Here is a 202,277-nt window from a genome sequence, read left to right on the forward strand (position 1 = left end):
AAACAACTATACTAGCCTGAGGGCTGTGTTTCATTGTTAATATGCATTTGCAGATGATGCGACAAGCAGCAACAAAACATAGCTGGGCTCTACAGCTGTGATCAAACACAAAGCCATCAACTGGGGAATTTCAGAGTTTCAGTTTCTCAGCGTCTGCAAAGGAAAACACCCTCTTGTCTTACCAGAGTTGAACAATAATATTTTATGGAGTATAGATTTTTCTCGGTAAGTAGTCCTGCAAAAGTCTTCCTAGCGAGAGTCTGCTCACCTCATTAGAAGGGTGTATTTTGAAGACGCTAACTAAGATGGTGTTATTTTAACCTTCCCCTCAATGCCCTTATCTAACAGGTGAGGTTATGAACTGAGAATAAACACCTTTAGGTGGTGAGGCTGCGTGCTTTCATATATTACTTTCACATCTACTGTTGCAAAAGATCATTAGTGGAAGAGCAGAATAATGCAAAGAAAAAAACACAGTGAAGAAAAAATAAAAGGATGCATCCTTTGATCACAGCTTTAGGCTTTTGATCCTTTGGAGAGAGAAAAAAAAGAACTTGGAGAATTAGGTTTTAACTTTCCTCACAAACTCTGGGTGCTTCTGCGTGACTGCGTGCTCTGTAATTATACACAAAACATTAGTGGGGTAAAAGAAGGTAAGGCGGAGAGGAGGAGAAGTGAGAAAAGACTGAAATAGGTAATAGAGGGGGGGAAACAGGACAGAAAATGAATAGTGCAAGGCAGAATTGAACACAACAGAAGAGAATAAACTGCAATAGAAAAACATGAAATATGAATAGGCCCTTGATGATATTCCCACTCTATCTGCCTGTCAGTGGGACTTCATTGATATTCAGGGGAGAGCTCCCCTTCTAGCAGCACATATCAAAAGGCAGTGTTATGATCAATAAACATGCCATGGGAATCAAAGCTTTTTTCTTTGATAGCATTGGTCATTTGCCCAGAAACTGTTTGGAAGTGGGAGCCGGCTTTGAAGGCAGTGGGGTATGAGTCATTGGTTACATTTACAAGAGAGCAGAAAATCAGATTTTTAACCTTTTGTGGGTCAGCTGAGCCGGTGATCCTCTCGTCGCTGTCTCAACAGCAGAGAATCAGATGCCAGGAAGTCTCATCTCTGCTTACACAGCCTTGAAAAGAACAGCCGTAAAAAAAGAAAGTTGGGATTGACTGTAAAAAATGTCCATAAACAGCTTCTACCCTTCGGCGTTTTGATTGATAATACTGCAGTAATAACAAATTGTGTGACATTTCTAAGTTAACCTGTGGGTTTAGGATTGATAGAATGTTTGGAACTGCATGAAAATTATGTATATAAAATCTGTGAGGAAATACTGCACAGTGGAACCATTTCCCGAACTTGTGCTGTGTCATTCCCAGGAAAAAAAATAATCATTTTTTGAAACCGGGGTCCAAAGACTCATGAAATTAATCTCACTGACACGTAACATCACATTTTTGATTAAAGAAAGATATTGGGTTAAATGCTCAGTACGGCAAGAAAATCAACTTCCACAGACTTCCAAATGTCCTTGAGACATCACTCTGAACATGTAGCCTGTCTCGTTTTCTGTAACCCAGCGGCATCGCTCTAGGGGGTGACAATATCTGTCCGTCAGTCCACCAATGTGGTTCTGACTGAAATAGCTAATGAATGCTGGATGGATGTCCTGAATGATCTAGATCTGCAATAAGATAACGGTTAGTTGTAACAACAAAGAGTGATGGGAATTTATGTGCAGCTCAGTAAAGCCACTACAGTCAGTGCAAAACTGTTATTTCCTTGCATATACGAAAAGCTAAAGACAGCGAGCAGAAGAAAGACCCTCCCTGGAGAACACACAGGGCATCAGTGACAACAGATATGACACAATTACATCAAATAAATAAGAGGAGTGGGGGTGAAAGTGGGTTGCAAAGGGCCTTGCAGCTGGGGTGTAACTGTAATAAGGCTTCAGCAGTTTCTAGATTAAATTTCTTTTTCAAATCCGTGAGCATCTGCATGGACTTTGAATGTAAGTAGTTCATGTGGATTTCTGTTAAATGTGAATTTCAGTTTACTGAAAACTGCTGACACATCCAAAGATTCAAGATTCAGAACAAATTTTTGGTTTCCACTGATTAATCGCCATATAATGACAGACAGATTGGACACAATTACCACCTTGACCTTGTTCAGACTGGTAACAGACTTTGCTCTATCCAGTTTATAAGTTGATCCAGTTTTAAAGTTGGTCTGAAGGTGACATCTGACTGTGGGTAGTTGCAGACCTATCAAATGGAACAAGATCACAAGTTCACTACACACGGTCGCAATAACTTTGGTTATGTAGTGGCCTCCGAGCACTCTTTTCTGTAGTCTTACTGTGGTATAAAAGCATAAAGGAACCTTTTGTAGCACATTTGATGACATTCCACCTTAGCAAACCAAGAGCTGACCATGAAACGGAGATCAAGGCACTAAATTACTCTCAGTGCAACTTCACAATGCTTTGTTATGCTGTTCAAGCTGCTATTATCAAGACTTTCACGCACAAAGCCGACCTGAACCTGGAGTTAGAAGAGCCAAAATCTCTCCACAGAAGAATGTGCATTAACACATTTGCTAGACATAAAAGTTTGAGATTCATTGAAATGCTTTACATCAAAATTTGGGTTCTTAGCAGCCTACTGTTTTCTTTGATTGATGCCCAAGTCTGAGCACATTTCAGTTTGAGTGCCTTTGAGTGTCCAGCTTCACTTCAAGCTGAGTAATTTTAAATTTAACTCTGACAAGCCTGTAGAAGTTGGAGGCAGTCCTGAAAATATCGAAGATTTATAATCGGGAAAAACTCTGCAGCCACAGAGCGTGCAAAGAGAGGTCAAAACATTTACTGAGGAGGTATTCTGAGCACTTTTAGTTTATACAAAACTTCAATCATCCCCGAGGACGTCAAGTTAGAAAAGCAATGGGGCTTCCTGCAGGTTGTTTAGTATCAGTGCAGGTCTACGTGTCTGTGTGTTGGCATCAGATTGTGATTCTGAGAGTGTAATGAAATTAATTAAAACAAATGACTACCTCCAAAGTAGATCAGCACCTGTGCTTTGAGAAATTGTTGTCAGCGATGTGGTTAATACCTGACTTCTAGTTAATGAGCTAAAAGATGCAAAACCACAGGAATCACCCTGCATTACACCTACTCCATTTCCTGTCATTAACATAGACTAGGCCACAATATCAGGAAACAGAGCAAACTACTGCAGACATCCATCTCTCCAAAGAGTTTCGCCATCTTTTCCTCAAAGGATTCTCAGAGGTTCGCACATCAGATCTGATCAATAATTAAACAGTAAATGTTTCTTTTCAGTTACGCTTGTAGTTCATCATCTCATCCTTATGATCAGTTAAAGCTCAAAGTAAGTAAATAAGTAAGTCTATGGATGAGTCTGTACTGTATACACTTCACAACTCAGCTTTGTAGTCTCCTTGTACTTCTCTGCTTCTTTCATGCACAACTTTCACTCAAACAAGAAAAATCAAAGATCAAAACTACTTTTTTTTAAAAAACACTCTGCTCAGCCTTATTAAAGATGTCTTATTAAAGTCGGCTTCTGAAGAGGCGATCAGTCCCACAGTCTGCCCGCTGCTCATCACACTTCTATTACCACCGCAGCCAAATGTTGCTGCAATTACTATCGCTGTCATGGCTAACACAAGTGGCACAATCCTGGTGATTAGAGTCAGGTTTTCACACACTCTCATGGAAATGCAGATACCCACACACAGTTGGTAGCAGTACTTGGCTTAGCGGACGCTCCATCGATGTGCTCCACTCAGCCACCTGCTGCCGTCTCCGTACCTTCGTTTCAGGCTGGAAGATAACAGTGCCGGAGACATTAGACATTAGTCATTAATTGAGCTTAATCGTCTCATTGTTAAATTGTCTGAAACCAACCTAATGATTATGCCAAGCTCAAGAGCACTAAACACCTGGCTGCTATAAACCTGAAGCCAAGAGTTTCTTAATCTAAGGGAGGGGACTAGAAATGGGTCACAGGCTCTCCTCTGCCTGGTCCATGTGTGGTGAGAGCAGGTAACTTTTAATGAGCCAGCGACAAGGCTGAAGTTGAATTCGCAGTTTAAAACTTTACAAACACATATTCATAGTTAATGGAAGGTTAGTGAGAGTGTGCTACGGTCCTCAAATTTGATACAGATGACACTCGTGCAAAGTTCTGGTCATTTAAACCCAGTTGAGATTTAAAACTTGAGCTCAACTTGGCTAAAATCAGAATTAGGAGTAGGATTAATGAAACTATAAAACTGCTGTAATTTTCCTCACAGCCACAGTAACACAAAGACATATGACCATGTGTGCCTGGAGCAAAACTCCAATTACTACAGCTGTGACATTGTTGCTTGGCAGGACAGTGACAGATGTCACAGATGAGAGTGTGCACATACATTAATGCATGTTTTCCCCGTGTCAGCCGGACGGCCACTGATTCTGCAAGCTGAAATGCGACCAGTGATAGTAGATTGGATGAACGGCCATGTGGATGGAGTGAGGGGGGCAATGCAAGGAGGGATGCATGTGACTGAGTGATGGTGGGGAGGGTTATGGAGGGTTATTGGGTGGACGACTGCCCACCCTTTGTGCTCCAAATCCGGGGAAATCTGCTAGCCATTGTGGCTCTCTGCTTGTTCACCAGCCAGAAAGCTGAGAGCGGGGATTTCAGCTCCACAGAGCCGATGACTAGCAGGCTTTTTTTTTTTTTTTTTTTTTTAATCATCCTCTGTGGGTTTCTCACTTGCTCTTTTATCCTCTCTGCCCTTCTTTTTCTTTCTTTCTTTTTTTAACTGTCTGCCTGCTTTGTTCTGGATACAGTGCATAGTCAGCCCCAGCCAGCTAAAGTATAATCTGTGAGTGACTGAGGTTAGTGATCTGGGTTTTTCAGCGTAATTTAGGTTTTTGGTGCATTATTTGGTGATAGTTTATGCCAGGCAGTATAGTGCCATGTTTTTACATTTGCCCCTGTTTAACCAGCAACACAGAAACAGCCTGTGTGCATTTAGACCAGGCTATTTTTATTGTGTAAAAAAATCCAGGCTCATCCTCTTAGTACCTGCACAGCATTCTTCTCCCCAAAATTCAGCATGGAGAAGCCTCTAAAACACTGTGAGTGTCAGATGTAAGGCGTGTCGCAGCTCAAAACAATATAAATAAAGTTCTTCAGGGTGATCATATAGAAGAATAGAGGCCTTCGCTAAGAATATATATTATACATATGTAAATTAATTTCTAAATTCCAATTTTTATACCTCCTTAACAATATTTGAAAGCTCTGATCTTTATTTTAAAATGTCGGGGAGGGTCACAAGCTATTGCACTCCTAATGAGCCAGTTGATGGTCTGCATGATAGTCTGATATGGGAGTTGCCAGCAGCAGAAAATCACTACAGAGTGTGGTAGAGGCGGCAGAGAGCATCATTACCAAGAGCTTTCCTGCCATTAAGAATCTCCACCTCCAGCAGAGCCTGTGTAAGCCCTCCACCTGACACCTGACTGCTGCCACAACTGTTAGATTTGTCATGTACAATAATGTCACACACATCCCCCTTACCCCATCTATACTGTAAATTCAAGAATATCTATTTATTAATCCCTTATCTTTATATTTCTTAGAGGATGTTTATGAATGCCCCACGTCTGTATAAATAGGAGGGTTACATCAGGGAGGGCATCTGGTGTAAATCTGTGCCAAACCAAACATGCAGATCAATCTGCTGGAGTGACCACTTGGGAAATAAAGGAGCAGCCAGAATTACCTTCTAGTTTTTAAATAACTTACCCATCTGGATTTGCTTCAGTCTACACAGCCTGTGTTTGTGGTGTTGCTGGAACTTTGGAGCAATATGTTTTGCTCCCGAGGCAAAGAAGTGCTTTAGTTTTGGTGTGTTTTAGGACTCCACATTCTCAAATCATCCACATCTTGGTTCCAAAAACATACCTGGCAGTGCCCACAATGGGTAGGAGTATCGAAAATGAGGAGTTAAAAACCAGAAGATGATGGCAAGGTGGCTACATCCATCTTTTGTATACAGTCTGTGGCTACATCCATCTATAAATTGTTTTCTTTGTAAAAAAAAAAAAAAAAAGCTGACCATAAATAACAGGTCAGATCCGACATGAAACAGTCTTTAATTCGCCTGGAGTAGGCATCATGCGGGCTCCCCCCTTCCTGCCTGCTCGGTGCAGGCAGCACCCTCACATCACCATTCAGAGTACTTTAAGAAGTCAGGAGCAGGTGACGGAGACTACCACTGCGTGCTACACGTCATACAACCTGATTTTCCACACACTTTCTATAACTCGTGTTTAAATAACTCAAGAAAAGCAAAAGTAATTTCATTATTTATCAGTCTAGATTGTACCCACTGATTTATCAAATCACTCTCACGGATTGACAACAGCCAATTGTGCAACTGCCTAATGCATCAGAAGCACATCTATATAAGCATACATACACTTTAGTCAATTGAGTAAATAATTATGCTAAAATTAGAAAAAGACTTGCGCTCAAGTCGAAAACAAGCAGATGACAAGTCTATCGTTTAGGTTCACTTCAAGTGGAGTTTAAGTTTAACACTTAAAAGCTTGTAGCTTGTGCAAAGATAATAGAGTTTGTGCAGTCAGAGGTCAAAATATTTACTCATGTGGGACTCAAAGCTTTTCTGGCTCTGCATGACAGACATGTGGGGAATAATCAGTTGTTAGTAATCGAGGAAAGCATCTCCGGGGGCAACGAATTAGAAAACAAATGGGGCTTCTCGGTGGTTTTGTCACATCGGTGCAGATGTGTGTGCTTGCGCGTGCGGGTTTGGTTCCAGTCTCATGCTGGGCTGTCGCGTCGCTCTGCTCCATTTCCTGCCTTGCTGCTCTGCGGCCTTTCACCGGCCCAGAGGAGGGGGGATGCGGACGTGAAGGGAGGTGCGATGGATGCCCATTCTGCCTAAAAAAGTAAAAGAGACGTAAAAGTGAAGCGGTGGTTCACCATGATGAGGAGAGGGAGGGGCAATTAGTAATTGTGGAGATTAAGGTCCATGAGTGCAGTCTTTAGGTGATGTTGCAATCAATTGACAAAATAGAGGCAGTTTAAGTTTAAGTGAGCCCAGCAAGACTGAAGGAGGGAGGTAAGGACAAAAGGAGAGAAGGTGCAGAGTGAGATTAGAAATCACTTTAGCAAATTTATGTGACTGTGGGATTAGAGCAGTTCTCCAGTTTTAATGACCAAATATGTACAATAAGACCATCTATAGTATAGGGAGAGTGGGTGTTAGCAGGTGATAACATAGCTTGTTTAAAGCAGACATGCAAAACAAAGTAGGAAATAAAAGTGTGAGTATAACGCAGCAGAGAAAAGCAGCAAAGTAACAACATGAATTATCTATAAGATGTCAAAAGCATGAAAATAGTGAAGTTAATACAAATAAGGAGTGAAAAGCCCACAAGTTAGAGAGACAGAATCGATGAAATTCAATGAACAGGAAAGCAAACAGGCTGAACAAAAAAGTCTCAAACAGTGAATCTCAAAGTGAGTGTGGTAGGAATGAATTTAAAGAAAGACACTGTGAAGCAGCACGAGACGCAGAAGAAAAAAAAAATCAAGTGTAGCAGAGAGATGTGCATGCCGCTGAGGAGAGGGAGACAACAAGTGGTGATACATTACACATGGAGCTTTTAACTGGAAACCGAAGGAGCCTACGCAGCGCAGTGTAAAGAAAAAAACGGTTAAAAATTGGAGGCATGAAAGACGCGAAGCTGAATGCGTGCATGTATGTGTGCATGTATGAGTGCATGTGTGTGTGTGAGATCCTGCATGAGCCGTGTGGAGTGTCGGCTGCATGGCTGAGCAATTTTTGTCCAGTTGACTGGTTGTGTGAGTGTGTACGGCAGGGGGTCCCAGGGAGAGCTTTGATCATTACCGAGTGTGACAGAAGTGTTCTGACAGAGAGGTAACCCCCCAACCCATCACACACACACACACACGCACGCACTACCAGTAACAGCATCACCATGACCACCACTAATGTTACTCCTATACATGAGCAGAGATGCTGCGGTGAACCTAAACTGAGTTTATCACCCTTTTCGCTGATTGTTAATCCTGCTCTTTGAAAATGCGCTCAGTTAATAAAGTACAAGCTTTTTCATTAGAACTAAAATCATTAAAGAAATGTACTAATTTTCTTTGATCTGTCTGCACAGTCAAGTGTAACAATGGCTTTGCTTTTATAGACGAAAACATTTGAACACATACTGCTTACAAACTGTGAGCGACGAGATGTGACCATAAAGTTAACCTCAAAAATGTCAAACAACTTACCTGATTGGGAAAATAAGCCTTTAAAGGCAGTCTCCTTGGCCAATCCTGCAAACTTCCAGCACAGCTGCTGTTTCTAGATTGGACAGTGAGTCCCATTTTCTTCCTGTTAGACTTTCAACTTTGGTTTATCCAAACTGCAGCCCCTCATAATTAATTTTATTATAAAGTTTGCCCAGTGAACTTTTAGCAAATTTTGGCTTAAAGGAGAGGGCAGTCATCCTAAAAGGTAATGATGGAGTCATTTTCACTTCTTCTCTAATTACCAACAGCCCACTAAATTGGTTTTCGGCTTTATCTAGTACACTAATTTTGTATCCATTATCCCTGTTAAACAGAAAAGCTCCTGTGTGTGGGGCCAAGCAACATCAGCAACACTGGGGTGTAGTGCTATGGCCACACTATGTAATGCCGTAGGGCCTAAAGGGACTTTTGCTAATAGTGGGTCACTAATAAACACAGGATTGCCTTCTTCCACTTGTCCAGATCAGGGTCATAGGGTGAAACTGCAGCCTATCCCAGCTGCTACAGAGCGAGGCTTCTGTCCAATAAAAAAAAAAACTATTAATCAAATTCATGTGTGCTCTCTCTCTCTTTTTGGAATATAAAACACACTCAGCATAAAAACAGGCAGGTGGAGAGAGCGTCTGTGAGCATAACTCTATTTTTTCTGTTATATAATTTCAGCATGATATCCATATTTCATGCTTATACATCATTACAGTTATTATCTCTGTTAATATACTTTGTCAGATGTAATTCACAAACACACACACATGCATGAGGCTGGACAGTAACGTACCCATGTTGCACACACTTGTACAACAATACGCTATGTAAAAAACAAAATGCCCAGACTTCTCTCTTTCTAGCAACCTCCTCCAGCTCTTCTGGTTCTACCTGAGGGACTCCACCCAGTTGGACATGCCTGAAACACCTCATAGGTGTCTAGGAGGCAACCTAGTCAGATGCACCAAATTCGCTCTACTAGCCTCTTTTTAAGTGTGGAAGAGTAATAACTCTACTCTGAGTCCTTCCCAGATGACTGAGCTCTCTAACCAGTCTCTAAAGAAGAGTCCAGACACTTAAAAGGAAGCTCATTTCAGATCTTATTTGGGTAGGAACATAAATTGATCAGTAAATCGAAAGGCTTGCTTTCATACTCAGCTACAGCATCTGCAGTTCTGCAGACATCGCACGTATTGACACGTCCTTTGCTGAGAGCCTTGGCCTCGTACTTGGAGGTGCTAATTGTCATCCCAGTTGTTTCACACTCAGCTGCAAACCGCCCCATTGCATGCTGGAGGTCATCGCTCGATGAACCCAGTAAAACACAACTGATGTGTAACATGTACATTCGGATGGCACCACCAAAATCTTCATCTCTAATCACACCTATCACCACTCTGGCTTAACCGACCTTTCTTTCAACAGCTCAGAAACCCTACTCACCGCATATACAGTTTCTCATACACATATACAAGCAGATATACACATGCACATAGCTCTGCACTCTTTAATTGTACTGTAAAGAAAGGCAGAGATAGGAACTCGAGACCTAAACGAGCTCCGCATCTTGGCTGCACCTAGGTAACTGATTATGACTTAATCAGTAATAACCTGAGTTATTGTTAGCAGTACTTGCCAAGTTCTCGCTTCAGTTGGATAAGGATCGAATAGTCCTCAACAACAGACCCTATCCCCCATATTCTAAAAAAAAACTTCCAACAAGGGATGTCTGGTCTGGAAAACTCTCATGCATCCTCAAATACCCTCAAGAAGATAAAGAGCTGGTCTTGTGTTCCACAACCAAAACAAGATGAGGACGTTATTCTATTGGATCTGATGTCTGACTAATGGAGAGGATTTCCTCTCCAGTACTCCGGTGTTGACTTTCCCTGTGAAGGTGGAACACACCCTCCTGTCCTAAAAAGGTGGTCACCCCAACGTTAACACAATATTGCAGAGGTACAGTGGGGCAAAAAAGTATTTAGTCAGCCACCGATTGTGCAAGTTCCCCCACTTAAAATGATGACAGAGGTCAGTAATTTGCACCAGAGGTACACTTCAACTGTGAGAGACAGAATGTGAAAAAAAAAATCCATGAATCCACATGGTAGGATTTGTAAAGAATTTATTCGTAAATTAGGGTGGAAAATAAGTATTTGGTCAATAACAAAAATACAACTCAATACTTTGTAACATAACCTTTGTTGGCAATAACAGAGGTCAAACGTTTACTATAGGTCTTTACCAGGTTTGCACACACAGTAGCTGGTATTTTGGCCCATTCCTCCATGCAGATCTTCTCGAGAGCAGTGATGTTTTGGGGCTGTCGCCGAGCAACACGGACTTTCAACTCCCGCCACAGATTTTCTATGGGGTTGAGGTCTGGAGACTGGCTAGGCCACTCCAGGACTTTCAAATGCTTCTTACGGAGCCACTCCTTTGTTGCCCGGGCGGTGTGTTTTGGATCATTGTCATGTTGGAAGACCCAGCCTCGTTTCATCTTCAAAGTTCTCACTGATGGAAGGAGGTTTTGGCTCAAAATCTCACGATACACGGCCCCATTCATTCTGTCCTTAACACGGATCAGTCACCCTGTCCCCTTGGCAGAAAAACAGCCCCATAGCATGATGTTTCCACCCCCATGCTTCACAGTAGGTATGGTGTTCTTGGGATGCAACTCAGTATTCTTCTTCCTCCAAACACGACGAGTTGAGTTTATACCAAAAAGTTCTACTTTGGTTTCATCTGACCACATGACATTCTCCCAATCCTCTGCTGTATCATCCATGTGCTCTCTGGCAAACTTCAGACGGGCCTGGACATGCACTGGCTTCAGCAGCGGAACACGTCTGGCACTGCGGGATTTGATTCCCTGCCGTTGTAGTGTGTTACTGATGGTGACCTTTGTTACTTTGGTCCCAGCTCTCTGCAGGTCATTCACCAGGTCCCCCCGTGTGGTTCTGGGATCTTTGCTCACCGTTCTCATGATCATTTTGACCCCACGGGATGAGATCTTGCGTGGAGCCCCAGATCGAGGGAGATTATCAGTGGTCTTGTATGTCTTCCATTTTCTGATGATTGCTCCCACAGTTGGTTTTTTCACACCAAGCTGCTTGCCTATTGTAGATTCACTCTTCCCAGTCTGGTGCAGGTCTACAATACTTTTCCTGGTGTCCTTCGAAAGCTCTTTGGTCTTGGCCATGGCGGAGTTTGGAGTCTGACTGTTTGAGGCTGTGGACAGGTGTCTTTTATACAGATGATGAGTTCAAACAGGTGCCATTCATACAGGTAACGAGTGGGGGACAGAAAAGCTTCTTACAGAAGACGTTACAGGTCTGTGAGAGCCAGAGATTTTCCTTGTTTGAGGTGACCAAATACTTATTTTCCACCCTGATTTACGAATAAATTCTTTACAAATCCTACCATGTGGATTCATGGATATTTTTTTTCACATTCTGTCTCTCACAGTTGAAGTGTACCTCTGGTGCAAATTACTGACCTCTGTCATCATTTTAAGTGGGGGAACTTGCACAATCGGTGGCTGACTAAATACTTTTTTGCCCCACTGTACATCATCCGGGACAGCCTCACAACAATTAAAGTCTTAAGTGACTCAGGGGCACCCCGTCCACCCCACACCAGAGCCCTGGCTATTGAAGTTTTTTTAACTACCTGCAGTGAGCTCAGCCATAGTTATGGATAAGTCCTCCCACTAGTCTTCAGACTCTGCTTCCTCCACAGAGGATGTGTCAGTGGGGTTCAGGAGACCCTCGAAGAATTCCTTCCACTGCATGACGTTATCCTCAGCTGAGGTCAGTAGCACTCCATCCCTACTGTATACAGCATGAGCAAGGGTGGTTCTCCCGATTCACTTCACTGCTGTCCGAAATCCTTGCTTCACGGCCTCATGGAACTCCTCCCACGCCTAAGTTTTGCTTCGACTACTGCAAAAGTAGCACAAGCTGTAGCTTGTATAACTCAGAAATATTGTTAAAGTAAAAATGAAAATCAAAGTAATGGCACAATTGAGTTTAAAGTTAAGAAACTCTTAAATGAGTTAAAAAATGTTCCCGCACTGCCTGAAGTGCCAGAATAATCATTTGCACAGTGTTGTTTACAGCTTGCTGTACAGTAACAGTGTTAACTGTATTAATTTTCATAGTTCAATAAAACTGCCCTCTGAAAAGGATCAAAAGTGACGATAAAGAGGATCAAATCATCAGACTCTGTGAAAATCCCAGCCCACACATGCTTTCACTCCAATAATAGAACATTAATTTCCCAATTTATTTTGTCTCTAGTTGCCAGCCTGCCAGTCCTTCAGGTGTTTTCATTGAGGTTCAGGTTTCTTAGACACTCTGTGAACTGGTAATTAGTTTCTCCTGGCGTTCAGTCCCATAGCTTCTGTGTGTGTGTGCACGCGCATGTGTGTGTGTGTGTGTGTGTGTGAGTCACATCCAGACAGAAATCAATTTCAGGCGGAGATCTATCAGCTTTTGTAGCCAGCGATCCAATCATCAAATAATGCATCTGATATCACGCTGTCGAGGTGGTCTGTTCAGGGAATGATTCACTCTCTCTCCCTCTCTTTTTCTTTTCTCCTTCTCTCTTGTTCACTTTCTCATTCCCTATCTCGCTGTCCAATTCTTGTCTCCGTCACCCACACACCTGCACTATCTCACACAATCTGTCTCTTTCTCTCTCTTACACACAGCAAGATGGATAGTGTTTGGAAAAATGACTTCACCTGTGTATTATCAGGGGAAAAGCCCTCCCTCAGATTCTTTTACGCTGTTAGATATCATCAGCCTGAAATATTTACAGCATGCCAAAAGATATTTTCACATCAGGTGTTGCGATTCATTTTCCCCCCCTCCCTCCTAAACTTGATTTGTCTAACTGTAATTCACTTAGCAATTTTCTACATTTCACAAAAAGCAGTGACAATGCTCCCGACTGTGTTGCCAACAGGTTGAAATTGCGGAGATATTACAGAGGAAAAGCAAAAGCAAGTATGGCTTGCAGAAGTGTTTGTAATGAATGTTGGTGCTGGACTAAAAAAGCTAACGATAGCACTAATAGCTCTGTCCAGTATTCCTATCTATAAGAATAAGGTTGTGCTCAATTAGTCACTGAGATCAAACGATCAGAAATGCTTTTATTTCTCGGTTGATGTGATATCCTCGTGTTGGTGTTGTTCCCAGATCATCATACTAAATGTTGTTCCAGGATCAACATTGCAAGTGACCAATCAGAATGTTGTGACGTCATATTTTTGCGACTTCGGGAAAAACCGGCGTAAAACAAAAAACTGTACTAAAGCTGCGTGAAACCGCCTCTGTCTGCCGATCAACGGACCCTGACCCTGACCCTAACCCTAACCCTTTAATAAACGCTAAGCAGAATTGATATTGTCCTTGCAACATTGGAATTTCATAAATGCACGAATGGCTTGGCGCGCAAAAGAATAACGTCACAACAATGTGATTGGTCACTTGCAATGTTGAACCTGGAACAACATTTTCATGATGGTCTGGGAACAACACCAACACGAGGATATCAGATCATCCTTTATTTCTCAATGTATACGTTTTAAACAGTCATCGTAATTTCTCTTCTTTATCAGCCATAGTAGACATGTCCAACTGGGACTTAACCCACATATGGTTGCTGGAGTCTATCCCAGCTATCACAGGGTGAGAAGCACCATACAATCTTAGCAGTTGCAGGTTTAACCATTCATGCTCACATTCACACCACATCAGTTTAGAACCACAATATAACCTATTATGTCAGCATTGAGGGCAGGCTGGGGGGTTTGTACCATTTTCTCTCCAGGAAGCTTTGGGAGGTTCCTTCTGGTGGAGCTACCTTCCTGGGCTTTCTGTTCCCTGCATCTGGAAGTAATAATTCATTAGAGACCTCCATATTTAAGGACCGGTTGTGGCCGTGATTTTCTGCCAAACTGTTATACCTACCTTCATGAATTTATGATCTACCTGCTCAACCACCAGAAGAACTCTCCTGTTTCTCTTTTTTCACTTTCCCACTCTCAACTGGCCCTGCTTCCTGCACCTTCCACATTGCTCCCCACCTCTGTGAGACTCAATATGCTCTGGACCCAAACCACCATGCTCTTTACCCTGCTCCAGAACCCAGCCTGCCCACAGACCTACCTCCTCTCTTCCTCCACTCTGGGAGCCACAAATCCTCCCAGACCCCCAGCATCCGACTCCACTCCCTTCACTACTGCACCTCTTGAAGAAATAAAATAGCTCCAACAGAAAGACTCAAACAGGGTGATGTGGCATGGAAAGCTTCCAAAGGTTGCATGAAAACTGAGTAAATTAAAATAATTTACTAGACAGATTAGCATAACATTTCCTACAGGTAGCTATTGCCTGAAGAAGATGAATCTTAGTGACTTTGTTGATCCCAAGACTTTATAACACAGGCAGCCTTAATTTTCAGTATTTTAGCATCTGAGAAAAGATTAGATGCCCTGAAAATTCCACTGGTATCTATTTTGTGATTAAGACAAATACACCATTCCTTTATCTCAGCATTAGTGTATGAAATTAACCCCTTAAAGCTCTTGAGCCTCTTCTTTCTTTCTTTTTTTTTAAATTAATTTTTTTGTATTTGTATTGTATTTGCTATATCTGGCTTCTTTTTCTTCTTTTTTGCAATTTATAGCTTAATAATGTATCGTACAATCCATTAAAAATTATTTATTTATGGGTGATGAGCTCATGTATCAAATGTGATACACTTATGCGGGGGGAGGGGGGTTAACAAAGCAAATATGAAAAAAAGACGTTTGCATTTCATGCCTGTTAAATGATAAGCAGAAATCTGAATATATTCAGATGCAGATCAATTGAACATTTTTTGTAATCAAACCAAACCTGAGAGCTGACATTAAACATTCCCCACACCACATCTACTTAAATAAATACAACACACAAAAACACACACACACTCATATACAGCATTACCACTCTATGATACACTTTCAGTGTACTTCAGACACTAGCATTCCTCTGAGTGTTAACAGGTTTTCTTCCACTTGAATGTGCATGCTTCATGGCTGTGTGTGTGTGTGTCTCTAACTCAGGCTGAAGGGGACTACACGTGCAGACTGGCATCATGTGTGCATTTTTATATAAATGCATGGTGTGTGTGTTTACCATCTGTATTCAATGCCGTGTTTGTAGCAAATGTGTATGTGCGTGTACATGTGTGGCTGTTTTGAGGGTTAAACATTGATGTCATAATGCATTGAGACAGATAGCCTTTCCCACTGTGATGTCGTCATGGTTACCACATGAAGACAAATGCTGTAAATATCTCTATTTACCATCAGTTCAGCACACACACACACACACACACACACACACACACACACACACACACACACACACGTGGACAAATGTTGATGTATGCAGCCACACGCACAACCCCCCTCCTTTCTTCCTCACTCTCACATTTTGCTAGTGTCACACGCGAAACATGTAACAGCACATATAAACATGTAAAGGACTTTGGCACATACACAAATTCACCGTTCGCTTCAGCAGCCATCCCAACACACTCTGTCCTACGATACACAATAATCTTTGGATCCCAGTGAATGATTATTCACTCATTTCTACACATCACTCCTTCTCTCGCTTCATTTCCCTCCTCACTGGGAGACCAGCCTGTCAGACAGAGAGAGACAGAAATGATGGAACACAATTCATGCTCAGACGACTGAATGTATAAGCGAATGAAGCGAATGACGTGCAACAGCTAAACAATGGGGAAAATGGCCCGATCTCCTCTTTCATATATTCGATTGCAAAGCATCAAAAAGTGTGCATCAGAGCCAAACCACTCTACCACACCTCCGCTAGAAAAACCTCGGGTCTGCATGCTGGTTTGTTTGTTGTTGTCGTTTTTTCACATATGCCTGAATTCGCAATTAAGTAGTTCTCACTTTTGCGTTTGTTTTGATCATGGTGAGTCATGGATATTACTTATTAAACAGGCAAACGCAAGGTGCTGCTGCACATCAACCTAATGGCTCCTGTATGAAGATGATTGGTTAAATAAAATGAACATAAAAGCAGGTTAATCAAGCAAGCATCCTGCTTGATCACAGAGGATGCGAGAGGAGATGCAATGTTTTCATCTTGCTGTAACGTTTTTTTCATTGCATGCATTAAATGCTTTTTTTTTTCCTTGAGCCTCCTCTGCTGTGGCTGTAATGGTTGTTTTTATCTTAGGCTGGTCTCTCGCTGGATCGAGTTGTTGTTTTTGAAAAACGGAAGGACAACAGAGTTGGAAATAGACTGCTGACGTTTCAGTGCCCGCAGGTCACTTTTGGTTATTTCAGTTCATTTTCAAATTTTTCTAAGTTTATTTACATTCTTCGATCCATGTAGGGATTTTTACAAGGTTTATACATAGTTATGTGGCAGTCTGGCATTTCATATAGGACGTGAACTGGTTTAGACGGGAATGGTTTAGACATTTGAGACAAACTGGGAATCTGCTTCTTCTGTGTAATTTTTTTGTCACATCATTCAGCTTGGATGAAAGGTGTGAAGCAGTTGTTTCAAATATATTTTCCAGAAAACATCAGCTTTGGGGTGTAAAAATGACTCGCTATAGTGGTAAATTTAACTGGTGTGGTGTGTTAGTCACAGAACGAGAGCTCAGAGCATCAAGCCTTTCTATCTAGCAGTGAATGCAAAAATAAATCCCAAACAAATGCCCGGGTATAGAGTTGCCATCCTACATACAATTGTTATTAACTGCCCTTCTCATACCTGTATAGTTGCTCAGAAAAATGTGTCACTCTCTGCATCCAATATATATCTGAGCAACGATAAAGAAATACAACACAGAGGAGCTCAATTTTGATGTGATTTATATCCTTTAAAGCCAAATTTAAAGTCAAATTTTATGAAAATGGAGAGTTTACTTACGCATCTGACAAATTTGTTTAAAAAATGAATTCATTTTAATTTCCATATATGACTTTTAATTTCTATCCTATTTGCAACATCTCGCTTTTTTATTGCTTAAAAACATGTTGTGCAATTTATTAACATATTTCAGGCAGAACATCAACATCACACTGATGATGTAGAAGTCTTAAAAGCTCACAAAAACAGTATCCATCAAATATGATACACTACGCATAAAGGGGATATTTGGCACTATGAGTTCATCCCTTTCATGTGCATACGTGGAAAGGCAGAAGCAGGGAGAGAACCAGCCAGACTCCCAATAACATCATAGAACAGGCATCAGTGACAACTGGCATGACATTAATTAAGTCTGACAAATGATGTAAAGGAGGAACTGGGCTGGAGGTGGTTTGCAAAGCAGCTTGATGTAAAGCAACTCTAACTCAAATATTGTGCCCTGCAGTATGTGAGGATGGGCAAGTGGATTCAAAGCAGGGTATCAGCTGAGCTATCAGCGCTGGTAGAGACAGACTGATCTGCTGGGATTGTGGCTAAGCTTGACTTTGTGGTTCCATATCCGGGCTAATGTTCTGACATTGGATGACTGTTAGCTGGCATTTTTTTCTTGACGTGTAGCCACAGTCAAAAATACCACGACGTACCTAGACGTCAATTCAATGTGCATCTCGAGCATCGCCTGAACATCTCTGTTAGACTTTCTAGCAAGAGAAAGTTTGTGTTCAAGGATTGCTTTTTACTATTCACTGAAGGATTGCAATAAAAGGAATCTAAAACCTTCTTGATAGAGAAAATAAAAAGCAAAACAAGCTTGCACTTCAAAAGTAACTGAAACTCACATTCTTGTGATTTGATGCTTTTGAGGGCATTCCTCAACCCTATTGAGTTGGGTTTAAGAGAGAAGAGAGGCACCGTGTTCACCTAGCAGCAAATGACACAGAATTTAAATGCATATAAAATTAAATAGCATAAAAGTGCATGTATACATATTAAACTTACGCACCCAATCCTTGTTTTGTAAAGTCACTAAAGGTGTGTGCACCCTGAAAAAAGAAGAGTTAAAGATCCGACCACAAATGTATACATAACGACCACCTGCTAACCCAATTAGTTATTTTTTAAAAGAACAACGACAGACTCATTAGGTTCCTTCGTTGCAATAATGTAGTTGATATTCTGCAAGGGACCAAAGCCAATGCTTGTCCATCTACGAGTCACTTTTTGCTGTTTTGCCATTACCAGGAAGTGATGTCAGGGTCAACCATGTTTGCTGCGATGTTGCGCCTTTGCTATTCAGGCTAATCCACTCAAACCAAAGGTTCATTATGTCCCATGCTTAACACTGTTAAAGCATTTTTAACAATTTTCATACTTACCGCATGCAAAAACTTTGATGCGTGTTAGTCCTCACTGACTTAAGGGGTGACTCATATGTGGCACTTTCCCAGCTCCATTTTAAAATCTGAGACAATCTGCTGGGTGTCACGCTGTAACTGGTAAGCACCAAAGAAAACAAAGCAGGAGAAAGCAGTGATACACCCACTAATTTTATGCAAAACAAGTTAAATGAAAGCGAGACATGTGGCACCATAGTTTTGCTTGAAAACACTTTAAAAAAGTGTCAAATAGCAAACTTTCTCTACAGAAAACCGTAGTTATCGGCTACAGTAACTACATTTTCCTCCTCCGTGTAGAGTACAATCAAAGGCTCATACAGAGAATTGACATCTGCATATTTAAGAAACCCGCAGCTTTATCAAGCATCATAATTCTCAGCTCATTCTTTTTAGCTGTTTTGGTTTATTGTGACAAATCAATCAACCAATAACCAAAAAGTTGTTGATATGAAACAAAATGAGACATTTTCATTACACTTCTCTTAACTACTGCTTTGAACGTGGAAATGCGTTTTTGTAACTGCAGGGGGTAAAAGGAAAAAGAGGCCTATAAAAGAATAATGGCACCAAAAAGCATCACCCATGGACCGAGACAGTTGTTATGCTTCACTATCACCGTGAGGTTAAAAAACATTTTCCAAGTCATATATTATCTCCACTTTAAGTTTTGTTTTCTTGCTTCTAGAAGTAATATGTGACAGCGCCTTTTAATAGGACACAAACAATCAAAAAACACTGCTGTTATCTTTTAAAGCTCAAAGCATCCTTGACTGTCCTCGACAGCGACAAGACAGATTTTTTTCCATCCTGCTTTTGTCTTTGATTTTTCACTGTCCTTGCCTTTAGTTTGGTGAGATGGTCACATAAGCAGCTCAGTGTGATTGTGAATGCAAATGACGGTGCTCTATAAACACTATTTATGTTGCGCTTTTGTGTGTGTGTGCGCGTGTGTGCAATCAACAAAAATCTCAAGTGTATATATATGCACAGATCATTACATTTACTCACACGGCAGGCGCGGCATAGGAGAAGAATAGAGGAAAGAATAAGACCTTGAGTCAGAGAGAGAATAAGAAAGAATAAAAAGATGAATTTTGAAGGTGGATTTGATTCCCTCAGACAACTCCAAGGAGACTGACACAGGTGGAATATGAATGAGCGACTGTGTGTAAAGGTGTGCGCACGTAAGTGTGTGCGAGGAGCGGGGAGGCAAGCAGAGCCAGTGGTGGTAGAGAGACTCAGAGAGTGAAAGGAGGAGACGCTGAGAGAGAAATGTCAGTGAGTAAGAGAGCGAGGAGAAAAAAAACATGGTGAGGGGGGAAAAAAGAGGACGAAGAGGTAAAGAGCCTGAAAGGAAAAAAACATCCTGATGGAAGTCGGGAGAGACTGCTAAGCTAATCACAGAAGACAATAAGGAAATTATAGATAAGAAGTAAAGAAAGAGTGACATTAAAGAGAAGGGAGAATTAGGAGAAAGAATTAGACGCTAAAAAAATAGACGGAATGATTAATACACCTCAAAACAACTTATTAAATTAGCAATGATGTTCTCCAACAGTGCTGGTTGTTTGTACAGAAATCCTAAAAATAGATTGACCATAAACGGCCTTTGTAGCCTTTCTTTCACACTGGTTATGTTAAGAAGTCAAGTTTCTGTCATCTCTGAATAGAAATGTAAAATGTAAAACGGCATAATGGAGATCAAATCTGATATAATTGCATCAGATGAAGAGGATGAGCCACAGCTAAATGGAGCGGACGAAAGCAAAACCGGTCGCTTAATGGAGAAACGATGAGGGAGAAAAGGGAGAGGATGGTGAAAGGCGAGGAAAACACGAGGAGGGTCAAAAAAGAAGAGAAACGTGTGGGAAGGTGACAAGAGGACAAAACAGAAAGACGGTGTGAGAAAAGGCAGCCAGATGAGCACAAGAACAGGAGGTAGATAGAGAGAGAGAGGGAGTGAAATACTAGGCAGACAATCAGGAATAAGGCGAGACTGACAGATCGACGGGAGGGAAGATGGTCTGGGGATAAAACCGGTCTCAGAGATCATTTGACGGGAGATCAAAAAAGTAGGTGATGAGGAGCGAAACGGCGCAGATGAACAGACGGGGAAGATGACTGCAGGCGAGAAGTAAAGATGATGAGATAAAAGAAAGACGGGATGGGGGGGGGCAGCGATGGAAGACTTAAGTACCTGTGGTGTCACCTTTGTTCGTGCATGACGCCACCTCTCTGCAATAATATGATTGGAGACAGAGCAGGCTGATTCAAATCCCCAGATTTCACCTGTACTATATATAGCTGCACGATGTTTTGTTTTTAACAGCATTTCAGCTTCATTAAAAGCTCAGCTATGCCGTGCAGGACACAAAGTGAGATGCGCAAGAAAGCTTACACTACTCAGGACTGAGCGGAGGCAAAATTTTTCACCTTATATAACAAATTTATGGGCCATAAATCTGTGATAAAACTTTAAACAACTCAGTCGAAATCTTCTCAGAGACAGACAACCATCCTTGCTCACATCCTCACTCTTGCGGCCAGTTCAGGGTCGCCAATTAAATTAAACTAACGTTTTGTGTCTTTGGGCCGTGGGAGCAAGCCAGAGTGCCTGGAGGGAGCCCATGCAGGCACAGGGAGAACATCCGTTTCAACCGACAGGACATTTTTTGTGTGAAGTTTGGATTACCATATCAAATGTTTGGAGGCAGAGCATCTGCATTCTGGGTACTACAGAGTAAGACTTGGCAAAACTGAAGAGAAAGAATCAAGCAGCTACCACAGAGAGTATGGCTGAGGCACCTCACTCAATCTACAACACGGCTATTCAATTAAAATTTAAGGAGGTCTAGTTAGAGAAAATATCCTAAAAGAAAGGTCTGGAATGTCCTTGTGCAGGCTGGAGCCCATCATAGCTGTCATAGGGTGAGGGAGACATAGTGCACCCTGGACAGGTCTGTCGAAGCAGTAACACAGAGACAGAAAACCATTTGCATTCACAATTACGCTTCATTTAGAATCACCAATTAAAGTAAACCTCATTCATGTGTATGGACTGTGGCAGGAAACCGGAGAACCCACACAGACATGGGCAAACTCCACAGAAAGGCCCACGCGGAGAGGGCGGTGCAGCCTCAGGATTCAAACCCAGAACCTTACTGTGAGGTGACAGTGCTAAACACTGCATCACAGCAGCAACCTTCTTAACTACCTATCACGTGTACGCCTCTTTTCTCTCTGCCTTTTCCCTGACTTCTTTGAAGCCCTACATCTCGACTGCTTGCTGAGTCTTCTGTTTTCACACGTGCTCTGAAAAAATGATTTGATTGGCAAAGTACAGTCACATGGGATGAATTACAACGCAATGTGTGTTTCCTGTGGTCTGAGTCCGGATCCAGACCATGATCTGATGACTGAGGATCTACAGCAGGGATGTTTGCTTAAATGGAATAGATACAAATAAATAAAATTGGAAGTAACATTTTGGCACAATGATTACAAAATGTGACAAATATCTGCTATTACTGCCTATTTTGTCAGAAATCTAATGTTTATTTGGTCCTGTAGATACTGGATAACAATTAGTTTTACACTATTTAGCGTCCCATACTCTTTAACATATAGTAACTTGACTTAGGAATGCATGTACTCTTTGCATAATTTTGATTTTTAGGAGAAGAAAAAAATGTAACAAAGTAAGTCAGCTGGAATGACATATGCTGCGTTGACATGGCAGTGGCCGTGTCTTTGACACATTCCTTTCACACCATCGTGAAGGTGTGAAGAATATGCCAATACCAGCAGATATCAACACATGTTTGCAAAAGCTGAAAAGCCCAGGCAAAATGGATATTCATATTTATTAGGGAGCATAAATCCTCTGTGGTTCATATCTGGCTTCTGTTAATGGCAGCATTTTATACATAAATAACCAACAGGAAGTTTAGTGCTGATTAGTTTGTCTGCCTTTAGAGGAAAAAAGGGTTTCCTGTTATAAAATGTACAATTTGAGATTTTTCCGGATTTTCTTCGATCCAGAGGTTTTTCTTTTTTATGTGGTGTTTTATAGGAGGCAAGTTTTCTGACCCGGAAGCCTGCAAAATCCATTCAGTATCCTTAATAAGATTTCAAAGATCTATGGTCATCAATCTTAAAATGAGCCTGCCTTTATAAATTTTAGAAAAATTGACTTTTTGAAAGTGCAGCGAACAGCAGGTGAAGAGAGAAGGTGTTCACCTCTGCAGACACACAAAGGAGTGGTTCATCACTTTTCTTGCAGATTAAATTTAGAGGACAGCTGAGGAAAGACTTCTCTTACTTCCCATTTATTTAACATTTGCTGAGGACGATTTCTGCTGATAACTATATGATTATGAGCCACTCCTGACAGTCTGGCCTGTCTGCGCAGTAACAGACCTCCAGGACATCCTGTCTGAAGGTACTGAGTGAAGGTCACATATTACAACCCACAAAACTCGGCTCAGTCACGTTAATGTGTTGAAGCCAGGAAGTAGTGACTCAAGAAGTGCTGACAGCTGTGTGGGCGGAAGAGCTGTGTACGAGCTCAGGCAAAATAGTAACATAAATCCCCCAAATGCCCTTTAGCAGCGTGCCTGATATTTGCCGCTGACATCGAGTTAATGTTTACAGTGTTGTTTGCCTGTCAGTTATAAGGACATCTCAAAAACTTGTTTATAGATTACTGCTGGGAACTCTGGGAATGTGCCGCACAACAGTTTGCTAAGATGAAGGAATAGTTGAAGGGATTTCGTTGAGTTTTCTCATTATCTCACGAACAGCTGGATTACACAAAAATGAGCCTGTTCCTGAATAATAAAAATAATTAAAGCTGCAAGCAGCGTTATGAGGGCCCTCGCACCCCCGGCGCGTCGAGCCACGCCCAACACCTAAAACCAGCACGTCCGATCTGATGTCACATTGATGGAATTCATGCATTTAACCACCAGCTAACATTTCATCTCATTCAATCATGATTATAGTCGTCCCACTAGGTGGCGCTCTAACCATTACTGACAAATGGCATAAATAACATTTCCGAGCTCGAGTCTCATCGCGCCTGCGACCTTTGGGAGAGATTGAACGTTGTGTTTTTGAGTGACAGCAGATTACTGCTTTTTGGCGAGTGATTGAAACTCCACGTGCCGCCATGATCACCCTGTTTCCCTGAACGTAAAAAGCTTCGCAATTTAACATCACAAAGGTCTTTAGATTCCCTGCACTGGAGATCGTGTCAATCTGATGAAATCCTTTGGAGGAGTTCGTCAAAGTACGGTGCCTGAAAAGAGGGGAAAATGTCGTCAAAATTACACATTAATTTTAAAATGGCTGACTTCCTGTTGGATTTGGGATATTGCTCCAAGAGACTTTTTTGTACATCTTGATATCTTCTATAAGCTTACCAGGTTTCAGACTCATAGATAAAACACAGAGCAGGGGCTGATGTTTTGTAGGGGGCGCTGTGGAGTCATTTTGCGCTGTTCAATGAAAATAATCACATAACAAGAAAGCCTTCATCACATTGGAGGTGTGGGCCAAATTTCAAGACATTTTAAACTTTCCAGGCCCCTCAAAAGCTACTTCATCTTTCATGGTGAACCGCGTTGCCACCAGGGTGCGCCGTTCAGTTTAAAGTCACAAATTTTTGCACGGAAGCATCATGAGGGACTGATGGTGATATTCATCGCTTTTGAGGTGGCCATGATGAACCTGTGAAAATCAGTATATCAAAGTGAAAGACATGGCATTTCCTGTTCCCACTAGGTGGCGCTGTGCTTATTCCTGACAATGGGCATATCAATCTGTTCAGGGCGGGTCTGTCATCATGCCTGTAAAGTTTCGTACTGATCAGTCTGGATTTCTTTGAGTTATACTAATTTGTTTCTTCATGGCGAGACATCAATGTTCGCCATGTTGCTGGGGTCACACCCTTTCGCGAAAAGTCACAGTTTTCACTGTAAAACAAGACCAACTCCTTAAGGCTTTCCTGGAGAAATTTGAGGTTGAAGATGTCACCCATCACAATACTGTACCCCAAAGTGTAAAACATGACATTTCCTGTTCCCACTAGGTGGCACTCTCCCTGATGTCAATTGTGGCAGTTGAAATTTGTTCAGGGCTGGAGCCTGATCATACGTGTGGTCTTTGGTTCAGGTCGGACAATGTATGACAGAATGAGAGGCAATAAAATTTTTTTTTCGAAATTCGTCGTGGCCCCACAGCCTCACCGTATCCCAAAAACTCAAAAGTTCCGCAATTTAACATGGCCCAAGTGTGTAGTTGACACTAGCTGACACTGACCAAATATGAAGGTTATGAAATCAAAACCCAAGGAGGAGTTCGCAAAAGTTCGAGGCAATGAAATGGCAAAATTGGAGCCAAAATGTAACCTTCTCTTCTAAATTGAATGACTTTTTTGTTCGTCTTGGCATGGTACACATTTGTGCCAGATTTCATACATGTAGCTCACACGATGTGTTCGTAGGGCTGCATTTAACAACGCATAGGTGGCGCTCTAAAGCCATTTCCCAGTGCTCATATGTAAAACTATTAAAATACAAAATTTTTCACCAGACCTGGCATGTGTGCATAATTTCATAAGTTTTTGAGCATGTTTAGGCCTTCAAAAAGGCCCTTGTTTTGCCTGAATGATGATGATGATGAAGAGGAAGAAGAAGAAGAAGAGGAAGAAGAAGGAAAAGAAGAAGAAACGGAGCCGATACAATAGGGCCTTCGCACTCTCAGTGCTCGGGCCCTAAATATTGTAAAATTAGTCATGTGTTACTTTAAGTAGCAGATTAAGCTCATTAAGCACTCTTGGAAGTGGTTCGGGTTAGCTTTCAAATCTATTATAACATCCAGTAACTATTTTTTAACTACTGCTAATCGCTTCATCCGCTGCAACAGTTTATCTACTATTTCTCAAACATCCTCACTGCCTCGTCTAGCTTCAAGTCCCACGTACAAGGTGAAGTACAAAACAGGTCTGTTATTGTGCCTTTAAAATGAAAAACTGATTTAAATGTGCCCCCTATTGAGATTATATCCATAGATCTCGGTCACAGGGGCCTATAGACCAATTGGTGAGTGCCTGGCAACCAGCAGTCACGGCAGAAAAATGAGCTTTCCCAAATCAATGTCAAGCAGTTTTTAGTGGTTGTTGGCAGCTGTTAAATCAGTTATTAAAGCCCCAATCACACAGGCCTCGAGATGGGTCTGTGAGCTGCTAGTAACCACCAGTCACTAGGGAAAAATGTCTTTCCCACCTGGTTGGCCAGCAGTTGCGGTAGGTTGTTTGCTGTCTCTTGCTGAAGGTGGTTGCAAAGATGAGGATAAAGCAGCACCAAAATCCTCCATGAGATGATGCTCATGCTTTGGTTGCTCATAGTTGTAAGACCCAGCTAGTCTACAAACACTTGCTAAGTGGTGGAGAAACTGTTTAAACTGCAAATAGAGACTGGTTGCCTCTGAAGTGAAAGCCCCATAGTTTGAATCGCACTGCTTTCAGTGGTAAAGGCTTTTACTTCAAAGGTAAATGGTTTTCATTTTTGGTTTGTGTTGCATGTTTTCAACATTCAGATGACTCTGTGGTTAGCTAGTGAGTGTTTGCACGCAACTTGGCATCTTCCATGCAAACTACCGCCGCACCCGGCAACACCCTCCTTACCTAGCGACAGTCAGCAACTGTCTGCAACCCGCAGGGTAGTATACATTTTTCCCTGGTGACCAAGGGTTTCCAGGTGGTCACCAGCTGATCTCTACACCTGTGTGCTATAACGCTTTGTGGCTCCTGCTATGTTTGGATCACTCCCAGTGGATCTCCGATCCTTTCCTTCAACTTGAGCTACATTTTTATGGACGACAACAAAGTCACGAGACAATGAGCAACGTTTATGTTAGTGTGGACAAAAAAACAGAAACCCTTTCTATGTTGTCAGTGTGCTTTGATAGTGTGCACAGTAGCATGTGCCATAGTTGTTATTTGTGCAAGATACCTTTCCTCAGATATCTGAAGATTGCGTTACTTGGGGGAGGTGGTATTAAAATATGTAACCCAGCCTTTAATGCTGTCGTCTTATTATTCAGTCAGTTTAGCCCACTCTGTAGAGAAAATTGTTTCTGCAGTCTACTGCAGCCGGTGCCGCTACTTGCAAGCCATGACTTTTTTTAAAAATCTTTCTTTGGTATTTTTTTTTTTACACTTCTTCTACTTTGCGATGAACTCCAAAGTGGTTCAGTTTCCCATTCAAGCCAACTTTTAAGCCAATCAGCTTATTGTACGTGAAGGATTCTCTGTAACTTCCACACTGTTTGAATGCCTATAATCCTTCAGCATAGCCAAAGAGCAACAGGACCAGAAAAAAATACATAAGCATGAATTCGACTTATTCTGGAGAAAAACCTTGTCATGTAAAGCCCAGTAAATGTCTCACAAAAAAATAAAAACCTGATGAGCATGCTCCTGATCAGTTTGTGCCTCCTCCACATTGCAACAGTACACGCATTTCACTGCTTGTATCAAGAACTGCAGCTGCAAAACAGAACAGCCTGCTCACATTAATTGTCATTAAGAAGCTGTAATCTAAATGCCGTCTATGATCGGTAGCGGCGAAATGTGTTGACTCACATAAAGTGACAAAGCAGTGTTCTTAATGAAAAAGGAAGCTGCACTCATGTCAGTCTCTTTCCTTAAAGGGAGTCCCTTTGTTTTCTTTATTGCAAAGAACCGCAGACCAGCCACACAGATTAACATCAAGGTGTTGTTGTGGCTTAAAAATGTCACCTCCAGCTGTTATCTAATGCTGCCCTTTGGCGCTGCCAATGCACAGAACCCACTTTAAATTTGAACAAACTATGCAGACCACTTCCACTCATTAAAGTTTGCCAGTTTTTTCGATAACAGTGAGAAACCTGGTGGTGTGGGTGGGACTAAGATAGATCATCGTTCCCTGTAATGACAAAACACAGCACCTATTTCCGCTGTGCATTTTTAGCAATTTACCTTTTGCTAGGTGGATGAATTAATTTTAGCTGGAAGTCGGATCCCTGAAAACAAACTATTATAGTCTCAGAGTGAACTGAGCACACAAGACTCAAAGAAAAAAAGTGAAGGGACACAGATAGGAAGCAGAATGGAAGAGAGACAGGGGAAGGGGAGAAGAAAGGAGGAGAAGTGAGGGAAAGTGAGTGCTGCACAGTGTTAAAGAGCACACCTGGCTTGTGTTTTGGTGATCGACTCGTATCATTGGTGTGTGGGAACAGAAAAAAAATGAGGATGGACAGCACGGTGGGGTGGGGGTGTAGGGACCGAGGGTGGAGGGGGGGAAGCAAGAGAGGAGGGCGAGTAAAGGGAGTAACAGTCGTCTCCATGGTGAAGTACTGGTCACCATGGTTACCCACAGAGCCCGGGTCAGCGGCTCCAGGAATGTGCATGCTGTTTGCACACACACACACACACACACACACACACACACACACACACACACACACACACACCATTATTTTCTCCCCTTATGTCTTCTGTGTGACTTATATGTTTGCGTGTGTTCATGTGTGTGTGCATTAGTGCGTGTGTGTGTGTGTGTGTGTATGTGTGTGTGTGTGTGTGTGTGTGTGTGTGTGATGACAGATGAGTCCTGTTGTCAGAGTCACAGAGGGGTGTGAATGTCTACACTTCAGGGGGTAGGAGAGGAGGTGTGTGTTTTCAGTGTGTGCTAAAATGAGACAGGGGCGCCGAGTGTGTGTGATATTTTATCTGTTTAGCTTCCTGTTGGGGATACTGATACATGTTTGCATCCTATGTGTTGCCGTGCGTGTGGTTTGTTTGTGTAGGTGTGTGTGGCTGGGTCAGATAAGTTCATAGCAAGGAGGGGTGATGAGACTTCTTTGACTCAACTGATGCTGCCACATGCAGATGCCTGGCTATGTGTGTGTGTGTGTGTGAGTGTGTGTGTGAGTGTGTAACACAGCAAGGAGCGTGAGTTAACCAACGTGCACTGGTGGGCTGCCATTTCTGTATCAAAAAACATCCCCATCTTCTTGCAAGCAGAGGTTTAGCACACACAGAAACGCACACACACACACACACACACAAATGTTTCCGCCTCCAGACACGCTCACCCGAGCACAAAATCAGAAGTTCAAGCAAGAAATTCACTCACTATTTTCCCAGCGTCCTTCCACTACATTTAGGCAATGCACGCGGTTACCACGACACGCAGGCATGCCACAAACATGCTCTTACATGCTTTAATGTATTTAGATGCATGGGGCTGTTTCTGTGTCTCCTACTGGAACCAGTGTGCCACCAGTTTTAGGAAAACTAAAATATCTTCCAGCAGACTGAGTATTTGTACCTTGCTTACAGTATTAATGTGAGCTTGCTTGGGTTTCAGATCAAATCTTTTGATTTTCCACATTTCCACACTTCCAATTTTTTGTTTTAGAAAATGCTGCTTTTACTTCTTTTACATATAGCATGAATGATACTTTTAGGATTCATTACACAGAGACTTTCAAAAATCATGAGTTTTAGTTTGAAAACTGCAGGATTGTGTTTAAATTCGGAGAGACAGAAACTGAGACTTTCATGCACAGAGATGTATCAGCCTTTTGTGATTTTTCTATTTCGTTATGAAGTTATTCCCTTCCCATTGGCTTTCTTTTCTCAGTTCTCCTTTAGATTAATATATATTGCTGCTTTTTCTTTGTGACAACCTTGAACTCCTTTGTGTTACTGTCTTGGTGTTTGCCATTGTACTTTTTGTAGTACTGTTGCAAGCAACATCTTCCTCTTTGTTATGGCACATTCATGTATCTCTTTACCAGCGTGTCAGCGGCCTATAGATGGAGATGATTTCTGAAAATGTGCTAAAACACTTGTCTCTTGCAATGACAACAATCTTGCGAAATTGTTTTCAACTTGGATGTGACATTAGGTAAGAACATGGCCTTTCCTCTAACACTCAGGCTAAACCATTTTTATGATCTATAAGACTAAATTTACCATCCATGCAGCTGTTTTGTTTTGTAAGTAAGGTTTATTTATAAGGTGCTATTCAGCTGTACAAGCAAAATAACAAAAGCTAGGAATAATTTCAATGAAATATCTGTATTTGTACTGATTGTGTCCTAAATGCCTGAGCAAGTTATCTGGGGCTAGAAGTTCTATACACATTGCATTAATTTAATTTTGTTTAAAAGCAGCAACATTAATATGTATCAATCTGTTGTACAAATAAATAACACACAATATAACAGACAAAACTCAGTTAAAACACTAAATAAAAATAGAATAAAAAATTATAATTGTTTATCCTCCTGAAAACTGAAGAGAAAAAAAAAGGATTTTTTCCGTTTAACTTTTTTTTCCACTATAGAGGACACAATGCATAGGCTGAGCTAACAATTTTAGACCATTAGTCTTAGTTTCATATGACTGTCATGGTGGCAAATTAGCAGCAGTTGATTATTTTTGTAATTTCCAGTCATTACATTGAATGTTTAGCATGCATTGAGAATTAATTGCTCAGCTTAAGCATGTATGATAAAGGTTTATCAGTTGAGTGGTCAATGGACAATAGGACCGCTGGTGGAGACCCGGGGGAATCAATCAAATGAGTGCAGTGTGATGTCTTTCATGGGAACATCACTGGAACCACATTTTCTGGATAACAGTGTCCATTAAGAAATTTTTTTGAATTGAGCATTGAAAGGAAATATTTCTTTATAAAAAGTTTTGTATTTCCATAATCTGTTTCTGTGGCCTGAATATAACCTGCTAGCTGTGGAGTTTTCTCCGTCACTGCTGTTGCTGATTGAATTCTGTCTGAATTCAGTTTGAATGAATCAGCACACTGTGTGGATTTCTCCAGCTGACACAGAGGTCACACAGAGTTGACTTTGGATAACAAACGGATGACACTTCTGCTTCACTTGCTGGATGGCCAGTGGAATATTTTAACTAACTACTGCTTCAGCTCTGCTGCCATGACGACAAATACAGGAAATCTTTCTTTCCTTGTGTGAGAATGCTTGCATTTATATGAGATTTTCACTTATTAACCTCCTTTAAACATTCCGTCTTTCCACTCTACTTCAGTGAAGCTATTTTGTTTTAGGTCCTAACTTTCAGAATGAGTACATTGCATCTTTAGCAGTTTTTAAACAATGTAAGGGCAGTCATGTACTGTTAAAATTCACCATATGAAGGTAAAAAGCTGCATGTTGTAGGTCTGAAAAGAAACAATGATAAGCAGTAGGATGTCGTAAGCATGCAAAAATGTTACAAAGACATCCACCCAGCTGAAGAGTGCTTGATGAGCACTTTACTGCCTCACAGAGGAGACTGTCCCTTTAATAAGTGATCTTGCTATGTTCTGTCCATGCACTGAAAACTAACAAGTTTCATGACCTGGGGGGAAAGCAGACCTATTGAAAACGCTCTTTAAAAGGTCATACATTTACAGACATCAGCAGAGGGAGTGGGGCAGGTTCCCTAGTCCTGCGATAGTCTTATGTGGGTCTGAGGTATTTTGAAGGTCATTGACAATGCACAGCATGCCTCGTTGAGCCAGCCAGAGTAGTACGAGTTCTCAACCCGCTACCCTTTACCACTCTGACAGAAGATTCAGGAGGGATTTCGACTCCAGTAAGTGTTGCATTGTTCAGGCACTTTCACCCCCATTTTCACACATCAAAACCTCAGATTTATTTGAGCACTAAAATGTTTCAAAAGAAACCAAAGATAGAAAAGAAATGTGTTCCCAGTGAACAATTTAACTCCCGTTGCTTGTTTGAGGAAGAGCTAAGATTTTTTTTTCTGTTCCTGTATCTTTTCCACTTTATGTGTAGTAATAACTCTGGCTTCAATTTTGCCATTTTATTATTCAATTCATATGTTAGCTTTTCACTGTGTAAAGTCCTATATGCAGGTACCACATTGCAGAAAGGCACAGAAAACAAGAAATTGTGGAGAAAAAATTGGTGGACTTAGATTCTTTAAATTACATTTAAGCCCATAATTATTCATACCCCTGGCAAATTTTGACTTAAAGTTACTTTTATTTAAATCAGCAAGTTGTTTTGTTTTTTTTTATTGGAAATGACATAAGTGCCATAGGTGTCTCCCAAAAGATAATAAGACGATGTACGAGAGGCATTATTGTCATAATGGGCATTATTCACATTTGAGCAAAAAGTGTCACATCCAGAATTATTAATACCCTTCACAAACTGTCACAATCTCTGGGAAAATCCAAAGTGCTACATCATTCCAAATAGTCCAAGCTTTTCTAAAGCATCCTAATTACCCTGATTAATTGGGAACAGTTGTTTTAATCAACTCAACAGGTGAAAAACAGCAGCTCTCTGCAGTTGGTTTATGGACAGTCATGGCTAAGACAAAGGAGCTGAGTGAGGTCCTGCGGCTGCACATTGTGGCTGCTCACAAGACAGGAAAGGCCCTACAGTGCAAAGTATTATTCAAAAAAACAAGATGTTCTGCACTGTGGAAAATCTCAGAGGATGTGGTCGAAAGCCAAAAGTGACACCTGTGCTGGCCAGGAGGATAGTGAGAGAGGTGAAAAAGAATCCAAGGATCACCACCAAGGCCATCCTGGTGAATCCAGACAGTCCAATGGACACTGCACACTGCTGGGTTCCACGGATGCAGACCAAGGAGGACGCCATTCTCCAGATAAGGCACACAAAAGCTCACTTGGCCTTTGCAAATGCTCATCTGGATAAAGAAGAAGACTTCTGGTCTTCTGTGTTATGGTCAGATGAAACAGAAATTGAATTGTGTGGTCACAATGACGTTTCCTTCATTTGGCGTTTAAAAAAAGGAGAAGCCTTCAACCCAAAGAACACCATCCCACTGTCAAACACGGTGGCAGGAACTTAATGCTTTGGGGGTGTTTTTCAGCCAATGGACCAGGGAACCTAATCACAGTAAATGGCACCATGAAAAAAGAGCAATACATGAAGATTCTCAACACCAACATCAGGCAGTCTGCAGAGAAACTTGGCCTTGTGCACCAGTGGACATTTCAGCACGACAATGAGCCAAAACACCCCACAAAAGTGGTGAAGAAATGGTTAGCAGACAAAAACATTAACATTTTGCAGTGGCCCAGCCAGAGTCCTGACTTGAATCCAATTCAGAATCTGTAGAGGGAGCTAAAGATCAGGGTGATGGCAAGAAGATCCTCCAACCTGAAAGATTTGGAGCTCATTGCTAAAGATGAATGGGCAAAAATGCCCATGGAGACATGCAAAAAGCTCTTCTCCAATTATAGGAAGCATTTGATTGCTGTAATAGCCAATAGAGGCTTTTCTACTGATTCTGGAGAAGGGTATGAATATCTCTGGACATGACACTTTTTGCTCAAATGTACATAAAAGCTGAGAAATGTTTTTTTTCCACAATGATGCCTCTTGTACATGTTTTGGGAGATGCCTGTGTCATGTCCGGTCAGAAAAAACTTGCTGGATGAATAAAAATAACTTTATGTCAAAATTTTTCACTTGAATTCTTAGATCCGTTATTGTTTTATACTTAAAAATATATTTGACGAAATAGTTTGATCAGTTGAAAGTCAGTAAGTCCCATGAGCTACCTCAATTAATGTTGACCACAGCTCCATTAAAACATCTGAATCCTTGATTGGAAAGTTAGTGTAACTTCAGATGAGAACAGAATTTGTTCAGGTTTTTATGGAAATATACAGGGTGTACAAAAAAGAAACGTTTGATTTCAAAAGGCTATATTTTTCTAAAGTAGAAGGTTGTGGTAAATTTTAAAATACTTGACTGAATATAGGTTTTACATACAAAACTTACAATTTTCACAAGGTCTCGTTGTGTCCTCCTCTGGATGCATGGCGTATGTACGTACCATAGTCAAAGTCATCCCATACTTCTGTGAGTATTTCTGGAGTCACTGCAGCCACGGCTCTTGTTATGCTATCTAGTGGCAACCAAGTGAAACTCAGAAATGAGCTCTTTCTAAACGGCTGCAGAATTAAAGCACTTTGAAATCATATTATTCTTTTTGACTCACCCTTTATTTCACATTTACCTGAAATTGCTCAATCCTATTTCTGTTTATGTATTAAATGCATTATTAGGTAAGCTGACAGCAGTGCACATGGCACGCTTTACCTCGCTGATTATCATTTCAAACAGTAAAACTGCATCTAATTAGTTACTGTGCAGATTTACAGCACAGGGCTGCTGCTACAGAAGTTTTTTTTTTTTTTTTTTTTTAAACAGCTTGTCTTGATCTTGACCTTGGCCCAGCTGTGACACGCGACTCTGTGGCCCTGCGAATGACCTTTAACCTTTTTGACATCATTCATTATAAGACTCTACCCGTTGTGCGTTTTGTGAAAGGCTTTTGAAAAGGATCTGAATGGACCTCCTACTTCACCTTTATTGTCGCTCCATTCAGTCTTGATGTGGGCTCCCAATGGTGCATCGGGCGCCATCTGTGAATACAGTAGCTCACGCTGCATGATAGACACTGGAAAGCGTTAAATACATCAACGTGGACAACAACAGTATTCCCGAAGAAGCTTCGGTGAGGGTACAATGCCACTTGAGGCCCCTTCAATTAAATCTCAGACAAGAAACTGAAATATAGTGTCTCTTGTGGCGCCAAGATGGCCCCTCTGTCAGTATTTTTTTGTTCGTGTGTGCGTGGGGGGGGGGGTGTCACATTGCCTGCCTTTAATGACAGATCATATAAAGCGTTCAACAAAATTCTTTAATACCACAGAAAAGTCAGGAATTTAAGTAGCATTTCATCGATGGCCATTACCTGCTCTGAAAGAAAGAAAGAAAAAATGTCATGATTAGTTTCAGTCGATCAAAAGTTTTAATGCTTACGCCGCTTGAGGTGTCACCTTCATCTGGATTGTTTGCCTTCATGGGGGAGACGCTTTTAGCTGTATGCACAGTGGTACAAAAGAGCAAAATGGCCGTGTTAATTTAGTCTATTTATTCTCACGGTGTTTGGCTGAGCTGATGATGACAACGCTGAGTGCCCAGAGTTAGCTCTTTTCTGTTTCTGTCACACTTGGTTTGCCTTTGTTTTGACTGTAAAAAGCTGGTACAGAGTGATATATTTGATCAATGAGATTGCTTTACTTCAGCGTGTCTCACCTTTCTAAAAAAATTATACTTCAGACGAAAGAGTGTGTATTTTGATCTTTTTTTCCCCCTGTGCAGCAGCCTGCTGTGTTTGAGGTAAACAACATTCCAGTCCATTTTCAGCCCTGGGAGGAGGGCATGAACCATTAGCTTCCAGAAGCCAGCCTGTTCCCTACTGTCTGTTGTCCTGAGAGGAGAGAGCTGGCAGGCAGGCAGGCAGGCAGGATAGCTGGCTTCCTGGTTCATTGGCTGGATGGCTGGCTGTTACACTCTGATGGGCAAAGATGCCAAAAAAGTGGGCATGAAAAAGCCTGCAGGGGCTTGAGAATAACAGATGATACAAAACAGATACAAAAAAAGAAAGAGAGAGAGAGAGAGAGACTACTAATTTAGATGCAATTGTGAGTTTTAGGTTTTGTGTGAAATGTAAAGCTGCATACATAAACAAGACAGAGTGAAGAGTGTCTTCAGGAAGCAATGACTCATGAATCTGAGCTCCACAAATCAACCCAAGATGCAAAGACGGTCTGAAAGCTGTGATATATGCTTTGAAAATAGCAGTGTCATTTGTATCTGCGCCTTAATGAAAACAAGATTGCGCTGTATTACAAGGCCATTTTGTTTTCTTTTTTGTCACACATCACTTATCCTTGGCTGCATTAATGTAGAGTCTCATAAATTGCACATTTTAAACAACTGGCAGAGGAAGCTTAAGATTTCAAGGTAATGCGTTGGAGAGAGGTGGGGATGAGCTGAATTTAAGCAGGCAAAGCAAGCGTGATTTTCGAGCCCGTTTATCACAGATCCAAACATTTCGTCTTGGTTTTAATTCCAATCAGAATCTTTTTCTATATGTTTTGACATTTAGCTCTACTGTTTGTTTCCCTGCTAACACAGTCACACTTTGTGAGTCGGTGATCTAATGTTTTTGGTCTCTTATTTGGAGGAATTGTGCCAGAGCACCTCTGATATTTCCAATACAACTGCAAGAGCCATTTCAGCTAAAGTACCGGGAGAATTACACCGTAGCGGAAGCACAGAGACCAATTAGCCCCTTGACCACACACAACAAACACACACTTCTGGAGTCATCCAGGTCTGATGCAGCATCCTCTCCGGACCCAGCTAGGTTTGGCTGCAGACACGCAGTATTTTGCTCCTTACTGTCTCCATTGTGTTGTCCCAGCCAGCTGGCACAGAGACGCAAGTTACCGAGCAACATGCGGGCCATAACTTGGGAGCTAAAATGGCTGCAGTGTAATGCTATAAAGGCCAAAGTGTGGGTAAATGAGTGCCACTCTGCATTCTGGCATGAAACTACTCTGTTTGTAATTACAGAATTGTGGGACTTTGTGCACTCTGGTCTAACCAGTAAAGAGCAACAAAGCATTTGAACACTGCCAAAGTCCCAGGCAGACGTTTGCTGCTTGCGCACCCCAGTGGAACTGACTCTTCTTCATGTCTGCAGTTTTTATGTTTACGTGCCAATTAAACCCATTCCAGCTGAATACGACTCCATATCTTTCCAAGTTGTTCATAAAGGGTTCTGTTTCTTAAACTTAACATTAAAATTGCCTCTCTGATATTACAAGCATCCCCTCGCTCCTGTTAAACAGCTCTGACCTGTCAGCATGGGAACACGGGACCTGTGTGGTTGAGGAGATCTAATGTGAGTTGTTCCTGTGGATGCTTGATTAGACTGGAATACGGTTAGTTTGATGTGACATATCACATCACGGATATGTAAGGATTTAATGTTTTGTAAGATGTTTCTAAGTAGTTTTTGCTGTGTGGCATGGCACATACTGTCTTTTCCCACGGGAGGCTGCAGCTGCCGGGGAGTGAAGTTCTACATCGATGTTAAATTCTCTGCTACACATGCCATGCGTGTGAATGCCTGGACTTAAGGTTTCCCAGCAAAATGTTGCATTACAGCATGTTGATCAGTTATGCGCTTAATTTTTAATATTGTGGCTGGCTGTCCACGACGGGTGAGAGTGCATCCAGGATGTATCAGTGATTCTTGGAATAACTGCAGCAGGTGATAGTACAAAACGCTTCCCTTGTGTGACCTTTTGGGTACTAAACAGAATAAAACACTGCTGTATTGTTCACAGATAAGTGCTTCCTGTCTGACAACAGAGATGGGCACTGTGGCCAAAATAGCAGATAGCAGCAGGGTAAGGTAAAGTGGCCAAACAGGCACTTTGGAGTTGAGTGCTGCTCGGGCTTCCTACTCACTGTAAGTGGAGTTTAAGATTGTTTATTCCACTGCAGAGGGAAAGACTTTCTGCTGAATATGATTACCTGCTCAAAATCACAAATTTACTGAGGCTGCCTTTAATGAAAACTCTTATCTTTAAGTTATAAGACCTACAGGAATCCACCATGCTACTTGGTATTCCTTATTATAAATTAGCTAGCAAGACAGAGAGACACAGACAATCCTCACTACCTTTCTTTTTAAATTTGTCATCCACTCAGCATACATCAGTGTAAGAACACTTCAGCAAATTACTTAAAACCGCTGCCAGCAAATAGCATCTGTCAGAAAGTTGCGTCGTGTCTGGTTTCAGTGTGCTACTGCTGAGCCTTCTCCATCAAACACACAGATGGGGCATCACTCGCCTCCTTCTTCAAGTGCTGCTTTCTCAAAAGCTGAACTGCCGCTCTAAAGTCCCAAGGATGAGATTCTATCGAAACTGATGTTGCTCTCTTCAGAGCGTCTCATCTTCTCTCATCAAACAGCTTTTTGTGTTTGCTGTGAATAAATGACTAAGCATGGTTCATCTCACCCCAAAGTATAGATTGGACCTGCGACGTTAACGCGGGATGTTCGATCTAAAAAGTAAAAAAAAAATAATTGAAGAGTGGATTTCTTTGTTTTTTGCTCTTCTTGCAGTGCAATCACAACACAGCCAGAGAGTTTGTCATGTTTGGTCACTACAGCAACGGGTCGGGTTACTTTATTGCATTTGCCTTTGTTTATGCCCAGTTACACAATTACCAGCCAGCCAGTGTGTATTCACTGTGAAAATATTTTTCCAGTGGAGTGCTTTTCCCTCAGTGGTACACACCATTTTGCAGCAGTTTATTTGCTCCCATTCAATGGGAATGTCAAAGTAACACAGCCCATGTGAAACCCAAATGAGCAGTGGAGTATGGAAACACTACAAAGTTCCCAACAGCAACTTAAACACCAGAGACTGACCTCTGCCACCAAATGACGCCATAGGTCACTAGTGCAACCTACTACTACAACGTTTTAAGCAACCTCTAGTTGCCTTGTGGATCATATGATCAATGCTGAACATGTGTCTGTGTGTTTCCTTTAAATAGGCTGACTTGGAAAATGTAGCTTTCTAATGCATTTCTGTGCAAAAATGCTAGAACCATACCCCCATTTCTTTATGTTTTGAAATAGCTGCTGTTATTTACTGAAATGTGCATGTTGCATGCAAACTTACATGCAAGTATATAAGGGAAAAAAACGAGTTTGTACAATTCTAACCATCTTGAAAGTCAATATGTGGTAGGACCACCTTTATTTTTCATCACGGTCTGAACTCTTATGCAGCTTTCCTGTCGTTTCTTTAAGTAGTCTTCAGGAATAGTTCTTCAGGCTTCTTGAAAGATGTTCAAAGCTCTTCTTTGGATGTTTTCTCCTTTTGTTCTGTTCTCTCTTGAGATGATCACATACTGGTTCAATAATGTTGAGGTCCGGGCTCTGGGGAGGCCAATCCATGAATGATAGTGCTCCACAAGTATGCTTTTACTGCATTGGCAGTGTTTGGGATCATTGTCATGCTGAAAAATGAAGCTGTATACTCTATAGAGTTTTGGATGGTGAACCAAAATCTGATCCTATTTTTCTGAGTTTGGTAATAGTAACGGAAACCATGACCAGTGTTGGGTAATGCGTTACTGTAATTAAATTACTTTCCACTGAAAAAGTAGAGTAACTGATTACTGTTCATTTTTAGGTATTTTAATTACAGTTACTTACAATGTACTTGCGTTAAATTGTAAAATAATTAAACTTGCTGAATATCATTATTTAATTTCAATAATTTATCTTCTAAAGGTAAAAGTAAACTCTGCTGCTTTAACATCGCTGTAGTGCAGGTGCACGTGATTTCGCGCCAGTTTGCTGCATAGTCGTATTCTACAGCGGAAGCTGTCGGACTCGGCTGAAGCGAGTGGCTGTTTAATGAAATGGACATATTCCCATCTTTTCACTTTTCTGAAACAAGCAGACAAGAACATTACAGTAATATGTAAGCTATGTCCTGGGGAGAAAAAACTATCGGCCGCTGTTAATAGCACGAGTAATCTACTGAAGCGCTTGACACGAGAGCATAGACGAACACTTCCGAGTGATCATTGTTCATCATCCATGGATAACACCGCGGCAACTCCTGCTAAGCAGGCAAAACGTGATTTTACTTCAGCAGCAAAGAAAGCGACTGAAGGTGAGCTTAAACAAATGATTGCGGGCTACATTGTGGAAGAGATGCTACCGCTGCGTACTGTAGAGTCTCTGTCTTTAAAAGAAAATTATTTATTATTTAAAGAGTTTAATTTCTATTGTATGTCCACTCAAGGTTTATAGGGATTTTAAGAAGTATTTAGTTAAATTACTTATTGAGTAATTAAGTTACTTTTGAGACACAGTAATTAGATAAGTATTTTAAATACAATATTGATTAAGTAATTAGTAATTAATTACTTTTTTAAAGTAACTTACCCAACACTGACCATGACAAAGCCTCCACTGTGTTTTACAGATGGCTGCAGACACTCACTGTCGTACCACCTTCCTGACCTTCTCTGTACACGTTGGCAACAGTTTGAACCAAAACTTTCCAATTTGGATTCATCACTTCATAAGACTCGTTGTCATTGATTATCAGTCCATTTGTTGTGTAATTTGACCAACCTCAGCCTTTTCTCTTTTCCATACAAAATAACTTATACACAAGATACATTTAAAAACTGGGTCATTGCTAAGTTGTCTGTTATGTGTACACACAAGACTGGTTCACTCGTTGAACGATTCCTAGGTCAGTGAAAACAGAAGTAAGCTGCTTAGAAACAAAATATAAAGAAATCAAACTGCACCATTTGAACACTGAGAGCAAAAAGAAAAAAAAGCCAAAACTTGTTTTGTTTTTTCCTATCAATCCTTACAGCTACACTTTTAACACGATCAGTTTAGGTTGCCATAACGACTGAGCCCCGCTGAACTGCTTGGCCCCCTTTATCGCCGTGTGCAGCTATATTTAAATTAATTAGTACTGACTCATAACATGGTGGTGGTTCAGGCCATATCAAAAAAAAATCGGTGGGGAAGCATGTCACAGTATTTTATTATCCCTGAAATCAGCACTAGAGTGCATCTGTGGCGGTGACACTTTTCTTATGCTGCCACACAAACCAAAGCGAAATTCAAACAGCGTGCGCCGCGCCTGCTTTAATGAAACAAATGATGTAAGCAGCCCAAACAAACCACTGCACATTCGCTCGTAACATGCTTGCTGTAACCAGCGTTAATCCTTTTGTACTTGTCCTTCTGTGTGTGTTTGCGTCTCTGTCTGCCACTTTCTCGATTCAATTTCTCAGCTTGAGTCTCCGCGTTGGCACGACTGTTAGCCAGACGAACCACCGCCAGAGTGGTTTACTAAAAGCAACATTTCTTCCAGCATTTTTCCCCCTGTTGCCGGTCCTCCCTCCTGTTTACCCCCTGCCAGCCCCCCACCACCACCCCTCCAAGCCCCCTGCCGTCCCATCTTGAAGACAGAGTTGCGTTGCAGGCTCTGTGCTCCTAAAGAGCTGAAACTGTCGACTGGGGAAGCGGTGAAATGGAAAAATTTAATCGCATTAAGAGAAAAACCTTCTCTTTTCATTTGTAAATTCCTCGGACACGCTTCCCCCCCCCCCCTCCACGCTCCCCCCTTCCCCCTTACAACTACCTCTCTCCCTCTCTCGCTCCCTCTCTCTTTCTGTCCTTAGCCCGACACGGCTGCTGGGCTCAGAAAACATCCGCCTAGACTTCAACACACACACTTAAACATACACACGTATTCAGTGCATGTAGGAACACACATTCAAACACTCAAGTCCTCACTTTACTTCAGCCGAGGATTTGACAAACTAGGATGAAGGCCTATTGGATGGTTGCACAAACACACACACACGCACACACACACACACATTGTAATTCCTTTCCTTTTTCCCCTTAAACGAGACAGAGATCAAAGACCATTTCAATGGCTCCTCCTTTACCCCTCCCTCCATCTCGCTTTCCCTCATTCAAATCATTTAATGTACTTCAGCAGTCTTTCTTTCCTGCTTTCCCTCATTCTTACTTCCTTCTGTGTACTTTTCTTTTCCTCTCCCTCCCTCCTTCTTTCTCTCTTCCAATAATCTTCCCTGAATTTTCCCTCTTTTCTTTCCATTCTTCTGCTTCCTTATTTCTTTATGTGGAGCCATGTTCCGGTTGCATGTCGTGTTCACATCCGCCTTCATTGTCATTCAGCTCCACAGCAGCCCTACCTCTGTGACACACACACACACACACACACACACACACACACACACACACACACACACACACACACACACACACACACACACACTCTCTTCATTCTAACGCTACCCACATTCCCCTCCTCTCCCCTCTCCGATTATTGACCTCTTTCCCCTTAACGCACACAGAAATCCACACACTGCTTCCATGGGGACGAGCCACCTGAAGAGTGCTGAGGATTAACAGACCAGTTCAAACAGTGTCAAGAGCTTTTTCTCTCTCTTAACTCCGCGGAAGAAACCCCATCACCACACAGACGCACATGCACGCACACAAACCACAGACAGCACCTTGGGAGTTTGCTTCCAAAACGAAACACGAACAAAGTGAGGTTTTTCTGTCACCGAATTATCTCCAACGGAAAATTAAACTCATCGGGGATTAAGAGTTGAAAGTGTTTGCCTCTGTGAACTATCACCTTTGAGGCTGCAATCAGGCGTGTTTTTTTTCTTCTCCCTCTTGCAATTACAGTTTAATTTAAGTTAAACTGAAAGAAAAGCTTTCTTTCCCCACTCCAAGCCATCCTTGAATTAATGAAGATTTTATTTAAAAGCATGGCAGAAGCGCCCTCGAAGCAAAATATATTCAGCAGCATGTGTCTCGTTCTGAAACGAAGCATGTTTTACGACTATCAATGCACTGGTCATTTTGTCACTTCTTGATTCTTTAGTTCGAGATAATAATACACAATGTGCCCCCCCCATCCCTCTTTTCTCTCGCTCCCTCTATTTCTCTTTGTACATTAGCTTTAAACTCTGCTGCTGGTGTCCCCGCTGAACTCGATGGTAGCTATTGTGTGTTAAAAAGACCAGTTAGCTTCACATTCCTGCTGGATAGTGTCACACTAAAAAGCACAATGGAGGTGCTTTCGCACTGCAAATCTTTTAGTTAGGAGCTGCAACGTCAGCCAATCTGTAATACCACTCACTCTGATGTGTGTGTATACATGTGTGCACCTGCTCATCTATTTGCTCCCTCTGCCTTGTTCTCTCTCTCGCTCTCTCTCTCTCTGGCCATCAGAGGGCCTCCCAGGCAATAAGATCCACAACAGTCCACCTTCAAGTCATTTAGATAACAGAAATAATCTGTTTACACTTCAAGATGTTTGCCTTTACTGTCAGATGCCTATTATATATATATAACATATGTGGATTTTGATGCTGAAGCAATAGCATTCAAAATGCCACAAATAGTGGCAGTTCAGTAATGGCTTCTATTTAATCACGAAAGGACCGTTATGGACAGAGCTGCAGCGTTGACACTGCGTGGCACCTGATGCACAAAAGCACAAAAATGCTGACAGTGTTCTGTCCTTGCTCACAGCTTACCTCAACAGTGATGTCATTGCTATATATATATATATATATATATATATATATATATATATATATATATATATAAAGTGGAAGAAGAACGGAAGTATACATAGTTTATTGTTTTCCTTGATCGTGACATTGATTGGGAATGTCGCTCTCACTGCTGATAATGAGGTTCTCAAATCATAAAGCCAATAGAACAATACAACAACAAAAGCAGTGTGTACAAACACAATGTGGATGGAGAAATGTGTTCCTGATTTGAACTGAACTGCATCAAGAGTGGTGACAAAAACATTCATTTTGTGACAATTGCATGAAAGTGGCTGAGAAAAACCTAAAACCCCACACCCAACCTGAGTAATGTTAGTGACCATGTCCATCCCTTTATGACCACAGTGCACCCACCTTTTGATGACTACTTCCAGCAGGATAACAAACCATGTCATGTGGCTGAGATCATCTCAAACTGGTGTTGTTGTCTGTAGTCGAATGGCCAATAATCACCAGATCTTGTGCCAATATCATGTCAGTATGGACCAAAATCTCTGAGAAATGTTTCCAGCCCCTTGTTGAATCTATGCCATGAAAAATGACTAATGCAATGATGTCATAGCCTCTATGACTTTTTGAAGGTGGTATTCAGGTACAAAACAATACCCAGAGAGGAGCATCTCCAAATAGGTCTACACAGTGAGAAGAACACTGAGTTTTTTATACATGGAAATGATATATTAAACTAATATGAAATAACACCACTTGGTTTTAAATTTCTTGCTGTTCTTGATGAAATAAACACCACCTAACAGTCTGTATCATATTTTGCACAATACGAGCAGTAAAAAGCTGCACCAACATCCAATAATGGGCTAGGCGGGGAGGTCTAACAGCTCAATTCATGCCCTGCACGCACCTCTCAACTACAGTCACCACACTTGAAATGTCTGCATGTCATTGAATGCACTCACACAGCTACCACACTGAGTGCCAGTATGGAAGTGAGTGTCTGCAGTGAATAGATGTTTCAAAGAGAATCCCCACTGAGTGAAAATCCCAGTCAAACCATTCAAATTTACAACATAATTCTCAGAGCCTGCCACACAGTACATGTTTCCTGCTTTCACTAAAAGATCCAGCCTCTGATTTCTGATGTTTTTTCATATATTGTACTTTCTATGCACTATACTGTTGCCATTTTAAACAGTCTCTGCCAGTTTGAATAACCACTGAGATTTTACCAGCTGATCAGGCCCCAGGAGAACTTTGACAAGAGCAAAAAGGAAGGTTCACACATTTCAGAAGACCCTCATTAAGACAGTTTCATGCATCTGATCTTGATATCCCAGGAGCATCACTCTGTGAAATGCACTGAGACACCATTGTCCATTGTTGTTCATTTAAAAAGCAAATTAAATCCTGCACTGACTTCACGCCAGCACTGAGAAGAGAATAGTTTCTGTCTGAGCTGGTACATTCTGGAAATGACCATATTTTGCAAATGTCTAAGTAAAATGTTCCCCCTCAAAGCCATCCATGACCGTAATGGGTGCAGTACTGAACGGCACTGTGGTGCTGTGACAATACAGTTTTTCTCAGTTGCTTTGGTGCATTTCTCACAACAGAATTGATCTCTGCACCACTACTAAGGCTCTTCTCAAAACAATTAGTGCAAACTGCAAAACATGGTGGATAACTTGCAAAAGTGAGTCACTTCATCAAAAAGAAAAGTCAGTTGTTCAAAATAAGTAGTCAATGCTTCAAAAGCAAGTCCCTTAATCAAAACAGATAATACATTCATCAAAAGCAAGTACTTATATCAATCAAAGTGTCAGGGCTGTCACAATTACAAGTCATTACACCAGCACCTTTGGTCACAAAATCAAATGGTTTGAACATGTTCTCATTGTGACGGATTTCTTTGTAGGTGCTTCCCAATGACATGTCAAGTCTGGACAGCATGCATGGCATGTTGAAAACCATAAATTGTAAAGGAAAATCAAGACACTCCATATGCACTCTTGATAATATTTAATTGAAACTGTTCACAGCATTGTGCAAACTGGGGAAATACAGTAAATCAAACATTTTACAGCAAACATAAACTCACTTAGACAGTAAACCTCACTCCAGTGGTTATGAAACAAAAAAACAAAACTGAAAAACAGACACTGCTGCATATCAATCATTGATATCTAGACGCTCCCGTCTGTCTGCCCACATATTTGCATCAACATCACAGCGAATGTCAGCTCTATCGATGCATCGGGGAAAGTATCTTCTGGAGTGTCAACTCCACTCTCTGCAGGACTCTGCTGTGATGTCATCACAAGCTGCATCCATAGCTGCTAGCAGGGTCATTTGGGTATGTGGATGCCTGTCATATACCTTCCACCTCCAGAAAGAGAAAAACTCCTCAATTGGATTTAGGAATGGAGTGTAAGGAGGAAGAAACTCCATAAGTATCCTGTCGTGTGCTGCAAACCACTGCCCGACTACAGCAGAGTGATGGAAGCTAACATTATCCCAAACCACTACATACATTGTCCGATTGTCACCAGGATCATCCCTTTCATTTTGTGGGATTAGGTCCCTATAAAGAGCGTCCAGAAAAGCCAACCGGTGTTGTGTATTGTATGCACCAATACGAGGAATATGGGTGTGAACGCCATTTTCTGAGATTGCTGCACACATTGTAATATTTCCTCCTCGTTGGCCTGGGACATCAATGGTGGCTATTTCTCCAATGTGATTTCGTTCACGCCTTTTGCAAGATTGAATCCCGCTTCGTCAAGATATACAAACGTGTGCAGGGGTTTCATGGAAACTCCTTAAAAATAGGGTTTTCAAAATGGGTGTACAAAGTGTTTGACAAGATGTTCAACAATTTTGAGTGCACTGACACAAGCAATGAAATGAAGACTATTAGTTGTGAGGACAATGACTATTCAGCCGGTACAAGTATAAATAATTGTGACATTCATGATAAAAGAAAGGAGATAGTGATGAATAGCAAGTCAAAAGTGACCATTCTTTAGATATTTGTACTTACTCAACTGCTTCATGTCCAAAGGCATTTGCCTTTGGACGCAATGAACATGAAACCGCCACAAGGTTGTGCCAAAACGACTACATGTTGTGGAGGTTGAACTAACTGTTGTGCAAAGTTTAATTCTGTTGTGAGAAATGCACCAAAGCAACTGAGAAAAACTGTAAGTATGACAGCCTTGAATGTACTGGAACATAGAAAAATGTTAAATATGTTGGACTAAAAGGTGACATGTACTGCAAGGAAGCTACCAAACTAGCAGCTGTCACCTTGTCTTTGTCTTGGTAATGATGTACACAAATACTGGACTGCACGACAACATTTTTTAACATGTGTTTTCATGATCAGGACACTGTGTGGTAACCATCTCATGATGTCATCAACTGATTTATGGACATCATCATTTTGGCCATCTTCTTTTCTTTTTATAAATAGGTATAATAAATGTTATAAAGCTATGTGGTATGTGACTTTTGTTGCCATGATGCCAGGTCTCTCTTGGAAATGAGATTTTTTACCTGGATAAATAAAGGATTAATAATAATATAAACAAACGTTCATTCTGCATCCCTGAATAAGTCACAAGTTGGAAATTCTGAGTTCCCAGTCAGTTTGTGGAACGCCCACTCAATTCGGATTTCCCAATTGAAAAGCAGACCAACATGCCCCAAGTTAGCAATCCAAGATGGCGGCACTGAATGTAAACAGTTGACTGTAAACTTAAACCTGTCCTGTCAGTGTTGTGTATCACTAAATAAGCCACCCACAGAGCATTGATCAGGCTCCAAAACAAATCCTGTTTTTCCTCAGTTTTTCTGGAGCATGCTAACTCGAGTTCCCGAGTTCCAACATTTGAGATCAGAGTTATCTGGAAAACAGCATAATTACTGTGGATGCACCATATCTGAATCAGAGGGTGGAAGTCTGAGTAATCACCTAACAGTAGGATTGCACCAATCCAAATCTTTCTATTTCCTTGACTCTGGGTATCAGCGAGTAGCCTACTACTATAAGACCAAATCACATTCAAACCCATACGAGAAATAAACACTATACATCCAAGAACAAAACTTTACTGACTTGGACTTGAATACATTAACTGTATGGATGTTTTACAGAGAAACAGAAACATGAATAAAATGCAAAGTCCCTCCTATGTGCAAACCATATTATTTGCATGATAAATGCATTCAAATGCTCCAAATGGCCCCCTAACCACAAATACTGAAGAGAGTTTCATTTATTTCATTTGGACAAAGAGATGAGGAGCAGACATCTAACAGCGCAGAAAGCACCCAGCTGTTAAAAAAACCCCACTCCACAGAGCCTTAACAACAGGTGGATTCACCTTTTTTTCTTCTAAATTGACTCCTGTCAGGTACAGCTGTTATGAAAGAGGAAATTAGCACCAGAAACAAAAATTATTTTTTTTGCACTCGGCTGTAAATGTGTTTATTTCTGCTCCATTCCTGTTCTGGGCTTCATTTTTCAGATGTTATTGCGTGCATAAAACCCTTCTAACACAATTTCCATCCCATGATTCAACATGTCTTTACAGGACCCAACCCAGCATCCCTCTCTGTTATATTTCATTTTTCATTTTTTCATTTATTTATTCATTTTCAGGCACAACAAATACCTATATTGAACATAAAATACACAAAACAAAAAACAAAAATTGCCTGAAAAAGGAGTGGGACGAAGAAAACTCATTAAATCCCACCCCTATACTCACTCATCAACAAAAAAAACAATAAACTTCCCGCAGCTACGCCCATCATTGCATACAGACCCATCAACAGCTCCGGGCACATACAAGCATCTAAGCGGCAGCTCGCAACCAACAATTAGAGCCTTCATAACTGAATACAGAATATATAAATTAGAAATTGCATTACCACAGGTAACAGGCAGTAATAACTACAAGTAACAAACACACATACATATACATACATATATATCTACACACACAAGTACATATATGTACATACATATGCACACTTTATTTTTTTATTTTTTTATTTTGGAATCCATACCAGCAATGGTAAGAGAACAGACATTACAGAGCACAGACGCTTAATGACACAAGTGTTTTATCAAGGACTCCCACTGTGCAAATTAGAATTCGGGGTAGCGTCTGCATCCTGGAGATGTTCAAATACCACAGAAAGACACAAAGTGTTTTATATTATTAAATATCATTTTTAAAAATCTTTGCATTGACAAGAATCGTATCCGCTGCTTCTGACAGCCGTTGAGCTTGGGATCTTAGGGTTCTTCCAGCTGTCAAATCCCAATTTAACCCCAGCATGCTCAGCAGTTTGAGAAACACTGGTTTAACCTTAAGGTATTGCTGGTGAACTGCACATAATCTGTCTCCTCCGAATGCTCCATCTGCTTCACTTTAGAGAGGGCTGAAGAACTCGTCACGGCAGCATAATACACAGTACAACACGCTGTACGTATAAACACGTCTACGTGCGATATACATGAAACCAGACGAGCAATGAAAGGAATCAAAAGAAGCACTGGCATAATATAATAGAGTCTAAAAACTTTATTTAAAAAACCTACACATGTGTTATGGCTGCAGGCATGCATACTGTACATATAAATTCACACCTACAGTTTAACGTCCGCACACGCAGTATCAAATAAGTAGAGCTGCAGCTATGTAGGTTGCTGCTAAAGTTTCCTTATTTCCCCCCACATGTTCATCACAGTTGGATCACTGTTTTACATCAAATACATGCGAGCTTTATCAAAACACTTCATATGTAACTAATTCAGCTATGGATATATGTGGTTTTTAGAATACTTAATGTGTACCTGAGGGACATTAGTAACTTTGACAGCCACCGAACGAGGATGGGCTCACTGATCAATAACGGAACTCATCAACTATGACAGCATGCAAAATATAATGAATAGATAAGTAGATATAAACTATAATTAATGATTTTTAAACATTATTAATGAGGAATAAAGTTTCATTAAATATAAAGTTGTTATTTATTAAATGTAGCTTACAAAGTTTTGGAATTTATTTATGATCAGTCACAAATTTAATTACCAACATTTTTTGACAAAAAACCCCACATACTGAATCAAGAAGCTAAACTCAGGATCACATGATTCCCCCACCTTCCCATTCAACCTCAGAATCAATTTCCTAAAAAACACAAAGAGTGATTTTTGAAGAGTTAAAATTAAGTGCTAATTTTGCTCAAGTTGGCCACCCCTGATTCTCAAATATGAATATTTACAAATCAGTGCAGGGTGGTACAACGAAAACAGTAATTAATTTACTCTTAGGCTCTCGTATAAAGAATCATATTTTTGGTTAGCCTCTTGATTGGAGGTAAGGCCACTTTTCATTTTAATGTCCCCCTGCAGAGCACTGAAGACTGGCTTTGATTATTTGTTCATGCAGCTGCAGACTAAAACAATATTCCAGGCTCCCACATCACTCTGTCACACAAACCATACTCAGAATTCACTACACAGAAAATGAGTCAGTGACACTGGCTTCCTGTTAAATTTAGAGTCAATTTTAAGATCCTGGTCTTGACCTACAGAGCTGTGCATGGATTGGCACCAGCCTCCATCTTTGATCTGCTACAGCCCTATGTCCCTAGCAGGTCTTTGAGGTCATCTGATCAGGGCTTACTTGCTTTAAAAAATACTAAGAGGAGGACTAAGGGTGACAGAGCTTTTGCCACTGTGGCCCTGAGACTGTGGAACTCTCTCCCCCAAACATTAAGAACTGTGGACTCAGTAGCTGTTTTTAAAAAACAACTCAAAACTCACCTTTATAAAACTGCTTTTGGTTCATTTTTTGCCCGTTTTATTTTCTCTTTTTAAATCTTTTTATGACTTGTAATCTTATGTGCAGCACTTTGTGATTCTGTCTTGAAAGGTGCTATATAAATAAAAAATTTATTTATTATTATTTAAATACTTCCCACTTCCTGTATCAGTACTGGTATGTTGATTCAACAAGTACCCAACTACTGTACTTATTTGTTCATAGACTTTTTAAAATTAAAATTAACAAAAAAGTGCGACTGACCAACAAGTCGGTCTGAATAGTAATTTTTCAACTTGGGCTATGGGTACTTAAGTAAAAGCTTAATATTATCAGCACATGAAAAGAACAACATACACAAAACAATTAGCCTAAGTTTTCTCATCCAGGTGATCCAAATAATTATCTTTATATTGAAGGATTATGAAAAGCTGCAACAATGTAAACAGGCTAAGTATGTAGTATTGCTATTTTATTTTTCTGATATGTTCACTGGTGTGGTCCCTGACTGTCACGTTTTTCAGCTTTAAGCAGTGTTTCTCTTTTCATTTTCGTCTGACAGTGAATTTCACCATAAAATTAAAATACTATTGGCGGAGAAGTAAGGAGATGCTGCATGTCTTGCCGAGATAGAGATTGTGTGAATGCAGTTTGCGCCTTTGGCACACACCCTGCAGCGAAAGAAGATGATCCATTTGAATCAGCAGGTAAAAATGACCCTCAGGCCACTGGTTCTCTGTTACACAGTGAAAGTCTGAGGAGCACAAGTTTATGTTTTAAAATATATTTAAAAAAAACTTCAGTTTTTCAGGTGTATTTTTAACATTAATTTATTATTTCTTCTCAAATGAGGAAGTGACTTATTTCGAGCTAAGTAGTGTGTCCAAAAAGAGGCAAGCTACTGAAATTCACGAAAGGTATGATGAATATAGCACAAATATTAGGTAGCTGACATGCTGCTGTGATAGCTACCATTTCCCAGCATGCATTTAGCTTTGGGGTCATTACCTCATGTGTTATAATATTTTTTTTTAAATGAAAAAAAGTATAGATGTGAGTATGTATGTGTATTTTCAAGTGTTTTATTCAGGTTATTAATAAATAAATAAAAATAGCATTGACAACAGCATCCCTATGAACACAGAGATTTATGTGATCTATCAGGACTGGAATGGAACAAAACCTCAGAAGCATGCAGAAAAGATACAACAACCGGAGAACTGAGAAAGTCAGAAGCACGTGACACAGATACAGCGCAGATACTGAGATAAAGATACACAGCATGGCATGTGGTGGATGCTTTTATCCTTAGCTCCCCACAGCGCGATGCGGGAATTTTTAGTGCAGAAGGCCTCAGTGGGAATTACCAAAAGAGGTTATAAGATGTAGGAGCAGCTATGTATCAGATGCTGTAAGCAATGCACTGAACTCCACAAAAGTACGCCTTCACAATCAACATGCAGAATGAACGCTCATACATAAAAGATTATTCGATATATGGTATTTTCAGAGTTGTAACTCAGTGGTAAATTATTGATACGTTTAGAATGTGTTCATCATAAATGGAGTTGCATTTAAATTGTATGAATTATATAATAATAACAACTAAAAGACATTTAAACGGTTGAAGAATTCCCTACTAATCCAATAATTTTATAGTTGAATTATCCATATTGGCTAAACTAAGACCTAATATTTAAGGGCTACCAATTCCTATCCTATACAAATAAACAAAGAGAGGTAAATTAGGAGCAGGGGAGGATGAAATGAAGCAACTAAAAGAATTGCAAAAGGAAGTTTCAAATATTCTAAGAACGCTTTGTGCAGCATGAAAAGAAACAGAGCCTGGGACTACACAAATCTATAGACCAACAGCAAGAAGAAAGCGCAATTTACAGAAGGAGTACGAGAGAACAGGTGGTATTCTTTGACCAGGTTATTAGCTATTATGTGCAGTGACAACCCTAATGGAAAAAAATGACAGGGAGCTAAAAAGAGAGAAATGGAATGTGAAAGGTATGGCGCCTAAATAAAGGGTTGGGATAGAAACATATAAGCGATAAAATGGAAAAAGAAAAAAGACAATGAAGAAAAAGATGATGGAGAGAGGACTAAACAAAGGAACGAATGTGGAAAATTGGAGGATATAAATGCACAGTTTTTTCATTTAAATGTAATCAGCCTCAAATACAAGACGGTCCACTGATGCATGATTTATCCCAAGTTAGATTAAAAGTGGCTTTTCATATGCGTTCATATAATCACGCTGCTACTATCAGTCGAGGATTAATGTTGTTGACAGGGTCTGTACATACCTGCCCACCTTGGGTACTTGAATGATGTTTATCTACTTTCTGCTCATCGTTTCACACGTGAGCACAGGAAGAAACATAGAGAAAGAGGATACAGTAGTTTATTTCTGCATCACACCAAGCCAGACAAAGCTGGTGTCTCCCTGTGAACCCTAGATAAACAGGGATCAACAGAGGTAAGCATAGAACAACAGAGTCAAACGTGGAAGAATCAAGATTAGGGAGAGAGGGATTTTGGTGGGAGGTAGCGAGCTGGAGCAGAGGGATGGCTAAAGGAGGAGAGGGGAAGTTAAAAGGAAGTTAAACAAAACAAATTGTGTTTAGGGTAGGTTAGAGCACGAAAGGTGACTGAGGGGAAGAGGAAGAGGAGAAGATAGGAAGGATGAAGAGGGAGGATGAAAAGACGGAAGACAGGTGTGATCCTCCACAGCATGGGTGTTTATTCAGCCAAGAGCAGCAGCGGTAGAGCAGGGGATTATGGGATTACAGTCGGTGTCACTGGTCATGTGAGTCGACATGGACGCCACTGACCCCGCTTACTTTTAGTAAGGAAGCTTAAGTTGGCTGTGAAGGCGAGGTCAAACATGCACGCACACACACACACATTCACACACACACTCCTGCCCACGCATCTTTCTATCTGGCGAACGCACTGTCAATGTCTAGCCTCTCTTTCTGAATTTTTTTTAACACTTTTATTTTCTTTTTTCCTTTCTGTTAGATTTTCCAACCCTCTATTTCCTCATCCTGATACATAGTCTCTCTCCTTTCAGATTTGCTGTGAAATTTTGTAATTTTGCTCCCTTCCTCGCTCTCTCCCTTCTGGATGTCAGACTTTTTTGCTGCATGTTATACATGCACAGCTCATCCATGCCATCGCAAATCCAGCGGGATTCCATGTTTTTTCTCTATGGGAGGTTAAGGAGTAAAACTGAAGACGGAGGAATCAGACATTTTAGTGCAGGAAGAAGAAACTCTCACATTGTCCAGTGTGTGAGGACTAAACACGGGAACAATGTTGGTCTTGGTAAGTTTGTTTGGTAAGTTTATTTATTTAACATAAAAAAAAGAATGATTTAAACCAAAATGCAAATACATTTAGCAAAAGCATGTATTTGAGGTGCGGGCAACAATGTTTTAGCCTCAAGTTACCATATCAACAAGTTGATGGTATCAGGTAAAAAGTTACATGTAGTTTAGCAGTAGTTGGTTTCACCGCAGTAGTGTCTTTGTAGACATTTTTTTTTAAACAAAATCTGCAGACCTGAGTTACATGCCATTCGCTTAGAGAATCCACGATAATGTGCATAATATTTTGTCATTTTACACACTAGAACTTTGAATAAATGTAGAGTAGTCATCATTGTTACATTAAAAAAAACTTCTGTGATGTCGTTTAAAAGTCTTTCAACAAATATGACAAATATGTAAGCACAAAAAATGTATTAAAGGTTTATAATACTGTAAACAGACAGGAGCAGATTTGGGCATTTATTAACGTATTTGAATATCAAAAGTTTTATTTAGAGACCCATAATTGAATGCTGCATATCAGTAGTCACGCTGGTAAATACTGATACAATTTAACGATGTACAAGGTCGTCACTGGGGAACTTTCAATTGTTACAGAGTATTTTAACAATAAATATCCTGATAGCTGATTAGTAACTATGTTAAAGTTTTCATTAATCTTATATTTATTTTTTTATATCCAACGTGTGTGATTCACGTGTGTGCTTTGTTATTGTATATAACAAACATATACATATATATATATATACATACATATATACATATATATATATATACACATACATATATACATATATATACATACATATATACATATACATACATATATATATATATATATATATATATATATATATATACATATATATATATATATATATACATATATATATATATATATATACATATATATATATATATATATATATATATATATATATATATATATATATATATATATATATATATATATATATATATATATGACTCTATACATTACTATTTGATATTGTGCCCCTGTAGTGCATGTCTAAAAATTCAGAACTGCATTGGACAGTTTGCATTTCCATAACTATAATAATAAGGGCAACGGATGTGTAATATGAAATCTCGTTTTTTTTTTCCTATGAAAATATATAGATATTGCTATAAAATAAAAAAAGATGTTTTGAGGAACATTAAGTGCATAACAATCTTTTCTAAAATCTTTTTCTTATTTTGAGTGTTGTATTGCAATAATAAGTAGCATGACTCCTGAACAAAAGCCTTCTCAGTCGGTAGTCATTAGTTCAGGCAATTCTTGACTAGCTGTTAAACTTATAAAAAATGTATTAATTTAAAGGTTTTTGTTTGTTTGTTTTTAGTGCATAATAAAGCACCTTGAGCTCCAAGCGAATACATGTTATAAGTAACAGAGGTAAACCTGAGTAAACACAAAAGAACACCATTTGTCTTTTGGGGGTTTGGACACCAGGAATGCCAATGCATCTTTGGGTCACCTTCTGCTGTTTTAAATAAATGTAAATAAAAGTGACTTGACCTTTAGAATACAAATTGTATTTTTTGTACGCACAAACAAGCTGCCTCTCAACGACACCAACAAAAGCGGCAATCATTCTGAATGTTTCGCATCTACCAGGAAGGACTCACATTAGAGTGAGTCCCCACACTAAGTGGCTACCGTTAGGCAACATCCGTGGTTAATAATAAGTGGGGAAAATGCTCACCTCACCTTCTTGAGGTCGTTTCCTACTCTCCAACCTCTAATGTGGAAGTCCGGATCCATAAGCTTAGAAAGAGACCAAATTAGTATTGAGCAGAATTGAGTTCAGCTTATTAGTGCGGCTTTCCACAACATGACAACCTGTGCCCACCCACCAGGGGCCACAGGTTGTCATGTGGCCCTATGGGGAAATATATCGCCCACCCCTGCTCTTTAGATTTCCTGCCCAACGTGTGTCATTACTATCATCATATAAATAATTGAGTGCTTCATATGAATGGGTTTTTTAATTGTTACTGTGGTTTTGGCTGATTTCCTGTCCGTATTGACTAATATCAGTATTTGTCTTCATTGAGCAAAAGCACACCAGGACAGACTGGACAGTGCAGCCCCAAATTAAAGGTAAAAAGGACAGCAAGTTTCTAATATGCAGACAGTCTGTTGTACTGAACTGTAGCCAACTTGAAGTAGTCAGTACCAAAGATAGATAACAAGTTACAGTTGCCAGGCTTTCTAATGAAATCTAAATTTAATATTTTATACTGTTATGTCTTGCTCTAATGGATTGTTTATTCATTAAGTGCATTTTTTTAATTGTATTTTTTTTACCTATTTGATGATGACAAGATCAAATCTGAGTCTCAGCAGGTAAAAATAACAGATTTCCTTGTGTGATTGGCACAGCATGATAGCTTTCACGGGACACGAGCAGACAAATGAAGTGTGAGATCAAAAAATCTCAAGAAACACATCAGAAAATCACTGAAAATGATGGATTTATAATAAATTCATTAACTCCATTGTGGCTGAAAGACCCAGTAAAGAAAGGAAACTTTTTATGAATAAACAGCAGTGTAAGTAAACTATAACTATCAACTAAAAGGAAATCAACCTCCCATACACACAAAGCATTAATTTTCTTTTTTTTTTCCTGTGCAAATCTTTTGTGTAATATAAAGCTGACACATTGGGGGCAAACAGTACATGTAACCCTTACAGCTGCAGTGCCCTTTACTTGCTTGTAGAGGTGGAGGGTTCAGGATCCCAGACAGCAGAAGAGTTAACATAAACAAAGGCTTATTGACGACAGATTAGCTGGATAACACATTTACCACTCACTACTAGCAGACAGACAGGATTATATAGAGTATTATTGGATTATGGTTATGGTAAAAATAAATAAATAAATTAGAGACCAGCGTTGTAATACTAAAATACCTTGAAACAATAACATGTGATTGGGAGTTCATTCTGTAAAATATACATTACATCACTTAATGCAAATGCTTTCACTTTTTACCACTGACACATCTTTTAAAAGACCTTTGGTTGTATTTTAGAGTGCACCCCACAAATTGTTATGAAAATATTTGGAATATATGAGGTTCTAGCAAATTTTACTATAGGTGTCTGCAGTTAGAAGCTAAGATTCATCAAAAGCACAGAGTAAAGTCTTCTCTAGTACATCCCAAAGACTTTTAATGGGATTAAGATCTGGATTCTGGGTGGCCAGACCATGATGATTCATGCTCCTAAAGCACTCTTTTGCAATTTGAGACTAATGAATTCAGCTATTGTCATCTTGGATCATGCAGAAGCCATCAGGAGAGCAAAAATCCACTGATGGACACACCTGTAGAATCGGTATTCAGAGTCAGCCAACTTACTTTTTGAGCATATATTGTTGCTGAAGCTAGACTGGAACAGGAAAAATCTGGACTCCTCAGACCACATCACCTTTTCCCGTTGCACCCTATCAAATCCGGCTGACTGTGACAAAGTGGGTGAGAACACCATTTGTCCATATTCTTAGTTAACATTCTTGTTTTGATTTAACCATATTTCACATGTAATCTGCAATAGGCAAACATGTTTATGTTTTGCACTTTTACAGATTATATAATATAACATCTTTGGTTTAAATCAATTTCTACGAGTTTGTTAAGTTGTTATTTACTTCAACTGTTAATTTGTATTGTTTAAACTTACCTACCTGTCTTCCAGAAACAAAAGGAGGAAATGTAGTTTTACTTCCTGCTTTACAGCTTCTGGGTTAATCTGAGGTCACAGGAAGAGACCAAGTGCAGAAGGGGAAGAATTCTTGTAATTTCATAAAGTTGATTTTAGAGTGTTTATGGAGAAATAGACTTATTGTTGTAATATGTATTGATTACACCATAAAGTTTATGTTGCTAGTAAAGAGTAGTAGTGGAGGTTTGAATATCGTTATGTTCATCTTACCTACTGAATGGAATAGTCCAGAGGAGAAATCGTTTGGTTAAGTGGACTATTTAAGCAGAACTCAGGTGTTTGAGGAGAGAGGACCAGGTCAGTGTAGCTGTGTGCAGTTTGACCTTAATTTCCCTTGATTTAAGTTCAGTTATGTTTATTTGAACTGAGTTAATTATAGAGTTGAGTTTCTTATTTGTTTCTTTGTAAATATTGTTTGGGTCACAAAATGGTGAATAAATCACTTGCTACACTGGACAGCATCAGTCTCCTGCACTTCTTTGACCGCTTAAGTCAAGTCCTACCACACTGACTGATAAGTGGTTTTCTTAAGGCAACACAGCTGTTAAGGTCCAATCCCTTGGTATGTTTTCCAACATGATTCTTGTTTACCGCATCACTTAGGGTTAAATGATCTGTAGCCAGCCAACTTATTCATCTCAAATCCAAGTGGTGATTTCTATTTTTTTTATTTTTTGGCCACGCAGTTTAGTTTACATTAAATCAATGAAATGACTTGAATACCTTGTACTAAAGCAGGAATATGATGAATTCATATAAATGATTCATTCTGTCTGAAGTTAACCAAGCCTTCTGCTCGGCCGTAACGATTTCTGTGAAACTGTCCAAACCTTGGATCATAAAAAGGGAAATCAAAGATGGTTTAACAAAAAACATTTAAAAAATTCGATGGTTCACGATGGAATGACCATCTTGAAAGTTGAATGAAAATGGCATTTTCTTCTTTTTTGTCACAACGAAAGTATTCTATAAGCTTTATTTTACAGTATTGTGTAATTTCTTTATATATCATTACAAGTTTGTCACAAATGCCACTTTAATTATGTATGCTCAAGTATTGTATGTGACTTTGAGTGCTGGATTTTTTTTATTTTTTATTTTTAATCAGGAAGGCATTGATTCATTTTGATGATAAGAAAGATAGCTGAAATGTTCAGGCTTTAACACTTTTTTGAGATATTCACATTCACTCTCCGATTTCAATGCGCAGAGGGAGGCTTGAATCTTTAAAATAATTTGATGTGAATCTAAAATTCCACAGCAATCTTTATAAATGTTAACATTTATCAACATTACATTTTTATGCAAATCTGAGATAGTTAAGCAGGAAATGTTCTCGAAACTGGCTCATCTGAGATGGGATAAGATGTTAAGTTGCTGTTTAAAAATACATTAGTGTTTTCTATGTTTTTCACAAATGCATATAGTGTAGCTTTCTATCATAGCTGTACAAACACTGTACTTTGTGTTATTTGTTCAAACGGGGGTGTGTGCAGACATTACCTGACGGACAGCCATACCTCACGCTCCAGTTTTGTTATGTTAATTTCACGTTTCTTATTGGCTAAGTCGATCAAATGTATCGACAATTAAAACCACCAGATGTATAGAAGTATTGAGGGCAGTGGATGCTGTGACATCCTTATGCATTTATTTGCAAGCAGCATATTAAATGTTGCGGGAAGCTGGTGGCATTTAAAATTCTACTTAGTCCCCAGCAGGCACTCAAATAGTGGGACATTTCCCTTTTTAATGGCTTGTTAGAGAGTATGCAGCTATCTGTGCTCCCGAGAAGAGTTGCCACTGCTAACAAGCAATTGTTAGAACATTTTTCACCAAAATGTGACAAGCACCTGGTGAACAAAAAAAAAAAAAAAGATAACGTCTGGAAAGCACAAGAATGCAACAAGCCCTTGTTAACACAGAGGAATTGGACACAATTTGATAAAGTGAAGTAAAACTGACAAACTTCCTTTAAGTTATTGCAGATTTCTCTTGTTAATTTAGATTTAAACTGTAAAAGGATGGCACTCGTTTCGAGAGGATTACCTCTTACAAAAGGCCTAACATCCAGCTAGATGACACGCTTACCTTTGTTATACATACTAATGGGCTCCTGAAGGCTTTTATGTTTGTTTAAGAGCCGTCGTACTTTTAAGATTAGAAAGATTAGCCCTATTCGTTATTATTTATGTGCACACAGTCTGTCAGGTTGCTTTGCAGTTTTTAAACTGTACAGCTGCCAGAACATGTTACTGTGTACCAGTACAATTCACTGCTCCTAAAGACCAAACAATATTTTTCTTTTATTCCAAGAGCTCCACTGGATAAATGGTTTTCTCCCTACCTTGACCACAACCTCTGGCAGAAGAGGTGCCGTATCTCAGTAGGATCAGCATAAATGCATAAAAAGAAAACAATTCTGCAGAGACATGCACTAAATGGACAAAAGGTATTGGGCCACATGTCCTAATTCTTGAATTCATGTGCTTTCAGTCTCATGGCAACAGGTTTATAAAAATCATCTAGCCATGCAGTCTGTCTTTACGAACATTTGTGTAGTAATGGTTTGTTCCTAAGTGCTACTAGATATTCCATAATCAACTGTAAGTGGTATTATTGCAAATTAGAGGCATTTAGGAATTACAGTAAGTCACCCACAAAGTGAGGGTCCATGTAAAGTGTGGGGGTCACTGAGTGCTGAGGTGCATAATGCATAAAAGTCACGAGTGCTCTGCTGACTCAATAACTGCATCGCTCATGTCCTTTGGCATTAACATCATACAAAAACTTTATAGCATGGGTTTCCACAGACAAACAGTTCCAGTATTGGAAATCTCAAGTTCCCAGTATCCATGCCCAATGCTCTGTATATATGCACTGTATATAAAAGATGAACACTGCTTCTTGGTGTGATGAGTGTGCTAATGTGCTAATGTGTAAGAAACCCCTGGCTCCAAGAAATCTATGAGGAAAAAATGGCTCCACTTCTTAATTTATTTAATACTGTAACAGCCTCAAATCTTGTTGAACACAGCATCATTTTAATTTAGTAAATTATACTCCAATTTATAGTAAAATTGACCATAAAGCAGGGTACGCTTTAGGGTATGGCTACCTTGTGTGAAGTCTCTACCTACTGAGTGGACATAGATTCACAGACAAATCCACCGCTGGCATGTCGGTCCTGGTCCAAGACGAGGGTTTGGAGGCAAAAATTTGATGATTTAAAATGTCAAAAAAAAAACAAACCCAAAAACAACGTGTAATATATCCACTCCTTATGCTAGGGCACAGATGCAGTGATATTGTCTAAAGTCACATATCTCTGCATGCTACCAATTTAATAGACAGTTTGCCTGGCATCTTTACCCCCATTAAAAATTTATATTTTGTATTTATATCGTGAGCAGATCTTGGTGCATATCTGTGTCAGTTCACACAGATAATGATGCTATGGTGTCACAGCAGAAGTATTCCTCTGCCACTTTTAGCAATGTAGAGTCTCCCTCCATTATCAGTTTTTCTGCCTACACAAAAAAGCAACACAAGTGCTGTTTTCAGTTCTTATTAGCTCATATCTTGCGCTGCCTGCTGAACAACACTCCTTCAGAGTACAACAACAGTGTCTCTCCCTCCCAATTGGACAATTGTTTCCATGGACAGTTCTCTATTTTCTAGTTTGTGTGTGTGTGTTTTGTTTTTGTTTTAACAAGAAGCTGCAAGAGATCTTGCTCTCCCCTCCTTTTCTACAGAAATGTAAAAGGATACCCGGGCATTCATAGTTCATTATTCCTGAGCAAGCCACTCACTCACCCCAGTTTAGACTTTTAATCACTATATTCTTATGGTAATTACTCAAACAATCCAAAACTTCATGCACATTCACTGGCAGGAAGCAAAAGCAGTACCTCTTGTGCCGCTTTGAATTGTGTTAATCTAAAACAAAGCGTCCCACAACAAAAAAAAAAAAATCTTTAAAGGCTGAGAGGCAAACATATGCTTAAATGTGGTCCTACACTAACTAGACTTGAATTTTCTCCTATTTTCCCCCTCAGTTTTCTCTAGCTATCTGAACTGACGGGATAATTTGGTGCATATATTAGCACTTCATTATGATCCAAATTAGCCGAGTGAGTCACACAGTGGTCACACTGAATAGAAATTAAAATGTGACTCATAAAGTTACTTTAAGGAAAAGAGTGTTAAAAATGAAAAAAAAAAAGTATTTTACTCCATGTTAAAGATAGCAAAACTATTTAAAAGTGTTTATAGCATCAATGAATTTAAGGGTGAAATAAATATTTGAAACTTCTTATCTACTCTCTCAGAACCAAACACTCTTGTAACCTAACAAGATTCTCAACTACTCAGCGTAAACCACTGGTGCCATGTGTGTTTGTGTGTTGTGCACCTTCAGGATTTCAGGGGGTTAATCAGATCAATCAAAAAGAGCTGTATTAAGCTTGCAGTAGAAATATCAAAAGAGGCTATGGGTTTGATTGAGGTCTCTTTCTGAGAGCAACAGTGGGTTACAGATGTGACCTGTTGGTCTCAGGATCTTGTGCCTGCTTGTTGCAATGGTTTTTGAGGGCTCCAGCAAGCCGTGACCTCCAGCTTGCACTGGGGTGGTTTGCAGCTGAGATGAGAATTAGCACTTCCAAGTCAGAGGCCATGGATCTCAGCCAGAAAAAGGTGGAGTCCCCCCTCTGGGTTGATTGAGTTGCTGGCCCGAGTGGAAGAGTAGTACCTTGGGGTGTTGTTCACATGGGAGTAAAGAAGGTTGTGGGAGACTGATAACAGATTGGTGCAACGTCTGCAGCAGTGCTGTACTGGAAGGAACTGAATGTGAAGCGAAGTTATCCATTTACTGGTTGACCTATACGTTCCTTTCCACACCAATGAACGACAGCTCTGGGTAGTGACCAATATAATACAGACACAACCGGTGAAAACGAGGTTCTTCCTGGGTCTCCCTTGGAGGTAGGGTGAGAAGCTCAGTCATTCACGGGGACTCAAACCAATAGTAGGCAGCTGAGGTGGTCCAGACATCTGATTAAGATGCTTCCTGAGCACCTCCTTAGTGTGTGTGTTTTTGGGAATCCTACTGGCAGGAATCCCCAAGGCAGAGCCGGGAGACATGATTATGCAAACTCCTCGTTGTCGTTCCAGTCAAAATGGAGTAGGTGGCAAAGGAGAGGGACATCTAGACATCTCTGCTTGGACTGCTTGAAACCCTGCAACCCAGAAAATGTATCTATGAAACAATGTATTTTACTGTGCTGTTAGTCATTGGGCATTTTGTCAGTGTAAAAGAAGAAGAGCGGGTTTTGTACAATGTGACTGATACATGAAATCTAAATTTTACCATTTAGACCTTAAAAAGCCTTTTCAGCATTTCTGACTGATAATAATCAGTACTGGTTATTAAATGCAATCAGCAAAGCTTATGTATTAACAAATAAGATCAAAGTTTCCCATCCTAACTGTTGCAACAAAATGAACACAACTGCAAAAAAAGATGGCCATCAAGCCAGTTACAGTCCTGAGAAGATGCAGTGTCAATGAGCACATCTGGTCATGGGTGGTGGGTTTCTTTCCTTCTGGACTTTCCTTGTAAAATAGAAGTTATGTTTAGTGTCTCTCACCAACATGTGGTGAGTATTCTTGAGCTCAAGCAGATGTGTAAAGTGCACCATGAGGGCATCATCAAACAAGTGGAAAGCCAATTCGAATGTTTACATACATGTTTAAGATCCACAGATATCTGGGACAGGTTATTCCCCAGTGACCATTCTTAATGTTTCAAGTTGCTCTAATGAGCTCAAATGACCTTCAACAACTAACTGACAACAAATAACTTGTTCATCACTTGCTGCATACAACTTGATGGTGACATTGTTTAGCAACTGCATCTCTTTATAGAATAAAGTTTAACTCCTGCTTTGTGTTTTCCAGGAACATGATTTGCTGTGAGGGGCTCAAGGAGACGAGAACCTGAGAGGGAACTGCTTCAATGGCGTGGACTGAGCCTCGGTCTCATCAAGACCCACAGCCAAAACCAAAACTGAAACTTTACCATCTCAGAACTCACTCTGCTTCTTTATCAGCTCTCTTTTTCCTCATGATTGCTGCCTTTGCTGGCATCTGTACAGCTGCTCCACCGCGGCCAGCCTTCCCCCCTCTCCTGTCTGGACAGCCTTTTATTATCTTCTGGGGTATCCCTGATTCTTCCTGCTCTGGTCGGCCAGATCCCGGCTCTTTCGGGATGGAACGGGACAGCCGTGTAGCTGTCTTTTATGAAGATACATTGGGGAACTACCCTTACTTTGTAGATATAGACACGCCAATAAATGGGGGACTACCACAGCACACACGGCTGGAAACTCACCTCCAGAAGATGAAGCAGGACTTAGAGGAAGCTTTACCTGCCCCAAGGTACCTTGGTCTGGGGGTACTGCGTTGGGGTGAGTGGGTCCCTCAGTGGTCGCGGAGTCGAGAGAAGCAAGCGTTATATGTGGAGGCATCAAAGAAACTGCTCAAGGGTTTTTTTCCTAACTGGACCCCTGCAGAAGTGGAGAAGTGGTCAAAGGTAAGGAAAGTCCAAGGTGGTAGAAATAAAGAGCCACTATGGCACGAAGAAAAGATGGTGAAAAGGTAAAAATGCTAAGATGAGTTCATTTTAAAGTTCAGGGCAAACTGGGAAGAAGCCAACTTTGTTTTAAGAAAAAATGTTTGATGAAAAATTCAAAAGAAATACTGCTACTAAAAGCCCCACTATGGTCTATTTTGCTTTTGGTTATCACACCAAAGTTGCATCATTAAGCAGGCAAGATTTTAAAGTAACAGTGTAATAAACTATAAAGAGAAAGACGATGAGGAAATGTGAGGAAGGAAAATGTAGAAGAAAGTCAGACTGAAAATTTGGTACTTATCTCGTGAGTGTATTTTATGTGATGACTCACTTGGACAAAGTGATCCTTGGCATCATTTTGTAGCAGAGAGATTATCATTTAAACCTCAGCCTGGCCTTAGAAAATACACAACTTGCATTAATTTAGACAATTTGTGTGAACATAAATAGGTGTAAATAAGATATTTTAACCACATATTCACACTTAGCAACTCTAAGCAGTTGTATTTATGTAATAAAACTGCTAAAGAGATTTCAGATGTATTTGGTGTACTATCAAGGCCAGCATGGTAAGAGGCATTTTAGTAAAGGCAGAGAATATTGCTAATAAAATGTCAATCAAATTATAGTATCAACTATTTGTAGTAAACTCTTAATAAATTATTTTAAGGTAATGTATTTAAATATATATATATTGATTTTGATCTGTTGTAGGTCTCTTCCTGTAACATTATAGTTCTACTGGGTAAACAGTGGCTGGTAACTGCAGCACAACCAAAACTACAATGTACATACAAAGAAATTCATATTAAACAGAAATTTACATTAACTACTTGCATTCAGTCCAGACAGAACCTCATAGATTTGAAACAGAAATTCAGAAATTCATAGTTGCTGCAGGAAAGTAATTTAAATTGCAAAATGACAGAGGCGCTCAGTGACCAAGCTTTTACACAGGAATATAAGCAACCAGCTGTGTCGAATCCCCTATTGCAAAGAAATGTGTCGCAGATGAGTTGTGTTTATCAGTGCATTCCCATATGGAAAAGATATATATAAATCTTATAAAGTTTTTATCTGTCTTGTATGAAACTTGTATGAAAAGCATACAAGAGTGAAAACACATATAAGATCCCTTGAAAAATTATATAATGAAACTTGTATGTTTTGTATACTTACTAAAAAATATATGAAAGTAACGAGAAAGTGGCCACTTTCATGAGTAAATCATATATGCTTTTGCTATTTCTTTTCCATATGGGTTGGCTTCTTCTGGGGAGGCTAGTCTATCAACTGTAGTGTTCCATTGTGTACTTTTCTATCCATCCAAGCTTTTACTGTATTGGCAGTGTGTTTGGAATCATTATCACACTCAAAAATAAACCTGGTGCCAATTAGATGCTGTCTAGATGATACTGTGTGGCTAAAAAAAACCAAACCCCAAATCCTCAAATGTGTTAAGGACACACTGCACACAAGGCTAACATATACCAAGTTTTATTCCAATAACAGTTTAGGAATCACCTTGCTGGTGCAAAAGTACAACTTCATGTCTCTCAAACTGTGTTATATTTGGCATTTTTCATAGATACAACTAAGAAAATGGAAATAAATTATGTGCTTTTGTAAAAGACTACTAGTAACAAAGTGTCAAAAAAATACTGCTGATACTGCCAAGAAGTCCTGTTCATTGAGCTGATAAGACCTGCTTGTACATTTCTGTCATCTTGTGTTGTATTTTGTTGTTTATCATCAAATAAAATGTGTCGGGATGATGACGTGCCCAAAGTCTTTTTAGACCACAAAACAGAAATTTCCCCTTAAAAGACATAAAGATCTGCTCATGTTTTCACAGGTGGACTTCGAGGCAGCAGCCCAGTCAGTAATGATGGAGACTCTACGGGAGGTCAAAAGGTTAAGACCCAAAGCATTATGGGGCTTTTCCCCTTACCCTAGCTGCTACAATAGCGACCCAACTCAAACCATGTTAGCCAATTACACCGGCCAGTGCCCCCCTGCAGAGATGGCTCTTAATGATGAGCTTTCATGGCTATGGAAACGAAGCTCTGCCCTCTACCCTCTCCTCACCCTGGAGAAGCTGCAGGTCAGTAACTTTTCCACGTGTATGTTTTAAGTGAACAGTTTTATTTGCTTGTAATTGCTATTATGTATTGCTATTATGACCCACCTTTATTTGTATGATAAAACTATGATAATAGAAAACATTGTGTTTAGGGAGCACTGAAAACCTAATCACTGTCATGTGTACTTCAGCTTGTCTGTCAGACAAGCAGAGGGAAAACTAGGGAGAAGAGAACAAGTCCCAAAAACTGTTCTCCAGCTCAGTTTCACTTCTTGGGCTGTCAAAATCTACCCGACTGTAGAAAGGCAGCTCCTAGTGTAAAACCAAAAAAAGAAGAAGGTCACGTCTGGTTTGAAACCTTTTACCTGTCAGAGTTAATGCATGCCAACATCTCTGTGAGCTCAGAGATACAGTACCGAGAAGAGCCAAAAAAACCTGAGTGTTTTTGCATTTGACAAAGACCAACCAATTTCAATTCTAAAACGCTGCACAGTAAACACATGTCCATGTCAAGAAGAAACCTGGAAAAGGAGCTTTGATCACCACAAGATGACACCGTTTATTTCTGTTAAAAGTGTGTGCATTATGTTTGCTTTTTTATAGAGTGGGACACCTGGAGCCAGACTTTTTTTATCCAGTCAAATAAAGGAAGCACTACGAATATCTTCTGCAAGCGGGGCAGAGTTTGACCTTCCAGTATTTCCTCTTGTTAAGAGTGTTTATGCCTCAACTAACACTTTTTTATCACAGGTAAGACATAAGATACAATGATATACACTTGTAGTGCACAGCAAACATATTTTACTTAAATAGTCAAGCAAAACATAAACAGATGAAGTGCAGAAGTTAATTCCAGTGACATATTCCAGTTTAAAATGTAATCTCAGAAAATGTGTTTTTCTGTTGCTTCACAGCTTCCTTATGGGATTATGATTCATGGCTTAATAAACAGATAGTTCCACTGTAATATACACTGAATATTACAAAGCCATTGTATTGACCTTTCATGGCTTAATTTATTGCACATTTTCTTCGTCTTTTTGTTACAGGCTGATCTGGTCAGCAGCGTAGGAGAAAGTGCTGCCATGGGAACAGCAGGAGTTGTCGTGTGGGAGAGAAGTGAGACTAAAACAGAGGTACACACTGTGCATAAAGACCACAGCATGCTCTGCACCCTCATTACTTCTGAAAAATGTGGGACACTGTGTGAAATATAAATAAACAGAAAACAGTGATTTGCAAATTTCATAAACCCATATTTTACTTCAGTAGAACATAAAAATATGTCAAACTGTGGAAATTAAAAAAAAAACATTGGCTCAGTTTAAATGTGATGGCAGGGGTGAGGGCAGCAAACGTCTAGAAAAGGGAAACATTAGGTTAATTAGGTAAACTGGCCACAGGTCAGTAACGTGATTGGGTATAAAAAGAGCATCTTAGGTCTTAGAGAGGTGGAAAACATTCCACAGCATAAAACTGTGAAGACTTTTAGTATCGAATCATCTACAGTACATAATATCATCAAAAAGAGTCCAAAAACTTTGAGAAATGTGTGGGTGGAAGGGACAAGACCAAACATCAGTACTGGATGGTCATAATATTTGGGCCCTCACACAACCCTGAATTACAAACAGGCTCGATTCTGTCATGGAAATCAGCGCATGGGCTCAAGAACACTTCCAGAAATCATCGTCCGTGAACACAGCTCACCCGGCCATCTACAAATCCAGGTTAAAGAGATATGTGAGCACAATCCACATATCCTCTCCGGGCCAAAGCTCATTTAAAATGGACTGAGGGAAAGTGAAAAACTCTTCTGTGGTCAGAGGAATCGAAAATCTGTGTAGAAAAAATGGCTTCTGTCCTCGGGAATGAAAATAAGCAGAACAATTCAACTTGTGATCAGCACTCAGTTCAAAAGCCTGCATCCCTGATGGTATCAAAATTCTGCTCTTGCTCTTGACGAAGGCGGTCGCACTTTTCTCCTCTCCTCCCCTCCCTTAGCTTCCCTGCTTAGCCTCTTGTGTCCTTGTCTAGTCTCGTGTTTTTTGTATTACTTTTCCCTGGAACACTCTCTCACAGTCTGTTCTCTAAAACCTACAAGAGAATTATGGATTTGATCAACTGGTCCCTGAATGCAATTGACACCCCTTTCTCAATGAGAAGTTTGGGCTTGGGTGAGCCTGAGTGCTGAAGATATCTACCTATTCGGAACCATGATAACAAGGTTCTTGCTGATCGGAGCTGGCTTGGCCCTGACTTATCGAAGAATTAAGAGAGCGGAACCGGCTGTTCAAACCCCCACAAGGCTGCCCGCTGGGACTGAAACGATGGGACGAGGCGTGAGTTTCTCAAAATGGGCTTATTGAGTCAGCACAGATAAGATCTTGGAGAAGCTTACGGCTGCCGTGAATACTCAGAATAAGACCTCTGAGTGCAAACTGGATTACATCTTGGAGGGGCTCGCTCGAAATAACACCTCTGAGTGCAAATTGGATGACATCTTGGAGAAGCTCACTGCAGTCGTGAGTTCTCAGAATTGGCTCTTTGAGCACAAGAATGACAACATCACGGAGTGTAAGTTTGATAACATCATGGAGAAGCTCGCGGCTCTCCAACGGGAGATTGAGAGACCAGTGTCGGACTGTTAGAACAGCTTTGAAATTCATGAGCTGTTCGCACTAACGTAAAAACCACCATCACTTCATACGGATACCCCTTTGGCGCCAGCTGCGGTCTCAAGGCTGGAGCTGAACAACAACACCCTGATAATGGACTGTGTTTAGACTGTTCTTCCCATTCTATGCAAGGCCACCTGAGTTGGCTGGAAGACTAATGTGGGACTAATAAAGGTATATCAAAGTATGGGGGTGCATTAGTGATTGGAGCTACAACCCTAAATCAGACACGAATAAGACAACATTCCTCTCCGGCAACTGGTCTCCTCGCCTCCCATATATTTTTATGTTTGCATTACAACTTTTGTGGTCTGCTACAACGCTTAACTTCATAAAGGAAACTTTAAGAGAGTTTCGTCCATTTTCCTGTTTACATCAAACTGCCTCTCTTTTTCCAGAGAGAGTGCCAGGAACTGGCTGAGTTTGTCCGTAAGGTCCTGGGACCCTACTCCATCAACGTTACCACAGCAGCTCGACTCTGCTCAGCCTCCCTTTGTCAAGGAAGAGGTAGATGTGTCCGTCAAAATCCAGAAAGCTCTGCCTATCTCCATCTCCCACCTCCATCCACAGTGGCTGAAAAGGTGAGAAAATACTATTTAAAGCCATTTAAACTTCAGCTTCCTGCATGTCAGGAATGAACTATGTAGTAGTCGCAGTGAAATCATGTTTGTGGAGAAGGCTGACAAACACATTGTGGTACCAGAGGCTATATAATAAAACCTAGATTTCTACAACTGATTCACAAAGTCTGCTTACTGTAGTTTACAGGGACGCAGTGATGCACGCTCCTAACCTGCTGCATGTTTGAAAAGTTGGAAACATAAAAGCTAATTTTGAAGAAGAAAAATTTAAAGTAAACCAGGTATGCTTTATCAGGGGGAATATAAACTAATCTCAGAGGGAACAAAAACAGCAGGGAGTTTGACCGCTTGAGGATATTCTGTGTTCAACAGACAAGAAGACGGCAGCTAAGATGCAAAGGAGGTGGATGCAGTGGAGTCTGATCCTCCACAGCAGGAACACCGTGTTATATTTCTGTAAATGACTAGATCAGGATTTCACAACACTCAGTACACACGGTTAGGTGCATACACCTAATGGCAATGATGCTTTTTTTGTAGTTTTTCCTCTGCTCACCATAACATTGGATTTTAAATCAAACAATCAACATGTGATTGAAGTGTAGACTTTCAGCTTTAGTTCAAGGGTTTTCGAAAAATTTTGCATTAACTTCATTAATATGAAGCACAGCTGTTTTTATGTATAGCCCCCATTTTCAGAGGATCTAAATCAAAAGGTTAGACTAATGTAATTTTAAATATTATATTAATGATTGTTTTTAACACTTGGATGAAAATCAGTTGGAGTCTGAATACTAAAATCCATGTACATTACCCAGCGCTGGGATTCCTCCCTTGAGATGCTGTTATCTTTTTACTGCAGTCATCTTCCACTGCTGCTTGTTTTAGACTGTCTGTATTCAGTTTATTCCTCCGTCGCTGAAAATCACGCTCTGTTGGCTTGAGATCAGTTGACTGACCTGTTGCTTAAAGAATGTCCCATTTCTTTGCCTTTAGAAACTCTTGGGTTGATTTTGCAGGACGCTATGGGTCATTGTCTATTTGCACTATGATGCGCTGTCCGATCAGTTTCTCTCCTTCTCCACACTTTTCTCTTTCCATCATTGGGAAGAGAAAAGTGTGGAGAAGGTGTCAAGGTTTGTTGAGTAGTTCTTAAAGTGCAGAAAACTTTAGACTAATACTCCAAAAAACTGCAATATTTCCTGTGAGAGTAAATATAGTAGTGTTTGTTACTGATAACATAATTTTCTGCCATCAGTCTCAGGTGGAGGCAGCGAAAGCCACGGATCTGCCGGACACAGACACTAAGACAGCTGAACCGGATCCAGCTGAAACCTGGAAGAAAGACTTCCAGTGCCAGTGGTATAAGACAGAAGACCAGGATGTCTTAGACCTGCAGTCTCCCAAAGATGGAGTGTCTCTTGGAGGAACACTGGAAGCAAATGCTGGAGGTGTAACAGAGACTACAACAACTGCTGCAACAAAACGTGCCTCTGTGACAGAATTTAGTGGGAGTAGCACAGCTGGTACTGGAATTCCAGCACCTTCACTGGAAGCATCGACAGATAAGGGTACCAATCCCCCGAGTCCCCCAAGCATCACCGTTTTGCTGTTGCTGGTGGTTGGAAGCCTAAGCCTGGAACCTTAAATTTTGAACTGAACAGCCTTCCTCTTGGAGGACTGCATCAAAACCACACGTGTGAGCCCTTCTGAAGTGCCCTTGAGCAAAACATCCAAACCCTGCCAGGTGCAGACGATTAACCAAGTGTGTGATCTGAATGGTGCATCATTAAGAAAAGGACAAACTATGACCAGAGCTGAGGGTGAAGACCTACCACTGGTTGTGCCAACAGATTCAGGTTACACTGACTGGTTGGATTTAAAGAGAAATGACTAATAAGCCAGAAAGTCATCCAACCTCGCCACGCACTGGTAACGTTTGTAAAACTGCTTTGAGGTTTGTCCGTGCATGTGTGTATGGCCAGAGAAGGCCCAAAATACTCTGGCTCCCCTTGTATTTCAAGAAATGAGTCATGTTAAAGGGCTGGTTCAAAAATAAATGTTTTATTTTATCATGAAATAAAAGAACAGAAGAAACCACACAAGCACACACAAATGTCAGTGACTGATTTCATATGCATGTAACGAAGGCTGCTGTTAGTTACAAGTGTAGATGATCCATGGTAACGGTGCCTGGGTAATAAAACCAAACCTATTCACATCCCTGAATCATGGTCCAGGTAAGTGAAATGTCACGTTCTCTTATTTTGGGAAGCTCAACTTTGAATCTGCTTTTAACAGGGAGTTTATTTAAAGCTTGGCATGAAGAATTTAAATGCAAATTTCCTACACAATGAATGTGTGTCATCCTTGGGCTACATATTTACCATATTAACACACACACACACACACACACACACAAAACTCACTTAAGCTTTACATATCATAAATGTTAATACTGCTGAGATGCAGCACATATTTTCTGAGTGCTCTGGCCTCCTCTGCCTGAGTTCTGCAGGAACTACACCGCTCCACACTGGGAAACCGTCACTGTAGGAAAAGCTCAGTTGTAAACAATAAAATGAGTGAAGGCACAATTCTGGTTTGCCATTTCACTTTCAGGGTCACTGGATTTCAAATCTGGGCTCAACACCACATTTTCATGGCTTACAAAGAAAGCAGTAAACGCAGTACTCCAGACAAGCTGCAAATTCATATATATATAGTCTTGTGTATAAGACTGTGCTGTCCTGTGAAACTGAAGTACACTTGATGATCCAAGAGCTTGTACAACCATCTTTAGATAATCTAAAGAAATCATTTTTTGTGTGACTCTCACATTGTTGCAGAGGAATTTTGTCCCACTCTTCAATACAACCTCTCTTCAGTTCACCAATTGTTTGGTTTTATGCACAGCTCTCTCAAGGTCCTGCCAAAGCATTTCAAAATCGGCGACGCTCTCATCAATGGATGGGTTTTTCTCTTTTTTTTCAGTATTTCTTTCACAGGTTTGTTGCTGTGCTTCACATCATTGTCCGTGCACGACCCAACTCTGACATTTGACTCTAGAATACTTTGGTCTTGGATTCCATGGCTGCAAAACAAGCCCAAATCACCATCCCTCCACCACCGTGCTTGGCAGTAGGTATGGGTATGCTGTGGTTGGATTTCACCAAATGTGGTGCTGTGCATTATAGCCAAACATCTCCACTTCGATCTGGTCTATCCAAAGGACATTGTTCCAGAAGTCTGATTAGTCTTTTTCTAACTGTGGGGTCATGAACTTGAAAAATTAAGATGTTAACTAAGGCCTGTAGAGTCTGAGTCAGAACATATCACACAGTTACTTTGGTTGAATCTGCTGGGACGTCCATTCGTGGGAAGGTGAATAATCTTTCTCACTGTAGAATGATGGACTTTAAATTGTTCGCAAGTAGCTTTTTAATAGGGCTGAACGATATATCGCATTTGCGATAATATCGCGACATGATCAAGTGCAATTTTCTAACCGCAAAGGCTGCGATTATACTGCGATTATATTATACAATTCATGGGCTGCATCCTCCTGAGGCCGCATTTGTAGACCGATTACGTCACAGCGACGCGCCGAAGGCTGTCCAAATTACTACCATATCCCAGAATTCATAGCGCGGCCCAGCCAAACTCCAGTTTCCAGCAATGGCGGCCGCTACTAAGTTTTAAAATTACTCATACTAATCTTTCTGGGTCACAAAATAAACTTTTAACATATTTTCAGGCGAGAAACTAGTTGTGTAAACATCAAATATCTGCTCGGTTTATCAAGATATCCCATATTTGCAAAAGTGCTTCGACGTTTTCAGAGGCGTCTGCTACCCACCAGCTCGACAGCTAGCCGGGAGCTCGAGGGTTACTGATGCGGCCGAGAACGGCACAACTCCCGGCACATCATTTTCAGATCACCGCGGAGTTTCGCTGCTCGCGTTAAACGTAATATATAAGTCACTTAGACAACCTAAAAATGTTATTGTTGGGCTTTTTTCAGTGTTTTGTTTGTTCGTGAGTAAATCGGTTTGGCTGAGATTAAAGTTATTAGATTAGATAAAATAAAACTTTATTAATCCCCCGGGTGGGTTCCTCCTTGGTTTTCACACAGCTGACTAAACGTCAAACAGAAAACTTATTAAACAGAAGTATGAGACAGTCGAGAATTTACACCAGTGTCTGGTTATATTTTAGATAGCAAGAAGCAGACGGCCGAGTTTATTAAACTCCACCGAGACAGCGGTGACGCTAATCAGAACTAGCCTTCTGATTAGACCGTCCAATTTCACGCCTTTAAACTTTAAAGGCGTGTTTGTGTGTGTGTTTATACAATTGCTATTATGTTTGCACTTTATGTGTAATGTTACTGACTGCAGAGATCAGTAAGATGTGTGTATTTTTTATTTATTAGTTTTATTTATTTAATATTATTTTTTAATTGAATGACTGTCTAGTAGTTCACAGATGTCGAAAAACTGAGTGTGGTAAAGCCACTGATTTTTTTTATGTATATTTCTGCAATCTGCACATTGTACTGACTTTCATTTTAATGTTTACACCAGGGTTCCTTGTCAGCACTTTATGCTCAGATGTTTGTAAGCTAAAAATAAACTATTGTGTATGTTCAAATATACTGTTGTGATTGAAGAAGTTAAATAAAAATGTCAGTCATCAATTCATGCATCACCTCATGTCATCATAACAGAGGTCTGTCTTCCAGGAAAGAACAGTTTAAAATTAATGTAATATAGTATTGGCCATACTATATGATGTATTGCTTGTCTTTGTTTAATAATACAGAAGACAAATACCTTAAAAAAATAATCGCATATCGCATCGCAATCGCAATATTGGGGCAAAAAAAAAAAAAAAATCGCAATTAGATTATTTTCCATAATCGTTCAGCCCTACTTTTTAACCCTTTGCAGACTGATGGGCAGCAACAATTGCTTCTTTACTTTACTTCACTGCTGATGTCTTTCCTCCTGACTGCTACTTACACTCCTCTGGCAGCAGTAAAGATTCATTTTTAATCACAGGACTGTAACAGAATACTGGAGGTGGTATTCTGTTAAAAAAAAAAAGCTCCAAATGTTTGGGTTTTTTGCAGCTTCTGTAAATTTATTTTTCAATAAAATATACAGTCAAGACAAAGGTATCTAAATCATTTTAGTTACAGAAAGAGATCATATGTACACAGGTGCCTCTGATTGTAAAACAGAATTTAAAAAACAAAACAAGAAAATGACATTTCCTCTCTTACATCACAGCTCTATGATGTTTCTCTTGCCTCAAATATCTATCAAGTCTTCCAGTAACATTTTTTTTTACTTTACACTCTCCTACAAAACAGCATTTACATCTTTACACACATGTACTGGTATACGTCAGTATAACTGAGGGAACCTGGATGAATATTAACTTTACTATATACCTTGAAATTTTAATAAAATTTCCTGGCTAAAACCCTTTCCAACGAGGTTCAAGGGACGTAATTAAGAAACCAAAGAGCAGTTTTACACAAACAGCCATCATAACCAATTGAATGTATTTTTTGGTTTGATCTTTACCGCACTGATGATAACAAGTGCAGAGCGACATAGAGGGGCACGTTTTGCAGAGTTAATGCGCTGCTCTGAGCTCCACATCCACATATGACACTTCGTAAAGATGTTTGAAAGTGATTTAATGGCTGAATTAAGCTTCAATATTATGTTCAAGATTAAAATGTATACTTACCTTGCTTACAGTATTGCTCAGACAACATTTTAGATTAAAAATGACTTCAGTATTTGGTTTGGATCAATCTTGAAACGCTACTGACAGAAATGTATGCAGAGTCCAGTGTAAGACAACCAAAACAAGACTCCTCATTCCAAATGACATCTATAATAAGGTTCGCTCTTAGAATGAAGATCTTCAACACATACTCTGATCTAGATTAATCCTACAAGTGCAATTACAGCAGACATTTCATTAAATTAAGAAAGGCTGGGAACAACAGCAGGGCGACGCTGCACTCACTGGCTTTATCATTGGGTAAATTAATAAATGCTTAAGTAAACCACCTTAGCTCACATCCACAGGCCGTAGCTCTTTTTTGTTGTAACACTGTGTCCACTGTGCTGACATTATAAAAAGTTGCACAACAGTTTATCTGCTGTCTGAGTAATTTCTCTCCAACCCTTCGGTGCAATCAAAAGTCAGAACTGTGAATCAAAATTAATTTTTAGCATTTGATTTTCCATGTTTCAAACACATTTATTAAATGCAAAAGTACCCATCTTCACCAAAGTAAAACAGAAAGCTACAAAACCTCCAACTTGAGTCATTCACCACGTTTAGCAGCTGATTTAAGTCCAAAGCTGGCAAAGCCCTCACAATCATTCAAGAGCAGTTTAATGGATTTAAAATGTGTTTTTGAATGGAGCAAATTCTAATGCATAAATCATTTCTTTAAATTGGGTGAACAGGAACCTAACCAAACACGATACAATTAATGACACTGAGCAGTGTTTTTGTAGTTACTCGCCTGGAAATAAAAAGACTTTCAACAGCTTTAGATTTCACTGGAAATCAATCTTCGCTTTTTTTTTTTCTCGTTATTCTCAGTTTTGTGTGGCTGCAGTGGTTAATTTTTCTAAGTGGTTTCAGTCAGAGCTGCATAGAGTGTAAAGTGTTTAAACCTTGGAAATAGAGTTGTCACATGTGCACATGAATCTTGTTTTATAAAGCCACATTGAGTCACGACTATAATCATGAGGGGGACAGACTGAAAAAAAGAAGACTGCACACTGATCTGAGCCCTTGGTTTGTGTTTGATGACAAGATGAGATGTTATCTCTGGCTACAAGTTATGGAGGCACGCAAGTCATGAATTTACTTAATCCAGTCAGTCTCTTGGGTTGCTAATGTAAGCTAGCCATCTCAGCACAAACAGTGCTAATGAGAATGAGATGAGACATTCAGTCCTGCGTGTGCTCAAAGTTACAATGCTTTTATTTTTAAGTTACGCACAATTATGCTGCCCCTTGATTGTGTTTTACAATTTAGCCCATCAGATGCACTTTACTTAGTTTTACAGGATGTAAGAATTTAGGTTCTCAAGATGTGATGCAGCTGAATAATGAAGAATTAAAATCAGGAGATCAACGTCAGTATCCAGCCTTATAAATGGCATCTAAAAGTCAAAGGAAATGAAATACCTGAAGCTGTTAATCTTACACGTAATATTTAAAGCCACTGCGAAGGCTGCACAACATATTTTTCCAGTTATGTACTCAACATCATCTTGGACTGCACTGACAGAGTACGGACTGTACTGGTTCCCAGTGGCACAAAGTTTCAGTGTTTTTGAACAAGCACGCATGCTGAGGAAACTGAAAACACACAAAACACGTAAGGACAAACAGACATGACACAACTGTAATTTCTCTTGCAGTGAAAGAATCTGACCCTTGTTGCATAAGATTAAAAAATAGACTTTCTGTTCCTGTGCAAAAGTCACCGCCTTCTGAGCAGTTTATTATTGCCTCTCCAGTGGCAGAGAGACGGAGAACGAAACATCACCTCCATGTGGGGAACAGAGGTTAGTGCAATCTGAACCAAGCAGGCTGGACGGAGACCAACTCACTCCTTTTAGACAGTGAAGTGAAAAAACAAAACACAAAAAAAGAGCCCATTATCCCACCTTCTTTAAAGATCTGTCCATGTGCATGTGTCCACGGTACAAGTGTCTCTAAAATTGGTTAATTTGTGAGATTTTGTTTCATGACAACTTGGATAGCGTAAATGTTGTGAAAAGGAAAAAGCTCAGCCTGAAGAGCGAAATAAGCACAGTTCATCTGAGATCTCACAACACAAACATGAGGAACGTCTAAGCCAGTCCAGAGGAACTAGGAGTGCCAATAATCCAACATGCCGAGCAGCAACAGTTCCCGGACTCCACGGGTGTCTTCGCTGCAGTATGTGTGCGTGTGCTACCTGCACATGGGTGGGTGGGTTGCACACATGCGCCTGATGCTAGACCTTTGCATCTGGGATGTTTGTTTATGGTGTTACTTGCAAATTGCCTCCAGAGTGTCAAGGGTGCGTTTGATATCGCGTATCTGCGTAGCCAGGTTGTGTATGGGCTGCATGGAACGATCCAACTCCTCGCAGCGAGCCATTAGTGTATACATGCCCTGTGGAGGCAAAAACATGGACGACAGAATTTATCAGAAAAGGAATAATTTGTACTTTAAAAAAATAATGTGAGGGGGTTTCCCACTGTGGTCCTAATTTAAGGTTTTTCCTCATTAACAGTTTCTTTTCAGGTTCACAAGTTAGGAATGCCTTATGTTAAATCATATTTCTGTAAAGTGACCTATCATGTAGCGACTACAATCCAAAATCCAAACCCATAAACAAAACTCGTGTCCAAGGAAAATCCTGCAAAATGACATAAGCTGGGCTATCACTATTATTTAGCTAATTAGGTAGTAAAGGTTCATAATGCATGCTCTGGTGGACCCAGCAAACAGCAATCTTTACTTGTCACATTATGTGAAAGGAACAGAAATTACATGTCACCTTTATACTCATATCTACAGACTCTCCCAGGCTGTCCACTGAGTCTCTGTAGGTCTGGATATACCCCACACTCAGAGCTGTCATCTGCATAAAAGAGATGGTTAAGAGAGAGATTAAAGAATAGCACAAAAACAAAAGGGGAGAAATAAAATAGTAACATAAAACATGAAGACCCTGCAATATATCTACATACACCCTCAGCAGTGCTATTACAGGGTTAGACCCCTTTTTGCCTTAAGAGCTGCATTAACTCTTAATGGCATAGATTCAACAAGGTGCTGGGAACATTGATGTCAACATGAAAGCATCACAAAGTCAGCTGCAGATTTGTTGGTTGCACATCCATGATGTGAAAGATGCTCTTTGGATTGATATCTGGTGACAACAGTGAACTTGTGATATGAGGTGTTGATGGAAGGCAGGAAGCTTTTATGTTGTTTATGCCAAATTCTGACCCTACCGTCTGAATCCAAAGCAGAAATCGAGACTCATCACCAGGCAATGCTGTTCTCAGCTGACATCTGTGACACCCATCCTCACCTTAAACTACTACGTAATACACAGACTTCAATGACGTGTACGTGTTACACTTCTGACTCAGACGACAGCATAAACAGGGTGATTTGAAGAAAGAACTACTAAGACTCACATTTTGGATGGTTCCATTGAGGCTCCGCATCATCACCTCCACACTGTGTGCCACTTCCTGGGTGTGTCTCTGAAGGTCCAAAAGGACGGTGGGATCAATGGGTGGTATATCCGCTGGTCGCCGTGTCAACCCTCGACTTCGGTAAATAGGACCCGAACAGTCCGCTAGTGAGAGTCATCATAAATTAGATATACAATATAGAATAGCTAATATAGAATATACTTTTTTATATAAGCCATTAGCAGAATTATCTATAAAGTGCAAAATTATGGACACTGGAGGAGGAGATAAGCATATGCCTTCTGAGTGAAATGCAGTGAACCAAATTCTAGTCGGACCTGTGGGGTGCAAAATTAAACTATAACTACAGTGAGGAAGGAAAAAAAAAAAAAAAAAGAAACACTGAATAAAATGAAACATTTTTATTTGACTGTTTCTCAGAAATTGAAACAAATTACACACTTAGCCAAGAGTGCCATGAGTAATTAAACCTTGGATTAAACAAACCCCAGTCAATAAATTGGAATTTAAAAACAAAAACAGTTTCAACCTCTGAAAAGTTTCTGTCGGGCTGTGGCAGGACCTTTAAGAAATCCCTTCAGTCTAAACAAGGTCTGTGCGTCATCAATCTTAATTGAATCAGCAGGTAGAGAGAATGAGCTGCCACAGAGGACATATTGACTGTGGCCCTGTGTTTAAATTGAGAGGCCAGTTTAGCTGACACTCTCATCCAGGGGGGTTTCTGAGTGAAGGGCAGGGGCTCTGTGTCTTACTCCAGCAAAATCTGACAAGACGGATGGCTGCTAATGCACAAGCTCTGCCAGGTCGACCTGCTGAACCTACATAGATGATTTAATTTCTGAGACAGCGGCACACGTGTGGGATTTTGAGGAAAAAGAAACAAAACCTTTTCTCCTGGGGTTGGGTCTCCATCATCTCCCCACAGCTCAGACTTAGGCTAATTTAATCACACAGGAAAATGGGAAGATGAGGAGAGGGGAAGAACAAAATCACCTTTAAATTATTACGCTTATAAAATCTTATGCAGAGAGGACTCTGAAGGGAAACAAGCACTGGTGGAGGGTTTCACTAACCAAAAGTGTAACTTTTAGAGATTTCCCACACTGTTCTCAATGATATGAGCATAAAGCTTAATGCAGAAACATTTCCTGAGTACGTAAGAATCACTAAGACAGGATAAACCTGATTCATACACAGTGTAGAGTATCTACCTGTTAGAATGGCTTGTTGCTTCATGTTGGCACCATCACTGACATTAGTCATGTTTTTAGCTTTGCTTTATTTCATTATTTGCTGCAGCAAGTGATGTTTCAACACTTAACTACTCTTCAACTGTAACGATCTGTATATATGGTGCACTTCCTAACTGAATAAACACATCTTTCCTTGAGTCAGTCACATGATTTTTCACTCAATCTATTGAGACAGAAAGTAAAATAAATAACTTAAAAAAATAGCGACTGCATGAATTGCTTAGCTTGTACCGCATTAACGTTGTGTGATAACGACAAACCAGTCAACTGCAGCTATTGCGTGCACGGAGGAAAAATTATACATTTACTAGAGATGCATCGATCGATAGGCCAGGGACCAGAAAAGGATGATTTTTTTTTAGTCTTCTCTGCTCTGACGAGTTCCAGTTGGTGAGACTCGGGAATGTCCCATGCATGAACCGGTCTGGTTTATGCATGGGCAACACATGCACAGCGATGCACACGAACAGTCATGCGCACATTGACAGCCATATGCTACCATGTTGTGAAGCGTGGAAGCTTTTCACTGTGAGTGAAGACACAAAGTTTGCTAAAGTAAACTGTAAAGGGGGGGTGGGGATCAAACCTAACCAGACACTTATATCAACCACACCCAGCTGAACATGGGCATTATAAAGTAGCTAAGAAAGGAAAAGACACCAAAGCTAAAACTATTCAGAGCTCTGACCCAGCAACCTCGACATGAGCAACGGCTCAAACCAGTAAAACCTGTAAAAAAGATCAAATGGAATTTGTCTGACAGTTATTCTTGTTACATAAATCTGTTGCACCTGCCTTTGTTTGCCTGAGGTAAAATCTACAATCAGAGATCTAACAGCTAAATATTTTAGTGAAATCAAGCAATCATCATTATAAGTAAACTTGTCTCTTTAGGTCTGAATGTTGCCCACACAGAGCTGTAAACCATACAGCTTAGAGTCCACACTCACACATATATCACCACATCTGTCTTTACCGTGGAATTCTTTTCTCAAGCAAATCTGAGTTGCACCGATCAGATTGTATGCACTTGATCAACTGTCACTGAATGACCCCACAGGCCATTAAGGGATTCAAGTAAGCCAGTTCATAATAGGATAACCAACCATGGCAATTAATTTGCTTAAATTAGTACCTCAATTCCAATTTACTTATTATGGTCTAAGCAATGCATTAATGATGACTAGTCACTGACTGGGTGTGTTTGCCTCTGCAAGGAGGAGCAGGCTGTGAATCTTAAAGAAGACAACTGTCACTGCAGTTCAGTCCCACCAGCTATACAAATACCAATAACCTGTTGAAATGCCATATTCTACAGCAGGAGTACAAGCAGTCATGAAAGAGCTCTATCTACATGTCCTCTACACCAGCACAAACTGTATACAGTCCACACATACAGTATGCATGTTTCTTCTGTTTGCACTTAGAATAAAAAACTAATAAAGAAATACAAAATGTTTTCATAATTTACAAAAAAAAAGGGAGAAAAACTGTGTTTGAATAATGTCAATTATTCCTCTGACTCTTTACTCACAGTCACTGCAGTCCAGACTAGGCTTGGAGCTCATTTTGATCTTCTGCTCGAGGTTTTTTGTGATGAAGTTAGTCAGGTCTCCATCATGACTGACTGTACCCTCTAGTTCCAAAGCCGAGGAGATGGTGGCCCTTCGGCCCTCTGACTGGCCACTTCTGCCCCCTCCTCGAGCCCCTGAACCACCTGCAACCAATATCAACAACTTGTGGTTACAAAACACTGTCGATAGTCAATAACACAGTTCAACGTGGAAGAAAAGTTAAACAATGTCACAAATTCCACTTCTTTTTACTTCACTCTGGTGCTTTACAGAAAAAGATTTTCTACATTTCTCAGTTTAGAAAAGACACGAAGAAAAAGCCAGACCACGGGAAGATGCACATCTACCTCCACACGCTTGACTAATTTCATCCAGGCTCTTGCTGTCCTGCATTCCCCGCACATTGCGAACCCAGACCTGGGCCATGATGTGAGGAGGGCAAGGGGTATCATCTGAAGAAAGAAGAGGAGGTGGAGGAGAAGAAGAGGTGGAGGTACTCGGACCAGGGGCTGAAGATGAGTAGCGTTGTGAAGACTGGAAATTTTGGAGAACAAATAAAAAATAAAAAAAGTAGAGAAAATTTACTGAACCATGTGGAGCTACACATATCTCCTGTCGTTTACAGTGGCCACGCTTTTCTTTGATAGACGGCTTCTTTTCTCACTCTTAGGTTTATTCACTCTAAAATAACGACAATCATCTTGTCAATCATTGATAGTCAGCACGCTGCACTTTATTTTAATCCTACTGAAATTTGTCTGAAAGAGGTCATGTTCTGATGACTCAGCTACATTTATTTGCGCTGGCTTTAGTTCTCATTACATCTGCTGACATCATTCTCTCTTCGGTACACACAATCTAATAAACCTGAAATGTCAGAACAATAATCCGGCACTCCACTCACTTCCACCTTTGTTCTCCTTCCGGCGCGCTGATTCTCCAACTTGTTTTCATTCTTCTCATCCTCCTCCACATCCTGTTTCTCTGTCTCTCCATCTACATCCTCCTCTTGGCTGTTGGAGCCTCCATCCGCAGTCTCTGCTTCTGTCTGCTGCCTTTCTGTGGTGACTGGGTGTCCTTGCTGATACGAGTCTTTGGACTGCCTGTGCAATGCTGAGTCCCACAGAAGAACTGCATCAGCAGGGTCCACAGTCTTAGAGGTTTCATCAGGAATGTCTTTGGATCCTAGATCTGTTTCTCCTGTGCCTGTCACCGTGGGGAGGGAGGGGTTTGCCTCCTCAGGGCTTTGTAATGATAAGCTAGAGGTTCTCTCATTCATGTCCATCTCTGTGTCCAAGTGGCCTTTCCCATGGTGAACTAGGTTTTCCATATTAGCATCAGCATGGTTCTCTGTGTGCATGTGGGACTCATCCACAGATGCCTCCCCGGTACCTGGTACTCTACTTGAACATTTCACTGAGACCGGAGCTTGAGGGCCATTCTCCAGTGCAACAGGTGTCGCTACCCCGTTTGCCGTTTCTGGCACTTCTGTGCCAATCACAGGGGAGAGACTCATCCCTCCGCCTGCTGATTACAAAGAAAGAACATTACTGGAAACCTGGAAGTGACTCTGCCTTTTAAATCTATAATTAAATTAACTGGTTTTACCATGAGCTAAAAGGGTTTTCCCACATACCAAAATAACATTTTTCATACAAACCATTTTTTAAAAACATGAACCCATCTCATCCCCTTATCCTTCCTTAATCATCAGCGCTAAACACTAAAGTACATTAGAAAATGTTTGATCAAAAAAGTCGTAAACAAAGTCAAGAGTCTGACCAAGCATTCAATGCTATTTTTTGCTACAGTATTGAGTATTCAATGGTTTGGCCAGATCGTACTTGAGAAACACGAGTCAGGGGGTCAAATATCCATCATTAGGGCCTGATGATGTGGGTAGAACCTATGAATTTTATCCAATGGATTATTTACATATACAGCAGTAAAGAGAATTTTCTAGATTTTTGAGTACATGGGATGCAACAGGAAGGCAAAGCAAACAAAAGTTTGCATACAATCATAATGGACATGAATGTCACTTTAATTTTGGGCTTTTAATGATCTCCTTGAACTGGTCTTTTACCTGAGTGGAATGATTACACAACAAACATCTTTAATAACTTCAAAAAAGAAAAATCGAGAATTGGGTGTAAAATGTTAATCTCTTTGTGATTTCTGACCACAACTGGACATTATCAAATGTAAGTAAGAATAGGTTAACTACATTTTGCCATGTAGCTGAACAATGGCAGCTGTTTATGGTTTGTCTTGATCACTTCGATGCATCAGGAACATCGTTCTCACCACTCCTAAAGCAGTTCTCAAAACAGTTAAGCCATTTCTCATAACACTGAACTGTGCAAAAGACTAAAACAAAAGTTTTTCACGCCAAACCAAGCAAAGTCAGTCGACAACGTCCAATCTGTCACCAATGAATATTGTAGGGCAGCTATTACTGTGTGTGTAACTGGCCTTGCTCTTCCCTTTATAGTTGAAAAAGCTTTAAAACTGATATAATTTAAAATACTAAATCAATACCAGACAGCATTAAGGTAAGTGATATCTGAAAATCTGACTGCCAAAAGTGTTAAAAACTGGTTTTCATGAATCAGAGTCAAATGAAAAATGCATCAACACAATGAGAAAGTGAAGTATGTGTAGAAACAACAGCAGTGCGTATAAACACAATGAGAAATGCTTAATGTGAGTAAGGAGACTTACGTTACTGCTGTAAAGAGACAACTCTAAAGGCACAACCACAGACAAAAGGAGAAGAGTACATCCACTGAATTCACTGACTCCTCTTCAAAAGTAGAATAAGTGAATAATGTGCTTGGTCTCCTGACCTCTCATATGACGTACAAGACAATGGAAACAATTAGACTGTGAGAAGAAGGGGGCTGCTGTGAGAATTTTCGAGAGATTTAAACACGTCGGTGTTAGCTGACACACTTATGGATCATAACAATTTTTCATAAAGACTGAAATGGCGTCGTACTAAATGGTTTAGCTCAATACTAAGCTACCTTAGTGTTAATATTAGCTTATATTTCCAAATTTTAAGACAGCAACGCCCGAAAATTACTGTGTGACAAACAAAGAGGAACTAAGAAAAAAAACCCTGACAAGCATAAGTGTCTGCCAACGCTGAGGAAGTTGTCGTACTGCTGTCAGAGTCGCCTTGCTAGCTCCCTTTCAGCTGCCAGTGCAGTTAAATGACGTTAGCGCAGCGCGGCTAACATTAGCAGTCCAGGCCTCCAACTCCCAGAACACTCACAGCTGGCTTTTATTGTTTGACACGGCTACACCAAAACGTACATTTAGTGCTAACCTTCGCAGTTACCCACAAACAGGCTCATACAGCAGCGCTACAGAGCTCCGTTAGGCGATAAAAACACTCACCTGAGGAGTTTCTATCCTGATAGATGTAAGCAACAACCGAGTCCGATAAAAATATCCTTCCGCGTCAAGTTCCGAAAGAAATGTTCCGGCCTGCAAAAGCCATCATTAAACATATATATATATGTATAGATATATAGATATAGATAGATATATAGATATATATGTTATACGAAAGAAAAAAAGTTCTGTCAGCACGACTCTTTGGGTTTAAATGTGAAAAATAATTTGTAAAATTTCATTAAAAAAATATCTCAGATTATCCTGTTATAAAACATAAAGGTTCTGTTACTTCTTTGTACTTTGTTTCTATTTAATCTGTTACTTAGTTACTTTGGTTTAGTATGAATGGCAGTGAGAGATGTCTTTATCAGCAGAATAAGCTGTAAAATGTATCAAAATACAGCAACACATTTTCCACAGATGTACAAATGGACCACAAATGTCTTTGTCAGGCAGATTCTGGCACCCTTGCTTTAAAGAAAACCGGTTGTGTTCTGAGTGTACTTATGTTTTCAGTTTATCAGCATCCTTTCGTTCCTATATGTGCTGAAACTCAGTAAACCGTTTATCCACATGATAATCCTGCATTTCTCTATTTACCCCAACAGATGGAGACAAACACCGCAGGTCTCCAGTCTGCAAAGAAACTTCCTCGACTACAAGCTACCTGTTGGTGATTTTCTTCTGCCAAATACAGATTGAGGTGGACCCTCCTTTACCTGTAGTTATAGCCTATGACCAAACCACCCCAGTGTTGTGGAGCTTTAGCAACTAAGCAAGAAGCAAGTCCACTAAAATAAACTGAACAATAGCAACAAAAACTGAAATGTTGGTTACCTTGAAGGTGCAATATGTGTTGTAATGTTCATGCCACATGGGCCAAGCGTCAGCATATACTGGTTTGGCTTTGTACTTCTCTTCAGTTACATATCTCCAAATCTAGTGTAAATAAGCAATCATAGAAAAATGTGCACCACTGCGTTTGCTCTAATTTGTTTCAGAAACACTATTTCACTAAAGCCTCATTTAAAAAACAACAACATCGGTTTGTTTTGGGTTTTGTTTTTTTTTTAGGAATATTGGACATAATTTTAGCAGATGGTGAAATAAAATTAGTAACTGAGTATAAGTACAAAGCCAAAGGGCCCCCAGTTTTGCCTGGTTGCACACTGGAAGTCAGGACAGTGTCTGTGGCTTCTTAAATCTTTAAATGTGGTCAGAAATGACAAACACTGCTGTAGAGGAGGAGAGAGGAGTCAAAACCACACAATCACCACATCTGAGGATCTCGTATAATTTCTAATCTAAGCCATCCATTCAGGCCAGCTGTGTCCTGTCTCTTGGTGAAGATTCAGCTGTTTTATCCAATTTTGTTCTTCTCCTGATGTGACAAACATCAAAGCCTGTGAAATTTACCTAAAGACTAAAAGACTTTAGAAATAAGCCAATATTCAAGGATTTCCCAGTAGAGCACTTAGTAGTCACTTTGACTGTTTCCAGGTTTTGTGTTTCTTTTTTTTTTTTAAGGCTATTAATGCCAAAGAAGCTATTTTAGCATATTAGGAACTGCCACAAGAAAGGCACCGTTTAGGAAAACGAGGAATAAAAAAAAGCAAATTGAAGGCACATGGCTCCACACACATGTGGTTTTTGCATAATGAAAGCTGGAGACTGCATGTTGCACAAATGAAAGTAAAAGCCTGTAAATCATTATCCCACAAGTCACAGATATTAATTACACCCATACTCAAGGGGCAAGACAACTGTGCTCTTCAGATGACTTGAATTAAATCTGCTCTTCTTCATGTGAGGCAATTTTTGCTCACGGCAACCAAAACTGCAGCTGAATTTATTCAGTTTTGTTCAGTTTAGACATAAACTTTAACAGGGTAACACTTTAAAACTGTAGATGAAAATTATAAATCCTCCCATCGCCCCCAACTGTTTTTTCCTACTAACTGTTGCCAAGTGTTTGCCCCTAGGAGTTCATCTGATTGTTGGCATTTTCTCTGTATTATTGTAGGGTCTTTACCTCATAATATAAAGTGCCTTGAAGTGACTGTTTTTGTGATTTGACTCTATGCAAATAATTAAATTCATGAATTCATAGTTAATTAAACTTTTTCACAGTTTACAACGGTAAATGGGTTAGCAGTTTAATAATTAATTTGCAAACCAATGCAAACATCTGGTTATCAAGAAGCAAATGGTGCTTATAAAACTTGGTAAACTGTTAACAATAAACATGGCTGGATGGTTAATACACTTGCCATGGACACTTCATTAGGTACACCTGTTAAACTGCGTTTTAATGTCTAATCAGCCAGTCATATTGCTGCAACTTGTAGAGATGTAGAGACTTTCTCAAGTGACCATCTTGAGGGTTTCCAGAGAACGGAGAATATCTGTTCTCTGGCTGAAAATGCCTTGTTGATAACAGGGGTCAGAAGAGAATGTCCAGACTGCTTTGAGCTGATAGGAAGGCACAAAGCTCACACATTATGACCAAGGAATGCAGAAGAACATCTCTGAATGCACAACACATCAAACCTTCAAAAAGTTGGGCTACTTCAGCAGAAGACCACAGTGGGTGCCACTCTGTCAGCTAAGAACAGGAAACTGGGGCTACAGTTTGCACTTGCTTACAAAACTTGGGCAATATGAGACTGAAAACGTATGAGTCTTAATTTCAGAAACAGCATGAAAGCTTTAATCAGTCCTACCTTGTATCAGTGATGTACATGTAGTTTAGAGGTGTGTGGGGGATAGTTTCTTAGTTACCTGAGCAGAGTTTAAATGGCACAGCCTGTCTGACTACTGTTGCTGACCATGTTCATCCTTTTATGACCACAGTCAGTGACGATAACAATAAATTCTCTGCATTCAAACACCCTCCACAGTAACCAGATTTCTATCCAACAGAGCTGTGTTGTGCACTGTGTTGGATCTGAGCCATTAAAAAAATTATAAAGCTCTGAAGACAAAAGGAGGTTCAACCCAGTACTGGCAAGATGTTGCTAACGAAGTCGCAGGTGAGTATAAGGTTATAACACTCATTGTGAAGCACACAGGTGAGATGTGGCTGGCATTTATCACTAAACTGTGAACACAGAGACCCTGTTTTGTGTTTAGTTTCTTCCACAGGTTAGTTACATTTTCCCTTGTTGATCAATTTACCTTCGACTTGCTGTCTATCGAGATGCCAACAAACTAGTCAAAGCCGGTCAGGTTTAGGACAAAATGAGAACTGAATTAAAATATGACTAGCTTTTAGTGAGGCACTAAAGGCCAGGGATCCTATAAGGGTGCTTAGAAACCCATCACAAACATGGACATATTTAAGTACAGCTGTTACATAGGAGAGATATTGTGTTTTTGGCGAGGCAGCTTCAGAGCATTTTGGAAAGTCTGGCAGATCGGGTAAGTGCAAGACAAAGTAGAAGACATAATCAAACAGAGGCATCTGTGATAATGCCGGCGTTTCCAACAACCGTGGAGTCCTTAGAGCTCCAGTGGAGTCACTCCAGAAAACCATCAGTGGCAGTTAGCTGGAAAATTTAATCTGAAGCCTGAGCAGACAATTTTATTCAGCATGAGAACTTCACTGAATGGGATACTGTGGTGAAGTGCACAACCCCCTTATTACACCTAAAAAGACTCTTTTATGAGCGAAATGGTGAAAAGACGTCTTTCTGGTCACCAACCAATGGGAAAGCCAGACGAGTAGATGAGTCATTCTGTGTGGCAAATTCTAAAGTTTCCCCTTCTGAGAATTTTTTTTTAAAGCATGCACTAGTTTTTGGTACATTTCCCAAGCATGCTGTTTTTATTGAGCCCTTGAAGGAAACAGCAAATACCAATAAACGCAAAGCCATTTATGTCACCACATGTCTCATGTCTTGTCACCATATCGGTCACACGGGGAGTCTAATTTGCGTGTGGTGGTTAGCACTGTCGCCTCACGGCAAGAAAGCCCCCCATTCAAATCCAGTCTGGGGTCTTTCTAGATGTCGTTTGCACATCTGCAAGAGATCCTCCCACAGTTGGGCTAATTGGCGATTCTATATTAACTGTACATGAGAATCATGCATTTCCTCTGCTGGTTGTTCACTGTGGTGCACTGTGCACACTCTGCATTTGTTTAGTAAAGCTTCACAAATTCCTTATCAGCCATGTGAAACTCTAATATGGCACTCTGAGCTAAATTCTACTGACGGCATGCTGATATGCTCACATTGATAAGACATGCTGACAGTTATTGATCAGTGTTTTCCATCATCAGCAACTTATGTTTGTGCATAAGCATGCTAACCTTTTCAGCCAGCTGTCACTGAATGTTTACATTTTTAAGTGTTATACAAAGGACTAATTTTGCCATGACAAAGAAACATCAGAGGTCATTATGGGTCATCCTCTGTCTTTAACAAAAAGAATGACACTTTATCTTCTAGATCTTGACGTATTTCACTGGGTAAGTTAAAAATTGTGAAATTATGAGCATTTTCCTGGGAACCCCGTGTATAAAAGGAACTCAAAGTATGAAACTTTGAATCAAAGTGCTGGAGTAATCCAGGAAAACAACAAAGACCTTGCAGCAGGTCCGAAGACTAGACTGCAAAACAATTGAGGGATTATTATCCTAAAATTTTTAAGTTCCTAACTAAAACATCTGAAAAAATAACTCAAAATTGAAAAAAAACCAACAACCTTAAGCTGTTAAAATCTTGAGACAATTTTGACTTACGAATGGCAAAAAAGGTTTTTGTTGTTCAGAAACATAAAAGAGAGCCAAACTGATATTCTGCCACACAAGAACATGAAAACTTTTGTCTAAATGTTTTGTTAGAAGATGAAGTCACATCAGAGTGAGTTTCAGCTGCTCGCATGCCAAAACAAAAAGCGTTTTCTAAAAGTTCCACTTCACAGAGTCCTTCATAGGGTTTTTTTTTGTTTTGTTTTGTTTTATAACATGACGTGAGTAAATCGACACGATGTATTCGAAAAGACTGTAATCGCTGATGAGAGCCAGATGATACCTTTTGCCTTTAATGTATAGCCTAATAAGAAACCAAATGAAATATAATTATGGAATCACAACTTTGTCATCCAGTAGAGGTTTGTAAAAACACTGGAAAGAGAATGTTTATTTCTTAACAAAACACAGGATTACAATAGACTAACTTCATATAAATGCACAGTTCTCTATTTCTATGATAGAGTTCTTGACCTCTCTGTTATCAGAAGTTTTCCAAACAGCAGAAACAAGCAAAGTCAAGGATGTTGAGCACGACTGGAACGCATCTGTCGCCAATCAGATTACTCAGCATACCAGTTGTTTATCATTTGATGAGAAAGTAGTGTATGTGGTCGCTTTGGCAGAGACAGATGGTGATTTGGTATTGAACGGTATGTTACTGTTTTGGAGTGAAACCGGTGATGGACAGAATGCATGAAAAATAGCATAGCTGTAATGAATGCCTGTAATACAACTATGCACCGCTCAGTGTCCAAAACTGCCCATATGCTTCTAAAGGACACGTGTCCTGAGAAGGCTGAAACCCCTGGGGTTTAGGACACGGTTTAAATGATTTTCCATTACTTATAATTGACCCTTGCAAACTATATAATTTACAAGTAAAAGCTTTATATTGTAAACTCTGTAAAACACATTCTAAAAAAAAATGCTGAGAAAGAAAGTGCAAAGGTGCCCGTGTTGCTGTAAATTTTGTTCATCCTGCACTAAAATGTGTGGATCGGTGTGTAGCTCAGAATATGGATATTTTTCGTATAGGCACGCTAAACCACAAGACACAAGCTCATTTGAAAGCAGACCTTTATACATATTTACAAAAAGAAAAACAAAGTCTCTGCACATGAGAGGAGATCATGTGATGACAGTTTCATTTTGTCTGCAGAGAAGTCGTTCTAGAAAATCACAAGAGACGAATGTTGGCACTCAGATGTAAATACAGCATAACAGAGTGAGGCCATTGTAATGAACGAGGAGCAGCTCTGCACCTCGTCTTACAGGAAAAGCATTAAATGTTTAAGATGGTCCTCCATAAAAATGTCTCGTTGGAGTTCTGCAGAGAACTTTCAGCAGAGATGGGATCCGACATAAAATATACACGTTACACATTCATATATATATATATACACACAATATCCACAAGGCAGGGTCATTACAAGCATAGTTAGGTTTATCTTTTTAATGTTTCTGGATCTCTTGAATAGTAATTCAAATAACCCGAAGAGCAGTCGAAATTAGCAAGAAAAATAGAGTTGAAAGCTTTGCTTTGTTAGACTGAGGGTGTGTTTTCTTATTGAGTAGAATTCGAGCCTATATTTATGATCTGCATGGGTCTCTGGGGTAAAATGTCCATATAACAAACTGCAGTTTGAGAGGCTAGCTGCACTGCCACTATTTTTTAACCTTTATGCTAAGCTAAACTAGCTAGCTAGTGGCACTTGCTTCAGTTGACCTGATTATGGTTCAATTGCTCAGCTCTATTAAATGCTGTTATGTATTGTGATTTGTGATTCTATCGTAGTTTCTTTTGCAGTAATGGATAGCCATTTGGGCAGAAATCCTGCATGTTTTCTTAACAACGGGCGTGCACAACAATGGCTAATTAGAAGAGCTTTAAATCTGTGATAGAATACATAAGTGATTGTAGTGTTAGCATTCAGCAGCTTCAGCGGCAGTATGATAACTGATAAATGATACAATATTATGTGACGAGAAAGCTACAATCTCTGGCCCTCTTCTACAGCACGACTTTTATGCTGTCTTCCTTCCCTCACTCCCCCAACCGGTCGCCGCTGCCTGAGCCTGGTTCTGCCAGAGGTTTCTTCCTATTAAAAGAGTTTTTCCTTGCCACTGTCACCAGGTGCTTGATCACAGAGGGTTGTCCCACTGTCGAGATTTTCTCTCTATTATTATTGAATCGTTACATTAGAATATAGAGTGCCTTGAGGCAATTGTTATGCTGATTTGGCACTTTAGCTACAACTAAATTGAAATTGAATTAATCAAAGCTTTAGTCCTGTTATGTTATGATGATTATTTGCTTGCTCTGGACATATTTCAGGGAAATATTTCCAATTTTCATGAGCACAGAAAATCTGCTAGAAAACCAGCTGTGTGACCAATCAAAATAATTTAGCAGTAAGCTATTCGACTCTAAACGACTTTAAACAGCAGCTTAACAACAGGCCAAATCCTGATTTCATTTTAGATTACAGCTGCAGCGTTACACTCTCACACACACTTTCATTTTTAAGAATTGGCTGCGTGACACTTGGACAGCTGCTCAGTGTCACACGTTCCCTTATAAACTAAACTCAGAATTAGTTCAGTGCTGTGACTTCTTTCATGTGGCCCGAGCCAAGAAGCAAAGAGCCAAGACACCAAGAAGCCAAACCCATATTAATTATCTGTGGGCTCTCTGTGCTTTGTGTTGATGCTACATTCTTCTTATAGCATCAAAAAATATCTCGAATATATTGCAGAGTTCCACGTTTGGAAGATTTATTGACACAGCCCTGTCAGCTACTCTAAATCTGATCCCATTAATGTCAAACACACAAAAAGACACACAGATCCTTAACCACCTTAATGTCAAACACACAAAAAGACACACAGATCCTTACCCACATAGAGAGACGAAGCATACAGCAAAGAGACTGGGATCCAGCAGGATCATGGTATATATTACCGTCAGTAATGTGTGCTCAGTATCACCACTGCTGGATGATATTAAATAAGGGAAAACTTTGAGGCTGTTATTATTGGGCTTAACCATGCATGTAATGCTCGTTCTTCCAGTATAGCATATAAAATTCGATTAAGTTTTAATTTAGTAAGTTTTCCCTCTGTCCTTTAGCTACACCTTTCTCTCTCTATGATTTAACTAGAACTCATGCAATGTGAGCCACACACAACAGCAGTACTGTTGAGCTCAGGCTTGATGTTGGAACTTTTAGTCTGCATCCAGTGTTCTGGGAAACGTCAACAACGAGAAGACAAGCAGAAAAAATATCATATTTTAAATGCACATTTAGTTCCCACTGCCTCAGACTGAAGCAGCACTTCCTTTCGATGCCAATACGAAAGACAAGATTCAAAAAACGAAAATAAAAACATTTCCACTGGTGAATGTGGGAAGGTACATCAACTGGTAACAATTGGACGTCAGACATACGTGCAAAGACAGAACAACAAAGACACGCATGTCAAAAAAGTATCACAACTCCTCAAAGAAGTAGTCTCACACCAGATTAAAATAATAAATAGCACAAAGAAGGAAGTTAAATAGAGATGGAAGTAGCTGTGTTCGTTTAACATTTTAAGAACAAATCACAATTTACTGCCTCACAAAGTCACTCAAATCCCACTGGCCAGAGTCCATTTGACGCCAGTCCTGTTTAGCACTTTCTCCAGTTCCAGCTTGGTATAATAAAGGCTTCTTTATGATCCGCTGGGCCTGCTTCATAATTTACAGTCAGATGTCATTACCAGCTGGGGCTGCAGAACCTGCAATAATGTGCTCCACTCTTCTGTGTTAGTCTAATCCACTGAAATTCACCAACAGGTTGGGAAACATGCATTTCTGTACAGAGTTTTCTTCTAGTTCGGTTTACAGTTTGATCCTCTTGTTCATGTTGTAATGAAAATCTTTTAAAATTCACTCTCAACTTCTTAAACAATAACCTAATAGATGTTGAATATATAGAAAGCTTGAAAGCGCCCTACTTCAGACCAGCGGACGACACTCAGTTCTGAATGTCAAAGCGAAGTTTCTGTTGGAGTTGATGTTCAGACGTGTCTGCACCTTTTTCCTAAATTTGTACAACGTCCACACGTGGGACTCCAGATACACTCAACCAACACTTTAAACAGCACGGAGCATTTTTTTTCCTTCTTTTGTTCACTTTGTTTCCACACCTAAACCAAACCGCTCTCTGTGTCGTGGCACAAAACCAATGGTAGCTTATGCCCGTGAGTCTTAACCGAGCCAGCAATGCAGAAGCAAACACTGAGGAGAACATAATGGAAACATCTCCTGTAGCGGGTCTGCACGGCTGCAACACAGAGCACTAATGTCCTGGGAAAGCTGATCTGTAACCTCATCAAAGCCGTCGCCATGCTTTTTCTCTGCCTTTCATCTTCATGGTCGCAGTCAGTCATCTCGTGGTCAGACCCCACCTATCTGAAGAAACCAACAAAGCCCTTACTGTAGGGAAACTGCCTGAAGGATTATATGTTATATATCCATTAAGTGAAGAAAATTAAAACTCATCAGTGCTATTTGCTGCTGCTCAAAATAAAAATAATCAAAGTTTCTGCAGAATTAAACTGTTACCTTGATCACTAACAGCTTGTTTTGGATGTTTTAGCCCTTTTCATTATGTATCACTGCCGTACATACTAAGTTTTAAGATGAACAACTCTTCACTACAGAGAACAGTTTGACAGCTTTCTTTTTTGTGCTGTTTCATTGGGTTCCAATGACATTTGAATGGTATTTGACAGCCTTTCAGCAAATACATATTTGCCCTTCTGTCAACTTCTGTTCTCTTTCCAACAACAAAGAAGCAGTTTGAAAATTTATTCCTGTATGCCAGAGGAAAGAGTGTCCTTGAAATTGAAGCGCAATAATTGTTTTGCAAAGTACTTGGGGAAAAAAGTACTTCTTCAACTTCAAGAACATGACTTTGAAAAAAAATGTCTCTCTTTCCACATCACAAAATAAATGGAAAGCAGTTTTTTGCCTGGAAGGTAGGAAATCAATCTAAAAAACATCTGCTCTGTTTTGAGGGATAGCTGTGATTCCTAATTAATGGGCAAAAACATGCAAAACCACAAGTATGGTCCTTTTCGGGACAGACGGTTTGGATGATTTTTCCAAATGCTTAAAATCGACTTCTGGAACGAGACTTGGATTTTTGTTTTTATTTTTTTTCTCTCTCTCTCTGTAGAGCGTCCAAATCTAAAGAATCCAATCAAATGTCCTTGTCATGACTCAGAGTCAGTCAAACTTAGGGATTTAGGCATGCCGTTTATCCTTCATTCAACATGCGATGCAACCTAAGCCTTTTCATTCATACAGTCGTTTGTCCCGGTGAAACAGTCCTCGCTGTCCAGATCCTGTACATACTTCAGTCACTCGTGTGTAGCTTAGCTTGTTTGTCTCTATAATGAAAGGACGCCATGTTTGTTTGTAGATAAGTGCATGCGCATGAAGTAGTCTCTGTACATACAGTATGTGTGTGTCTCAGTGTATAAGTTAACTGTGTATGTGTACATGTGTGCATTTGTGTGTGTGTGTGTTTGCGTGTTTGTGTAGTTGTTGAAGTCACTGAAAATCTGCCCCCCCGCTCGTGGATGCGTTCAAGCACTCCTCGGCGCCCTCTGCTGCGGCTTGCTCCTGCTCTTCCTCCCCGCTGCTCTTCCTCCGCCGCCTCCTCCTCCTCCTCTTCCCCCGCCATGCTTGTGCCTCTCTTTCTCCTTGTGTAGCTCCGCCTTTGTGTCACCATGGCGATGGTGGTTGCGTGGAGGGCGGTATCCCAGAGCCTTGCAGTGCTGGCCAAGGTTTCCGGGGTGAATCAGTGCCATCACGTTCTCGTACCACGGCTGGGTTCCGGCGCTCTGATAGGACGAGGCCGACCAGGAAGCCAGGAGGCGATTGGCAGAGGGGCTCCAAACAGCGAGGCGCACGGTGACCGCAGTCCAGTGGTAGCCGTGCTCCTCCACCTGGCAGTGGTAGACCCCGCCGTGAGACAGCTCGGCTCGACGAATCAGGACGCCCCGCTCGATCACCACCAGCTGGTCACCAGTTATCACCTGACGAGAGATTTTTGGAGAGGAAATTTATAATCTGGATAATCTCGAACAAAGTGGCTGTAAAAAGGATTTGGAACATAAATGAAAGCACAAGTGTAAAACGTGTGACTGCACCTGGTTTAGTTCAGCGCTGTTCTCTCCAGCCTGTTTGTACCAGGTCACTGCAGCATGTCTGGATCTGGGCAAACACTCCAGGTAGGTGCTGTTACCCTCTGCCACCATCATCACCCTCTGTTCTGCCTCCACCTGCAGTCCGGCTAAATTAAAGAGAGAAAAGGTGAAACAGGTTAAAGATATGGTGACCTGTCCGAGAAGCCTGCTTCTCGCCAGTCTCAGCTGGAACAGGCTTGAGCCCTCTGAAACCCTACTACACTGGTAGTGCTCCATAATGTGGCCTGAGCATAGTTCAACAGGTAAAGCAAAGACCCTGAATGGAAACAATGGAAGCTGCTCACCTCCCTGTCTGACACACTGAGTCAGTGGATCCTCATCCTCTCCTAAATGACGAGCATTCCTCCTGCAGACAAACAGAAACAACAAGCTTGTGTTAGACAGAACGGACAGCAAAGCGATGATTTTAACAAAGTGAGAGCAGCACTAGGAGAAAGGGCACGCATTTTGGGGTCACACGTATCATGCCTATATGTTGTCAACACAAACAATGCCAGTAAGAAACATAGTTTTAAATAGCTCTATATAGCATTTTTAATTTGACCTTCAGATCAATCTATTGACATGAGTTCACTGTATACTCAGAATTCATTCAAAACTTTTTGAGCTATCGTGTTTAAAGACAGAACGACACACACGCAAAACCATAACTTCCTTGGCAGAATCAATTTGCTCACTGGGGCAAAAGTCAGGATATCATCATAAACAACCTAATCATAGAAATTATGGCCAGTTGTGATACTTAGTAAAGAAACAAAATCTTAATCATGTGGAAAAAATGCCTAAAATCTAATCAGAAAAATCTGAGCTTAGGTGTAACTTGAACCACGTTTCTGACTATCAACAAATGTGGTTTAAATCAAATTTGGGAAGATTGATTCCACATTGATTCTTTTCATAATAAAATAAGTTCAAGCCGTAAGGGGAAACTCAATCTGCTGTAATGTTATCAGTGCTGTCTGGATCTGCATAGAGCTGGTATGTCCTCCCTACCTGCGCACGGTCGGCATATAGGGGCTGCAAGCATGTCCGTCCCAGGTGCAGTAGGGGTCCCTGGCCAGGCAGCACTCAGCGCAGGCCTGACCGTACAGCTCACACTGGTAAAGGGCCAGCTGAGACACACCCTCCTTGGAGCCCACAAACAACCACTGCTAGAGGAGAGGGGGTGGGTGAAAGATTGAAATAGAGATGGAAGAGAAAACAACGATGGAGGGGGGAAAGCAGAGACAATGTGGGAGAGCCAGAAGAGAAAAACAAAGGGGCATCAAGTTCACTCCCCTGCAACACGGACACTTTGACAGTCACCAGGAAAAAAAAGCAGATTCATCTCCACTCTGTGAGTCACAAATCCAACTCAAGCTGTATCAATGTCAGTGGCCACGGAGAGTGTGTGTTTGCATGCGGGGTGGAAAACAGAGAAATGTGAGGATGCTTGCTTTTTATAATCTTCGTGTGTGCGAGCTGGGGTTTCGTTTTCTTTTTTCTCTCTCATGCCAAACTGTTTTAATAATGCAAGGTGCATTTGTGTGTTAGCATCTCTTCATTACTGCTCTGACTGAGGTGAGGTAACCATGGCAACTGGTGATGAAGCCGTCCTTGGAGACGCAAGGTGGAGAGACGAGTGAGAAGTGCGATGTTACCGTGTGTGAGTGCGGCAGTTTGGAACTTTGAAAGCGAGTCTCGTCTGTTACCTTTTTCTTTGAGAGTGCCATGGCTGTCACCGGTGATTTGTGCTGTGAAGGAGACAGGAAAGGGAAACTGAGAAACACACCAGGTTTATACTGAAACAAAGATAGATAGATAGATAGATAGATAGATAGATAGATAGATAGATAGATAGATAGATAGATAGATAGATAGATAGATAGATAGATAGATAGATAGATAGATAGATAGATAGATAGACAGATAGGGTTTTACAAAGCATATACTTTAGAATACAGAGCAGGAAAAACACAGTCAGGTCTGACCACAGATATCTCAGCCACATCATTCAGGTTGAAACCAAAGTTGTTTTCCTTCATTTTGCTGTTTGAACCCAAAGCGGAGTTCATTCTGGACAAAAATGTGGATTTTGTGAACTGTGATCTTCTCTTTTTTGGTAACTATGCCCAGCTGCAGTAACTTGGTCTTGGTGCAGTGACAAGCTTTAACCCTTTAAATCCTGAACTGTGAGATAATTGAAAAAATTGAGCATTTATTGAACCTTCTGATTTAAAAATGTTTTTAATATTAATATACATAAACTAGTTTTCATTTGTATTGTATTTGTTCCATTTGAAAATTTTGTTCAGATCATTGCTTAAAAATCTGTTGTGCAATTTAAGATGTATAAGTCTAAAAAAACTCATGCATCAAATATGATACACTAGACATTAAGGGGTTAAATAAAGGTATTTACTGCATTTCATGTCAATATGCGCAGTACTTTAGTGGTATAGTATGTGCATAACTATCTTTGCATTAACCAGAGCAGAATGGTGTCTTTGCACGCATGCGTTTCCTTACTGTTGAGAGAATGCATGTATTTCCATTCATTTCCATATGGCATGGACAGATATGGAATTAGTCACACTGTGTCTGCATGCATTGTTGTCACGCAGGCTAATTTGAAAAGTCTGTGCTGCATTATGTTGTGACAATAATGTACATTTGGATCTAGTTTTGAGAGGTAATTGAATTTTTTTTAATGGAGGAGGAATGAATGGACGCCGCGAAGAAATCAACTCAATCTGCAAACAATGAGCTTTACTACAAAATAGACCAGCTCTTAACAAATCTGAGTTTTTTAAGGTTTCAGCCTGGTTTTCCTCACAGAAAAAGCTTGCAGTACCTGAAACACCTGCATCTGCTCCAGAGTGATCTCCTGACTCTGGCCGTGCTCCCTGTGCAGATGGATTGCTTTCATAACGAGTCCTGAGTCTAAAGACAAAAAAAAGAAAAATAAACAAATCATTCACCATATTTCATTTTGAAAAAACACTTTAAAATGCCAGAAACACAACCTTCAATGTCACATGACCTACCTGTACCGATGAACAGGACGTCGTAGGTGCCATCGACAGCCTCCACTCTGTCCACCAGCAGTTTGGTGAACTTGTAATGAACACCCACCCTGACCAGGAGGGGTCGCTCTCCAAGCGGCAGGACATTTTCCTATAAAAAAGAAAAAGAAAAAGCAAGAATGCATCACATTAAATGTGAAATCTTTGACTAATAAATTTTTTCAGCCAGTCTTGCTATTCATCATTAATACAGCAAAGGTTTCATATTCCCTGTGATGAAGCAGTGCCCTGTTGGCAAGGACTGCTAATTTAATTTCCTATGTTCACTTCAGAATTTAGACAGAAATAGAGAGAAAAAAATGGCTTGACCTGCTGTAAAATGCGGCAATCTAATTAAGCTAAACTGGCTTAATTTAATAAAGTGAAATATCAGCCAAACCTGCAGCAGCGGATGAGTTCTGCTGAAGAAAATGACGTCGTCGGGATACTCTCTGGTCGAGCTATAGCTTCCATATGTACTGCTCGGACACTGACAAAGAAAGAGAGAGACAGAGACTGAGATCATAATGTTTCCAGTCTTTTGTTTTGAGCATTCTTATATGGAAATTAAGCACAATTTTGCAGAATTAAATGACCCTCCATCAAAGACAGCATATTATTGCAATGTATTACCTTGGTAAATCACGCATTTGCTTTTAGAGAAATACAAAAAGTCACCTGGAGAGATAGCGGTGGTATCTACCAGTTTTGAGTATGAACTTACTGTTCCTGGCCGTGGATAGGGCACCTTGCCTGTAAATTCTGCCCATTTATACTGAGGCCCTTCCTTATGCAGGAAGTTCCCTTTAAAGGCTCGAACCATATCCTCCATTCGGTAAACACACACCGCTGAACCGTTCAGGATATCACTAAGGAGAAGACAAAAGGAGAGCAGATTCAGACATCAGATATGTCTGAAGCAGAGCATACCTTTGATTACTTTACTTGATATACTGCAAAGGTCTTTAAGCAGTAAATGGAGTACTGTATTAGGAGCTGTGACTCATTGTGGCTTTCCAGCTTGAACGCATCAATTAAATGAATGCGCTCCAACCCAAAATCCAGCCTGGGTGAATATGCTGCTTTCAGCACATCGGTCCCCACTATAACACATCCCATCCACTGCAGTTAAGATCACACATTTCTGGAGGATTTGTGGCAAAGCACGCACGAGCTAGAGATTCCAGCAAAGCAGAAACAGAACAGATAGAAAGGCCACGTTATGATGAATCAGGGGGCTCTTAGAGAGGAAGCTTTTTTCTCTCCTCAGTGGTCAGAGGTCTCAGTCTGGTATTCAGATGCCAAATCATACAGAGTACAAAAGTGAACCGTGACGTTGTAAAAAAGCATTCATGTCAGCCTCTAAATTGTGTTTTTACAAGTTGGGGATGTCACCTTTACACTTGTAAATTCTCCTCTTTCCTATTCTGTTTTGTTTATAAGTGGCCTCCTCTGGAAGCTCACCTGCACAAACATTCCTCCACCTGAGCAGACCTCAGTCCCCTGTTGCTTTTTGCGATTGTGCTTTAATAATTATTAGTTGTGTTGCAGGTTATTGGCAGTGCTGTTAGTTTCATGGAGTGGTTCAACTTTACCAAAGGTGTGCTACCAGGAGTTGAGCTTAGCGTCTAGTTTTACTTTGGGTCCCGGCCACTTTGCATTGCGAGAATAAATGTGACAACAAGGCTACCGGTGGGCAAAATCAATTAATCAGCTGTCTGATACATTATGAATCACAAACAATTAAAAATAAAAGCAGAGAGCAAAATAAAAGCAAAGAACTGTTAACACGCTTGCCTTCATCACAGGCATAAAAACCGGCACGTGTGCAATCGTTACTGTACCAGAGAGACAAGTCTCCTTTCAGAAGGAATGACCTTTTTGCTCTTTTCCAGTTCTGTGGTTGCGACCGCACCCTTGGTGATGCTTTGGATTTCTGTTCCCTGCTAAGATTCCACACACTTTCCAAAACCCCCAAAAACAGACCAACTCCCTGCTCTGCAATGCCAGATGCCGTCATACTTTTGCTGCTACTGTGGAGCTCTGGCGTCCAGCTCAGAAACTGTGTTATTCTCTGGATATGCAACATGGTCAGTGGAGTAGAGAAAATGAGAAAACGCAGCCTTTTTCTTTTACTTTAATTAGGCTGCTTGCTGGATCATTTTTTACTCGTTTTTCAGACAGAACCTGCTTTTTTCATGTCTGTGTTTTTTCAGCAGACATCTGCGTGAGCTTTTATGAAAGCCTGTCTATTCGGACAACTGCCTTTTTTAAACTAACAGCCTTTGATGGTCTGAAAGAATATTTTTGATTCTTCTCTATTATGTCTGACATGTATGCAATTTGTACATTTCCTAGGCTTTAACGTAGACTTCAACAGAAAGCATATCTCCTGTGGGCTGCTTCATAGTAGCCTTTTTATAAAGGGTATTTATTATTCCTTTTTTCAGTCATGTAAGTTAAACATGGTCAAAAGTTTCAAATAATTAAGGCCAGCATATGTACAAGTGATCCTGCAAGCCTTACTTCTGGCTCTTTGTGACCTCATCGGGAACATATAAATTGGGAGCCAATCAGAAGAAAATTGGTTGAAAGGCCCTAAAGCATTTGTCCTCAAAAGCATTTTTTAAACTGTGAGTTATGCAAAGCTGCTTTAGAGTCTTATTGAAAATCATCAACTCCTTATTAAAGTCACAATTCATTTTTTTGCAATTTTGTCCTCATGCACTTCTTCCAGGATCTCAAAATTGCCTTTTTGTCTATTTGTGTGTGAAAAAATACAGTAGAAGTCAAGTTGTAACCTTTCTGTAACACAAACACACACACACAGTTGGACACAGATGAAGAAACTGTGCACTGATGATGACAACTGTGAAGGCTCATATACGCTCCATGTTGTTCACATGAATGGATGTATTTCATTCATGAGTCACTGTGACATGAGACCCGGCGGGTGGTGTGTATCTCACAGCGTGTGACATCAACATCTGACATGTGGATGTGAAACATCGAGCACTCATATCCTGTCACAGACGCCCTCTTGTCATCGTGTGTCATCACAGTACAGGACGGTGCAGATCATCATTTATTCAGTATTTGAAGAAAAAAAACTTTATACTTTTATTTTCTTCATATTTTAAAACGATTACCACTAAAAAAAAAAGCTTCTTATATCACATGTTTTAACTTGTTAAAAATGACATGTTGAGGAGTTACTGTGTGGGTCAACAGGTATTTATCGTTAAAGATCTGATGCTTCTGTCATCTGTTTTTAATTCAGTGTCTGGTTAGTGGTTTGAAATTCTCACTAAAACCTCATCAGCCTCCACTGTCGTCGGCAGTTCAATTTACAGCTGGCTTTAAACTGCTTTTAAACCTTTTATTTAAACAATTACAGCAATTCCTGCCTCTGGGGCCCCAAGAAACCCAATGCTCCATAATAAAACTGTCACCAAAAAGTATAACTATGCATACCACGGATCCTATTTCAAAATAAACTATTGACAAATCATCTAATCCTTTTCAAGAAATCGTATTTATCCTGTACACGTTGAGTACACAGTTACTCTTCTCCTCTCTTCCACTCTTTTGCACTCCATTTCTATTCTTTTTTTTTTTCTTTTTTTTTTTGCATGGCTTGATCAATACAGAACTAAATGCTAAGGACTAAAGTCCTTCTAAAACTAGTCCGCCCAGTGTAAAAGTGAAGGGACTCCCTCCCATCTACCACCATATACTGACATTTTCCACACATAAACAAGGGTATGCAGTTTACACACCACCCATTCAAGTTACTCAATTCCCATGATTTCTGCTTTACAGAGGCACATACCTTGAAGTGGTAAACAGGCCGTAGATGAGAGGATTCTTCTTGTCTTTCCCCTGGAGGATGAAGATGTCCTCTGAATGGAGAACATCCAGACATAATGATGAAAGGAAGGGAGGGATAAGGAGAAAGACGGGGAAGGGAAATGGAAGGAGACAAAGACATAAAAATGTTAGTCAGAAAAGATCAGAATGATGTCTGAATTACGGAGAAGTTTTGGAGAGTTGCACAGGACTGCATAAACTCTACATGTCTGTATTCATGTGAGCAATGCTCATGAGTCTGTGTAACAGTCTATTTTCTTTATTTGTGTGAGTGTGTGTTCAGTTTTAGGTACTTTGTATTCATTATGTGTATGCCCGTGTGCGCATCTGAGTGTGTGCATCTATCAGTCTGACTGTGTGACTAATAGCATCGGGCATGCTGGCAGCATGGCTGACTGGCTGCTTGTAATGAATCTGTAGCCATTAATAACCAGCCGCAGTGGGAGAGCCGAGCGCTCCGTCCGCCACAGGAACACAGCACCTGCTGTCACACACACTAACACCACACCTCGGTCTCCACTCGTCATTTCAAACACAGCGGATCACACACACACACACATTTGATATGTTTTTCTCACTTTGGCGTCGCTCTGATAGTGATCCGCTCATGCAGCGCAATCAGGTGTAGTGCGGATTTGTTTTTTTAGCTCTTTCCATCTGTCTGCCTTCGACACCTGATAGCTCAGCGGCCATAACACCGCATTTGAATACAGCAGGTAAAACTGTGGGATCTTTTTTTTTAATGAACTTGTAGATTTAAGTTCAAATGCTAAAAGTATCCTCAGAAGTGTTAAGGAAAAAAGGAAAAGAAAAAGTGGGGCAGCTTGTGGCCCCATCTACTAATGGGAAGGTCAGCGGTTTGATCCCTAGGCTCCTCCGCTGTCCTCGTGTCAAAGTGGCCTCGGGCAAGACTGAACTGCAAATTGCCTCTGATGTTTTCATCGGAGTGTGAGTGAGTGTGTGATAGTTAGAAAGTGATTAACTGTTTTGTTTTTATCTTGTGTTCCCATCAGATTCAATGTAAGTCCGTGAAAAAGGTTACAAATACTTTGGAGGTCCAAAAAGATACTGTGTGTATGATAAAGAAATAAAGCGACTCTGTGACTACAGCTCAGGAGTGTAAGTGTAACGGGTGTATTAAAAAATAATTTATATTTCACCAAAGATCCATCCTGCAGTGTTATCTCGCTTTGTCAGTATTGGTTAAGTATATGTGTTTATTTATATATGTTTATTTTCTGTATTTATATTTTGGGAGCTTTTATTTTGTTTGTGTGACCTTTGACTTCCCACGAAGTCACTTCCTGTAGCTGCGCGCTATTTTCCTCAGTCGCCTAGAGGCCCCGCTGAGGAGAGGTGAGCGTACGCTAGTGTTCTCAGTTACAGAGCAAATAAACACAGTTAAAGTAACTAAAAGTAATTCAAACACTGCTCGTTCCCTTTGTGCATTTTGTCTCATAGTTCTGTTTGATGTTTTAGTGTGAATTATTGTTTCTCTGTCGAGTACAGCACTTTATTGTAACATGCTAGTTAGCATGTCTCAGATGAGAGCATAGGAGCATGCACGTGGCTTCTCATGTGGTCCGCTATCCTTCTCTCTCCCTTGAAGGTGTTCATGCAGAAGTCCAGTAAAGTGAAGTTGCTGTACTGTTTTGTTTTTATTTTAAACAGGTATGTGAGCTCCCTCTTTTATTTTTGTGTCATGTGAACTGGTTATATCTTTTGTTTGTTTGTGATTCATGTTCACTGTTTCAACTTACTGTAAATATGTAAAATTGCCACTGGTAAATGAAGTCTCCCTAAAGTATAATTTTGTTGATGAGGTAATTGTCACTATATGTTCACGATGCAGTGCATTTTTGTTTGTTATATATGAATATAAATACATTTTAGCAGTATTATTTGGTAATTGGATTTGTTGTGATGTTGTACCTCAGTCGCCTAGAGGCCCCGCTGAGGAGAGGTGTTCATGCAGAAGTCCAGTAAAGTGAAGTTGCTGTACTGTTTTGTTTTTATTTTAAACAGTTCTGGGAGAATAAATCCACCCGGCTGGCAAAGTGAGAGCTGACTCCTCTGGTCATTCACACAACACAACGCAGAGAACTAACGGCAATAAGAGTTTAAGGCCAGACCGGGTACATAAGGCTGGCAGATTCCCAGCTCCTCCAGCCTGAGTATGGAAGTTTTCTTTGGAAATATGCTGAACCGTAAAAAACTGCCGTATCATCACTTTGTGTGTGACAGTAAAGGTGCTGAATGTATAGCATAAAAAGCAAATGGGTCAATACATCTTGAGTTGTGAAGCACTTTACCACAACGCTCACAACTCTGATTCATGGGGGAGTAAAATAGGAACAAACTGATGTGACATGAACTCACAATCAAATAAAACAGACTGGTAATAAAAGGCCCACAACTGTGAACACATATAGACTGACAATGGAAACATTGTGTCTCGTATGAAGCACCAGTGGTTCAATACTGACAAATTGTGATAAAACATTAAAAAAAAAACACACATTAAAAAAATTTATTAATGTTCCTGAAAGTTGTGCACAGTTTGACTTTTTTGCCTCCCATATTTCCACTTTTGTTCATCGCTGTGTTATTCAGTTGCCTACACTTGCAGCTCACACTAGACCTTGGCTTTCACAGTTTATTTAAATCAGAATAAATCAAAGGTTTTCTGTTCTGCACTTTTGTCTCAGATAAGAGCAGGGAATGTTTTATCATCCCATCAAAATGGAGGAGAATGGAGCCCTTTGTTTTCCGTGCAACACGCTGTGATAATCTATAAATACATGACTCCTAGGGCTCCTTTCTTTTTGCTTCCTACTTTTGTGGCAAATAGCTTTAAAAGTTCCCGAAACTCTAAAAAACAGGTTCGACCCAAGGAGTACTCAATGAGTGCCCCGTATGTCTCTACTTTTATTCTTCTCCTCTCCCATGCAGAGGCAGATATGTTGTTGTGGTGCTGGAGACGACGAAGCGTATCAATGTTCCCACATTCCTGCCGTTCCTGCTGCTTCAGGTGGCCTCCGTGGAACTACGGCCCTGCAGGAAGGCTAATCTCATCTCGACACAGCTACACACACTTGCAGCTGCCACACACAGTGGCAGATTTGGGAGCACACAAAGAGAAATAAAGGCATGTATAGCCACATTCATGCACCCACACATACCAAATTGTTAAACTGCAGGGAGCAAGGAACATTGACTCAAACTTGCATGGTACCGATAGACACACAAACACCCACACAGGCCCCTCAAAGATAGGGAACAGAAGAGCATGGGTAGTCTGCTGCCTCCAGCGTACCAATTGCTCACTCCCTCTTCCCTTTAATATATCACTTCTTTGTTATTGCATTTTATTTACTGCTTCTTTGAGCTCTTCCTGCCTTTAAATCACAATGTAGATGCCCCCATTTGTGTTTCACTCCTTTTACCTCTCTTCCTGTTTCCTATCACTCCCTAATTCTACTCATATCATCCCTCCATCTTTCTAAACAGCCTCTTCTCTACTTTCCCATCATTTGTTCGAGCTTATCTTCTGCTCTCACATCTTCCAAAGAATGCTTTTCATTAATCAAAACCTTTATCATCTGTTGGTTTACTTTGCATCTCTATGTCTACCTGTTTTTTTTATGGCCTTCATGCATTATTACTCTGGATGATGTATATCCTGAGTACACTTTCATCTGAAGCTCCTCGAAGTTTTGTTCAAAGAAGAGATGAGTCAGACTAAAAAAGAAGGGCATTGTAAGATGCACATCTACACCCACAGAGCTCAATTTTATAGTCACACAGCCACCCTGGTGGAACCCTTCTGAGTACAGATGAAAGCCCCTTTAAAACCTAGTGGAAAAGTTTACCAGGTGATGGGATTGCAGTCAAACAGAGCAAAGAACAGATGAAACTCATCTGGAAGTGCAGCCAAGCTGGCATTGGACTTGTAGTTAGATACACCACATTTGGACAGAACAATACTTGGCCTTGTTAAAGACTAATGCACTACTGCAGGAAAAATACTTTTAATGTTGTAATCTAATGTAATTACATTAGGCTTCAGTCACACAGGTCTATTGGTCAAAAGAGGTAGACGGTGCTCCACTCAAAACCTCTGTGTGATTGGCCTGGTTGCTAGCAGATTGCCCACAGTTCAGTCGCCTATAGTTTGTACCCTGACTTGTCTGTCAGTAGTTAGCAAGTATTTTTCTAACCACTAATAAACGACACCAAACAACTATCCCCCAGCAACTTGCCAACTGGTGCGGGAATATACATTTTTCCCTAGCAACCGTAGTTACTAGGGAGTCAACCCTGTGCACTGGGGATTTAGCAATCGATTTCTCCAGCAACCACTCGCAACATTTTTCTGTAGCGACCGGTGGTTGCCAGACGATGCCCAAACTGAGCGTAAAAAGTGTAAAAAGTGAAGTATTTCAGAGTCAGTTTCAAGCCAAATAAGAATTTTTTTCCAAGCCAAGACCAGTAACTGTATAAAAGACTTACTAACATCAGCATGCTAACATGGGGTCAAGTGAGATTAGGTAGATTTGACATGCTAACATCCACTTGTTAGCACAATACCTAAACTAGTTTTGCAGGTATTGAGTGAAAAAGTGCTGGAAAAAGAAACATGACTGTTGATTGCATGACAAGAAGTTAGAGATTCATCTGAGTTGTTCAGAGGGAAGGTACGAATGGCTGCACCAGATTTCAAGGCAATAGACTGATTTCACAGAAGCCATTTTGAAATACAATATGTAAACAAATTCGGTTCACCTAAACAGGCAAGAAACTTTATTAACGTCATTAGTAACACATGTGTATACATGCTGTTTCAGGACAAACTGACTGCCGTGAAATATGCTTATTTAGGATTTGTTACTGCTCTGTATAATTAAAACCTGACATATTTCAGTGTGGATCAAAAATGATCAAAACAGCAGGTCTGGCTAGCATCCACAGAGCTGCATCTCCAAACAATGCACCAACTATTATGAATGTAAGAAAGAACAAAGGTTTCCAATTGAGGAAAAAAATCCCAATTTACTTTGTGGTATTTTAAGACAGGTAAAAATGAGGCCACACAGCACGTAAAAGTAAATACATGCATTTTTTTGTTCTGAGTAAACTTAATACAAACTCTGGTAAAACCCTGCAGGGGAAAAACTTGCCTTCTGCTCGAAAGTTAGTCTCCCTTTCTTCTTTGCACCTCAGTGTACATGCAGCTCCACATAAAAATGCAGTTCAAATTTAGAAGACGCAGCCAGCGCAACATTTTTCTTTCTTAGACACTTTGAACAAGACGTCTTAGTTATTTACGGCTCAGCTTGGCAAAACTTCACTCTTATCGCTCCGTGACGAGTTTAAACCTCGACTGATTCAGTGCTGTTCCACCTACATCCCTCGCATGTTTGATTTAGTAAACTGGAGTGGCTTCTAATGTCATTAATCTTTAATAGAGGAGGGATAACGCAACACTCAGACATGCATTAATCACAAATATAGTGCAGAAAATATGAGGTCACTCTGCTTCTATCTGCAAGACGGGCTGACCAGGTGAGAGTGTTTGACCGCTGAAGCAAGAAAGAGTGTTTATTTGGTTTCTTGCTCATGCTACAGTTAAAGACGACAGATTCATGGCTTCTTATCTTTTTTTAAGCACAGCTTCTTTACTCTTTCAGCCTCGACCACTATCTTACACTCCAAGATGTTTTCTTTTTGTCTCCTGAATCATCTTCTCTCCTTTTTCTTTCCATCTCTTTATCTTTTTATTAGTTTTCTCATCCCGTGCTCCTTTCTGCTCAAATCCACCTGGACTTCCCGGAAGCCCTCTGGGTGTATCTCGTTCTCTTTGTTTCTCACTTTCGCTGTCCCTCCCAGTCTCCATCCCTCCCTCCCGCTATCTCTTCTTCCCTCTGTCCCCCCCGTCCATCTGTCTGTCTGGCCTATTTTCTCTGGAGGATTGTTCTTGTGTCTTCTTCTCTAAACAAAACGAGGTTGTTTTCCCCCTGAGGGAAGACAGTCTTGTCTAGCCCGCAGACCTGCAGACCCAGCCCCTGTCTTCTTCCTCCTCCTCCTACCCCTCATCCTAATTGTCTGGCCAGTGCGCCCTCAGGCAAACTCCCATATTCTCCTCATTTCTCCACTGTTTCTTCTTTCCCTCCCTTTTCATCCAGCCACCCCGAATACCAACACCTAGATCGTGCCTCCTTTATGCTCGTCACCTTTCTGCCAACTCCTCTTGTCTCGTCCCTCCATCTTACAGTAATTTGCCAATAATAGCCCTGCCTCCATCTTATCCGATCCTTAACCCTCTCGGCTATTGACCCTATTCCTTCTGACACTCCATATTTCTCACTGTGATACATGTTTTACCCTCTAGCAACAGCTGTTAACTCAGTTTTGCCATCCATGGCCAGACTAAGATGCCAGCTCTCCATCGGTGGTAACAAAGGACGTTTGATACCACTCTCTGTGTCATACAATGTTTTTGTTCTTTTTTTTCGCTTCAGGATGGAATTGCACACCAACAAATATACATTTGAAATCCAGTAAATTACACTGAGTTTACTACAAGACAAATATAGTGCAAATCTCTAATCTCTTTCATCTCCACCTTCAGTCTGCTTCAGCCTTCCCCATTAACCCCATTTCCCTGTCTCACTTCAGTCAACCTTCACACCCTTTTAGATTCACTTCACCTCACTCATCCAATCCTGGTCCTTAGAGGGAAAATATATTTGTGCATGGCCTGCAGCAATTCTAACTCTCTCTGACCATTATCCTTTCCCTCAGTCCTTTACATCAACTTTATTTTTCCTTTCTTCCTGACAACTTGATAGCGATGGCTGTTACACTAACCCAGGGACTTTACACTCAACACATGCTTTAATAAACTATTCTGTCATTCTTAATATAGTAAAAATGTGAAGAGGGATCAGAGAAGTGATGGCAACAATAAAAAGCTGAATGCGCGAGGGTAAATTTCTGCCTATGCTTCTTCAATTTCCACTTTAGAAGTCTTAACCTTTTGAAATGCTAAAATTGTAACTATTCCTTTCATTTCTCCACATTTTTGTTTGGCCGTAAGAAGAAAATAAAACGTTTTTCTTTCTGCGATTACCACTCCTTTCTTCATCCCCTCTCTTTTTTCTTCATATGCCCTGCCCAGAAGCCAAATTTATTTCCAATGTTCTCTTAAATCAGATATTCCCCTCTCCTGCTCCCTCCCCCTCCTTCACCTTCTCTTGCACAGTGTTGCAGTAATAACCCGTTGATGACAGCTTCCACATCCCTCCTCATCTCCCTCAACCCATCTTTCTTTGTCCTTCTCATGTCTGGTCAACACCACGTGCTACAACCTCTGCCCTCATCCTGCCCGTCCTACTAGATCCCCCTCCTCCTACCCTTCTTTTGGCCATCAGCCCAGCTCCTCACTTTCACTCACTTTCTATCCATCTCCTCTTTTTTTTCTCCCTCTGATAAACTGGGCTTCCTTTCAAGTGTTTGCAGTCAAGCGATGATGGATTAGTAAGGTTCAACGGGGGAGTCAAATCTGCCTCAGCATCACAAAACATGTTTTCCTAACCAGTTTGAACAAATGGCGTTTGTCGACGAGGCAATTAAGCATTAAATAGTGGAAACACATTTGTCAGATTAACCTGAAAGGATTGGGAAGGCTTGGCAATATGTGCAACTGCTTAACCGTCACTTCATATACGGAGGGAGACAAATCTTTCCCTCTAGTTTATCTTCTGACCTTTTTCTCCATCTGATGAGGTCAAACAGACCCGGAGAAGATACGGCTGACCCAAAGAAAGGTTAAGGTCATTTCAAAAACGTCCAATATATAAAACATCAATCTCCCAGAAATGTCATACTTGCTGTTTCTGGGTTGTGGCTCTCATACATCACTGATGATTTTTGGATCGCTTACAACAGCTGACTGTTCAGAAGGTCATCGTCGTCATCATCTCAAACTCATTTTAAATTATATGTGGATTTAAAAAATAATGAAATCTACATTTGAGCTTGAACAAGAGGCTTACTTGGCTGATGTGTTTCTCTGTCTCTCGTCACTGTCATGCTTTTATACCATCCACAAACTCTCCCAGTGACACTCTTCCTCCCCTGCACTTTTCCTGTCTGTGGGAAGCGTACGGGTGCTGCCTTATGTCTGAAGCACTGACTCTTACGCACGCAGACAAAAATAGACGAGGAAAATGGCTGAGAAAATCGAAGTAGCTCCAGTGTCAGGACACAGAATCCGGCCACAGAGGGTTGCCTGTCTCCAGCTCTAAAACCTCATAGCATGACTCTCCTCCACAACAACAACAACAACCACAACAACGGGGAAAACAGCACTGCACGGTCCTTTCCTGTGAGGGACTCTGCTTCCACTCGACTGTTTGATTCTTTGAATAATTATGGTTAAGTGAGGTCTGATTTTTGTTTTTCTCACACTAGCGTGGTTGACAACAAGAGCTCAGCATTAACACTTACACAAGTGAACAAAAGGCCCTAAAGCTCCAGACACAAAACAACTGAACAATAAATCCAAAGCAGTCCGGTGCTGTGAGTCAGTCCTCGTGGCAATTACAGCCCAAATGCTTTGTCCAAAACAAAGCCAACTCTGAGGGTGTTCAAAACCCTCATAGAACATCTGAGTCAATCCCGACAAAACTATGCTAAAGGAACAAGAGGTGAATCAGCAATTTGCAACAAGTGCTTTGACAAGCTTGTAGAGCAACACGTGCAGCTTTGATCTGATTCCCCTGCCTGTTGAGTGACATGACATGTGTTACAGAACTGCTATGAACACAAAAGGAAATTGATTTTCTATAGCTGGGCTAAGTTTAGATCCAAAAATGTAGTATCAGGAAAAGTTCAGAGCTCAGGTTCAAATAAATCCTTCTCAGTAAAGGTGTGGAGAACTTCATCATGGTGTTTAGAATAAAGGCGCCAAGGTTAGAGAATGATTATGGTCAGAAATGCAAACATTTGCTTTACATTGGAAATGGTAAATGAAGAGTGGCCGCCAATCCATCCACCCCAACCTCCTCCCTGTGCTGATTTTGACACTCTGTAATAGACATGGGGCATAAAGTAAATTAAGAACTACACTCTGCATAACTCAGTGGAAATATGGTACAGGTTACAATGAATAATATGAAAAATTCTATCTATACTATATATACATATATATCAAGATGTATATAAGTCTATCTCCGGCCATTTGTCTAATCTGTTTCAACACTGCACAGGTCAGCGATGAAACAGACTGGACTGGAATTATCTTGTGAGCTAGACTGAGATCATTTGCTAGTGAAAATATTACAGCTACTAGAGGTTTAGCTTTGTCATGCTACAGTATCATTTTTCGGGTCTCTCTTTTTTAATGGAATATCTGGAATTGTGCGAACGCTTATTATTTATCTATTCATTGCCTTTACAGTGTTAAGTACTCATAGTGTTACTTAAGATGGTACTTTTATGGATTGTTTATACACTACTCTGTGTTTAATCATTGGTTATTATTAAGCTCTGGCTCTCTTCCACAGTGTGTTTTTGTCCCGGCTCCGTGCCCTCTGAGCTGCAGAAGGTTTCCTCCTAATAAAAGAGTTTTTCCTTCCCACTTTCCCAACATCTTTACCTTACAATATAAAGCACCTTGAGACAGCCGTCTCAAGACGCCACATAAATACATTTGGATTGAACTTAATGGGTGTTTGACTGTTGTTAATATATTTCTTTTGTGCCTTACAGAATTAGCAAAAATGAAAAAAATGTTCAACAAAAAAAAAATGTATGCAAATAAAAGCACCCACACGCAGCCTGGTGTCACCCTCTGCTCTGGAGGGACCAGCAGAGCGTCGCGAGTTTATGGGATTTGTAGTGTTTCTATGTGGCAGAGCATGGCATAAACACAACATTGGCAGCATTCTTAACACGATGGGTTAATCTCCTGTATATGCAGGTCGTGGTTTTGTATGTGTGTGTGCTGCTGAAGTGTATTCACAAACAAATTTGTATGCAGCCTTATCAGATGTTTAAAACATGGCCACAGGCATGCTGGGTAGAGATGTTTATGCTCTTGACAAGTCTGAACTCTTTTGTATACACAGACAGGCAAAGGCTTGAGTGTCTTTGTGTGTGTGTGGTAACAGCTGAAAAACAGTGTGTTTGTTATTGTTGAGCGTGTGTTTGTGTAATGGTTGGACTATGTGAAGGAGTGTAAAATTTACTGTATATGTTAATGTACTGTATACATTCACGCAAATGGTAACTCTCTGAGTGAGTTACTTAGTTTACTCTAAGTGTGCTCTGTTTACACAAAGAGCGGAGACGAGTAACCTAAGCAGAGACAAGTGCCAACCTCACGCTGTCCCACTGTTACCATATGTCAAACTGCGTGTCTCAGATTTACACCTTTTTTCTTTTCCTAACAAATACCTAATCCCCTAAGGGCCGAGCAGGAAACACAGTGGCTTCATAAGAAAGAGAGTCTCAGATGATCTGCTCGAAAACAGGGTGGTGCAGTGAAAGCACGCCGGGCTCGTAACTCATGGATCAAAACATTTCTTTGTTAACTGTTTGTCTTGGCAGTTGATTAGAGATTTCAAACACTCGAGGAACTCCATTAGCAATTTAGTGTTCTTTGGGTAAACTCTCCCTTCCAAGAACACCCATGAATTTCAAACTCCAAGCCTCTAATTTTTAATGCAGACTTTTCACAAAAACCTTGCAGTCTCAAGAGTATTAGGTTTGTGGGCTGAAGTCAGGGCCAAGGAGGAGCCAGTTTTCTGCAGAGGAGTGTTTCACACTCAATACAAGCCCACTTCTTTTATGATGGTGGAAATTAGATAAAGGAAGCAAGTTCTAGCTCTCATTCGGTTTCCTCAGGAATCCAAACATCTGTCCGTGGCTCAAGGATCTTCATCTGGACTGTTATTGCAGACACACCCATGTTAGATGACATTTAATGAAGACCCAAAGCCATGGCCTCTGTAATTCATTGGCAGCAGAAATTCAAAAATATTATTTATTCAACAATTAATTTCACTTTGTTTATGCAGCACACTGCGAGGTTTATGTGTGCTAAATGTGCAGTAAAAACAAAACCGATTTGCTTCATCCTCCTACGCCTTCCTTTTTTTAAAACCTCACCATGCTTTCCTCTTTCTACCATCCACCCTTTCCTTTTCATAACTTCCAATCAAAATATGAAATGACTAATTCTGAGCTGTATGGGCAGAGGCAACTTTAAAGAACATAATCCCACCCGCCCGCCACAGAGGACTAAAGGTGAAGTAGGAGTACATGAATATTAAGTTTCTACTCAAATAAAATAGGGAGCTTAATTTGTAAAAGGCATCCTCTACATAGTTTCTGTACTCTCCACCACCAAATTATAATGGTAAAGATAGAGATACCCTGGTGCAAGCATCGGACCTACTGCTACATCCCCTACTGTGCGGGGAGCTAGCAGTAGCAATGAATTAACAGGCTGTATCATCAACTGCAGTTATTTACTAAAGCTTTCTACTGAGGCACAGTAACATCGATGTTGAAATGTTGATGTCTTCTATGAATAAATAAAGATTTCTGTAGTAAAATATTTAAATCGCTAATATTGTAGCTCCGATCTCAGCTAAACATAATTTCCTTAGAGAATAAAGTATTCTGATTCTGATGAATCAACCCAGTTACTGTGGTGGTGTCTTTTAATGATGTTTTAAAGCTTGCTGATTGCCCATTAACATTAATGCCACCGTTTTTTAAGAGAAACTCAGAGTTGTGCATCTGCACATCTGTGAGCGACAAATTCACAACGGCAGCGTCCAAGTTCACAAATTCAGCATCTCGCACCTCTCACAGACCTGCTGCTGCACGCACCCACACTCAGAGCTGACCGGAGCACTCTGATGTGAAAATCCTCGATAACGAATAAACCCATTGCAACGAATGTTGCCGTGGTAACCAAGACTGAGGCACGAAGACAAACCCAAGGTGACCGACAGGGCTGTTGGTCACCGTGGTAACAGTGGAGCTATGAAGGCATTTACTGAGGCAGTGGTTTTTAAGTTTCCTTAAGTGTCTGCGAACTCACATGAAACACACACACACACACACACACACACAGGCTGAGTGCCTGAACTCAATTCCTCTTTTATGAAACATTCAGGGACAGACCTTCAGCTGTACGACCAGCGGTTAAGACCTGTCGGATGTGATTTTGTTTTAGCTTTAATGTGATGCGTTTTGCCTTTTGATGCTTTCATGTGTGTACTCACGGAGCTGGTCGAAATGTGTCTGTAAGCCATCTGGTCCTGGGACTGAACAGACCATTCGAGCCTTCTGGAAAGTGCTCCACTTATTAACTAAACTCCTCTGGCCTCCGATGTCGTTCTACATGAACATTACAAAGAACTGAATTAGATCTGCTATGATTACAGAAGTAGCAAACATACAAACATTGCATATTTAAGCTGGCAAAAAAATTCATGCACACACAGTAACAAATGGCATGAAGCTCGCCACGCTGCCAAGACTGCTTGCAATTATGGACAATGACTCCCACCCCCTCCATAACACACAATGTGAAGAGCAGTTTCAGCAACAGGTTCCTTTAACCTCACTGTCTGAGGGACGTTACAGGAGGTCGTTCCTTCCCGCTGCTATCGGGCTCTTTAATTCATCCACTTGGGTCAGATCACACATGTGGAACAGAATTAATCACACCTCACCGCACCCTGTCACTTTTGTACATGATGACATATATTTGAGCACATGCTTTTCCTTTGATATTTATACCTATATCTCTATATTTATCTATTTATCTTAATATTTATCTATCAATATCTCTGTTTCTACACTCTTTTTAAACAAGTGTTTGATGTTTATTGTATATTTGCTGCTATGACAACTCAATTTCCCTCTGGGCTTTATAAAGTCTCTTTGATTCTAACAAAGCCATGAATGTGCAAACATGTCCACACAGAAAACACACACAACAGTGGAAGACGCAGTGATTGTGACAAACATAAACAGTCCCTCATACATTTCAGTGATACACAGATACACAGTTGCCTGCTCTAACACACACACTGACCAAACAGCACGTACATACCATCCCATGGAGGTAAACGTGTTTATGTAAGCTACATGCAGACGTGTTCTGATGAGTGTCCAAACTGCACAAACCCTATCTATGCCAAACAAACATGTCGCATACCTTGCACACACGTGCCACTCTGGAGTAGAGCACCTTCCCAGCAGCACCTTCCGCCTCCTGAGCGCGCTCGGTGAAGAACACGTAAACCTTATCATCTTCTGGATTATCAGTTTCAGACAACGGCGCTACCCGCACAAACTGGGCATCTGGAGGAAAGTACCACAGACACACACACACACAGGCAAATTATAAGAAATCAAATGTAATACAGTCCTACACTGATACAAATGTAATTTGCAGCGCAAGGAATAGAGAAAGAGCAAAGGGCTGATTAGGGAGAAGTCGAGTTTCCAAACAGCAGGGAGTCAGTATATATCGCCTTGTTATCAGCAGCAGACGTCGATACACAGGAGCCTGATAAAACACCAACCGGGTGTGCAGGAGATGATTTTAGAGATGCTCAAAGATATTCAGTCTACTTCAGAAAATTCAGTTCACAAAGTACACACACTGAATGTGCTGCACACGTTAACCGTGACTTGTGATGTTTTCTTGGCGGAGAATTTGACAAAATTTTGTGTTTTAGTGATTGTGTTATCGTAAGGAGCACATTCTCAACTAACTTCTAATGTCAGACGCAGTTCTGAGTTGTTCAACACAAAGGTAGACTTCAAAAAGGAAGTGGTGCTTTTCTGCTCTTACCCTGCAGCCAGGTGGAATCGTACTGCTCAGTGCGGATGACACGACGGTTGCCAAGACTACGGAAAAAGGCAGAGTCCCGGCTCATGAAGTCTGAGGTGATGCCGGCATACAGCTCTCCATCTACACAGAATACACAACAGTATTCTCATCAGTAGTCATTGAAAGACATCCAAGTCATGGCTCTTCTGTTTTAGACATCCTCTAGAAATTATATATAACTTCCACAGTTTGATGAGTTTTATAACAGCAAAGCATCACTTTTGCTACAAACACAACCCCATTTTCCATCTAGTTTTTCTTTGATAAAACACCTAATCATGCACATTTAGATGATTCCTTTCCACCTAACGGTTATATTTTGTTGTAGAGAAAATAAAGTGCATGATGGTGCGTGTACTGTTTATTAAAGGTGAGGTTTAAAGAAACAGTCAACTTACCAACGACTGCAGAGGCCGTTTTCTGGAATGGATCGTAGGGACATTTGCCTTTCCCGCACTCTGTCTGGCCGTAGGAGAGAGTCTGATGCTCTGACTGTCAAAGAAATCACAGACGTCACTCACACAGAAAGAAGACAGATCACAAAGCTGTCCTAATTTATATTGCAATCTCAAGTAGTTTATCCACTGATGCAGCAAATCATCCAGAAGCATCATAGTGGCGGTTCAGGTGGTAGAGCGAGTCGTCAAACAATCAGAAGGTGGATTAATCCCGACCTCCACCTGTCCGTGTGTCAGAGCATCCTCAGGCAGGATACTGAACCCCGAGTTGCGCCTGATGTCACTGTCAGTTTTATTTCTACAGCACGTGTAAACAACAAAGTAGACCAAAGTGCTTTACAAGATAAAACCACAGATCAATATAATAAATACAGCAGAATAAAACACAAAACAAACAAAATGAATAAATATAATATGAATTATTATTATGAACTAAAACAAAGACAATGCAACATAAAAAACCTACACACATGCATAAAAAGTACCAGTGCATGTAGCACCATTTCAGCGAGCCCAACTACCCTGCCACACATGCACTCAGTGAGCACCTAACTGAGGGTAATCGGGCTAAGTGGAGGGATTTTAAAATGTGTGAAGCTCAATGTTAAACCAGTCAGCACCATCGGCACCTCTAAGAACCATGTCTGAACCTCTGCTCTGATCTTACATGGTCTTTCATGGGATTAACTGTTCTCTGACACACACACACACACACACACACACACACACACACACACACACACACACACACACACAACTAAGTGAGATGAGTGAGAAACTTCAGAACCGGCAGCCTATTTCTGGGAAAAAACGATAACCCACATGTGTCATTATGATGAGAAATTACACACCGACAACAGCAGGCAGGTTTGACCTCTACAGTTACATTCACCATCCATTGCATTTGACATACAAATGTCAAATAACATATCTAAGGTGTCTGGTAGCCCACACAGTGCAGCATCAGTGACGAAAGGAAATTTGACATATCACAAGGTGAACCCTGGGGGATATGTGGGCATAGGGGCAGACACCACATGATATTTCAGCTGCTCGTAGGCATGCTTATGGGGGCTGGAACTCGAAGTCTGAAAACAGACATATTGGTGGGTGGTAAGAAAATCAAGGCATCCAATACATATATTTCTATTTTTTAATGCAGACAGCCCTCAAAACCTGGATAAATGAGTAGAGCATCAGTGACGAACGTTAATTTGACATATCGCAGACTGAACACTGCATCCACGGGCAGCACTGCAGTTAACATCAAAGTGCTGCTTGTATAAAATTGCAGAGAATGGCCCAACTGATTCTGATTTTGGACCAAAATGGAAAGAGTAATCTATGTGACTTTGAAAGAAGAGGTAACTGTTGTTGGGGGGCAGATGGCTTCAGCCACAAAAATTGCTCGAGTGGCTGCTGTTTCAGAAGGATAAGTGACTAAAGTGGCATAAATGTGGGAACTACATCAGCAGACAGTTTGGAAATTACAGTTGACTGCACACGTGATGACCATGATGGTTCTGCATTAGTGTGATAGGTAAAGAAAAATGTGAGGAACAAAAAGAGGAGCTTCTTCAGATTTCAAGGAGAGGGATTTGATAGCAGGGCTTCAGCGAATATCGGGTTTTGATGGTCTGCTTCATTTTTACCAGACCAGAAAGCTAGCAGTCTTTTAAACACAACCCATTCTTCAGCTTTATTATTTTTAGGAGCAGCAGATTTAAGTCTGGTAGAGCTGACGCCTCTACAGATACCATTTTTTTATCCAGCAAAGTCGCAAAAGAAAATAAAAATACATATTTTGCACCAGCATACATTACCTGTATAGTGTATGTAATTGTGTCTGTAGCATTACCTGATGGAAGACGCTGGTGGCTATGAAAGCGCAGCGGGGGTTGAAGGCCCCGGTGCCGCACACATACAGGTGAGTCTGGTTAAAAGGCTGCAGAACACGCAGGAAGTTCGCACACTCCAGCTGGACAGAGAGAAACAGGGACCATAAAGTGAGGAATAATGGATGACACACATTATTTTGCACTGATGCTTAACTGTTTTCTATTACTTGTTTGAATATCAAACAATATGACTTGCACTTATTAAACTCTGGCTCAACTGACAAATTTTCACACCTTTCATCTTGAGCTTATTGTGAAGTCAAGAAGCAAAAAAGTAGTCCTAAAACTTCAGATGTGACCGACTGTTCAGCACGCCCCACCAGACGTCTGCCAGTACTTGGATCAACTGAATCTTGATATGCCTGCCTGCATGAAAACTGTCTTGTTTGTTTACAGTTCCCAAATGAATAAGATACATTCAGCTTTAGTTCTGCCCTTGATGGTAATCTATCATCCTACTGTATTGCTTTATTGCTTCATAACTCTAGACAGTTCTTGTAAGGTATTATCAAACGGCAGTAGGGAGTAGAGAAAGGATGAAAACGGCTGATGTGGTTTGACACCGATTCATATCTGCACGCAAATGTGTCCGAATGTAATTCTTTTCCCCGCGTTGCTTAAGTCAGGGTAACGCGGTTACTTACCCAATCTTAGCGAAGTTTGCGTGTGCATCTGCGAGTGTGCGTTTGATTACCTCTGGATCCTTCCCAGCCATGAGACATTCTTGGACGCGGTCCGGACTGGCTGGCCAATACAGCTACAGAAAGAAGAGAGGGGGAGAGAAAAAAGAGAGGGACAAAGAGATTTCAGAAATGTTTTTATTGCTCACTCTACATTTCCGATAAAGGGCTTCGGGGGATTGGCAGGTGCTTTATGAGGGAGCGTGGCAGGGATAGTCAACAGAACATGACTAATCTAGAAGAAAGAAGGAAATGATTTTCATACCTCTTAACTCCAAACAGATAACAGTCAGCTTTAGGGAGGAGAAAAGAAAAAGCCAACTGGCAGCATTGCTGACTTCTGATAATGAGCCAAACTGCCAGAGCAGAGTACATGACTACAAGCATGACTAACTGACATACAATCCTGGCCATGCCTACACACTGTGAATGTGCACTGCAATGCAGCTATTATCACTCATCTAAATAACTAAATGACTCTTGATTAAAATTATACATGGCTGACAGTATTTATTCTGACTTTAAACCCTAAACATCGTGCTATTATTTGATTTGTGCAGTTATAACATGATGTTATTATGTTATCTTGCATCAACAGAACAACTGAAGCAGCCACTGTAAAGGGTCCAAGATGAACCAAACGGGATTCTGGCTCCACAATTTCCTCTCTGTTGTGGTCACAGTTAGTTTCTTCTTTAACCAGTAGTTCTTATTGGACACGACAGGCTCTAAGACAGGGAATCAAACTTTCGGTGACCGAGTTCCAATTCAGGAAGTTAATGACTTAGGCCACATTAACCTGTGTCAGCGCAGCAGTTCTCAGACTTTTTCTGAAGATCAAAAAAGCTCATGACCCATGCCCCACATTTTTTATGATAACAATCATAAAGACTCCATGTTGGATTTTACTTAAACAAAGATGAACGTTATCAGTGCAGCAGCATCAGCAAAGCCTTTATGAAGTTCCCTAAACACCCCCCCAATATTTTTCTCACAGACCTGTAGTCTGCTAAGATGACTAAAAGAAGAATAGCTCTCATAGTCTCATCCTTTGCTGTTATATCATGATATGAACCGGAGATGAATGAAATACAGTCGTGCATTCCTTTCCTGCATCGTGTGGGCTGCCATAAAGCCCACACGATGGATTTTGAAGACCCTGGCTCAGAGGAAGATATATGGTATTTACTTCACTTTGTATGTGAGCTCTTTGATAAGGGCTTCAAGAAGAAAATTAATGACATTGCTCCAAAAAAAAATCTTTCCACACTGTGTAATGCACAAATGAGAGAGATCTGTGCCTTTTGTGAAGAGTCAGAGAATAATCGAGATCCACATGTCGACGTCTCTTTTTTTTCCCCGTTGTTGTTGTTTAAGCTGTGAGAATCAGTGTGGTGTAATAAACCCCTCAGGTTGCTAAGTTTTTTTCTTTGGGTCTGTTTAGGTTTGGTTGTGTGAGGTCATCCTGGGTTCAGGTAAGATGATCACACATGAAAAGGTACATTTGTAACGTGAAAAATGGATGACTTCACCATTTAACAAACTAAAGCAATCAGAGAAGTGTTTGTCTTGCACTTGTTAGCTTAATCACATTAAACCACACTGTTTGCTTCAGTGTAAACTTAATCAGCGTATAATAAAAACTCTATAATGGAGAATGCTTTCATGTAAAGCCAGTAAGGGAGGAAACAACAGAGGCTGGGATGGTGTGCAGTGAGGGAGAGAGTGCGAGAGCGAGAATGAGGTGAGCCTTAGTGTCAAATGGCTTCAACATGACTAATCTAAATATTTCCCTGAGACAGTCATTCCCCTGGAGAGCAGAACGGTGAGACCGAGATGTAATCGATACAGTAAGCGAATGTCTGCACTTGTCGCTAAGTACGTGATACACAAACTGCTGTTCAGGTGTCAGAAGTAAATTCAAGACCTCAACTTCACACTGCATTAGGAAGTAAATGTGTATATAAATTGTAACAAGTGCACTTTATTAATTAAAAAAACACATCTGTGCACTGATTGTAGTTTTTATCTCTCTTTTTTGTATTTGGGGTGAATGAAGATGTGAAGAAGTGACAGGAGATTGTAGAAAGTGATTAATGACAAATGGCGGTGGTTTCAGGAAACAATTTCTGGATGTACACTAATTGTTCCACGATGCAGTCATTCCCACAGAGGCTGGTGCGGGGCTGAGACCATCAGATTAGATTAGAGACCACAGACCCCGTTTATCTCCGAATACCACACACTGACAGGAACACGGACCACCACTAAGGGAGTCTCAACAGGTAAAGACTGCGGTTAATGGGATTTTACCCCTCTGTGAAAAACATGCTGGTTGTCAGTTTATACGAAACAGAAGATGTAAATGTGGGTTTTTGTAAAAAGGGAACATATTTTAAAAAGTAAAAGGAACAAGGGGGGAAAAAGCTAGAAAAAAATTTAAATTTCTGTACTTTTGGAGTCGTTTTCAGAGCCGAGAGAAGATTCAAAACAGAGAAAATGAAAGGAGAGAAGAACAAATACTGTAAGCAAACAAAAAGCCGCAAACAAACATTTAAACCCCTGGTGACCCTTTGTGTTACAGCAGCTGCAAGCTGTTGACTCACACAGAAAGAATGGCCTGAGTATTTTTTTTTTCCCCCGATCAAAGAAAAATGTGATTTAAATGTTATAATAAATTATAAGATCGTCTCTCTAAGCCACACTGATTTTTATATAGCAGAAAAACCGCACGTCCACTGTGCATAAGTGTGGGTAAAGTCGGGAGGAGATAAATAAAAACAGGATCCAGATTGTCTCAGGCAACATTGATAAGAAGCTCTGAGAAAATAAACAGAAATGTTGAGAACATGGCACTGAGTGATTTTAACACTGGGGGGGGGGACTGCACACAGGCTGGAAAGGTACAAACAGCCTATAAATACTGGATGTACAAATATGTAACTTAACAGCCCGCACAGAGCTGAGTTATGATTTGACTGTGACTATCTATCCTTATGCTGGCTGACTGCCTGACTGAGTGGGTGGCTGGCCAGCGCAACTGATGGCTGTCTGTCGGTTTCGCTGGTTGTTTTTTATTCTGCTCTTCTACCTGTTTGGCTCTCTGACAGCTTGCATGCACGTCTGACTGATGAGGGTATTGATTTGATCCGGCTGGGCAGGGTTAAGAAAGCCAGCACTGTTCTGTGTCCTTGCTGTGACCCGGAACTCTACCTGACTGGCTGTCTCGATACCGTGCTAAAGCTGCAGAATGAAACTAGATACTGTAACAAAACGTCCACATCTAACAGCCACCACGAAGGAGCGCCGCGTCTCGCAGCAAGTCTTGGGTTGGTCGGAATATTATTGTGGCACTTCCACATTCCTGTGTATTGCTTATGTGCTGGGCAGAGTCTTCGTTTGACTAAGCTTCACTTTACTGATATGTGAAAAAGCTAATCAAATCAAATATTGACCCGCTCACTAGTGTATAAAATCTAGAGATGCGCTTGTGCAGTCTTTGCAAACCAAAAATATGTTGTGCGGCTGACCTCGTGCAGTCGTTTTTCATCTAAAGTTTAGCTGTTCTCGTCTGAAGCATAATACCTCCGTATTGGTGCCAACAGAGGCAATCGTGCCTTTGAGCAGTAAATGTGGAAAGCAGAGGAAGTTAGGATGTAAGAAACGTGCATAAAATAATTGTGGCTTGAATGGAATCCATTACAGTCCTATCTGTATGTGTCTTCTTTTTTAAAGTTTTCTCCCCCCTTCTTTTTTTAAAGCGTAGCCCCTTCTTTAAGTGTACATTCCCAACTTCTGTACTTTTTCCATTTACCAATTGCTAAACTAAATAATACTAAGTGATCAGGCCAAAAAAAATCACCTTCTGCTCAAAAGGTGGAGACATTTTTATCAAATATGGAAAGCTTGGCTGCCAAGGAGAAAGCTGAATAGAGGTGGAAATGTGGCACAGCCTCTTTCTGCTTTTTGAACACTGTTTCTGTCTCCATGCTAAATCGAAATGAATGGTAAGTGAATTGTTTGTTCAGCTAAGAACCACAAAACAGGGTCAGAGGAAGAAAAGCGGAGCTTTTGTGCAGCACAAGTAAGGAATTTGACAAAGATAAGAGATTAGAGGGGATATTAGAAGGGTGTGACTTTCCTCTTAAACCATCAGCAATTAGCCCTATTAAGTCTCTGACACATCAGCTATCTCATCTGCTGTCATCTGACTGTGTGTTTTATGTGTGTATTTTGTGTTACATCTCTTGAGTCTACCTTTCCTTAAATGGTAAGCAAATGTGTGCTCGCGTCCTGCGGTTCTAACCTTGCGTGGGTTTTGCGTTATGTCATCCATACTGGTAGACAGAAGGCCATCTTTCATGGCCACATAAAGGCGTCTCCTGTCTTCATCGGGCAGCAGGGAGTGCAGGTCTCCCGCCATCAGGGGTAGCGTGAGCAGCCGGCCATTCTGGATCAGCTCTGAGAAGAAGAAAAAAGAAGAGAAAAAACACAAAATAAGGGTCTCCATTCTTATCAGTTTTTAAAAATATTCAAGGGAATCTGGAACAAAAATGGCATTAAACTGAAAGAAATCTGTTGTTTGCAATAAAAATCTAATCTTTGTCTTATTCATTAGGCATTACTGTATATGAAGAAGTGTTTTCCACCATAGAAAAGGTCCAACAGCCTCCGTGCTTTTTACAGTTTTACTAATAAATGACAAATAGCTTTTAAGTTTTTGCAGACATGTCTGTAAACCGCTGATGACCAATGTGCTAGCAAACAAAGCAATCTCGAGGAGAATTTCATACAGCACTGTCTCTGCAACCATTTTCACACTAGCGACTGCCAGAAACCACTTGCAACCATTTGGGGAATATAAATTTTTTTCCTCCCAACTGGTGGTTGTTGGATGGTCACTGACAAATCTAAAGGCCAGTGTGACTGGGGCGAATAAAATATACCTTCCAGTACTTTGATACGCGGGTTTTTCCATTCGCAGTTTGGTTGCAATTGTGTAAAAATCAACAATAAATGCAGGTTTTCAAAGTAACAGACTGTGAGAATTAATAAACCTAACTATGACGCAAATTTTGTCTTAACAGATCATCACTCGGATCATCTTTGAGATAAAGTGACGTGTTGCGCAAAGACACAGACTGTCCCACGCCTGCAGCGCCAATCACAAACGGAACTGGCAGTTGTTTGTTTTGCTGCCTCATTTTTTCTTACCAGGTTGGTCACTATGTTCAAACACAGAATACTGAAATGTATCTCTCGTGAATAAACAAACGTAGACAAACAATACTTACACATCTCTAGACAGACTGGATGATAACAACCGGATCTGAAACCTCAGATAATGAGAGCACAGATTGCTTTTTTTAATGATTGCACCATGTAAACTATGAGAACTATGGTGCGGGGAGATCGACTGATTTCAGAACAAGGACAGAAACTGCATGTCTGTCTGTCTCGTGCTAACTTTCATATTTTATCTGCCACGTCTTCTTCTGTAGATCGGATTTGGCAAAACTAAAGCATAAACATATAGGCTTTACAGCAGCACCAGACATGGCTTCACACATTGGCAGCTCTATATAGCAGTGAGGGGTAGAAAGAGCTTATAAAAGTGGTTCAAACTTTAAAAACAGTAATAGCTAACTGCATACTCTTATTTATCAACCAGGCTCTCCTGCAATGCTTTAAATTGAACTGAGAAGGGATGCACAAAAGCAAATTTCCAAGCTAAATCTTCAAACCGAACCCAAAGACAGATTGGTATATATGGAAAAAGAACAATTCAACTTGCATTTGTCTCGTTGGCAGAGAGCACGACTTTATTAAAACCATCATGCATAACTTTGGATTGTTTGAGCTGTAAGCGTATATGTGGTGCAGTTGGTGAACCACAGCATTTTTTCTTTCTTCAAGCAGTTTAATCTGACCTAACATTGCGCATTGAGATGCATTATACACAACAGCTGTATTTCCACTCAAAGCAGGGGTTTGGGGGGAGCAAAATAATAGTCGCTGTAGTGGGAAAAAAAAACTTCCTAAAAAGTTGGTAGATCCCGTGGGAAATTACCTGATGGAGGCACGGTTAATATATTGTTTCCTAGTGTGGCAGGAGTGTGAATTTGCATTCATAGTTTTGCTACCAATGTAAACTAACTTTGTACAAAGCAAATGCAGAGTTATAACAGGAAGCTAACTGAATTTTTATTCTGTTTGTACAGACACGGTCTCGATCAGATTTCAGTGTAATCTGATAAAGCTGAAACCTGTTTAACCTTTTTGTCCATTTTGCCAATTTGTGCCAATCTCAAGTTTGAGCAAGCAAGCAAACGCTGTTTTGTAGAGCTCGAAAATGAGAAGGAGGACAGAAAAAGCAAGTGACAGAAGGCAAAAATCCCCGAAACTGTCATACTGCATAAAGGACAATGCATAACATTCAAAGACAAAGAAGTGATAAGCAGCAAACTGGGGCCAAAGGTATTTGTCACAGCTGAAGTTAACACTTGTTTGTTCAGGTAACAAAAAGAGTGTTTAAATCTGGTGATACTAACTAGCCACAGTGAGCTGCTGAAAAGTTTTCGTTTAAGTTTATTTCCTCTTTGTTCAGATTGACGAGCTGCAGAAATGCAAATAGCTGAACAAAAGTCTCAGTTTGCACTATAATTCAAACAACTTCACTTTCATTAAGCAGCTCTAAAGTGCAGCTTCAAAGAAAACTTTGCATTTAGGCTAGATTTTGAAGTGGAAGAGTCCTCTACAGGTATTCTGAGCAGCTTTCAGATCAACCTTTGGTACACAAACCAGGGAAATTACATATTTAGCCTGATGTGGAAATGCCTGTGAATTTCCCAGACGGGGCCAAACAATGTGGCTGGGTGATGTCTATGCTATTTGGCCCAGCCTAATGCCAGTACTGACAGAAACACTTGGAAACACCTATTAACTGTATAATACCCTAAAACCAGCATAAATCAAATCATTTGCAATAAAACAGATAGCAAACTGTTGAGCACAGAAGGTGAAATTCCTTAAGAATGAGAGCCCCAGTGTTGCATAGAGGAAGCATTCTGTAGGGCTGACTGTAAGTGGGTGGCTCAGTTAAGGTGCCTTAAATGCTAACATTCATGCAATACAGCTGCTACTTATACTGAACATTGCAGCTCCCATAGATGTGGGTTTTCTCACTGCTGTTAAGCAGGCTTTGGAAAAGTCTTCAGAAGCACACATGTGCAGTCTGAAGTTCCTGTTCAACCATTTCTTGATGTGTTTTTAACTGCTAACAGGCAACAAAGAGTGTGCAAGTCCATCACGCTCAAGTAATTTTACAGAAACTCGAATCAGATATATTTGGGCCATGTCCAAATTCATCAAAATGGCTAACACGGCGGAATGACAGGTTCCCACAACTGTGTCCAATTAAGAAGTGTCCTGCTGTTAGCCCGTGTGACTTTTGTTCCCAGTTGGCGTGCACAGTCAACTGTCGACTTTCTTGACAAATTCAAGCAAGCAAATATTTGTTCCCTTTTTGAAACGGCGACTATTAACGGAGCTGATCAGCAAAGGATTGCACACATTTGACCTTCACTGCTATCGTGCCAGGAAAAAGTCCAAGCTGTCCAAAAAAGATCAAAACTACAGTTTGCCAAAACCAGGTCTGCTGGAAGATTTTGGTCTGAATAGATGAATCTAAGATTATCAGGCCACAGAATCAGCAGACGTTTTTTAAACAAGCATCGCACACAAATTGTAAAGTGTGTTAGAGGGGAAATTTTTTGGGATGCTTCACCGCCACCGGGACTTGGCAGCTTGCAGTCATTAATTCAGCTGTGATAACAGGATAGAATAATGTGAGGTCATCTGTCCAAAAGTTTAAACTCAATCAAAATCAGGCCTTTCAACAGAATAGGAGCACAAGCCGATCGGCCATAAAGGTTTATGGAATGGCCTCTTCAAAGCCCAGATTTGAATCATACTGACATTTTGTGGGAGGATTTAAAATCAAATTGAAAAACCTACTTGCAGCTGAAGGAATTCTGACATCAGAGTTATGCAAAACGCCACACAAGAAGTAAGCAGAAAATGCTAGCCTTTGAATCCAAAGAGTAGCACATGAGAACCCTCCAGAATACTCCAGTTGTTAATATATTTGTTGTGTTCTTTCCAAATATATTTTCTATAAGTGCATCTGGCTGTTGGACAAAGAAATAAAATGTTTTTGCATAAAAAGGTATTTGTTGTAATGTTGTGTTCACTGTGTTACCACCTGAGACCTGTGACGTTCAAAGTGCAGTGAAACCCTGAAATAAAAGTGAGAGGGTAAAACAGCAAAGGTGAGGAAGAGGGAGGGGAGACGGGAGAAGAGCGACAGCGAGGAGGGAAGATGAGAAAAATGACACGGCAAAGTGACAGCAAGATGAAAACGGTCTGATGGGTGGAGACAGTTCGGAAATGAAAATGAGAAAAATGTCAAAACACAACACGATGACAGACAGTTGAGAAAAGGAGGGGGCGGGATGAGGTAAAAGGGCAGGAACAGAAATCCTGGTCTGGGAAATTAACAAATACTGATGGGTAATGATGACGAGGACGGTTGATGAGAGCAGTTGAAAAAGTGTGCCTGTAAAAATAATACTGCAATGATGTGGCGGGGCAAATGATGGACGTATGGAAGGATTGAGGAAGAAGTGGAATCAGGGGAGAAAGCAGGACTGGGTGGGGGAAGAGAGAAGCCGTAAGCGTGACAGAAAACTATGCAATAAAAAAGTGAAAAATGATGGATAAATAAGTAGATAGAAGGGGAGAACCGCAAAAAGGCAAGATGGGAAACAGCAACACTGCTATGATGACAAGATGAAAAATGGTGATTGGATGGATGACAGGTGGGGGAAAGAGCAGGGAAGACAGTGACTGTGGGAGAAAAGAGGAAAACAATGGCAAGAAGGATGAAAAATACAGACAAGAGAAAAAGGCAAAGAACAGGTGATGAGGAAAAAGAGAAGGAGAAGGAGGAGGTGACAGAAGGAATGCAAGAAAAATGCTGAAGACAGAAATGAGAGGAAGCACAACATGCTGACAGTCAGGCAAAAAAACACAAGAGATGGATGAGCAGAAAGGAAATTAGGGTAGAAAAAGAGAAGAAGACATGACTCAATGGAAATGGGAAGATAATGCGAAGCAGAGAGCGAGCCGCGGTAGGAGAGGAATGGCCTTGCACACTAAAGGTAGATAGCAGAAACTTATACTTGAGCTCAGTGTGAAATCTCCCCGGGTACTTTGTTAATATTCAGCAAACGGTCAGAGAGGTAAATTGTTTTGCTTCACACTGATCTGAGCTTCATTAATCCCAGAAGGAGCATCAGAAACACAAAGAGTGCAACACAATCGGGACTTTTAGTTTGGTGTGCTCAAAGTGTTTGACGTAGTTGCTGCTGACAAAAGATGCAGACGAAAGTCCTTACAAAGCCTTGACCAAGGTTATAGTAATAGCTGACTCCCACCTAACCCACCACCTCCATCTTAACAACAGATTTCAATTCAATTCAATTCAGTTTTATCTATAAAGTTCCAATTCACAACAACAGTCTCCTCATGGTGCTTCATAGTTTTCATAACTAAAAACTACAACAATCAGACAAACCCCTATGAGCAAGCCCTTGGCAAGACCGAGAAGGAAAAACTCCCTTTTAACAGGAAGAAACCTCCGGCAGAACCAGGCTTAGGGAGACAAAACACCAAGTGCATCATGGGAAGCCATCAGCAGCCCAGCCCAATTACAGCGTAACTAACAGAGGATTCAGGGTCACCTGATCCAATCCTTACTCTATGCTTTATCAAAAAGGAACGTTTTAAGAATAATCTTAAAGTAGAGTGGGTGTCTGTCTCCTGAACCCAAACTGAGAGCTGGTTCCACAGTGGAAGGGCCTGAAAGCTGAAGGTTCTGTGAAACATGATTCGTGCAAATTATACAAAAAAAAAAAAAAAAGAAAGAAAGAGAAGAAAATCTGTTCTAATCAGTGCTAATGAAAACATGCCCCTATTTTTTATACCACTCCATTCATCACTGCCATTCTGTTTTTATTCACTGGGCAAACAGTGAAGTGTTTTCCCCTTAATCAGCAAATGAATGGTGAGTAGTGCACTGCCATCAGCTTCGATTGACTTGAATTCTTCTACTGCTATTTGTCTTCTATCACAACTGACAATGATAATGACAATAGAACTGAGTAGCTCTACCCAAAAATAGCGTGCAACATTCATCAAAACACCAGAATGGAAAGATGCACATCTTGGAGAAGCTTTGCGGCACTTTCAAGTGGGGCTGTGTTTACATTTAAATGTGCTATTCGTGATGGCACTCATTTCTTGATGCATGCTCAATAAGCCAGTTGATCGTCAACTTTCTGGGATTGGCACTTGTTAATTTTCAGCTTATAGTCTCTTTTCTTTACACATTCCTAAAAGAGCTACTTTGGGCTGCTTCCTTATTCACGAGGGGTCGCCACAGTGGGTAGCGCTGCATGTTTGATTTGGCAGATTTTTCACGCCGGATGCTCTTCCTGATGCAACCCCGAAGGGATTTGTGTCTCCAGCCCTACCAAATTTCAAAATAATAATGATAAGAAGACATTCACTATTTTTTAAAAGTGGTCTATTTATGTTGAATATTGAATTTGAAGCATGCGTACTCAACTTCACAGCTTATATTTAACAGAATGGTGTTTCCTCTTCAAGGCAATCAAAGCCTGGTGGATTTCATGCCTTGCTCGGCCCATTCAAGCATCCAGCACTTCATTTGAATTACAGCGTGTGCGCCTCAAGAGCAGCATGACCTTGCTTAATTCAATATGAAGGGGGGGTTTTAAAAAAAACTCAGCCTAATTGAATATGAAACCACCTCTGCAGTAAAAAATAACGGCACCATTCAGCGTCACAAGATCCTATTGGTTAAGACAGGCTGAAAAGTACAGCTCATAGCTTGGAGTTCATTAAATCAGCATTATAACAAGGAGGATGACACTCCAAGATGGGAACTGAGAGTGGATGTACCAGAACACACATGCACGTGCGTGCACACACACACACACACACACACACACATATTTATATGATTGTGTGTGTGCAAAGATGGAAAGTGGGTGCAGTGGGTGAGTCAGCAGCACATGTTTAATGCTGAAACAAATTTAGATCTTTGCATCCACACAAACACGTACTAACCCATTCTCTCAGTTTGGTTACAACTCTGTCTTTACCCTGCACATCCACCCACCCACATACACACACGCATACACACACACACCCAGGAAAACTTTGCACCATTCAGACATCGACCATCTTGACCTCACCACGATGAATGGCTCTTATTCAATATGGAGAAAAAAAACACATTCTTCCTCCACCATACACACACACACACACACACACACACACACACACACACACGCACACACACACACACACACACACACACACACACACACACACGCACACCCTTGACTCAGTCATGAAGCACCAGCTGCACCCACCCCACCCTTACTCATGGGACAGTTGCCTTGGTAACGGCAACCATGCTGACATAATTTCAAAGCTGGGGGGGGGGGGGGGGTTGGGTCTGTGTTGTGTTGAGGGGTGTCTCTTGGACTCTACACCCCCCTACCACCCAGGTCTCTTATACACACACACACACACACACATAATAATAATCTGGTCCACACCTCTCATCAACACAGCGAAGTCTGGAATGATGGAGTGTTGTTCCAAGACATCAAGCCATTTAGGTAATGGGAGGGCAAATAAACACAGACAAGCTTTCATGCATACCACTGACCACATGCATTTACAGATATTTCACAATGCAGCAAGCATCATCTGTGACCCTGTCCGCCTGTTTGTCTGCCCCTGACAACATTCAGCAGGATGTTTACACACAGACACCCACCATCACCAGAATCTCTGGCCATTATCAGCAAAGCGCGGTGATGGAAAGTCAACCAATTTCACCTCACACCCCCATAAAGCTCCAGAATGGAGGTGTCTGAAAAGTCGCAGTCAGAGCGCAAGAGAAAGACCAAAGTTTTGTCCGTGGCAGTTTGTGAAGAGTTTATCGACCCAGATGCAATACGCTTTTCGAGACAGCGGTCTTTTCAGAAACTCGGAATTACAATTGATTTCTTTCTTCTTTTTATGTTGTTGTTGTTAAACGGATTCTCTGCTCCCTTCAAATCAAACTGAAAGCTGGAAAAACCATCTGATACCAAGATAGGGAGTTGTCATGTGGCACACAAAGACGAACAAGATGAGAAATACATCAGATGTGGATAGCAGGGCGTAAAGTGAAGGTAATTACTGTTTTCTCCCTCTCTTTAACCTTTCTTTGTAGTGACCTTTCATAATAAAAGACTTACTTACTCTTCGACCATGTTGTACTATTCTCACTAGTCTACCAAGCAAACCATTGATCACAGAAATCTGATGGATTGTAGTAGTTATGGCACTATAGAGGGAGAGACGTGCTAAAAACTGCATTACTTCCTCAACCCTGCATACACCTGTATAGTGTTATCAAAAGCTGTCCCACTGAAGTGACGTGAGTCTTAAAGAGACAAGACAAAGCGGAGATAATTAAAAGTGTAACTCTAATATATTAAAACGGAACCAACTACTTCTGATCCATCAAAGCACTACAATCTGCTCTTTTGCCACACACTCAAACACACACAAATGCACACTTGCCAGTGCAAGCTCTTGCAGAGTTCAACCACTCTTATCAGCATCAAACTGACAGGGAGGTCAATGAGGGTCGTGACCTCTGATCGGAGCCAATTGGCCTCTGACTCCTGTCACTTGGAATCAAAGACGGAAAAGGTTAAGATGTAAAAGAACAGACACGCTAAGAAATAAGCCTACAGGTCAGTCCAGACGCACATACACAGACACACACACAGATTTTGTCTCTGCATGAATGGTTCTTTTATATTAGTGCAACAATCTGCCTGTCCTTATTCGCCTTCGGTAAGTGTTATTATTTACATACTATTCATTTTGAGGGTCTGTGTGTGTGTTTCTATGTGTGAGTGGCTGGATATTTTTGTCCATGGTGAACATTAGATTAAAGGTTGCTGGTCATGGGAGCTCTGATGGACCTTGATATGATTAGTGCAAATGTGCGGCGTGTGATCCGGCTAAGAACATTCCTGCATTGCACATATCTGACTCGCATGCACGCGCACATGATATACACGCACAAAAGATTGCATATTATGATCAAACAAACATGATTTTTTTGCTGATCAAGCTGGTTTCAAATCCAATTTAGCTCGATAGTGTTTGTTTAAGACGTTTAAGGCAGAAAATGTTCAGTATGTTTGTCGTTCTCTCTGTTTTACAAGCCCTGACGCAGCAAACTATGCTAATCATAGGCTCTGTATGCATTATGTCATTTGCTACATAATTCACAGACGACATTCATATGACACTAAATAGAGACTTCGAAATGAGTTCTAATTTACTTTCTATAAATAACTCAGCTATAGATGTCAGGACTACACTATAGGGATTGATTCAGACACAGTGCAGTGACTGGTCTGCACTCTGCAGCAGAGGCAACCTGCTGTGTACGTGTGCAGCTTACAGCAAAGAATGAAAAATCACTGAAGAAACAGATAAGTGTAAAACTTAAGTTTTCATGACACCTCCTCTTACAGAGGATGGTTACTGGTACTAGTTAGGAGCTCTGTTTGGAGCTAATTTTCTTGTGCAGAGAGTATTTGTCTTGGCATCTGTCTTCTGGAAGTACCTTTCATAACAAATTTAGTAGATGGTCAGAAGCGCTGCTTGTTACATGAGAAGAAAAAAAGGCATAACTTCAAAACTGAACTGATAAGTGGCCCGTAGAGATTTCTGTGTGGGTTTATACATCCACTTTGGCGTTCCACCCCAACAGTCACATCAGGAGCAGGAGGAAGAACAGAAGTGAAACATGGATAAAAAAGAAAATGCAGTTCCTCAAATGGTCACTTAAGGCTGGCTCCAAAAGGAAGTCATTTGTATGCCAGGGAATACAAAAGACATTTGTATTCTACAGTATGAGAGTTATTTGGTACTAATATTATAAGTTATAAGTTATTTGGTACTAATTATTTTGTACTTCTGTACAGCACTTTGGTCAGTGTTGCTGTTGTAATTAAATGTGCTATATAAATAAAACAAACTTGAACTAATTCCCCATATGCCCACACACTGTAATGCCAATCTTCAGAACTGAAATAAATTGCTGGAATTTACAGCCTGGTACAGAAAAACAACAACAATATCTATACTCTATACTATAGACAATATTTCAATTCATGACGACTTTAAGAGCTCATTTTGAATCCAGGTGGAAGCCAGCACAGGTGGCTGTTTGATTTCCTGTCTGCTAGGCCTCACCTCCACTAATGTGAGTCAGTGAAGTGCACCTCTGAACTATTTTATGGCGTCTTCTGAAGTTTGGTGGTTTGATCCTTGGATGCTTCAGTCTCCATGCCAAATAACCTTGGGCAAGTTATTGAACCCTGAGTTGCTCCTAATTCATTCATCGGAGTGTGAGTGTTAGAAAGTACAAAAGTCTCTTAACACTAATTACCGCTTATGTGTGTAACACTCCTACTATTTATGGATGCAGCTTGCTAACCAAATTTGCTGGTGCCAGATGATAACTTAGCTCTCTGATCTAAATATGGGTCACTGCTGCCTCCAAAGAGACTAAGATGCAGTGCTAAAACCAAGTCTTCAGAAGGGCCTGGCCCACAAACCGATGGGTGACATCATGTTTTGTACTTACATTTCTTTCTTTCTTTCTTTTTTTAACATATTCTCTGCAGTTCTAACTTTATGACTTATTTTGTTTGATGTTTGAGATTTCCTCTTATGGACGTGACTCTGTGCTCTGAGCTCAGGTGGACTGTCAAGGTGAGGCTGGCAGCCAAGGTGCAGGGATGACACTGAGAAGCATCAATTTGACACACAGTACAGCGAATGCCAGCACAGCTTTTCCATGCCAGCATCAGAGGAACACATCATGAGTACGTGACTATGCGCACCGCTGGACAGGTGAGCTGATTTCATTAGCGAGCAGGAGGTTTCAAGAACGGAAACTTTCCCTGCTGAGGGAGGAACTTGCAAGCTATTTCAAGAAGAACAGAAGAGGTCTGCAACTCTTTCAAAAGTTGGTACTGACACGTTTGAAAAGTGAGTGGCATACAAGAGAAAATTGAAAGAAAAAGATGATGAAAGAATCAAGTTGCTATTTCAATCGTTATCTCACTCCCGGGAGTCCAGCTTTGTTATTTTCCTGGTGTCTTATTGCAATCTCTTCCACATCCAGACACTCCACTTATAGCTGCGTGCACACACAAGCGACACTTATCATTAATCTATCCAATTATTAGCTCATGGCCTAAACCATTGTCCATTTATAAGCTGCATACAGTGTGTGTGTGTGTAGTTTTGTGCGACTGCTTTTGTCTGTCTGTTCGTCTACCCGCTGAGCCCTGGGGAACTTTAGCTGTCTGGTGCGGCGTTCCCAGGGGGAGGACTTTGTTAGCTGCGCCATCGGGGAGGGGGTAGTCTTGGTAGGGGCGAGGAAACCGGGGCACATTTCCTGTGGAAATGGGGTTATCACTTCACCAATTACTGGTGCAATTACAGTGGGAGGCCTGCAGAAGCCTGGGAACAAAGCCCATAGGCACACAGATGGGCACTCGATGTGGGGACATGCACGAGCAGTATGTGCGCACACAAAATCTTTTCTAGCTCGCAATAAAATCTAATTGTCTCCTTGTTTTTTCTCCCTTTCATGCCAAGTTCTTGCTACTTTGCATCTCTCACAAAGCCCGACTGTGTTACAGAGGGTGATCGCGCCGCCTTAAGCTCCCGCTGAGTGTCAGAATCCACAATGAGCAATAATGATGAATGAAACTCTGATGTCCGACGTGAGGCGTCCCAGATGCCGAATTAATCATCTGCAAAATAACACGCAGTACACAACATGAATCTGGAATGCCGAGCACTGTTCAACCAGACTGCACATAGACTCGGCTGACATTCAGTAATCATACCTTTGTCTTTTTTGAAATACTCCATTTTTAATTTACACAGGCTCGACTCTTCTATCACATCGAAAACATATGCGCCCACACACATACACGCATACATACCAGAGCGGAATTATAGCCAAACACACAGACACGCACTATATCTGGACTGTGTCACCAAGAGACCAGACCCACGTGGATAGCTTGACCTTTGACCCTAGAGGGAACGATTATTCATCATCATCATCACTAGACTGTTCGTTTAGGTCGCTGTGCCGCTACACGCACACACTGGAGTCCATCCGCTGTTTACTTTTACTCTAATTTTTTTTTTTTTAATTCTAATTAATGTAAATGAAGGATCACTGAGAACTCATTGTTTTCGTCTTTCGCTTCATATTCTCACAGTTATACGCAGCCTAGTGTGGGGACCTCAGTGCAGACCAATGTTCTGGGTTAACTCATTTGCTAATGGCAACAAAAACAAATGTTTTGCATTGGACAGCTGAAGTTTGTCTATTTTCCCACCCTGAGCTTCACAATCTGAAACACAAAAGACATTTAGGACTGCTGAAGTTAGTGCTTAGCTCCTGTTTCTCAAAAAAGAACAGTTTTGTAATCCATTAATAGTGAAAACGTATAGATTATAAGCTATTTGGAGCAAATGGACAAAAATCCAAAAGGCATGTGATAATTTTTTTTCCTCCTTCAGATTCAGTTGAGTCAGTGTGACATCTGTCTGTGATTCTGCTGACTCTGAGTCTTCAAGTTCATGACTCTGCAGTGGGCTCATCCAAAGAGGAAACAATTGCCCTTAGTGGCCTGGACTGGTGACAGAGTCTTAAATAAAATCACCACTGTGTTGTTTCATAGACTGTGAGGCAACACATCACTGCTGATGAGCTTGCTCTGCAGCACAATCGTCATCCACACTGACCTGTTAATGTGAAAAATGGCTACTAGATGCGTAGCGTGCTTCATGGATATTTTTTTATATGGGCAGCCATGAAGACAAGTAGCTGTCCCCTGACGGTTGTGGACAGCCGTGATGTCTACAGCGATTTACAGGCAACTTTGAGGGTCAAACTTGTGAAGACTCTCTACTCTAAAGCCAGCCCAGATGATCAAACGCATTATCTGTTACTCTGCATCCTCTTGCTTCTTAACAGGAAAAGGAAGTCTGACTTCCAACCTTTTGTGGCACATGTCTGATCTTTCCACTGCTGCTAAAACAGAGAGAATCTTATTCTTGTGGTTTCTGCTTCTTTTGCAGAGACATGGGAACGTCAGATCGGTAACATGAGAGGTTAAAGATCGGCTGTAGTCACAAACATTTTTAAAATACTCTCAGTGAGCCTCGACCTTAGAAGTCCTTCACAGTCAGTCTAAGAACAACTGACTGAGGAAGCGTGGTCGACTGATTCTAGATGTCCTATGCTTTCGTTCAAAAGGTGAAAAATAATTTAAAATGACTGTTCATGAAAATGGGCATAGAACAGAAAGTAAAATCCTGACATAATCATAGACTATAGTCTCGATTACAGATGGATTTTAAGAGAGAAAACTTTAGTTTAAACACAAATATACATTTCCAGCCAATTCCTGTTAATATACCTCTGTATCCTCTACATTTACACTCACATCCTCCATCTCCAGCTTGGCCTAAACTACACCTAATGAGGTAAACTAACGGTCAGAGTAGATCTTAGCACTATTGATCCCATCTGTTTCTGGCTTGCAGCTGATGAAGACCTCAAGTGTGTTTTGTGGATTAAAATCCCACAATACCACAGAAATACTGCTAACGTGAAGGAAAGCTGTGAGAAATATACATCTGGACAAAGATGAAGACCAAAATCACAGAAAACAGCCCAATAAAACTTTTCCCCCTCCATTCATGACTCTGAAGCGTCAGCTCATTAAAAAATATTGAGCTTCTTTTGTTGTTTGCGTCTTTACTGAGTTTCCCCCTGTCTGGCTTTCAGTACACAGTAGAACAAAGTTAAACTCCCTAAACAACACCTGAATAATGGGAGTAAAATTTCAGTCTCACACTGCTTGAAAAGACTTGCTGACACACAGAAAGAACCACAGAGGAATGGTTGGAAACTCAGCTCTAGCTTATTGACAGCAGGTCAGATTGGAGCAAATTAATACTTGAGGGAAATTGAAGAAATATGAAGCTTGTGGATTTTTATTTAATGACTGGCTAAAGATAGCGCTCACATATTAACACCAGAAACCTCCGGAGGGTAAATTTACAGCATGTCCACTGTTGTCATGGGTTGCTGTTGCCAAAGCAAGGGTGTAATTAGACTCTATTCACCGTCTCTGTCCAGAAACAGGAGAAACCCCTCCACCTCAGAGTCCCTTAATCGGGGTTTTTTTTAAGTCTTAGCAAGTACTTAAAGTTTAGTGTAGGTCTTCCAAATATTCTGGAGGAATCATTTTAAACAGCAGAGGAGGGTGAAGTCTTTTCAAAAGCCTCGGTAGCAGCTATACTTTTCAAATTAGTCTGCAAGCAGCTAGTAAATTAAGGTCTTCTTCCAGAGAAAAGGCAGTCTTAGTTGAGTCTTTTATGAAGCGTGGGATGAGCAAACAGCTGCCGTTTGACTTCAGCAGTGACAGGCAACAACTGCGCCACCATTGGGGCCTGGTACCATTAAAATTAATAACAGAGACTATCCGGATTCTGTGCCAGATACCCATCCCAGTGAAATCCAAGTCTCAGCAACATCCTCAGCCCAGAGCCTGGAAAGCACTGGCCTAGATAGAAACAGATCTGAAAGAATAAATGAATAATGAAATATTTCTTGATTTTAATATCCCTCTGAAGGCTTTTGTGCTTTATTGGGACACGCGGAAAAGAGAAAGGTGAGGCTGGAGAGAGGAGATGAACTTTTGCACGCCAGTCAAGCGAACAAGGAACAAAACAGATTACTGTTCCTAACCTGGAATCTCAACACAGCAGTGAAATAAAAGTAAGCCGAGGTCGAGTGCTAACTGTTTATCTGCTTCTCTCGGCTGGAAAACACGCTAAGATATATTTATACTTAATGGTAATCCATTAAGCTACAGATTAAGCTAATGAGCCTGAATAGCACTAAAATCTGGGATTCCAAATATCTGTGATCTGTGAGGTGAGAACATCAAGTTTAAAACCAATAAACCGTCCTATCTTTTTGGAACAGCCTGCATTTTCTTTCTACAATCTCTCTCTACTCATTTAAGGCAAACAGTGGCCACATATGCTGACAGCTGCTGGTTTGTGTGTCTCACAGACAACACAGCTGCATAATAAATGTCCTTCTGCGTTATCAAAACCAGTCAGCTCGTGGATGGGCAATGCCAGGGCTTTAACCATCCTTAAATATCACAGAGATAAAAATGAAACTATTTAAGGATTTATCTTAACTATAGCTTTTTCTGTAGCAACATTTTCTCTTTTAGAAAACCCAGATTGAGTCCCGCGGACAAGCGCATGAGCAAACATGCATCTGGACGTTGATGAACGAATCTACTGTGTATAATAACCACGCAATTTGCATTTTAATAGCATGCAATTTAAAACGACTCATTACGTTCACATTACAATGTGGGCATTTGTCCAGAGAGAAACTGCAGGATGAGTAAAATGCCCGGATTACGCCCCATCACAAGGAATCAGCAGTTTAAAGGTGAGCCATCAAAGCCAGTGTCTCCATTCACGCCAAGCAAACTCTGACTTCATTCCAATTCACTACAGAGACTGACTGCTATTAAATGTCTATGGCAAACCAATTGATGAAGTGAATGCCACATGAATAAAACATGACTCAGCCTCTGTGTGAGTTAATAGGTTCGAATTCACTTAGATAAGCCAGCCGCAGCTCCTCTGAGGCTTTTATGAAGTTTTGCTGTGGTAATGTGGTGAGGATGATATTCTCATCCTCGCCACATCATCGTGATGCTTCCTTTAGTTTCAGAGTTGGAAGGGTGGTTGGTGCTGATGCAGCTGTAAGGGACTGCATTCTTCTTTAGGAACTTGTAATGATTGTGTTTTTGTACACATACACATTTGTGTAGCTACGTTCGGGTATACAGCGTTACTGTGTGCGTGAAGTCTCACATGCTGCATCCAGAGTAATTATTTTATAGGGTCTTCATGCAGCAATCCACCAAACAGGTTTCACATAACACATTCCCAAGCAAATGTGTACGTCTGCATGTGTGCGGGGGACACAGATCGTATCTATAACTGCCATTTTCCCTCAAGAAATGCGTACTATCACTGACTGAATGGCCGGGATAATGGACTCATTATACATAAGTGTGTCTGTGTGTGTATTGGCGAGTGAATAACTGGGATCATTTAGCCATTAAGAGATAGGTGGGGGTTAGGAGGTAATCAAGCGTGTATTTAAGTATTTAAAGCTGTTTTGTTTGTTTTTTTAATTCTGAGACACACACAAAGCTGTTTGGTCAGTTATATTTCTCAGTAAAAGGTAAAAGGACCTTTGTCATATATATATATATATATATATATATATATATATATATATATATATATCACTGCAGTTTTCAGAGATACTGCAGGATACTACATGCCTCCAAACCCAGTGACTGAGAATTCAAGTCACATCTGTTGTGGTTCATAGCAAAGTTGATAACACAAACTGTCTCCACATATATACCCAGCCAGAGCCCCAGTGGCCTAACGGATAAGGCACTGGCCTCCTAAGCCAGGGATTGTGGGTTCGAGTCCCATCTGGGGTGAACGTGGTGTTTTTTAAAGTAGCTCAGACAAGGCTTGTGGTTGTAGTTAAAAGAACAAAGTAACATTCGCTGTCAGTTGGAAATAATTATCTCACATGCTCTATCCACCACAATCTCCTCCTACACTGCCTTGGCCAACTTTATAATAACTAACATCTTTTCTTGCTGCTGTAAAATTATTACAGTGACTTTTTGGGGCATTTGCTGAATGAACCAACACAGCTTTTTCTTGAAATCTAAGAAAACACCCATCAACTTATCCAGTCATTATTCTAGACACAGACTCGGGATTGTGAACAGCAGGCATGACTGACAGCAGAGCAAGCATGCTAGTTCAATGATCCAGGGGTCAATAAGGCTAGTGAGCGTTAGCATTGTTGTTTCATTACATCACTGCTTTTGCCCATGGTCCCAATGTTGTACGCCCTTTCACATTCTGAACTGTCTCATCAGCAGTGCTGCTACTGAGGCACCAACTCAGTGGATACAATTTTTTTGTTTTTGTTTTTTTTTTGTCTCCTGTACCTTTTCCCTCAGTTGTCTATTTTCCTTCTATTACTTCATCATCAATTTACTGCTGCTGTACCACTCACTTGAGTCTGAGGGATGCTTTTGGTTTCTGCTTCAAAGCTCTTTGTAGTAGCCAATTTTCTCCAGTGATAGGGTGAAATACTTCACTTAAATGTCAGCCTGTACTGTTTTTTCTCTTTTAGTTAATCATCTGCTGTGCATACCAAAGGAAAAGGAAAAGCTAAATGTACAGTGTCTCTAAGCGGCCAAAAAATATTTCGAGTAATTACAGCAATTCCATGAAAAAAAAAAAAATCTCCTCCTTGTGTCTGAGGAAAACCTCTGTGGTGATGAGAAGGGAAATGACCACAGTATAGAGCTCCCACAGAGAGGCAGGAAGAGCGTGCACGCGCACACACAAACAAAAACAAATGTGTACAACAGCATGATGGCGGGCACCACAGTAAACACATCATACTTTTCTTTTTGTTCTCTTTCCAGAGACGAGCATATTGACCGCTGTAGATAGGAAACACACATACAGACACATATATACATACGCACACGCACACCTACACCGCTGCTGTTCAAGGATGCGAGGATTCGTCTCAACATAATACACAACAAAAAGTAAAATGGGCAGAGATCCTGGAAATGAAGCTGCTCTATTTAGGTACATATGCAGAAGCCTTTAAACACATGCACCAACACGCCAACACTCACACACTCCATATTCCTGTCCAAGAATATGCAGCCATATATATTCAAGGACATGCAGGCACCTATTGTATCACAATCACTCAATCAAAGCTACTCCAGATTCCATTAGAGCCAAACTCCCCCCTGGGAGAATCCAAAAGGATTCCCCTTCTCCCTCTCTCTTTACTTTCTAGGTCACAATTGGTCGACTCCAGATTTAAAGTACGGATTCTACAGCATCTTTCGGCTTATGCAAGGATGTGTAATCAGCTGGTGTCGTAATCAACGGTGGCTCCGGTAAACATGATTAAAGGGAGTTGAGTTTACCTCGCTGTAACTAAAGGCCTCAAAAATCCTTTTCATTTGAAAGGGATTCGCCAGAGCCGCGAGGGCAAACGCTGAAATCCAAATCCTGTTTTAATTACAGGATTTTGCTTTCACAAAACTTTTGACCGTCACGTTTGTTATCCTCAAACAGCAAAACCCCAAAACGGGTCAAAGCATTTAGTCCTGCCCTATTCAGTGGTGACAAGAGCATCTATAGCTACAGTGTTTGTTACGCACACATCATCCTAGAGTCCCCTTGTTTCTTCAGCGAGGCAGACCCCACCCAACTGCTGCATCCACGAGGGTAAAGTAAACAGTAAAACTGGAGCAGCTGATGCAGAACAGCACCACCTTGTAGTAGTCAAAATCAACTCCGGTTCACCAACGCATCAGCCTGTAACAGCATAGTTCATGCGACATGCTGCACAGTGATACAAGTGCATGGAGAAAGAGGAAAAAATGTGTAACGCACACAGAAGCACAATGCAGTTCTCCACCGACAAACAGCTGAAACTTCAAGTGGCTACAGCTGTCCTTTCCCTTTTTTTAAAAGGAGGTTCTGTTATGTGTGTCCTTCCACCACTGCGTGGACCTCACTACAGCGGACAGATCGGCCCGGGGCCAAGAAATAATTAATTCACTGATGATCTGAATCTGGGATTTCTGCCATGAGATAATTATTTCTTTGTTAGCCATAACTGAAACTAACAGACAAGGACACATTTCCAAATCCTGGAAGAGGGGGCGAGGTGGGGTGACGGGAGGTTTGAGGTGCTGTCATGGAGAAGGTCTTTCGAGTTTGAAACTTCATTAACGAAGTGCTTCAAAGGCGCTGGCAAAAGATTTGAGCTTGACAGGAAATTAATCTCGAGTCGATAAAGTAGGCTTTGCACATGAATTCTCCATGCTTTCGTTATGCTTTAGAAAAACTTCTCGATTGATAAGGATAACACTGTAATTGGGTATTTTTGCCAAAGAAGCAGCATGTACAGGTTTTCTCATAATGCTGTTCAAGCTGTTCAAACCAAAATACAACGGGAAGAAGAAGCAGCATGACTTTTTGTCTGGCAAAGTCCCAGTTTAGCCAAGAGAAATCAGAGACAAACACTAAAATAATTACCCAAACTGCCAGCAGCAAGCATCCTCCACACTATCCCACTTGATTGGCTGGTTCATCTTTACCTGCCGTGCCTTCTACAGTTACACTTGCACTCTATTTTCTTGTGCAATAAGAGCTTATCTGAAATACTCTTATGAGTGCTGCATTTAAATCGGTTCTTTCGTTTCTTCTTTTCTTTCCCGGACTTTTTTTTTTATGTCATTTGCCACGTCTGACATGTGGTTTTACAAAGACTCTTAACTTTCAAGAATATGCTGTTATTATTCAAAAGTGACAAAAGGACAAAAGCGCTACTTTTCACTTAAAGTGTCAGACCTCACAGTGAAAGGAGGAAGCAAGGTGGGGCTAAAGATACGGCTGTCACACTCTGAACCTGACTACTGGAGGATGATTGATTAAATACAGGTGGTTAGAGAGTTGGAGGACAATATAGGAAAGAAAAGGGCTGATGGAGACAGGTACATGAACAGAAAGGCTTTGTATAATTTATACATGAATTGCATAACAGTGTGTGGGCATTAATAGAAGGACAAAGAAAGAAAAGTGGGGAAAAATGTGAAGCGGTACATGATTCCAGCCACCTGCATGTACGTGTGGGGAACCAAGACTTGAAACACTAAAGGAAACATAAAGAGAAATGCTCAGAAATGGACGTGCTGCTTCTTACCAGGGTGTGTGAACTGCAGTCTGGGTTGAGATGCTCTCCACGCTCCTGTCAAGGTGGCACCGAGGTGGGCTAGCAGGACCACCACCAGCAATTGCATCCTTCTCCTCATCGCACACGGGGAGTCCAAGTCCAGCTTCAAATGTACTGAATTCTGGCAACAGACACACTAACTCAGTGTAGAACTCAGAGAAAGGGCTAACCTGCCTGCCAAAGTAAACTGTGAAGTCCCAGTCACAGTGTGTCAGGCTTAAGTCCAGATCCTTAAAATGATTCACAGTTTTTCACAGGAAGGTAAGAAGTAGCACTCACACTCAAACTTTACCATCTTTGTGTCCGCGATGCTATCTGTGCACGCACGCGTCAGAGATGGAGGCAAAACGTACTCCAAGAAAATGAGTGAGTCGTCTCTCTGCTGCCTCCTCGCAGCCTGACAGCTCTCTACTGTTCTGTCTCTCGTCCCAGCTCCTCTCTACATGTGCTCGCTGTCTCCCTCCCTCCCCCTCTCTCTCTCTCTCTCTCTCTCAGGAAGGAGAAGAAAAATCCGAGATCTTTGTGGCCACACATATGCAGACGTGCTCGCCTATTCACTCCGCTCCAGGAAAACCTTGTTAAAGTGGAACTGAGACGGAGGAAATCAGCTTTCATCTTTATGCACCATTCTCTTAGTCTCTCTCCCGACCTCTCCTTATTGCGCTTACTCTCTCGCTCACTCTTTTTCTTTTCTTCTGATGGCTTTATACTTATCAAAAAATAAATAGAATAAGAAAAAGTGGCTGATAAAAGATTATGGAAACTTTTTTTTAAAGCAACAGGTATAGACACATGTTTATTGTGTTAACCACTCAATGAAAATAGGTTTTGAGAATCGATTAAGAATAAATCGACTTTTTATGAGAGGCGAAAAAGGGTTTTAGCGTTTCTATGAACCGCAGGTTCCAGCCTCAGGACTGCGTTCAGGTGAGACCAACTCATGAAACACAATCAGGGACCGAGCCAAGAGGTGCACTAAAAGTAAATGAGTGAGATCTTACAATCAGTTCCAAAACAACCCACGCAAAACACCAAACTCTACCCCTCAGTCTCTTTCCTTATCCTCATTATTTTCTCTTTTTCCACTCCTAACCCAAATGCAATCATTACCGAGCCCGTGCCTTCTCTCCTGCTCTGTTATTTTCATTAGATACCGACTCACTGGAGTACAGCTGCGCCGGGCTGAATTTTTCACCAGCTCAAGTTCAATCACAGGCTAGCGGGGACGATTTATTCATTCTCCTGGATAAATAATGAATTTAGGTTACGTGCAAATGAACAAGTATATGCTCCCTCTGAGGATTTCTGCTTTGTAAATGATTTATTCTCCGAGCTTGTTTGTTATTGCATAATTAGTGCAGGTTTTTCTTTAAATATGACCCAGCGGTTTAATTATGTGATTAGATGTCCTCTGTCTTGGTGTTTACACAACCTCATAAAGCTTACAGTTCGTGGAGGTCAAATCTGGTCAAACCCGGTCATTAATTAAGTTATTCAATTAGTGAAGGAGAAAAACTCTCTCTATCCATAGAGACTCCCATTGTGATGACACTATGCACTACTAAAGTGACCTTGGGCAAGACGTCACTGCAAATGCATCTCTTGGTAATTAAGTGATTCTTTCGGGGTGTGGCCAAGGAAAATAAGCATAACTGAACCTCAGATATATTCATGTGCTGTTTTGTATCACTTAGAAACAATGCATGATTATTTCTGCAGTTACAGTACAGCCAGCAGTACTACTGCTTACCTCTCATTATAGCAGTGCCAGTCCTTTTTTCACCCATGCTGAGATCACCTGCAAGTAAAACAGTGCATATAGTAGTGTTGCTTTTACACAGTCATCATGTCCCACACTAACCGCCCGGGCTAGTTTTGTGTTTTAGACAAACAGGTAACGCAGGACAGAGAGATCCTATGCAATAGATATGCAGATGTTTTATGTTTGGATGTGTTGTATCACTTGTGTTTTGGTGTTTTGATAGTTAAAAAAAATTGCATAGCACTTTATAATATTGCCCTCCAGATTTAGCATTAAATTACAAGGTCTTTTATTTTAATTTAGGTTATAATCATACCTTTAAAAAAACTTAGCAGATAGTACAATTTTTTAGAAAGGATTCAAAAAACCTTTATTTACTCTATGCACCTTTGGTAAGTGAGTAACTAACACTCTTTCAATACTACAAGTGTTGCTATAGCCTTATCCTCAAAAGGCAAGGTTAAGTGTTATAAGTGACCCTAAAAGTAATGTAAGCATACAATATACGATGGGGAGGTTAAAACCACTCCATACTTCGGCCCACGTGACTAAAAAAGTCAGTTGTGCATACAATGTAAAATGGGGAGGTTAAGCTTCTCCATTATGTCATCTGTACCCCTAAAATGTAGATGTACACCTGATGTAAGAAGGGAAGTATAAGCTATTCCATAATATGGCCATACCCCTAAAAATAAAGCATATTTACAGGTTAAAAAGGGAAATAGAGTTCCTTTGAAATACATGGAAATTACTCACTACTTAAAATCACTTCATGTTTCTTCTTTCTGGTAAAAAACAGAATTGTTTCCCTCTTTCACTTTCACTGTACACTGTAGGTAAATAAAAATACAGCCCAATTTTTGGGGAAAATCCCACAGATATTATGTGTTTTTACTGTGGATTACTTTGATTAAGTGTTGGGGAAATGGAATTTCATGCTACAACTTTTAATATTTCCTGTCCTATTGCACCTTGAAGCTGTTTCTACGGCTTCTGTTGGTAAAGTGTTAAACGTCAAGTCAGACGTGACATTTTAGAATAACGCTACTGCGACTGAAAATGAGGAAAAATGGGATGCTGGAGTAATCATTTACACATATAAGTCTCTACTGAGTCAGCATTTGCTGTCTTTCGATGTGCATTTTGTAAACAGCTGGTTGAAATTGCGCAAGAATCTGGTAAAGCTACAGTTTCACCTGTCAGTAATGGGCCAAACAGAAATCCTCACCAGGAACTTAGCATGCTACTGATGATGCAGGTTCTTCTCCTGGTTCTGATGTTCACATTTCTAATACCTAAAGAGAAAATGTGTAAAATGACAAGCTTAAAAATATTAATGTTGCATCCATCTCTTACCGGAACCTTTTAAACCCTCAGGTCATTAAGGCAGGATAATTAGAAGCTCGTTGCTGATCCTGCCAGAGTCAGTCTGCTTGTTAATTGCAACTAATGACCTGACAGTCAGCCTGAACAAAAAGCCTCCGATTTGTCTTTGACACGTTACGTCATTTGTCAATTAGCATGCAAACTCTGGCTGCTAAGACCAATTGTTAGTGGTCTTGGATCCCACCGCAGCTATTCTCTGCAAACCAGGCACACACAGACACGTCCATTGACTCATGCACATTCCCCGTGTTTCGTGAAGTGAGTGAGAATGCAGCAGTTAATGAGCAGCTCATTGTCGTCGTTTTCTTCTGTTTGGCTTATGGACCCCTATAAGGCAGACATAACATGAACCCTGATGACCAGTAATTGTTAATGACAGTAATGGTTCACAAACCAGTGTAAGTGATGTAAAAACAAAACGAGCATCAGCTTCATTTAAGTGGCCTTTTGATGCAAATAATCACAGACTGAGAATCAACACCAGAGCTCTGAAAGGTCAAACGTTACAAACTGTAGCCATGTTTATTTACTACACTATGGGATATAATGGGGCTGGGAGTAATTAGAGTCATAAAGTCATAATTAGCTTGAACCATTATTTCAAGCTAGGTCACTTCAAATTTTATATTACTGTTTGCTTAATTATTACTTTCAATGACAGCAGTGTTTATTTAACTCCTTTATATACAGGTTATGTGCCATATTTGTCCTATAAGAAAAGATTTAGCATGCTCGTGTGACTTTCATATTTCAATCGAAACTATAAACATCTGGAAAGAAAGAAAAGTTGGCCATAATTTAGTCAGGGTGCTAAAGTGTAACCTTGTCTGTGCCACCTATTCAGTACGGTGGTTATAGTGCACTTACATCAGAGGGGTAGGACTATGCTGCCACCTTACGTTTCTTCTTACTGTTTACCTGAATGTGATCTCGTAATCCCGCGAGACTCTGGACTAACCGTAATCTCTGGCGTTTCACCAGAACACCGAGCGACACAGTTGTAATGACGCCTTTGTACCGCTAGAGGTCAGTCTGACATTGTGTGGCCTGAACTGTTACAGCGAATATGTAAGAATATGATAATAGTCATCTCAGAGTGGAGTAAACTTACCTTGTGTTATGTTTTTAATATACTATTCAGATGTTAGAATAAAACATAGAACGGGTACATAGCTAAAAGTAATTACTGTGGTTGTATCCTCATGAATGGTTCAACTTTCATTTACGACTGCCGTTATTTGGTTTTTGGCTATTTTAAATTGGGCTAAATATATTTTTAAATTAGCCAGTTTTAAAATAGCCATATTTTTAAATTTTTAATCCCACGGTGAGGTCGGGAAAGAAATTCTTTAGCAGATGATATGGAGTATATGGCAGGGTGGAGAGTGTTTTGGAGGGAGTGGACTTGACCGTTCTCGTCCTCCGCGCTCACATCATGATGTGTTGGAACCTTTTGTGCGGGGGCGCGGCTGTCGTGAGCGCGCTTTGTTGGGGGATGAGCGGCAGCTGTTAGTGAATTAAAAGTAGATCCAAAACATTAGCATTTTTAAGAAGTAACAGCTAAGACACCCAACTGGCAGCTTTATTCTTCTTCTGTTTTTTAACTGTGTCGTGAATCGTAATTCTTGTTCTACCGGAGAAACAGACACTCACTGGTGACAGGACACCCAGCGGTTAAAAATAAAACTTTTGGAAACAAGAAGAATAGGTGGGTGTATCGATGAGTCACAATCACGGGGAAATCCTTGTCATACCCTCCGTCCAAAGTCATAACAAAAACTACACACCAGTCTCTCTCTCTCCCACACACACACACACACACACAGGACCGAGCAGCCAGTCCCACCAGTCCAAAGCCACTACCGAAGATCGTCTAATTGAAAGATGACTATCGGGAAAATATAAGGGTGTGACAGGCAAATCTGGGCAGCAGCTGCCGCATGGATGGCTCTGCTAATTAAGAATAAGGAAATAGGTATTGTTACGACACAACTCCGAGTCTCGTCATTTTATGATTCACTGCAGGCTTGTTTGGATGATGTATGTGAAACCACTCAGTCAGTTTCAGCCAGTATTGGTTTTTAGAAAACCTCGTTACCTCAACACTGTTCATGAATGCTGATTAATGGGAAAATGTTCTTTTAAGAATGAAGTTGTTTTAAACAGAGATGTTTCCAGAGGTGGGCATGGGTGGCAGCAGCCCCCTTAAAGATTTTGTATATAACCACAACCCTAGCCACGCAAATATTTTACATTGTTATTACATAGTCAACACCATTTATTTAAAACCTTTAATTATTCTATGGATAAAAGTCAAATCTATTATGATAAAGATAAAGCTTCCTGGCATCATATAATTACTTAAAACTAGCTCACATCACAGTAATAAGTTTAATAAACAAAATAGTAGCTAATTCTAATAATGAATCTGCAAATTATAATCTAGTAATATGATCTAATGCATGTGATTAGAGAGGGCCACTCGACACTGGCAAATTATAAGGGCAAATATAAAATGAAGGCAGTAGCATACACAGCAAACTAATAGTACTGCAGTAGTTTAATCCATAGATGTTTATTCATTGCCGAGACAACATTGTTGTGAAAATTTAATGTTTCTGTTGTGAGTAAAAACGGTTCCAGACTGAGGGGCCAGACATTTCTGACGTCAACACTGCTGTAGTCATGTATCTTGGGCCAGAGTTAAATTGCAGTGATGCTCACATGAAATGAGATCTTTTCCTGTCAGGAAGTTGACGAGATGTTTTTTGTTTTGTTTGTTTTTTCAGTTTTATAATGAGAATCATCTTAAATTACCCTTGGCTGATCGTGTTCAGTGGATCTGGATGGAAGAGGGGGGTACACTGGTCAGCACTGTTGACTCACAGCGAGGAGGTCCTGGGTTTGAATCCTCTGTGGAGTTTCCCTTTGTCTATGCAGGTTATCTCAGGGTACTTCAGCTTCAGTGCAACATTTAAAGGCATTCGTGGGGTTTAGTTAATTGGAGAATATAAATTTGCCTTAAGTGTCAGTGTGAATGGTTCTCTGTGTTCAGCCTACAATAGACGGCATCCCATCCTGGGAAGGCCGTCTATTGTAGGATGGATGGATCGCAAACAAAATGTTATGGCCTAAAAATTCAAGCCAGGGGCTATAGCTTGGTTTGGGGTTAGCTTTTACTGAAAGATTATCACTAACTATTTTTTTTAACATATTTAAAATAACAATTGCTAGCTAATGCTAATTTAAAAAATAATGTGAAAACTTCTGCAAGGAAGGTACAAGAGGTTTAGGCAGGTTAATTGGATTTTCACACACTTCTCTTCGAAAATCTCCTCTATATAAATGGGATCAACAAAATATTTTTAAAACAATTTAAAACTATGTATTGTATCGTTATCGCTTCTAAGAAATCAAAGACAATTTTAGGTGCATAATTAGACAAAAAAATCGTTGCCTCCATGCAGATCCGCTTTGGGCTGTAGAACAGCGAGTCTGAATAATGATGAACTTCAAAAAGATCCTTTGGAAATGCAGCAAAGTGAGAGGTCTTTCCTTTTTCCTTGCTGCCTCCCTCACAAGCCGACCGTTTCACTGCAGATAACAGACTCTTGTGTAACCCGCCCCTTCTCTTTTTTCCTAGCACCTATTGGACGACTCCCTTCATCTTCCTCTTATCTTATTGGACAGGCGGACCAGGCAATGAGCTCATATTGGTTAAAAATAGTCGGGCCCGTGAGTGGCTAAAAATAGAGCGGTATATAAAGCCGGCAGTTGAGCCTCTTTGCTCGCTAGTCTTCCCCGGCTGTTAGGCGAAAGGGAAGGGAAGGGAAGGAGGGGGAGAGAGGGAAAGACTGACTGAAAGAAAGAAAGAAAGAAAGAAAGAAAGAAAGACGGGAGGGGAAGGAGCCACACAGCAAAAGAAAGAAAGCAGCATCAGTACCCTCCCCTTCAGCTCATTCCTCTACAAGTGTTGCGCTAGAGACAGCGCGTCTTATGTCTTACATGCCACCAGTTTTGGGTGGAGTAGGCAGTGACGAACTTCCTTCCTTCCTCTTCGACTTCGTGGGTTTCGCTCTGAATGCGTCTCTAGAGAGCCCCAGTCCATTTCCTTGCCTAGCCAGCAGAGATCTCACAGTTGAGGAGGTGCTTTTTATTAAGTCGGGAATACCCTTAATATGTCTTAAGTGTCTGTCTGTATAGTCATAGCTGGTGTAGCTGTGACTACAACAAACTACAGTGGTTCTAACAATGTTGCTTCTTGTGTGCCTGTGTTGTGTTTGCCACTTTGCAAGTGTAACAGCATTTTAATACGGTTATTACAAACTTTACTGAGACTGAGGCTGTGCCCGTTTAGTGACAAACAGGAAACAGATGAGATCACGAGGGCAGAGTCGGTAAAATAAGAATAGAGTACAACACAGCTTATTGTTTCTGGATGAGGCCCTCTCCTACAAGAAGGTCCGCAGTCACGGAGGTCGGTCCTTTGCAGTCTGGCAGGCTTAAGTTGACGTGGTTCCTCTCACATCCGCCCACTGTGGCTTTTGTAGTTTACTGTTGGAGACGACCTCCTACCTGTATACTAGAGGCATATTTTCTATATCATTTAATATTACTGAGCAAAAATCTTAAAGTACCTCTCATTTTCTTATGTTTTGGAGATGGGAAACGGGTGCAGAGATTTATGGAAATGTGCATGTAAATACACGTAAATACAGTATATAAGGCAAAAATAGAGTTTGCACAACTCCAATATCAAAATCACCTTTATTTTTGAACACAGCCTGAACTCTTAGTCAAGCTTTCTTTTATTTCTTTTAAATAGTGCAGGACATTCAAAGCTCTTCTTTGGATGTTGGCTGCCTTTTGTTCTGTTCTGTCAAGATGATCCCACACTGCTTCAATCATGTTGAGATCTGGGCTCTGAGGAGGCCAATCCATGACTGATTGTGCTCCACTGGGTGTTTTACTGCATTGGCAGTATGTTTGAGATTATTCTTGTGCTGAAAAATGAAGATGTGGCCAATCAGACGCATTCTAGATAGTTTTTCATGGTGGGTCAAAGTCTACTTCCATCAGTTTTCTACAAGCACCCCAAACTTACTGGCTAAAATGCAGCACCAAACTATTAAAGAGCCTCCAGTGTGTTTTACAGATGGCTGTAGACACTCACTGTTGTACCTCTCTGCTTACTTCCTCTTTATATACTGATGACAATTTGAACCACAAATGTATACTTTGGATTCATCACTCTATTAGACCTGTTCCTGCTGATTTTCAGTCAAGTTCTTAATGTGTAACTTGTAATACATCAGCCTTTTCTCCCTGTTTTCCTTCATTAAGAATGGTTTCCTGATAGCCACCCTTCCACCGAGCCAAGTTGTTGGCTAATAGCTCATTGTTTGTGCAAGAAAACTTGTCTAAAGAAAAGCTTTGGAAGACCTTCAGAAAACTATAACTCAGAAAACTCAGAACCATAGGTCAAGACCACTTTAGAAAATGACAAGAAAGTCATGCTGCTTGGAAACAAAATAATAAAGAGACGATGGTGCCTCAAGCTTTTTGCACAGCATTGGTTTTTTTTTAAATAATAAAGTAGCCGGAGTTTCTGATATCCCCTCCTTTTGAAATGGCCTGGCATTATTATGCTACTTCTGTGAATATTAAATGAATGCTTAATTTCTGTTCCTGTGTCCTCTTGCACTCGAATGCCCGTGGCGATCATTACTCTCCAAATCATGATTTCCGTGTTCACATCAAAGTGTCTGGCAGCACAAGAAAGGAACTGACACAGGCAGATTTTTTTTTAACCAGTATTTAGTCCACGCCGTTTGACTGCTTACATGTGCTACACAGAGGTATTTTTTTCTTTTAAGTTACACAAAGGCGTATGTAGGCTCAGCTCCATGCAAGTACCATCCTGCTCATACATTTAATCCATTTTATTCCTGGATTTCCACTCCTCCACGCTGCATTACACAACCACTGCTGGACACCGAGTGGCACCACACTCAGCACACACTCGCAGATTCTCGATTACTTGCCCCACAACATCCAGCACCGTCCCACGCAGGCTGAAACTGCCTCACCTCAGCATCCCACACACTCTCTGCAGCGCAGGAACATCATCTTTGAGTGGTATGGTGTTACTTTCTGCTCCCCAGGCAGCAGTCATCCTAACGACTGGTTATTTATCAAGGTCGTAATCAAACTTCAGCGAGAATCAGCTTTTTATTTAATCTAAGCTCATTCTGACGTTTAAAGGTGCAGTGGGAATGCAATTTCATATTTTCATCCTGAGTTGAGACTTCTCAGTCTGAACTGATCTCAGACCACAAAGTATAAAATAATGACCACGTTCTGTAGCACAAATTAAGTGTGGATGACTTTAAGATTAAGAGCATGACTGAAGCTTCCTGCGAGAGACTAAATCCTAAACCCTGATCACCTGAGCTGTATTGTGCAGCTCATTTAGATTTAGTGCATCCCCCACGTAACATTAAGTTAGTTTCTGGCTGCAGCAACCTTGAGTTGAGTCTTTGCTTCATGTTACTTTTTTTTCCTGAAATGTACCTCTCGAGTAAAGGCTTAAAAAGGAAAAAAGAAAGAATTGGTTCCTTTTAAAATGCTCTATTGCATCTCAAGTTGTTTCACTTCCCCTCAGCTGCTGTCTGGATTTTTCTCTAGATTTCCCGTGCTAGTTTTACTGTCATGTATTCAGACATAGTGTTGTAATCTTAAGACATAAAGGCACCAGTACATTAAACACTAAACCATTCATTTATATTACATGTTTATTGACTGAGCCAAAGTGCTCTTCCCCAACCCGGACGATAATGAATAGGAGTTGTGTGTTATAGAAAGTAATTTATTACACAAACCAAAGCTAGTTTACAAATAGTTTCCAGTCATGTGCGTGTGTATAGCCTAGTATGAACAAACCCACATCTTTTTTCCTATTTTTTTAATATATTTACAGACTTTGCATACAGCTTGTTTTTTTCCTGTTCCTTTGTTTAAATCACTACTTCAGCATCCAAAATAAGGACTTAAAAATACAATAAAAACTAGAAATAAAAATGATTTGTACATGAGAATAAAGTTTGCTTTCCTTTTTTGTCTTTTCAGCTAACAGTGTGTTCAAAAACAAACAAACAGAAAAAAAAAAGCCAGCACTAATTGTCCTAGCGATGCTCTAGACAGGCAGCCGAGAGGCCAGCCTTTCTCCTGACTGCCCAACAACAGCATTTGGCGGGATGATTGATTGGTTATTAAAACCAACAGTAAATCATCAGAAAGATTCAGGTAAAGCACAGAGAAGGAAAAAACAAAAACCTAAAGCAACATAAGTATTCCCTAGTCTTCCACCTCTTATTTTTTATTTTATTTTTTATTTTTTTTAAATACTGATAGACAACATATGTTTATGACTTTTTTTTTAAAGAAGTTGGAAATAAAGTATAAAAACAAACACCACGAGACTGGTTTCTAGAACAGGCTCCTCCCTGTAGACCAGGAAGAAGAACAGGAGGGCGCAACGCTTTCACAGAAGAGAGCCAGAATGTGTTAGCAAAATACACAGTAAAGTCAGGAAAGGCTGGTGACTAACCAATCCTCAGACTGGCCATGCCTACATTTTCTTTTTTCTTTATTTTAACAAAACAAAACTATATTAGCAGCAGGTGGTTATTTCTTTGATGTGGCTCACCTGCATGTTATACGAAATCCACCTGGCTGACCAACCTGACAATTCTGGCATTTCTATGCACTGTTCTGGGATAAAAAGGTCATGTCACTTTGTTGTTTGTCTCTCTTTAACCGTTAAAGCAGATCAGAGTTACTAACAGGCAACCTGTAAAAGGGATGGTAAATCCCAGGTATCCGTTCCCTCCCCCCCCTCAAAAAATTTACCTGATCTGCTTAATGTACACATGACCCTTCTACATGCTTACACAAGCACACACACGTAATATTCATAGTCATTCATCCCAAATAAGGAAATCAGTGGTGTGCATGTAAACATTACTCTCCCCTCCTTGTTCTTTGTCCTGGCCTAAAACCAGAGGAGGATGAGCACCAGCGGCCAGCTGTGGAACAGGAAGGGATGGGAGCAGAGCCATGGCAGTTTGCTCAGGTGGGTCTACGCAACACAGGAAGCTACCTTTGTCTTCCAATGGGACCACAATTCACCTGCCACTTCCACTGATTCAGTCTGAAGAACTTAAATGTTAAAGAACCCTCAGATGTGAACTAAAGTAGACAAACCAGCTGCAGTTAAGACTCCAGCATGTTTATGCTCATCTTGTCTGGCCACCAAAGGCACACTGCTGCTAACCTGGAAATAACTGAACCTGGCTGTGTTTTCTAAAACACTAAGATCATCTGAAGCAAGCAGATTGTGATAAGATACACTTCAGATCTCGTTTAAAACAAGCAGCTAGCCTCAAATAACAACAGCACTCAATGTCAGGTGTCTGCAACAGATTATCCAGTAAGAGTAGAGGCTAAATGTGTTTGTCACAGAGTCTATAAACAGAGGATTAACTACAAAGAGAAACTAAATGGCATGTGAGCATGCTCCATGCCTCTCCAATAACACAACCCACCTGACAGCATGTGACTACTAGTTTAATCCTATCAATAAGAGAGTTTTTCTTCCATCGGATTGAAGTGCTAGCTAATACACCTCAAATTTGTTTCAAGCACCATTCTGAGGAGCACTCAATTTATTTAACTGGCGATTTGTCTCCTATTGAGGGCTGTTTTAACTGACCTACAGCATATAACGAGTAAGATAAAAGTGCAAAACTAGGAAGTGATGCCCTGGCTTCCCTGTCTTATCGTGGCCACTTCAGAACTTCATACATCCCATCCCTCCATCTTCCAAACTTCACACCATCTTAGCCCTAATTCCAGGCATGAGCACCTGGGGATGAAGTCCACTGGTGGCCTTTTACAGTGGTACTCATTTACTGTGCTGTCCGTTTCTCCCTTCCGTCTGTCTGGTCATCCATTCAGGTAACTTTAAAAAATTTTGTTATTGTCCCCAACTCCCTGTAATTCATGAGCAACTTTATCAGGGCTACCAGTCAGCTAGATTTTACGAAGGACTCGATCTTAAGGATCTTTATCAGTGTAAGTGGCTTGTTGAAAAGTAACTGTTCCAGCATTTGGCTGGTCGCTGGTGTAAATTTCCCACCCAGATGGTAAACCCACAGGTAAAGAGCCCAATGGTTTACAGCGGTAGTCGTTTACCACCTCCCTTCCCTTCGTCTCCCCACCTGTACTTTGCCATCAAAGCCTTTCAAACCCAAGTCCCAGGGTAAATTCAGTCCAACAAACAGCCAGGTTACAGCGGTAGTCATTTACTGCACTCTTTTCTTCCTCCCCCTCCCTCCCTCCCATCTTGTAATCCCTCTGTCCCTCCCAAGCCCTATCCCCAGGTATAGTAACCCAGGGTGAAACAGTCCAAATATGACGGCCAATTTACAGTAGCACACATTTATTGCTCTTTTTCCCACGACGGGCCTGCAGTGCTGCCCTGGTGGCCATCTCAAACACCTCCCGCACGCCGTCCTTTGTCTTAGCAGAGCACTCCATGTAGCCAAATGCTGCAATCCGCCCGGCCATGTCTCGGCCCTCTTCTGATTTCACTGGCTCCTATTAGCCGAGAAAAACAAAGTGGTAGTTTAGGAACACACATATTCTAGATAAGTGTTTAATCTCAAACAGCTTTTGCTATAGTGACTGGCAGAAACACGGCACCACTAATTCAAGATCTAAAAATCAGAAGAACACTTAAGATTCACTCTCGCTTAGTTCAGAACAAACATGTTAATTCAAACCAAGTAAAAAGTCAGGCACCTGTTTCATCTTGGCCAGCTCTCTGCGTGTGTGCTCATCATTACGCAGATCTTTCTTGTTTCCGACCAGAATGATGGGAACGTTTGGACAGAAGTGTTTGACCTCCGGGGTCCACTTCTCTGGAATGTTTTCTGTAATGGACAAAGACCAGAGACGGGAGGCATAAACAAACAAATAATTCAATTGTTTAAGTGTTATAACTGTCAGACTAAAATTTAATTGAGAGCCCTTTATGCCTGAGGTGACCCTTTTTTCTTTCTTTTTTTTGCTTTAAGACATTCTCCAGTGATGATGTGTCCATCCCTGCCCTGTTCCAGTGGACTTGTTTATCTTTTTGTAGCCCTCTGTGTCTCACTTAAAGGAGAAACAAAGTACTATTTACCATTTAATCCCATTTTTTCATAGGAAAAGTGGGCACCACAAACCATCATTGCATTCTTTGCAAAAACAAAGCAGTTTGATGTCACCGCAGCTGCATTTACATTTAAATGTGTTAGCAGAGTAAAATTGGAGGATGTCAGCGTTCTGATCAGTCTTTAAAATTTAAGCTTATGCAGACATAATTAAATTATGTTTCTGAAAAGAAGAAAGAGCTCTGCTTTTATCTCCACTGAGTATCAAATGTTATCTTACTTGGTCAGCAAAAAATGTTGCTTTGAAGATATATGACAATCTTTCGTGCAATAAGACTTTGTTTTATTACAACTATGTCCTTTCATTGAAGCTTAATTAATCTCTGGCAGTTTAATTTTTCTGCTGCTTTTATCACTTTTATGTACAGCCATTTCCATGTGATCATGGAAGTGCTGTTAATAATCATCATGAGGAAAAAAGATACGACTCTGTTTAACAGCAGGAATGGATGACACTACATAACAAACGAGTTGTTACTCTGCGTGCACACAAATGTAAGTAGTTCCTCTGCAAGTGCACAATCAAAACAGTCCAGAAATATCTTCTAATGAAATCAGAAATGTGGCCAACACAAAAGAGAGAATTTGTTTTATTTATGTCATGAGTGTATGCAACTGCAAGAATGTGTTTGCTTTGTACACACCCAAGCTGTCAGGGCTGTCTATGGAGAAACACATGAGGATGACGTCAGTGTCTGGATAGGAGAGAGGTCTCAGTCTGTCATAGTCCTCCTGACCTGCTGTGTCCCAAAGAGCCAACTCCACCTGACCAACATTGAGAAAAGAGAAGGCAAAGAAGGACAAAAGATGAGATTTGATGAAAGCAGAACAAGGAAAACTTTTAAAAACTGATCAAAAGGGGATGGAAAAATGTGTAATTTTCATCTTGATCAGCATAACTTTTACACTGAAGCCAGCAAAGAAGGTGAGCGACACCTGCAGCAGACAGTCCTGACAACAAAGGCTTTTTTTACAACCTTAAACTGGCAAGGATTACTAACATAATCACTAATTATAATTTGAAAAAGACCTGAAAGAGTGATGATCTATGATATGGAAATGATAAATACATTTTTTTCCCCAGCTGTTGCCATTCAATAGTTCAAATATTCTCTTCACAACCTTTTGAATACCCAGTTTGAAAGCCATATAAAGCATTACATTATTAGCCAGACATAAGAGAACATCCACAAGCTGCCTAAAATCAATCACATTCAAAGAGCAATTTTAGTTTAAATTAATATTTCTGCAAAGCCTTGGTATATGTAATACACGTGCCAAATTTGTAAGAGGTAGGGGAAAAAATACCAACAATGTGCTCACATAAATTGTGCTCTTGTTCATTCTGCACGTGCCATTTAATTTCAGAGACAATACAAAACATGACAGTGACATAACATCTTCTCTATACAGAATGCAAATCTAAATGGTAAAAGAAGGCATTTGGAAAAGTGTCACACTTCAAGAAGCATGAATCCTTTGCAGCAGCACAGGAGGTTAGAAATCAGACAGCCAATAAAGACTTCCCGTCCCAGAATCCTATTAACCCACAAAGAGGTCAGGACTCAAGAGTTTGTGACTGATGAGGCTGGCTGCCGCAGTTATCTGGGAGGAACTAACTCCACCCACACAGGATATGTGTGGAGTGCTAAATAATCAAATCCACTGAACTCCAGAGCAGAGTGTCCTACTATATTTTATATAATCCTCACTTAGTGCAAACACACAAGCTACAGACACTTTGTAAAACATGATGACCAAGCTCAAAAAGAAACCAGACTTAGCAGATGACTGCTGTTGTGTGAAGGAAGATGTGAAAATGGAACAGTACATTTTTTCAACACTTGCTCACTTGGCCCTGAAGGTAGAATTAAAGCACTGAGCATGATTAAGCACCCAGGAAATGAGTCCCAGCACAAAAACCAGTGCAGATAGTAAGGAAGGGAAAGATGTGCTGTGACATTTAGAAGACCCAAGACTGAGTCACCTACTTTATTAAAATATTCAAAAAATATAATTCAGGTAAGAATCTTTAAATTTGTTCACAGAGTAAAACAGTCACTTATGCAGATGGGTCAACAGGTCTAAAGCATCTACCCCAAAGCACCACTCTTACATGACATTAAGTATCAGTAGGCAGTGTAGTAGTTCGAATCCCTGCAGTTGTCTCACCTGTTTGCTGTCCACCTCTATGTCAGCAACGTAGTTCTCAAACACAGTGGGGACATAGACTTCAGGGAACTGATCTTTGCTGAAGACAATTAGAAGGCAAGTCTTCCCGCACGCTCCATCCCCCACTATTACCAGCTTCTTACGGATGGCTGCCATCCCTGGTGGAATACAAAAAGGAACATTTTAATCAGGGAACCACAGGAAAAGCGTTGTATGAAGTATATGTATAGCATGGCATTACAGCAGAGCATCAAAAAGGCACTGACTGTAACCACTGGGAGAATTACTCTCCTGTTCACAAATAAAATTTGTGCTACTCAGGTCTTGTTTGACTGCCCATTTTGAGCATGAGAACAGAGAAAAATGTGAAAGTTGAGTCACATTTGTGCCACATAGAAGGGTAGTGTTGCTAGGTGCACCTGAACTATGCAACACTACACTTAACACCTTTAAACCACATAGCTGAAAAGCAACTCAGTCTCAGAAGCCCCCCAGAGTTGTGAAATGATTAATGAAATCAGAAAATAATCAGAAATATATTGGTATCACTATTCAAACTGATTTGAAAACAGAGTATACTTGATAAAAATGGCAAAGAAAAGAGCAGGAATCATTTTGTATTGGGGTAAAGTTAAACTTCCTGCAGGCTACTACATATAGTTTGTTAAAAACTAAAAAGGTTAATTACGTTGTTCACATTCTCGATGTAAAATTGAGTAAATAACTGTAACCCACTTTCATTAATAATCCAATGTCTTGTGCATGTAACTTAAGAATACGTGTAGTGTTTACACTGTCCCCTGTTCTTCTAACTGCACTGCACGTTTTCTGCACTACCTATACACAACATCACAAAGGTGTTGTGTGGTGCACAAAGATGCGAGCTACTAGGAAGTACTGAGTCAAGGTTCCAGTAATTCATTATTGTAAATGACCCAACAAGCGCACCAGTGTGGGTGTGAGATGAACTTGCCCAACAGAGTTAAGGGAAGTTAGTGCAAATGAGTGACATGCAGTCTTGTGTCACTGGTTTGCAGCAGCTAGGATCAGTCCATGTTGGGAAATTGCATTCAGCTGAATGTTAAAGACACGAAATGAGTGCCAGTGTTTTGGATTTTCTGCTGAACCTCCACAGATATTTTACAATTATTTAATATGCACTGCTGTTTAAACTATGGAAAATGACTATAATCTCAGCCACATTTAAAAAGAAAAAAAAATCTGAGACACTAAACAGGACAAAAGAAGGTGACTTGTCTTCATTTGAATAGGAAATGTGTTTTAAATGCTAGCGTTGTTCAGCTGGACACACTGAAACGCTCTCTTTATTCATTGAGCACACATCAAACATAGCTCATTTGTCATGGTGGCCCTGCTGCTTAGACTTTCACACCAACACAGTACATATACTGTGTACTTGCTAACAGCACAAGGACAACGGGACCTCACATAGCAGGGCTAATAAATCACATCCCTGAATGGATATTTCCTCCTTGGTTTGAGAAGGTATAGCAGTGTGGAGTGCCAATCATCATTCTCTACCCTGCTATCTCCATCATAGTGAGTCAGGTGGAGGCGTGGTAGAGAGCAAACTGCTTGACACCTCTCCTGTTGTCTTTCAATCCGTCAGCTAAAATATGGTGTTAATCTGCTGCAGTTCTGGAGATGTATCTTTGTTTAACTGGCCCCTTTAATCTGCTAGGGTACCAGAGTTTTATTGATGTACCATAGTTTAATAAAACCCCAGCTGCATGAAAATAAAAATTAGTTAATATACCATTATGTTTGTGTGTGCGTCCATATAAGGCTGCTCGATTATGGCAAAAATGATAATCATGATTATTTTCACTGAAATTGAGATCACGATTATTTGACGATATTTATTTAACCCTTTAAGACCTACTATAGAACCAAGTCCACCAGAGCTTATATATATATATATATATATATATATATTTTTTTTTTTTACATGCTGTAGTGCCATTTGTGGGAGCATTTCAAGTTGCTATACATCAATACAACTGTTATAGCCCATATTTTAATAATATGTATGCATTAAGTGCATAGTAATTACATAAATTGCAAAAAAGTGCAATAAACTACAAAAAAAATTGAAAATCGCTTTTGTTTTGTTTACATATATTTCTACTTGGAGAAATTTAAGAGGTTTATCCCTCAAAACTTTAAATACAATAAAGTTGCAAAAAATAGTTTCCCACCACAGGAAATTTATTTTGAGTGTCTTCATAGTTTTATTTTGGAGATACAGCAATTTTTATATACTGCAGGAAAAACAAAAAACAATCCTATGATGCAAATTTGCAAAGAAAACAGCATGTGCCTCATTTCACTGTGGGAAGTGTTACGAACAGCTGATAGGAACAGCAAAGCGTGTTTCTGGAATATTATGTTTTTGTTCCTGCAAGCGCTTTTTATGCAATTTTTGCAAAGCTATATGTGGAACGAAACCGTGACCGAGGACAAGCTGATGGCATAAGATGTAAGTACAACTCCTCCGGTTTCATATGCAAAACAAATTATTGCGCTAGCTTACACGGTCCAGGTTCTACAGGGATTTAAAAATAGTTACGCAAAACGGAGCGTGCTGCTCTGACCGGCTTTAAAGGGTTAACAATGACTTTAAAAAAATAATATAAAATAGTGTGCAACACCATTGAAGTTTTTTTTTTTTAAACTCTCTTTTCAACCAACGGCAGTCACTCTCCTCTCCAAATAACTTCTGCTTAGCTTTCCGAGCTTCCCTCGGGTCCTCTTAATCAGCGGTCTCCAACCTTTTTTGCGCCACGGACCGGTTTATAAGGTGTCGCGGATAAATGAGGGAGGGGCTAATAATCGGCTCAGTCATTTTTAATGATCGTTGAAAGCCCAGATCGTAATCGTGATTAAAATTCGATTAATTGAGCAGCCCTACGTCCATATAGTAATTTGCATGCAACTGAAATTCTCAGATACATGTGCCTACAGTCTTTAGTTTCTGGCAACAAAATCAGTAAATTTCTGATGAAAAGGCAGCGTTTTCCTAAAGCACAGCACATCTGAACAAAGGGCTTACTTCCACCACTAAGATTTTTTCCACAGAACACATTCATCAACCACAGGTTAAATTCACACATGCTAGAGTTCCTGTCACTCGCTGGCTATGCTGCTCTTCCCTGTGGGCTTCACTCTCTCATTTTTTAAAATTTGCTTGCCAAGCAGAGCAACTGTGACAGAGCTGTTAATGCTCTGGCCAGGACTGGCTTGTATTGCGCTCAGGAACAAATTGCGTTGTCTTCATCTTATGCCCGCTGCTCTGCTCAGTTAGCCCCTTCCCATAGAAATGAAGAAACAGAGGATGAAGCAAGTGAACATAAATTAGTTAATAATTATGTTACACATTTTCTTTTCAATTTCTAGTTATCAAATCTAAAAAGCATGGAAAGCATCTCATAAATGGTAGATGAATTGTCTAAGTAGGACATCGGCGTCCAAAAAAAGGAGGGAAAAAAAAAAAAAAAAAAAAAAAAAAAAAAAAAAGGAAGGATCAGATCACCCCCACCATGACTTGAGAATAAAAGGAAAAGACAAGAATTGGGGCAGCTGTAGCCTAGAGGTGGGTATACAGTCAATTTGCCCACTAGGTAAAAATGAGTATCTGTGACCTCCTTTTGATGAATGTTGGTTATACGTCAAGTCGTTAAACGTACCAACCATGCTTAATAGCTAGCAGGGGTCTCCGCAATAGAAATGATATAAAGCTGGTTTTAGGCGTTAATTTCAGTAAATACAATTATCACAATGTAAGTATGACCTAGTACAGAAGTGCTGTCAAAAGATTAATATAGGTTGATTATTAGTTCTTAGGGTGAATACTGATGGCCAAAGTACAAAAACTACATAACAATGTTGCCCATCCCACACGTGATTGAAAGCTACAAAGCGTGTTTTCAGATTCTGGAGCTGTGAGCACGCTAGGATCTATGACGTAATGTTGTCATCAGACAATGACTGTGACGCTCTGTGCACGTTTCCACATACCTGCCAATTTTTTTTAGGACGTGTAGATTGTAATGTAAAATCTCTGGACCAATGCATCAAGTAAACGTGCACCTTTCAAGGGGGCATCATTGAATAATGACTAAGTGCCCTTAGTGTCTCTAGATGTACATTTAAACGACAGGATAATTGTTAGTTAATCATTCCTTTTCTAAAATCCAGATGTAGTCAATGAAAAAATAAAACTTGAGCATTGTCTACCTGTTTACAACAAACAGAATGTGAAATGAAGATTTCCACACATCATCATCGGCTGTTAAAATTTAGGCAGCCCATTTTTCATAGCCATGCTAAATTTAAACATGTTTGTCAATTAACAGGAGTGACGTAACAAGTCCTTTTCAAAAACACCACATTCTCAGACATTGACATCATGGTGATAACGCAGATAGTGGGCAAGCTGACCGTCACTAAAGATAGTATATTGTTCGAGTTTAACAAAACACGGCTGGTTATACAAGCTGTGTTGTATGCTGGATGAGCAGCAAACCAAGGTAACATGTTACTTCACTTGTCAGTCATAACCTTGTAGATAGTATGGACTAGGCTACACGTGCAAATCCCCACCCAATTAGCATGGTAGTCAGCAAGAGTCTATTAGATTAACTCAAATGAGAGAGACGTTGACAACCAACAGGATCAAATTACAGCGAAGAGTACACAGAGAAGCAGAGAGCAACAAATAACAACTGGTTAATATACACTTAGCCAGCAGTTTTTTGTTAGTTTGTTAAAATATTATATTAAAAAAAAAAAAAATCAAGTAGGCATTTCTGGTTACTTATGAAAAGCAGCCCTGTTTAGATACACAACCACTTTCAAACACAAAAACACTTCCATAATGCTTTCACACGTCATTCAAGTGTGAAGTGACATGCTATTCTGTCAGCATTTTCACTTTGTATGACACAGCCTTAAACATTACTGTGCACCTGATGATTCATCATCTTGTCTGCTAGAAAGAAAACAACAACAAAAACAAAACAAAAGACAAGACAAGAAACCTTTAGAAAGTGCCACGGTGGCATCGATAAGGTGTGTATGCTTGGTGAGGAAAAACCCCACACATACATTCTCCAGGGTGGAAAATTACCCCCACTTAAGGCTGGTTAACTGACTGCTGGCTGATAAATATTTCAATTTCTCACAGATACGTGACACAAGCTTCTTCTGTGATCTAACATGTATGTGCTGTACATATTGATAATAAATTGCAGCCCAAAGAAATGCAATTTATTATCAATATGTACAGCACATACATAACGGAAAAATGCAGTATAAAAATATCCCCTTTAAAACTGCTTGGTAATGTATGCGCTATTAGTTTGCTAAAGCACTACAGACTTGACAACATGTCATAGATCTTCAGCTAATGAAATGACTAGGCTGCTCACAAGGGTTGTATTCAAGAAGAGAAATATTTGCATTTCAGCGATTTTTCCCCTAACATAACCTGTACTTAATGTAGGCAGTAGTCACCTGCTGTAAGCAGTTTGGCTAGAGATACACGGTGTATGAATTTACTTTGGAACTCAGGTCATTACATGTCAAAGTAACAAAGACGAGCTTGTTATACTAGCTACCTTTGGTCAAGACAGCCCTTTAAATTATGACCTTACAGTATTTGCTCATCAAGTTAGCTGTCTGGCCATGTCCCCTGTGATCTAGGAATTCTGTCTGTGTGAAAGATTGAATTGAAAACAGCTTCTTCACACTGGTCAAACCCATGGTTTTTTGACTGGATGTCATCTCAGCCTACCAAGTACAATGTTGCTGAACTTGATTCAACATTGTGTGTACTCCAGTTTGTCCCTGCTGGTTTGCTAAAAGTGGCTAGACAGCCATCTGTAAATATCAGACCATTGTCGGTATAAACAGTGCAGATGAATCTGTACGTCACGGTTTCGGTTTTGCCCTGTATGCGATCAGATGATAATTCATTTATTTTAAGGGTGTAGCATTTCTTTAAACCCACGGTTCAGTTCATCTCTCATTTTTCAGGCAGGTACGAATCTAGAGGAAATAACTATTTATGCCACAGTTTTTGATCATAAACAAAATAAAATAAATCCAATTTTTCTTTTGAATTTTCAGTGCATTTCATACTTGAATGAACTTTACCACACTCAATGTTTTAACTAATAGCACTAGCAGCTCCAGTTGGGCATCACAATACACGAAGATAAAAACCACTGTAAGTTACTGTGGGAGCAATTCTGGTCTCGGTTTTCAAATTTACTTTTAAAGTATGCACATATGTGATGCCCTTTCAAGCCCAGTTCTATAAACAGGAAATGTTTTTTACAGCATTGAACGGATTAGCCATGTAGCGTTATAAACATACAATGAAACATGCATACTATAATGTGTACTTTACACAACATTAAATTAAAGGGAACAACATCGTGGGCCTTATTAATACAATACATATAGTAGAAATGTAGGTTCCTATTACATACTACATTCTGATAACTGTTCGTTGATAACTACATCTTACTGAATTACTCCGCAAACAGGAGGCACAGTCATCAATCATCAATTAAAATGAAAAAGAAAACCATAAGTAAAAGCACTACTGTCAAATTTCAAAGGCTCAATCAATTCTTGTTAACAACAATTTCAAAATGCATTTCAGTTCTGAGACTCCAGTTACCATAATCAATACCAGAAGCTTTTATTAGCTTAGGTTAAGCATACCATCAAGTGTATGAGACCAGTTGATCTACAGATAAGCACAGCCAATAAAATTACTGTTAAACATTTAATATACACCATTTTAAAAATGATTATGGTACCAACTGGAATTTAAAGAATAAAATAAAAACAATTACAGTTTCTTTGGTACAAACCTCTGGAGACACTATTGTGGATAATAAGGCTGCAGAACAATTACCAATAATCAGCACACAAATTCCAGCCACCCATTCATCACCATCCTACACTTTGGGCTTGTCTTTGTCATCACGCATGTACTGATATATATGTGGTATGGGTAAGAAGTCTTAATCGGTATGAAATTATTTTGACAAAGCTGACCATTTATCTAAATTGGATACTGTTCAAAAGCCATCATCTTCCTCTATTACAGTGGAGAGGATATGAATTTAGTTAACAGCTTCAAGGGCAACAACCCGCAAGTCCTGCAGTAAAACCTTGCTCGTGTATTAGGAGGCAGATTCAGAGTGATAGAACCTTATGAAGGAGTTACCCTGGAGGCTATTCTACATTGAAAAGAATAATGTCAAGAAATATTTACTTTGATTATTAATGTACAGTACTTTAAAATCAATTTATATGCTATACAAAAAGCTATGCTTTGCGATTGTGGTCACTGGCTCCGGCACTAGATTACATGTAACAGTTTCTCATTATTAGTCAAAGAAAAGAAAAAAAAGAACAGGAAATACTTCTGTCAACTTGACAATTACATATACACTGCTACCATCTCCCCAAGACTGCATTAGATCTTTAGTTTTGATTTTAACTGTGAGAGAACACAAAGTCACACCCATGATACTGTCACATCAACAATAACCATAACGCATAAATATGATGATGGATCACTTTGGTATCACCAAGCAACACCCATGTGGCGGGTTAGAAAGCTGACTTCTGCTATACATGGTCGTCCACTATAGCCAAGGTACAGAAAAAGTTGTGTCGCCTGTGAGAGCTCGGGAGTGTTAAACCAAACATTTTTTTAACCAGCTAGCCACTGGGTGGGTCACCAGAAAAATGGCGTCATCACAGAGGCAACAGATGGCTAGTGTGTCCGCAGTGGAAGAATGGGTGGGTGGCCAACATCCAAACTACACACCAAGCGAGATCCACACATAACACACATACGATTTACCAGAGGTAAAACCTTCTCGCCACAAAGCGTCTCAAAGAAAACGCAACTCTTAAAATGCCCTAATAAGTAGAAATGGTGCGCCCAAGTACAACTGACGCCTTCTAAAGCGTACAAAATGACGAGAAATATGAATTTTAGGTTTTAAAGAAACTGCAACGCTCTTTCACACCGCCCTTCTTATCTTTAACTAGTCACGGGAAAATTATAACCCGCCTAACAGCCATACTAACAGACAAAAAAGAGACGCCGGAGAACCGCCTGATCAGCCGAGGCAAGTCAGGAAAATCGCCTCATTGTTTGGTTAAGACTCGACAATCTAGACCAATCTTTGCGGTTCCATTTATAAGCCTTGCTAAGTTTGCACAGTTTGTAAACAGTGCCCGGTATAGCCTGATAATTTTCTTTAGGGGGAGGCAGGGGTCGAAAGACTTTCTACGATAAGCACACACTAGTTTTTTCTTCAGCACAACTGAACAGCAACTGCGGAAGCGGCACTAAAATAGAGGTCGGCTCGGGGAAAGGCTAACTTAGCTACCGTAAGCTAACATCGCTAGCTTTTAGCTTCGCTAGCACGGCCTCGCTCAGCTCCGGGCAACTTTAAAAAAATATTTCCATCACTTTTAAAAATAACAGTGCGAAAGAAACAACATTTCATCATAGTCGGATATCGCAGAAAGTTGTTTACCTTCAGTTTATGTGCCTAGCAGTTGGGTTTTTCAGTGTTTCCCGGACCAAAGTTGTTTTTCCGACCAGCCGACTCGCTCGCTGCTTCCTCCCGTCTAAATCTGATACAATGAATTACTTGACGAGAGCGAGCCGCTAAGGTTTGTAGTTTCTAGCAGAGGGGGAGGGGTGGCGGGCACGAGCCTGAGAGCCACACCTGCGCGGGCACGACTTGGTATGAACACTTGTGGAAATGTGTAATTTCAGGGTACTATGTGAGCCATAAACAGAGTCTATTTCACAGGTGGAATTTTTAAAAAAAGACTTTCACTCAGGTTAACATGTGTTTTAAAACAGCGTAAGTGTTTCTATCCAACCAAAAGACTTTTACAAGGGTTTCCAATTACAGGTAATCTAAAATAATCTTACTTAAACCACTACGCGGTGTCCAAAACGACTGACTCCAACATTTCCTTACACTTTAACAGTAACTCGTTTTCCTTAGGTTCCAGCTAATTGTAGCTTTGGGCTAAACAAGTGACAGTGGCCATTACTGTACTGGTCCAGTATAAAATAAATGATGGGGTTATGCCCCTACGGGCGAAAATATTTTAAGAACCGAGTTAATTGAACCCAAGTTATAGCATTAAGGTCCAATTCTAAACAGTGCCAGAGCCAGAGCCTAACAGGAAAAACTTTGTGCTTACTGCCCCACCTGGCGGTCAATTTCAGAAAACAAGCCAATTCAGAGGCAGGGAGACGAAATTGTGTAAAAATGTTCCTGTAAATATGAAAAACAAAATAAATGTTACACTACAGGTTTTCCTCACCTCTGGCAATATATAATATATGCCAAATTAATCACACTTTTTACTTTACTAGGAATTAAGAGGTTAAGTATTAGCCAAGTCCTTCTAATAAATACTACTGTGTGATCACCTCTATAAAAGAAAAGGCCTTGGTAGTATTTGTGTTAATGCAATGCCAAGGAGGAAGTGCATCAACAATGATCTTAAAGAAGCAACTGTTTCTCCCCTTCATTCTGGTAAGGGTTATAAATTCATCATTATACATTAGAAGGATTAGTCACTAGTGGGAAAACACTCAAAACAACTGACAGTCTTCCCAGGAGTGGACGCCACAGCAAATTCACCCATCAAGGTTGGACTGTGCAATGCTCAGGAAAGCTGAAAAAACCCAAAAATCTAAATTTAGGATTCTAAAGGTCTGATGTGTGACTTATAGTGACATGTAAAAACTCTTTCACATGACTACTGAGCCCACAAATTCAATAGTAGCTCCACAGCAGGGTACCAATTACCACAAGAGTAATACACCATTCACTAACATTTCATACAATCGCCTTTTATTTCATATTGAGATGAACTAATATATTTGAAAATCAACAGAAGTCTGTGCAAATGCCACAGTACAGAGAAAGAAAGATGTCCTTAGTGTGAACGAGATCTGCTGGAGCAAAAGTAGAGACAGAGAAGGAAAATGGAAGTAATGAAAAGCAAGAAAAATAAACCTTGTGGGTGATCAACTCTGCCAAAACACAACAGTCTCATCTTTCTTAACCATTTTTATCTAAAGCTCATGAAGTTTGGTGTTTCCCAAAACAATGACATTTTTCCTAGGACTATGTTGTCTCACAAAGTGTCTTAAAGACTTGACAACCTTACATGTACAGCATCCCCCAAACACCCAAATGTACCTTACAAGTGATAACCCAGCCATATCAAGCAGTGATTATATTTAATGTCATTGTTACAACTCTCTTTTCTCAGCTTCACATTTGTAAAAACACTCATACTGGAAAATTAAGACAAGAAAAACAATCAGATTAATAGAGGCAATAGTTCTAAAAGAAGTCTTAAATTCTGATGTAACAACACATGAAGCCCTTCAGTTACTCGTCTTCCAATTTTATACCTTGGGCATACAATTTTCATCCATCTCTTATGTGTCTCAAAGCAAGGAGCTTGTTTAAGACCTGAAAAAATTGAACATAAAATTATGTAACTGGACATCCAATTGGGAAATGATTTGTGAGAATACATTTAAGGATGAATGTAAGGGTGGAGTGAAACAAGCTTTAAAAAAGTCACCATGCCCGGCTGAAGACATGATACATGTGAACAGGGGAAGGGGAAAAAAAGACTTGAACCAAATTTATGTCGGCCAAGTTGCAATGCTAGCATTTCTGCAGAGCCTAAAAGAGAGGCCACTGTAATTTAACAGTGAACAGCACTGACATCATTCATTATGCTCGTCTGCAGTTTTTATAGTTTGACCCAACTGTACAAAGGGATAAGACACACAGACAGGATCTGCCTTCTTCGCTTTAATGACATTTTAATTCAAGGGGGGGGGAGGAAATAAATAAAAAACAAAACATTGGAAACAGGACTGGAGGTGAGGTTTGGCTGAATGTCAGACTGACGAGATTCAGTCTGAAACCTCAGACTGCCAGCTACAATGCTCCACAGCCTTCAAACCACTAAAAAATAAAAAAATTAAAAAAAAAAAAATAAAAAGGTACAACTTCACCAAATCACTGAACTTCACAGTTATCTGCAGGCAACCGCATTAGCATGTTTTGCTGCAATGCTGATTTTGTGATGCAAGCTGAATTGGGCAGCCAGTCAAGCTTAACACACACTTTTTAACTGCTATTTGACTATTTGCAGACTATCTTGCATGTAAAGGGTATGAAAATGACACCATAAAGCTGTAAATTGCACTGTAATTCTATGCAATTATGTACAAAGTTGCCTTGACTGTTTTTATCCGTTGCTACTGTGTTTGATGGTCGGGTGCAGTGTTAAGTATCAGACGTCTGACTGCAGCTTCACCTGCTCCACTCTGAAGATCAGTTCCTGTGTCCGTTCATTTACAGAAACAGTAACATTCAAATTAATGTAGAGGCCCAAATCATCCCATGTATACACAGGCTTGCCAAAATATGAGCACAGTGAGATAAAACAAGAATAAACAGGACAGCACACAGAATTCCATCCCTCTAATATGGCTTATCACTTCCCTGTCAACATCACATCTCATTCCATCAACCGTTTCAATTTATCACATGGGGCGAAGGTCTGCAGACTACAGGCTGTTTTTGCCATTTATTAAGAAGCAAAGAACCCAATTCTATATTTCAGTGTTAAAAAAAAAAAAAAAAGGGAAAATTTGAGTCCAGACACAAGGCTGACCGTTTTCTCGTAGCTTCAAAGGCGTGCTCAGAATCACTCCTTCTGAGCCACAGATAAACATTTTCACTTAGGAGGAATTCAATTTGGTTGGCTACATTTATGTGGGTTTTTTGTTTTTGTTTTTTTATTTTGAAGGTGTGGTGACACAGGAAGTTTCATTATGTTGATAAAACAACATTAAAAACAACCTATTTTAATATTTATTTTGAATTCAAAACTATTAAATGGAATTACACATGTAACATCATACTCATTTTTGTAGCTCTGTAGTTTCCCCAATAATATAATAATAACAATCTGTAATTTTCTTAAATATCTTTAGGAAAGTAGAGGTAACTCTTAATTCTTAGCAGTTCACCCTAATCAGCGTTTAGTCTTAATGTTTGGCCTGTTTTCACAGGAAGAATCATAGAGGCCGAAGGAGGGTGTGAATATAACCTCATGGACTTTTGCTCTTCTAATCTAAAGTGATTTAAAAAAAAAACAAAAAAAAAAACACCATGGTTCACAGTCTCAGCTAGTTGTAATTTCTCACTGAAATTACAAGCTTATGATTATGATTATGAGTGCAAACGTATTTTTCCAAAGTACGGTTTCAGTTTGTCATCATTGCTAAACAATTCATTTGCTTCAAATGACTAATCAAAAAGGACAGGAGGGAAATTGCAAATTCAATGATTTGATTGTTTCCACAATAGCATGCAACAGCAACAGCAATGACTGGCAGCACAATCAGTGAACTGATGACCTTTAGGTGTAAATGAAGTTCATGTTTATTTAGATGAAATAATTTAGCTGCTATCAACAACCCTAGAAAACGATTCACCATGAGTCAGGTCTGGAAGTATAAATTTAGAGATGGTAATGCTACAAGTCCAAAGGATGTGACTGTGAGACCTGTGCCATGTTGACTACTGACCAGGACAGCAGTCCTCTGTTTGTGGAATCATTTGTCCTCATGGACCAGTGCCAGAGTTACAACAATTATAAAACTTAAAATCGGTAACTCATAAATCAATGTGATTTTCTTTAAATACCACATTTCTAATGGTGCAAATGGATAAAAGAAGCGCAGACAATGACCACCCTCCCTTCATTGTAGGCACCCAGATAACAGAACAGCACTTGCTCACACATTTGTAGCATAATTTCAGAATCTTGAATGCAGAAGTGTAAACAGGTTAGGATCAGGAAAGAAATAAAATCAGCTTGCAAAACAAGAAAATCATCCACAGATCTGTGTGAGCGTAACACCACCAACATGTCTTGTTAGTCCAAAAAAGTTAAATTTTTGTTGAATTAAATAAGTGAATAGACTATTGGGGGGGGGGGGGGGGGGGCACTGACAAGAAAAGAAAAGGAAAAAAAAAAAAAAGGAGGGTGGGTGGGGTTAATGTGGTTTGTACTTCTGCTTGTGATTCCAGAGAGGTATCGGGTGGCAAGTTAACCTGGTCTGGAATTTTTCTTTCACCTGGCACTTTTTCAAATCTTGATGTTTGGTAACACAGTTCATCAGCAGGACAGACCCGCAGCAGCTTCTTTCCTGTGGTCCAGCAGTTGGTGCTGAGTAACATGCTTTTCATGCTTCCTCCGTTCCACACCTGGTTCTATATTTGGAACCAGTGAACCCAAAGCTAATCTGACTTAGTGCTTCTCAATTTGACGCGCCACAGTCTTTCATCGAGAATCAGGAACTCAAACCCAGCCTCTGTCACGGACAGCTTTCCCCACAGCGAAAAACAAAAGAATGAATATGGCTGCTCTGTAAAACTTACAAAAAAAGAATATCATACACCCATTTCATTATTTATTTAGAAAGCAAAAAAAAAGAAAAAGACACACGAAGCAGTGAACAGATTTCTGCAAGCTGGGATTAAGTCTGGAAAAGAAAGAATTTTTGTGACTTTCTTTCGTTTGTATGCAGGAGCGAGTCAAGAATTTAGTGTTCAGTCTGCCCAACTACACTGAGCATTTACAACCATCGTGTCTCAACTGAAAGCACTGTACAGTCTTTTGGGCTTCACAATGATGCTGACAGAGTTTGAGTGTGCACAGCTGTTTGTATACACTGGTCAAAGGGGTGTGTGTGTGTGTGTGTGTGTGTGTGTGTGTGTGTGTGTATGCCTAATAGCTGTCACTGAATAAACCTGTATACTAGTCAGGAACTCTGAACACACCAGTATACTTGCCAGTGACCTCAAACAGAGCGTGCATATCTGTACACTTGTGTTCTGTTTGCTATGATCTTGAAGGTGCATCCTCAAAGCTGATGATGCTGGACTCTGGGTGCTGCACTCCACCCGAGGAAGGTGCTCCGCCACTTTGTGACATCAATGATGAGGAGGTGGAGGAGAGGGAGGCACTGATGGCTCCCCCTGCTGTTCTTGGTGTGGAGGAGGGCTCACGTCCGCCTGGTAGGAGCGGCTGTGTGTCGGTTCTGACCTCGTCGTCATCGTCGTCTTCCTCGTCATCCATGCTGGGCCAAGCAGACTGGTCCTCTACGCGTTTTAGACGCTCGTTCAGAGCTTTCAGGGCCAGTTGTCTACAAGGATGAGACGAAGAGAAATGCTTTGCTTCAATGATTTCAGGGCTCAAAACACTAAACTACTGACATAATAAAAAGACGTGAGTAATGTGTCTCTATGGGATTCTTGTAGGAATTTCATACGTACACACTGAGAGTCTTTAATGATAAAGACTAAAAAGCTGATAATGTTGAACAATATTTAAATTCACCAAAATAAAAAATACATATAAAAAACGAGCAACATCTACCAAGTGGGCCCCTCGGGGAGTTCAAATAACTTGGCTTCAAGTATCTGACACAAGTTTTTGTGTGAGGCAACATCAGACTCAACCCAAACACTGCTTTTCTAATTGTAAAATAAAATGTGACTATTTGAATGGTGCCAAAAGAACAGAAACATTATGTTTGCACTAGTCTAATCAGAATTACATCCATTTTAACTGCGTGTAATTCTGATTAGACTACTTCATACTGCACTAATCTCACCTTTTGTCTCAAACACATCAGGGAGTCAGTGGAAACGAAATACTAGAAATTAAGATTACATCATTGTGCAATTAAAGCCTCCCAACAATTGTGACGCTGAACATTAAGAGAAACACAGAACCTGACAGGAAAAGCACCAATAGAGCTTTTCACATGCGTCAACTCATTTTACCAAAGTTGGTGGTTAAGTCAAAAACTACCGCAAACGTACAAAACTACTGCTGACTCTTTGCTCTTCATTTCCTCCATGGTGCATTACCTCTTATAGTAGTTGTGCCGAGGTGTGACGTAATTAACAAAGAATAAAGTCACACTAAATTGAGTAGATTGGCTGCTGTCGTGACACCCAATCAAGCTTTTTGAGTCAAGATCGGACATGTCAAACTGAATCCATCCATTCCTAGTTATGACAAATCAATACTTACTAGAGCTACCTCACCAAATTCTCTGTTGTCTTTTAGGATTTCTTTTTTTAAGTAGAAGTACCTAAATCTAGCAGTGAAAAAAGTTGCAAATGTATAATTCACAATTGTTTCACATCAACAAACATATAATCTAAAGTGGTAACAGTAACTTGTTTTAAGATATCTGTGCTTACACACAGACGTCACTGAACACACTGGCAGACTTTGCTATTCTAGACAAAACACACATGTCACACCCAGTCTTTTCTTTGGTTAACTACATGGCTACTAACAACTACTGTAATATTGTAAAAAATTAAATAAATAACTGTATCATGTTAATGATACACAAGTGTTTAAATTAATATGCAATTCTTATTTTGTACATTTTTTACAGTTACGATTATGGTCTCTTCCCTTACTTTGTAAATTTGCCAAACATGACACCAAACACACACAATAAAGTATATTTTGTAGCTATCCCATTAACAATGTATTATTAATGAATGTGTATTGAGAGTCTGACATTTTAAGAGCCATAACTCAAACGTTCTCTTTTAATAGAACGGCATTAGAATGCCATTAGGAACCTATTCGCACCATTTATTTAATTATGCAGGGACTGTTGGAGTGTGGCCTTAACGTGGGCATTTTAGACCATAATTTGAAATATAAATAGATGAAGGCAAAAATAACATTTTATACAACACTTTACTGAGACAAACTGAGGCTGGTTGTATTCAATGCTTCAATTTCAGTTTAGTGTATGAGGACATATGTTTACAGATGTAAATATTTAACTCCTTCTTGTTTGCGCTCACTCACCTCCTCCTTTCTGCATCCTGTGGGTCTGTCCCAGGTAAGCTGATGGTGATGGAGGAGGGCGCTCCCACGTCGTATCTCTTTACCATCTTCCTGCACACCTTCATCTTCACCAGGGCAGAGTGGACGAGCCCTGCCAGCAGTCCCACAGCTGGCTGCACTGCCTCTGGGAAGAAACTTGCGAAGGCAAAGTGGTCTGACATGTCGCCGCGGCCCCGGCTGTGCCTCTGGTAGAAGCGCAGGTAGACCCATCCGGACAGTGCACCATAACTGTATGAAGCCAGGGGAGCGGAGCTGTCAAGCAATCCAGACAGGCGCAATAAAGCCAGGAAGAGGAGGACCAAAGCTGGTGCTGCTTTGAGTCTCACCTGAAAGGAACAAAAAGACTTCAGTTCTGGTGGCCAAAATCATCGAGGAAGCTACCATTTTATAAAAACTTGTTGGCTTGCAGTTCTCACAATCTCTTTAAGTGAGTTAGATTTAGGAATGGGGAAAACCAACTGGTTAGATGCCGGGTAACAGGCAGAAGTCACAGTCCAAGTGTTTCAACAAATGTTTCAACAAAGTTCCTAACCTGGTCAATTGAGACCAAGAGATTTGAGAAGTGACCCAGTTTCACTCAAACTGGCAACAAGCACAAAAAGCAAAAATGAGGGCAAACTAAGGCAGAATGGCCAAGACGTTTCAGAAACTTATTGGGAACATGCCACTAAAGTGTGTCTCAGCAAGAAAAACTAAAACCTTATCTGGACACAGCTGCTCTGCAGACGAGCAGGAAACTAAACCCTAAAATGTAAATTAAAAGACTGCACTATAATCCAAATGTCGAAGAAAATCGAACACAGGCCAACTGGAGAAAACGCTGAACACTTCAGTCTGTAAACTACATGTGCTTACACAGTGACAACTTATGACCATATAATCCCATTAAGAGCAAAAACTGGTGACAAAATGACACTTGGATGAATGAAACCTCTGAAAGCGTTTCACGTTTTGCAACATGATTTTTAAATTAATATACAGATGGTAGAAATATGACAATTAAAAAAAGTTATGTCTCTCCTCCAGCATAAACTACAAACAGACCACTTTTACAGACTTTGGGAAGACGACTTACAAGTGTTACAGTTAAGGCAATAAATCTGTGATATCTAGCTGACAGAAATCTATGTTTTGTTTTGTTTTTATTTATCACTTGATACAAACCCAGCCCTGTGACAGACTGGTGACCTGTTATGGTCAGTCACCTCACACCCCTGAGTTTGAAAAGTTGAAGTGGATGGATGAATTGATAAAGTCCAAATAACAGACCTCTGTAAAAGACCTCTGAGGAGGGGGTGCCAAAACTTCTCTATACAGGAAAAAAGGTAAAACACCAAATCCCCATATAATGCAAAAATAACGCAATAGATAAAAAGAATTGTTTTGTGTGTGTGTTGGGGCGGGGGGGTCGTTTATTTTAAACACAATTACAGATACAATCTCATCAAGACTTATCCTGTGTTTGTTCAGACTGTGAAAAGTTGCTGAGTACTTTTTAGCCAACAGTACATCCAAGAAACACCTGAATTTTGCATTATAAAACCACAAATGATTACACATATCATACAAAGCCAGCGATTTTACACTGTACTCCACCATATACATTTGGTTTTATTCTTCAATATATGCACTCCTATCAAAACCAGAAATTCCAACTTTCATCCAGTCTAAAAAAGTGATTTTGAGACACTAAATCTTACATATCTACTAATAATTAATTACTGCTGCACATCTAATGGCAAAGCAAGCAGTCTGCAGGTAATACTCCTAAGCTTGTATTAATCCAGATAATAATTAATAATAATAATAATTCAACATTGACTGGTGTTATATTGATCTGTCACGTCCAAAAAAACAGAGTTTATGCACATATTCTAGAGACCAGTGGTTAGCTTTCCATTGTTATTTGTGCAGTTGTTAGGGTACATACTCAGTTCATCTTTACGCCTTTTTACCCCACCCTCTCTTATTAATTATGCTCACCTGTGGCACTCTGAGCACTGTAGTATCCCCCATGGTCTGCTTCAGCGCCACCAGGACACCTCCCAGGAATCCGGCTGCTCCATGGACACGCACAGCAAACAGGAAGTCCAGGTCAAAGGTAGCCACATAGGTGAGGAGGTAGGAGAAGCCTGCTAACAGGCCTGCAGACACGTTAACCACTGCGAAAAAGATCAGGAGCTCCAGAGCACCCCACAAAGGCTCCAGCAGGCGCCCACAGGCCATTACTGTCCCCACATTGGCTGCCACACCCCAGACGTGCTGCTCCACCACTCCATGGGTTACCAGCGTCCACACCCAAAAGTTGGGTGGAAAAAGGTAGCCCGGGGTCACCCCCAATGCGTATGGAGTGTTGACAGCCCATGAAAGCAGGTACAGCAGTACTACTAGAGCACTTATAGCTTTTACTACTACACTGGTGCTGGCAAGGGCAGCCAGGAAGTGCTGTCGTGCCACAGGCAGGTAACGATTCATTGTGGTCAGTTATGAAGAAGGTCCTCTTTGAGCAACTCTGCCCAAAAGAGTTAAAAAAGCAGAACTAGTTGCCTGTTGTTGTAGCAGTTCTTGAATAATGGAGAGGTCAATGATGCCAAGCAAAACAGGAGACACCCGTGGGTCCTGACAGCATCAAAATCCACACTCCTCTGTGAGCCTTCATCCGGATAATGTCTGTGAAGTGGGCATAGGCAGCTTTAGTAATCAATACAGTTAGCTTCTACTCTTCCTACAAACGTTTGTTAGCAATTGTATTAAAACTCATTAAGGGAGTTTGAAGCGTTACAGCTCATCTACCCTTCAAAAGGAACAGTACAGTGGAAAACAAGCAAAACCGCTGATTCTTACAGTTTAACAAAGTAACAAACTTCGGGCTTCAGTAGATAACCTTAGCTGGGGCATTTTAATCAAGCTGGCGACCTTCAGTCGGTGTAGACAAAAGTAGGGCAAGCTTACAAATCACCACCAGTTACCAGACAGGTGCTAGGGGCCAAATATGCCAACAATAAGAGAAGCAAAATAGCCAAGTAGTAATTTCTTAAGAGCAGTCTGGCTGAGCTAGCTTGTAAACACTGATAGCTAAGGCTAGCTAGCTGTCAAACTGAGAGTGTTTCCAAGTACTTTACTTTATGTCCACTGAAGATCAGAAGAGGTTTCGTGTGAGTGTAAAACAGAACAGCTAGGGCCAGTAAAACCTGGTCGATGAAAAAGCCCACCGAGCCCCAGTTCTTAGTCCTCTCGGCCCGGGCTAGCCTGAGGGTTTCCCGTCGCTAGCAACAGGCCCTCAAAACAATATTAAAGACGTTCCCGGACCAGCGTCAGCTCTCATACAGTTCATAGTCTTTCTCATACGACCCTAGCTTCATTGGTTTATTTTAATGTTCTTCTCTCCTTTCAAAGCAGGTTGCCAGACAAAATTATGTTACCTTTCCAGGCACTTCTCCTCCCAGAAAACACCACACAGCGAACTGACCTGCGCTGTCTGCCACCGTCATCAACAATCGGTGAAAAAACGCCGTCGCGTAACTTCCGGACAGCATAGCACTCTGGGATACTGAGTTTTTACACAATCATTTCCGTAAAACGAGTCTGTAAATGATGACTTTCGTTTGCCTACGGTGAAAACTATTTCATTTAGTTTACATTTACTTATATACGCTATTTAATTTGCACTATATTTTAAGTTAAATATTTCACTTTTTTTATCCTGCCTTTATAGTACTTTTACTTTAACCCTTTGAGGTTCACACCAAGAAAATTGCAATTAAAAATAATTTCTTTTGCATTTTTCTATTCATTTAGAACAACAGTAACAAAGTTTAGATTTTTTTTTCAAACAACTCCATAGTTTTTTAAACTTGGGCCTCAACCAAACGACTGAGATTTTCATTCATGGTAAAACTGAATACAAAAAATATTTTTAAAAGCTTAACAAAACAGTTATAAACTTCTGTAACTTAGCAGCACAGTAACTGAACAGATACAAGAGAGTTGTAGTGCTACAGGACCAACTGCAACTGCAATTTAGAGGCCTTAGATTTCCTTTATTTCTGGTGATATGCAACAAAGCACTGCTGGTGGGCATTCAGGCACAGAAGCACTTTGCACTTAATGATACAATAATAATAATAATAATAATAATAATAATAATAATAATAAACTTTATTTATTTATAAAGCACACTTAAAACCAAGGGTATACCAAGGTGCTTAACAAGTAACATAGAGAACAAGAGGAAGATAATAGAAATAGAAATGGGACCAAAGTAAGCACTAGGTATGCAAGCAGATAACTGTCACTGATACATAGGAGAAGCAGCAGATACAGAACAAACAAGGAATTAAATGAGCATAAAAGTGCATAATGTAAAATCATAAGTGAAATGTTAACCAGAAGGAAAGGCAAGATTGAAGTGGGTCTTTAGTCGTAATTTAAATAGTACAATAGAATCAGAGGTGCGGATAGCGAGAAGGAGGTTATTCCACAGTACCGGGGCAGCCAGAGCAAACGCACGGTCACCCCGAGACTTCAGCTGAGATCTAGGTTGCGTCAGAAGTAGTTGAGTAGCAGATCTAAGTGTCCTATTACGAGTATGTGGCCTGAGAAGTTCACTAAGATAACTCGGCGCTAATTTATTAATAGTTTTGAACGTAAGGAGTAATATTTTAAATTGAATATGGCACTTTATGGGCAGTCAGTGCAAGCCAGCTAGAACAGGAGTAATAGAGCAGAATTTCCTGGTACCAGTCAAGAGGCGGGCTGCCCCATTTTGGACTGTTTGCAGTCTAAGGAAAAGAGAAGAGGGAAGACCGTAGTACGGAGAATTACAATAATCCAACCTGGAGGTCACAAAAGCGTGAATAAGCTTCTCCAGGTCCTCATGCAGAACATAATGCCTAGCCTTAGAGATGAGGCGCAGTTGGTGGAAGCTAGATCTCACTAGCAGACACTTGCTTATCAAGTTTGAGCGAGCTATCCAGCAATACACCCAAGTTACTGACATAGTCACAGGAAGAGCTAGCAAAGTGACCCAGAGCAGCACAAAGTTGGACATATTTCCACCTTGACACTTCCTTTGAACAGAGGTTACACCAGCCTTGGTTGTCAGAGTGAAGTGGCAGGTGTCCCAAGTTGTCATAACGCACATCTGGTTGTGGATGTGAAGATCTTGGGGTGTAACGTTTCTGCTGAGGCAACATTTGAGGTGGAGAAGAAGATGATGGTCAGCTAAACTTTGATGGAAGCTTGTTGACCTGCATCAAACTGTGGGCAACTGCACGATGAAACCTTTTGAGAGAGAGTGGTTTCTCATTTAGTAGGGCACAGTCCCTCTTGTGAACAAGCCAGGCATTTGAGATGCAAAGGTGGAGGATGTGGCCAAACATCGTAAAACACCATTGATTTGATTTTGCTGAAGTCTTGTAAATGTGGACCGGCATGTCTGATAGAGCAGAGATCTAGATAAGAGATATCCTGTTGGAAAAAAAAAATATCGCAAAGCAAGAGGGAGACACAGAGGGCAGCTACACAGGGGGAAACTACTAAATAATCAGGGAACTAAACAGGGAATACAAGAAACTCAAAACAGAATAACTAGACTCTATAGAATAAACTAAAGACTAACAAAGTGAACGTTATACATAAATCATAGTACAAAAGTGTAAAAATACAGGAAAACTCAAAACACTGGGTCAAATGACCCAGGACCATGACAAATAACATCATGTACAGTAAGACAGGCATGGAGAACAGCACTGACCATGAGAAGCTTCGAACAGATGACACAGCATATATACGACTTTAAGTATATATGTCATCTGTGATATTATTGTGCACAATTATAATGTATTGCTCACCTCCCTTAAATAAACAGGCAGCTTTAAAGTGTGAAATATTCATTGTTACGTCCCCCCCGAAGGGGTCTAGGCATGCGAGTAAGCGAACCAGTAACAAATGAGCCCGGAAACAGAATGAAAAGGAAAACAGACAGGTGTTTAGTAAATAAAATAGTTTTTATTATAGAGAACCTTAACATAAAGAGCCGGCACCGCCGTTTTTCCAATAACACTAGAAAAAGAAAAAAAGTTGCAACAATAAAAAACACAACAACCGAACAAAAAACCCCACACCACGAGGATGCACTTCCAGGGTCCCACAAGCTCACCCTGTCACTAGCAACCGCTAGCTTTACTGCTGCTGAGGCCCACAGGCCCACACTACTCACATAAAGCATTGAAAACGAATACAAGGCGAGCTTCTACAAATTACAGTGGGCTCAGGAGAAATTCACCTACCTGAGACACTGGCCATTTTAGATGGTAAGTCCTGTGACTAGAAGGATTGCAGCGATTTAATCCATTCCAAAATCATAGAGAATTGTTTGGGGTTTTTTTGTAATGATGTCATATTGCTTTCAGTGGATATTTAAGCTGGTGCGCAGGTTTCCACTATCAGCAATGATTGGTATGAATGCATGTGACTGGACTGTGATGGACTGATGATGTGTACTAAGTGTGACTGACTTGAAATTGAGATGACTGTAACTATTTTAGGATTAGTCACTTCTAATGCCTAATCCACCCCAAACAGTGACAAAGTTGTGGATGTATGTGTTTTGTTTTGGGGTTTTTTGGTTTGCTTGTTTTTGCAGGAGCAAGAGGATGACAGAGACCAGAGGAGGTTCACATAAGTGTGTGTGGGCCCTGCAGACTTAACCCTTTAGCTGACACTTTTCTGTGTTACTGATTTTTGTGTTAAGGAAACTATGGTTGTACTGGCTGCTTGTTGGTTGTGCTATCACACTGTATTGTTGGAAAATTTTAAATATTACAGTGGGAAAATGTGTATACAATGTAGAAAATATACTGTGTTGAAACCAGCGTTCACAGCAGCAGATTGTTGACTACATGATTTACAGCAGCACCTCTGGAATCTGTTGATCCAGGCCTGACCTCCTGGACGCTCCACTGCTAATGTTTTTTTCCCCCTCTCTCTAAGGGTCTTTGTGGAGGATTTGGCATCACACAGACAGACATGAGTGACAATAAAGCAGGATGTGCAGTGATTACAAAACATTTTAGTGTTGGGCTCATTATCATATCACTATTTATCTCAAGCTATTGAGCTTGTAGTGTTAAACCAAGTAAGTGACATTACTTAAGAACAGTCACCGGTTACAGCAGTTTTGATTAAACACATGGGATGATCCTTGATTTGGGCAAATTATGGCAACAGTAGTGCTTTTAGTGATCTGGGGAAATAAACTGCACATGGCACACTTGTGTCTGTAGTGCTGGATGCCTTATTACTCTTATGACCAGTGATGGGAATAACGGCATTACAAGTAACAGCGTTACAAGTAACAGCGTTACTAACGGTGTTACTTTTTTCAGTAACGAGTAATCTAATTAATTACTATTCCTACCGTTACAACACCGTTACTGTTACTAACAAGAAAATGCGGTCGCGTTACTATTTTTCAACAAACAGACGGTTGAAGCTGTGTTCAGCTTACCGCTTCTTATATCAGTTGCACGGAAGTAGCTGTAAGTAATCTGGACTCTACAGTTTTTTCACTTTCTGCCTGACGATCACTTTTTGGCACAACACCTGGACCCCTAGGAAATGCCCATCCCATCCTAAGTAATTTAAATAGATGACCGGTAGTCATTGGTGTAACGTTTCTAATCATTTTACAAATGGTAAATGGCCTGTATTTGTATAGAGCTTTACTAGTCCCTAAGGACCCCAAAGCGCTTTACACATCCAGTCATCCACCCATTCACACATACATTCACACACTGGCGATGGCAAGTTACATTGTAGCCACAGCCACCCTGGGGCACACTGACAGAGGCGAGGCTGCCGGACACTGGCGTCACCGGGCCCTCTGACCACCACCAGTAGGCAATGGGTGAAGTGTCTTGCCCAACAACGGTTGTAAGACACTTACACTTCGGTCGTACTAAGGTTGAAGTTTTCTTTTACAGATGAACAACTAATGCTGTTTCATTTCTGTATGTGATCTTACATGTTTGTTTTCTTTTATATTATAACTGTCATTCTTTTGAACAAAGGGTGGAGAATCAGATGAAGAGAGACTGATAGTGAGAGTGAAGATAACTATAAAGTGTGAATTTGTTTTTCCTTATGACTATAGGAAGGATGAACACAAATGGTGCAGGGCGCTGCTGCAGGCCCCTCTCTTATCATTAAATGTAAGGGCAGGAGGCAGTGCGACCTTTTCACAGACAGAAAGAGATGAAATGGCAGCTTCTGCTGCAAATGTGGGAAGTTTACATGCAAGGACCACAGTCTGTCCATTTGCAGCCTCTGTTCCACCTAAGCAGGACTCTCACACCCAGACAGATACTCTCTCTCATGCCTTTTCCCCATCCCCAACAACATAAATGTTCACGTTCATCTTTCTAAAATGTTTTTCTGGTTCAAACTGATCTTGTGGTTTTCTTTACATTATTGATTTTATCTTATTTTAGAACACAACAAGGTAATAAGCATTTAGTAGGAGAGAAAATATTTTAGTAGTACGTCCCAGACTCTACTATTTAAAATACAAAAAAATCCAGCAGCACTGCAAATATATAAAATTGTGAGATTTGAGTTTGTCTTGTACAAACAAACTGTTGTTTAAAGAGTTAAAAATGTAAAAAGTAATGACTATTTTATATTTATGGAAAGAACTGGTGTTAGTTAAAAACTTTATGCAGAAGAAATTGCACAAAACCATAAAAATGCTAAAAATGAAAGACCTAATTTGTTGGTGGACACTTTTGGCCACAAACAAGCTGAAAGGGTAGTGATTTTTAATAAACCCAGCGGGTTAAAATCATTTTTGGCTAATGACAAAAAAAGTCACTTAAAGGGCCAAATTGCTTTTTATTTCTTCACCTCAAGAAGGGGTGACGTGGGCCGCACGTGGCCTCCGGGCCTCAAGTTTGAGACCCCTGACCTAAGGCTTTGGCAGTTTAATTCGAGAACAAATAAAAGGCGTTTAATAAAAACTGTGTCAAGGTCAAGGTCACTGAGCTTGGGCATCCACACTGCCTTTTACACCTGAGGGGTAAATGTCTGCTTGTTTTGAAAGTTTCTCCCACACACAAGTAGTATGAAGTAGAACATGCAAGCCTGATTTGACCCTCCGTGTTACATCGAGTCAGTGTCACCAAAACGGAATAATCAGATCAGAAACTAGTCACTAGCATGTATGAGGTGAAAGAAATCAATAGAGTAAAACTATCAAATTCACTTGAGCTTTTTTACTTTCTTAAAACTGCACCATATTTTTTCTGTTTTGCTACTATGAGCTTATTTATTTGAACCTCCTGGTTATTATTATTATTATCTCCAGTTAAATCAGTGTAACTTACTGTTCATGACTGAGGCAACAGTAAAACCTGACTATTTTATATTTAGAGTGAATATGTATCTCAATTTTAAAGAATAATAGACCTAAATGACTTAAGGGTCTATCTAACTTAAGAGAAACCTATTATTTGAAGTGCTTCAGGCATTTTAACGCAATTAAAAACTCACTTCGAATACTTCTATCCCTAACTTCAAGTCTCACTTTAGATTACACATGCATAAAATTGAAGATTAACATGCAAAACTGAGTTACTTCGAGACAAATATACTGCAGCACCTCTTCCAAGTGTATCTTCTTCAAATCTGTTGTAAGATTTAGATGCCCTCAGTTGCCTGTATGTATGTGTGAGTCTCTGCGTGTGAATAACAAATGAAGAGGGCAAGTACTGCATCGGTCACCGCTGATATAAACAAAGTAGGAAGAGTATGATTTAGAACATGTTTCTTTTTATTTACAAATTTCAAAAAACAAAAAAAATGATGTAATCCAAAGTCATACACATTGTCCACACAACAAGCTTTGACTGGAGCCAATCCTCAAAGACAGCAGATTTAATCTTCACCTCGGCTAAAATGGAATTCAGACAGTCGGCTCTGCTTGCCCGACCACCTTGATTTGTATAAATAAATATGTAAATTCAAGTAGAAAGCTGTGAAACTAAAGAGCAGTCAGTCTGCGCAGCAAACGCTGAGCTGACAACCAAACAGTTCAACACTGAGGAAAACTTGCTGTTTTGCCATCACAGGGGTGATGACACGCCTGGACAATTCTGGTGATATGGTAATACAGCACAGAAAAGGGGAGAAGCACTTGATATTGTTTTTTTTTTTATTGTTGTTGTTTTGCTTTGTTTTTCCAGATGATAAGTGGGCTGGGCTGCCTCGGTTTCTGACCCATTACTTGTGATTGAGCTAGCATGCACATAAATGGCTCATTTAGCTCAGATTCAATACTAAAATTTGCATCTATATTATCTGAGCGCAGATAAATAGGAAATGATTTCAACACTGTGCAGTCGTTGAATATCCCTGGTGACAGTTTTTTGGTTTTTCATATTAAACGGCTGATCAGTTATTAGATATGATTTTAACTCTATGCTATCCTGGATAGTAATGTGTTTAATAACACATTGGTTGGTCCACATCAAAGTTCTGCACAGTTTCACATGTGTTGGGTCAGACTGGCTTATCATTAGTTCTTAAAAAACAAAAACTGTAGTAACAATACTAATATGACTGTAAAAATCTTACAAACAAGATAGTGATGAAACAAATGAAACCAAAAAGACATTGTAAAAAAATAAAAATACAAATGAATAAATATACACCGTCATAAATAAATAAATTTGGTAAATTCAAACATTGTAGAGAGCAAAAATGAAACACAAGTAAACTTACAGTTTCAGTATGGAGAACAAACACATGGAAGAGGGAGAAAAGGACAGGTAATGCTGAGTCTTAACTTGACGTTGTTTTATCTTTAACAAAAGAGCTAGTGGTTTTTAAAGCTCTTCCTGCAGCTGTTTAGGCCGAGGGGGGTCAGCTGGAACAGCAGATTGATGGTTTACATCTAGAACCGGACTGATATGGGATTTTTAGAACCGATGCCGATATTGGTACCGATATTGTTTACTGATACATCGGATTTGAGGATTTAAAAATCTCATATATCAGCCGATATTTTTTTCCTTTCACGCACAGAAAACAAACAGATTTCCCTAAGATTTTTTATTTATAGCTATTTATGAGTCTTGACCAACATCCAACCCTGCAGTTTAAAAATAACATTGTTTTATTGTCACAAGTAGCGGATTGCTCTTTTTTGCTCTACCCAACAATCATCTGATCTGCTAGTAGTTCCAAACACGTGTTAGCTGCGAGTGCAGACTGTCCTCTGGTGGGTGCAACCCCCACCCCAAAATCTCTTATTTGAATTTTCCATTCACCATCTATTATAAATGCCAAAACTGAAATATTGGCAAAAAATTAATATCGGCTGATATACACAATATATAGGTCGGACTCCATTTATAGCAAATTTAAAGGGGAAATTGGTCACACTATGAAGATTTTCTAGCTTCCACCCAGTCAAACACAGATTTGTATCTTTTTACAGTGTAAAAATGGATATGTACTTCTCAACTGTAGCTGTGAGCATGCTGTAGAGAGAGTGTGTTTCTGCAAAGGATTGTTTTTATTTTTTATCTGCTCTGCATTATTTGGTCTCTTAAGACACAATCCTCTTTGATGGAGGTTTCAGATGTGCCATTTCCTTCTTTTTCCTTTTGGCAAAGCTACATCATCTCTCCCTAAAAAAAAGGTTTGGTTTCACATTGACCTCTGTTCACGAACCGAGATGAAACAGAGAAAGAAAAAGGAAAAACAGCAGAGCAGAGGTGAAATCTCTCTCAAAACATGTTACCAAACCGAGTAACATGAATCTAAATTTTTTCTTTTCTTTTTTAATGATTCCTTTTGCAACCCTTAAAAACACAACAAGCAGTTACAAACACAGTAATAACACGAGCGTTCCTCTGGGGTTGTACAAATACATATATAGGCTTGAGTGAGTGTTTTGCATCGTTTTTCACTAGGCTACAGTAAGACTGTGGGTGAGATTCAGAGAGCCATGGCGACTGTCTGTCTCTCTTTACCTCGCCTCTCTCACAGTTAACATTCAGAAAGATGGAGGCAAAAAGGCATTTTCTGTTGGTTGTTTCTCCGCTACAAGGAGGACACCTCACTGGGACACAGTTTATTTTTTTCCTCATTTTCACCTGGCTGTTGTTTTTTTTAGGCAATCAGAGATTACATAAATAGAAAAAACACGCACAAAAAGAAGAAAAACAAATCTTCCCACATCTGATGCCTAAAGAGAAGGAGTCTTTTCAAAAAGGCCCGGTGTAAAGGCATTTGATTAAGCGTACATTCTTTCATTAGTTTTGAAAGTTTCAGTGAATATCTTTAACCTCATCCTCAAAGCACAACTGTTTCTTCAGTATTTCAATATGATCTCACATCTGTTGTGTGTTCTTTCAAGAACAAAAATCCTACAATACACCTGTCCTGGCAGTGAGTTATTATTACGTTCTGTCAAAAACGCTCTCTAAAACTTCTGTGTGATCTTGTAACCGTTGCGTTTGCCATTTTAAGAAGTGTTCAGTAGCAACAAGTGATGGACGATACCACTTCAGTTATGAAATAAACTGTGCTACCAGCTAATGTAATAGCAAAACCTGTTTCACAAGCAACTCCAGCTCCTCTTTTTAATTAGCGGAAAGCAAAAGTCTTGACACTTAGCAAAGCTGCAGAGCTAGTATCTCTAAAAGTCAACAGTATAACTAGTGGCCGCTTGTGGTCACTATAGGCCCATACTCAGCAGTACTCAGTCCAGTGATAAGCATCTTAATGCCGGCATTGGACAAAAAAAAAAAAAAAGAACAGTTTTTTTTGGAAGCTCAAAATCTTCAAACTTTTATTTTCTCCATCCCTTTGGAGGGTTTTTAAGCCTTTATCAGGATTCTTCTTCTGATATTCAGCATCACGATTATCTCTCTCTGTCCAGTCACTGTTAAATCCCCATTCAGACCATTTCTTCAAGGCAAGTAGAGATGTTCAGGAGAAACACTTCAGCAGGGCCTCAGATCTCAACACCTTAAATGTCTGTCATTTTTTCCTCATTTCATTTAATTTAATTTCATCTTGGCCTCTTGGAAACCTGCATCCTGGCAAATGGGCTGCCATTCTTTTATGGTGACTATTACAATTTCTGAAAGCATTCTCACAAAAGGACATCATTCTTTTGTCACTGTCCCCTCACCTCAATTACATCATCTTCATCTGAGCTGCTGATGCTGCTGACATTCCCGCTGTTCACCAGCACCGGGCCTCGCTGACCCTCGGACCGAGCTGAGGGGGAGAAGGAAGAAGGGGAAGATGAGGAGGAGCTGGATGCAGCAGTAGGAGGGTATTGGGACAAGAAACTGGCTCCAGCTGGGCCGGGAGTAGCAGCTGGGCCCGACACCCCTCCTGGGAGCATTGAGCTGGTGTAGAGGCTCGCCAGAGATGGACTATACGACAGAGGGAAGCCTGGTGGGAGCATCCCAGCCATGCCTGGCATGTTGGAGCTCAGCATGAATGGTGGCAAGGCTCCTGAAAGTGAACTGGCAGCTTTGACTGATGGAGAGGATGATGATGTTGAGGAGGAAGATGAGACGGTGGGAGCGGTGGTTGTCATCAGTGATGAGGAAGGAGAGGAAGTGGGAACAGTGCCGGCTCCGCCCATGTTCCACCCATGCCGATCTGGGTACATGTAACTGGCGTCACTCAGCTGAGTGTGGGGGGGCTGGAAGTAATGCGAGCCTGCCCCCATGAAAAGCGGATGCCCCAGTGAACCACCCAGCATGCCAGAGTTTAGACCCATAGGGGGGAGCCCATAGCCCCCAGTGAAGGGGAAGCCCTGCGAGGCCACAGGAGCTGAGGAGTGCTTGCCGGCAGAAGGCTGCTTACTGGCCCGCTCATCCAAGGATGGGGTGGAGGCTTTGCGCTTGGAGCCCGTTCTCAGATCTTGGGCGGCAGTGGCATCCATGTTGGGCTGAATGACATTAGTCACAGAGGCATCATGGTGGCTCAGATTTCCACTTAATAACCCACTCCCACCGCTGCCATTGGTCTGAACCAGTTTGGTTGAGGGCAGGCTGCTCACGCTGCTCTCTGGCAGATGAACAGCAGAGCCTGCTGACCCACCAGCTCCTGCGCCGCCCGTATAGCGCTGCAACTCATTAATGATCTCCGGGCTGTCGGGGGAAAGAGGGCGGGGCACAGTCTTGGGTGACAGGCAACCGTTACTGACATGGGTGGGAACCTCTGGAGGGGGTGCTTGCAAATCTGAGGGGAAAAGAATTGGATTTAAGCTTTACAAGAATTCAAGCCTCAGTTTACTGAAAGAATACAATAAAGTCATTAATATCAGTGTGCTACATCTCTGACATGGTACGTAAATACAGTAACTAGGGTTACATGCTTTCAGAGGTGTTATTGTAAGGGAATCATCCTACCTTTGGGTGGTGCTGTTGAACTCTCCTCCACCGACTTGGCCTTATTAGCTGCTCTGATGGCAAAGATTCGGCCATCAGATGTCCTGATGTAAGTCCCTATGAAAGCCACAGGTAAACAAAACCGTTATTAGAATTAAATGAAAACATTTCATTATTACATCTTTTTACCCGACTAACTCGACAAATACCAAAAGTTTTTTTTAAATAATCTCTTCAATAATAACAAAAAACAAACAAAAAACAGCTGGAACAAGGACACGTTCACACAATTATCTGCATTTTGTGACCACCGCACAAAAGAACTGACATGTATAACAAAGCGGTATTGTACCTTTAGTGCCCCTGATGACATGGATACTCTCTCCAGCGGTGATCCTGGCCTGGACATCTGTGGAGTTGTTGGTGCCTGGAATCACTATGTCTATAAAGAGATAAAGAAAGACAATCAGAGTTTAAGGCCATAAAGAAATAGTAATCTTTAGTACTGACAGAAAGAATAGGGATAAAATGGAGTGCATGGAGAATCTGCTTACCAGTGGTGGTGACAATTTTCTGTACAAACACGCCAGCTTTCTGCAGGCAGTTGACAGGGAAGCCTCCGAGGCTGCATTTAGAAGAGTCATTGCCTGGGGCAGAGCTTGCAGATGCCTGGCGGGGCATCATAGAGACTGGAGTTGACTGGACTGGCCTGACACTGGCCACTGGCTTCTCTTCAGTGCTAGTGGGAGGACGCCTGAATAGACAGAGATTTTCTGTTTTTTACTCTTGATTTATGACTTGTCTTTATTTTTTTGAAGGAGGGTTTACTTGATAAATGCTCAACCTTTTAAAATGATTATGAGACAAGTGATACGAACTGGATTTACGGTAGCTTGTTAGCATACATACTGGGATTGTAGATGTCAATTACTAACCAGTTTCTCTGGCTAAAGGCAGGGATGTTGGTAAGGCTCTGATCACTGGCAGGGTAATAGTGAGCGTAGGAAGGGCGGGTGTATGGCACCGAGGCCCTCTTTTCAGCCTCGTAGCCCTTCTTTGCTGCTTTCTTCTCTGCATTGCTCAGCTTCAGCTCCCTGCGGTCTATCAGCAAGGACTCGTGGGGGAATGGTTGCTAGAAAGGAGGAGGTTGAAAGCTGATCAGTGTTCTGCTCCAAGTTTGCACGATTACCTCACTTATGATGACCTCATCCTATACATTTATATTTTTTCCAGCTTATACCAATTCAATTTAATAAAATTCATGAGAACGCCAATTGGAAGATTCTCTGCTTTTTAAAGCAAGCCACAAAAAGGGGTGTAATTATGTGATGACTCATCACGTCTTAATCTCCAGAACCTCACAAGCTGTTTAAAATAGTGTTATAAATGTAAAACAAAGCTTCACTGTAACTCCTTGGCATACTTCCCATAGTTCCAAAAATGGATTTTAGTTGGCAACTATGGACACACTTGGACATGTCATCCTGCTGTAATGACAGCTAGGGGCTTATTCAATTAGCAGAGAACTCTAAAACATAAACAAGCTTACTTAAGGAGACTTCTGTCTGTAGAAAACAAGTTTTTATCTTCATCAAATCGTAGTGAACAATGGAAAAAATACACAATGGAGTGCAGGAGCGTCTATGCTCTATTTGTAATCGCCTCTAGAGGGCGTATGGGGACAATATGTTTCCTCATACCTTTGTAATCAGGTGGGGATTGAGGTGCAGGGCCTTCTTGAGGATGCTCTCCATTCTGTCGTTGGGCTGCAGATGGATGCTAGATGAGTCTGGTTCCTCCTCCACAAAATGAAGAAGAGACTCAACTTCTCTCCTGGTGAAGGTCAGCACGGGGTTCAGGTCATCCACAACGCGGTCTGATTGACAGAAAGGAAAAAAAAGCAGAAGAACTAAGACATTGAGGTAAAATTGTTTGGAAAAAGATTCATCTAAGGAAAAAAAATGTAGACAGAAATGGCTACATTTGAATGGCCTCGATGTATTCGTCTCACCAGACAAAGCTTACAGCAAACACTTGAGACACTTCAGTGTCAGACGAGAGCCTCTTGGCAGAAGAGCTCTGACTTTACCTCAGAGCTTATTATTTAGTTTTAGGGGTACTGCTCGCACAGAGGAACCTACACTTGGGGTTTTCAGTGAATTTCAACACTGACAGATGTTTGAAGGGAGTGAAATTTCCATGAAGTGAGGATGATGGAGGTTGAATACAATCTCCACGTCTTATAATTTTTCCTTATTTTTTCCCTTTCCTCCTCCTTTTTTTAAAATTTGAGTTATTTCTGGTTAAAAATACAGGAAAATGTCTGTGACAAATGCTCCTGTATGCAATGCATTTTTAAGTAACTAAAACGTTACCACGCACATATTTTAGGAGAGGTTATTTGACTGCAGCTCCGTTGGAACTCTCTGCAGCGCTTTTTCACATGTTTCCGACTCACCAGACATGCCCTGTTTGGAGATCTGGCGGTCGTAGATCTTCTTCTCCAGCGTAAAGTCGCACACCAGCCTGTAGATGTGGCACGGCTTCCTCTGCCCATAGCGGTAGACACGGCACACGGCCTGGGCGTCGTGGCACGGGTTCCAGGAGGCGTCAAAAACCACCACGCGGTTTGCCCCGATCAGGTTCACACCTAGACAACCAGCCCTGGCAGGAACAGACGGGACAGCAGTAAGCTGATTACTCCTTTTAAGATTTATGACCTATAATATTGATATAATTAGTGTGGAGAGCGTGTTACCTGGTTGACAGCAGAAAAACCCATGCGGAGGTGTTGGAGGGGTCATTGAACTGGTTTATCAGTCGCTCTCTCTCTGAGGCAGTTGTGCTTCCATCCAGTCCTTCAAAATATCACACGGCAACTCATATCTAAGAGGTTCTCATGTTCTTTAAGTTTTATATTCTTGTAGCTCTTCTCTTCCTGTTTTTCTCTGAATTTATACCGCTTGCTTGCTTGTTTCACAGTACAGTGAAACTTTACCCTTCAATATTTGAATCCCCATATGCTATTATATGGACTGTACAGATAAAGTACCATGTATATAGAGACAAGTTACAGCTGAGGATTCATATTATTAGAGCTCAACTAACCAGTTAAAATAAAACATTAACTGTAATTTGATCTTGGATGACAGATCTTTATAAATATCTGTGGATCATTCTTATCAATTACGACACATGAACCCCACAAATAGAACAGCTGTAAATGAAAACACTGGCTTGCAGAAAAATGATAAATCAACATATAGGTATTATTTAAAGAAATCGAAAACACCAGCAGGTGGCAGCACTCATGGCAAGTCAATGAGAGTGGCAGCACCCAAAGCATTGCAGTCAGTTCCCCCAAAGAGAACAGACTCATCAGTTCAGCATAATTAGCGGCTCGGTTTAGCATATTACATAGAGCGCTGTTTCGCACCTCCGAAACCTCATGATTACTTACGATAGTAGTTGAGGTTGCGGACCCAGTTTTGATTGGGTCTGTCTCTGCTGGGCACATTGGGTGATGGAGGCACTGGTCTCTTAGCCAAAAAATCCTCGATCACGGTCAGCGTGGACAAACTCTGACTGCAAGAAGGCAGACGGACGGACGGGGGATAAGAAATCTGATCCATGAGGTGCATGAGTGTAAGTAATGGAATGCAAAATTGTTGAAAAGTAAAGATTTTTATTACTTTTTCTTTCGAATCAAAAATCTGCATCCTAGCACTTTTTACATCTTTTACCTGAAGACGAGGAGTTTGTCTCCCTTTCTGACACTCTCCTCTATCAGGTGGAACAGCAGAACCATCTTTGCAGAGTTCTCCAGGATGCCAGGCTTGTAGTCAGTCATGATGTCCTTTGCCTGTCCGCGTGAGAAGACAGACTGTAAAAACTGCTTGCAGACCAGCTTCAGAGGTTTTTCCTATATAAGCAGTTTCACTGATTTTGAAAAAGTGAGGTTACAGATGGGAACTATGGGCCAGTTTTCTCACATCTGAACACAGCATGGACTATTTAAAATTTCAGTACCAACATTTGTTAACTTTGATTGGATCGCACTTTTCTAATAGTCTTCTAACGTACCCATTCATATGTGATGACCTGATTGGCTTTCTCCTGCAGCTGGTTAAGGCTCAGGCCACCGACGGGGTTAGGGTTGTCCAGGTTCTTGGGCTTTTGATTGGTTGGTGCCGGACATCGTCCTGTAGAGGTGATGTCATCAAGGTCTAAATCCTGGTCGCTTGCCAGGTTTTCCTTCTGCAGAGCCTCGTACAGGACATCTGGATGGTTCCAAATCTGAAGAATAACGCAAATTTATATTTAAAAAAACTATATATAAATGTCATTATCGTCACCAGTGAAACAAAGTTTCTGAAGAGATCCAGACACACGCTCGCACTCCTCACCTTGCAGCAGACGCAAAACGCTTTGAGCGGGTTGAGGCTGAGCCAGCCCGTGTTTCCTGCCTCTCTGAAGCGGTTCATGAACTCTGTGTAGAGGGCCCTCTGCAGGGGAGACAGACGCACCAGAATCACATGCTCCTCCTTAGAAGGCAGCTGGTCCTTCAGGACATCGTGGCCTCGTCTGGATTAAAGACAAATTACAATCAATATTCGCAAAAACCTCACTGAGCTTTTCTTTTATGGACAATGACAGTGACCCTTACCTCTGTACAAAGCCCTCCAGCAGGCTGTGCAGGACGTGGCTCCTGTACCTCATCAGCTGGATGTCCTGAGGTGTGCTGTCCACACACTGGCCGTTCAGAATGGGACGCTCGAACATGTTGCTGAACTCCTGCCGCGTACCTGAAATGTGCACAGGGTGTAAAAGCTGCAGTGTTGACATTAACTGCTAATGCTCGTCTGCTGAAACGAGGCACAGGTTGCTCCGTACCTAGAAAATCGGGCCGGACAAAGTCGACCATGCACCAGTATTCAATCAGGTTGTTCTGGAGCGGGTAACCGGTGAGGACCACACGGCGTCTGGTTCGGATGTTCTTTAGAGCCTGCGACGTGCTGGCGTGGCAGTTCTTGATGCGATGTCCTTCGTCGCAGATTACCACGTCTGGACCGGGCCGAGCCAAAGCTTTCTCGATACCTACAGAGAACAAGTGGGGATATTTTTAATCTAATTTGCAATTCTGATTGTTCTTGCACTGTAATCTGAAACTTCTAGTCTTTGCATTTCTCCCATTTTTACTTCACGTCCTGTCCTTCCTGTCCTGCAACCTCTATCATCATCCCCAGTCTCTCCAACCTTTAAGTAGCTCCTGCTGCCTGTCCTCTTCATCCAAGTCGATGACGACAGGTCCCGCTGCTTTCTTGCTCTTCTTTTTCCTTCCAGCCACGAAGCTCTTCTTCAGTGACAAAAGGCGATACATCTCGTAGCCCATCAGCAGCACGCCCCCGTCCCGAGCCCAGTCCTCCACCACCTTTGCCCTGGCTGTAGTATTCCTGGATATCACCAGAAGATATCAGGTTGGTTACTGCTTGTGTTTCTCAAAGGTAAGACAATGAAATATATTTTTGCCTGGCAGCAATCCACAAAGTAAAAGTGTTTTCCTAAAAAGATAACATTCATTACAGTTCAATAAAAAAAAGAAGAAAAAAAAGAGAAAGAAAGCTGGAGGCATGTTTTCCTTTGAGTGATGAGCTTAAATGTGATTCGAAGCACCTTTAAGTGAAACCTATGAAAAAGTGTGAGATGTATGACTAAAGGCGAAGAAAATGAGTCAAAGAAGGGAGGAAATCCTGTAATAATATCCGATTATCTTATATTAAATAAATATTTTCAGACATTCACATACGCGTGAGAATCAGAAAATCTTTTCCAGCAGAAATCCAGCAGCTGTTGGGAGGGAAGATACTAGAGAGACGGGAGAAAGGACGGGCCAGACGGGGATTAAGCTCACAGGCCGACCAGAGGGTCAGCTTAGTCTTTTTGGTTTTTTTAAAGGCAGATAAATGAAACACTTCCTGACTGCTTTGACCCTGCTGTCTGTGTGAGGAGGAGAGAACCTGCAGGATTTTTATTGTTTTTGGTTCTTCCTCGATGATTACATAACATTTAATCAATTTGAATTCTGTCTAGTGTGATAGAGCAAAACAACAAAGACGTGGTTGTTTTTAAGCGCCCAATCTCAAAAAGGATTAGGTTAAAAAAAAAGAAAAAGAAGTGTGTTTGTTACTCACTTGTGTTCATCGTTGAGAATGTGAACCTTAAAGGTACGTGGTGTCACCACTGCAGGATCAGGATCTGGAGGTAAAGCCTCAGGGGGCGGGACCCAGGTGTTGAACTCTGACAGCCAGTTCTGCAGCGTGTTCACCTGGAACAACAAAAAATATATACATTTTAAAAAATCACCAAACCCTCTTATAGCTTATCATCTAATTTCTATAAGAATTCTGTTCACGTCATAAGAGTGACAGCTCAGAAACCTCACTCCAAACAAAGGCAACAAGCGTGTTGCCTTCCAGCTTCACAAGTCCAGCAAATGTGTTCCGTTTTTTGTGTTTCATTTTCCCTTTTGATGCAAAATCATTTTAAGATAATAGAACTCAAGGATAAATACGATCAATAATTCATGCAAGCGTGAGCTGCAGAACATCTTAACATTATTTATTAACATGCCCTTTTCTCTGAGTTTCTCTTCACATCAACTTTTACACACACTTTCTTTCTATCGATCGAAAGCTCGCAGGCAAAACGTGTCCCTGCACTTATTCTATTATTCATCTATTCACTTATATCTTTTGATTTAATCCACTTAGATTTTTCTCTTCTTCCATATATCTGAGCATTTATTGATTCCTTCTCCGTTCTACTACACCAAGATCAAACCCGCGGGTTCTTACAGGTACGATGGCGAGCACGGTGTGAGCCTGGGTGCGTCTGAAGAGGACGTCGATGAAGGAGATGACCTGCAGCGTTTTTCCCAGGCCCATGCTGTGTGCCAGGATACAGCCGAATCCACTGCTGCTGCTGAAGCGCTCCACCGACTCCACCAGATTATCGTACAGAAAACGGATTCCCCCAATCTGAGAAGGAGGAAGAGGCAGCATAAGAAAAGCAGAGAGAGTGAAACTCCGGGGTCAGGATTTATGGGGCTTTACAAAATTGACATTAAAGGACTTTTTAAACACAATGAATAAATTCTCCTTTTTTTGGATTTTTCAAAAAGTTACACTAGGTGCTGCTACATTAGTACCTGATGAGGTTTCACTGCTCTGGCCAGCTGAGGCGACAGGAAGATGTCTTCCTCTGTAGTCGGATGGTTCAGGTTGACCAGCACCCTCCCCTGGGCGTCCGGCTGGTTGAGGGTATCGTTGATGTGGGCGTCGCTCGGCTCGCTTTCTTCTTCCTCAGCTGTAGACTCGCTAACGTGGACGATGGAGTCGTCCTCGCCAGAGCTCAGATCTATGACGTCTGCGCAGGCCGGAGAGAGTACACAAACACTTGCATATAAAAAATTTTCATCATTTTTTTGGGGGTGGAGGAAAAATTGCAAACTGGAGAAGTTATTAATTATGTAAAATTGGTAATTCTACTAGGTTAAATGATAAACACTTTAAGAATCGGTGCATTTCATGCTGTTTTCGTGGTGAGCAGGGCTGTTTCGCTTTTGAGACACACAGAATGAGAGACTGTGAATAAACAGGCCCAGCGGCCCAAGTGCCAAAGATTGAGAAATCTTGCAGCAGCTATTCCAATGAAAACAAGCCCTCCTTCTTTTTAATGGCCTTCATACATTCATGTCAAGTAACAGGGGTCACTGGTCGCATCTTGTATGACGCTGCTTCAAACGCGAAGGTTATGTGCGTGCGCGTTTGGAAATGGAACGACCGAAATCCATATCTGATAAAAAAAGGAATTCAACGTCAGCGGTATCAAGTGGTTAAAGTTACACAAGCTGGCAGCCTGTGAGGGCACAACGGGAAGAGGTGGTGTGTGTCAGTATGTTAGTGTGTGTGCGCGCGCGCGAGAGAGAGAGGGAGAGAGAGCTTATATAACTGCAGTGAATGGCTGGTTATACAAGTAGGATTAGAGTGGAGGGGGAGACTGGTTATGCAACCCAAACTAGAAATGTCACTGTGCCACTGTGGTGAAAGTGTGTGTGTTTGTTATGCGAGTGTGTTCTGGCTCATAACCAGGATTAGCCGGCTTTATTGCTCCACAGACCCACTCTGATCTGCCCCCACACACACACACAGACCCACACTTTCCCCTTTCATCTCCCTTCCCCTCTCCCCCTTACATTTGCCTTTTTTCCTCTTTGCTTTTGTCTTTCTCAGCTTTCACATCTACATATTAACCGTCTCTGTTTATCACGGCCATCTCTCTCACCCTCCCATCCTCATTTGTTTGTGTTGCAGGTATGTGTGTCTACGGTTTGCCTTCATCTTCTGGCCCCGACACTGAAATATATGTGTTTATACCAAACTGTGTGCGTGTGTGTTTATCCTTGAGTGGCTTTCTGAATGTTTGTGACTGTGTGAGGGTGTGAGAGAGTGCGCACTTGGGCAATAAGGGAACAGTACATGATGTACTCTCTGAAGGTTCTAAATATTCTGATGCACATGGCAGCTAATCTACGAAAACACCCTGCAATTTATAACTCACACACGCACACACAGACACACAACCTTTACAGGAAGCAGGGAGAATTTTGACCTCAGTTTAAATTGGTGCTGTAAGACTTTTAGTAATTAAGTTTAAATGTTTTTACAAAATCCTCCCTTGAAGGATTCTTTTCTTTTCTTTTTTTTAATCACAAGTAAAGTAATCAGCAAGTTTTCATTTGAAATAATGGGACGCTTCCTTTCCAGCGGCTCTACTGAGGCAGCTGCGAGAGCGAAACTAGAGCTGCAGTCACAAAACAGAACCCATACGACTTCCTGTAGTTTACAGACGTGATGTTGAACATAAATGCTGATTTCTGTTCATCTCTGCAGATGAATGGACACCTAAATATGTGCTGACTTGTGGTTTTTGGAGTAAAAACCTCATTCGATATTCAAGTTCAGGCTGTCTTTCAAATCTTCCTTTTTTTTTTCTTCTGGAAATTCAATCTGTCGGGTCTTTTACTGCGTCAGCTTTCCAGACCCCTGGGCTCAGAAAGCATTTTGAAACAGAGTGTGTAATTTAATAAACGCATGCCTGTCATGAGGCTATTGAGGCTGGTTTGCTTAATCTTTAAAAGGCTGATGAGATGTGAGGTTTCCACCAGACAACGTCAAACTGCTACAGTTGCGAGATATTTCCTTTTGATGGGTCAGTGTGCCCCCCCCCCCCCCACACACACCCCCCTCTTTACGGTCAAGCTTGAACTTTAACATTATGTTGTGTAAAGAAAAAGAGAAGGTGCACACTGTGGATCTACTGTTTCTCAACACCGGCTGTAGTAAAAATGTTTTATGACTTTATGATTTTGCATTGTGCAGCCTTCAGTACCTTCAGTACCAAGAAATCCAACAGTAGGACAGACACTGTGATGTAACTGCTACATGTTTGAGTAGAACAGATGAGTCACTTTTACATAAGTCATGACAGCAATTGTGCAACGCCTGATAGCATAAACGGACAATACTTCATTCTGCACTAATAAGGCAAACCAATTAAATAACCCAAAGAGGAAGTCTGCAGCCTGCCACAGCTGAAACTGAGAGCCTGGAGAAGCTGCCAGTCCTTAAAGTGAGATTTATCCTGGAAGTTTTAAAGACCTAACATGGTTTTGAGCTTATAACCAGATGGCTTAAACTTAAAATCCAAGTTTCTGCAAGTTGAATCTGCCCTCAAACCTCTGTTAAACGTGATGAGGAATGAATGGGAAAAGAAATACACTAAAATCCTGAATGTCCCGAAAAACGAAAAGTTGCTGCACACTGTGGTGTTTGGGCTTTGTAACAATAAGGATTCTGCTTTTTAAAGGTTTTGTCCAGTTAGGTGACCGTCCCCTCTACGATTATTCCATGATAAATGTAAAATACACCCTGAGATTACAAGAAAAGGGTCAGTACTCCAAGTCTTTGTCCACAAAATGCAAACTGTGTTTAGTTTTTTTTTAAAAATATACCTCACTTTTTTTTTAACACAAGCATTTTTGAATACTTCTTCTAAAGACTGAAAAGGAAATATGCTGACTGAAAGAAACCTCAAGTATTCCCTTGAAATGTAAAACAACAACAGCGTGCAATAACACAGCTGAGTAACGACTCTTCAGTCATAAAACGCACAAAAAAGGGACGTTGGAACCAGACAAACATCTTGTTTCTGTTAGTTTTTTTCTGTCTGCTTTGAGAAACATCTGATTTCAAGTGATGTCCTTTGACAATAAGAATAAAAGCTCTTGTTCAAACTGAACTGAGCTGCTGGTTTAAGTTGGTCTAAAACACTTGGCATTACTTTTTTTTTTTTTGCCTTCCTCTGTCTGTGTCTCTTACCTGTTTTGTGTGTGTGTTGTGGGCTAACAGAGGCGGGTATGTTAGCCTTGCTGTCGTCTTCACTGATGCCCGTGCTGCCCGAGTCCACACAGATCACCTCCCGTCTGCTCGAGTTCACTTCTTGCTGAGATGCTGCTGACGTTGCCGATGACGACGCATGCGTTGTCACATCGCCTGGAGAAAAGGTTACGTAGGTGACGTTAGTATTGGAAGAAGATTTGGGGACAAATGAGGGATGAAAAGAGAAAAAAAACAGCTGTGAGATGATCAAAAAGAAAGCAAAATCGAGTCGTTTTTTCTGAACCTGGATACAAACTTGAAATTGCAGTTTGTTGTACAGTTTAGACAGTTACTGTCTGATGGAGCAGCGAGTTTGCATGTTTGTGCACACACTCTCACCGGTTGTGTATTCGGGCAGCAGCGGTATGGGGAAATCCTGTTGTCCTTGCTGCTCCAGACGGCGCCTTCTCTCCAGCTCCTCCTGCTGGGCCGCTTTGGTCACTGCCTCCAACTGATGCTCCTTCAGTAACTTCCTGCGCAAACACAGCAACAAATCGGTTTGCTTTTATTCTAGTTTTAGAATTTCACAAACTGTAACCATACAGTTTGCACTGTGCACGTGTTCGATTGCTGATGAATCATTCTTCTCACACTGGAATACTCGCAGGGGCTTAATTATGATGGTCACATCATTACTTTCTTTAAAGCTACATTAGTCAGCGTTTAATAATAAATTGGAACCAAGAGAGTTGCGCACTGTGAAATGTGTGACTCAGCGAAAAAGCCACAAAGAATTATCAAAGACTTTTTAAATGCTTTGTTTTGCTTTGGAGGAAAAATTACTGCCATTACTCCTAGGCTCATTCGAAGAACCCCACTTGTTTTGTGTCCTCATGTTGAAGGACAACCTGATTTACACTACCTGCTAGAACAACATGGGAAAGTTAGCTTGATTTCTTCAGTCTGTTCTTTTTCTAGGATGGAATGATTGGACAGCATACATAATGTGGCCGTCTTTATTAAATTAGTTAAATGTCCCTCGACCAGACCCTTTTGGTAGCTTTCAGCAAGTATGACAAGAATACTTCTGGCTTAATATTTGAGCACTCTTGGTAGATTTAAAATGCGTTAATTTAAATTGGTTTCCTGGAACAGACCCAGCTTTTATGTGTAGTCCACAAATTTTCAATAGGGAATGCCATTCTAATGTAATGACTGATTACATTACAGTCAGTCATTAAACAGACCAAAACCAGGTTTGATTTGTGTTTGGGATCATTGTCAAGTTGTAAAACCCAACTGTATCCAAGTTTCAACCATTTAGCGGTTGATCTGCTTCCACTATGTGCAACGTACCAGTACCACTGGCAGTAAAACAGCTCCAGAGCATGATGGTACCGCCACCATGCATGACAGCTGGGACAGAGTTCTCAGGTTTGACCTTTACTCTTGTCATTTTGGCCAAACCGGTCCTTTTTTGTCCGATCTGACCACAAAACCTCTCCCTGGAAGAGAAAAAAATTTCACCACAACTCTGACTGATTAGGCTAGTAGGTAGATACCTGACTTCTGCTGTACTGCTAGCACACTAAATGCATTAAGTGTTTGCTGATGTTGTTTCTAGATCCTATATTTCCACAGTGGGTAAAACGCTTACTGGAATATGGGACGATGAAATGAACATTGTGTCTCCGGGCTAATTCTTTTCTAAGATGTCAAAAGAATTGAAGATATTTAGAGAACTCAGTGCAGTGTTCACATTTACACAAACGGGTTTCAGTTTTGCTATAGCCTTCAACTAATGTTGGGAAAAATAATTTGCAGTGCCTCAATAATGCTATGCTTTTTATTAATAATAAGCGTTATAAAGTTATTTACACTATATTTACACTAACTAAATTGTAAAGCTGAATAATTTAATTATTCAAAAAAGAAATATTGAACAAACAAATCATTGTTGAAAAAAAATGGACAACTTTGAACTGGCAAATAAAACAAAAAGTCCTACACCTCTTACACAAATAGTTAAATATGTCATCTGTATGCAATGGCAGGGAATAAACCCAGAACTTCTATCCATGACACATGTTTGATATTATATTAAACTGGCTGTTATGTAAAGGCAACAGCATATTTGGGGTTGAGCTATACCATGTTTATTTGCAGCCTGGAGTAATACAGCTGCAGACTGAGCATATGTATCATCAGTGATAGATTTCAATAGTAACTGGAAGATAGTTTCAAAATGAAATTTAAGATGAGGGAAGAGTAGAGGGAGAAAAATAAAGGATATATACGTACAGTAGGATAAATCTTATTATCCAGCCAGCAGTGGGTGTTAAAACTAATACAGTACGAGTTGCATAAGCGGAGTGAATGTTGGTTTGCTCTGCCCTTCAGCAGCAACTTACTCGAGGG

At 40.6% G+C, this 202,277-nt stretch overlaps 6 protein-coding genes and 1 non-coding gene across 18 annotated transcripts in view; 2 read left to right on the forward strand and 5 right to left on the reverse strand.

Annotated features, from left to right (window-relative positions):
• The first annotated feature begins 52,384 nt into the window (after nt 1–52,384).
• Nucleotides 52,385–73,254, forward strand: LOC146550349 (hyaluronidase-1). 3 transcript variants are annotated; one of them, XM_085259547.1, is made up of 7 exons: nt 52,385–53,047; nt 62,752–63,385; nt 65,283–65,531; nt 66,114–66,260; nt 66,560–66,646; nt 68,587–68,769; nt 70,028–73,254. In XM_085259547.1, exons 2-7 carry the CDS (start codon nt 62,810–62,812, stop codon nt 70,415–70,417), a joined length of 1,632 nt encoding a protein of 543 aa, XP_085115673.1. In that variant the 5' UTR covers nt 52,385–53,047; nt 62,752–62,809; the 3' UTR covers nt 70,418–73,254. The 3 variants fall into 3 exon arrangements, with proteins under 3 accessions (XP_085115673.1, XP_085115672.1, XP_085115674.1); XM_085259546.1 differs by having other exon boundaries at nt 52,385–53,034; XM_085259548.1 differs by lacking the exon at nt 52,385–53,047 and adding an exon at nt 55,070–55,164.
• Nucleotides 73,255–73,893: 639 nt separating this feature from the next.
• Nucleotides 73,894–84,348, reverse strand: borcs6 (BLOC-1 related complex subunit 6). Of its 5 annotated transcripts, none has more exons than XM_085259551.1 (7): nt 84,267–84,348; nt 81,766–82,388; nt 81,209–81,395; nt 80,822–81,004; nt 78,014–78,177; nt 77,365–77,448; nt 73,894–76,976 (listed from the first exon to the last, which is right to left on the reverse strand). In XM_085259551.1, the coding sequence occupies exons 2-7, from the start codon at nt 82,375–82,377 to the stop codon at nt 76,851–76,853; spliced, it is 1,356 nt and encodes a 451-aa protein (XP_085115677.1). In that variant the 5' UTR covers nt 82,378–82,388; nt 84,267–84,348; the 3' UTR covers nt 73,894–76,850. The 5 variants fall into 5 exon arrangements, with proteins under 5 accessions (XP_085115677.1, XP_085115679.1, XP_085115676.1 ...); XM_085259553.1 differs by having other exon boundaries at nt 81,766–82,385; nt 84,267–84,329; XM_085259550.1 differs by lacking the exon at nt 84,267–84,348 and adding an exon at nt 84,196–84,251.
• Nucleotides 84,349–90,084: 5,736 nt separating this feature from the next.
• Nucleotides 90,085–143,737, reverse strand: sema3h (sema domain, immunoglobulin domain (Ig), short basic domain, secreted, (semaphorin) 3H). Of its 3 annotated transcripts, XM_085259538.1 has the most exons (19): nt 143,615–143,737; nt 143,306–143,456; nt 123,464–123,618; nt 119,172–119,234; nt 118,438–118,557; nt 116,520–116,613; nt 116,083–116,202; nt 115,441–115,586; nt 114,500–114,614; nt 102,160–102,229; nt 99,052–99,196; nt 98,728–98,817; nt 98,310–98,439; nt 98,117–98,205; nt 96,975–97,016; nt 96,277–96,434; nt 95,568–95,629; nt 95,227–95,369; nt 90,085–95,112 (listed from the first exon to the last, which is right to left on the reverse strand). In XM_085259538.1, exons 2-19 carry the CDS (start codon nt 143,412–143,414, stop codon nt 94,660–94,662), a joined length of 2,304 nt encoding a protein of 767 aa, XP_085115664.1. In that variant the 5' UTR covers nt 143,415–143,456; nt 143,615–143,737; the 3' UTR covers nt 90,085–94,659. The 3 variants fall into 3 exon arrangements, with proteins under 3 accessions (XP_085115664.1, XP_085115665.1, XP_085115663.1); XM_085259539.1 differs by having other exon boundaries at nt 96,277–96,431; nt 143,306–143,729; XM_085259537.1 differs by having other exon boundaries at nt 143,306–143,729.
• On the forward strand, nt 139,910–139,982 carry trnar-ccu (transfer RNA arginine (anticodon CCU)). The gene has a single exon. It is a non-coding gene; the product is annotated as a tRNA-Arg (tRNA).
• A 9,526-nt stretch (nt 143,738–153,263) lies between the features above and the next one.
• rhoab (ras homolog gene family, member Ab) lies at nt 153,264–167,679 on the reverse strand. The gene is made up of 5 exons (XM_085258558.1): nt 167,527–167,679; nt 158,933–159,090; nt 157,405–157,525; nt 156,348–156,478; nt 153,264–156,143 (listed from the first exon to the last, which is right to left on the reverse strand). The coding sequence occupies exons 2-5, from the start codon at nt 159,086–159,088 to the stop codon at nt 155,970–155,972; spliced, it is 582 nt and encodes a 193-aa protein (XP_085114684.1). The 5' UTR covers nt 159,089–159,090; nt 167,527–167,679; the 3' UTR covers nt 153,264–155,969.
• A 1,174-nt stretch (nt 167,680–168,853) lies between these two features.
• tmem115 (transmembrane protein 115) lies at nt 168,854–178,514 on the reverse strand. Of its 2 annotated transcripts, none has more exons than XM_085260192.1 (4): nt 178,426–178,514; nt 176,987–177,673; nt 174,965–175,329; nt 168,854–173,264 (listed from the first exon to the last, which is right to left on the reverse strand). In XM_085260192.1, the coding sequence occupies exons 2-4, from the start codon at nt 177,476–177,478 to the stop codon at nt 172,961–172,963; spliced, it is 1,161 nt and encodes a 386-aa protein (XP_085116318.1). In that variant the 5' UTR covers nt 177,479–177,673; nt 178,426–178,514; the 3' UTR covers nt 168,854–172,960. The 2 variants fall into 2 exon arrangements, with proteins under 2 accessions (XP_085116318.1, XP_085116319.1); XM_085260193.1 differs by lacking the exon at nt 178,426–178,514 and adding an exon at nt 178,126–178,321.
• A 6,300-nt stretch (nt 178,515–184,814) lies between these two features.
• The window catches only part of LOC146550355 (helicase ARIP4-like), an 82,796-nt gene continuing 65,333 nt past the window's right edge, over nt 184,815–202,277 (reverse strand). For all 3 annotated transcript variants that reach the window (XM_085258549.1, XM_085258551.1, XM_085258550.1), the window contains 20 exons: nt 200,259–200,392; nt 199,860–200,033; nt 196,628–196,845; nt 196,275–196,457; nt 195,612–195,745; nt 194,677–194,873; nt 194,314–194,517; nt 194,087–194,225; nt 193,827–194,004; nt 193,504–193,716; nt 193,164–193,282; nt 192,881–193,005; nt 192,179–192,278; nt 191,879–192,084; nt 191,121–191,296; nt 190,356–190,552; nt 189,975–190,174; nt 189,773–189,862; nt 189,442–189,537; nt 184,815–189,271 (listed from right to left, as the gene is read on the reverse strand). In XM_085258549.1, the coding sequence (XP_085114675.1) occupies nt 188,190–189,271; nt 189,442–189,537; nt 189,773–189,862; nt 189,975–190,174; nt 190,356–190,552; nt 191,121–191,296; nt 191,879–192,084; nt 192,179–192,278; nt 192,881–193,005; nt 193,164–193,282; nt 193,504–193,716; nt 193,827–194,004; nt 194,087–194,225; nt 194,314–194,517; nt 194,677–194,873; nt 195,612–195,745; nt 196,275–196,457; nt 196,628–196,845; nt 199,860–200,033; nt 200,259–200,392 (4,165 nt within the window). In that variant the 3' untranslated portion in view covers nt 184,815–188,189. The remainder of the gene's footprint in view (nt 189,272–189,441; nt 189,538–189,772; nt 189,863–189,974; nt 190,175–190,355; nt 190,553–191,120; nt 191,297–191,878; nt 192,085–192,178; nt 192,279–192,880; nt 193,006–193,163; nt 193,283–193,503; nt 193,717–193,826; nt 194,005–194,086; nt 194,226–194,313; nt 194,518–194,676; nt 194,874–195,611; nt 195,746–196,274; nt 196,458–196,627; nt 196,846–199,859; nt 200,034–200,258; nt 200,393–202,277) is intronic.

The sequence above is a fragment of the Mchenga conophoros genome, linkage group LG20 (genome assembly GCF_057382185.1).
Source record: "Mchenga conophoros isolate Kocher_MC1m ecotype Shallow Benthic linkage group LG20, M_conophoros_male_GT1.1, whole genome shotgun sequence".
NCBI lineage: Eukaryota > Metazoa > Chordata > Actinopteri > Cichliformes > Cichlidae > Mchenga > Mchenga conophoros.

What these genes read in the sequence shown, in the direction of transcription:
- sema3h (XM_085259538.1), bottom strand. Translation starts at nt 143,414, where the DNA reads ATGAGGAGAAGGATGCAATTGCTGGTGGTGGTCCTGCTAGCCCACCTC. An exon ending in TAACGCAAAACCCACGCAAG is followed by an intron (nt 119,235 to 123,463) that starts GTTAGAACCGCA and finishes TTCTTTCTGTAG; the next exon opens with CTGTATTGGCCAGCCAGTCC. An exon ending in ACAGCGCTGAACTAAACCAG is followed by an intron (nt 95,113 to 95,226) that starts GTGCAGTCACAC and finishes ATCTCTCGTCAG; the next exon opens with GTGATAACTGGTGACCAGCT.
- tmem115 (XM_085260192.1), bottom strand. Translation starts at nt 177,478, where the DNA reads ATGAATCGTTACCTGCCTGTGGCACGACAGCACTTCCTGGCTGCCCTT. An exon ending in CAGTGCTCAGAGTGCCACAG is followed by an intron (nt 175,330 to 176,986) that starts GTGAGCATAATT and finishes TGTTCCTTTCAG; the next exon opens with GTGAGACTCAAAGCAGCACC. An exon ending in CAGGATGCAGAAAGGAGGAG is followed by an intron (nt 173,265 to 174,964) that starts GTGAGTGAGCGC and finishes TCATCCTTGTAG; the next exon opens with ACAACTGGCCCTGAAAGCTC.
- rhoab (XM_085258558.1), bottom strand. Translation starts at nt 159,088, where the DNA reads ATGGCAGCCATCCGTAAGAAGCTGGTAATAGTGGGGGATGGAGCGTGC. An exon ending in TAGAGGTGGACAGCAAACAG is followed by an intron (nt 157,526 to 158,932) that starts GTGAGACAACTG and finishes AATGTTGGTCAG; the next exon opens with GTGGAGTTGGCTCTTTGGGA. An exon ending in AGACAGCCCTGACAGCTTGG is followed by an intron (nt 156,479 to 157,404) that starts GTGTGTACAAAG and finishes TGTCCATTACAG; the next exon opens with AAAACATTCCAGAGAAGTGG.
- borcs6 (XM_085259550.1), bottom strand. Translation starts at nt 84,223, where the DNA reads ATGAGCCTGTTTGTGGGTAACTGCGAAG. An exon ending in GAAGGAGAACAAAGGTGGAA is followed by an intron (nt 81,396 to 81,765) that starts GTGAGTGGAGTG and finishes CAAAATTTCCAG; the next exon opens with TCTTCACAACGCTACTCATC. An exon ending in CTGTAGATATGAGTATAAAG is followed by an intron (nt 76,977 to 77,364) that starts GTGACATGTAAT and finishes TTGCCTCCACAG; the next exon opens with GGCATGTATACACTAATGGC.
- LOC146550349 (XM_085259547.1), top strand. Translation starts at nt 62,810, where the DNA reads ATGGCGTGGACTGAGCCTCGGTCTCATCAAGACCCACAGCCAAAACCA. An exon ending in AAGTGGAGAAGTGGTCAAAG is followed by an intron (nt 63,386 to 65,282) that starts GTAAGGAAAGTC and finishes ATGTTTTCACAG; the next exon opens with GTGGACTTCGAGGCAGCAGC. An exon ending in CTAACACTTTTTTATCACAG is followed by an intron (nt 66,261 to 66,559) that starts GTAAGACATAAG and finishes TTTTTGTTACAG; the next exon opens with GCTGATCTGGTCAGCAGCGT.